Raw genomic sequence first — 279,839 nt, forward strand, 5'->3', positions numbered from 1 at the left:
AGAAACAAATCCACAGTTCCTGGAAATAAAAGGGAAGAGTTTTGTTTTGGTTTTTTTTTGGTGAAAGAATGATATTGATGTAAATTTTCTCCTCGACCAGCTGTGTCTTTAGCCAGATTGACCTGCTTGAATTGTACCTATAGGTGAGAAGGGAATTGAGGCATGTTTATACAGAGAGAAGAACAATGGTATGAAACTTGGTAAGATCTAAAACACTGAAGAACTACCATTCCTTTTCTATGTCATCCATCTCTATCCCATGGATTCTTATTCCAATAATGACAAAATTTTCAGGATGCTGATAGTCAGTGGTGGCAGGTGGTGGGGAAGAGATTTTTTGCCTTTTTTTTCAGTCTAAGTATATACATTTCAAATATAAATGAACAAAATTCCCAAAGAACAAACCATTGAGCATAAATAGATAGCATTTCTATAATAAAGTTTAGTGGAGATTCTGTTACCTTGAATTTGCAATAAGATTTTCTATAAATGAAAGATTTTTAATCCACTTTGGTCAAAATAAAAATTAAATAAAAGAAAAAAGAAAAAAGAAACATAAAGAAAAAACTTTAATAAAAGATTTTCTCTAGAATTATAATGTATACCACTAATTATCAGGGTATTAATTATTAATGTTGCACATATAAACATCATTAAAATCAACAGAAGCAAGCTTTCCCCATGAGCCATTGGAGTGAATGAACAGTAAGTATTTCACTTTCCTCTTCAGTTAATATCAAAGGCAGACTTTTTCTGTGCCAGACAGAAATTTCTACCAAAAATAGAAAAGCAACAAAAAAAATAGGTATTTATTAGTTTGAGACTAAAACCTTACCAACAAGCAGAAAAGTAGTTTTTGAACTATTGTCTTAAATGTTGGTTTCCTCAAAATAACTATTAATTGGGCACCTTAACTATTCACCAAGAACACTCTCAGTGCTAGAACAGAGGCTCTGTCTTTCAAAAGCTTATGCTTTTTTGTCTAAGTTCTTTAGCACAAGTTCTCTTTTCAAGCACTTGAGAAAATGAACATTTTTCTTTATAGCTCCATGGGTTAAGGTTAAATGGTCTATACACACAGTTTTCTATTAGAGAAACATCTCCAAACAAAATATATGTATAACCTAGAAGCAATCATAGTCCTTACCTAACCCCACCAGCCTCAAAAGTGTAAGTTTATTTGAAGCTTCAGTAATACCCCCTGGCATGGTAGGACAGTCCTAGCACTGATATAGGGTTTTCTAGAGACAATAATTAATATGATCTACTTTGCTTTCCCATAAAAGCTGTCCTTATTTGAGATGCTCAAACATAAGAATAACTTCATTAGGAATTTTTGATACTCACCACATTCACACAAATAATTTGGAGTTAACTTTTTTTAATTACTTTAGGAACAGATTAGTAAATATTTTAAAATAATTCTTCCTAGAAGTTTGTTCAGCTTTCTTTTCACTCTTTCTTTTTTTCTAGGTAAGAACCTTCCCTTTTCTCTTGATAAGCACCATTTCTCTTTCTAGAATATCTGCATTCATTGCTTTCAACAAAAGAGTAATAAACAAATGAAAATATTTGACACTTTCTCATGTTAAGAAAGTTTTATGTACATACTCTTTGTAATTTTCTCTGCTTCCATATTTAACCTTCTATCATGGGAAGTTCAGGTGTCTTTTTAGTATACACAGCTTCATCACAATAAGATAGGAAAATAGCCAGTGTACATGCAATATTGTTTGCTTCACATTCAAGATTCATCCACAAAGACCACCAAAAAGATGAACAGCAATGCGAATGGTAATGCAAGCACAAGGGAGTTTATTACCACCAGCATCCTGGTAATCCCTCATTATGCAACAAACCCAACAATAGCTGCAAGTCATTTTTCTTTTCCTTTTTTTGGGAGGGGAGATTTTGGGCCACACCCAGTGATGCTTAGGTGTTACTCCTGGCTATGCACTCCTGACTTGGGAGACAATATGTGACGCCAGGGGATCAAACCGCGGGCTGTCCTAGGTTAGCGCCATTAAGGCAAACACCCTACCACTTGTGCCACCGCTCCGGCCCCCACAGGTCATTTTAAAGAGAGTCTAGAGGGTTTCCATTTAGTCATAATTAACCTTTAAAACTATTGGTTCTTAATAATTGCATCAAATAGGGGCCAGAGTGGTGGCGCAGCGGTAGGGCCTTTGCCTTATACATGGCTGACATAGGATGGATTGTGGTTCAATTTCCCAGCATCCCATGTGGTCCCCCAAGCCAGGAGTGGTTTCTGAGTACATAGCCAGGAGTAACTCTTGAGTGTCACAGGGTATGCCCCCGAAAAGAAAGAAGAAGAAAGAAAGAAAGAAAGAAGAAAGAAAGAAAGAAAGAAAGAAAAGAAAGAAAGAAAGAAAGAAAGAAAGAAGAAGAAAGAAAGAAAGAAAGAAAGAAAGAAAGAAAGAAAGAAAGAAAGAAAGAAAGAAAGAAAGAAAGAAAGAAAGAAAGAAAGAAAGAAAGAAAGAAAGAAAGAAAGAAAGAAAGAAAGAAAGAAAGAAAGAAAGAAAGAAAGAAAGAAAGAAAGAAAGAAAGAAAGAAAGAAAGAAAAAAAAGAATGAATGCTTACGTTTGTTCAGATGTTTACCAAAAGGAAATCTTATATTTACAGACCCGAGGCACAGTGTCCACTTTGTATGTACTTCTGCTATCTACCTGAGGCCATTCAGCACTTTGTGGCCAGCCATCTGGAACTGGTATGTGCACGCAAGGTCAGGTTTTAGAGACTGGTTGTTGTTCTGGGCCTGGTCTTTTCTGTCACATATCTGAGGCCTGTCATGGCAGTGTTTATGTCTAAAGCAAAGCCAGAGTTTACAGAAGCAAAACAGCAGTTAATTCCAAACTTGCATTCCCTTGAAGCTTCTAACAATATGTAAAGGGGATGGATTATATAAAAAGTTAGTTCACCTTTGGATAAAAGAATGTTCTATTACTCATTGATCACTGTTTCTTTTAAATTATACCTACTCTGTATATAAACTATGTAATGTTTTGTCAAAATAGTTAATGTTTTACTGATGTTAAAGATCCTAAGAGTGGAAGACAATGAAGACTGAGACGCTTGGAAGTCTGGTTTGAGCCAAGAGACCTCAGATTGATGGATCAAGGTTTCCAACAGACAATTTCAACCATATTTAATAAAATCTATATCCACCAGTATCATAAAAGTTTATAATGGCCATAAAAGCCCCTAGAAGTGACCAAGTACGATCAGAATCTGGGTATATTGATTCCAGGAATTCTCCACTCCAGAGACTTCTTTCTTCCCTAACACACACACATACACACACACTTCCTACCACTAATAAATCCCTCTGTTATGTAGTCTGAAATTTTGTAGGCAACTAGTCTTCTTTCTGTGGAGTTACACCAACACTGACTCTTGGAATGAGTATTCTTAATTTTAGCATTCATTAAAAAATCCTTGGTATTCATTATTTTCCTGACTCATGCTTTAATCCTTGCCTGAAGGTCAAAGGAACCCTATGCCCAGACTGTGAACTAATGGTCCTGATTGGTACTGTCTACAAAATAATTATTTTCCTAAAAGAAAATTCTACTGTTAATTATTGAGGATATAATTTAAATTGCAGTACCAAGAAAAAGAATCAAGATATTCTCCATGCAGAAATTAAGGAAAGCCCAGAGAGTTCTAGTCACCTTTGGTCACCATTCTAACTCAAAGTTACCCACCACCTTCAGCTGCTGAGACAATTCAGAAAACCTGTAAGTTTCAGGTAGGCCATCAAATTATGCCTTTATCACTCAGGAGGATAAAAAGCAGATCCTTAAGACAGTGAGGTATAGAAGTAAAGACTTTACTTGTTCTAAGAAAACGAGACAGTGTTTGTGTGTGTGTGTGTGTGTGTGTGTGTGTGTGTGTGTGTGCAGGTACCAGCACCCTTGGCAAGTTGGCAGAAAAACAAAAAATCTTAATCTTGAGCTTTCTGACAGGCATTCTTTTGTGAAACAATATTTCACAATTTATAGTCATAGCGCTGTACAGCAAATTGTACTAGGGTAAGGGCCACCTTTATGTATTTAAGTAGGCAGTTGGCAAAATGTATACATTTCCATAATATTTATATTTTGTGTATCCTACTGTATTATCAAAATATAATGAGGGAATAAATGGAATAAAAGAATACATTGAAGAAGACCTAATGTCATTAGAAGACTTTTAGGAGTTCCTTTTACTTTTGTGTTTCTTTCTTACCATTTACCAAAACTCAAGTTACCATAAACTTCCTTAAAGGCCCCCTGTTTTTTGCTTTTTTGAATGTAATCAGGAGACTATATTACCATACTAATATAGACTATTAAAATTTTTATTTATTCCACAAAAACCTGTTTGTAAAACGAAATAGGGAAAATGATGATAATGTAACATAATGGCTTGGAACATGGATGCTGGAATGAGATAGCCTAGGTTTTATCTGCAGCTCTGCCATTTACAAACTTTGTGTACTTAGACAAGCTACATGTTATCCTCTGTCTTATTTTTTCTCTTCTCTTGTGAATTGAGGATAATAACTACCTTGTAAGACTCTATTATTCATTAAATTAATTCATATTTGTAAATCCTGAAATCACTCTCCTATAGGCTCAGAGAAAATGACCATTTATAGTCATGTAGAAGACACTATCTTGCCTAGCAAATACATAGTATTTTTATTCAGAAATTAACATTCTAATGACACCAAAAGGCTTACAAATGTCTAATTACAGGAAGAACTCATGTTCCCAGAACAACTGGCACCAAGCAAGAAACCTCAATGCAAAAAAAGTTCACATGTAAAAAAGTGAGAAAAAAATTGTTTGAATTTAATATTTAAAAATAAAACAGATTTATGGAAACATTTTATCTAGGATTTTACAAAACTATTTCTAATTACTCTAAAGTATAAATTTATTTATTATGTCTTGTATATGCATTTTTCCAAAAAATAAACATGACAAGCTTTACTTCCCATAGCACTATCATGAAGCAAACCACCTTTCTAAAACTATTTAAACCCCTTTAGCAATTTCCCTAATGTAAATTATTTCTCTCTATGCTCTATCATTCTGTTGCCCCTCTGTTTATTTTTAATCTTCTCAATAGTTTTGTAAATAATTTTAAGCACTTATTTCAACTTTAGTTTTCTGTGTTTTTTTGAATTTGAAGTTTCTTAACAATCTATTGACTTTGTATATGAATTGTATTATAGTCTTTATTCAGCACCCAAAAGCAGGCTATAAATTGCAAAGATATTTTAAGAATGAATAAGAATCACTTAGTATAAGTGAAAAGAATGAAAAAATTAGAATTACTATTCTAGTTTTCCAACTAATTAGTGACTATCACTATGCTTCTTTTGTTTCTTCCTATAACTCATAACATCCTCTTTGTGTATTAATAAAACATGTTTCATGTCAATATATGGCATAAAATAAGTATTATAATCAAACCATATACTAAGGTCTATAGTCTAGACTCTATAGGATTAACAAAAAAAAAAGAAATTATACTGGCTAGTTGTTTTCATGAAGACTTATTTTTTTTAATAAAGCTTTCTTTATTGAGTGATAAAGCTCTCAAAAATTAGGCATGTGTACCAGCCCTGAGCATGAAGACTATTTTAAGTTAAGGTTGGAAAAGTGAGTAAATTTCAACAAGACAAATACTTTCTCAATAAAGGCAGAGGAATATGTGGCAATTTTGGGAATCAGAAAAATTAGCATGGAGATTTGAGAAGGCAATAAAGATAGGTTTGAGATAATAGTGCAGTAAATTATCTCGAACCAATGGAGAAAATAACAAGTTTCAGTGTTAAACTAGAAGATAATATATTAGAGTCAACATGTTTGCTATAGGAAGTACACAAACTATCCTATTATGTCTGAACTCTTGACTACCTGTTAGAATTCTGTTTTTCTCTCTTTATTGTTGATGTTTTGATTTTGGGCCACACCCAATTGTACTCAAGGGCCTTTCTAGCCTGTTCCTAGAAATGTCTTAAACTAGGCAGTGCTGGAATAACCTGTTCAAAGTAAGAGCTCTATTGAGCTCTTTTTGTTTATAAATCTTTAGATCTATCACCCTCTATATCTTTTTTTTCTCCCATGTCCATTTACCACTTTCCCTCTATGTATAACTATAATTTTCATATTTTAGATTTTCATCTCTAAAGATCCAATCGGTACATCTGACCCAGAAAATGTAGGGAAAATAGAACAAAGGTCTCTAATGATCTCTGAGCCACCATGTAAAGAGAACATTTTTGAGGTTGTGTCTAGATTACAAACTCTGAGCTGGACTCAGGAATCTTATTTTATTTCATTTTAACAAGTATATAAGTTAGGGGCTTGACCCTTTTTTTGTAGTTGAATAAATTGTGGCTTAATATGTAAAAAATAGAAATTCACATCCAGCTCCATATAACACCAATTTATATTTCTATTAAATTTGTATTAAACTATGAATGAAGCAGTGAGATAAATAGAATCTCCTGTGTGAAATAATAATTGGAGAAAAATATAAATATTAATCTACATTAACACGGACCTAACTAGTTTTTGTTGTTGTTGTTTGCTTAGTTTCTGGGTCACATCCAGCAACGCTCAGGGTTACACCTGGCTCTGCGCTCAGAAATAACTCCTGGCAGGCCTGGGGAACCATATGGGATGCTGGAATTAGAACCACCATCCATCCTGGATTGGCTGTGTGCAAGGCAAACACCCAACTGCTGTGCCATCTCTCTGGTCTTTTTGCTTGTTTTATGGCTGCTATCAACATCTAATTTTTGTTGCTGAATTTTAGTTCTTGTTTTTTATTTTAATATATAAAATCTTTAAGCACCATGATTTCAAACATGATTGTAATTGGGTTTCAGTCATAAACAGAACACCCCCTTTCACCAGTGCAACATTCCCACCAACAATGTCCTCCTTCCTCCTTCCCAACCCTTGCCTGTATTTGAGACAGGCATTCTACTCTCACTAATTAAGATTGTCATGATAGTTGTTATTGTAGTTATTTTCATAACTATGGGGAGCTGAAACCAAACAGTCTCTAGCAGTCTCTCAAGAGGCCTGAACAGAGGATGCCTTTACTCCAATCAATCTAAAAGGTTATGTCTCACATCAATAAGTGAGGCATTGTGACAAGCCAAAGGGAACATTGATGCCAGTAACCTTGGTAGAAAACATTTTTACATGGCAGGACATATTTTAGACATATCCTGTGGGAAAAGCAATTTTTGTTATCTATATTACCAGATGCTAGGGGGAGTTATGTTAGGGGTCCATTGTAATTTATATAGCTAGATGACTTGGGGAGTCTTGGGGAAAAACCTTATGCTTTTATCTGTGTAACCAAAGACCTGGAGAAGTTGCTCAGACAAAGTGTTTATTCTGCAATGTCTTTATTTGCTTTCTCCCATGTATGACATATAATGACCTGTCCCCTTTGCAATAAATGAGCTGGCTGGTTCTTACTGGTTTCCCATTTTCTTTGTGTGTCTTGTGTGTCTTTTGTCTTTATGTTTTAAACCCACACTCCCTCCGAGAAATTAACTCATGTTTGTGATGTCTCTGCAGGAGCAGGGATGCCTACACATGACTATACCACTACTCTTTGTGGTGAGCTTCATATTTTGAGTCGGTTCTTCTGACCCTTATCTCTATTGTTTCTGGGGATTATTGCAATTATGTCCTTAATTTTTCTTAAAACTCATGTATCAGAGAGACTGTTCTGTGTCTATCTCTCTCCCTCTGACTTATTTCACTCAGCATAACAGATTCCATGTGCATATACATATAGGAAAATTTCATGACTTCATCTCTCCTGACGGCTGCATAATATTCCATTGTATATTCTTGTTTATTCCTAGATCACATAATAGAAACAAATCTGGATCAGGTGTCTGAAGCAGTTACTTTGATGAGATTTTTAAAGAAACCACACCCAAATTTCATAATGATAGCTCACACTGCTTGTCATCTCCTTACATATACTCAGGCTATAATTATTATTAATTGTGACCTAATTTCATCTAAAAATAAATTGGGATTTGAGTATACAAATTTGAGTTGAATTGGGATTTGAGTATACAAAGATATACATTGAATTTAAATTCATGAATTAATTTACTTAATGCATTATTGAGTACCTAAAATGGATCTGCCACAAAATCCTACATTGGGATAAAAGGGTTCTTTTCTTTGTTGAATTTATGTTTAATAGAAAATTACATCTCAAAGAAATAATTAAATATACCCATTTAAATTAATTCACAACTAAATATGAAGGAGTCAGCAGTTTACTATCTTAAAAAGAGAAAGCGAAGGCATTAGCAGATAAAATTTACTTCGCTAGGCTCATGGCCATTCTGGCCTATAGGACATTCTCCAGGTGATAACAGTCGTTTTGACAGTGCACGGGAACCTGCCTGGCATGCTGATAAGATCCTCCAGATGATTTTGCAAGAGCTAAAACTTGCTCCTTGAGAGGGAGGGACTTCAGAGCATAAAAACCGGCTATCCTTTGCAAAAGCTGGCTCCCTGTGTGTGACACCAGGCGGGGAAAATCCGCGAAAGTACACCGGCCCAGTGGGGCTCAGCTGTGAAAGACTGTGAGTGTGACCTGTCTATGGTCTACTGTCCTCTTGCGTGAAACTCTTGCGAGTGGGGCAAAAAGAGCCTCCAGAAACCTCGCTCGCCCAGACGCCATTTTCAGGGAGGGACTTCAGAGCATAAAAACCGGCTATCCTTTGCAAAAGCTGGCTCCCTGTGTGTGACACCAGGCGGGGAAAATCCGCGAAAGTACACCGGCCCAGTGGGGCTCAGCTGTGAAAGACTGTGAGTGTGACCTGTCTATGTCTGTCTACTGTCCTCTTGCGTGAAACTCTTGCGAGTGGGGCAAAAAGAGCCTCCAGAAACCTTGCTCGCCCAGACGCCATTTTCAGGGAGGGACTTCAGAGCATAAAAAACCGGCTATCCTTTGCAAAAGCTGGCTCCCTGTGTGTGACACCAGGCGGGGAAAATCCGCGAAAGTACACCGGCCCAGTGGGGCTCAGCTGTGAAAGACTGTGAGTGTGACCTGTCTATGTCTGTCTACTGTCCTCTTGCGTGAAACTCTTGCGAGTGGGGCAAAAAGAGCCTCCAGAAACCTCGCTCGCCCAGACGCCATTTTCAGGGAGGGACTTCAGAGCATAAAAACCGGCTATCCTTTGCAAAAGCTGGCTCCCTGTGTGTGACACCAGCGGGGAAAATCCGCGAAAGTACACCGGCCCAGTGGGGCTCAGCTGTGAAAGACTGTGAGTGTGACCTGTCTATGTCTGTCTACTGTCCTCTTGCGTGAAACTCTTGCGAGTGGGGCAAAAAGAGGCTCAGAGGAGCATGGCCGCTCCGCTTCGCTACGCGGCCGTGCACTCTTTCTAAGGAAAGAACTCCATTGCAACAAGAAGGAAAAATCACACTAAGAACGGCGCTATATCACAGAAGCAAACATTTCTCTCTGGACTGTCTTCTCTGTTGCATGCTCGGGCCTAAGATTTGACCCAGTGTGAGGCTTCATCCACGGAGGACTCCCCTCCCTTAGAGGCAAGTCAGCCCATCCAGAAAGGGAGGAGCCAGAGGAGTGTGCTGCCTACATCATATAGACAATGAATACCACCACAACACGTAGAAAAACCCACAATACAAGTGTGACAATGGGGAAACAACGCAGGCCAGCATCAGACATAGAGAATGAAGATGACAATTCTGAGGACCAGATAATGACTGAACAACTAATCAACCTCTCCGATAAGGACTTTAGACTAGCAATATGGAAGGTGCTCAACAGACTCCAAGAAACCATGGATCGAGTTGAACAGAACACTAATAAGAACCAAGAAAATATGAAGGCAGAAATGACAAAACTCCAAACTGAAATAACATGTCAACTAACAGGACTGAAAAAGTCAGTAAACGAAGTGAATGACAAAATGGATAAGCTCTGGGACAGGGTATCAGAAGCTGAGAATAGACTTGGTGCTGTGGAAGATGAGATACATAACAATTCCATACAGCAGGAGAGATTGGACAAAAAACTTAAAGCAAATGAGCAGACAATGGAAAGATTAGTCAAAGAATGGGAACAGATGAAAATAGAAGTCTATGATAAGATCAACAGAAACAACTTAAGAATCATTGGAGTCCCAGAGACCCAGGAAGAAAATTTCCAGGAAGAATCAATGGTCAAGAACATCATTAAAGAGAAACTTCCAGAGCTAAAGAATATATGTGATCAAATCCTGCATGCCCGAAGAGTACCAACCAAAAGAGACCCCAGAAAAACCACCCCAAGACACATCCTAGTCACAATGACAAATCCCACAGATAGAGACAGAATTCTGAAAACAGCAAGATCAAAAGGGGAAATCATGTTCAAGCAAGCTTCCCTGAGATTTACAGCAGACCTGTCACCAGAAACGCTCAATGCCAGAAAGCAATGGTGGGATATTGTGACAAGACTGAATGAAATGAATGCTTCACCCAGAATACTATACCCAGCAAAACTCACTTTCCGGTTTGATGGAAGAATACATGGTTTCACAGACAAAAAACAGCTCAGAAACTTCACAGACACAAAACCAGTCTTAAGAGAAAAACTGAAAGACCTAATCTAAGACAAGACTACCCAAAAGACACACCAAATTTTGAAATAAAGATGGCGTTAAATCCCAGGACAATTCTTTCTCTCAACGTCAATGGACTAAATGCACCAGTTAAGAGACACAGAGTGGCTAAATGGATCAAAAAACTCAATCCAACCTTCTGCTGCCTACAAGAAACGCACCTGAATAGTCAGAACAAACATAGACTCAAAATAAAAGGCTGGAGAAAAGTTATCCAAGCAAACAACACCCATAAAAAAGCTGGAGTGGCCATACTAATATCAGATAATGCAAACTTTATACTCAGGAAGGTTGTAAGGGACAAAGACGGACATTTTATATTAATCAAGGGGTACGTAGAGCAGGAAGAATTCACTCTCCTAAACATATATGCACCGAATGAGGGGCCAGCAAAATATTTAATACAACTGTTGACAAATCTGAAAAATAATATCAACAACAACACAATAATTGTGGGGGACCTTAACACGGCTTTGTCAACACTGGACAGGTCAACCAGACTGAAACCCAACAAGAATATACTAGACCTGAGGAGAGAAATGGAAGAAAGAGGCCTAGTGGATATATATAGGACACTCCATCCCCAGAAACCTGGATACACATTCTTCTCCAATGTACATGGGACATTCTCCAGGATAGACTACATGCTGGCACATAAAACATACCTCCATAAGATCAAGAGGATAGAAATTTTGCAGACTACCTTCGCTGACCACAAGGCTCTGAAATTATTTGTGAACTCCAAAGGGACTCAGAAGAAACACTTTAACACCTGGAAGTTAAACAGCCTCATGCTCAATAACCAGTGGGTCCGAGATGAAATCAAGGAGGAAATAAAAAGGTTCCTGGAAACAAATGACAATAAAGACACAAACTCTCAGAACTTATGGGACACAGCAAAAGCAGTACTGAGAGGAAAATTTATAGCTTTGCAAGCACACATCAGGAAGGAAGAAGGAGCTTACCTGAGTAGCTTAATGACACAGCTAATAGAACTAGAAAATGCTCAACAAAAGGACCCAAGAATAGGAAGACAGAAGGAAATAACAAAGTTGAGAGCAGAAATCAACGAAGTGGAAACTCAAAAAACAATTCGAAAGATCAACGAAAGCAGAAGTTGGTTCTTTGAAAAAATAAACAAGATTGATAGACCACTGGCAAACCTAACAAAGAAAGAGAGAGAGAGAAACTTGATAACTCGTATCAGGAATGAAAAAGGAGAGATCACTACTGATATGACAGAGATTCAAAGGGTAATCAGAAACTACTTTGAAAAACTCTACGCCACTAAAAATGAGAACCTGGAAGAAATGGATAAATTCTTGGACTCTTATAATCTTCCACAGTTGAAGGAAGAGGATGTAGCATATCTAAACACCCCCATCACCATTGATGAAATTAAAACAGTAATCAAATGTCTGCCGAAAAACAAAAGCCCAGGTCCAGATGGATTCACTAATGAATTCTATCAAACTTTCCAAGAGGAACTACTGCCAATCTTGGCAAGACTCTTTCATGAAATTGAACAAACAGAAACACTTCCAAATAGCTTTTATGAAGCCAACATCACCTTGATACCTAAACCAGACAGAGACGCTACCAAAAAAGAAAATTACAGACCAATATCACTGATGAATGCAGATGCAAAGATCCTCAACAAAATCCTGGCAAATAGGATTCAATGCCTCGTTAAGAAGATCATCCACTACGATCAAGTAGGTTTCATCCCAGGAATGCAAGGCTGGTTTAACATCCGTAAATCTATCAACATAATACACAACATCAATAACAAGAAAAATAAAAACCACATGATCATATCAATAGATGCAGAGAAAGCATTTGATAAGGTCCAACACCCATTCTTGATCAAAACTCTCAGCAAGATGGGAATGGAGGGAACCTTTCTCAATATAGTGAAGGCCATCTACCACAAGCCAGTGGCAAATATTATCCTCAATGGAGAAAAACTGAAAGCCTTCCCTCTAAATTCTGGCACAAGACAAGGCTGTCCTCTCTCACCACTCCTATTCAACATAGCACTGGAAGTACTTGCTATAGCGATTAGGCAAGAAAAGGATATCAAGGGAATCCAGATAGGAAAGGAAGAAGTCAAGCTCTCACTGTTTGCAGATGACATGATACTCTACTTAGAAAACCCTAAAGACTCTATCAAAAAGCTTCTAGAAACAATAGAATCATATAGCAAGGTGGCAGGCTACAAAATTAACACACAAAAATCAATGGCCTTTCTATATACCAATAGTAATAAGGATGAAATGGACATTAAGAAAACAACCCCATTCACAATAGTACCACACAAACTCAAATATCTTGGAATCAACTTGACTAAATATGTGAAGGACCTATACAAAGAAAACTATAAAACTCTGCTCCAAGAAATAAGAGAGGACACACGGAAATGGAAACACATACCCTGCTCATGGATTGGCAGGATTAACATCATCAAAATGTCAATACTCCCCAAGGCATTATACAGATTTAATGCCATCCCTCTAAAGATACCCATGACATTCTTCAAAGAAGTGGATCAGACACTTTTGAAATTCATTTGGAACAATAAACACCCTCGAATAGCTAAAGCAATCATTGGGAAAAAGTATATGGGAGGAATTACTTTTCCCAACTTTAAACTGTACTACAAAGCAACAGTTATCAAAACAGCATGGTATTGGAATAAAGATAGGTCCTCAGATCAGTGGAATAGGCTTGAATACTCAGAAAATGTTCCCCAGAGATACAACCATCTAATTTTTGATAAAGGAGCAGGAAATCCTAAATGGAGCAGGGAAAGCCTCTTCAACAAGTGGTGTTGGCACAATTGGATAGCCACTTGCAAAAAATTAAACTTAGACCCCCAGCTAACATCATGTACAAAGGTAAAATCCAAATGGATTAAAGACCTCGATATCAGCCCCAAAACCATAAGATATATAGAACAGCACATAGGCAAAACACTACAGGACATTACAGGCATCTTCAAGGAGGAAACTGCACTCTCCAAGCAAGTGAAAGCAGAGATTAACAGATGGGAATATATTAAGCTGAGAAGCTTCTGCACCTCAAAGGAAATAGTGCCCAGGATACAAGAGCCACCCACTGAGTGGGAGAAACTATTCACCCAATACCCATCAGATAAGGGGCTAATCTCCAAAATATACAAGGCACTGACAGAACTTTACAAGAAAAAAACATCTAACCCCATCAAAAAATGGGGAGAAGAAATGAACAGACACTTTGACAAAGAAGAAATACGCATGGCCAAAAGACACATGAAAAAATGTTCCACATCACTAATCATCAGGGAGATGCAAATCAAAACAACGATGAGATACCACCTCACACCCCAGAGAATGGCACACATCACAAAGAATGAGAATAAACAGTGTTGGCGGGGATGTGGAGAGAAAGGAACCCTTATCCACTGCTGGTGGGAATGCTGTCTAGTTCAACCTTTATGGAAAGCGATATGGAGATTCCTCCAAAAACTGGAAATCGAGCTCCCATACGATCCAGCTATACCACTCCTAGGAATATACCCTAGGAACACAAAAATGCAATACAAAAACCCCTTCCTTACACCTATATTCATTGCAGCTCTATTTACCATAGCAAGACTCTGGAAACAACCAAGATGCCCTTCAACAGACGAATGGCTAAAGAAACTGTGGTACATATACACAATGGAATATTATGCAGCTGTCAGGAGAGATGAAGTCATGAAATTTTCCTATACATGGATGTACATGGAATCTATTATGCTGAGTGAAATAAGTCAGAGAGAGAGAGAAAAACGCAGAATGGTCTCACTCATCTATGGGTTTTAAGAAAAATGAAAGACACCCTGGTAATAATAATTTTCAGACACAAAAGAGAAAAGAGCTGGAAGTTCCAGCTCACCTCAGGAAGCTCACCACAAAGAGTGATGAGTTTAGTTAGAGAAATAACTACATTTTGAACTGTCCTAATATTGAGAATGTATGAGGGAAATGTAGAGCCTGTTTAGGGTACAGGCGGGGGTTGGGTGGGGAGGAGGGAGATTTGGGACTTTGGTGATGGGAATGTTGCACTGGTGATGGGTGGTGTTCCTTTTATGACTGAAACCCAAACACAATCATGTATGTAATCAAGGTGTTTAAATAAAAAAAAATTATGCATTAAAAAAAAAAAAAAAGAAAAAAAAATTTACTTCGCTAGCACCTAGATTTTTATTTGAGAACACCATCCCCTAGCAATCACACATTATAAGAACTGCTTGGGTTGGAGCAGAAGTAAAATGAATAAAGCACTTGCCTTGCACGTGGTTGACCCAGGTTAAATCTCTAGCACCAGCACCACATGTGACCCCACAAGACCCCTAGAGTGATCCTGAGCACAGAGCCAGGAACAAGTCATGAGAAACATTGGGTGTAACAAAAACAATGATGATAACAACAACAAAAAAACTGCTTGAAAAATTCACCATGAAATACCATGTATTCACCATGTATTTGTCTCTAATTTCAATGATTAGGTCAAGGAAAATCAGGCCATCAAAATTCAAGATTGAATTCAATCTACTTAAAGTATTAGGTGCTCACTCTATAAAAGAATCAAATATAGAAGTCAGATTTAGTATGTAAACACACAAACCTTAAATTTCAGGCAACTATAGTGTCAGAAAGGACAACAAATTGTAGGGATTTGTATTATTGTAGGAATTTACAATAATAATATTTGGGTTTCTTTGGGCTTTTTGTCTTGGGTTTTTGAGGCACAGTTTTTACTCAGGACTTACTCTTGGCTCTGGTGCTCAGGGATCAATTCTGACAGGGTTAGGAACCATATAGAAGTCTGGAGATTGAACTTGGTTTAGATGTTTGCAAGGTAAGTGCCCTGCATGCTTTATTTTCTATGTCTCTGGTCCTAATAAAAACTATTTGTATGATAATTCTAAAAAGACAGAAAACCTTTATATTTTGTGGATGTGAACATCAGAGAATCAAGGAAATTATAACTCAAGAATTAATCTCTATAAAAAGTGTTAGACCCAACACCAAGCAAACATTATTCTGTTTCCATTAAGAAAAGAAAAGCAATGTTAATGAGAAATATGGTTTGGCTCCTGATAGCCAGGGAATGTTCCTAAAGTCACTGTGATATTTTTTGGAAATGAGTATTAAACTCTATATTTACCCTCATGTTTTTTCTTAAATCAAAAAAGAAAACTGACCTATATGGAGCTGATTTGTTCTTTTAGCCCCTATCAGTACCTTCCTTTAATTTTGTTGTCTTTATTTACTTGTTTCAAAATCTTTAGCTCATCTTTTGTGCTCTTCAAATACAGCAGATCATGCTCCTATCTCAGATCCTTTTCACTTGCTTTTTCACCTTCCAAGAATAATCCTCTCCTACCCCAATTAGCTTCATGACTTATTTCTCACTTTCATCAGTTCAAAAGTCACCTCAGCAAGACCTGTGTGGTTCCATTATACAAATTACAATTCTTTTCTCAACATCTTCCAGCCTTACTTTTCTACTTATCACTTGTTCATTATCTAACATGTTATTTGTATTGTTTATAATTTACTTCCCTGCTAAAAACAGTCTTCAGAAAAGGTAGGAATTTTACCTACTTGTTCACTGCTAGATCCCCAGAAGCAATAAAAGAAGCTTGGCACAGGGTATGAAATTCACAAATGTTTTCTAGGGGAAAAAGTAAGTGCTATAGCCAATTACAGCTGAAAAAAAAATCCACAATGGAATCATTCCCAACTTGGTGTGAAATTGCCTGTAAATAATGGTTTTAAAAACTCAAACATCTCCTTGAAAAAGACCATTAATTATTCTGTTATTCTTTAAACTTACCAAGAATCAAAATAAATAGATAATGATTTTTAAATAATGGGTTGTTAATATGTTCATGTTCAATTTAACCATGAAACCAATCTGTTATTAAGAATACCTACATGAGAATGTAAATATTTGTCATTTAAAAATGAAACTATATTATAAAACCCTTGAATTATTACTGGCATGAAATACAAACTACCCAATAAGTTCAAGCCTCATAAGGTCCCAATGAACTCGAGACCACAGCATTGGTATAATTTATAAGTAATTCTAAGCATAAAAAGATATGCTTAAAATAAGCATTATATTGACCATAATGCAAAAATGGCACTGCTCAGTGGAATAAGACTATAAAACTAAAGTACACTAAGACTTTCATCAAGGATAACAACCATCAATAACATTTTATTCACAATGCTACAAAAGCCATCAACAAACCATAAATAAATATGACTTTAAAATTGACTTATATAACTAAAAATAATGTCATTCAAATTTAACATTTATAAAGACCTCTTTTTTCCTTCATAGCTATTTTAATAATCATAGCATGAGGTTGCAAGGACCATATACTTAAAGTATACAAAAACAACTCAAACCTTTCCTCTGGGTTAGTATAAATAGGGCAGAATATAATCAATCCACAAGATGTTTCTCAAAATAACTGTTCTACTTATTGTCTATAAAGCCACTTACTGTGCATAAATGCCATTATTAAAGGCAAATCTGTTCTTCCCTAATTAAGAGAAGGGTAACATGGTAACTAAAATTCAAAATACTAGTGTCTCATGTCAAATGTTCCTCTTAGAGTACGTTGTGATAGAGGAAAAAATATAAGGAGATTTTTATTCACCTCATACTTAAAATCTTTTTTAATTTCTATTCTTGTTATGGATCTAAAATAAGAATGTAAATTTTTCTGTAACCAAAAGAAGTTGAAGAATAGGATGAACTACTGAGAACCTTCCATATGTATGATCCTGCCTAATAGAAATAGTTAATTGATAAAAAAAATATTTTAAACATTAAATGAGAGACTGTAAATGGGACAAAGCTATAAAATAAGAACTTCACTTACTATTTTTGTTTTTGATTTATTTTGGGAATATACACAATAGTGCTCAGGGCTTATACTCAGGGCTCTACACTCAGGGATCCCTCCTGGCAGTGCTCAGGGGCATATGGGATGCCAGAGATCAAATTTGGGTCAGCTGCAGGTAAGGCAAACACCTTACCTATCAGTACCTGTGTACTATTGCTCCAGCCCCAAACCTCACTTACTCTTCATATATAAGATTGATCCTTCTTAAAACACCTTAAAATGTTTTAGTTCTTGTATGTTGAGTAAAACTAAACTTGAGTAATAAACTGTCCTTTCTAGACTTATTTTCAGCTATGCTCATTCTTAAGATTCCATTTTCTGAAAGCAATGAACAAACAAGATGGCTTCACAAAATAAACCATCAAATTACTCTGGTTAGAGAACCCAGGCTAATGTAAGAAACTGATAAAACAAGGTGACTCACATTTTTTTCTCACCTCTTGTTATTTTCTCTCTTTTCTGAGACCATTAACTCTGTATGGCTTTATATCAACTAATGGCCCCAATGTGGAAGTGGAAGAACAACATGCAACTCTGAATCACAATATTATTCTATGATCAAATGAATCATTTGTCCTTTTTTGACCTCAAAGTAAAGGCCTCATCACCTAATGGAGAAAAATTAGCAAGTGTTCTATACCACAGCTTGTTTGAATTAATAAAACTGCACATTAACTTATCAGGTCTGAGATTTTAGGATGCCATTTTATAGAAAGATATCGCGTCTTAAATCTCCTAAGGCAGGCACACTAAAAGGCAAGAAATCTGTATGTATGAAAATAAAAAATGAACCTGTTTACATTCATATTTTTAAACTATTCATAAAATTAAAGTACAAACTGATAAGACTAACACCTTTTTAAACCATTATAGGATACTATAGCATCAATCAAGAAAGTAACTGATGGGGCAGGAGAGATAGCACAGTGGTAAGGCATTTGCCTTAGACGCAGAAGGACAGTGGTTCGAATCCCAGCATCCCATATGGTCCCCGGTGCCTGCCAGGAGCAATTTGTGAGCATGAAGCCAGGAGTAACCCCTGAGTGCTGCTCAGTGTGACCCAAAAACCAAAAACCAAAATAAGAAAGCAACTGAAATAAAATAATCCTTGGCAAATACAATAAACCAAGGTGAATAATTTTTAATGTCACCAGAAATTATTGGAAATTTAATTATGTTTATTATATCTATGTTTTCTATTAACTTATTTTTGTTTAATGATTTTTAACTGGGATTAAGGAATATCAACCACGGATTCTTGGAGAAAAGGGAATTCTTTGCTTCCTATTCATTCCTTACTCTATTCCTTTTAAACTGGCTACAAGTGGACCTGAAAAAAGGCCACCTGGGGCCAAGACTATCTCTCAGAATCTCTGGGGGATAGCTGGCCTAGCCATTAGTGGGAGGTGGGAGATTAAAGATGAAAAGTGGTAATTGGCGGGGGGAGGGGGGGGAAGGGGGGAGAGAGGATTCTGTGGTTCCTCCATTCCTTCAGTTGACTTCAGACTGTAATTCAATAGGCCTGAAGCTGCAGGTCTCCTGGCAGCTGTTTGTATATGGTCTTAGGAATCTGAGTCAGGAAACCTGAAGGACACTTGTAAAGATGGATGGAATAGCTGTAGGGCTAGGATTTGTGGAGTGGCCTGGAGGCTGCCTTTCCACCTTACTGAGATGCCTGACTATACAGATCCTATCAGACAATTTCAAAAACCAAGAACAGGGGATGAAAATAAAAAAACTCACAGAAGGAAACACAATATAATGGTAGGAAAATTATTAGGGTTTGAATGTCTTTTGCCTTCCCAAAAGTACATATTAAAATTCTAACTCTCCAAAGGTGAAGATACTAGAAGGAAGTGTTTAGGTTAGGCAGGTAGAACTTTCATAAATAGGATTAGTTTTCTTTTTCTAAATTTTATTTATATATATATATTTTTTGTTTTGTTTTTTTGGGGGGCCACACCCGTTTGATGCTCAGGGGTTACTCCTGACTAAGCACTCAGAAATTGCCCCTGGCTTGGGGGGACCATATGGGACGCCGGGGTCTCGAACCACGGTCCTTCCTTGGCTAGCGCTTGCAAGACAGACACCTTACCTCTAGTGCCACCTCGCCGGCCCCAATTTTATTTATATTTTTATTTTTTAATAATATCTTTATTTAAACACCGTGATTACAAACATGATTGTTGTTGGGTTTCAGTCATAAATAGAATACCCCCTTCACCAGTGCCACATTTTCATCATCAATGCTCTGCATCTCCCTCCTCCTACCTCCCCCGAGCCTGTATTTGAGATAGGCTTTCAACTTCCTTCACTCATTAACATTGTTATGATTTTTTTCTTAGTGTAGTTATTAACCTAACTGCACTCACCATTCTTGTGGTTTCATATCATGAGCCTGTCCTTCCAGGCCTCATCTCTTAGAATAATTTCAATAATGTCCTTTATTTTTCTTAAAACCATAGATGAGTGAGACTATTCTGTGTCCCTCTCTTTCCCTATAACTTATTTCACTAAGCATAATAAATTTCATGTACAATCATGTATAGAAAATTTCATGACTTTATCTCTCATGACAGCTGCATAATATTCCATTTTATATATGTACCCCAGTTTTATTAGCCATTCATCTGTTGAAGGTATCTTGGTTGTTTCTAGAGTCTGGCAATAGTAAATAGCACTGCAATGAATATATGTGTTAGGAAGGGATTTTTGAAGGACCTTGTTTATCTTAGATATTAGCCCCTTTCACTGTGGGTGGCTTTTGTATCCTAGGCATTACTTCCTAACTTCTCAGCTTACTATAGTCCCATTAGTTTACCTCTGCTTCCACTTGTTTGGAGAGTACTGTTTCCTCCTTGAAGATGCCTTTAGTCCTAATGTCTTGGAGTGTTTTACCTACATGTTTGTCTATATTCCCTATGACTTCAGGTCTGATATTGAATTCTTTAATCCATTAATCAAAGATTAATTGATTATATGTCTGGGGGACAGTCTTGAATACACTAGTGTATTCTACTGATCTGAGGATCTGTCTTTATTCCAATCCTATGCTGTTTTAATGACTATAGCTTTGTAATACAGGATTAGTGTCCTTATAAAAGACAGCCCACAGAGTCCAAAGATAATACAAAGAGTTAAAGTATTTGCTTTGTAAACAGCTGGTCCTGGTTTAGTCCTCAGTATCATATATGTCCCTGAGTACCACCAGGTATGATCTCAGAGCACAGGAGCCAGCCAGGAATAAGCCCTGAAAACAGTTGGTATGGGCTGAGGCTTAGGTTATGACAACCCAGTCTCTGCCCTTAGAAGTTTATAATCTACTGGTTCCATGGCAGGGATAAAAACTTAGAAGAGAAAGAACAGTCTTGCTGTTTTGAGATTAGATTTTAGGGTAGCATCTCCCTTGAAGAAAGTAATATATAACTTGAAACTCAAAAATAAAGAGCAGGCGCAGGAAAGATAATATAGAGAATAAGGATATACTCTCTCTGATTCAATCAATCTTAGTACCACGTATGGTTCCCTAATTACCACCAGGAGTCATTCCTGCACAGAACCTGAAAAGTAAGTCTTGAATTTAGTCCAAAAGCCAAAGTAAAATAACATAAAAACTAGAAAAGCAAGTGATTTTTACTATACTTAGGACTAATGTGAACTGAGGGTAGGGTAAGTGCATATAATTATTTGAGCTTGCAAAGCATAACCTTTCATGGTAGTATTAGAGACAAAAAAGGAACAGAAGGGTGAGATTACAAATATGACCTTTTCAAAAAAGTCACAAGGAAGGCGTGATTAACTGAATGACCTGGGTTTTCTGGTCCAAGACATCTGAAGGTAATTATCTCAGTATATTGTCTCATGTTTAAATGGCTAACATTCTTAGAACATAATAAAGAAATGCTCACCCACCCACCTTTGTTAAAAAGGCATAAAAGGGGGGCTGGAGGCATAATACTGTAGTTTGGGCACTTGTTTTAGAAGCAATATTTCACCCACGTCATCTCAAATGGAGTGCCATGCCCTGCCAGAAGAGGTGCCTGAGTGCAGAAAAGTAAGGCCAGAATCCTGCTTGGTGTGACTCCAAAACAAAACAAACCCCAAAATTTTGTTTAAAGAGTGAAGAACTTCAGTCTTTCTTTAAAATCTTAATTTAGGAACCCCCTTCCATAATCTGGGAGCTTCCCTGTTTTCTTTGCCCCTCCTTTGCTTTTCCCTAAATAAAATATTTTATTAAATCTAGCCTTTTGCTCTCCTGACCCTACTTTTCAGGGAATTTTTTGTTTTTGTTTTTGTTTTGTCCCCCCATTCACAATACAGACTAGGCAAAGGGCCTGGGTTGAGGTGTATATGGGGTGCATTTACTATACCTCCTCTTTCTATACAGTTAGTGTAAAGAACAGTCTGTGATAAGCATTGGGAGGCCTTATCTTTTCTTTTCTTTTCTTTTTTTTTCTATTTAAGAACTCAACCTTACACTAAAAAAAACAATTGTTGCCAACACCAAAAATGTGTTTATGCTAGAATATGATCTTTTTTCTTCTGAAATCACTAACCAAGATGAGTGTTATTTGAGTTAGTACATCTTTTGGTTAGGGTTATGTTATTCAAACAAAGAATTTTAGGATTGACTTGAGATCTTTTTTTCCCACAAGTTTTCTTGTTGCTGTACTCCTTTATTTTTTCTTTTTCTTTCTTTTCTTTTTTTATATTTTAATAATGTTGACCACACTTATCTGGAAACAAATATATTATGATTATCTATGTCAACTATGTGAGGCATGACCTTTAAATAAAAAAATTTATATTAAAAAAAAAACAATAGTAAAATTAGGAGCCTTAGATTCACGGAAAAAAAACTAATAGAAGAATGAGAGAGAATACAGTTTGCAGAACATTCACCTTGCATGCAGCCAACCCTGGTTCATCTTCAGCACCACATATGGACCTAAAAGTACAGTCAAGAGTGTAATTACTTAGCAGCACTGGGTGTGGCAAAAAAATAAAATAATTAGATAGTCCTTCTTAAGTGTTAGCTTAAGCAAGAAGGCTTTTGCCAAGCCTTTCTGAGAACAGGATTAGTGAGTTGTATATCTAGAGACCAGATTACCTAGTATAGAACCAGGGAAGCTGCAGGCTGTTTTTAACCTAGAAAGAAAACAGGAGGCTAATTTGAGGGAGGTAAATCTGTTAATACTACCTTGAAACAGGAGGACATGAAGAGACACAAATGAAAGTTCTTAGGAGATATGTCAATTATTGTATTGTACTGAAACTTTAGCAAACCCATGAATTTCTTTAAAACGTTGTTATCTGAACCTGTCAGTCAAGTCATTTAAGTACCAAAAAAAAAAAAAAAAAAAACACAGTTTGGAAGTCAAAGAAAGGAAAGAAGGCAAAATCCTAAACATTCCAAAGTGATAGAAGCAGGGCCCGGAGAGATAGCACAGCGGCGTTTGCCTTGCAAGCAGCCGATCCAGGACCAAAGGTGGTTGGTTCGAATCCCGGTGTCCCATATGGTCCCCCGTGCCTGCCAGGAGCTATTTCTGAGCAGACAGCCAGGAGTAACCCCTGAACACCGCCGGGTGTGGCCAAAAAAACCAAACCAACCAACAACAACAAAAAAACCCAAAGTGATAGAAGCAGGTGTACAAGCTTTGTGAGAAAAGATACAAGATAAGCATTTCAATAATGTCTCGTGTATATAGCCTCACACCAAGTAAGACTACAACAGTAGTGAAAACATTATACAATTTCCAGTCATCAGAGATTTTTAGGGGCAATATCCTAAATTGCCAGCAGGTGGGGATAATATCACAGAGAGCTTGTCTTCACCGCCATCACATATTAAATATGCAGTGCCACATGAGAACACTAACTACTGTGTTCCAAAGAACCAGTGATCCTACTTATCAGCATAAACAAGGTTTTCTTTCTCATTCTTCAAAACAATGAAAAGCAATTAGAATTTGTTGAACTGAATTCGTTGAACAATTACAGAGTTAAGCTGAATAATTAAGAATGTGTTTTTTCTCCTCATTCAAAATTATTGAGATTTTGCCACACTTTTTAAATAGTTAATAATAAACATAAAAATAAAAAAGAAAATATAGCGTATATATATATATATATACACACACACATACACACACACATACACACACACACACACACACACACACACACACTGCCCCAATACATTTAACTTGTAGGAGTAAGTTAAAAAAAATTTTAGACATTTTTAAGGTTTATTCTGGTCAGGATTTTCTCACTGGTTATAGTATTAGACATGTATACACATGTATGACATTTATACTTTTGTTAGTGCTTATATTTTACAAACAAAAATGTTTCTGTATTACAATTATCGGTACTCTAAAATTAGTCTCTTAGTCAAAACTGTTTAATATTACTATTTTTTGCATAAAAATTGAGAAATTCTTGTACTTATAAAAAATATTTTGATTTGATTTGGAGGAAAAAACTGTTCTGGTAGTAGTGAACTTCTTATGTCTGTCCCAAACAATGTAGTAATGCTGATGGCTAGGAATGCCTACAGCATTCACCTACACTGACTCCATTTGGCAAGCCTCCATCGATATTTCTTCAACTAGAGTAATATACTTACTGTCTAGCCCTTGGGCTTCTTAACCTGATTACAAAACACACCTCAGGAACAGTTATCATTTGTTAAACCACTTCCAGATCCTAACTTACTTGGTTACACAGAAATGTCAGAGGTAAGGGGCAGGAAGAGGAGGATAGCATAGGCTTGAGTATTTTCCTTTATCAAGATCTGAGAATAAGATGTCCACGATTTGATGAGGGTCAGAGTCCTCTCTTCATTCGCATATTAAAACCAATAATTTGGAATTAGGGTGGATAAGGGAGGAAGTGAGATCACTCAAGCCACAACTTTGGGCTTTTGGAAAAAGAAAAGTTTATAGAATGAAGTAACTAGTAGTTAGCAAATGTAGTCAAGGTGCATGCCTTTGATATAGATGAGTTACCAAAAACTTAATATTAGACAATTACATTCTAGCTTCTCTGTATTTTGTAGATTCATTGTATGTTTAGGAGGAATTTTTTGTTTGTTTGAATTTTTGTTGTTGTCATTGGTGTGTATTTGCTGCCTTGCCTAAACTAATAATATATGACTAATGCTGCTTTTGACCTTGTAAAAGAATTAAACAACTGAGGTTTGCTGTTTCAGTGTGTGGCTAGATCTTGGGGATTAATAAATTGATGTTTCCTGAAGTCAGGTTCCGGATTTACTTCAGATTGGGGAAACTTTTTCTGTCAAAGACCATTTGAATCTTGATATCATTCTTGGAGTATAGAATGTAGGTTTGTGGGCCTACATAATCTCAAGATATTATGAGATTATGAGATTAAGAGATTATGAGACTATCCTGTAATGTATCAGGGCAGACCACATGAGTTCATGGACCGGTAGACAGCCCACAGGCATGACATTTCCCAGCCTGTTCAGTAAATCAATTTTGTATATTTTTGAGAAAAAAATTTCTAGAGTTACTCTAATTAAATGACACAAAGAGTCTGGATATTATTGGCTGCAATTTTATGTATTATAAACAACTTACTGGCAAACAAATAGCGATCCCTGTTTCAGTGAATTTAAATATTCAGAAATTGTTTTTAATAAATTAATATTCCAATATATATGTTAGTTTGGGAAACAATATTTTCTGAATAATTTTTCTAAACGTGGTCTTGAAACTGAAATCTTTATAATTATAGGATGGAGGCATTTCTAGTTGAGTTTTGTAATGTGTTCTTAGGAAGCTGAGAATCAGCAGATTTCATTTAATAATTGGGACCAATTAGTAGGGGAAAGGTGTCTTCTTTTTTTTTAATGTAACTCTCTTAAGTGATGCAATTCCAAAGACTTGAAAGAACGATTGTTAAAAAAAATAATTTTTCTTGGCAAAGGACTTCATAACATGTTGGCTTATCTTTGAACACAGAGGACAGACTATCCCATATTTCAAGCAATTGAAAAGAAAACGAAGAGGAGGAATATAAAGAATATTTGTTAACTCTAACCTCTCATTTAAAATGGAGCACAGACTAGTATCTAGGCCAGCTGTTCTGCTTTGCTTGATCAAACATAACAATTATGTAGCAATGGTTAATGATTCTACTGCCAGTCTACTGGTGGACATTTTATAACATCTAGTTTGTGAGAGAGTGGAATTAAACCAAAATAAGAGTTGGAATGAGGCTTTAATTTTGCCAATTTAATTATTTGGGTGTTGATTTGAGTTTCTTCTTTGGGGGCAGGAATTTGGGTCACATCTGGCAGTACTGAGAGTTTATTCCTAGTTCTAGTTCTGTGCTCAGGGATCACTCCTGGTGGATCTTGAGAGACCATATATGTTACTGAAGATAAATTCTGGGTCTAATGTGCAAAACGTGTACCTCGCCTGCTGTATTATTTCTCCTGCCCAATTTTTTCTTTAATCTGAGCTAGTATCTACTCAACAAATACTGCCCTGGAAACTATATCCACATAACACAGGTTATAATATATATGAAACTTTGAATCTTTATGAAAACAGTTTAGACTACCCCAAATTATGTTGAATTGAGTCTCACACTCAGTGATATTTTAAAAGTAACGCTGTTATTTTGCCATTTATTCTTCTCTTCTATCTGCTATTTTACCATTTATTCTTTACTCCTCAGCATCTGTCAGTGAATTATTTTTCCAAACCAGAAGGATAAAAAAAATCAAATTCCAGGGCTGGATAAACAGCACATGGGCAGGTACTTGCCCTATATATGGCCAATCAAAATTTGATCCCCCATACCCCATGTGGTCACCTTGAACCCTCCAGGTGTGATTTCTAAGGACAGAGCCACGAATAACTATTGAGCATCTCTAGGTGTGGCCCCAGAGCAGATAAAAAGAAAAATAAATAAATTCCTTTAAAAAAATAATATGCCCCCAGATTTAAGATCAACACTACTGTAAATTTCCTATTCCCATGTGGCTAAAATACTGGCACTTATGCACTATGCATGTGGATGAAATAATTCCCTAAGGAATCAAGAAAATGATAATTTTATTTTATTTTATCAGATATGTGCTTGGAACTATAGATTTTAAGGGTGATACCTAAAACCATGTCTAAACCACCTTATTTTCTCTTTAAATATGCTATAAATGTTGTATTTTGTGGAAGCTTAAGATCTCTTGAAGGGAAGGAACAATGAGAGCAGTCTAATTCTATACCATTTGATCAAGGAATTAATTACTTGTACTTAAATTTATAGACAATTGAATGGAGAAGGAAATTTTCAGTCATTTAAAGTCAGCTGGCAGAGAAACCACAGATGAAGAATTTGCATAATGTCAAGAGGCTTCACGAGTAGATATAGCTGCAATACCTTTTGAACAACCTACTGGGAAAAAAAACAGAAATGTCTGATTTTGAGACGTGGGTTTTTTCCCCTACATTCTGAAATTTCAAATGTTTGCAAATTTTTTAGAATTACACATAAGTATAATAAATGAATGGAACATTAGAAAGTACAACATTAATTTCTAATGCTTATATACTACTTATAGTTTATCAGACATTATTATAAGACACTATACATTTTACATATGCATACTTATCTAATCCTCATAAAACTTTTCTAAAATTATTATTATTATTAGATCAATTTTCTATCTTCTTAAATTGAAGTATAATGCACATTTGTAAAAGGAATTTGACTGGACCAGAGTGGTAGTAGAGCAGGCAGCGTGTTTACCCTGTAGGTGGCCAACCTGGCTTTAATTACCAGCATCGCATAGCATCCCCAGAGATGCAGATGGACTTGATCCTTGAGTCAGAACCAGGGGTTAGCCCTGAGCATACACCAATTGTTCCCCCTTCCCCAAAAATGAGTTTGACAAGTGCATAAAATATGCATCATCTCCAATATTCATCATCATCAGCCCTCATTTCTCTTTCCAGAACCATCTCCAGAAACAACTACTTTCCTGACTTCTATGACTGTCCTTTACCCTGTCTTAAAACTATAGAAACCTCCAATAATACATGATATATTCTTTTATGTATAATTTATTTTATGAAGATGTTTTAGAGTTTATCTATTTTGTAACGTATTGCATTAAACTATGTGTATTTACGTACAATTTGTTTGCTCATTTTCCACTTTAAGTTATTTTTAATTTTCAGCTGTTGCTACTAGTTAATGTATTTTCTACTAGCTGCTGTCATTAGCATTGAAAAATATTTTTGTGATTAAATTATTTTATTTATTTATTTTATTTCTCTTGAACTAAATAATAAATGTTGGGCTATAGTTTATATTTTCATTTCATTGGATAGAACTGCCATTTTTTGAAATTGTTGCACCATTTACCATTCCATCAATGATGCAGAAGAATTTCAGTTGTTCTACATCATCACCTTTTAAAAAATTATCTGTGTTTATGGGTGTGTGGTGCTATTTTATTTTGCTTTGAATTTATATTTCACTGATGAGTCATGCTGTGAAAATTTCCGTTAGCTTACTTTTCAATTGCAACTTGCATTGTTTGGGATGTATTATTAGAGGTCTTTGCCTATTTTTGGTTGATGCTACTTATATCATGGTTACTATTTGTCATATTATTTTAGGAGTTATTAATATTGTGGATATCAGTACTTTGTTAGATATGTGTGAAATTTTCTTCCTATGGCAAAATAGTTGCTCTTAGTGAAGTGTTGTATAATTGGTTTATTTGAAGTAACCTTGTCTTAAAAGACTGCTTAAATTTTAGGACCATTATCTAACAATGTTTATATATAATTTATTACTATACTGCCTCTAACTAAAATACCAATATCTCTCTTCTTCAGTTTATTTTATCCTCAACCCGGCCCCAGAGTTCTGATAACCTCAAGTTTACAGTCTGGGTCTGAAGGTCTGGTTTTGTTTGGTCTCTTTCCTTGCTTTTCTTCTTTATATCCCACATATGAATAAAGTCATCAATATTTGTCTTTCTATTAATAGAGTATTACTTTCATTAGAAATAAAAATTCAAATAAAGTTCAATGTTTTCCTTTAGAGTGAATATTTTCAATTTTTTACTTAAAAAGCTTATGTGAAAGAAATGAAGATATTGTTCTGTGTTTTAATATATACATTTTTGGATTTGTTTTATTTTTAATGATTCATTTCAACTTATTTTTATTTATTAAATATATGTAAGATAGATATTAAATTAAGTTTTTCAAATAATGACTTAATTGTTATAGAACAGATAATTTAGGGAAATAAGTGCTTTCCTTCACTGAATAGGCCTTTATTGTAAACTAATAACTGTGGCATGATACTATTTCAAAATCTTCTCTTTAACTTATTTGTTTGTATCTTTATTCCATAGTAATATTTTTTTTTCTTCAGAATTTATTTTTTTAGAAAAGTATAGTCCTATTTTCTCCTAGCTGTTATAATTTCTTTTGGGGGTGTGGGGGTTTAGGCCATACCCGGTGATGTTCAGTGGTTCTCCTTGCTATGGGCTAAGAAATTGCTCCTGACTTGGGGGACTGTATGGGACCCCAGGAGAATCAAACCACAGTCCATTCTAGGCTAGCGTGGGCAAGGCAGATGCTTTACTGCTTGCGCCACCACTCTGGCCCCGATGTTATTATTTCTGATAACCAGTGATTTTATATATTCTTCTCTAGAATCTGAAGATTTACCTTTTATCTTTGATATTTTATAATGTGCCTATTATCTTTTAATATATAGCCTGATCAGAAATTTGCCTTAGATCTCTAGATTTAGGTTGATAATTTTACTAAATTTAGAAAACTATACCATTATTTGAAAATATATTTTTCAAATATTTATTTTCATCTCTCTTTGTCTCACTCCATCTCTCCATTTCTGTCTCTGTCTTTCTTAATTTAGAGATTCAAATTTCAAAGATGTAGAACCTGGAAAAAGTGGCACACAGTCACTGAGTCTTTTTAGTTTTCTATCCTTTATGTTCTAGCCCTTCCCGAACTTCAGTCTAAAAAATAATTATCTCTTTATAAATGTTCTGATACTTTCTTCTATTATATCTAATATATGTTGAAAATACAGTCAAGAAAATTTTTATTTCAGGTTCCATATTTTTTCAATGCTGTTCATTTGGTCTATTCTAGTTTCCTTTTCCACGAGATTCTTCATCTTTACTTTATTGTGTCCATTTTTTTTAATCCCCCAACATATTTTAATAAGTATTTTAAAGTCCTAGGAAAATAAGTTTAACATCTGTGTCGTTTTGGATCCATAGATAGCATTTATTTTCTTTGTTATCAGTTATTTAATACTGCTTTCGTTGTGTATAAACATTTTGAGTGATAATTTTTGAAAATTTCAATTTACTCACACCACTTGAGTGTGGTATTAGTGTTCAGATTTATTCTGTCATGTAGTTGATATTTAGACAGTTCAACTTAATCCATCAATTAAATTGAGACTTGATTTTAGGTTGTGTTATTTTTGAGCATTCCAAGAAAGAATAAGCCTTTTTCTGAAATGTGATGTTTCTGAAATATAAATAGAATGTTTAAAATATACAATTAGATCTCTTAATTGTCCTACTACAATGTCTCCCAATGCAGTCTAGTGTCTAGTTTTTATGTTAAGTTCACAATCCTCTATTCTTTTTTTCAGGTTTCTTGGAGTCTTACTCTGTATTTACACAGCTGAATATTTCATCAAATATTTAATAGGTAATCCCTAAATTTAAATTTCTATTCAAATTTATGCCTAAATTTTAATCCCTATTCAAATTTACATTTCTCCTGTGCATACTTCCTTCTATTTAAACCTCCTATTCGACAAATTCCACTCATCCAAGCTGTTCCAAACACTTCTGTTTGTTTTTGCCAAATAGATTATTGTTCCCTGGGTTCTGCCTTCTACACCACAGTTTGGAAAAAGCTTCTAGGCAAAAAGATGGAATAAATACCACATGCTTTCTTTCTTTCGTAAGGACTGAACTGTTGTCTAGTGTCCTAAGGAGCAGCTTCATACAATTTTTCACTATTATAATTATTAACTATGAAAAGATTGGTATAATGACTATTGTTATGTCATATTTGGAATCAGAAGTCATTTACTTCTATTTATTAAAATTGAGGAAACTAAAATGAAAAGAGGTTAAATAATAATACTTACAGTTTGGCAGCCCAAATAACTGAATATATTTAATGCCCTCTAGAGTTTGGCAGTTCCAAAATCTTAATTTCTTTTTTTTAAATTACTTTATTTAAACACTGTGGTTACAAGGTGCTTCATAATACAGTTGAGAATTTTCTCACAACTTTAAAGTTATTTATGATTAAGTTTCAGTCATAACAAAGCACAACACCCTTAGCCAATGCACATTTTCCCCACCAATGTCCCCAATTTTCCTCCCACCCTCCCACTGCCTGCTTCTGAAGCAGACATTTTACCTCTCTCTCTTCCCTCTCTGTTCTCCTTCTCGCTCTCACTCTTTCTTCCATTTATTTTGTTTTAGACACCATGATTTTCATATTGTTGCTGAAGGGGTATCATGCCTATTAATTTATCTTCTTTTAGTATCAAGTTCCTGTTCAAAGTGATTTTTTCCAACTAGCACTGTCATAGAGGTTGCTTTTCTGCCCTAATTGCATTCCCCTAATTATATTTATGGCAAGCATCCTACATAGACTGGTCCTCCTGTCCCTCATTTCTATTATCTCTGGTTACTATTATGACACTATCTTTTTTCTTGTATACCACAAATGACTTATTTCACACAGCATAATAATCTCCATATTCTAAAATTTGCAGTATTTTATTGTGTAGATTTACTACAGTTCTTTTATCCATTCATCTGATATTGGGCATTTCCAGAATCTAGCTATTAAAAATAGTGCTACTATGAATATAGAAATGTAGGTGCCTTTTCTTCATTCTGCTTTTGTGCCCCTAAGGTATATTCCCAGAAAAAAAATGTTGTTGGAATAGAAGCTCAATTTCTAGTTTCTGAGGAATGCGCAGATTGTTTTCCAAAATAGCTAAACCATTATATATTCCCACCAACAGTGAATGAGAATCCCTTTCTCATAGAAGCCACACCAACACTGTTCTTGTTCTTTCTTATGTGTGCCAGTCTCTGTGGTGTGAAATAATATCTCATTGTTGTTTTTAATTTTTAATGATGATAATGATGTAGAGCATTTTTCATGTGCCTTCTGGTCATCTGTATTCATTCTTTGAGGAAATGTCTGTTCATTTTTGTCGAGTTAGATTTTATTTTCTTGTCAAGCTCTACCAGTGCCTTGCATGTCACAGATATTAACCTAATATCAGATGGTTACTTGTTGATAGTTTCTTCCATTTTGTGCAAAGTCTTTGTATGCTAGTTACCTCTGAGGTGCAGGAATTTCTTATTTTTTCTATGAAGTCTCATTTGTAATCTTTGCTTCTACTTGCCAGGTAAGTGGTAGTTCATATTTGAAGATACCTTTTACTTCAATGGCATGGGCTATTCTGACTAAACTTTTTCTCTATGTATCTTCTAGTTTCAGGTTTAATATCAAGATCTTTAATCCAATTTGATTTGATTTTTGTGCATGGTATTAAAGAGACAACTGAGTTCACTTTTTTGAATATAGCTAACAAGTTTTCCCAACACCACGTGTTAAAGAGGCTTTCCATGTTTCACTCATATTTCTATCTCCTTTATCAAAGATTAATTGCTCATATACTTAGGGTTTAATATAAGAATATTCAAGATTGGGGCCGGGGAGATAGCATGGAGGTAAGGTGTTTGCCTTTCATGCAGAAAGACAGTGGTTCGAATCCCGGCATCCCATATGTTCCCCCGTGCCTGCCAGGAGCAATTTCTGAGCGTGGAGCCAGGAGTGACCCCTGAGCACTGCCGGCTGTGACCCAAAATATCAAAATAAAAAAGAATATTGAAGATTATTTTATTGAGCTGAGGATCTGTATTTATTGCAGTACCATGCTGTTTTAATGACTATTGCTGTATAGTACAGTTTGAAGTTTGGGAATGTGATTCTTCCCATCCTCTTTAGACCAAGAATTACTTTATTTCTGAAGGTTTATTGTTCCATATAAATTTTAGAAGTGTTTGATCTACTTCCCTTAAAAAATGTCATGGATTTTCTTATCAGGATTGCATTATATCTCTGTACAATGCTTTAAAAAGTATTGCCATTTTAATGATGGCAATTCTTCCCAACCCATAAGCAAAGAATGTGATTATATTTCTTTGTGTCCACTTTTATCACTTGTAACAGTATTTTACAGTTTACTTTATATAGGTCTTTTACCTCATTAGTAAAGTTGACTCCAAAATACTTGACTTTCTGAGTCACAATTGTGAATGATTGTTTTTTAATATCTCTCATTTCTTTCATTATTTTAATATATCAAAGCCATGAATTTTTGCATATTTATATTGTAACCTGCCAATTTACTATACAAATCTATTGTTTCTAGAAGATTTTTGGTAGAGTTCTTAGAATTTCTAAATATAGTATCATATCATCTGAAAACAGAAACCTTGACTTCTTGCTTTTTATCTGGATGTCCTTGATAAATTTTTCTTGCCTAATTGCTATTTCAAGTACTTCCAGTACTATATTGAATAGAAGTGGTGAGAGTGGCTAACTTGTCTTGTGCCAGATTTTAGAGGAAAATATTTTAGTTTTTCCCCATTGAAAATAATGTTTCCTAAGGGTTTGCGGTAAATAGCGTTAACTATATTGAGAAAAGTTCCTTCAATTTCCATCTTGTCAAACTATTTTACCATGAATGGATGCTGTACATTGCCAAATGTTTTTCCTTGCATCTACTGATATATCATATAATTTTCTTTTATTGATATGGTGAATTTTATTGATTGACTTGCATATATTAAACCATTTTTGAATTTGGGGGATGAATCCTGCTTGGTCATGGTGTGTGACCTTTTGATTTCCTAATATTTTGTTGAGGACTTTTGCATCTGTGTTCATAAAGGATATTGGCCAATAGTTCTATTAGCTTCATAAAAAATATTTGGGAGTTGGGCTAGATCGTGCCGCAAGTGGTAAGCACCTTGCACGCACTAACCTAGGATGGACCGCAGTTTGATCCCCTGGCATCCCATATGTTCCCTCAAGCCAAGAGCAATTTCTGAGCGCATAGGCAGAAGTAACCCCTGAGCTTCACCAGGTGTAGCCCCCAAACTATATATATATAGTTTATATATATATATATATATATATATATATATATATATAGTATATACACGTATATACATGCACACACAAAATGCTGAGTTCAATTTTTATCCATTTTGCTACTCTATGTCTCATAACTGATTCATTCAGTCCATTGGCATTGAGAGAGATTATTGTCATGGTATTTTTGCCATATTTTTGTAGAAGTTCGGTGTTTGTGAAGTTAATTTTGCCTTAAAATTTTTGTTTTAAAGTTGGTTTTGAGACTGTAGTTTTCCTGAATTGTTATTCATCCATGAAGCTGTGTATTCTTTCTTCATACCTAAATGAAAGTCTGGATATATGAAGTAATTGTGACCAGGTGTTTGTTTCATTTTTCTTTTCACCACATACCACAACTGCCTTGGGGCCTTGAGGGTTTCTTGTGACAGTTATGCTATAAATCTTAAGGATGCTCCTTTGATTGTAATTTCCCTTTTCTGATCTTGCTGCTTTCAAGATTTTATATCTATGGTTCACATCACCGTAACTAGGATATACTTTGAGATGCTTCTATTTGGATCACTAAGCTGGTAGTCTTTAGTTATTCAGAACATGAGTGCATGCACTCTTCAGCTTTGGAAACTTCTCTCCAATGATGTCTTTAACCGTTGCATCTTCCTAGGTATTTTCTCCCTACCTATCTGGGACCCTAATTATTCTTATGTTGTTCCTGTTTAATTTATCCCAAAGATCTATTGTCCTTGTTTGCTTGAGTATTTTTTCCATCGTGTTCATTTATTTTAAGACCCCTTCCCAACTTTTGTTGTATGTAGCTTATTTTCAAGTTCACTGATTCTTCCTCAGCAGCTGCTAGTCTGCTTACGAAACTTTCCAATACGTATTTATCTTGTCTACAAAGTTTTTCAGTCCTGTTATTTCTGTTTAATGTTCTCTCGTTGATATCTTATATCCTCTTGATATTATTCCTTTGTTCCAAGTTTTTTTGAATTTTTTGAACATCCTCAACATTTCCTTTATAGTGACAGATACTAGGTTGTGTCTTCAGAAGTAGCATCTTTCACTAAATGTGTGTGTGGGGGGTTGTGTTTCTTTCTCTTTGAAGTATGGTGGTATTTTTTTATATGTTCTAATAGGGCTCCTTATGTAGAATAAATGCATAGCCACAGAGAGAAGCAGAGCATCTATGTCCTTATTGTGGAGCAAGAATTGACATAGGTTAAAAATGGCCTCCCTAAGTCCACATGCACAATCTGAATTTCTTTATTCTAAAACGTATCTGGCAGAATTTTCTGACACAAAGCCTGCAATAATGTTTAGGAATTTTCTAAATTTAAAATGGGAAAAATTAATATGTTATAGTTCATTGGTCAATATGTTATATGCTTAATGACAAAAATTGGCACATGATGTTATATAATCACACTAAGAACAAGCCAACTTATTTTAATTTTTTTCTTATCAAAGAGATTTTTTAATGCCATAATACTGTTTATTAGGTTTTTTTGGCTTCGTTGACAGCTTGATCCATCAGTTCTACTACACTCACTAAATATCAGTCTTCTTCATAAAAAAAAAATCAAGATTCTTTTTGAGGAACTACATCAACTCAATTATTTATATCTTTGATATCACTTATCCTGATTACTGACCTATAAATGGCCCATAATGAAGCATCTTGAACAAGTGGCTGCTATCAATTTTGTCAGTCTTTTATTCTGTCTTTAAAGACCTTATATAGATAGACTTAAAGTAATATAATTATTTTGTAAATTAGTTTTTTCATAAATTAAATTAGAAGACAGACACAGAAAACCAATCAAAATCAAGAAAAAGACCTAAAATACTTTGAAGAGTATCTCAACCTTCAAATAAAGAACTTTTATTTAGTTGTTATTTTTTTATTGTACTCTGCAATGTTGCTAATTTCAATCACTCAGTTTTTATTTTTTAAGTGTTTTGGCAATATCTTTATTTAAGCACCATGATTTCAAACATGTTTCTAGTTGGGTTTCAGTTATAAAAAACAACAACAACACCCCCCCCCTTTTACCAGTACAACATTCCCACCACTCATGTCCATCATCTTTAACCTCTCCCACCCACTGCCTGTATTCAAGACAAGCATTCTACTTCTCTCACTCACTACCATTATCATGGTAATTGTTAGTGTAGTTATTTCTCTAACTGCACTCACCATTCTTTGTGGTAGGTCTCATATCCTGGCCGGTTTTTCAGCCCTCATCTCTTTTGTCTCTGGGTATTATTACAATAATGCCTTTTATTTTTCTTAAATAGATTAGTAAGACTATTCTGTCTCTCTCTCTCTATTCACCCAATACCCATCAGATAAGGAGCTAATACAAGGTGTATATATACAAGGTACTCACATAATTTAACAAGAAAAAACATGTATTTGATATTTTTAGTCACTTAAGAATTTACAATTAAATTTACGTATTTATAATAATGGATAGAACCTTGAGTGTTCAGGTACTGAGTTTAATTGGTAAATCCTGTTCTTATGGTAGGCAATGTTAATTTTTGTTGTTACAATTCCAATTTCAATACATTTTAAAACTCTTCATAAGTTGTTGCAAACACTTAAAAATATTTATACTTTATATATACTAAAGTATTAAATACATGATGATTTAATAGTAAAAACTTTCACATATGTATTAGCTCTACTGTCCATCATTATAATATTATTTAGTAATAATATCAGAAATGTTGATAAATAAGGCTTATTTTATGTACCTAACTTATAGGACAATTTTCTCATAACTAGAACATACTGAAAAGAGTAATTAATAGCTATGTGTATGTGTGTGTATGATAGAGTTTTAGTCCCAGCTCTATTGATAGTTCATAAACATGATCATTTCTTGATTCTATATTTGTTCCTATTTAAATATTTCTATGGCAGAAATTAAACTTGCTAGTTGCATAATTTTGAATAAGCCATTTAGCTTCTTTGGACTGCAGTTTTCTCTTCTGTGAAAAAGGGACAATAATATCCCTGCAGAATAAGTTTGAATAGTATATGACACAAGAAATAATCTATAAAAATAACAAAATATAATACTTATTAAAATGTCAGAAGATGAGGCCAGAGTGTTAGCACAGCGATAGGGCAGCCGTTTGCCTTGCACGTAGCTGACCTGGGACAGATCTCAGTTCAGTCCCAGTCTCCCATATGGTCTCTTGAGCCAGGAGCAATTTCTGAGTGCATAGCCAGGAGTAACCCCTGAGTCTCACTGGGTGTAGCCCAAAAACAAACAAATAAAAGTCAGAACATATAATTTGTCATATATTTTTTCTACAGATATATATAGGAAAATAATAAATTAATTTTTTTAAAGTCTCTGAAGATAAATTTTTGAATGATAAGTTGAAAAATAAGGTTATATGACAGTTAAATGGAGTGAAATTACTAAAGAATCAAATCATAAGCATTGCTTTTTGGTTATAGGGTCACATGGACAATGTTCAGGGGTACTCCTGGCTCTGCACTCAGAAATTACTCCAGACAGGCTCAGGAGACCATATAGGATGCCAGGAAGTGAACCCAGGTTAGCCACATGAAAAACAAATATATTGTCCTCTATTGCTATTGCTCCAGTCCCTAAATCACAAAACTTATGATGGAAAAATTTATGTAAAAGCTGCAAAGTTCAGGATTATGTATTTGCATATCATTAGTTAACTGATCATAGATATAAAAATACACCTTTCAATTGTTCAACTAAAGTTTAAATCTTTAACCACAATTTCTTCTAAAGATAATAACAAAAACTATCCTAGGTGCCATCCTAGGTTCAGTGCAAAGACCAAGATCACCAACCACAGAAGATGGATTAAAATGACACTGAAGGAACAGAACTTCTAGAACCACAAAGACTGACTTCATCATAAACCCCACCCCTGGATCTGTGCAGATACTGAGATCCCTAGACACAGAGGCCTGATTGTATCACCCAGGACAGAGCAGAGGTCTTCCAAACATCACAAAAGCACCACCGGGAGAGTAAATGATCCTGAACAGAGTCTATAGTTGATCCCATGACAATACACTCCAAGGGCGGAGAAACCCCATATTTCTTAGACCAAGTGAATTCCTTTTCGAATGACCCCGATATTTACTGTGCCAGGGCAGGAGGGAAAAAAACAAAAAGCACAAAACATTGTTTATTTTTTATGTATTATTTTATCTTCATTTATTATTATTATTTTTATTTACCAATCTAATTTTGGTCAATTTCTCTGTTTGGGTGTGATTATTGAAGTTGTTGTCCCCAGTTATACTTATTCTTTCTCTTCCTTTCTGTTCTTTTTTTTATATGCTATGCCATGTTTCTTATATCAAGACCATGGCGTTTTTTTGTTTGTTTTGTTTTGTTTTGTGATTTTTGTTTCTGTTTTTGTTTTGTTTGTTTGTTTGTTTGTTTTTTGGTGCTTATCGTTATTGTTGGAGTCCTCACTGGATATTTGACACTTCTTTTCGTACTGGTGGAATGTTTCACCTTTTTTCTCTCCTTCAACTCTCAAACCGATGATGAGAGCCTCTAGAAGAATTCCGCTTATTTTCGGCGTATTAGACTTTTACCCCAGTTTATTACTTTTCTCTCCTTCAAACAAAACCACGTAACTTGAACTAGCTAGTCCTGCCCCCCAGTTAGAGGGAGAAATAAGGGAGGCACCAGGACCAAACAGATGCAAGACTACTAAGTAGTAGGCTAGATACAGAGGAGACCACATATTCTAGCAACCCTGGGGGTGAGGGAAGAGGATATGGGAGGTAGGACAAAAACGGAGGTGTAGGGAGGACAATTTGGTGATGGGAATCCCCCCTGATTTTATGTAAATATGTACCTAAAATATTATTGTTAACAATATGTAAGCCACTATGATCAAAATAAAAATTATATTTAAAAAAATAAAAAATAAAAAAATAATAATTTTGTTCCCATTTACCTGGAAACAAATGTAATTTGATCAACTTTGGCAACTATTTAATACATGTTTTTTAAATAAATTTAATTTAAAAAAAAAGATAATAACAAAAACAGTAGCAGTTTTGTATATGGAGCGCATAATGAGCAAATGATATGCGTTATTAGTAATTCAAAAGACAATCCTTTGAGTTTGATACTACTAGCTCCCATAGCAAGACATTTGTGAATAATTACAGTTCCTTCCTTATTAACAGCCCTCAGGTAATCCACCTGCCCCAGTCTTATCTCAATTTTATCATCATCATCTGGAACTTAGAAATGTAAATCTGTGGGTTCACTTGCAGATCAACTTAATCATAAAAGCTAAAGATTAAGAAGAGAGATTATGGTGTTTCTTGAATACCTGAAGGTCTCCTCAGAGGCCTAGGGAGCACATCCCCAAAAAACTGCATTTTGAAGCTGCCCAGTGAGTAAACTCTGGCTGTGGGGGTCACCATCCAATAAGCTCAGCTCTCTGGCCTGCGGAGGCTCCGCCCTGCTGTGCCTTTGATCACTCTGAGGACTTCAATGGAAATTTCTCCTGTTCCTGTCTGTGTTTCTTGAATATCTGAAGGTCTCTTCAGAGGCCTAGGGAGTGCACCCCCAAAAAACTGTCAACAAGGGGCTCCGCTTCACTTCACAGCTATGCATTCTTTCTAACCAATGAACCCCACCACACATGCAGGAAAAACCACACTACAACTGTGACAATGGAGAAACCTCACAGGAAAACACCATGCACAGAGAATGAAGACGAAAGCTCGAATGACCTAATAAATTCCAACAACCTGATTAACCTATAGGATAAGGAACTTAAAATAGCAATATGAAAGATGTTTGTAGAACTTAAAGAAAGCATAGATCTATCTGAACAGAACACAAAGAGAGAAATCAGAAAATTACAAACTGAAATAACAGATCTGAAAAAAATGGTAGCTCAACTGAAAATCTCAATGGATGGCTTCGCCAGCAGGGTAACAGCAGATGAGGAGAGAATCAAAGTACTGGAAGATGTGATGCAGAAAAACTAAACACAGCAGAAGAAATTGGGAAATAACCTTGAGACAAACAAACAGGCAATGGAAAAAGTACTCAAGGAATGCGAACAGATGAAAATAGAAATCTTTGATAAACTCAACAGAAACAACATAAGAATCATTGGAATCCCAGAGACCCAGGTAGGAGATCTCCAGGAAGAATCAACTGTCAAAGACATCATCAAAGAGATACTCCCAGAGATAAAGACTACATGCAATCAAATCCTGCATGCCCGAAGAGTACCAGCTAAAAGACCCCAAAGAAAAACACCCCAACACATATCCTCGTTACAATGACATTCCCAGAGATAGTGATAGAATACTGAAAGCAGCAAGATCAAAAAGGGAAATTACATTCAAAGGAGCATCCCTAATACTTATAGCAGACATGTCACAAGAAACTCTCAAGGCCAGAAGACAGTGGTGGAATATTGTGACAAGACTGAATAAAATGAATGACTCACCGAGAATACTGCACCAAGCCTGACTCACATTCAGGTTTGAAGGAAGGATACATAGTTTCATGGATAAACAACAGCTCAGAAACTTCACAGATAAAAAACCAGCCTTAAAAGAAAACGGAAAAGGTCTAATTTAAGACAAGAGAGACCAAGACACACAGCAAACTTATCTACAAAGAGGACATCAAATCATATCACAATCGTCTCCCTCAATGTCAATGGACTAAATTCACAATTAAAAGACACAGAGTGGCAAAATGAGTCAAAAAGATGAATCCAACCTTCTGCTGCCTACAAGAAACACATCTGAATAGACAGAAGAAACATAGACTCAAAATCAAAGGATGGAGAAAAATCATCCAAGCAAATAACACCTTCAAAAAAGCTGAGGTGGCCATATTAATATCTCATGATGCCAACTTTATACTCAGAAAAGTGGTAAGGGACAAAGATGAACACTATGTACTAATCAAAGGATATGTGCAACAAGAAGAAATCAGACTATTAAACATATATGCACACAATGAGAGACCAGAAAATTATCTAATACAGTTACTGACAAATCTGAAAGAAGACATCAATAATAACACAATAATTGTGGGAGAACTCAAAACGGCCCTATCAACACTTGATAAGTCAACCAGACTGAAACCCAACAAAAACATACTAACCCTGAAAAGAGTAATGGAAGAAAGAGGACTAGTAGATATATAGGACAATCCATCCCCAACAAAACCTGGATACACATTCTTCTCCAATGTATATGGGTCATTCTCCAGAATAGACTACATACTGACACATAAAACATACCTCCATAAAATCAAGAGGATAGAAATCTTGCAGGCTACCTTTGTTGATGTGTAGATGTGAACTACAAAAGCACACAGAAGAAAAACTTTAACAATTGGAAATTAGACAACCTGCTACTGAACAACCAGTGGGTCCGAGATGAAAACAAAAAGGAAATCAAAACATTCCTGGAAACAAATGATAATGAAGGCACAAATTGCCAGAATCTATGGGACACAGCAAAAGCAGTCCTGAGAGGAAAATTTATAGCTCTACGAGCACACATCAGGAAGGAAGAAGGGGCATACCTGAATAACTTAATGACACAGCTAAAAAAAATTAGAAAATGACCAACAAAAGAAACCAAAAATAGGGAGACAGAAGGAAATAACAAAGCTGAAAGCAGAAATCAATGAAGTGGAAAACTAAAAAACAATCTGAAAGATCAATGAAAGCAGAACTTGGTTCTTTGAAAAAATAAACAAGATTGATAGACCATTGGCAAAACTCACAAAGAAAGAGAGAAATCTGATAACCTGTATTAGAAATGAAAAGGGGAGATCACGACAGATATTGCAGAGATCCAAAGAGTAATCAGAGACTACTTTGAGAACCTTTATGCTACTAAACATGAGAACCTAGAAGCAATGGAAAAATTCTTGGACACTTATAACCTTCCACATTTAAGTAAGGAGGATGTACATATCTAAACACCTCCATCACTACTGAGGAAATTGAAATTATATTCAAATATCTGCATAAAAAGAAAAGCCCAGGCCCAGATTTTTTCAAATGTTCAAGAGGAGCTACTACCAATTATAGCCAGGCTCTTCCATGAAATTTAAAAACTGGGAACACTCCCAACCAGCTTTTATGAAGCCAACATCACCTTAATACAAATACCATACAGAGATGCTGCCAAAAAAGAAAATTACAGACCAATATCCCTGATGAATGCTGATGCAAAGATCTTCAACAAAATCCTGGCAAATAGGATCCAATGCATCATCGAGAAGATCATACACTATGTCCAAGTAGGTTTCATCCTAGTAATGCAAGGATGGTTTAACATCCACAAATCTATCAACATCATACACAACATCAACAAGAAGAAAAATAAAAACCACATGATCATATCAATAGACGCAGAGAAAGCATTTGATAAGGTCCAACACCCATTCTTGATCAAAACTCTCAGCAAGATGGGAATGGAAGGAACCTTTTTCAATATAGTTAAGGCCATCTACCACAAGCCAGTGGCAAATATTATCCTCAACGGAGAGAAACTAAAAGCCTTTCCTCTAAAGTCTGGTACAAGACAAGGTTGTCCTCTCTCACCACTCCTATTCAACATAGTACTGGAAGTGCTTGCTATAGCTATCAGGCAAGAAAAATATATTAAGGGAATCCAGATAGGAAAGGAAGAAGTCAAGCTCTCATTGTTTGCAGATGACATGATACTCTACTTAGAAAACCCTAAAGACAGGCCCGGAGAGATAGCACAGCAGCGTTTGCCTTGCAAGCAGCTGATCCAGGACCAAAGGTGGTTGGTTCGAATCCTGGTGTCACATATGGTGCCCCATGCCTGCCAGGAGCTATTTCTGAGCAGAGAGCCAGGAGTAACCCCTGAGCACCGCCGGGTGTGGCCCAAAAACCAAAAAAAAAAAAAAAAAAAGAAAAGAAAAAAGAAAGAAAACCCTAAAGACTCTACCAAAAAGCTTCTAGAAGCAATAGACTCATATAGCAAGGTGGCAGGCTACAAAATTAACACAAAGAAATCAATGGCCTTTTTATACACCAATAATGATAGGGAAGAGAAGGAAGTCAAGAAGGCAATCCCATTCACATTAGTGCCACACAAACGCAAATACCTTGGAGTCAACTTGACCAAAGATGTGAAGGACCTATCCAAAGAAAACTATAAAGCCCTGCTCCAAGAAATAGGAGAGGACACACGGAAATGGAAACACATACCCTGCTCATGGATTGGCAGAATTAACATCATTAAAATGGCAATACTCCCCAAAGCATTATACAAATTTAATGTGATCCCTTTAAAAATACACATGACATTCTTCAAAGAGGTGGATCAAACACTTACGAAGTTCATCTTGAACAATAAACACCTTCAAATAGCTAAAGCACTCTTAGGGAAAAGGAAAATGGGAGGCATTACTTTCCCCAACTTTAAACTGTACTACAAAGCAATAGTTATCAAAACAGCATAATATTGGAATAAAGACAGACCCTAGATAAGTGGAATAAGCTTGAGTTCTCAGACAATGCTCCCCAGACATACAATTACCTAATTTTTGACAAAAGAGCAAGAAATGCTAAGTGGAGTAGGGAAAACCTCTTCAACAAGTGGTGCTGGCAGAACTGGTTAGCCACTTGCAAAAAAGGGAACATAGACCCCCAGTTAACATCATGTACGAAGGTAAAATCCAAATGGATTAAAGACCCTGATATCAGACCTGATACCATAAGGTATATAGAACAACACGTCGATAAAACACTCCATGACATTGAGACTAAAGGCATCTTCAAGGAGGAAACTGCACTTTCCAAACAAGTGAAAGCAGAGATCAATAGATGTGAATAGATTAAGCTGAGAAGCTTCTGCACCTCAAAAGAAATAGTGTCCAGAATACAAGAGCCACCCACCGCGTGGGAGAAACTATTCACCCAACACCCATCTGATAAGGGGCTAATATCCAAAATATACAGGGCACTGACAGAACTTTACAAGAAAAAAAATCTAATTCCATCAAAAAATGGGGAGAAGAAATGAACAGCCACTTTGATATATAAGAAATACAAATGGCCAAAAGGCACATGAAAAATGCTCCTCGCCACTAATCATCAGGGAGATGCAAATCAAAATAATAATGAGATACCACCTCACACCACAGAGATTGGCGCACATCACAAAGTATGAGAACAATCAGTGCTGGCAGGGATGTGGAGAGAAAGGAACTCTTATCCACTGCTGGTGGGAATGCCGTCTAGTCCAACCTCTATGAAAAGCGATATGGAGATTCCTCCAAAATCTGGAAATTGAGCTCCCATTTGACCCAGCTTTACACTCTTAGGGATATACCCTAAGAACACAAGAATACAATACAAAAACCCCTTCCTCACACCTATATTTATTGCAGCACTATTCACAATAGCCAGGCTCTGGAAACAACCAAAATGCCCTTCAACAGTCGAATGGCTAAAGAAACTGTGGTACATATACACAATGGAATATTATGCAGCCGTCAGGAGAGATGAAGTCATGCATGAAATTTTCCTATACATGGATGTACATGGAATCTATCATGCTGAGTGAAATAAGTCAGAAGGAGAGAGAGATACACAGAATAGTCTCACTCATCTATGGGTTTTAAGAAAAATAAAAGTCATTTTTGCCACAATCCTCAGAGACAATGAGAGGAGGTCTGGAACTTCCAGCTCACTTCATGAAGCTCACCACAAAGAGTGGTGAGTGCAGGTATATAAATAACTACACAGAGAACTACCATAATCATGTGAATGAATGAGGGAACTGGGGAAGCCTGTCTGGAGTACAGGTAGGGGTGAGGTGGGTTGGAGGGAATTTGGGACATTGGTGGTGGGAATGTTGCACTGGTGAAAGGAGTGTTCTTTACATGACTGAAACCTAATCACAATCATATATTTAATCAAGATGTTTAAATAAAGAAAAAAGATGAGAGAATATTGTTCTAACAAGTCCTTGACATGAATATATTACATAACTGGTTTGAAACAATTGCTTCAATTCAAACTAATCATCCAATACTCTTATCAGACACTAATTTAAATATAGCTCTATTATAAAATTCTAGCAAGTGATATGTAAAGATAAATATGAGATGATAGTGCAAAACTATTTGTCCTACATTAGATCCCTTTAGATAAACAAGGTCTTCTTCTGATAATGAATATATTTATGTTTGCAATACATGGACTGTGAAAGCTATCTTAAAGCTGTGATGGAAATTAGCCTAAGAATATGTTGAATGCACCAAATGAAGGAGTCAAGATCTTAATGACATCACTTAGCCACTAAATTTACCAAAAATAAAACTGACTTGCATTCAGATTTATCTTAAATATGAGCTTCCAATATCTGAAATAAAAAAAAAAACATTTTAAACAAGAGCACATAATTCTAATATAAATCAATCTAAAATTACTTTCACAAGTTAAAATTTTTAACTATTACAATATAGCAGACCTGTGAATAGGTTGGGAAAGATCTGGAATAGCATGAGAAAAGGCTGGAAGCAAACATTAATAGATACAGAGGTGAGGCCTAGACTAAGATGTGTGTGAAAAAATAACCAAAGTAGTTCAGATAGCAAGTTAAAAGGTAGCAAGCTGTAGTTTTATAGGGGTTGAGATCAATGGTACGTTTTAGAGAATCTATGTTTATAACAATATAAATTTAGGACATGAATAATAACAAGAAATAAAAGGTTCAACAGTATTGCACTCTAGACCTTTATTCTAATCTAAGATACTAATACTAGACACCCCAATTCTCACAGTAAAAATTAACAGCCCAAATAGTGTGGCATAATTTAGAGTCTAAAAAGAAGGATAATTCCACAAAATCTTAGCAAAGACTCACCAAAAATTTTTAATTATTATTAAAGACTAAAATTTTAGGGCAATTTAAGTAACTAAAATTAAAATATAATTAAACTTAATTTTTGTTTATTTTAATAAAATCCTGAAGTAATATATTTAGAGTATGGGCTGACTCCAGGTCTAATACTAGGGTTCATTCCTCTTCAACCCAAGATTGTTTTGGGGGAGCAGATACATTCATTTGCAGGCAGAAATCTCTTTACATGTTTCAAGCCTCAAAACTAACTTTAAAAACTCCAAAACATGTACTACTTCTTTTTTACTGGGTTTATTATAAATGGCTGTTCTAGAATTCAATTCAACTAGTTTGAAATACTTAGCAGAACTGAAATAATCACTGAGGCCAGGGGAATATAATTGACTGAACAAAAGTATCTCTATTCTATACATAGCCCAGAGGGTGGTGGAAAGATTTAACTCCATGATTAAGCACATCAGTGGAAAATAGACTGAAGATAACTTCCTATTGGTCTATTACTATGGAAAAAAAGAAGACTGGATTTTGGGAAGACACAAACTGATCTGACCACTTTAAATACTGAATATGGATCATACCACACTGGTGACTCACACTTACATTTGGCTTAATTGACACAAATTTCAGTTCCTGCATCAACATATGAATAATACCTGTGTCCAAATAATTTGAGTCTTTGAAAAATTAAAAATCAACTCAGTGTTTTTAGGTAAGTTTTTGCTTGATGTAACAAGAATATATTTTCTGAAAAATTTAGGTATTGGGAAGTTTGTTGACAGCAGCAATCAGGGGCTATTCTTAGCTCAGAGCTTAGGAAATACTTTGGGTGGTCATTTTGAGCATTATTTGAGGTTCTGGGGATGGAACAGGGTCAGTTACATGCCAGGCAAAGGTCGTAACCCTTATAGTATGGGCCTAAAGATAAGACACATTTTTAATTAACACAAAAATAAAATTTATAGTTGTTCAAGCTTCAACACACCAACAAAATAGACTATATGATAAAGGGAAATGATACTGTCATAGAACATTTCCAGATTAAGTTTAAGTGGTTACCTTTAAATTATGCAATGCCCTGGGATTCCTGTAAGAAATCAGGCAATTAAGTAGAAGGGTAGAGATGAAATCTAAGGTCCTTCCAACTCTAAGCCAAAAATATAGTGCATTCTTCAAGAATTCTAGTTTAAAAATCATATTGTTGTTCCATTAAGTCATTTTGAAAGCTGAAGTGATATTTCTGGAAGTTCTCTAACTTATAAGAAGATTTGATAATGAATTTTTGACAGCTCTTACATTCCCATGGTAATTAGAGAAAGGAACATTACAGAAAGGATTGGCTAGTGATTAGAGTTCTTAAATAGAAATTGCTTCAAATGAGAGTAAATAACATGTAATCGCAGCATCAGAAGAGAAAGTATGGCTGACCCATCACTTGGCAAGGAAAAATCAGGCTGGGATATACAATAATGCAGTATGATAGAAATTCAAACTGTAAATGCTTCTCTAAACAATAAGAAGATATAAAGAACTGTACATTAGTACTGGTGCAAGATGAGTAAACATTGATCTATAGAAAGTATTTATTTCCAATTAAATGAATATTTAAGTGAATTGAGTGAAACAAGAATCTATCTAGAGATTTCATTTTATGTTATTTTATTTTACTTTATTTTATTTTGGTTTTTGTGCCACACCCGATGACGCTCAGGAGTTACTCCTGGCTATGCACTCAGAAATCGCTCCTGGCTTGGGGAGACCATATGGATCAAACTGAGGCCAGAGATTGAACCGAGGTCTGTCCTGGATCAGCCACATGCAAGGCAAACGCCCTGCAGCTACGCTATCACTCTGACCCCTAGAGATTTAATTTTAATGACTTGGATGATTATTCAAGAACTGAAGTTGGCTCCCTTCCATGCACATCCTCATTACTCTGCAGACAGACAAGGGGAGGGTAGCCAGCTTGCGCTGTTCAAAATACTTAGCATTAGACAAATATAACTAAGTCAATCAATAGTCTAACTGGGTCAAAAGTCTTCTAGAGAAGAAAGAAAATGTAATGAAAAGTGAGATAAACTTTATTTAAACAAATATTAATAAGCACTTTATGAAGAAACCTCAAACTTTGAATATGTTAGACCTTAACGTATGAATAAACCCCATGAACTTAACTGTTTTCTTAAAAAATGTATTATGACTATATTTGAAATTATTCAGACTGTGCAAAACTTTGTGTCTAAAAATTGTTTCTATTACATATATAGTAATATATTATAGTATAATATTTACCATATATATAGTACTATAGTATTGCATAATTATAGTATATAGACATGTAGTATAGTTTATATACATGTAGTATAGCATATATACTATAATAAAACTTAGTATCTATTTTGTTCAAGGACAATACTCCATAGCTCCCATCAGGTTTTCTTTTCTTTTTAGTTTGCTTCAGTTTTACTTTGAGTGCCATGATTTACTCTACTGTTAAAAATATTTTTTCAGGTTTATAATGTTTCACTACACCCACCACCAGAGTGTCAGGATCCCTCTACCAATGTCCCCAAGAATCCTGCCATCTCTTTCCCAACCTTATCCTTTAGCAAATATAGTTCTTTGGGTTGACTCTCTGTGCCCATTTCCATTACCCATTTTTTATTCCCTGGTAGTATTTATGTCTCACATATGAGAGGCTATCTTTCTTCTCTGCCCATCAATTCACTTTGTTCAGACAGATGCTCTATTGTTCCATACACATAGAAAACTGCAGGATTTTATCTTTTACTATAGCTAAATAATATTCCAATCCTATAACAGTTCCTTATCCACTCATTTGTTCTTGTGCATTTGGGTGGTCTCCAAATCTTGAAACTATCTGTTATGAATAGATATTATGAATAGATGTCACAGGGAACACAGAATGCAAATAACCTTGCAAATCATTATTGGGGGTCGGAGAGATAGTGCAACTATTTGCCTTACATTCAGTGACTCAGGACGGACCAGGTTTCGATTCCTGGCATCCCACATGGTCTCTGGAGCCCGCCAGGAGTGGTTTCTGAGCATAGAACCAGGAGTGTGATGGCCACCTGACTACTGCCCGGTGTGGCCCCCAAACAAACAAAAAACAACAAAACAAACAAAAAATAAATCAACATTATTAGGAGTCTTGGGGTAGATTTCAAGAAGTCTTGGGGTAGATTTCAAGAAGTCTTGGGGTAGATTTCAAGAAGTAGAATAGGGGCTTGAGTGACAGCACACCAGATAGAGTGTTTGCCTTTCATATGGCTGACCTAGGTTTGTAACCTGGCATCCCATATGGTCCCCTGAGCACTGCAAGGAGTGATTTCTGAGGACAGAATCAGGAGTAACCCTTGAGTACTGCCGGGTCTGGTCCAAATCAAACAAAAAGAAAGTAGGATAGTTGGGTCATATGAAAGTTTTATTTATTTATTTATTTGTGTTATATATAAGATGCTTACAACAGTGTTGGCTATTATAGTTTTGATGTAAAAAGTTACTAAACCTTAACTACCAGTAAGATAATCAAGACTCTCCGTCATTATCCTTATGCCACTTCTAGTTTGCCTCTTGCTTCTCCATATCCTTAATCCTTTCACTGCTTATAATTTTGCCATCAAAGAACAGGAATTTGTACACACCTAATATATGATTAGATTAGGAAATTCATACAATGATTCTATGTATGAGAATATATTGAAATGTGATTCCATCCACAAGGTTCCCGACGAGCAAGTAGACTTAAAATAGTTAGAGGCAAAAGTTAGAAACTATCACATAAATTCATATGGCTACAATTTATAATATTTTGATATGTTTTCTGAAGATGACTCTCTTTATATTTTCAGGTTTTGTTTTTCAATACCAATAGTAATACCCCTATCTCAGTAACTGGAGGACCATGAGGTTCTTGGGCTCAAAATTCAGAACTTGCACATGCAAAGCGTGTACATGCATCAGTGCTCTGAACTATCTCCTCAGCTCTAAAGTTAATTAATTTTTAATTAGGTTAATGCTTATGATTAGGAAAATGACTAGGAACAAAAAATCTGTATCATTAAGTATGATATTTTTTAAAAATCACAGAAAAAGTGACCTTGATCAGCTTATCATTACCTGTTTGGAAAAGAGAATTTCTGCTCTAGCTATAAAGCTGGTAAGACCACCAATCCCACTTTTCTCTTTGACTTCCAATACCTGGATGCTGGAATTTTAGGTCACAGCTAGAAGTACCAGTGGTTGCTCTTGTGTACTCAGAATCTTTGTTTGTTTGTTTGTTTGTTTGTTTTGTACTCAGAATCTTAACTCCAACCTGAATCTCTCCTATCTCAACTTTCACCCTAATGATTTACTTTTTAATATTAAAATATTCAAATTTTAGGCAGCACCACTAGTTCTGAACCATTCTCCTTTACTTTTTCTTGCCTAATTATTTTCAAATGGAAATATTTATAACAAAAGAAATGAATTAGCAGAGAAAAATACCTAAAGGAGACAGGTAATTTAACACTTCGGTAGAAGAGAGACTTCTTAACTTCTTAACTTTTTGAGTGATTCAGACCATGGGTCTCTTATTCCAGGAGTAGACAATAAAAAAGATAGGAAGTATACCTAGTATTTTACCTATAATGAGTATTTTATGAGTAAGAACCCAGACATTTCATAAAAAGAAATCTTTAACTTTATGTCACTTGTACAAATGAGATGAAAACTTATTCTATTTCTAATCTATTTCTTTTACCGAAAATTTGGGAGGAAAGAAGAGAGGCTATAATTGAAGCTGCTAGACAGATACTAAATTAAATACGTTTTTTCTATAAAAGTTTACCTTCTCAAGGTGTCTTTGAATTTTAATCCCCTTTTCTGAAGCACAAATTATTTTTCTAAATTTTGTGTTATTTACGAACTTGATTACTATATATAGTGTGACTGTGTTTTTAAAGATGGTCACAAAAATATTTCACATTTCACATATGCTTTGGCAATGTGACCTTAATATTTACTACATCAAAAACACAATTGATTTATACATACCTTTAAGCTGGATAAGATTGTAGTGGTTTGTTTTATTTGTTGAGATTTTTTGTTGTACCTCTTTACTTTTTGCTTATTTGTTACAGTGCCAGTTATTGATCCAGAATTTCATATCAAGATGATTCTTTTTCTGATTTTGTTTTTTGGGCCACATCCATTGTCTCTCAGGGATTACCCCTGGCTATGCACTCAGAAAAATGCTCCTGCCTTGGGGGACCATATGGGACCCAAGGTCCATCTTGGGTCAGTGGTGTGCAAGACAAATGCCTTACTGCTGCACTATTGCTCTGGCCCCAACAGGACTATTCTTGGCCAATAAAATAGGTAAAATAACATTTGAGACATATCCTTTTTTTTCTTTTGATTTGGAACTTCCACTACTTGTTTTTTTTTAAACTTTCTTTTGAAATGCACAGTTTGAAGTTTTTTTTTTTTATGAGAAGCCAAAGATACAAAGAGTGATTACAAGTAGTTGCCCTAAGACAGTTCAATAGAATTCAGCTCACTCAAGTTCCTAGAGTCATGAAATCCTAACTAACGTGATGCACCCAAAATAAGATTTACCCTTCTGAGCTTTGTCACTCCAGAAATCACAAGAAAAAACTTGTTTTTAGTATATGTGCTGCCAAAGCGAGCACAAAAACTTGTGTTTTTTTTTTTAAGCTACAAAGGTTAGGTGGAAGAGAGAGAGTCCAAATAGTCTGATAAATGGAAATTGATACCTTTCCTATTTTATTGCCTTTCAACTAGTTTTGAGTTATTTTGATAAATCTTTGGGGAAAACATATATTAGGTTCAACATTTCAGTTAAGGATAAAGTAATTTGCATAGGTTTCCTGGATCCTATAATAAGATGATCTTATCTGATAGGTAATTTTTTAGATCTGAGAACTTTTTCCCCATGTAAACTAATAGTAGAAGTTTAAAGTTTAAAAAATATATGAGTTCATATCAAATAGGAATGTTCTTTAATATAAAAGAGAAACTGATTTAACAGTATTTGTTCAAATGTTATATAAAAAAAGAAAGTTTGTGTTTTGTGTATTATTAGTTCTCTAAGCAACAAATTACTGAAAACATAGCAACATAGCAATTGAAACTTATTGTCTTGCAATCTAGAAGCCATACATTTAACATCAAGGTGTCTGTTGATAGGGATATGCTTCCTCTAAAGATTTTTATAGTAAAATTCTTCCTTGTCTTTTCCAGATTTTGAACAATCTTGGCATTTTGTCATTCCTTGACACTTTAATTTGTTAAAACAGTATTTTCTGCTTCTAACTTTATATTACTTTCTCCACTGTGAAAGTGACTTCTGTATATACATGTCTTTTTCCACTCATAATCCTGGATTGTATTCTCATCTTTATATTCTGACTTACATACAACTGAAAGTTTCTTTTCTCAAATATATAATAATTTCTTATGGTCCAGGTATTTGTATGGGTATATTTGGGAAGACAAAGGGGAGCAGGAGTTCTGAAAAGAATTTTCTGTCTCGGGCCGGAGAGATAGCATGGAGGTAAGGCGTTTGCCTTTCATGCAGGAGGTCATCGGTTCGAATCCCGGCACCCCATATGGTCCCCTGTGCCTGCCAGGAGCAATTTCTGAGCCTGGAGCCAGAAATAACCCCTGAGTACTGCCAGGTGTGACCCAAAAACCACAAAAAAAAAAAAAAAAAAGAATTTTCTGTCTCATTAAGGTTAAAAGGTAAATACATAAAACATAATTACCAAACAAATCAGTTAATTGCTTAAGGCCCAGGAGCAAAACACTAATCACCTTTTCACCAGTCCAGTGGAGAGATGCAGCCTTGGAACCAGCATGACAGCTGGGTGACAGATGAATATGCCGCAGCCCACATCTTATGGAAGTTGGCTCCTGAAAAGTTGCTGAGACACAAGCAGGTCTGACCACCTGGGTTTGAAACAACAAAGCAACAGAGCCCAGTAATGGACTGGAGGCTGCTCTCTCACCTCCGGTTACTAGCACCTCTCACCTCGGCCTCCTTGGGCACGGCAGAGGACACCTAGCAGCCAGAGGACTGCCATGTTGCTCCTGAGGGCTCAAGGTCTAGTTCAACTCTTTTAATTCCAAGAATAGATGACATCTTGCCTTTGGTGGAGGTTTTGCTAAGTAAAGTAAGTCAAAAGGAGAAAGATAAGTGATCTGTCTCCTTAATGATCTTTCCATTTGTGATATATAAATAGATAGAAATACAAGGTCAAATAAAATTAACATTTTTTTTCTGATCACAGAACTGGGCCTATCAAAATAGAATGGAGTAATAAATTGAAAGGGAAAACGGGGTGTTCAATGACTGTGGTGGAAAGATATTTGCACTTGGATTATAGATATGGTGTGGTATCAGTGTAACCTTAAAAATCTATACCATCATTAAAAACAATATAACCTCAATAGACAAAAAAAACCACAGTATAATTTCTAAGTAAACTATCATAAAGCTCACAGTGAATACCTGTTTACCTCGGTTCCTATAAATGATAACAACATGTGCAATTTCAAAAATAAAGTTTATGGTATGCCAAAAGGCAAAGTATTAAGTAATCTTAAGAGATACTAGTTTATGTAAAAATTGAACTTAGGAACACATAATGGAATTAACAAAAATTAATTTGTTGCTTTTTCTAATGAATAAACTAGACAAAATATGCAAGCATGAGAACAAAAGTAGAGTGATGTACATTTTTTTTTTTGGTTCTTGGGTCATACCTGGCAGTGCTCAGGGGTTACTCCTGGCTCCACGCTCAGAAATCGCTCCTGGCAGGCTCGGGGAACCATATGGGATGCCGGGATTCGAACCAATGATCTTCTGCATGAAAGGCAAACGCCTTACCTCCATGCTATCTCTCCAGCCCCAGTGATGTACATTTTAAGAAAAATATTAGAAGGAAGTACTAGAATATAGAAACATATGGAGAACAAAAATATAGAATACTTTTGGGGGAACTATTAATAGTAAGGTTATATTCTAGGAAGAAAAAGAAACTATATAAATACACACACACATATATATATAAGAGTTAATATACTCAGGGTGGGGTCTAAAAGATCAAGTCTGCAGAAATATACAAAAGTCATATTTTTCATTCTGCTTCCCAGTAATGCCAGAGATTCTATCACTTCTAATCATAAGGAAGAATGAGCTAGAGTAAGCAAAGTCAAATTTGCCACTTGTTATACTTCAACAGAAGCTTCATGCTCTCTCCCCTTCCATCTATTATATAATATTTTTTTCTGGGTCAACAATAGGCATTTATAATTCTAGGCAAATAAAGCTAAATTGAAACATTCTCAGTTGAAATATTATTCCACAATTTATGTTTGTATTACATGCTTTTACATGCATGCTTTGCATAATTATAGATTTAATGCACAGTCTTCAGAGAAGGAATAAATGATAAAGGGTCTTCTTTTAAATTTTAAATTCCATTTTTGGCCCTGTTTATATAAATACCCTGGTGGACATTGTTACAGCCACTGTTCTCCAGCACAAGTAAGAGCAGAAATGTGAAAATAATTGAAAAATAAACAATGAGACATTCCCCAGAAAGGGTAGGCTGAAGCTTTGGGACTAATGACCTAGAATTGCTACATTATCAGGACAAACATTAAATTTTGCATCCTAAGAAAGCAAGAAACTGTGTAGAGTTTCTAGAAAATCATTAGGGTTAGTTCAGAGATGGGGATGCAAAATTCTATGTGAAGAGTTTATATAAATTTGGATTGCTGGACTGAAACAAGAAATTACAATAAATTTTTAACATAAATGAAATGGTTACCATCTGGTTCTTTTTCAGAAGGCAGATTGCAGTAGGTTTTAGGACACAAATAAATCCAGAACATATGTCATTACTTGTTTAAATGAGTTTTATGATAGGATTGTGGGAATATAATCAATTTTTATCAACCCTGGATGGTTTTATCCTTCTCTAAGGAACAGAAGATATATCAAAGTCCAGACTTCAATCAAAAGATATATTTTAACCTGCATTCTGTTAACAATTTGCTTTTATTTTCACAAGAAATTCTGGCATCAAATTTAGGGACAGAAAGACAGTAAGATACTTGTCTTGCATGCAGCTGACCTAAATTTGACCCTGGGCACCATACATGGTCTTCTTAACATAGCCATAAGAGACCCTGAGAACAGAGCCAGGGTAAGTCCTGAGCAATTCCTTGTATGCCTTCCCACTCCCTAAATAAGCCAAAAAGAAAAATTATGGCTCCTAATTTGTATATATATCAATTGTAAATACACTGAACTCTCCAAAATCATTAAGTATTGAGTCATTTTCCAAAGTAATAATATATAACTCATCCAAGGAAGGCCTAATTATTGACAAACAACAGTATTATATTATGGAGCTGGAGATATAGTACAGAAATTAAAACATTTGTTTTGCAAATGCCTGACCCTGGTGGTCTAATCCCTGACACACTTTATCGTTCCCCATAAACCAGGAGTGATCTCTGAGCAGAAAAACAGGAGTGAGTCATCAGCACCACTAGTTGTACCCTACCCACACTAGAAAACACTACATTATAAAATATTCTTGGTTTTATATTTGTTTGGGGGGCCACACCTAACATTTCTTAACTCCTGACTGGTGATGAAAAATTACACCTGACAATTGCTCTTGGTACTGTACTGTGTGCTGAATATCTAACATCTGTTGGAGTGGTGCAAGGCAAAGCATAGTACCTACTATACTATTCTCTAGCCCCTATAAGACAGTCTTATCGATAAAATGATAAAACAATTTTCTGGTACACAAATGATGGTCAGTACTACAATATTCTTCCACTAGGAATATCTTATAAAAAGTATTTCAAAGTTCCTTGAAAAGGAAAATTGATTTTTATCTTCCAATGTTACTTTTTACAGCTTTCACTAAAATAATTTCTTGATATGCTTCAACTGAATTTTCTTTATATTGCAATTAGAGGACCATCAACTTTTTATCTAGTAACTTTTATGTTTTGTTTTGGGGCTACCCCAATGAATCTCAGGGGTTACTCCTAGCTCTGCACTGAGAACTGATTACTTGCAGACTAGAAGGACCATAGGGATGCTAAGAATAAGCTGTGTAGGCTACATACAAAGTCTTCCTCACTATGCTATATATCACTCAGATCCTTCTCCAGTAACTTTTAATAATAATGCTTTCATTTCAATGTCTTAATAAGAATTGCTCATCTTGAGTTTTCTTGGTCTTCTAAGATTTATAAATTAGAGATCCCATTTAAATGAATGTTGTCATGCAGTATCCAAGAAATTTTAAATTTTAAGGGTATTTTATTTTTATCTGCCTCCCAAATAAACTGTACTATTTTTCCTAAATCAATCTGCCTCATAAATGTATCTCCTTCAAGTCTCCTATTCAAATGTTTTAAAAACAAATTCTGATGAACTAAAAAACTTTACAAGGTACAAATCTTAGACTTGGTTCAAAAATGTATTCAATTCTTACCCTTTCACTCTGATGAAAATAATACATCAAAGGGACAGTGAAGGGGAAATTGGATCATTAAATCTCAAAGTGAATCAAAAGATATGAAATATGCAGTATTCATAAGTACAACCAGGAGCATTGACTGATGAGAATAAAAGATTATGAAAGATGGTATCTGTAACAAAGTTGCTGAAATAACTCAGAAGATTTAATTGAATGGTTGTTCTTCATTTAATTTTCTATCAGTGGATGTAGAGTGGAAAGTGAAGATAAAAGAATCATTTGGTCTTATAAGCCATCTTATTAAAGATAATCTTAAAACGATAGTAAAATTATAAATATTTTTAAATCTTAAAGAGGTCATTTATTGTTTATAATAAACTGGCAATGATTTTGAAATCCATGCATAGCATCTGTGATACACTTTATATCTATTGAGAATATTTAGATATGCTCACTCCCTTAGTGTAATACTGAACAATATCTTCAGTGTATAAATACTTACTTAAAACCTACTTTAAAACTTAAAAACTACAGGACCAGAGAGATAGCACAGCAGTAGGGTGTTTGCCTTGTACACAGCCGACACAAGATGGACAGTAACTCAAATCCCAGCGTCCCATATGGTTCCCCGAGCTTGCCAGGAGCAATTCTGAGCACAGAGCCAGGAGTAACCTCTGGGCACTACTGGGTGTGAGCCCCAACCCCCCCAAAACCTTAAAAACTACAAAAATAAAAACATAAATGTATTATATAGTTATCTTAACATGATTTGTGAAATATGTACTATAGAAAAAATTTACGGGGGCCGGGTGGTGGCGCTGGAGGTAAGGTGCCTGCGCTAGCCCTAGGATGGACCGCGGTTTCGATCCCCCGGCATCCCTATGGTCCCCCAAGAAGGCCAGGAGCAAACTTCTGAGCGCATAGCCAGGAGTAACCCCTGAGCGTCACAGGGTGTGGCCCAAAAAAAACCCAAAAAAAAAAAAAAAAAAAAAAAAAAAAAAAAAAAAAAAAAAAGAAAAATTACAAATTTATAATCATAATAAAATTAATAATTTATACCAGTTATTTTAAATTCTGCTAATCTGGGTCTTAGCACCTTCATACTCAATATTGGGGTATTGTTAAACTAGATATTCATAATGACTTTTTTACTTTTATTTTTCTTTTTTTCTTTAGTAGGGGGCTCAACCCACAGTATTCAGTGGTTACTCCTCTATCTGTGCTCAGAAGTTACTCCTGGCAGGCTTGGGAGACCATATGGGATGCCAGGGAACAAACCCAGGTCAGCCGAGTGCAAAGCAGATGCCCCACCTGTTGTGCTATTGCTTCAGCTCCATAATGACTTTTTTTTTGTTTTTGTTTTGGGCCACGCCCGTTGATACTCAGGGGTTACTCCTGGCTATGCACTAAGAAATCAATCATGGCTTGGGGGACCATATAGGATGACGGGGATTGAACCCAAGTCCGTCCTGGGTCAGTCGCATACAAGGCAAACGACCTACTGCTGTGCTGCTTCAACCTCTCCATAATGACACTTTAAACTCTAAAATTCTATTATCCTATACAACAAACACTAAAATTAAGATTTATGCAGGGTTTTATACTGTATGATAATGCCTTAAAACAAACTCTAAGATAAGAACTATCCTTTCTTAATTTATTAGTGAGGAAATGCAATTGAATTAAATAAATTGAGGAATGTGACTGAGTTTTGGATGCCCTTAAGAAAATGAGACTTGAACTGAAATCCACTGAGGCCAAATTTCTATTTTCACTGGATCACTCTGCATACCAAAAATATCTTAATAAAATTAAATATTGGGCCAGTCATACAATATAGGATTTCTGGTGCTTGCCTTACACATGGATGACCCTGGTTCTATCCCTGGCACCACATATAGGACCCAAGTATGCAAAGAAGTGATCCCTGAGCACTGAGTCAGGAGTTAGCTTAATTGCCAATTGATGTGGCCTTTCTCACCCTGCCTAAATAATAATATTGCATTGATTCGTTCTTATACACCAGATACACTGGCCCTTTTTTTTAATTCTTTATTTAAGCACCATGATTACAAACATGATTCTAGTTGGGTTTCAGTTATAGACAGAAAGCCCCCCTTCACCAGTGCAACATTCCCACCCCCCAATGCCTCCCCTCCCTCCTTTCTTTCTTTCTTTCTTTCTTTCTTTCTTTCTTTCTTTCTTTCTTTCTTTCTTTCTTTCTTTCTTTCTTTCTTTCTTTCTTCCTTTCTTTCCTTCTTCCTTTCTTCCTTCCTCCTTCCTTCCTTCCTTCCTTCCTTCCTTCCTTCCTTCCTTCCTTCCTTCCTTCCTTCCTTCCTTCCTTCCTTCCTTCCTTCCTTCCTTCTTTCTTTTTGTTTTTGGGCCACACGCGGCGGTGCTCAGGGGTTACTCCTGGCTGTCTGCTCAGAAATAGCTCCTGGCAGGCACGGGGGACCATATGGGACACCGGGATTCGAACCAACCACCTTTGGTCCTGAATCGGCTGCTTGCAAGGCAAACGCCGCTGTGCTATCTCTCCGGGCCCTCTTTCTTTCTTTCTTTCTTTCCTTCTTTCTTTCCTTCTTTCTTCTTTCTTTCTTTCTTTCTTTCTTTCCTTTCTTTCTTTCCTTCCTTCCTTCCTTCCTTCCTTCCTTCCTTCCTTCCTTCCTTCCTTCCTTCCTTCCTTCCTTCTTTCTTTCTTTCTTTCTTTCTTTCTTTCTTTCTTTCTTTCTTTCTTTCTTTCAGGGTAAGTGTTAAAATAAATACAGTAGTAAAGGTGTGATCGCCATTGTTTGCATAAGCCCAGCAAAATATGGGGAAAACTGAGGAAAAAATCCTTGGCCTGATTACAAGAAGGCCTCACCCCTGAAGTTTATTGGCATAAGACCGACTCTAGGCTCCAGGCATACAAGTCTGCCCAACCCCTGAGTCATTCTCCAGTGTCCTGGTGAAACCTTTTCGCTCTTTAGCTGTTGTTGGTGTCAGGTTCCTGTATTTAAAGATTCTAATCTGTGCATTTTCTTCATAGAAGTCAGGCTGATGTGGAGCATCCTCTACTTTCACCTCCCTATTAGATGCAGAAACCTGCCCTGCAAGCCGGTCGTTGCTAAGTCATCTGGGTGTTGAGAGTACTCTTTGGAGTAAGTCAATGCCAGAGCAGTGGTAGGGTCTTCCCCGGTAGATTTTTTGCGTCCTGGTAATGTCATAGACGATTATGATTGTTTCTATAGATGGTATCCATTGTTCAGAGGTGTATGGGCAATGCCCATTCTTCTGAGGCCTAAGCCAAATCATTTTGCCTATGTTCAGGATATAAGGCCTAACTGCATTAGAAAATTTGTGTTCCCATCTCTATTAGATAATAACTTGTTTGCATATGTAATATTTTTCCATTTCAATGTGCCTATGCAAAAGAAAACAATGCCACAAGGTATCGTTGGTGCATATGGGGGTAGAGGGAGCAAGTCCGGCATTCCCCGTAACGTGGTTCTAACATGAATTCTAAACAGAGATACTCTTCTACCAGCATTGCTTATTGAACAGATCCCAAAGGGGAAAAAGCAAACAAACAAACAAAAAAAAACAGTGGACAAAATTGTCACTATATAAGAGGATATTCAAAAAAGAGTTATAGATGTTAAGGGAATGCATCTAAGATATACAAAGGAGATACATATGTCCCTTTTATGATTTAGAAATAGTGGGGGGGGAATGTTGATTCTGGGATACCACTTTGGTCTGTGATTTGGCCATCTGGAGTCTGTAAACAACTCCCAGCAGTCCTGTATCAGGAAATGTCTTTGAGTGGGGGCTTCTTGGAACTGATTATGGTAGCAAGCATAGGTAGCCAGTAAAGGGAGGTGGAGGATAGGAGTCTGATGATAATAGATTGATAGGAACAGAGTTTTGGTTTCTTCTCAGGCTGAGAGTCTATCTTTTTAATTCTGGAAGCTGGCTGGCAGTTAGCTTGAGTGAGGATAATAATCTGCTTCATAAGGAGTGAAGAACTGAGGGTAAAAATGATTGCATGTGGGGTAATGACAGTGGGGGTGAGAGTAAAGGACTAGAAATGAGCCTGTAAGGTGATGAGCCAATGAGAGAAGGGAATAATACAACATAGATATTCTGAATATTGTAAGCACAGATGACCCCTATGAAATCATATTTAACTATCTATACAGTATAATGCAAAGTGGATTAAACTATATGATATCCTATTAATCTATATAGGTCCTAAAAGAAGGCATAATCTAGAGATAAAGGGTATGCTAAAGAGTTTTATCCGGCCATTTTCATGATTCAAGCAGAGTATGGTGCCTCGTGTGACTAAGCACCAAGGTACCACCATAGAATGTTCACACTTTGTATCCAGGAACCCCTATGGACAGAAAAACTGAGAGGTTATTCTAAATGTGGTAAGGTTAAGGCATTCAAATATAATATTTTGAAGTGTTTCTGTTGGACTCACTAATTTCCCATCATAATCTTTACCTGCAATCCTGTATAAGATCCCTAGTAAATTATTATGGGTCTTTGTAGTAAAAATGATAATTACCTACCTGTTCTCTCTACGCTGTTGTTTCTGTTGTTGCTGGTTTCTTTATGATATAATGTGTAGTCTGGCTTTGTGTTGTTTCTCTCCCCTTTGTTTTGGGCTCTACTCCCCAGTATATGGTGATTATTTCAGTGTTTGAGGTTTCTATCCTGTTTCACCTTGTTATTTAATCGTGGGGTATTGGTTGTATTTCTGGTGCATATTCTAGGTACTTCAGAATAGTGCTATCATTCTATGTTTATCTTTTGTCTTCTGGCTTGCTTCATTTAACATAATATGTTCTAGGTCCATCCACGTTGCTGCAAAGTCTGTGATGGTATCATTTCTGACTGTCATGTAGTATTCCATTGTGTATAGATACCACATCTTACTGATCCACTCATCTGTTGTTGGACACGGAGGTTGGTTCCAAAACTTGGCTATTATACTGAGTGCTGCGAAAAATAATGGGGTGCACATGTACTTTGGGATGAATGTCCTTCCGACTTCGGGGTAGAGACCTAGGAGAGCGATTGCTGGGTCAAATGGGAGCTCAATTCTGAGTATCTTGAGCATTCTCCAGACTTTTCTCCATAGGTGTTGGACTAGGGGGCATTCCCACCAGCAGTGGATGAGAGTGCCTTTCATACCGCATCCCTGCCAACACATATTGTTCCCATTATTTTTGATGTGAGCCATCCTCACTGGTATAAGGTAGTACCTCATTGTTGTCTTAATTTGGATTTCTCTGATGGTGAGTGAAGGTGAGCATATTTTCATGTGTTTGTTGGCCATCTTTCGGTCTTCCTCAGAGAAGTGTCTATTCATTTCATCTCTCCATTTTTCTATGGCTTTATTTGGTTTTGGGGGACTCAGCTTTCTGAGTGCTTTGTATATTCTGGTTATTAGCCCTTTATCTGATGTGTCTTCCAAACACTACAAAAGCACCACCGGGAGAGTAAATGATCCTGAACAGAGTCTATAGTTAATCCCATGACAATATACTCCAAGAGTGGAGAAACCCCATATCTCTTAGGCCAAGTGAATTCCTTTTCGAATGACCCCAATATTTACTGTGCCAGGGCAGGAGGGGAAAAAAAAGCAAAAAGCACAAAACAGGACTTGCTGAAGCTCCCCCCAGCTAGGGAGACCCCGTCCAAAGACGCAGCCCGCGCGAGCAGTTTGGCTCTGCCCCAGGGGACTTCCTTCCGTGCTGCTCAGGTAGGGAGACCCCCGCCCAAACACGCCGCCTGCGCGAGTAGCCTGGCCCCGCCCCCGGCGACTTGCTGAAGCTCCCCCCAGCTAGGGAGACCCCGTCCAAAGACGCAGCCCGCGTGAACCGCGCGAACGCGATAGCATTCGCGCGAATATAGCTTAACACAACTTATAGGTATAGCCAGTTCAGGCCTAACACCAAAATTTCTTAAATAATCAAGAACCCATAAAATTGGGGAAAAAAAAAAAGGTGGGCATTCAGAGACCTCTGTGCCCCACAGTCTGCGTGCTTCTCCCTAAAGTGAGTGCAGTGCCCAGAGGCCACTCCACCTGGGGCATAGGGATCCCCGCATCCACAACCTCCCCGCACCAGTGCCCAGAAAGAATGCATTCCCCTGGGACCATTCCACGTGGGTGTATTCCAAAGCATACCAATAGACGCAAAGAAATATGGGGAAATCAAAGAGAACCCTAACATCTGAAAATACAGAGACAGACCCTATCAAGTTTCCAAGTCCGCCAAAACGCACAGATCCATGGGAAGGTGACCTAAAAGCAGCAATGAGGAAGGAAATGCAAGAATTAATAAAACAAATGAAAGAAACCTTAGCTACCGAGTATAAGAAATCTATGGATGAACGAATCAGCCAAATTGAAGAAGAAATGTTAAAGAACATGAGAGAGTCCATACAAAAAGAAATGAAGGAATTAAAAGACAAAGTAACAAGCCTTACAAGCAGAAACACAGAGTTAGAGAGACACATTGAAGAACTCGAAGGAAAACTGCAAACAAAAAATGATTAAGAAACCAACAAAGAAATAAAAGGCAAAGCACTGGAAGGAAAAGTCCAGTATCTAATGAACAAGGACAAAAGAAACAATCTAAGAATTGTGGGTATACCAGAAGGGGAGGAAATAGGGAAAGGGGAAGAACAGGTAGTCAGAGAGATAATAGCAGAGAACTTCCCCTCCCTCTGGAAAGAAACCTCAATGCCAATCCAGGAAGTGAAAAGAGTCCCTAATAAAATAGACCCTAATAAAACAACTCCAAGACATATAGTAATCCAAATGGCAAAAAATAAAGAGAAAGAGGAACTCCTTAAAGCAATAAGAGAGAAAAATATCTCAAGTACAAAGGTAGGGACATAAGAATCAAACCAGATCTCCCATTCGAAATAATTCAAGCAAGACGACAGTGGAATGACATATTTAAACGACTGAAAGAAAGAAACTTCCAACCTAGGGTCCAATACCCAGCAAAATTATCATTCATATGGGAGGATAGACTAAAAACATTCTCAAACAAGAATGAGCTTGAACTATTTGTGCAAACTAAACCAATCCTAAATGACCTGCTCAGAGATGAATTACACAATCCAAACCCCTGATTGTAACAAAAACCACCCTACACAACACAACTGCACAAGAGTCATCTCTCTCAATAATCTCCCTAAATGTTAATGGACTAAACTCCCCAATTAAAAGACACATAGTAGAGAACTGGATTAGGAAAAATAAACCAGACTTCTGCTGTCTACAAGAAACACACCTACAACTACAGGATAAGCACAGGCTTAGAATAAAAGGATGGAAAGTAATTATTCAGGCCAATGGAAAACAAAAAAGAGCAGGGACAGCCATTCTTATATCAGACCAAATTGCATTCAACATCAAGAAAGTGATCAGAGACAAAGAGGGCCACTACTTACTGATCAGGGGAACATTAGATCAAGAAACACTAACCCTGGTCAATATCTATGCACCTAATGTAGAGTCAGCAACATATGTGAGGCAACTGCTCGTAAACCTGGAGAAACACATGAAGGGAAATGTGATAGTAGTAGGGGACCTCAATACTCCACTATCACCACTGGACAGATCCAACAAACAGAAAAATAGCAAAGAAATAAGAGCTCTAAATGAAAAATTAGAAGATTTGGGGCTAATAGACTTATATAGAGCCCTACATCCCCAGAAAGCAGAATACACATTCTTCTCAAGTCCACATGGAACCTTCTCCAGAATAGACCATGTCTTAGGATACAAAGCCAACCTATATAAGACCACAAAGGTAAGGATCATTAGAAGTACCCTTTCAGATCACTATGCAACAGAACTCAAAATTGATGTCAAGAAGAAGCAATGGAGAAAAACTAATACCTGGAGATTAAACAACATGCTGCTCAACAACAGCTGGATCAAAGAACAACTCAAGGAAGAAATAAAAAGATTCCTTGAGACAAATGACAACGAAGAGACAACATGTCAAAATCTGTGGGACACAGCAAAAGCAGTAATTAGGGGGAAACTCATAGCAATACAGGCCTATGTCAAGAAGCAGGAAAATAACAAAACCAACAGTTTAAAAGATCACCTCAAAGAATTGGAACGACAGCAACAGAGAAATCCAACCACAACCAGACGGCAAGAAATAATAAAAACCAGAGCAGAAATAAACAACATCGAAACCAAGAAAACAATACAAAAAATCAATGAGACCAGAAGTTGGTTTTTTGAAAAAATAAACAAGATAGACAAACCGCTGGCAAAACTCACCAAAAAAAAGAGGGAAAACACCCAAATCAATAGGATCACTAATGAAAGGGGAGAGATTACAACAGAACCCCAAGAAATACAACATATCATGAGATCATATTATGAACAACTATACTCCACCAGGCTAGAGAACCCAGAAGAAATCGACAGATTCTTGGAAAAAAACCCTCTTCCAAGACTGGAAACGGAAGATCTAGAAAGCCTAAACAGACCAATCACCTCAGAGGAAATTGAAGATGTAATTAAAAAACTCCCTAAGAACAAAAGCCCAGGTCCAGATGGATTTACAGGTGAATTCTATCAAGCTTTCCAAGAAGACTTACTTCCACTTCTCCATAGGCTCTTCCAAACCATAGAAAAAACAGGAATCCTCCCTAACTCCTTCTATGAGGCAAATATCACACTCGTTCCCAAAGATGGCAAAGACATCACCAAGAAAGAAAACTACAGACCAATCTCACTAATGAACATAGATGCAAAGATACTCAACAAAATCTTAGCAAACCGAATCCAGCACTTTATAAAAAAGATAATACATCATGACCAGGTGGGATTTATACCAGGAATGCAAGGTTGGTTCAACATACGCAAATCAATCAACATTATACATCACATCAACAACAAGAAAGATAAAAAACACATGATCGTATCAATCGATGCAGAGAAGGCATTTGACAAAATCCAGCACCCTTTCATGTTAAAGACACTCAGTAAAATAGGCTTAGAAGGAACCTTCCTCAAGATAGTTACAGCTATCTATGAAAAGCCAACAGCCAACATTATACTTAATGGTGAGAAACTAGAAACATTCCCACTAAGGTCAGGAACTAGGCAAGGCTGTCCACTCTCTCCACTCCTATTCAATATAACCTTAGAAGTCCTAGCAATAGCAATCCGACAAGAGAAGGGAATCAAAGGAATCCAAATTGGGAAAGAGGAACACAAACTATCTCTATTTGCAGACGATATGATGATTTACATTGAAAACCCTAAACAGTCCACAGTAAAACTCCTAGAAACAATTAACCAATACAGCAAAGTGGCTGGATACAAAGTCAACACACAAAAGACAGTAGCGTTTCTATATACAAATCACGAAGTCGAGGAGAGAGAGATTAAAAATACAATTCCATTTAAAATAGTATCAAAAAATATCAGGTACCTAGGAATCAACCTTACAAGGGAAGTGAAAGACCTATACCAGGAAAACTTCAAAACACTTCAGAAAGAAATTGAAGAAGATCTAAAGAAATGGAAGAACATCCCATGCTCATGGATAGGTAGAATTAACATAGTCAAAATGACTATCCTACCCAAACTTCTCTATAGATTTAATGCAATCCCTATCCAAATCCAGACACCATTCTTTAAAGAAATAGAACAATCAATCACAAAATTCATCTGGAACCACAAAAGACCCAGGATAGCCAAACAAATACTGAAAAACAAGAAGCTGGGTGGCATCTCCTTACCTAACTTGAAACTATACTATAAAGCCATAGTAATCAAAACAGCATGGTACTGGAACAGAGACAGGACCTCAGACCAGTGGGTCAGAACAGAAATCCCTGACATAAACCCCCAGATATACAGCCAACTAATATTCGATAAAAGAGGCAAGAACCTGAAATGGAACAAAGAAAGTCTATTCAACAAATGGTGTTGGTACAACTGGAAAACCACATGTACAAAAGTGAAGATCAACCCATACCTCACCCCTTATACAAAAGTCAACTCAAAATGGATCAAAGACCTTGAAATCAGACCCGAATCTATAAAGTTTATTGAGAATAAAATAGGCAGAACACTCGAAGACCTATATATCAAAAAGGTCTTCGAGAATGGAGCACCATTGGCAAGAACTTTAGCAACAAACATAAACAAATGGGACTACATCAAACTAAAAAGCTTCTGCATGGCGAAATAAACCCTACTTAACGCAAGAAGACAGTTAACAGAATGGGAAAAAATCTTTTCACTCGACATATCAGATAAAGGGCTGATATCTAGAACATACAAAGCACTCAGAAAGCTGAGCCCCCCAAAACCGAATAAAGCCATAAAAAAATGGGGAGATGAAATGAATAGACACTTCTCTGAGGAAGACAAAAGGATGGCCAACAAACACATGAAAACATGTTCACCTTCACTCATCATCAGAGAGATCCAAATCAAGACAACAATGAGATACCACCTGACACCAGTGAGGATGGCTCACATTAAAAATAATGGGAACAATCTCTGTTGGCGGGGATGCGGTATGAAAGGAACTCTCATACACTGCTGGTGGGAATGCCCCCTTGTCCAACACCTATGGAGAACAGTCTGGAGAGTACTCAAAGAACTCAGAATTGAGCTGCCATTTGACCCAGCAATTGCTCTCCTAGGTATATACCCCCAAGTGGGAAGGACATTTATTCCAAAATATATGTGCACCCCACTATTTATCGCAGCACTCAGTGTAATAGCCAAGTCTTGGAACCAACCTCGATGTCCAACAACAGATGAATGGATCATTAAGATGTGGTATATATACACAATGGAATATTACACGGCAGTCAGAAATGATACAATCACAGACTTTGCAGCAACATGGATGGACCTAGATCATATTATATTAAACAAAGTAAGTCAGAAGACAAAAGAGAAACACAGAATGGTAGCACTATTCTGAAGCACCCAGAACACACATCTTATACACAACTGATACTCAACAATCAAATAACACGGTTTAACAGGGTAGAAACTCTAAACACTGCAATAGTCAACATATACTCAGGAGCAGTCCCCAAAGTACTTGAAAAAGGAACAACGCAAACTCTTGACTACACATTATTCCACAAAGAAAGCAGCAACACCAAAAACTGCACCGTAGAGAGAATAGGTATGTAATCAACCTTCCACGACAAAGGCCCACAACAATCATTTAGAGATAGTATTCAGGAACACAGGTAAAGAACACCACGGAAAATCACTGTCTGCAATGGAATCATCCCATAACACTACATTTTATTGTCTTTATCTTATAATATTTAAAATAACCTCTCAGCTTTTATATCCACAGGCATCCTTGAATACAAATGGCGGATAAACTAAGATGGCAGCGCGGAATACCACATGAGATACCATACCTAGCTTGCAATATGAGATGGCCCCGAGAAAACTCTTTAACATACATTTTATCTCTAGGTTACACCTTCTTTTAGGAACTGAAGCACGTGACCAGTCAGACCACCAAAGCAGTAACCGAGACGTACAGACTTAAACTACACGCTCTATTCTGTGAACAAATTCAGGCAAACTAGCATTCCCCTGCTATTCTCTCCTCTCTTCTCACTACTTTCTTTTTTATTTTCTATCTTCTTTTTTTTCTTCTCTTCTTTATTTTTTCTTTTTCTCTTTTCTACACTTCTCTTTACTTTTTTCCATTTATCTTCTCCCTTTCCTTCTAAAGTATTTTCTCTTTTCTCCCTTCCTACCCCTTCCATATACCTTCCCCTTTTCCCCCTCTGGAAATCCAACCATCCCTTCACCCCTCAATCCCATACAGACCTCCCGCCATATTAAAACTCTCCACCCTCAGTCCTTAATCTATTAGGCATCAAGATTGACCTCCTACCCCAACGAACCATTACCCAGCACCCAGTCGAGAGGACACCCAGTCAAACCCACATCTCGTCTCCTGCATGAAAAGGCAGCCAACTCCCCTGCGGATCCATGCTGCGAGGCCCTCCCCACCAACTCCCCCTAACGTGGACTGTTACCTGAAACCGGACTTAGGTCTAAAAGTATCCTCAATGCAAGAACCCTTCCAGGACCTCCCTGCCACAAATCTTTTGCCACTCTGAAGATCTGGGGATGGGATGGAAAGATGCCTGGGGACCCACACACCACAAGAAAAACCAAAAAGACAATGGGAAAACCTGTATTTCCAACATAAGCATAAGAACTGTATCACACCACCTCTTTACCAGCTTTTCCCCAAATGTAAGATAGTCATATGCATCACTTTGGCCCTTTAAATACTTTGCTACCTCATTTAAAAAAAATCTGGCCTACATATACATATGTAAGCACATACATTTTTGATACCTATTTTTTTATTTATTATTTTTTCATCTTTTATTTTTTGGGTATGTAACCTGTTTCTGTTTTCCCCTTTTGACCACCCCCAAATGCACCAACAATATAAGGTAGCACCATTTCCCCCTGCAAAGGCACACTAAAATAAAGGGAGATTCTTACACATATATATATATATATATATATATATATATATATATATATATATATATATATATATATATATCAAAAAAAAGAGAGCTCTTATCTATTAGAGATAGGAACTCATAGTTGTTTACAATAGAGGGATATCTCCTACCTTGAAAATATGTCATGTGGAATTAACTTAGACCTCAGGTGTTTAGATACCATCAATCCAGCCTTGAACCCTGGATCCCAGACACAGGAACGGCACAGTCCTTCACAACTGCTACAGGAAACAAATCCCACCCGGGACAGCCGCAATACTGCGAGGCCACCAACAAATGCCAGCTCTAATATGACATCCTGACAACGAAGAAAATGGGAACAACTTGACCTAAGTGAAGGTTATCCAACCTTTCTAGCTAACGACAAGACAAAATCAGAAGACTTGTCACCCTTTGGAAGGCCCAAAAGCCAAGATTTCGAGTTACAGATGACTGCTGCTAGAACCATGACCAGACTGTATACAGCTTGGGACCAATAAAAAAGCCCTAACCTAGGGTTTGAACTACGATATGCACAATGAACATGATCCCCAGATTCAAAGGTCTGGCAGAGACCATTGTAATGGAATGGGGCTTCTGGAAGCACAAAGAAAGACACTGTCCTAGGTGCCATCCTAGCTTCAGTGCAAAGACCAAGATCACCAACCACAGAAGATGAATTAAAATGACAATGATGGAACAGAACTTCTAGAACCACAAAGACTGACTTCATCATAACTCCCACCGCAGGATCTGTGCAGATACTGAGATCCCTAGTCACAGAGGCCTGATAGTATCACCCAGGACAGAGCAGAGGTCTTACAAACACCACAAAAGCACCACCAGGAGAGTAAGTGATCCTGAACAGAGTCTATAGTTGATCCCATGACAATACACTCCAAGGGCGGAGAAACCCCATATCTCTTAGGCCAAGTGAATTCCTTTTCGAATGACCCCAATATTTACTGTGCCTGGGCAGGAGGGGAAAAAAAAGCACAAATCATTATTTTTATATATATATATATATATTATTTTATTTTCATTTATTATTATTATTTTTATTTACCCATCTATTTTTGGTCAATTTCTCTGTTTGGGTGTGATAATTGAAGTTGTCCCCAGTTATACTTATTCTTTCTCTTCCTTTCTGTTCTTCCTTTGTATGCTATGCCATGTTTCCTATATCAAACCATGACATTTTTTTGTTTGTTTGTTTGCTTGTTTTGTGTTTATTTTTGTGGGTTTTTATTTTTTTTTGTTTTTTTGTTTGTTTTGTTTTGTTTTGTTTTTGGTGCTTGTGCTTATTGTTGGAGCCCTCACGGGATATTTGACACTTCTTTTTGTACTGGTGGAATGTTTCACCTTTTTTCTCTCCTTCATTTCTCAAACCGATGTTGAAAACCTCTGGAAGAATTCCACTTATTTTCAGCGTATTAGACTTTTACCCCAGTTTATTACTTTTCTCTCCTTTAAACAAAACCACGTAACTTGAACTAGCTAGTCCTGCCCCCCCAATTAGAGGGGGAAACAAGGGAGACACCAGGACCAAAGAGGTGCAAGACTACTATGCAGTAGGCTAGATACAGAGGAGACCACACATCCTAGCTACCCTGGGGGTGAGGGAAGAGGAAATGGGTGGTAGGACAAAAACGGAGGTGTAGGGAGGACAATTTGGTGATGGGAATTCCCCCTGATTTTATGTAAATATGTACCTAAAATATCATTGTCAACAATATGTAAGCCACTATGATCAAAAATAAATAAAAAAAAATGTAAAAAAAAAAGAAAAGAAAAAAAAATATATGTAATATTGTAATAGAAAATGTGAAAGAATCAAAAGCTCAGAACAATTCAATCATTTTGCTATCTATTACAAAATAGTATGTTTATTTCTAAGAAAAAGTGACTTTTTTTGTTGGTAAATTCTTCATTAAAAACCACTAGAAGTCATTTTTATTTTTATGATAGTGCTGTCTCATTTTCTCTAATAACTAAGTAAAATATACTAATTTATGAAAAAATGCATAGTAAGAGCTGTAAACTAATTTTATAAATAAATTTATATGATTATTTAAAAAAAAGCACAAAACATTGTTTATTTTTATATATTATTTTTTATCTTCATTTACTATTATTATTATTATTATTATTATTTATTTACCTATCTATTTTTGGTCGATTTCTTTGTTTTGGTGTGGTTATTGAAGTTGTTGTCCCCATTTATACTTATTTTTTTTCTCTTCTTTTCTTTTCTTTCTTTATGTGCTCTGCCATGTTTCTTATCTCAAAACCATGTCGGGTTTTTTTTTGTTTTTGTTTTGTTTTGTTTTTTGTTTTTTTGAGGTGCTTATCGTTATTGTTGGAGTCCTCACTGGATATTTGACACTTCTTTTTATACTGGTGAGTGTTTCCCCTTCTTTTTCTCCTTCGTCTCTCAAACCGATGATGAGAGCCTCTAGAAGGATTCCGCCCATTTTCGGCGTATTAGACTTTTACCCCAGTTTATTACTTTTCTCTTCTTCAAACAAAACCACGTAACTTGAACTAGCTAGTCCTGCCTCCCAGTTAGAGGGGGAAATAAGGGAGGCACCAAGACCAAACAGGTGCAAGACTACTAAGTAGTAGGCTAGGTACAGAGGGGACCACATATTCTAGCAGCCCTGGGGGTGAGGGAAGAGGATATGGGAGGTAGGACAAAAATGGAGATGTAGGGAGGACAAATTGGTGATGGAAATCCCCCCTGATTTTATGTAAATATATACCTAAAATATTATTGTCAACAATATGTAAGCCACTATGATTAAAAATAAAAACTATATTAAAAATGTGTTTTAATCAGAAATGTTCTTTGACTTACATGTATTATTATATTATAGTATATTAATTATATTATATGTTATGTTATGTAATGTTACTATATTATGTTATGTTAGTTCACCTCAATATGTTAATCAATTTTGTCTCTTGAATAAATTCTTACAATAAAAAAAGAATTGTTATATTTATTTTGGGTACTTTTTTAGCAGATTATATAATGTTGGGCTGAAAACTGATTAACTCCCTATGCTTAATTTACTTACTATAAAAAGGTAATTTAACTACAGAAAGCTCTCATATTGCTTCCAGTCCAAAACTCAAAACTTTTACATGCTTACAATTTAGCATCTTAATTATATGTTATTGTGGTTTTCTTTTTTTTTTTTTGTTTTTGTTTTTGGGTCACACCTGGCAGCGCTCAAGAGTTAGTTCTGGCTCTACTCTCAGAAATCACTCCTGGCAGACTGAGGGGACCATATGGGATGTGGGATTCGAACCACTGACCCTTTGCATGCAAGGCAAATGCCCTACATCCATGCTATCTCTCCAGCGGTTTTCATTATTTTTACTCTATAAATATATTTTGGGTACAAATTAGGAGAAAAGACTTATAGAGATTTCTGTGCTATTACACTAAACCTAGCATGGCCAAAAAAAAAAAAAAAAAAAAGACTAAACCATCATATGACCACATATGCCTGGGTCTGGGACTAGTGTTCCATGACATACATCATGTATATATAAGACTGGATTTTATCCCAGCAACATACGCGCACACGAAACTATAATAGCTAGTCATAAATAAAATACAATGAAGAAAATATACTAGCTTATTATTAATATTATAAATACTAACTTACTATATTGTAAGTAATTTACTGCTTTTTTTAAACTTTTAAATATTTAACAGTTTAAGTTTTTTGAGCTCTCCTTCTAAAATATTTTCTTTGTTAGAAACATAAACACAATGTTATTTTTCCCCTACCAAAATCTCAAACTATCCTTCTTTACTAACAGGCCATCTCATTAGATAAGATTCCCATAGTAAGATAATTTTAAAGCACCACACAATCAGTACAAAATGTTCAGTCTATGCAAAATTCATGAGTGGTAATTTTCTATACTGAAGCAAAATAAAAATATGTTCTTAATAATTTTATAAATTTCTTATTTTCTCTTTTCTAAAGTTTTACTCTATTTTAAAATAATTTTTATTGAGACAAATGTGAATTGCAAATCTTTCACAGTTATATTTAATGTACATAGTGACAGTGAATTAGGGCAATTCCTACCATCAGTGTTGACCCCCCCTCCTCCACTGTTCCCAGCTTGCATTCCATAATTCCACCTTTAGCCCCCTGGACTGCCAGTGTAACAGGTCCCTTTTGTGTATAGTTTGTTGCAGTTTGATCTCTTGATTCTATTGTTGTTGACTTTGGGTTGGGTATTTAGGTCTGGTCATTTTTTATTTACACTCAATACTCATGAGATCACTTATTACACTTTAAAAGTAAAAAACTGTTTCTTATATTTTTTTTACTGCTTATATATTGGGAATTAAAGATACCTAGTTTCCTGCTGTATTTATTTGCTATAAAATTAAAGTGCTCTTCACAATTATGCTATTCACATCAAATTGATCACAATATTCTACACGAAGTACATCAAGTTTAAATGTACACAATAAATTTGGGGAACTGAATGATGGGCTGAGGACATGGTTGTGTTGAGGACAAAGCATGAGAAATAGATATATAGCATTATTTGAGACTAATAATTTAGAATTTCTAGAGGAATATAACTTTCCATTTGTAAAAGATTGGTTAGGAGCTGGAGAGCAGAGCAGTAGGGCATTTGCCTTGCATGCGGCTGAACCAGGTTGGACCTGAGTTTGATCCCTGGTGTCCCATATAGAGCCCAAACCAGGAGCAATTTCTGAGCACATTGCCAGAAGTAACCCTTGAGTGTCACTGGGTGTGGCCCAAAAACCAAATAAAATAAAATAAACCAAAAAAAAGATCAGTTAGTTACTTGCTCTTTTGCCTCTAATGTATACCTGTTTTGAGTTAATTAACAAGAATTAACTTTGTTACTTTAAAATGCTTTTACCTTATATAGCCATAAAATCTCATACTTCAAGGGTATCTCATGCTGAAGCCCAAATTCTGTGACAGTTCTTATTAATTATAAGGGACAAAATTCTATATCAAATCAATATTACATAACAAATATTGATTTGATATCAAGGGACTTCTCAGAAATAAGTTCTAGGAGTTCTCAGAAACAATAAGGGCAGAGAAACTCTGTTGAATTCAGTGTCCTGAACCAAAGATCTATCAGGGATCTCAAACTCAATTTACCTGGGAGCTCTAGGAGGCAAAGTCGGGGTGATCCTTGAGTGCAAAGTCAGTAGTAAGCCTTGAACTTTGGGAGTGTGACCCAAACAACTAAAACAAAACAAAACAAAAAAGATTCCTCTAGGGCAGGGCCACAAAATGTTGTACAGAGGGCCACAAACGGCCCCACGAGCCACAAGTTTGAGACCCCGATCTAGATACAATGAGTTCAGTCTATATATATATATATGTTTTTTTCTCTTTCTTCCTGTACCCTACTTTCCTTCTTTCCTCTGAATCAATGCAAAAGTTCAAAGAGAAGTTTCTTTGAATTTTTTCTTACATTGATTCATTTTTCTCTATTACTGGGAGTCTTTCTTCATATGGTAGGAATGTGATCACAGCTAATTGTTAACATAATAGAGCAAAGAGTTTTTCTCTATATCTTTAATTAATATTGTAGTAATGGACCTGCATTGACTATAGTCAGATCATGTAACATCAATTCAATCCAATCATTTTAATAGAGAAAATGTACAAAAATTATGAAGCCAGTCTATACTGCATTTCATTATTCTGGTTAAGGTTATTATAATGGAATTACATTTATTGGTAGTTTCTGATTCTACTGAGGAGAAGTCAAAGAGATATTTTCTGAAACAAGGTGTTTGTTGCTTTTCCAATTACTATTACAGAAAAACAACTGATCCTGGATTATCTTATCAATCCTAGTAAACATTATTAATCATGAAAAATTATTGTTTTAATTTATGTTTACAGAACAAGTCTAGCAGGATTCGTATAGAAACTTTATAGCAATCTTCAGCAGTTTTCTCCATTAAATAATAGCAACTCGATTATGGAAGTAGTAACTATATTTTGTTTGTTTTATGTTTGGAGGCCACAATCAAAGGTGCTCAGGGGAAATGTACTGAGGAATTATTCCTCAGGGGCTCAGGGAACCCATATGGGATGTCAGGGATCAAACCGGGATAGGCTGAATGCAAGGCAAGCACCCTTTCCACTTTACTATCTATCTCTTTAGCCTATTGACCAGTCCCTTTCCTTTCCAAAACAGCATTCCAATTTCCTCTACAGATCCTCAACTTAGTGAAATTCTTCTAGTATAATCTTCCAGAGGGAGTTGTTTATATAATTTTGCTGTAGTGATTAAAGTAAGCTACATAACACTGTTAGGGACTTGCTCAAAGTGTCCATGTCTTGATTTAGGGAAGCCAGCTCATGAAATATTCAGGATATCCTTATTGGTGATCTCTGCCCAGAAGCCAGAGATGGGTCCAGAGAGATTGTACAGTGGGCATGGTTTTTGCCTTACATGCAGCTAATCATTGTTTGATCCCTATCATCCATATATGGTACCCCAAAATTCATCAGGAAGAATCCCTACACACAGATGCAGGAGTAAGATCTGAGCACCAGCACTTTTGGCCCCAAACCACAAAAACAAAAAGGAAAGAAAAAAAGTGGATGTGGCCAGGAGCCAAGTGGTCTCAGGAGCATTGAGTGTGAAAAATGTCGGATTTAAATAAATCCCCAAGTCAAAGTCAATGGCAATAGAATCAAGAGACCCAAATTATAACATGCTATACACAAAATGAACCTGTTAGACTAGCAGTCCAGGGGTGAAGGGTAGAGGTATGGGATGCATGCTGAAAACTATAGTGAGGGAGTTCAACATTGGTGATGGAAATGGCTCTAATTCACTGTCACTATATGTCTGAAATACAACTGTGAAAGATGTAATTCACAATGATCTCAATACAAATTAATTTTTTTTGTGGGTCACACTCAGCAGCGCTCAGGGGTTACTCCTGGCTCTATGCTCAGAAATCGCTCCTGGCAGGCTCGGGGGACCATATGGGACACCGGGATTCGAATCACCATCCTTCTGCATACAAGGCAAATGCCCTACCTCCATGCTGTCTTTCTGGCCCCTAAAAGTTAATTTTTTTAAAATAGGGCAAAGATAAATATCCCTAGGGTCACAGAGCATTTTTTCATCACGAAATGAACCAACAGGCTATTGCATTGAGTTTCACAAAAGAATGTAGGTTATAGCCAAGTTTTCAGAGGATTTTTTTACCAACCAAGTTTGGATTCCACTTGTCATTACAAAGGCAAACATTATATCTTCTCAGCCCAAGATTGACATATGTAATTAATTTATAGGAGAGATTATTAGAATATATGCTATTTTAGTAAATCCAGTATATTTTGAAATTATATGGGTAACAATGACTGTGCAGATTTAATGCTTACACTTAAAGTGAAGGTTTTATCTTTAAATTGAAATTGCAGAAGGTCACTCTATTAACAAAATAATAACTACAGAAGCAAAGAATTGATGGCTACTTGTGAGGTGTTGACAGATAGTGGCAAAACCAAGGACAATGAGGTAAATTGTACATTACTATGACACGTTCAACAATGAGGTCAGATAGTTTGTTATTAACTATAGTATTGAGCTAAGGACCTTTCTTGTCATTAAAATTTATCTGACATTCTCTTATCGCAAATTGGTTTTGTGTTGCTTACTTAAAAACCTCCTTTTGCTAGTCTAGATGATATATTTATTGATCAACAAAATGAAGAATTACTTCATGTGATCCTGAACATATAGTATTTCTATATAAAATTGATATTAACCTTAAAAGATAAATCATTGCAATCTACCTATTAATGAGTATTACACAACTGCCTGCTGCTTATTCCATTTTTATAGCATTCAAATAATAAATATTACTAAATTTATTTTTGAATTGTACAACTTAATCTTCATTCTTTAGTACTCATTAGTGTATTATAAATATTAGCAATCTTAAACATAGTTTTTATGCTTTTAAAGTTACTAAATTTGGTGTCATTTCTTTTTGAAGAAACTGATTAGAACAATGGAAAGTATACTGGCTCAAGTTGCAGCTTTCAAGTTTTGGCATGGCCAGCTAGTAGATAAATACCCTATGAAAATACATATATTCCTACTATATCCAAAGTATGGTGGCATTTCAAGACTTTCAGATAATTACAGTTACTATATAATTTTGATAGAAATCAGAGTGTCTAAACTGGGAGCCAAAGGGCTTCAAAATTTGAGAAACTAAGAAAAATTTTGCTAGAAGATGTATGGTCCTTTTGCTCTAGAATACTAATTTGGAGATTTTCTATAAATTTAGAGAAAATTATTTAGGACGTCATATTGTGTTAAAGTATTTAATGGTAAAGTATCAAATCAAATATTAAAGCTGCAACAAAAGTTAGGGAAGTTGTCCAAAACAAAACCCACTGAATTTATTTAGGAAATATAGCATAGAGGACTCTTTCATTGGATACTTAGAGTCACTAATGTATCTAACATATGTAAGCAACCCAAGTACCTCCCCCAACAAAAAATTAGTGCATAAAGTAGATTACTCAGTTATAAGAAAAGTTGTAATCTTGCCTTTTACTACAACTTCTACTACAAAAATCAAAATAAATTAGAAGAGCAGAAAATACATCTCCATTCCTATGTTCATCATAGCACTATTTACAATAAACAGAATCTGAAAACAACTCAAGTGTCAGAGAACAAATGACTGACTAAAGAAACTATGATACATCTACACAATGAAATACTATGCAGCCATTAGGAAAAATGGAGTCACAAAATTTGCTTATACAGGAATGGATATGGAGATTATTATGCTGAATGAAATGAGTCAGGGAGGGGAAGCCATAGGATAATCTCACTCATTTGTGGAATATAAAGGGTAAAAATGTACTATGGTAATAATATCCAGCAACAATACAAAAGAGGGCTAGGAGAATCAGTCCATGACAGAAGATTGCCACAAAGAGCTGTGAGTGCAGTTAAAGTAGAGAAATATTCTCTATAAAAATGTTAGTTGGAACTCATCACTCTGGAAAAAAATTGGGTGTTAAAAGGGATAAAGTGACATGTATGTTCTTCTTTAATTAATGATAGTGCTTTTCATACCACATCCCCGCCAACAGAGGCTGTTCCCATTATTTTTGAAGTGAGTCATTCTCACTGGTGTAAGGTGGTACCTCATTGTTGTTTTGATTTGGATTTCTCTGATGATGAGTGAAGGTGAGCATGTATTTATGTATTTGTTGGCCATCTTTTGGTCTTCCTCTGAGAAGTGTCTATTCATTTCGTCTTTAAGTGTAAGCATTAAATCTGCACAGTCATTGTTACTTCCCAATAAATGGCTTTATTTGGTTTGGGGGGGGGGCTCAGCTTTCTGAGTGTTTTGTATATTCTGGATATCAGCCCTTTATCTAATATGTTGACTGAAAAGATTTTTTCCCAGTCAGTTAACTGGCTTCTTGTGTTATGTAGGGTTTCTTTTGCCATGCAGAAGCTTTTTAGTTTGATATAGTCCCATTTGTTTATGTTTGATGCTAAAGTTCTTGCCATTGGTGCTCCATCCTCAAAGACCATTTTGATATATAGGTCTTCGAGTGTTCTATCTATTTTATTCTCTATAAATTTTATAGATTCGGGTCTAATTTTGAGGTCTTTGATCCATTTTGAGTTGATTTTTGTATAAGGAGTGAGGTATGGGTCAATTTTCAATTTCTTACAAACGTTTTTCCAGTTGTACCAACACTATTTCTTGAAAAGACTTTCTTTGTTCCATTTCAAGTTCTTGACTATTTTGTCAAATATTACTTGACTGTATATATGGGGGTTTATATCTGGAAATTCTGTTCTAACCCACTGGTCCGAGGCTCTGTCCTTGTACCAGTACCATGCTGTTTTGATCACTATGGCTTTATAGTATAGCTTCAGGTTAGGTAGTGAGATGCCACGCAGCTTCTTGTTTTTTAGTATGTGTTTGGTTATCATGGGTCTTTTGTGGTTCCAGATAAATTTTATGATTAATTGTTCTAATTCTTTAAAGAATGATGTCCGAATTTGGACTGGGATTGCATTGAGTCTATATAGTAGTTTTGGTAGGATAGTCATTTTGACTATGTTGATTCTACCTACCCACGAGCATGGGATGTTCTTCCATTTCCTTAGATCCTCTTCAATTTCTTTCTGGAGTATTTTGAAGTTTCCCTGGTATAGGTCCTTCACTTCCTTTGTAAGGTTGATTCCTAGGTACCTTATATTTTTTGATACTATTTTAAATGGTGTTGTATTTTTGATCTCTCTCTCCTCAACTTTATTATTTGTGTAGAGTAATGCTACTGTCTTTTGTGTATTGACTTAGTAGCCAGCCACTTTGCTGTATTGGTTAATTGTTTCTAGGAGTTTTACTGTGGACTCTTTAGGGTTTTCGATGTATATCATCAGATCATCTGCAAAAAGAGATAGTTTGAGTTCCTCTTTTCCAATTTGGATTCCTTTGATTCCCATCTTTTTTTGCATTGCTATTGCTAGGACTTCTAAGATTATATTGAATAAGAGTGGAGAGAGTGAACAGCCTTGTCTAGTTCCTGAGTTTAGTAGAAATGCTTCTATTTTTCCAGGAATCTGTCAATTTCTACTAGGTTCTCTAGCCTAACTGAGTATAGTTGTTCATAATATGATCTCATGATATGTTGTATTTCTTGGGGTTCTGTTGTAATCTCTCCCCTTTTATTTGTGATCCTACTGATTTGGATGTTTTCCCTCTTTTTTTGGTGAGTTTTGCCAGTGGTTTGTCTATATTGTTTATTTTTTCAAAAAACCAACTCCTGGTGTCATTTTTTTGTATTGTTTTCTTAGTTGTTTATTTATGCTCTGGTTTTTAGTATTTCTTGCCTTCTGGTTGTAGTTGGATTTCTTTGCTGCTGTTGTTCCAATTCCTTGAGGTGATTCTTTACACTATTGGTTTTGTCATTTTCCTGTTTTTTGACATAGGCCTGTATTGCTATGAGTTTCCCCCTAATTACTGCTTTTGCTGTGTCCCACAGATTTTGACAGGTTGTCTCTTCATTATCATTTGTCTCAAGGAATCTTTTTATTTATTCCTTGATTTGCTCTTTGATCCAGCTGTTGTTGAGCAGCATGTTGTTTAATCTCCAGGTATTAGTTTTTCTCCATTGCTTCTTCTTGAAGTCAATATTGACTTCTGTTTCATAGTGATCTGAAAGGGTGTTTCTAATGATCCTTTCATTTGTGATCTTATATACATTAGATTTGTATCCTAGGACATGGTCTATTCTGGAGAAGGTTCCATGTGGGCTTGAGAAGAATGTGTATTCTGTTTCTGGGGATGGAGGGTCCTATAAAAGTCTATTAGCCCTAGATCTTCTAATTTTTCATTTAGGGCTCTTATTTCTTTGATGTTTTTCTGTTTGGTGGATCTGTTCAGTGGTGATAGTGGAATATTGAGATCCCCTACAATTATCACATTTCCCTTCATGTGTTTCTCCAGGTTTACAAGCTGTTGCCTCACATATTTTGCTGGCTCTACATTAGGTACATAAATATTGACCAGGATTAGTACTGCTTGATCCTCAGATTTGGAGAAAAATAATTAATGATGAATAAAACAAAAAAATCAGCAGTTACAGAATTCAGAAATAAATAAATAGTTTCCTCCTTTACTCAAAACTCCTTAGACATTAAATGCTTTTATTGTCATTTTATTTACTCAAAATAGAATTAACCAAATAAAAACTCTTAATATTAGTATCATATTTACTATTTATTTTAATTGAACACTAATTCTAAATAACATATCACTGATCATACAAAAATGAATAAAGTCAAGGTCTTTACTTCTAGAGAATTATAACCATTGGCATAAAGAATATGAAAATTAATGCTTAGTTTTATAACAAGGTATTTGAAAGGCAAAAGGAGAAATAGTAGAAACACAGATAAATAAATATTTTGTACTGCGCAAAGGCTTCCCCAAGAAAATGATGTAAATTTATTCTTAACAGATACATATACATTTTCTATAGGAACAAGATTTTGAAATTTACTATTTGTCACTCTAATAATATCAATATTGACATATGTGTTTGCTATCCTGTTGCTACTAGCAGTTATTAAATTATGATGAATAAAAAGAAAAATTTGTAGGTGCAATTGATTTATAACTTTTATACCACTCCATTAATGACTATAGTGACCTATAAACTACAATTTCATAACTGTTCAATAAAGCCTCATACATCATCACATGACATTGAATGGAAAAAATAGTCAAGGAAGTTGCACCATCAAAGTTAAAGCTTTAATCTTATTGAAATTGATCATTAAATTTTAGCAACAAATTTAATCAATGATTCATTTTATCTCAGCCATTCAAATAACTCTAAATACCTTCGATAGCCTATAGCTCCAAACATTGTATCACTAACTCTAGATTTCTCTTCTATCCTCAAATTTGGTAGATGTCCAATAGTCAACACTGTAAATATTTTCAAATGTTAACTCTTGTCCCAAACCTTTATCCTGCAAACTTCCTTGTCCCAATTTCTCTATCTCAACAAATGAAAATTCCAACTCTTTGCTTAATCTTTCACTAATCATTAATTTCATTTTCCATAATCTCATTCAATTGAATATCAACAAATCCTTTACCTTCAAAAATATGCAGAACTTGACTATATCTCACTACCACCATTAATTATATCAAGCTGGGAAACCTACTGTTATTTCTTATCTCCTCAGAAATCTCTCACCATGTCTCAGAACGGTGATTTATACAAATGTGATGTCTTCCTTCTAGAAAGTTCTTCATTAATTTTCAATGATTCAAAAATATATAGGTGTGTGGGTACTTGTGCATATGAATATATAGTGAAATTGCCTACAAGAGCCTGTATTATCATTTTCTCCAATCCTTCCACTCTTAGCTCTTTGTATTAAGCCCTACAACTCTTTTCACCCTCAGAAATTCTCTTCTAATGCTGAAACTATGCTGACTTCCTCAGTATTACTCAAATATCCTGGCAAACTGATTTACTGTTTATCATTCTCTTTGCTACTTCTCTTCTGAACTGTAGGTCCCAGTGATATAGTTTTTGGATTTATCTATAATATAAATGCACAACTCCCTTCCCCCATTTTTTTAAAATTTTAGTTCAAACTTACCTAGTTTTGCTTGCTTATAGTATCCTGTTTGTCTTCTAATTCATACACAGATTCTTGTTTCACTCACTGCTGTTTCCCCAGTGCCTGATAATTTATGACACATAAACATTATTTTACGGTTTTAGTAAATTATTTTTCTTTTCATTATTATATAAAATTATTATCACTCTTATTATTATACTAGCATTGAAAACTCATGTAATTGAGTAACACTTCCAGAATTTCATAAACAAGCATTTGTTAAGCATGAAAACCAGGAGGGGGCAGCAAAACTTCACTGGTTTAGCAACTAGACGCCATGCTGGGTGAGCAATTTAGAACAGACAGCAGACTCCTGGCAAATTCTGCCTAGGTATCTAAACTAAAGAGGGTGAGAACCTGTTAAGACTATGTTTTCAGGGAAGTATATACTTATCAGAAGCAGGGAGGATACCAGGAAGACAACTCCTACACAGGATAATATCTTCCACACTGAGCATCAGGGAACTTAATCATTATATAATCTAATCATGTGCCTGAAAAATTAAGCAAATTATCTCAAAACATGAGGCAGCCCTATTGGTAGTGGTCACAGGTGATACTACACTCAAATACAAATCTATTTATCATTATAGTTTATGTTTGAAACACACTTATTCTACGAAGATAGGTGAATTCTAAATTACCTTGTTCAAGCAAATGCAATGTGTCTTCCCTAAAAGTTATCTTTTTTTGTTTTGTTTTGTTTTTTTGTTTTGTTTTGTTTTGGGGTCACACCCGGCAGCGCTCAGGAGTTACTCCTGACTCTACACTCAGAAATCGCCCCTGGCAGGCACGGGGGACCATATGGGATGCCAGGATACAAACCACTGTCCTTCTGTTTGGAAGGCAGACGCCTTACCTCCAGGCTATCTCTCTGGCCCCCATCTTTCTTTTCTTTATTGAAATATTCTAAATCTAATACTTCATTAATACAAATAAAACGGGCAATGATTATGTCAGGTTTCTGCCAAAGAAAACCAAACTTACACAAGATAAAATAATTTTAATCACAAATGATCAAAACAGACAAAAGCTTTTTTCTAGTTTTTGTTTTTAAGCTTTTAAATTCACTCCATAGTCCTTTTCCTTTCATATTCCATTCAGCAGCCGTTTTTCTGTTTTGTTTTGTTTTTCCATTCAGCACTCCGTGTGTGTGTGTGTGTGTGTGTGTGTGTGTGTGTGTGTGTGTGTGTGTGTGTGTGTGTGTGTGTGTTATTTGGGTCACATCGAGCAGCTCTCAGGGGTTACTCCTGGCTCTACGCTCAGAAACCGCTCCTGGCAGGCTCGGGGGACCATATAGGATGCCGGGATTTAAACCACCAACTTTTTGCATGAAAGGCAAACAAACGTCCTACCTCCATGCTATCTCTCGGCCCGGCTAGTGAAAATTTTAATTTATTGCTGCAGTGGTGGCAGTGATGGTTTTCTGGGGCCATGGTAGTGCTGATGGAAATGAAATTCAGGGCTCCACACATGCAAGGCATATGTTCTCCCATTTAAGCTGCATCCAGATCTAAGAAAATTAATTTTAATAAAGTTAAAATTTAATAAAAGTAATGTACACATAAAGGGTCAGCCAGTTACTAGTGTTTAAGTATATTTGAAATAATTTGAGTATTTTAATCTACTTTTAACCATACATGTTATGGATAAAAATATATATGTGATTAATTTATAAGAAAATTAATTACCTGAATTGAGATTTCCTACAAGTATAAAATAGACACTATTTATTTTTATATTAAAGAATTAATTATCTGGTACTATCAGAAATGACCACAGGATCCCCAAAGCACAATATGGGAAACACTCCAAAATAACCATCAGTAATCTCATGTTTATATATGTGGAAATGATAGTATTTGGGGATGTCGTCAATCAATTGAAAACTACAAACTTTATTTTACTTATTTTCTCTTTCTTTTTTTTATGCTTTTCAATTTATTTATTTCTTTTTTATTTAAACAACTTTATTACATACATGATTGTGTTTGGGTTTCAGTCATGTAAAGAACACCACCCATCACCAGTGCAACATTCCCATCACCAATGTCCCAAATCTCCCTCCTCCCCACCATAATAACAACCATTATTTTCTCTTTCAATGTGATTAATAAGAAAAATGCATATATCTGACATTATCTTTCTCTATCATGAGGCTTTTCTAGAGTCCCACTACATACACTATTTCTTTTTTTTTTTTTTTTTTTTTGGTTTTTGGGCCACACCCGGCGATGCTCAGGGGTTACTCCTGGCTGTCTGCTCAGAAATAGCTCCTGGCAGGCACGGGGGGGGGGGGGGGGACACCATATGGAACACGGGATTCGAGCCAACCACCTTTGGTCCTGGATCGGCTGCTTGCAAGGCAAACGCCGCTGTGCTATCTCTCCGGGTCTTTTTTTTTTTTTTTTTACATACACTATTTCTATCACGAGGATGGCACTCCAGAACTTTTTGAAAATATAAATTTGTTGTTGTTTTGGAGCTGCAAAGGCTCTACTAAAGGTTTACTCTTTTTTTTTTTTTTTTTTTTTTTTTTGGTTTTTGGGCCACACCCGTTTGACGCTCAGGGGTTACTCCTGGCTATGTGCTCAGAAATCGCCCCTGGCTTGGGGGGACCATATGGGACGCCGGGGGATCGAACCGTGGTCCTTCCTTGGCTAGCGCTTGCAAGGCAGACACCTTACCTCCAGCACCACCTACCCGGCCCCTAAAGGTTTACTCTTGACTCTGCTCTCAGGCATCACCCCTGGCTAGGTTCGAGAGACACATATGTTGCTGGGAATCAAACCGCATAGGCTGCATGCTAGGCTAGTACCTTACTATCTTTTTGGTCCAAAGGTACAGACACAGAATCTTCATTCTATTAAATGCAATGATCTATATTGTGACCAGCAACCATCATCCAATCTTTAATTAATTGTGTTTAATTTTAAACTAATTTGCAGCTTCTCTTCTCATTACCTGCTTTTCATTCCCATCAAATGACTGACATATAAAGCCATGACAAGCTATTTATCAGCCCAACTACACTGGTGTAAGGAATTTGCTGTTCCTCTCATTCTGACTTCCTATCCTTCAATTATCCCATAAGTAGTCTTAAATCTGTTAGCCCTAACTCACTCACAAAGTGCTAGCATTTACTGATGTCATTATGGGTTCATTGCCCCAGGACCAAATAAGAGATTTTTATTCAAAATATTTATTCAAGGAGTAATATCAGAGACAGATGATAAGAGAAGCATACAAAGGGAAAGGGGAAAACTCAAAGCCAGAATATAGCCTTCATATAAGACTAGCTCTACTCTAATTTTATGATCTGAAGTTCAAATCACACTACCATTGTTCCCACATTAAGGTAAAGGTCATTCTGAGGCTGATTCTTGGATTTTTATGCTAGGTGATTTTCTTTTAGCTAATCCTTAATAGAAAGCAATATCTAACTCACAGATTCTGGGTGGAGCATACATCAGTCTTGAAATGGAATTATGTTGAGTACTGGTAGTGTTACTTGCTATAAACCCATTGTACAATTTAAATTTGCCTGCTTTTCACATTAAGTCTACTCCATAAAAGTAGTTTGTCTGTTTCTGGCTGAAACAGTTTCTGGAAAATTTATAAAAGCAGGTGTTTTTTTTTTTCAATTTGAAATTTAATCCTAGCTAATTAGCCTTAAGACAAAAATCTCATTACATTTGCCTCCCCCGTTACTATTAAGCAATTCTGTTTTGTTTTTGTTTTTGTTTTTCTGTGTTTTTTTCTTTAAGGAAGGAAGGAAGAGAGGAAGGGAGGGATGGAGGAGAAGGGAGGAAGGGAGGAAGGAAGGCATGGAAAAGAAGGGAGGAAGGGAGTGGGAGGGAGGGTAGAAGGGAGGAAGGGAGGGGAAAGGAAGAGAGGGAAAGGGAAGGAAGGAAGGAAGAGAGGGAGGAAAGGAGGGAGGGAGGGAAGAAGGGAGGGAAAAAGGGTGGAAGGAAAGAAGGAATTTATTTCCACTGCAAACTCCTAGGTTTCCAAGTACTTTGGTTTTGGTTTTGAGCCACACCCAGCGATGCTCAGGGGTTCCTCCTGGCTCTGCACTCAGAAATCACTATGGCTTCAGTCCCCTCCATGTATATTTTTAGGCCATGAATGCTTTGTCACTTATTTATAATCACAACTAGGCATAAATTAAAAAGTCCCTATGTTCGGGCTGAGGCCATAGTGCAACTAGCAGGATAGTTGCCTTGCATGCAGTATACCAAAGATCCATCCCTGGCAATATTTGAGGTCCTCTGAGCAACTCTAAGAGTAATTTCTGAGCACTTAGCCAGGAGTAACCCCTGAATATCATTGGGCATGACTCAAAACCTAAGGAAAACAAAATTAAAAAGCCCCTGTAGATCATCAGACCACCAAACATACCCTGCCCTGATATTTTCATATAGCAGCATACTTCCATCCTCCACATAATCGGATCAATTAACTTTACCAGTATACCACATTTCCCTTATTTCTTGATCATTTATTATGAGGATGTAAATGTAACAGACATCATATACTTAAGTTTACTACAACTCTTACTCTGCTCTTCTGAGAACAACTACCAAATACACAAAACCTGACGTTCCTGATGTTAATAAGCTAGTTACATGGGATGGAATTTACACTTAACTGATTTCCCAATTTTCAGGATTCAAAGGATACTCCTACCATGAGATATCCTGAGATAATCCTAGTGGGTGTTATACTTAGCATTTATTTCCATAATAGACACTTTTGGGAATTGAGAATTCAGTCTTCTTTGTATTTCTGCTATTCTTACCATTTGGGCCTGAATCTTGCTTTAATGTAAGCATTCATCTGAATGTAGAAGATAAGGTGATTAATGTTTTCAAGAAGGCCTTAGATCTTTACTAGTTGTTTTAAATTTCTGACTAGTAGATATGAGCTTTGTCATCTCTCTTACAATTAGTGGCACTCACGGGGAAAAAAAAAATAACCAGGGGCCAAAGAAATAGTACAAAGTGTTTGCCTTGCATGCAAGCAACCTTGGTTCAATCCCCAGCACTCCACATGGTCCCCTGAGCATCACCAGGAATAATTCCAGAATGCAGAGTCAAGAGTAACCTGTAAGTATTACTGGATATGACCCCAAAACAAACAAGAAGACAGAAATGATATTTCTAAAATTTATTTTATCTCATTACTCAACCTCATTAGTAGATTCTATATCAGTAGCAGATAATAGAATCCCTTTACACATCTATCTTATTCTTATTCACCAGGGTGAACTAAGTAAAATTGCAACAGCTATTTGATTGCCTTATACAAATCCTATCAAAATCTGCTTACTTATCAATGATACTTATCAGATACCTATCTGCTCACTGTCAGGTCTAAATAGTAGCATTCACATCACAGTGAATTTCACAGTGAATGAGTTAACCATGAAGACCCACTCTTAGAGTCTGCATCCAAAATCAATTTCTTAGATTCATAATATTCCAAACTTCAAAGATGTATCTTCTTCTATTGCCCTCAAGTAAAATGATACACCATTTTGTTCAAATGAATTTTGCTAAGTGCTCTGAAAAGTAGAGAGAGACAGTGAAACAAGGTAAGTCTGAGGGAGAAACAAATTTGATCCAGAGGAAAATTCTTAGTGACAACAAATTAGAGCACAGAATTGAGTCCATATCAGTGACATGAAGACTTTGGCTCCATAAATTAATAATATTTCTTTTAATTTAGTCACCATGAAATTACAGAATTATTCGTGATTAAATTTCAGGCATATAATGCTTTAACACTGATCCCTTCACCAGTGCGCACTTTTCTTTGCCAATGCCCCACCCACCTCCATTAGTCTCTTACCTACCAGTCTGCTTCTATGAAAAACACTTTTTTTTACATAAGTTTTTGCACTGTGGCTTACAGTACTGTTGTCAATAGGATTTCATACATAATACTTTAAACATTTCAGCTCCTCTTCCTTCTCCCAGTTGAAAGCTTCTCTCTACCACAGTCATTGCCTCCCTTTCCCCTTGTCTGTTCCCCAGTCTGATCTTTGTACATTCAATATTTCACCATAATGTTTCTTTATATGCCACATATGAGAGATGTCCTAGATAGGCATGATTATTGTAGCTTCAGAATGAAAGTTACAATGAAAGCTACAAGGAAAACACAGGCCTTCACTTTTTCCATTGAGCATGTTCAAGTGTGTAAGGTGGCAGTGACTCTATTTTCTCTACTAAATTATTGAAAAACTATCATATATTTGTCTAATATAGAATGTGTGAACATTTTCTCCCAATCAGTAGGACATATTTTTACTTTAGGAAAGCTTTATTAGTTTTATGTAGATCCGTTAGTTTATTTTTGCTTGTTACCAATAGAATTGAATCATTGAAGACTTTTTAAAAGTCAATATCGTGGAGTGCTCTGCCCATAAATATTATTCCCAAATATATATGAAAAATTTTAACCTAGTTTGAATTAACTTATGTGCATTATAGAGGTCCAATTTATTATTATAATTATTATTAAATTTATTATTATTATTATTTTGTATGTACTATCCAGATTTTCCAGTATCATTTGCTGAGCAACTTTCCTTACTTTATTTCATGTAACCAGCTTATTTATAATAAATTAACACACTTAGCGTGTACTTATGGTTCTCAATTCTACTATGCTGCTTCCTTAAACTGCTGGCTATGAGATGCAATGTTACACAGAAAGCAGGACAGTCCAAAACATCACAGTTACAATATTAAAGGCATAGGATGCAAAAAATAAATAAATACAATAAGTAAAATTCTTGTAAAGGACATAAAGGAAAGTAATTACAACATACTACAACATAAATTAGCCCTAAAGATAATTTTTGGAGTGAAATTAACTATTGTTTACTTATTTTATTTTACTATTTTGTTGATATGACAAATGCTATATTATTAAATGAAGTTTTTACCTCCTTTAATGAAGTTAATATTATAGAGACATAAATAGAACATGGAAATAGGAATTTAGGAACTAACTGTTCCTAATATTCAATGAGTACAGTGTGTCAGTTTTATAAGATTAAAATGTTCTAGAGCCTGTTTAGAGTACAGGCGGGGGTTGGGTGGGGAGGAGGGAAACTTGGGACATTGGTGATGGGAATGTTGCACTGGTGATGGGGGGTGTTCTTTACATGACTGAAACCCAAACACAATCATGTATGTAATCAAGGTGTTTAAATAAAAAAAAAAAAGAAAGAAACTGTGGTACATATACACAATGGAAAAAAAAAGATTAAAATGTTCTGAAGAAGTATGCTGGTGATGGTAGCACAACATGTATATGTACAGCATTAAATGTATGACACTGAATGCTAGGACACTTAAAATAGTAATGTGTTTTATGTTATAAGTATTTTACCATCAGAAATAAAAAAGATGGGATAAAATGTAATTAACCTATTCATTAAACCTGATTGTGTCTCTGTCCTTTGATTTTTATAAACTTAAAAGAAATAATCACTCAATAATATTCTAAAATTCTGTCAGCCTCCTGATATGACTAAGAATATTCAGAAAATATCTGGTTTCATGACTCAAAGGTGTCCTCAGATCTAGTTATTATACTCTCAACGGCATGGGTTCCTGGGATTGCTAGACTCATGTTTATTTGTGCAAGTACAAAAATAACTGTTTAAATTCTTCTTTGATTTCTTTCACCAGCAATGATCCTTTGTACACCACAGAAAACATGAGTAAAAAAATGTTATCTAATAGCCATGTAATAACTGCCAAACCTTTTGATGTGAAGTAATAATAAAACTTGTCATTTTAAGATGATAGAAATAGAACAAGGCTTAAGGCAACTAAGCAAGATTTAATCCGCATATGGTCCTGTGTGTCCTGCCAGGAATGAACCTTGAACAGAGCTAGAATGTGTGACTCATAAAAAAAATCCTAGTCTATTTGTAAATTAAATTTCTTTATTTTAGACACTGTGGTTTACAAAGTTGTTTAAAGTACAATTATTTCTGGAATTCAATATTTCAACACCAATCCCACCATCATGTTACATTCCTTTCATCCTTGTCATAAGTTTCTCAACTTTCTCAAAGCCTGCCCCTTGGTAGGTATAAATAATTTACTTAATACTGCTTAATACAACTAAATGGTAATAGAATTATCAAAAAAAGTTTATTAAAATACAATATGTGAGGGGCCGGAGAGATAGCATGGAGGTAAGACATTTGCCTTTCATGCAGAAGGTCATTGGTTCGAATCCCAGTGTCCCATATGGTCCCCCCGAGCCTGCCAGGAGCGATTTCTGTGCGTGGAGCCAGTAACCCCTGAGCACTGCAGGGTGTGACCCAAAAAACAAAAATAAATAAATAAATAAATAAATAAATAAATAAATAAATAAATAAAATAAAAATATGTGAAAATCTTATCTTGCAGCGGGGTCTTATATCATTGTCTAAGATTTTCTAAGCCATATATTACTGGTTGAACATTCTGTTGTTGGTTTTGTTTATTGAGTTTATGTGGATACTATGATAACATCACATCTAATTTGGTGAACTCCTACTGGGAAATCAGGATTAAAATTATAGGAAGTTATATAGCCATATAAACTGACTGAGGATTTGTGGAGCTGGGCTGAAGAGGCAACAGTGGCTGTTGTGGGGTTCCTCCTAAGGGCTCCAATGTGATCAACTACAAGGCTGTTGTGTGCATGAGTTTTTCCTGCTTGCTGGGCATCTTTCAAGAGTTAGAAGAGTTTATGGCATTGGCCACTTGTGAGACATGGTGGAAGGCTCTGGATTAGAACGTGGCTGCTGGAATTTCTGGAAGTGTAGACGTGGGGTTAGGGGGTGGTACAGCCTGGCCTATCTCCAAACTGTCTTTAGAGGTGTCAGACACAAAACCAACATACCTGGAGGTTTGTTTTTTCGTTTTTATTATTTATTTATGTATTTATTTATTTTTGCAGCTAGAGTCTCTGCAGAGATGAGTGGAAAAGTGGTGAAGCTAGACATTGTCACATTGTTCTGGTGGCAGTTGTAGGCTATGTGTGTGTGTTTGTGTGTGTGTGTGTGTGTGTGTGTGTGTGAAGCCTTCCTCCAGTGCTTCGGTGGGAGGAGGACTTGCACCAAAGGGTTCCAGTGTAATCAGCAAGGCCAGTATATCCTTGAATTTTTTCTATTAGTTGTGCCTCTTTTGAGAGTTAGATAAGTCTATCACCCTAATCACTCAGAGGTCAGAGATAGACCAAGAGATAAGGCACTTGCCTTGCAGAAGCTGTGTCATCTATGACCTTTGATCAGATCCTCAGCAAGGGTCCACAGGTGCAATGCTGCTTAGACCCTGCAGTATTGGGGATACCTGGTGCCACCCAGTGGTACTAGAGTTCTCCTAGTATTTTTCTCCTTGTACTTTAGGGTTCTCCTACAACTTTTGCTTGGATTTTTCTCTTGCTATATTTATAACTTTTTATTTCACCAAATTAACTATTATTTCTTCACATTATTCTCAACCATCACATCCTCTGAAAAACCTACCTGTTCTCCCAGAGTTAGTCAAATTCTTCAGATATATTATTTCAAGCTGCAATGTACATCTCTTCAGCTGCAATTCTCAACTGAAATGTTTTTCATTTACTTGTGTGAAAATTTGACTCTTATACACTTCTGAAACTTCTAGACAAGTATAAATTACTCTTGTTTTACTTTACCCTTAGATTTTTCAGCACACTATTTGACTCATAGCAGTTATCCATTAAATCTATGTTTAAATAACAAAAGGATAAAATATATGTCAAGTTTATAATTTATATTTCGTTCAAAATCTTAGTGAATCAGGGACTGGAGCAGTGTCGCTAGAGGTAAGGCATCTGCCTTGCAAGCACTAGCCTAGGACAGACCGCAGTTCCATTCCCCGGGCTTCCCATATGGTCCCCCAAGCCAGGAGTGATTTCTGAGCTTAGAGCCAGGAGTAACCCCCGAGTGTCAAATGAATGTGGTCCAAAACAAGCAAACAAACAAAAAACAAAACCTTAGTGAATCAAAAAAGTTGGATTTGAGTATATTTGAATTTGAGTTGTAGTCATTACAATCAAATAACATTGCCTGGAGAAATGTACTACAATCTTTGATTACACTATAGAACATCTAATGTAAGATATAGGGAAAATAAATATCTTATGCACTTTGTATTGTAGGCTATGATGCTGTCAAAATGTGCCTTTGTACTTGTTACACCTGCAATGCTCAAGACCGGGCATTCAAATGACTTTGTCTTACATCTTTCGTATTCTCTGTTTAAATATTATGGCATCAGTTGGGTTCATTGTTGGAAATAAACATACTGAAAATAGAATATTTCAAAGAAGGCTTATGAACAAAGGAGACTACTTTCAGAATTGTAGCAGTAGATGAAGCATAAAAAGTCATGCAGTGACTTAGCACTTACTACACCTAAGCCTAAAGGGACAACGGAAAGTACCAATTACAAGAACCAGAAGGAGAGTGAGTTTTGCAATGTCTCCAGTCTTGAGAGGAGATAAAGTGATATGATTTTACCCCTTCAGTAATAATATTGCAAATCACAGTGTTTAAAAAGAAAAAATGAGAGAGAGAGAGAGAGAGAGAGAGAGAGAGAGAGAGAGAGAGAGAGAGAGAGAGAGAAGAAAAATTTCTGCCCCAGAAACAGGCAGAGGAGAGGTCAGGATAGAAGGTGGAAGGGAAACTGAGGCACTAATGGTGGAAATGTGCACTGGTGAAGGATTTTGTACATTGGATAACTGAAACTCAAACATGATCAACTTTGTAACTATGTATCTCACTTTGATTTTATTAAAGAATATATTTTAAAAAGAAATAAATGAAAGCAAAACAAAATAATCTAGCTAGTATATTGCTTATATAATCACTACATTGCACATATATGATAGTGAATGCTCATCTTCAACTGAGGAAGCAGTAAATGATATATGTCTGATATAAAGCTGACATTATTTATTAATCTCTAATCATAACTAACCAAGATTTTCCCCTCCTAACTATTCTATTCAAATATTTTATGATTGATAGTTGATACATTTTGATGATAATTTTAAATACCCAATCTCATTTCTTGAATGAATATGTGATACTTGAAGCATATGTAGGGAACAGACTTTTGTATACTCCCCTTCTTCCCACTACATTCCTCCTACTCACTATTACACCCAGCCAACCTGAGAGCATTCTATTTTCCTTAAATTGCATAATTTGCACCATAGCAAAAAATAGCCCATATTTTTAACTGGTTTTCACAATTAAAAACAAAAGGTATCTCTAAAGTATCACAGATGATACTCTACTCACTATTTGGCATTTGGTCCTCCAAACACAGCAGGTTAAGCTAAAGATGAGCTCTGATTCAAATCTGAGCATGGGTCCTGATCTAGATACAGAATGTATGGGCAGAGCTCAATTTCATTGCACCCAGGTTTTATCTAGATCAGTTCTAACAATTCTAAAATTCTATATTCCTGTTATTTTATAGATAAAGAACCTGAGTTTCACAAGGACTAAGTAGTTTCTCCAGAAGTATCATAAGTTGTTAATGAAAGATCCAGACTTAGTTGTTCCATCGAATGGCAATCATATTACTACACTGTGCATATTCTAAGTGCTATAATGAATATTTAATTTAAATATCCACTTCTATAAATTAAATATGTCTAGAAATTTGTCCTATTATTAATACTGTCAAAACAAGTCTCAAGTCATAATCTTTTAAGTAATTATTGACATGGGCGTATTTAATTGTAAAGTTAGTAGAAAGAATGAATCCCTTTCCTAAAGGACCAAAGTAAAAGTCACTATGAATATTAAAGAATATAAAATAGGGATATAGCAGACTCATCTTTTGCTAATCTGGTGTTATTTTGAGAAATTTAACATTTTCATTTATACAGTGCTCAAGGTCATAACATTAGAGAAACTGCAATCTTGGTTTTTTTCTTTTCAAGAAAGTTAATAGTTTTATGTGACAGATTTAGATTTTGATGATGCCAGAGAGTAAGATAGAGTGATAAATGTCACAGTATTTAAGATGACTTTGGGAAGACAACATATATAAATCATGGCTGTTTTTTCCTTTATCTCTCTTTTGATCTTTTTGATAAACAATGATGATTACTTTCACAAAACATTTCTACTCTGAAATCAAACAACTAACATTTGGAGTGGGTCCTTTAACTTTGGAAGACGAAAATGAAGCTCATTCTATATGCAGTATTTGATAAATGAATCAGTTATACAAAGTTATTTTCAATTATTAACTTATAAAAGACAGCTCTAAGGTGAGGAATAGCAGATTTCACTTGATGGGGAAGTTACTTCAGTAATCTGAAAGTAACTACTAACATTGAAAGTTAGTGGTAAAATGTGTCATTTTTATGGACAAAGAAGTTAATTTTTATCTCACCAATTATTATAGTAACTATTTAAAGTGTAAACAAAATACTAATTTCAAAATAGTGTCTTTATTTGGGGATCTGGGGCTACACCAGTGATATTCATGGCTTATTCTGAGCTCTCTGCAGAGGTCATTCCTGGTGAGGTTCAGGGGACCATGTGTAGGGCTGGGGATTAAACCTGGACCAGCCATCTGTAAGGCAACCCCTACCTGCAATACTAGATCTCTAACTCCCAAAATCGTACATTAAAATAGTTTTATGGTTTATAAGATACTGTTACCTATTACTCTCATTTGATGATCACTACTTAGTAAAGCATCTGCTTTAAAATTAACACTTTTTTGAAGATTTTTTTATCTCAACTTGAAATTCTGTGACTTGCTTGAGATAGTGAATCTCAAGGTTTCTTTGGTATTTTTAGAACATTATGCTTTTTTTTTTTAAAAAAAAAAGGCTCAGATTGTGATTTTTGAATGTGGAATCATAATAACTATTCAAACTTTTGGCTCAATTTATTAATTCCATACTTAATAACATATTACATATTATCTTATAATGACAATGTTTAAATTACAGTAAATATAATACCAATTAAACACCCAACTTTATGTTACTAGAGTGTTTAATGTAATTGTATTCTGTTCTAAATATTAGTATTGGCTCACTGAAAATGTGAAGTCATATTTTTTCAAATTTTTCACCATTTACTTGACCTCAGCTCATTTTGAATTAGGTTTACTTAGGCTACATATCCTAAACAGACAGAAAAAGAGTAAAAAATAAGCAACTGTCTTTTTCTGAAGTCTCTTCCCATCTCTATTTGTTTCCCCAATCTCCAGAAGCATAAAATAGCTCCCTCAGTAGTCTTAACACTGACTGCATAATTCTTCTACCGAAAGGACATTCAGAGACAGAAAATATGTTGCAATGTCTTTCTGGCTTTATATGCTTGACAAGTCTGGGCCCATGATTTAGCATTTCAATAGTATTTTCATGATGCATTAATCTGGTCCTTGTCCTTGTCAATGTTAGTTTTCTCATTCCTGACTCTGTATATTAGACAACTGTGTATCTTTGCTACTTTTCCTGGGAATTCTGAATATTGAAAGTCTTAAAGTTTGGATTGGGCCCTACTGCTCAGTGCTCAGAGGTTACCGCTGGCTCTATGTCCAGAGCAAGATGTAAAGACTTCTACCATTAGACCTCAGATAAATTTTCTCTGAAAAGTCAGCAGTATCTTATTCTGTCCTTGAAACTCTATACTCGTCACTTGCATTACAAGTGGTGATGACATTTTTAATTTTTAATTTTTGCCTGCCAAATATCTATTTTCATTTGCCCGATAATAGATTCTAATATTCCTTTGGAAAACTATGCCTTTCCCATGATCAATATAATGTGATAGAGAAGCTGACTCTCCCCATCACTGTCTTTTCCCACCCCCACCCCAAAATTTTATGGATAAATGATAATCAGTAACCATTTTGCTAGTTCTCTTTAGCCATAATAAATCAATATGAATGAGTGTATAACCCAAAACTATATACTGAATTATATTCATTCCATGCTTTTTCTGCTATTATTGAGAAATAGGTATTTTTCCCCCTCTATGGTTGTTAAACTAGTTGAATACAAGTTTAGAATTAATAGTTATATCCAGTTTTGCTAAACATAGATTGATATTATATTCAAATAACCCAAGAATGGCCAACAGATGTAAACTTCCATTTGATTGTGTCATTAGAGCACATAGATCCAAGTTATCATGAAATTATCAGAGGTATTCCAATTAACTAATGAATATTTTATCTTGGGTAATACAGACTTATGTTTCTGTCATGCCAACTACTGTCATGTCACATGACTCTACAAACCCATTTTATTAAGGTTTTTAATCTAATAATAACAAGTGACATTATAGGATATCTTTTGCATGCCATATTTTAAGTACCTTATGTGGAAAAACCTATTAAAATATCACAATAGTTTTTACAATGTTACCATTGTTATCTTCTATTTAGATAAACTGCAGCATGGAAAGATTAAGAAATTTGACACAAGTTGTTATGCTTGAGTGGTACAGACTTCCAATTTAAGTCAGAGCTTTTCTTGTTGCTTCATGAACCAGTATACTCCTGGAGGCCTTTCCTCATTCACAGTGTCTTTGCTAATACAATTCTTATTTATAATAGCCTTTTATTTTCAAATAGCTGAAAATGTCTTGCAAGGACATTAAATGTCATGATTTGTGACATAGGATGTTGGATTGAAGGGAAAAAGTGATTCTTCCAATTTTGTTTAGTTCCTTAATCTTGGTAGTTTTCTGAGAAAAAAAAGAATAAAAATATTTTAAATTTTGTATATATAAAATGCTTTTTTAAAAATTTATACTTATCAATTGCTAGAAAATTTTTTCCTCCAATAATTATCTTTTAGTTAAATTTCTGTCAAAAATCCTGTCAAAATTTTCATTTTCATTTCTGAATCTTCTGAATCTACATAAATATCCTTTTTCTTCTTTGACAGATATTAAGATAGACTATTTAAATTGTGATGTTTTACAATAATACACTTTGATATAATTAGTACATGGTGAACTGAGAGTTTATATAGTATGGTACTTTATTTTGAAAAATGCCCTGCTTTTCTTCAACTATTCTTTTCTATTTGTTCTATTTACCTTCCTGGCTCACTTCCTCTAACCTGCAATATATTAGAATCTGCTGTAGGTCTTTGTAAATGACATCCTTATCTTGGTATTAGGTAGAAGTGCTTAGTTTTTCATCTTTTTGTTGTTTGTTTTTGTTTTTGAGCTACACCCGATGATGGTGACGCTCAGGGCTTACTCCTGGCTATGTGCTCAGAAATCGATCCTGGCAGGCTTGGAGGATATAGATTGCCGGGGATCAAACCTGGGTCTGTCCAGGTTGGCACCGAGCAAGGCAAACGCCCTACCGCTGTGCTATCACTCCGTTCCCAGTTTTTCATCTTCAAGTATGATGCTAACTATATGATTTTGTATAGTATTTCATTTGTGTTTAATAAATTTCTTTGTTTTGTGTTCTTGTTTAAAAGTTATGTTGAATTTTGTCAATACGTTTTTTTATCTTTTGAAATGACCCTGTGGTTTTTATCATTATTATATACTGATATTTTTCCAAACCAACCATGCATACTTGAGCTAAACACTAGTTGATTGTGCAATAAAATGCTTCTCTGTGTTGACAGATTTGACTTGATAGTTTTTTGTTGATTTTTGTGTTAAAAGCTTTTTTATTTTGTGTAATAAACTATTTTATTGTGAATGTTTTTTTTCTGTGAGGTGTTTATCTAGTGTATTTAGTGTAATATGTTTCATCAGATATTCAGGTAGGAAATCATTGTATAGAGAATTTTGGAGGACAAGACTCCAAATGAAACCCTTCAGCAAATTGAATTGTTTCTAGCAGACACAATCCTTAAAGATTCCCTCCTCGCTCTCCTTCCATTCCTCAAGTTAAATAATATTACTTGCTTTTTTATATTCTTAGCCTATTTTTTTTTCTAACAAAACAAGACAAACTTAGTTATGAGCCACACCAAATAGCGCTCAGGGATTACTCTTAGGTTTGCTCTTAGGGTTCACTTCTGGCAGGGTTCTAGGAACCGGATGGGGTACAGGCATGGAAGTTGTGCAAGGCACACACAGGCCTTAAAAGGAGAGCGTGTTATCTCTACGGGCAGCACATCTAATTTTTTTTTACAAATAGTATTGAATTATTAACTAGAAGGATTTAGCAGTTCATCATTCCATGTAAAATGTTCATTTTGCCAGACCTTTTTAACTCTAGATTTCTTTATTTTTTAAATTTTATTGAAACCATTGTGCTTTACAAAGTCCTTCTTAGTTGGGTTTTAGACATACAATGTATCATGGTCAATCCCACCACCAGTGTCCACCTCCATCCACCAATGTTCCCCAAGTACATCCCATACTACCCTCATTGCCCCCCTAGCCTGCCAGTATGAAAGGCCCATTTTAAGTTTAGATTGTTAAAGTTTGTCTCTTGCTTCCATTGTTGTTGCCATTGGCTTGAATATTTAGTTGTCATTTTTAACACTACCAGTTGACCTGAGGCCAGTTGACTCCTGGTCCCCATCCTTTCATATTTGTGTTTTTCCTCTTCCACTCATTTTGTTTCCTTCTTGCTAAACTGGGTCCAAGGGTTTTTGAGACAACTCCCATTTAGAAAATTGCAAAACTTTTCTTTTTATTTCGTTGCAATCATTGACCAGACCGCCTCCCATTATGGCTTCAAATTGTATTTATATTATTAATGAAGCAGTATTTTGGGAGTGGGATTTAGGCCTGTGACAGATAGTGCCTGGGGGTAGGCCAACACTGACTTGGTCTTGGTGTTGCTCAAGATGGTACTTGGGTGCATTGATCCCTTTCAACTATCTCCCTAGCCTTAAAAGTTTAGCTTTAATTTTTTGTTTGTTGGTTTTTCATTTTGGGGCCACAGCCAGCAGTGCTCAGTACTTACTCTAGGCTCTGAGCTAGGGGTCACTCTTCATGGGCTTTGTGGACTATACAGTGTATGGGGTAAAATCCGGGTCTGCCGTTTGCAAAAGCAAGAGCTCTATCCCTGGCATTATCATCCCGGCCCCCCAAAGACTTATTATTTAGTCTTTTGATAATCTATTTTCAATGCTTCTGAATTCAAAGTTTATGAGGTACCTGTCAACAGTTACCAAGTACCCGCAGAACCCCAAATAAGCACTTGGTAATCACCTCAGGCCTCATCCCCTGTAAGGAACTGTAATTTGTCTAGAGAGGAGCCAAACTGCACTGCAGAGGTGCAGCCCAGTCGCACGAGAAGGTAAGCCCGTAAATCTGGGTGCAGGCAAAAAACTTCACTCAACCTCGAAAGAGTCTCGAGTGTGGAGCTGGAGAACGGGACGCGGGTGGATTTTTGTTTTGTTTGTGTGTTTGTTTTTTGGCCTCCAGAGACGTCCCAAAGGGCGAGGCGGGGCAGGCCTAGGTGGAGAGGGGAGCAACTTTCTTTCCCACGGCTCCCGGGCGGGCGCTCCGCGGCTGGTCGGGGGCCGTGCGCGCCGGGTCAGCGCGGGCGCCGCCCACACCCGCGGGGCCGCGGCCAGCCGAAACGCGACTGCCTGCTTGGCTGAGGCGCGGCGCGGCGCGCCGGGTCTCCTAGGCCGGAGCTTCAGCCCGAGCGCTTTCCGCGGGGTTTGACTCCTGTCGCTTCCCGTCTGCTGGAAGCGCGACGCCGGACGGGTCTCCCTCCTCGGAGCCCCGCGGCCGGACAGGCCGGGAGAGGGCGCGGACAGGGGGGAAGCTGGCGGCGCCCTGACGCACGCAGGTGAGGCTGAGGAGGCGGCGGCGGCGAAGGCGTCTTCGCGAGGGGCCGGGCCTCGGCCCACTCGGGCCCTGCCGGGGTTGCTCGGAGCCCAGCGAGGCGCCGGGCTGGGGCCGGGCTCGGCCTCAGGTGACGCGGCGGCGGTTCCACTAAGTGGTGCCTGCGGGTGGAATTACTGCGGGCGGTGGAAACGCGAGCCTGGCGGTGGCGGTGGCCGTGGCCGTGGCGGTGAGGCTCGGGGGGCTGGGGCGGGGGCGGCGGCTGGGGGGGACCGAGGGGCGAGCGTAGGCAACCGAGGGAGGAAGGATGCCGAGTGGGATGCACACACACACACACACACACACACACACACACACACACACACACACACACACACACACACCCCTTTTCGGGGCCCCTTCTCCCTCCTTTTCCACTTCCTTTTGTCTAGACCTTTTTTTCCCCCCCAGTTCTCGCCCTTAGGCAGCTGCTTTTGTTACAGCCCCGGGTCCTGGCTGAGGTCTCTGCAGCGAGCTGGGGACATTGCACTTGGGATGAGGTGTGGGGACCCGGTCTGGCTAGAGGGGTGTCCTGGGGGAGGGGAGCACGAAGCTCTGTCGTGAGGACGCACTGCATGTTTGGGGAGCTAGGACTCTATTATTATTATTATTACTATTACTATTATTATTATTATTTTTGGTAGCATCAAATAGTTGGAAGTGCGCCCCAGGAGAGCATTCATTAGTTGACTTCAAAGCTGCATTGTGTGGGCCGGTGACTTCATGAAATTACCCTCATTTTTATAGCTTAGCCCTGGACGGCTGGCTGGAAGCACCCACAAAAGAAAAAGTGATGCTATCAAAACGAAGCTGTCAGCCCCTCCTCGTGGGAGCGCTGATTAAAACTTGTCTGCTCAGAGTTGTCCCTGGTCGGTCCAGTCATTCATTACACACAACCTCAAATGAACGTCAAGGAGGGCAGGTCTAATACTAGTTAAGTGTTTTTTTTTTCTTTTTATCGTTTTACTCATTCATTACTTAAAAATATTTTCTTTTAAAGAGTTGAGGCCTTTCAGGCTGCCGGGACAGTAACTCTGACATTGATACTGAAAAGGATAAAATGTGTTTCAGTTGTTGCAGTAGGAGGGAGAGCACTAGAATTGAAGAAGGAACAGTTAGAAGCAAATGCTTTTGTCTTTAATCTGGGAAGTCCTTCCTTAATTTCCTACAGAAAGGCGATGCTCCTGGGAGCTCAAAGATAGTTAAGAGGTTGTCATAGTAGAGAGAGACCCAAATTATTTAACAAACCAGTCGAATGGGGTTGATTTCAACTACTGAGGTCTCTGAATATTGATCAGCAAAGTTTTCTTCTACTAAAGAAATTTAAAATGCGATTAAGTATGTTAGTATTATTCAAATGAATATCAGCCTGCAAGTATGTATGTTAAGTTTCGTGTTTAGATTGCTTCAACATTTTGCTGCTTTAGTTGTACTGTGTTCTCTAAAGGGTTTTTGCTTATCTTTTATTTTCTCATTCCCCCCCTCATTTTCTCATGTATATACTTGGTTTTACAAAGTTTTCTCTTCCTCTTTAATTTAAGGAAATGTATTTTTGAAAAACAAGCTTTCTTTCTTGGTAAAATTATTTAACTAGCTTTTTTTCTTTTGTTTTTGGGGTGCTCAGGACTTCCGGCCCTGTGTTTAGAGATCACTGCTAGCAGTCTTGGGGGGACCGTTGTTGGTGTCAGGGATGGAACTTGAGTCTGCTGTCTGCAATTGGAACTTTTTATAAGGACAGATACTTATCTCAAACGGTACTTATGTACTTATGGAGTCATCACTCTGCTCCCACCCAATATGATGTCATTTATGTTTTGTCTTTGTTTTTCTTTTGAGGCCATACCCGACTGTGTTCAGGGATTAATTCCTGGAATCACACCTGGTGGTGCTCAAGGGATCAATAGGATGTGGGGGATTGAACTCTGGCCAGTTTTATGTACAAGACAAGCTCCCTACCATTGTGCCTTCAGGCAGTTTTTAAAGATTGTGGTCATACTACTCTAGAATCCTTATTCCAGTTTTAAAAGTGCTGCTGTTTTCACAATAATTTTAATCATTTGTAATTTATAGCCAGTTTACAAACTATATAAGACTTTTCAACTACTTTTATAGGCAATTGGGTTTTTGATTAAAGATTTGTGGGTTGTTTTTTTTTTGTTTTGTTTTTTTTGTTTTGGGTTGTCACATTTGACTGATCTCAGGTAATTTAATAAAGGCCTGTCCTGTATAAGGCGCATGCTGTCTGTCAAGGTTCTCTCTAGCCCAGTCAAAAAATTACTAACTCAGTTTGAGTACTTATTTTATTTGCTAACCTTATTTCTGCATGGTTGCAAAAGGAGTTCTACCTATAAGGTTTTAACATTATTAAGGATATTTAAAAGATTATCCTGAAGATAAATTCATCCAAATGTAAAATTGTTCTCTTCAAAAAAATTATTAGTTGAGCCGGAGTGGTGGTGCAAGTGGTAAGGTGTCTGCCTTGCACTTGCTAGCATAGGACGGACCATGGTTTGATCCCCCAGCGTCCCATATAGTCCCCCAAGCCAGGAGCAGTTTCTGAGCCCATAGCCAGGAGTGTCATAACCCCTGAGTGTCACCGGGTGTGGCCCAAAAAACCAAAATAAAAATATCATTAGTTGGACCGGAGTGGTGGTGCAGGGGTAGGGCGTTTGCCTTGCACATGGCTGATCTATGATTAATCCCTCAATATCCCCATATGATCTCTCAAACCAGGAAAAATTTCTGAGCACGTAGTCAGGAGTAACCCCTGAGCGTCAGCAGGTGTGTGGCTCCAAAACAATAAACATTAGTAAGTTGTTTTTATGCAACAGGATTTCCTTATCATACCAAATACTAAATACATTAATTTTCTTCATTTCTGGCTTGTTTGAAAAATTTTATAACTATATGTACATATTACGAATTACTTAAGTCCCAGTGTATATAGAATCTGTACTAGCAGTTAAGCAGATGATCTGGATCCTAGAATCATTACTAAACAAGTTTTATCACAAATGTATGAAATAATTTTCTGAAGGAATTGTAATAAGTAAATTTTTATGTAGTCTGTATTTTTAGAACACGAATATTACTGTGACTGCAAATGTACTCCTTCCTATCGAATAGTATAATCAGGACCATTTGAAAAGACTGATTCTATCCTTTTGATATTCAAATGGAAAATAGTTCCATTATTATTATCAAAATCTGTCAACTGAGAATAGATTGCCTTTAGAGAAGACACCAATTTTTAGATGCAGACTATTGAATTGACAAGTAAATTATCAACAGGAAACCAGCAGTTTTGCTTTGAATAGTGCAAAGGTGATGGTATTCTCCTAGATAATGTTCCAATCCCTTTGCCTCTTGTATATCTTCCTTCTGGTCTTCATTCTTTTCTGACCTTTAACATTTATTGCTATCTCTAGGCTGAGATTTTGGTTCAGGAAGGAAGAAGGTAAAAGGGAGAGAGAGTTTTTCTTCTATCTTTCCCTCCCTTCCCTTCCCTTCCCTTCCCTTCCCCTTCCCTTCCCTTCCCTTACCTTCCCTTCCCTCTCCCTTCCCTTCCCTTCCCTTCATTCCCCTTCCCTTCCTCCCTTCCCTTCCCTTCCCCCCTTCCCTTCTTCCCTCCCTCCTTCCTTCCTCCTTCCTTCCCTTTCCCTTCCCTTCCTTCCCTTCCCTTCTCCCTTCCCTTCCCTTCCCTTCCCTTCCCTTCCTTCCCTTCCCTCCCTTCCCTTCCCTTCCCTTCCCTTCCCTTCCTTCCCTTCCCTTCCCTTCCCTTCCATTCCCTTCCCCTTCCCTCCTTCCCTTCCCCCTTCCCTTCCTTCCCTTCCACCCTTCCCTTCCCTTCCCTTCCTTCCCTTCCCTTCCTCCCTTCCCTTCCCTCCCTTCCCTTCCCTTCCCTTCCCTTCCCTTCCCTTCCCACCCTTCTCCCTTCCTCCCTTCCCTTCCCCCTTCCCTTCCTCCCTTCCCTTTTCTCTCTTTGGTTTTGGTTCACACCAGGCAGCCCTCAGGGGTTACTCCTATTTCGAACCACCTTCCTTTTGCATGCAAGGCAAATGCCCTACCTCCATGTTATCTCTCCTGCCCAAGGTTATTTATTTCTTAATATAGTACATTTGCTTCTCAATTTGGAAAAACAGTTCATTTTTAGGATCTAAACAGAAACATTTTTACTAAGTTATGAAAACTCTAATTAAATTTCGTACATAAAAACAAATGCTTATATCAAAATTTTATTTATTTTGTGACTAATATAGAACAATGTGTACAGAATGGAATCATTTAGACCAAAGTTTGATATCTTTGGTACATAAAATAATGACCTCTTACTTAACAAAATGTTTTATTTCTTAAGTTTTGGGCAAATGAATGTTACTGCCTGAGAAATTGGAGCTATTGCTATATATTTTTTTAAAAAGTTCCTTTTTGGTTGTGGGAGGAGGTTGGGAAATACCTGATGGTACTCAGAGGCTTTTCCTAGTTCTCTATTCAGGAATGACACCTGGTGCTCCAGGATTGTATGTAGGGTATTGAAACAGGGTTAGCTGCATTGCAAGTGCCTTAATCCCTGTACTATCTCTCCTATCATACAATTTAATAAATTTCTCAGTAGCAAACAAATATTAGCAATTATTTTGTTAATAATAGAATTACATTACTAACATAAAACATGGCTGAATAATTGATCAGGGAAAATTACTTAAAAATTGAATGTATATCTCGTGCAGCATGCATCATTTCATACCTATAACATATCTGATTAAGTAAAGCATGTGCATATTTGAAGGTGGACGCTCCAAAGCTCATAGTGGGAGGTTGAATTTCAGCCATAACCTCATCAAAGAAAGCTATAATGGCATAAATTGGAGACCAGGAAAGGGAAGTTAGTTTTTGAAAGGCATTGAAGTCTACATTAACTCTTCATTAAGCAGGAAAGGGATCATGTACTATTCCTATTACTCTGAACTTTAGCATGTGTAGCAGCATTAGCATGGCAGTCTAAATCACAATTTTGCTTTTTCCTTTGTTGATACAGGAAGGTAATAAGCTCCAATAAACTGCAGTTCCCTTGGGTTGTATAAACCTGCTCCACAGCTCAAGTGCAGCAGAGAGACAACCCAACAGAAAAAGACCATGGGCTTGTATGGATTGTGCCCAACTGAGGAAAATGGCCAGGACACACAGATTTCTAGGTCTCCACTAACTGCCTTCATAGAATAAAGATTCACATGACTGTCTGAGTTCTATGTATCCCATCAGCTTTAGCAGACATACCTTGACAAGTAGAAGCCCCACCTTTGCATCTTCAGAGCTTAGCAGTGCCAAGGACTTTGGAGATATGTTAGTCTTCAGGACTCCAGAGAGCTTTTTGCAGAGGAGGATCAAGTTCAGCAACCTATTTGTAGTAGAATGCTACCATTGGACATTGAATATAGTGATTGTAGTAGGCATATAACCCTATCCACTTTGAATACAGGAAAACTCTGTCTCCAGAATAGCTACCAACCTGTAACAGGCATTTATGGTTGTGTCGTAGAAGAGGGACTAGGGGCCATAAACATTGAGCTTATCCAGAACAGGTATGGTTGTGGAGCAAGGTTATATTGGTAGACTTTATCCAAGGTAACAATGTAAGAGTACCACCAACTTTGTCAACCTTCTCAGAAAATCACATGCACATTTCAGGTTCTGAAGAAGAGATCTCAAATCTAGAGACAGTGCCTCCTACACGAAAAAAATTCATGTTTGTGCCTTGTTCCCCCAAATGTTAAGTCCTGAGATGAGAAAAAAAATCCTCAGAAATCAGTTGTAAGGATACAGAAATAGAAAGCCTAATAGGCAGTTAATCTGAAATAGCTTTTATGAAGAAAATCAACTAGATAGTGCAAATATACACCAACAAAAGATATTTATTCTTGTTTTGGGAACCCAGTGGCAATGCTCAGTGGTTACTCTTGGCTCTGCACTCAGGAATTACTCCTTCACTTTTCAGAGAACCATATGGAATGGTAGGGATCAAACTTGGGTTGGCTTCAATCAAGGCTCTGGCCACTGTACTTTAGCTTCAACCACTATACTAATACAAGATGAAAATGAAGAAAGGATATACAGGGCAATAATTGTTTTCCAAACAGAAGTGCTAAAAATTCTCAAAATATATTTTGGGAATGAAAAACACAATAAATGAACTTCAAACTTCCATGGAAAGGAAAGAAGACTCAATCTCAGAGTGAAGAATAATTAAAATTTATGACAAAATTCTCATAATGTAGCTAGTTAAGGAATAAAAAGGAATAAAATTTAGGAGCAATGAAGAAATCCTTTGAGAACAACTAGACCATCAGAATAGAAAGCATGAGTATATGATATCCCAGAAGATAGGGGAAGAGAGATAAGAGAAGAAATATTATTTAAAGAAATAATAGCTGACAACTTCTAAAGCATATGAAAAGAAATAACTGCAAAGTTGGTTAGAATATGCAGAAACTAACTACTTAAAGACACATCGCTGAGCCAGAGGGATAGTAGAGGGCTAAGGCACTTGCATGAGGCTCAAATCAGTTCTGTCTCCAGCACCCTGAGTACTGCCAGGAATGATCCCTGAGTACAGGGCTAAACACTGCTAGGTATGGTCTTAAAACAAAAAACATACATAATTTAACATCATTATTAATTATCAAAAATCACTGTTCAAGAAAAATTATTAAAGACTACTGGAGCAAAATGAGGCACACTATTTACTATTAGAGTTTTCAGTAGAAACACTTTCGATTAAAAGTGTAATAACTTCTGCACAACTTTTTCGTTTTGCTTGTTTGTTTCTTTGGGGTTGGGGGTCAGCTACAGCTAGTGGTGCTCAGAGAAAATACAGTGGGGTAAGGTGCTTGCCTTGATTACAGTTGACCCCAATTTGATCCTTTGAACACTGCCAGGAGTAAGCACTGTGCATTGCCAGGGTATGGGAGGGAAGGAAGAAAAAGGGAGGGAGGAAAGGAGAGAGGAAAGGTATTTATATAATGGAATACTATGTAGTATATCCTTGAATGTATGAACAGTAATTTATTTGGTGGATTGCCTGTTGATGAACAATTGGATCATTTTTAGTTTTTTGCTGATTACTATAGTGTTTCTACAATGGACATTCCTATATGCTAAACTATTTCTTTATACATACAGAAACCTAGAAGTAGAACTGCTGTTCCATGGATACACATGTTCTGTCTCTCTAGACTTTACTAAGTTGTTTAAATTATATATCTTCATAGTATTTTATGAAATTCTTTTTGTTTTGGTGTTTGTCAAATTTTAAGGTTATTTTTTCCCAGTGTAATGGGTGTGAAATGATCTTATTTTATTTTTTCTGATTTCTAGTGATGGTAAACACTTTCATATGTTTGCTAAGTTCATAGACATTTCCTTTTTGAAAACTATTTTTGTGTTACATTTTAAATTTTCTATTAGATATTTGTGTTTAAAAGTCTAATAGAGTTAATTGTAGATATGATTTTTAAATATTGAATATATTTTGTGACTATGCCTTACCTTCTAAATTTTATTTATATTTTTTGTTGGCCTTTTGTTTGTTTTGGGGCTGTACCTGTTAGTGATCAGGGCTTATTCCTTGCTCTGTGCTCACGGATCACCCTTTTGGAACTTGGGGATTATATGTGGTTGTGGGGATCGAACTAGGGTCTGTTGCATGCAAATATTCTACCTGCTTTACTGCTCTTAACCCCATTTTTATTTTCTTATACTATTACAACTATATAAATATTTTGAATTAATGTTTTGAGCTTTATTTTGGGGGACCATTTTGACTTGTATTAATCAAACTTTGCTTTTCATTTTTTTTTTGGGGGGTCACACCCAGTGGCACTTAGGGGTTACTCCTGGCTCTGCGCTCAGAAATCACCCTGGCAGGCTTGGGGGAACCATATGTGATGCCGGGAATTGAATCAGGTCTGCCCTGTATTGCTCACTTGCAAGGCAAATGCCCTACTGCAGTGCTATTTCTCTGGCCCATCAACTTTGGTTTTCCTAAGGTCCATGACTCCATTCTTCTAATCTAAGGTTAGGTATAAATGAAGGAAGAAAGAAACCTGTAAGTTAACACTGAAATACATTAAATGATTAATATCTAACACTATAAATAATTTCAGTTCAAAAAATGGCATCTAAGTACCCCTTTCTTATTATTCTAACTTCCTATGAAGATATAGAATTAAAAACTTTTAGAACTAAAAATTAGAATACACCAAAAATATTGGAAGGTTGCTTTGTATATGTGAGTCCCCAAGTTGTTTTTTGTTGTTGTTGTTGCTGGGTCACGCCCAGCAGCACTCAGGGGTTACTCCTGGCTCCATGCTCAGAAATCGCTCCTGTCAGGCCTCAGGGGACCATATGGGATGCCAGGATTTAAACCACGATCCTTGCATGCAAGGCAAATGCCCTACTTCATGCTATCTCTCTGGCCCGGTGAGTCCCCAAGTTTGACCCATGTCGCTACATGTTCCCTCTATATTGCTGTGGTGTAACCTTGGTTTTCCTGGAACATCACTGGACATGTTTAGCGAAGCAGCATGCCTCCAGCTGTGATTCCCCAACAGGTTTTTTTTTGTTTTTGTTTTTTTTTTTTTTAAATCTAAGTAGTAGGATCTAAAGAGATTTAAATCTAAGGAGATGCCCTTAATTAAGCAATGTTTATTGCTTGGGGAGACTTTCTTTTCACCTTACTCCTCTGTATTTGTCCTTTCCCTTGCCTCATAATTCATGTGGACTGCCTAATAATGAAAAGCTAAGAGGCTTTACCCAAACCCCCACTTTCATCAGGTTCCCTCAGATACCTTAGTATCTCTACCAATAAGGAAAATTAGGAAGACATCCTTTTGAATCTATTGGACACCTGTTGTGTTTTCATGCACCTCCTGCAGGACTCCTCACACCACACCACCTCTGGATATTCCCAAGAAGCCACTAAGCAAAGTGCAGTGGGTTTGTGGTGAATGTCACAGTGCATTTGCAGACTTGAGGACCATAATACACAGCGGGCAATTGCAGTACATGTTTATATTTTTTCATGGATCATGTCAATTTTCTTTTCCAGGGAAACAATAATAAAGGTGTTGTTCTGAATAGTGTATAGTGTAGGAGTGGTGAAGGTTTGTTGGAGAAAGGAAAATCAAGCTGAATGCTTTGTGAAAAATACACAAATCTATCTTTGATCTCTACAGGTGGATGAACTCAGCAAAATAAACAAACATTCACCTTAACTGTTTAGCACTACCTCTGATTAAAATTTATGATTAAAATTACAGGAATACAAAATAAAGAACCCTAAAATTTTAAGCCTCTAAAATACAACAAAACCAGTTAATTGTAACAAATTGTAATTTGAAAGATTTGAAATATAGTAGTTGAATCAATTCTATTAAATCTATTTATCTCAATTTGTGCTTCAGGAATGCTACAAATATTGAATTATCTAACTGCTTATTGCTCTTTTGGGTGTTGCTGTTTTTAAGATTATAAGATCTGTAAGAAGAAATATAATTGATGTTCCTAAAATAATGTGGTGCACAAAGATTTGACCTTTTAAGAAAGTTCACCAAATTGTATAAACTTGGGGCCGGTGAGGTGGCGCTAGAGGCAGTGGTCCTCAAACTATGGTCCTCGGGCCACATATTGTATTTGTATCTGTTTTGTTTCTTCATTGCAAAATAAGATATACTGCAGTGTGCATAAGAATTCGTTCATAAGTTTTGTTTTTACTATAGTCAGACCCTCCAATGGTCTGAGGGACAGTGAACTGGCCCCCCTGTTTAAAAAGTTTGAGGACCCCTGCCGGCTAGAGGTAAGGTGTCTGCCTTGCAAGCGCTAGCCAAGAAAGACCGCGGTTCGATCCCCCAGCATCCCATATGGTCCCCCCAAGCCAGGGGCAATTTCTGAGCGCTTAGCCAGGAGTAACCCCTGAGCATCAAATGGGTGTGCCCCCCCAAAATAAAAAAAATTGTATAAACTTAATGTTCACTATTTATCTTCTATTAAATTCTTTGTGAAATTATAGATGTAAATGATTGTAATAAATACATCAGTGTTCTAGAAACATTTAAATAAGGCAAATAAAGTCTTCATAGTGTCTTAAGAGCCTCACATGGGAAGTCAGTAGAAATTATTAACACAGTGTGACTTGTTTCTAGAGTTATAAGCTAGATATTAATCTTAATACCTGGTCTGGTCTAAGAGCATTAATGAATTTAGGGAGATTTATAAAGAAGTATTATGTGGAACATTTTCTGCAAACATGTGATACTTTAAGTGATAAACTTATATTAAAAATGTTATCCTCTAAGATCAGGAGGGCTGGGTTATAAAGTGCATGACTACATGCAAGAGAACTGAGTTTAATCCTTTCGTCTCCTGACACTAAAAAACAAGCCAAGAAAAACAAAAAAGAACACAACCAAATGATAAACAATAGTAAACCCAGTATGCTATATAGTGTCTCTACATCCAAAGTAATGGGGCACAAATATTGAAGAAAGCAATGTAAATGTAAAAAAGGACCGCCAGTTATCCATGTGGCAGGATAGGAGGACAGTACAGCATTTTTATATTATCTTTAATAATTGGGGTCTTGTTTTATTTTTATAATGGCTAAAGGAGGTAATTCTGCTACCATCCAAAAAACTGATCAAGACCAAGTATACCTTTAAAGCCTGCCTGGAACTAGTTTCTGCTTTCATGTTTTATCCTTCTGTTTTTCTTACTGTAGTAAGACATGTCAACTAATGTGTCGGTATGTAGGGGAAGTTAGTGAGAACCTTCACTGTCTTAGCCATCAAACTCTATAAAAACTAGTACTGTCTCATTCCTCTTGTCTTTAGAAATCTTACTACTCTAGAAAATGAGAATTTTTGCCCTCACAAATTGGTGGGAGTAGTCTATGAATGTGTTAATCTTTTCTAGGCCTCACTTTCCTCATCTACAAATAGAGTTAACAATCATTATCTCATAGGACGTGTCCTTGATGATTAAGGAGCTAATTCCACTTAATAAGTACTTTACTCAAAAATAGTATCTAGTATTAAAAAATAATACCCAGCCCTTTGACTTAATGTTTTCATGTAAGTATTTCAGTTGAAAATATGGAGACTGTCACATTCAGAACTATTGCTACTTTATACAAGTATTACTTTCTGGTGAGTAGCTTTATATAGAGAATTATAACTTGAATACATTCTGTAACACATCTACATCAAATAACTTCTGATAACATGAAACTAATGGAGTCTTTAAAATGTCCACCTAAAATATCTTTATGAGGCTAATGAAACTGGATTCATTTGGTAGTGTTTCTAAATATATCCTGGTGATGCTAATTAACCATGCCCTGAATTTAGAAGAGCAAGGAATGAATGACTTGTTTTCTGTTTATGCTTGTTTGCTCATCTATTTGATGTGTCCAGAACTATGCTCAACATAGTAAATCAAACTTAGGCGGTTTGCAACTCAGCGAGGAGAACCAACATGGAACAAGTAATTAAAATGCCCCTAAGGAAAACTAAAAGGTCCTCTTTAGTTAAAAAAGACCCCTAGTTCCCCACTCCCTTGATCTTTGAGAAAGAGAAATTTAAACTGAGATGTGATAATCTTGGGAATCTAGAAGCTGTTAGGAAGGATTCTTGTTTCTCAATTTTATGAAAGAGCTTGAGAATAGACAGTAAGTCTTGTGACAGTTTGGTCAGCCTCACTAGTGAAACCCTGTGGACCAGGGCTTTTTGTTTGTAGGAAAACTTTTAGTTGCTGTTTCAGTTTCCTTACACTCAACTGTTCTACTTTTTTATTTTTTCACTTTCTCCTGGTTTAGGATTGGAAAAGTGTGTGATTTTCAAGAGATCAGTATGTAATGTCACTGTTTTTCTCTTGTCCACCGCCTATTTTTTTCTTTAACGTGAATAACATTTTTGAGAAAAATATAGCCATCCCTGTTTTATAAATGTACCATTTACTTAAAATAGTGTGTTTTATCCTTCACTTTTAGTATATGCTTATCAGGTATATTTCCTGTATTTTTATTGCTAATAAAAGACTGGATTTTGTTTCCTGATCTGGCTACGTTTTTTGTCTTGTATAATAATTCAGGCCATTGACATTTAGTAAAATGAGATGTGAAAGAATTAATTACTGTTTATTTATGAGGATTTAGGTAATTTTGTTTTGTTTTGTTTTCTATTTTTACTTTTTGACATGTTTTCTATAGGAGGCCACTGGCATTTTTTTTTAAACTTTATTGATTGATTGATTAATTGATTGATTGGTTGTTGGGCCTTGTACCAACAGTGTGACTCAGGAGGTTACTCCTGGCTCTGCACTCAGAAATTGCCTCTGACAGGCTGGGGGACCGATCATATGGGTGCCAGTAATCGAACCGGGTCCCTCCTGGGTCAGTGGCATGCAAGGCAAATATGCTCTACCACTGTGCTATCTCTTTGGCCCCTAACAGTGGTATTTCTTAAAGTGCTGGTTTTGGGTGTAACAGGTCTTTAACTTCGTTGATTGTCCAAGAAAGCTTCTTAAATTTTTCCAACCTGAGCGGTTAGCTTTGTAGGGTATAATAGGTATATATATATAGTAGGTTCTTTTTATTCAGCTCTTTGAATAATTGCATTCTTTCTCACTTGTAGATTTCATTTGAGAAATCTATTGTATATTTTAATATTTGTCCCCGGTATTTGAGACTTTCCTTCTTTTTATTTTTTTACTCTTCACTTTGTTCATCTCCTTGTTAGTTCTTGCCAGTTTGATTGCATTGTGTTTTGGCTTTGTTAGAGTTTATTTTATTTATTTTTAAAACTAAATTTGTTTGGTTTTTGGTCAATACCTGGCAATGCTTAGGGGTTACTCTTGGCACTGCACTCAGGAATTACTTCGGGGTAGTGCTCTGGGACCCATATGGGATGCCTTGTGATTGAACCTAGGTCTGCCACATGTCAGGCAAGCACCCCATCCACTGTACTCTCTCTCCAGGCTCATGTTTCTCTTCTCGGATTTGGAAGTTCTCTGCTATTACCTCTCTCTACAATTCTTTCTCCTTTTTTCCATCTCACCTGAAGTCATTGGTTATCACTTACTGTTCGTTAAGTATTTTAAGTTGTTAATGCTATTGCTTCTTTTTCTTCGTCTCCCTTCTCTGCCTCTTCCCTCCTCTCCTCTTCACTCCTACCTTTTTTCTTGAATTCATCTCTGTGGAAGGGGCAATCTAGAGGTATTCAGGCTACTTACTCTGGATCATGGTACACAGAGATCCTCTCCTGGTAGGGATTGGGACACCACTATTGGGTACCAGGATTCGAAACACCATTGGCTGCATGCAATGCAAATGCCCCTTCCCCTGTATTTTCATCTCCCAGCCCCTCATTTTTATATATTAGGTTTTTGAATAAGGTTGAGTTCTTACATCTAGGTGGTCTTGTAGCAGGAATAGAAGTGTTCAGGTTCTTGTCCCTCCTCAGCAGTAGTAAAATTGAAGGTAGGGACAGGACAGCAATGTCCATTTCAGTAAAGGTCTTAAAGAAAAGCATAGGAATGGAAATGAATGCAAGGAATCTCCCAGAACAGGAGGACAGGGTGGGAGGAGGGTAGAAATGAGTTCCTGAAAAGTATTCAAAGAAAGATCGAGGTTTTCTTTTTTTTCCACTCACAAAAGTGTGTGGGTGAGTGAGCATTTCTTTATTATGCTTCAAAAATGTGAACCCTTAAAATAGGGGAGAGTTTGCTGAGATACAGCAAGGCCTAAGCATCCTTTGTAATTTCCCTTACTAAGGGATTCCCTTTTTATTTTTTTTTTTTAAAGAGCCATAGTCCTAATCTTTCCCTCGCCATTCACCTGTGTCTTATTGGTCTGAGTATTGACCAGGTCCTCTTCCCACTCACTGTATTAGCCCATTGTTTATGACTTATTTATTGCAGCCACTGTTCCCTTGTGAGAATTTCTTAGCAGAATTGGTAGGGACATAGCCAGGGTGGGGGGTGGCAAATAGGACTTCAAAGGATAATAACAGGAAAGAATTCATGCCAGGCTCTAGGAGCTGAGTTTGTGGTGGGTGGCAGAGTTTCTGGAGAGAGAAGATAAGGTTAACACAATACTTTAACATGCAGTTCCTTTTGTTAAGTGAGCAGCAAAGGGAGAAAGGTAACTCTGGGCCAATGAAAGGTAGGGCCTACCCTAGATTTTTTTAGGTTACACATTTTCTGATTGTTTATAGAGTATACGGGATGAATTTTTTCTCTTCAAATTTCTGATTTAATCTCAGAGAAATTTTCACTTTATTTTGTTTTTAAAAGAGTTAGCAAAGAAGATATTATCTTCAAAATCTAATCCTTATTTTCTCCTTTTGCTCCATCTCTTCAGGAGTCCCCAAGTTTCTGAGTAATTTCCCAGACCAGAACTGTTGCTCTGAATGATCTTACCAAACAGCTAGTACTAGAAGTTTCTCTTGAACTAATTTGCACAATGAGCTGGAATTCACGCTCCACAAACCTAGAACTTTTTAGAAATGCTTGACTAAGCAGGATAACCAATTAAGCAGATAAACATCTTTCAGAATAAAAGCATCAGTAGTTGAAAAAAATAGCAAGAATGTAAATAAATACATAAAATAAAAACTATCACTGGTGTGAGGGTGCTGTAAGCTTACTAGTATAGGAATTTTGGATTTGAATTATTTTTCATTGATTTATTATTGTTTATGACATTATAGAATTTCAGGGTTTTAGATTCATGCCTCTATATAATTCTTACCATTTCCACCACTAAAGTTCCAGGATCATTCAACCACTGAGACAGAATAATTTGTTGTCAGAAATTTTTGAAATATTATGCTTTATTTTTCTTTTTGCATCAATATATCTTGCAACTCTGGAAAATAATAGTTTAAATGAGCATGTTTAAAACTAGCATATATATGATGATAAGGCAGGTGTAGTGTAATAAATGTATTTTAAACTTACAATATTTTTAACTTAGGATAGGATTTATTGGTATATAACCATCATAAGTAGAAGATCAAAATACAGACAGATACAAAAATATCATTAATACTGTGAAGGTCTGTAAAGACTGGCGGCATAGTTTATGTCCTTTTGCTTAGAGTTTTACAATTTTTGGAAGAATAAAGTGTCTATATTAAAACCTGTTCCTGGTGGGCAGCACATTGCACATGAATGTTAAGCAACCTTAGATAATAGATATTCTTTAATATCTTTAATATCTTTTTATCTTTAGTTTAGGAAAGATAGTTCAGGAAAGATAGTACACAGTGAAAATGCTATAAGGTTGTTTTTTGTGATTTCTTTTTTTTTAAATGAGAAGTAGATAAAGCAAAGTATATCAAGTGTTTTTTGGCTTTCAGGCCAGTTCTTTATCTTTTAGAAGCTACCTCCTTCTGTTTCTACCTTTTGTTGTAATCTTGTATAGCTGACTTCATACTTAACAAATAGTTTCTTTGTGTCATTACTCTTTTTGCCCAGTAGTACAAAGGATTATACAACCATGTGAGTGTTCTTATCATTGCTGACACACTCTTTTCTTAGTCCTTTCTTTATTACTGATACTTGACTATTCTCAGAGACAATAAGAGTGATACTTAACCATCCAATAGAAAGAATGGAAAAATAGACAAATACTTCTTTAGTCAACTTTGGCTAAGACTGTGCTTTATATCTGACTAATCTGTTTCACATAAAGTGAGTATGCTCTAGCCCTATGCTTAGTCCAGTCAGAATTATTATTTGTATCTTTATTTTAAAACTGTGCATTTTGAGGTTGTCTCTATAGTTCATTATAAGATGTTTCTCTGAATGTTTATAAAGCACTAAAAAGGGGAAACATTCTCTGATGAGTGAAGCAACTGCTTTTTGCCAAGAATTATTATCTCTTCCTGTGGAGTAAAACTAAGAGTGAGAGAAGTTCTACAGATAAGTGAATGAAAAAAAAATTGGTTTTGACATATCCTCGATTGCAGGAAAAAATTTCCCAAAATGCCTAAATTCATTTCTTGGCACAAAAACTGTAGATTTATCATATGATAACAATTTTAATTATTTAAAAAATATTACTTTATTTAAATACCATACTTTACATAGTTGCTAGTACTAAATTAGTTTCTGCTATTCCATGTTCTAGAACCAATCCCAGTACTAGTGTAAAATTTACTGTGCCATTGTGTCTGAATTCCCACTCATTCCCAAGCCTGCCTTCTTGGCAGGCACAACATAACAGACTTTCTATTTTGTGTTTACAGGTAAGTGGTAATGAAATTACCTTTCTAAAAGTACAGTAAAAGAAAAATTGTGAAAATCACTACATTTTGCAATGAGCTCATAAGTCATTATCAGGATTTACTAAGCTATTTATTACTACTTGTTCTTTCTGTTATATTTTTGTTTCTTCACCTTAGGAGACTTCTAAGTTATATTGATGTCTAATGCAGTATATTCCTGCTGGGATGATAGTATTGAAAAAATTGGAGTAGTTGCATGACCACATATGCGATTTTAATGTCTAGGAATTCCATTCTCTGTGGCATATATGGTGAAGGCAGTGGGGCATAGTTATGGCTGCTACGACTTTCAAAGTATAAGGAGGGCTGAATAGGGTGCCCACATACATACACTCTGACAAAGTCCTAGTAATTTCAGTCCAACTACCAGCATATTCAGAATTCTGTTTCATTAGGTACCTCTACAGGGATCAGTGGTTAAGCTGTAAAATTGGGTCATTGGTGAAGTGGCAATTGTGGGTGTTGGGTGCAGCTGGCCATGCTTCTGCAGGGCTGGGACTTAGCCTGTTATGTGGTGATTTCTAAGATTTTTAAGATATTTTGTGAACATAAATATACATCAGCCATGTTTAAAAGTACATTTCAACTTTTGTCTCCAGTGATATGTCTTTTTCTTATATTTTCTCTTGTATATTAAATGTGATTATATAAATATTACATGCAGTTTTTTGTTTTGTGTATATTTGGAATTTCTGTTATCAAAAGTGGTAGTTGTTTTAAGTGAACAAAATCAATTAAAATAGGTAGTGTTGAGTAGGAGGAGAGTAAAGCAAACTAGAAATAACAAAGTGACATTGAAATGGTCTTGAACACAAATGGTGCTAGTAAAGGGTTAGTAACTTTTTACATCAAAATTATAAGTGTCAACACTATTGTGATCATGTTACCTTAATGCAATAAAAATATTTTTTAAAGATCTCCAAAATGTCAAAGTTGTAAAATCTTTGCATTTATTCAGTATTTTTTTTTCTAGTACTTAAAGATGTCACTTGCACTGAATGGCTGTGGTGAGCATTAAATTTCTTTATTTGCAGAGCGAAAAAAGTGGAAAAGAGCAATTTAAAGGACAAAACAAGTGTTTAGCTTTGTAGCCATTGTACTAAAAAAAGAAGCTATGTGGAAGGGTGGGAATTACTTGCTACTAGAATCAAATTGTTTTTTATAAATATATTTAAAACAAACAAACAACAAATAAAAAAACAAAGAAACAAGGACTGAAGTCAAATAAAAAGGTTTTAAGCCAACAGAGAGAGAGAGATAGAGATAGAGAGAGAGAGAGAGAGAGAGAGAGAGAGAGAGAGAGAGAGAGGAGAAAGAATGAGGGGGAGAGGAGGAGAGGGAGAGAATGAGAGGGGAGAAGAGAAATGCCGGAGGAGAGGAGAGAAAGAATGAGAGGAGAGGGAGAGAGGAAGAATGAGGGATGAGAGCGGTGAAGAGAGAAAAGGAATGAGAAAAGAGAGGGAGTAGTGTAAAATTTATATTACCTTTTTCTTCTTAAGGTTGTCTATCCATTTACATGATGCCCAAGCTCTCAGCAAACTGGGAGGGAGGGGAGTAGAGAAGTAGAGGATGTTGGAGGTACATGAGAGGGAATTAGAAAGTTTAAACATCTTTGAGCTACTTGATATTATGTGAATAACCAAAGCATTTGCCGAACCACTTAAACTTTTAAATAATTGACGTTGACTTCATCGTGTTTGATTTCAGAAGAATGTAACCCATCAGTAATTAAAGCTCTTTGTCTAATTTCGGTTATCATTTTAGTCATTTAATTTACCAAATTTAGAATTAGTAGAACTGATAATGTAGAAGTCACCTGATCTCATCTTCTGCTTGTACATACTAAGTGATATCCTTGACAAAGAATGAAACCTAATGTGAGAGGGATTAAACCACTGTCCGTTTTTGATAGAGTACGTTCTAGAAATATACATTGAACACACTAGGCATATTGATTCCATATGAATCTAGTCATATGTAAGAGAAAATTTTAATTTCTGTGTTTGTATGGCACTTTGAAAATATATAAAAACATTTTTATATATAATTTATTTTAGTAGTTGTAATACGTATGTGGTTTTCTTAGCTTTGGGTGTATTTTATTTAAGTTGATGGGTGGTCATAACACATTTCCATTGGGATACTTGACATCAGTAGAGAATAGTTGTTATTATATCAACTTCACAAAAGAATATAAATATAGCTTATTTGCAATAAAGGATTACCTCTAATATACTCATTTGAATAGTCACTTGTTCCAAAGTCCACTATTATAAGAACAATATTGAGTTACATTCTGCATTACTGTGACCTTTATAGCTATAAGATTTGTATTACATTAAGAAAATTTTATTTGGGCCTGAGCAGTGGCACAGCGGTAGGGCATTTGCCTTACACATGGCTGACCTAGGATGACTGCAGTTCTATCCCCCAGTGTCCCGTATAGTCCCCCAAGCCAGGAGCCATCTCTGAGTACATATCCAGGATTAACCCCTGAGCAGCACAGGGTGAGGCCCAAAAATCAAAAATAAATAAATAAATAAACTTTAAAAAAAGAAAATATTCTTATTATTAATGGAGTATTCCTTTCATGGAAAGATAATATATCAAGTACTTTAGTATAAAATATTTATCTGACCATTTTTCTTCATCCAAAAGGTTACATATATATTTTGGCGGGTTTAAGCTATATATATATATAGCTATTCTGAAAGTTCTTTTATTTTAGCAGTCATTGTCTAGAAATCTTTGGTGGGTTTAAAATATATATACATATATATATAGATATATATATAGAGAGAGAGAGGGAGAGAGAGAGCTATTCTGAAAGTTCTTTTATTTTAGCAGTCATTCTCTAGAAATCTTGCCATATATCAGTAAGTTGTTGTTAATCTCAACAGAAAACTTATATATAAATAAGAAACTTTTAACTTTCCATAGTAATTTTTCAACAAAGTAAAATTGGCCATCTACTTTTCTGCACACATCATTCCTTCCTAAAAGTTAAAGCCTTTTATATACTGTATATACTCAAGTATAAGCCAACCCGAGTATAAGCCCCCCCCCCCAATTTTACCCTAAAAACTTGGAAAACTTAGTGACTCGAGTATAAGCTGAAGTGGAAAATGCAGCAGCCACTGGTCAATTTCAAAAATAAAAATATATATCCAAAACAATTACAATAATTGAGGAATCAATAGGTTAATTGTTTTTAAATATCTATTGCTAAAGAAAAACTGTAAACTTACAACAATAACTTTAAAACTTTAAATAAAGTGCAGAAAACCATAGCTTAACAGCTAGTCTAGCTAACTCACAAAGGTTAAAATCCTTCAAAACTGGAATTCTCCTCCTCCTCCTCATCTATCTGTAGGTCCAAACAGAGCTTAAGCTGTATCAGCATAGACATTGTCATCATCACTGAGTTTGCAAATATCATCACTGCTGTCAGTGTCATACAAAGCGCAGAATATTGTGGGTTAAATAGTTCAGTGCATACAGGTCAGTTCAACCACCTACCTCTTCTGCTCAGCAGCTGCTTGTGGACTGAGCTGAAGCACCGCCCCTCCAGCAGATGGCAGAAGATGACTGGAGACTACATGCATTTGATTCAGTGCATGCGCACTGAATGAAATAGCCTGTGTGATCTGAGTATGATCTGAGTTCAGGGTTTTTGGCTCACACTTTGTGCCAAAAATTTTGGCTTATACTAGAGTGTATAGGTAATAAAAATGATTTAGGTAATGTAAAATGATATGTTTTATATAAAACTCAACCTCATATTTTCATGTCAATGTTGTTTTCTTTTCTTTTCTTTTTTTTTTTTTTTTTTGGTTTTGGGGTTTTTGTTTGTTTTTTTTGTTTGTTTTCCTTGGCCATACCTAGAGGTTCTTAATGCTTACTCCCGGCTTTTTGCTCAGGGATTACTCATAGTGGGACTCAGGGAACTATAAGGGAAAGCCAGGGATCAAACCCGTATTGACCATTTGCAAAGCCAAGTGTTTGCCCTTCAGACTATTTGGCCTCAATCCAGAAGGCATCCGTGTATCACATAAATGTTAGGACAGTTACCTAATAAAATATTATATATTTTAATTGTGTTTTAATGCACGTGGTAAAAAGATGAAAACACTGAAATATCTGCAGATACTTGCCTATGCACAATTATTAATTGTGAGTTCTGGGGGAGGGTGTTAGGGAGTAGGTATAGATATTTGGGTGTAAGAGACCTTATATTCCTGGTTGAGATGCTAAGAACTATATGTAAGAAATTGAAAGGAGTGTTGAAGAAGGGAAGCTTCAACAATGAAAAAAGCAAGAGGATAGGAGATTTACAATCAAAGATGTAGATGATCATATAGAACAAAGCTAAGTTGTATTCTGAAGAAAAGTCCATGGATATTGAATCCCTGTCTAGGTATCAATTGAAAGTTGAGAGTTAGATTAACTTTAATAGCAATACGCTGGGACTTCACTGATAAGAGTTCTTGTATCCTTTTTTAAAATTTGGGCATAGCACATCTATATTTCTCCCTTATAGAATTTGCATTTTGTTTCATTGTTGATGAATGTACATTTTTGTCCTATCATGACCACTAAAGAATCATCAGGAGAAATATTAATATAAATTTTATTTGAAAGTACCCATTCCTAACATTTCTCCCCAATTTAAAAGTCAGAATATCTGGGAGTAAGGAATAGGTAGAACTTTTTGTTTTGTTTTGTTTTGAGGCCACAATTGGTTGTTTTCAGGGCTTACTCCTGGCTTTGTGTTCAAGGATTACTACTGGCAGGGCTCAGGGAACATAAGGGGTGCTGGTGATTCAGCTGTGTGCAAGGCGAGTGTACTACCTATTACAAATTTCTCCAATTTCCTGTTCTTTAAAAGATTACCAGTTGATTTTAGTAGGAAATTATCTACATTATAGTGATCCCTGAAATGGTGAAAATGAATATTGTTTTCCTCACCTTCGTATCTTCAGATTTTGACTCATGTGGCATAATTACCTGTCATCAAATGTGTATTGAATATTTAATAAAACCTAAAATTAGTATAAACTAATAATTACACACACCATTTTTGTGTGTGCCACACTCAGCTCTGCTCAGGGTTTACTCTGGCTCTGTGCTCAGTTTTATTCCTAGTGGGGATTGGGAGGACAGATGGGATGTCAGGGTTTGAACCAGGGTAACCATGTGCAAGGCAAGTACCTCTCTGTGACCCTAACTTTGCTCTTTTTTTAAATTTTTGGTAGCTACTATGAAAATTATTAAATGAACTACATATATTGTGATATTATTTATTAATATAAAACTTAATTTGAAATGGTTAAACTCAGAGTATCAACATAAAATATCAGGTTTATCTTAGTATTTGTCTACACATACACAATATTTAATGAAGGTACTTATTTTACTGAGTATAATATGCAAACGATGTTATTGCAGGATAAAGTATTTTTGCTCTCAATTTAAAGTGATTCCAGGTTTCACACTGTAACTGTAAATCTCATTTTATTTAACATTTAATTTGGTGACAGTTCTAAGCATCCTATTTGCAAAATTAGGCCTTATTCCTTGATATTACTTTTTTTTTCTTTTTGGAGTTAGATCCTATGATGCTCAGGGGTTACTCCTCGCTATGCACTCAGAAATCACTCCTGGCTCTGGGGGCCATATGGGACGCCAGAGATCGAACCAAGGACGTCCTGGATTAGCCTCATGCAAGGCAAACGCCCTACCTCTATGCTATTGTATGGCCTTTGATATGACTTTATTGTTTATTTATTTTTGAGCCATACCTAGTAGCAATTGGCTCACTCCTGGCTCTGTGCTCAGAAATTACTCCCAGCTATCTGGAATGCCAGGGACAACCCCAGTTGGTGGCCTGCAATGCAAACACTCTACCCCCTGTTATGATTTTTTATTGACTCGTTAATATATTAAATTTTAATGAACTCTTTAATAATTGTCATTTAGCACTTTCAATCAGAGACAGATGGAAATAGAAATAAAATATTCCACAAAAATAAAGTAAGTTTGTAGTCACAAACATCTCAAAGCATTATTTGATTATAATTATCACATATAATTATCACATATCACATATCACATAATTATCACAGTTAAATAAAAATTTAAACTTCAGTTATAGTTTAAAGAGATCCCCCGGCCTAAGACCTGACAATTCATAAGTGCTTCAATTTATGAAAGCTAGACCTTCTGCCTCACCTGTTTCAACCGTGTGCTCCTGGCTTAAAAAAAAAGCACATCTGATAATAGTTTAATACCCTAAAATGCATTAACTTTTTCACAGATGAAAAGAAGTAAAGGATTGGTAACTAAAACTCATAATCAAGAAGTAAGTGTTCTCTGTTGTTGGAAATGTCGAAAATCTATAGCAAGTTCTGGCTGTTTCATGAACTATATTGGGAACCAAGCAAATAAGGTGAGTACTGCTAAATCCAGTTCTTAGTTTTCAGAGTGATGATATTAATGTGTACCCTCACAGGTACATAAATATTCTTCTACACCTGGCTTAACATTTACCTTACTGACCTACAGAAGATATTTCAAAGTAATAATCAAAAGGAATCTCACTTTCCACAGTTCTAGTTTTTGTGTTTTTTTAAGCACTCATTTTCAAGTCCTAGGATAGAAAGATTGTGCATTTGTTTTGAGGTATCCTCTCATGCTCTGCTCATGAGACCTGGGAGCTAGTCCCAAAGATATTTGATTAACCAGGATAGAATCAATTCTCGGATTACCAGAGCTCCCCAACAATGCTCAGAGGTCTCAAGGGCTTCTTCTATAGTACTTAGGTGCCATCTGGTACTAGGTATCAAATTCTCTTCTTTCTGTGCCCTTGATCTGTGACCTATCCTCCTGTCTCCTTATGTATTTAAAAAATTAGTTCGATTTGGTACAGCAGGTAAGGCACTTGCCTTGCACTCATCAGACCTGTGTTTGACATATTGTACCCATGTAGTCTCTAAGCCCCACCAGGAGTGACTGTTGAGCACAGACTCAGGAGTAAGCCCTGAGCCCTGCTGGCTGTGTCTCAAACAAAACAAAACAAAAAAGCTAATGACAAAGCCAGAGTAATTAAAAGCCTTTAATTAGTCTTTTCGGTAACAAAAATGATTTAATATCATAAAGATAATTTCTAATTTATAGGGATCAATATGAAAGCGGCATTGAAGAACCATTTCTAGATTGTAATCCATGGTTTTCCAGGGAATTATTTGTATTTATTATTATTTATCTTGGGGCCACACCCAGCAGTGTTCAGGGCTTACTTCTGACTTTCTGCTCAGGAATCACTTCTGGTGGATGAGGGAACTGTAGTACTATGCTCTGGCCCTCCAGGTATTCTTAATTCAGTTTTTGCTTGGTTTCTACATTTGTGTTTTGCCTTTTTTTACATTTGAGCATAATTTCTTTCTACACTAACAAAATTGAATTGATAATAGTGGTGATTTTACAATAGTTGTTTGATAATCCATTGCAGATAATTTTATAAAACTCTTAATTGGGAAAAGAACTTTTCATGCTTAAAATACATTATTGGGTTCAATTTATGTAGAATAAAACATTAAGCATATTGCTTGATAAAATTTTTTTCATCCATGCTATGGATAAAATAAAGACATACAGATTTTCCATCAAAACAAAAGAGTTGTCTTGTGCTTTTTTGGCAGATAATACTCTCCTTTTCGGAGTATATTCACTACAATAACATCTTTCACCTAAGACTAGTTTTGCCTATGTAGGGCCATCATTTAAATAGAACCAAATAGCATGTTCTCTTTGGTGCCTGATTTACTTCGTTTAGTATAGTTTTTTTTAATTAAAAATTATTTTGTTTTTGGCCTATATCCAGCAGTGCTCAGAGCTTACTCCTGGTTTAGGGTTCACCTCTTCAGGAATTAACGGACAATATACTAGCAATAGAACTTGTGTTGACTACATGTAAGACAAGCAACCTCCTTACTGCATTATCTCTCTAGTCTTAGCATGGTGTTTTATATATTCTCTTACATATTAATTTTATACATTAGTAATGTACTCCTTTTTTTCTCCACAGAGTACTCTGCCACTTTTGAATGTTTATTACTTTTATTCAACTGTGGACATTTGTACATCTTAATTTTGAGTAATAAATAATCTACGATGAATATTTCTATAATATATTTGTTTTTATAATACATAGGGATTAATTTCAGAGGGTATAATATAGGAATAGTTTAAATTTTAAGAAATTGCTAGTTGATTTTTTTATTTTTTTATTTTATTTTTATTTATTTATTGAGCCACACCTGGTGGCGCTCAGGGGTTACTCCTGGCTCTATGCCCAGAAATCTCTCCTTTTTCAGGGGACCATATGGGGCACCAGGGATCAAACTCGGGTCCGTCCTGGGTCACCTGTATGTAAGGCAAACACCCTTCCACTGTGAAACCACTCCAGGATGTTCTTGCTAGTTGATTTTTTAAAGTGAATATTCATTTCCAAAAGAGCAATGATAAGAATACCAGCTCCTTTACATTTTATCAGCTCTTGGTAATTTTCAGACTGTATAGTTTTACTCATTTAGATCGACGCAGTAATATAGTAATGTATTTTAATTTTCATTTTAATTTGCATATCTCTAATGGCTAATGATGGTGATAATTTTATGTGCATACTAGTAAGTTATTATTTTTTATATTGGATATTGTTTCTTATAAATTGTTTAAAGATGATACCTTTCCTCTCCTTTTAAGATAAAAAATTTAAGACAGATATTAAATAATTTGGCCCAAGGAGTCAGAAATATAGAACAGGGTTAAGGTGTTTGCATGTGGTTTACTCATTTGATTTATGGCACTGTATATGTTTTCCTCAGTTTGGAGTCATCCTCAGATTAAGCCTTGAACACAACTAGGCATGGCCCTCAGAGGAAAAGTAAATGAATAAGTACATAGACTTAGAGTGCCTTTACTAAGCAGTGGACTACTCCTGGATTAGACTCAGAGTCTATAACATAGTGTAATGTACTTTTAACAGTCATAATTTTTTTAATTTTTATTTTGACCAAAGTGGATTACAAATTTTTCACAGTAATTTTTTAGGTACATAGTGATATTGAATCAGGGGTACTCCCACCACCAATGTTGTCCTCCCTCAATCTCTGTTCCCAGCATGCATCCCACATCCCCCTCCTTTACCACCGAGATTGCTAGCATAAGTGGTTCCCTCTGTGTCTAGCATATCTGATCATTTTTTTTATTTCTACTTAATGTTCATATGACTGTCTGGTCTTGGTACCCTCCACTATTTCCCCCCTCAATTTGTGAGGCAAAATAAGATGGTTCAAATTATGTGGCTCTGTTTGAAAAAAAGAAAATTAAAATAAAATGGGGCAAAAATCAAACAAGCAAAAAATGGGAGAAGTCTTCTAGAGGCTATAAATATCAGTTTAACAGAAGAAAGGGAAATAGGGAGAAACCTAACAACAATACTAAAAAATTTTTTAAAAAGTCAAACAAAAACTTGAAAAGCACCACAGTAATAAAGATACAACCATACAATAACCACAGTCCTGGAATAAAAACAAAACAAAACAAAACAAAACAAAGCACACACACAAAAAAAGAAAACCGATAGAAAAAAAAACAAGCTACAAACAACAACAATAGCAAAACAAACAAACAAAATTTAATTTGTGCTTCTCTCACTTTTTATTTTCCTTGCGTAGGCACAGTAAATATTGGGGAAATTAGAAAGGGAATTCCCTTGGCCTAAGAGATACAGGGTTTCTCTGCCCTTGTAGTATACTGTCATGGGAATAACTACAGACTCCATACATGTTCTTTTACTCTCCCCTAGGTCCTTTGGTGGTGTTTGGAAACTTTATGCTCCATTGTGGATGATAAAATCCTACCTCTTGCTAGAGGTCTTGGTATTTGCACAGGTCAAAGGATGGAGCCTAGGATGGAGTCTTTCTTTATGGTTCTAGGTGTTCTGTTCCATTATTGTTGTTTTAATCAGTCTTCTGTAGTTGGTTTTTACCCCAATCCTTGGATGAAGCATAAAGTCTTTCCTTATGTTTCCAGAAGATCTGCTTGGTTGCACTTGTCTCATTCTGACCTCTGGAGTTAGAGATCTTGCTTGTTATACAGATCATAGGCCAAGGCCTAGAGTAGGGTCTTTTTTTATTGGTCCCAGTCATGGTTATCACAGTCAGTCTTCTGTAGATAATGAAGTTGACTTTTGTACAATCAAAGAATGATATATCTTAAGAATTTATCTGATCGTTAGGAGGTGAGGTAAGACAATCTGCTCGTAGTCCAAGTTGTTGCCATTTCCTCATTATGAGGATGTCATATGGAAACCAGCATGTGTTGGTGTCAGAGCAGTATTAAGAATGTCCCAGAGGGAGTTTGGTTCCTGGAGCTGTCGCGCAGAACTGTGTTAGTTCTGTCTGAGATCTAGGGTTCAGGGTAGGATGGTCAACAGTCATAATTTTTGTTGCTTTTGCTCTTACCTCAGAATGTCTTGCACTTTCAAATCTTCTCAACAGAAGGGCCAATTCTCTTACTTACTTGAAGAATACCCACAATTAATTTAATTAAACATATTTTTAATAGTCAGAGATTTCAGTCCCTGCTTTATATTGTATTGGGATAAATGGGAAAAAAGTGAAACACAATTGAAAAAATATTCTGCTGTAATAGAAACTTAAAATTTTGGTTGAAAATAGGACAAGTTGAGACTGATTTAATGAGTCCTGTAATAGAGAAATGGAAATAAATTATTTATTAAAATAATCAAAAATATTTTAAAAAGTTAAAAATTTTAAAATGTTAAAGAAAAATTTTAAAATATATTCAAATAAATAAATGAATAAATTAAATAAATAAATTACTGACTACCTGGACTAGTCAAAGAGGAATTTCCAGTAGAAACAATTTAGGGGAAAAATAAATATATGGACCTATGCATACAAAGCATTAAAGTATATCTGATTGTATGGGTTTTTTTTTTTGCTCTTTTAATAATTATCATATTTTTAAGCATTGGTGTTTTTATTGTTTGTTTTTTTGGACCACACCTGGTGAAACTCAGGGGTTGCTCCTGGCTCTGGACTCAGAAATCACTCCTGGCTCAGGGGACCTTATGGAATGCCTGGGTCAAATCTGGGTCTGTCCTAGGTCAGCTGCATGCAAGACAAACACCCTCTTGCTGTGCCACCTCTCTGGCCCCAGCATCAGTGTTATTCTTTGTCCACAGATTATGAAGGTAAAAGTTTATCACCTGTAAATACTGTAGCAACCATAAATGCAGCTGAATATTTAATTGTATTAGATACTTTCTTTATATTTTTAATTTATTACAATCATTTTCTATCTTTGCTATCTTGGTGAAATTTTTCCTTTTATGATTATAATATTGAAATGCATTTTTGTTTTCAGTTACACTTAATTTCATTTTTACTTTTTACAGTTCAAAATGTATTTCTTCTATACTTAATCTTACTATAAACTACAGAATGAATTTGTGTTTCTTCACAGATTCATATGTTCTAACCACTGATGTTACTATATCAGGAGATGGGTCTTTAAAAGATAATTAAAGTTATTTTATGGGGTTATATGGATGAAACCCTAATAGTATAGAATTTTGACCTTCAAAGAGGGTAGCAGACCTAGTGAAACAGTACAGAAATTAATTTGCTTGCGTTACATGCAGCTGACCTAGTTTAATAGTTTCCCTGAGCACAGAACCAGAGTAAACCCTGGGAAACACTGAGTGAGCCTCCCCGCAAACAACCCCACACACAAAAGAAAAGGAAGTTATCTCTTCTTTAATATGCTAAGATAAGAATGGGCAAAGAATTCTCACCATTACTTGAATTTACTGACTGTTCTCAGACTTCTAGCTCCAGAAATCAGGGGAATAAATGTTTGCTGTTTAAGCAAACTATATATATTGTTAAGGCAGCCCAAACAGACTAGGACACAAAAACAGCAGATCCTGTAATTTGTATGAAAATTCAAACAAGTGGGGCCAGAAAGATAACACTGCAGTAGGGCATTTGCCTTGCACATGGCCAACCCAGGACAGACCCGGGTTCCATCCTTGGCATCCCATATGGTCCCCCAAGCCTGCCAGGAATGATTTCTGAGTGCAGAGCCCAGAGTAACCCCTGAGTGCTGCTGGGTGTGACCCAAACAAACAAACAAACAAAAAAAGATTATAAGAAAATTCAAACAAGAGCAGATGAATGATATTTTAACAAATGGACCAAAAGAATGTTATTGCTAATATTGGAAATGCCATTTTTTGCAGACTACTATATATTAAATTGTTTATGTCATTTTATCCATTTAGGTTTTCTCCCTAATTAAAAATCTTGAAGATGATTAGATGAAAAGAAGGGTAATGCATGAAATTAGAAATTAAAAATGTAAATGATCTCACCCACTAAATGACCCAATGAAACTGTTTCTTACCCTTAAATCACAGTCCTTTGGCTCCCTCTACTGCTTGAATGCATCATTTCATTTACAAATTATTTTATCAACAATTTTCTGACATTAAGTGAAATTACTTTCTCCTTTCTTTCCATCAGATGATAAATTTGAACATAGAAATTATGCCTATAAATGTTTTCTATTTACTAATAAGAATTTTTAATTTTCAATTTAGTTCGTTTCTTAGAAGATAATCTGTTGTGCACTACTTTTTTTTTTTTTTTTTTTTTGGTTTTTCGGGCCACACCCGTTATATGCTCAGGGGTTACTCCTGGCTACACGCTCAGAAATTGCCCCTGGCTTGGGGGGACCATATGGGACGCCGGGGGATCGAACCGTGGTCCTTTCCTTGGCTAGCGCTTGCAAGGCAGACACCTTACCTCTAGCGCCACCTCACCGGCCCCTGTTGTGCACTACTTTAAAGACTTTAAATTCCTCAAGTTGAGTTGTTTTTAGTTTAATTACTTATTTTAAAACATATCTAAGGCCAGATATATGGCTTAGGTTTTAGAGAATATGCCTAGCCTATGTGAGGCCCGTGTTTGGTGCCATTTACCATATGGCCAGGCCAACGAGATAAGGAAAAATTACACCCATGAAAACTTGTATTATGATGAGTGTATTTATACAATTTTAAAAGAGAAATCATGTTTTATAAGCTTATGGTGTATATATTTTTACTTTTGAAATTACTTGGATATAGATGAATATACATATTTTTCTTGATTGTATGTGTAAATAGAGGTGAAATAGTTGGCAATTTTTTAAATTAATATCTGTATTTAAACACTTTGATTACAAACATGATTGTGGTTGGGTTTCAGTCATGTAAAAAACACACCCTTCACCAGTGCAACATTCCCATCACCAATGTCCCAATCTCCCTCCTCCCTACTCCATCCTGACCTGTACTCTAGACAGGCTTTCTACTTCCCTTTTTCATTCACATTGTGAGGATAGTTCTCAATGTAGTTATTTCTCTAACTGCACTCATCACACTTTGTGGTGAGCTTCATGTAGTGAGCTGGAACTTTCAGCCCTCCTCTCTTTTGTCTCTGAAAATTATTGCAAGAATGTCTTTTATTTTTCTTAAAACCCAAAGATGAGGGAGACCATTCTGCATCTTTCTCTCTCCCTCTGACTTATTTCACTCAGCATAATAGATTCCATGTATATCCATGTATAGGAAAATTTCATGACTTTATCTCTCCTGACAGCTGCATAATATTCCATTGTTTATATATACCACAGTTTCATTAGCCATTCATCTGTTAAAGGGCATCTTGGTTGTTTCCAGAGTCTGGCTATTTTAATACACATATATGTATTCATATATATTCATATAATTGTATATTCATAGCACTGCAATGAATATAGGTGTGAGGAAGAGATTTTTGTATTGTATTTTTGTGTTCCTAGGGTATATCCCTAGGAGTGGTATAGCTGGTTCATATGGGAGCTCAATTTCCAGTTTTTGGAGGAATCTTCATATTGCTTTCGATAAAGGTTGGACTAAACGGCATTCCCACCAGCAGTGAATAAGAGTTCCTTTCTCTCCACATCCCTGCCAGCACTGCTTGTTCTCATTTTTTGTGATGTGCACCAATCTCTGTGGTGTGATATGATACCTCATAGTTGTTTTGATTTGGATCTCCCTGATGATTAGTGATGTGGAGCATTTTATCATGTGTCTTTTGGCCATTTGTATTTCTTTTTTATGGAAGTGTCTGTCCATTTCTTCTCCCCATGTTTTGATGGATTAGATTTTTCTTTTCTTGTAAAGTTCTGTCAGTGCCTTGTATACTTTGGATATAAGCCCCTTATCTGATGGGCATTGGGTGAATAATTTCTCCCACTCAGTGGGTGGCTCTTGTATCCTGGGCACTGTTTCCTTTGAGGTGCAGAAGCTTCTCAGCTTAATATATTCCCATCTGTTTATTTCTGCTTCCACTTGTTTGGAGAGTGTAGTTTCCTCCTGGAAAATGCCTTTAGTCTCAATGCCATCAAGTGTTTTGGTATCAGGTATCAGGTATGGTATCAGGTCTGATATCATGGTCTTTAATCCATTTGGATTTTACCTTTATACATGATATTAGCAGGGGGTCTAATTTCGCTTTTTTCTGCAAGTGGCTAACCAGTTGTGCCAACACCATTTGTTGAAGAGGCTTTCCCTGCTCCATTTAGGATTTCTTGCTTCTTTATCAAAAATTAGGTGATTGTATGTCTGGGAACATTCTCTGAGGCAATTTTATTTATAACTAAATTTGTAATTCACAATTTGGGATAGCTAAATTTTCATAAAATAAAATTGAATATAATTTATACATAGCCTTACCTGTGTCTTCCTTCTGTACCAATTGCTGTAACTTATTTTTTCTTATTTATTTTTGCATGAAAGTATAACTTAATTTTCACCTTTAGAAACAACAGCAATCAAGGCCGGGCTGTAGTGCTAGAGGTAAGGTGCCTGCCTTGCCTGCGCTAGCCTTGGACGGACCCCAGTTTGACCCCCTGGTGTCCCATATGGTCCACCAAGCCAGGAGCGACTTCTGAGCATCACCACGTGTGGCCCAAAAACCAAAACCAAAACAAAACAAACAGAAAAAACAGGGATCCTGCTTTATATTAATAGTTCTCAAATGAAAGAAATGTGGTTGGGGTTTGCATTTTTATAAGCATATCTCTTCTGTGTATTAGTGCCTTAATATTCGTTAATTTAAGATACCATGTCAAGGTTTTTGTTGATATGTATTGCCTTTTAAGCATATGGAATAATAATAATAATGCTATGTCTTAAAACAGGATGAAAATCAAAGAAAATTTGATTTCCTAAAAATACAGAATATTTGATAAAAGAAATTTATAGTAGAAATTTAATGACTGAAGGTATGAATTCTGAAGTAAAACTGCTTAGATTGAAAATTTCACTTTGCTGCTTATTCAGACATTTGGACAAATAATTTAGAAGTTACTTATAAATTGCATTTCAACTTCTGATCTATGGAAAAGTAAAAACCCTAGCATAGTAAACAGTTCAAATGTTTATAAACTAATAAATATAAGAAGTACATTGTAAAACTTCCACCTACCTAGAAATCTTACTTTAATGTTAATTCTCTGTGTTCATAAAATATTTTCTAGAGGGGCCGGAGAGATAGCATGGAGGTAAGGTGTTTGCCTTTCATGCAGCAGGTCATCGGTTCGAATCCTGGCATCCCATATGGTCCCCCGTGCCTGCCAGGAGCAATTTCTGAGCCTGGAGCCAGAAATAACTCCTGAGCATTGCTGGGTGTGACCCAAAAACCACAATAAAAAAATATTCTCTAGACAGGGCCAGAGAAATATTGCAGTGGTTAGGCTCTTGGTGTGCATATGAAGGACTTGGCTTCAATCTCTGACACCGTATATGAGTGATATAATCTCCCTAGTCCTCTGAACTGTCTAGGAGTAATGCTTGAGTACCAAGAGAGGAGTGACTCCTAAGCACTACTGGCTGTAACCCTACCCCTTAAAAATCTAGAATTTGTAATAGACAATGGCTTCTAAGTATCATGATCAATTTTATGATTAGATATGATAATTTAATGTGACCAAGGGACATAATGGAATGTCCATAATACAAGGAATAAACTTAAGATGCCCAGCTTAGTTTCAGGAATATAGATGAGTTTCTTCAGCTTGGTCAACAATTAAACTAATAATTTTTTAGTAAATATAGCTATAAAATAGGAATATAAGTAACCTGCTTTCTGGCATGTAACTGTCCTAAATGTTGAGTACTTTTCTTCTTTCCCGTGTGCATAATTGCATTTCCCCCAAGTCTATTTCTACTTTATAAAAGGTGGTCTTTTGATTTGGTTAAAAATAATTGCCCGTGATAGTCTAGGACGGATCAAGGTTCGATCCCCCGGTGTCCCATATGGCCCCCCAAGTCAGGAATGATTTCTGAGCGCATAGCCAGGAATATCCCCAATCATCACTGTTGTGGCCCCAAACAAACAAAAAATAAAATAAAATAAAAATAAAAATAATTGAGTTTTCAAGAGCTTACTTTGATATTAATATTATCTTTTTTGTAACTGAAAGTATTTGTTTTATCCATATGTCGGCACAGTATGACAAGTTATATATTTATATATATATATATAAGTGAAGATGAATTTGTTACTGTCAATTTATATTCTCTGTAAGAATTACTTAAAGAATTCTGGTGCTACAATGTGACTCAGTTGGTACAGACTCTGGGAGTTTAGACTGATACTTCTTTTCCCCCTAGAATATTACCCTGGTAGCCCCTAAAAATGGAAGGCATAGTGCTCACTTTGACAACACATATACTAAAATTGGAACGATACAGAGAAGATGAGCATGGCCCCTGCGGAAGGATGACATGCAAATTCATGAAGCATTCCATATTTTTAACAAAAAAAGAAAAATGAAGGCATTGGTCTTCATAACAATAAAAACTTTATTATTAGATTATATTAATTTGTATAATTGTAAGCTCCTAATGGAAGGGACTCATATGATTATGGGTAGGAAAGTAAGATATTTTCTCAAAATATTTTATTTATACCTTCATCTTGTTTAAGACAAATTATTTAGATAAAACTGTATGACTAATGTTTATCATTGTCTTAGAGATAGATTTACAGGGTTTACAGGAGGAAAGGCACTTACTTTGCATGCAGCAAACCCTGGTTCTGTCCCAGGAGCTACAAATGAATCCTCTGAGCTTCTCCAAGTGGGTCCCAACAACTGCCCCTTCTTTTAAAGGATAGTTTATTTGTTAAATCAGAATGTTTACAGTTCGATACATACAAAAATAATTATTTTTTAAAATTCAAGGAATAGGAAGAGTTACGTGTAAGTATAGTAAATATTGTTTTAATTATATACATGCCGTAATAAGTGAAGGATTCATATTGTAAATGAAAGAGCAACATCTAAGGTGGGAAGTTGCTCCAAAAGCCAATAGAACACATAAAAGTAATCCTGAAAACAAAATGATTAGTAAAAAAGTAAAAGTAAAATATAGACAAATAGGAAATAAATATCTAATTTAAAGAAAATATATTAATATTTATATTAAGTATAAATATTGCAGTTAGATATTAGAGTATATTAGACTGAATATTAATGTTTTCTATAACTAGAGTTTTATTGTGTTAGCTCACTTTGTTAAAGGGTGAACATTTTGAAAGTCCTGTTTTGTCCCTGTATTTTCTTCAATGCTAGTTAAGTTTCTTTATTGCCATGACCAGATGTAGATATGATGAAAGGTTTTATTTACCCCTAATTACCCATATTATCAAGATCAGAGAAAGTTTAACAGGTAAGGGTACTAACCTCTCCCTGGTTCCCCTGGCTTTATATCTTATTTTCTTTAGTGCCTACATGTTATCAGGTGTTGTGCTTACATGTTAGCAGATGTTGTGTCATAGATAAACATAGGGTGTTGGAGATTTGGTCATCTCAGTGCCCTGTTCCTTCTAATTATAATTATGAAACCAGCAATATAGTATTTTTATGTTTTAAGAATTAGTTTGTTAGATTTAATGCAAGTCTTCTAAGGATACCCATGACATTCTTCAAAAAAAGTGGATCAAACACTCCAGAAATTTATTTGGAACAATGAACACCCATGATTAGCTAGAGTATTCCTTAGGAAAAAGAATATGGGAGGCATCACTTTCCCCAACTTTAAATTTTGTACGACAAAGCAGCAGCAGTCATTAAAACAGCATGGTATTGGAATAAATACCTCAGATCAATGCAGTAGACTTGAGTATTCAGAGAATGTTCCCCAGGCATACAATCAATTAATCTTTGATCAAGCTCAGAAATCGTTCCTGGGATTGTCAGGGATCGAACCAAGGTCTGTCCTGGATCAGCCTTGTGCAAGACAAATGCCCTACTGCTGCGCTAACACTCTAGCCCACAATCTATTAATTTTTGATAAAGGGACAAGAAATGCAAAATGGAACAAGGAAAGCTTCTTCAAAAAGTGATGTTGGCACAACTGGTCAGCCACATGCAAAAAAAGCGAACTCAGACCTCCATCTTACACCATGCACAAAGATCAAATCCAAATGTATTAAAGACCTGGATATCAGAGCCAAAGCCATAAGGTATATAGAACAACACATAGGTAAAAACACTCTATAACATTGATGCTAAAGATATCTTCCAGAAGGAAACAGCATTCTCCAAACAAGTGGAAGCAGAGATAAACCGATGAGACTATATTAAGCTGAGAAACTTCTCCACCTCAAAGGAAATAGTGCCTAGGATGCAAAAAACACCTGCAGAATGGGAGAAACTATTCACCCAATTCCCATCAAATAAGGGGCTAATATCGAAAATACAAGGTACTGACAGAACTTAACAAGAAAAAAATAACCCATCCAAAAATGGGGAGAATAAATTAAGAGACATGTTCTCAGAGAAGAAATATAGATGGCCAAAAAGCACATGTAAAAAATGCTCCACATTACTAATCATCAGGGAGATGCAAATCAAATAAACAATGAGGTACCATCTCACACCACAGAGACTAGCACACATTGCAAAGAACAAGAACAATCAGTGCTGGCGGGGTTATTGGGAGAAAGGAACTCTTATTCTTTGCTGGTGGGAATTACTCAAAAAACTGGAAATTGAGCTCCCATATGATCCAGCTATCCCACTCCCAACGGACCCCGATCGCGAACCTGTTCACGGGAAGGCCTTGCAGCTGGCATGTGGGAAGATCTGCAATTAATAAATTTATAAAATTTATAAAGATTTTAGATACTAAAATCTTGTTATTAAGGTTTAATTGAAGTGCTGGTACTTTGAGGAAATTCTTTGGTTTTGTGCTGCATTTTAGGCACTTGGGCTTAAAAAGGTTAGCCATCACTGCCCTAGGAAAACAAAAACTCAATACAAAATGCCTTCTGTACACCTATATTCATTGCAGCACTATTGACAATAGCCAGAATCTGGAAATAACCCAGATACCTGACAACATGTGAGTGGCTACAGAAACTGTGGTACATATGCTCAATGGAATACTATGCATCCAAAAGGAAAAAATGAAGTCATAACATTTTCCTATACATAGATGGACATGGAAACTATTATGCTGAGTGAAATAAGTCAGGGAGACATATTGACAGAAGAATATCACTCATTTATGAAATTTAAGTAAAATAAAAGAAATTTTGGTAATAATACACAGAGACGGGGCCAGAGCTATAGCACAATGGTAGGGCATTTGCCTTGCATGTGGCCACTCCTGGACAGACCTTGGTTCGATCCCTGGCATCCCATATGGTCCCCCAAGCCAGGAGCGATTTCTGAGTGCATATCCAGGAGTACCTTATGAGTGCCACAGGATGTGCCCCCCCCCCCAAAAATAATACCCAGAGACAATAGAGATGAGGGCTGGAAGAACCGACCCATGGTATGAAGCTTACCATAAGAGTGGTGAGTGTAGTTAGAAAAATAACTACTGGGCCGGAGAGTTAGCACAGCGGTGTTTGCCTTGCAAGCAGCCAATCCAGGACCTAAGGTGGTTGGTTCGAATTCCGGCGTCCCATATGGTCCTCTGTGCCTGCCAGGAGCTATTTCTGAGCAGATAGCCAGGAGTAACCCTAGAGCACCACCGGATGTGGCCCCCAAACAAACAAACAAACAAAAAACCAGAAAAACTACACTTACAACTATCATGACAATGATAGTGAGTGAGAGAAGTAGCATGCCTGTCTTAAATACAGGCGGGGGGTTGGGGAGGATGGATATGGGGGAGGGCATTAGTGTTGGGAAGATTGCACTGGTGAATAGGGTGTTCTTTTTTTATAACTGAAACCCAAAAGCAAATTTGTTTGTAATCATGATACCTAAATAAAGATATTAAAAAATAAAATTAGTTTATTTTAGCATTATGGTTTACAAGATAGTTCATAATATGCTTCCCTCTCCCAGTTACAAAGTTGTTCATAATTGAGTTTCAGTGTACCTTTTATAATACCCTTCACCTGTTCACATTTCCCCAACCAGTGTCTCCAGTTTCCCTCCCACCCTCCTCCTTGCCTTCTCTCCTGCCTGTTTAATATTTTTCTCTCTTTTCTCTCTCTCCCTCTCTCCCTCTCCCCCCATCTCTTTCTCTCAGACACTGTGGTGGCTTGCAATACTATTACTTAAGGCATATCATGCATATCACTTTATCTCCTTTCAGCACCAAGTTCTTATCCAGAGTGATCATTCCCAGCTATCAATGCCATAGTGATCCCTTCTCTGTCCTAACTGTACTCACCTGCTCTTTGTGGTAAGCTTCATACCATAGATTGTTCATCTCTCCCTCATCTTGATTGTCTCTGGTAATTACTTCCATACTGTCCTTCATTTTAAATCCCACAAATGAGAGCAATCATTCTATGTCTATCACTCTCTCTGACTCATTTTGTCAGCATAATACTTTCTATATCTATCTTTGTATAAGCAAATTTCATTTTTCCTGACAGCTGTATAGTATCCCATTGTGTAGATGTACCAGTTTCTTTAGGCACTTATCTGTTCTTAGGCATTTGGTTTATTTTCATGTTCAGACTGTTGTGAGTAGTATTACTGTGAACATAGGAATGCAGATAGCTTTTCTTCATTGTTTTGTTTTGTTTTTAGCAATGCATTTCTATTTCTCCCTGAGGACTTGAGTTTTGTTTTTAGAGGTAGTCATTTTTGCACTAGTATCACATTCTTTTGTTACCTTTCACCAAGTAGTTCATTTTTTTAAATTAGAATTAATGGGAGAAGAATCTGATGGAATCTTACTTGATTCTTCTTTCTATTCTATCTGTTCCCCAGAACATGCTATATCGTATTTGAGTTTTGATATGATACCCAGTGTTGAATTTTATAGTCTTGAGTGTTGTGCACTATTTATATTCTTTTTAAAGTTTTTGTACTTTGTTCTATTTAGCAACTATTTGTAGCTATGTTTGATAATTTAAAGACTAGCTTTTAGGTTCATTTTGGACAGCTTTTAAGTATTCATTATTCTTAGGTTGTTTTAAGCCTTTTCTTTAAGCCTTTACGCTTAAGCCTTCTATGGTGTAGGCCTTTGGATTTCTGCTCTGTTTTATAACTAGTCGTTTTATTTTTCAGGCTGAATTGAACATAATTATTCCTGACCTTGTATAATCTCCTGGAATTGTTCAATGTACATCCTCTCATAACTATTCTTTCTTAGACCATATTTTTTTGTCCCCCAATTCACAATACAGACCAGGCAAAGGACCTGGGTTGAGGTATATATGGGGTGCATTTACTGTACCTCCTCTTTCTATACAGTCAGTGTAAAAAACACAGCCTGTGGTAAGAATTGGGAGGCTTTATCTTTTCTTTTTTTTTGATTTACACACATACACATACACACACACTCACACACACACACACACACATATACAATCCTTCACCAGTGCAATATTCCAATGACCAATATCCCAAGTGTCCTTCCTCTGCACCCCACACAGGCCTGTACTCTAGACAGGCTTTCTATAGACCATATTTATTTATTTATGTATTTATGTATTTATTTATTTATTTATTTTGGTTTTTGGGTCACACCTGGCCGTGCTCAGGGGTTACTCCTGGCTCTACGCTCCTGGCAGGCTCGGGGGTCCATATGGGATGCTGGGATTCGAAAAAGTCCTTCTGCATGCAAGGCAAATGCCTTACCCCATGCTATCTCTCTGACCCCTAGATAATATCTTTTAGTTATATTCTGAGCATGACCTTTGTGGAATTTGATCAAAGATCAAATGGATCTATCTGTGTGTGTGTGTGTGTGTGTGTGTGTGTGTGTGTGTGTGTGTGTTACTTTTGGAAGTCATTTTTCACTTTTATTCTTTCAGGAACTGTACTCTACAGAATTTAGCTTGTTAAATCTCTGTAAAATTTGATATTGGTGTCTGATCAGTTATTTTTGCACTTATAGAGATTTTATGGCAATCTGTCACAAATGCAGATACATTTGTAAATGCATACATAAACAGTATATATAAAATAATATCTTCTAAAATAAAGTAAATGTTCACTTTTTTAGGAATTCACTTTTTTTTTGTACTCTTATAGTCCTATTTATATTTTTTTATTTATCTTTTAATGGTGGTTTTTTTTTGTCTCTTTGGGGGCCAAAACCAGCAGTACTCAGAAATTACTTTTGTCAGTGCTTGGGGACCCAGGGAATAAACTTAGATCAGCCACATGCAAGTCAAATCCCCTACCCACTGTTCTATTGCTCCAGCCCCCTAACTTTTTTAAATTCTCTTCACTCTTGATAAATTTTACATTTCTATATTTTGCCAATTCATGTAATGTTAATATCAATACAGAATTTTAAAAAACACTTTACTTATGACAGGGAAGACATGATAATTACAAGATCCAAGTACAAACATATAGGTATGTATATTTAGGAGTAGTCCCTGCATACCACCTGATATGACTCCAACACCATCAAAACAAATTGAGAAAAAAATTATCATCATGGCATAGCACCTTTATGTATAATTTCTGTTTATGTAGATATATAATTTATAGAAAATAAAATTATTATTGTAGGTTACATTTATAAAGCCAGTGTGTCTTTTGTATTTGAAATTTTTGTTGATATTACTCTGCTGAAATCTAGCCTAGCCAAGGCTTTTTCGGATATCTGCATAGTTGTGCCTCGTATCCTGTCCTGTTCCAACTTTCCTTAAGCATCTTGATCGCAAAAATAGCTCTTATTCTCACAACACAAGGATCCTGGGAGAATCAGAGATTGAGTCCAGTTAAAGTTCTAAGTAGCATTATTTTTTTCTCACTCACAGAAAAAATAATAAGGCTCAGAAATATTTTTAGTGACATAGCTTATTTTTAAGTTTTTATTTGATAAATTAAGTAAAATGGAAACTTAAAAAGTGACAGAATTTTTAAAGAAAAAGCAGTAGATTTTTTTGAATAAGTGAGAGCAAAAGACTAGTATTTCCTTCCTATTAAAAATGAATTTGTGGGGCCGGAGTGATAGCATGGAGGTAAGGCATTTGCCTTTCATGCAGAAGCTCATTGGTTCAAATCCCGGTGTCCCATATGGTCCCCCGAGCCTAACAAGAATGATTTCTGAGCGTGGAGCCAGGAGTAATCCCTGAGCACTGTCGGTGTGATCCCCCAAAAAAACAAAAAATAAAAATAAATAAAAATGAATTTGTTTTGTATTTAACTCAAATATATAATAAAGGAAATTAAGTCTAAACTTGCAATGACTGATCACTTGCATTTTTATGTAACAGGATAAACATGATTCAACTAATGAAAATTTTTGTCCTGTGTGGCACATGAATGTGGAAGCCCTTCCAGAATGGATAAACTGCTTAATAAAAAAGGTAAGTTACCTCATTTAAAATGTAATAAGAAATATATTACCTTCAGAATGCTTTTGTTCTAATTTTATAACAATTCTTTCTCTGATGTTGTATCGAGATGTGAAACACTGTGAAACTGTGTTACACTGATTACAGGCTTCTTAGTTATTGCTACAGCAAACCAGGTCCTCTACCTCGTACATCATGAGTTTGAATGCTCTCCCTAGGGAATATCATCTTTTCCCTAAATTCTGTAGATCTTTTCTTTCAGTAAGACTTTGCAGGTCCAACCTATCAATTCTCTTTCTTGCTCTTATTACCTATTATGCCTCTTAATCCCTTTCTGTTTTATTTACTTGTCTTTACACATAAACAATAATCAGCATATTGTACTTGGAAATATATATTTATGTGAAATATTAAATATGCATGCATATACAGTGATACACATCTACTCACCCCACATAATTGCATATGGCTTAATTATATTTTAATTGTGTATTTCTCTATGAGGATATAAAGTCAATCAAGTCAAGAATTCCTACTCACTCCCATTTTATTGAGATAATGTGATTTGCAATATTGTTAATGATTCTTCATTCAATACCTTATCTATGAGAATAAACAGGGTATTTTTCTATTATTATTGGTAGCACCTACAACAGTGCTTAAAAAAGGAAGTGGAATATCATGTAGATATTGTTCATCTATTCATGTACATATGAAGTAAACTGGATAACTAATAACTTACTGGTTGTACCATATATAATGGTGAAGAGTTAGAACAGTGATTAGGGTTCTTGCCTTCCTCAGGGCCAACCCATATCCCTAGCACCACCGCACATGATTCCTAAGCACTGCCAGAAGTAATCCTTCAGTGCAGAGCCAGGAGTAAGCCCTGAACATTGCTGTATGTGGCCCCCTAAACCAAAAAAAAAAAGCCTTGTTTCCAAGGATTCTGTATAATATTATGAGAAGTACTCACCATGTTTATATGCTATTATTATATTTTTCAGGATTTAAAACACCCAAGTCTTAGAAAGTATAAGTAATGTAATACTAAAATATTCACTTTTCTCCACCGACTGGCTTACTTTTCTGTTGTTAAAAATAACATTTGATAGATATTCTGTCCATCCACTCACACAGTGCTGTGATTTCCTGGGAAAATGCCAGCGTGCTGCTTGTATGTGTATGGTACTTTCCAAAATGTATTAAGACTCTGCAGCCATTTTACTATCACTTGTAAAAAGGTGGTTTTTAAGAAAGTTCACTGTTCCTTTGTACTCTGAATATAGAAAATAAACTGTGATATATATAACCAATATCCTTTTGCTGTATGTACAAAGGCAAAAAGAGCTTTATTCTGTTGGTTGAGTAAAGTACCCTCCCACAGTGTTTGGTATGCAAGAAGTGTATCAAAACAGACACTTTTCTGTGAGATTTTACTTGCAAATTAAGCTCTGTAGACTGATTTGCTTCCTGGTTTCATAGTGTATTTTTCTTTTCATTAGTTCACACTGTATTCATATTTAACATACTGTCAAATTTAAAGGGTGCCTGTATAATTTTTAGGAATATTACTTTAGATGGGCTTGTTGTGCATTATTTCACTATCCTAGAACTTTGGAGTTGCTTATCTCTTTTAAAAGTCTTGCTTCCATTCTCTGTTCTGTCTATTAATCAGAAACAGAAAGTTAGCTATTTCTGTGGCATTCAAAACTTATATTTATTCACTTAAAATTCTTTTGGATTACTTTATAATAAAAGCATTGTCTATTATTTTTTTTATTACCTGTAGGCCCAATGGACAGTTGGAAAACTGAATTGCCCATTCTGTGGGGCCCATTTAGGGGGCTTTAATTTTGTCAGCACTCCAAAATGTTCCTGTGGCCAGCTTGCAGCTGTACATCTCTCCAAGAGGCGGACCGATTATCAGCTCACACGGGCAGGGCAACTAATGAGCCCATCGCTGAAATACTTGTCACATCCTGGAGTTCAGTCCCGTTGTGACAAGAAAACTCTGCTTATAGTTGCTGCCTCCAGTAATAGAAATCACGGGCTTTTGAACATGGCCCTAAATAATAATGGCCCTGGAAGATTAACAGAAGCACTCTGTCTGGAGGTACGATCAACATATTTTGAGATGAAGAACGAAAACCTGCTCTTCAAAGCATCAAATCCAAAATACCAGCTTTTTGTTCCCCAGCTTGTGACTGGCAGATGCACTACAAGAGCTTTTCACAGAAAATCACATAGTTTGGATCTGAACATCAGTGAGAAACTGACTTTATTGCCTACTTTGTATGAATTACATAGTAAAACCACTGCCTACCCTAGGCTAAATGAAACACAGCCTATTGACCTTTCAGGCTTGCCTTTACAGTCGAATACTAAAAATGGCTATTCCTGTCAGATTTCATCCAGTTATGATCCTAACATGCTGCTACAAAGATTTTCAGTGGCTCCCTGTGAAACCCAGACACAAAGAGGGGAATTTCAGTGTGGTCTAGAAGCTTCTACAGTGTATTCTGACCATACCAGTTCTAACAGCCTGACTTTCCTGATGGACCTACCCTCAGCTAGCAGAAGTATGCTGGAGGCCTCAGACCCAGAAGAACACCTCTCCCCTTTGGACTTTCTGCACTCAGGCAGTTTTGCACTGGGTGCCATTAACCAGAGGCTTAATAAGAGAGAAAGGAGCAAGTTAAAGAATCTGAGAAGGAAACAACGAAGGCATGAGAGATGGATGCAGAAGCAGGTAACTTAAAGAATTGATAACTAATAATTATTATATTATGAATGTTGGTATTATATACTGGAATAAGCAGTATTAAATATATGATTATAAAAAGTTATTCTTAATTTTTGAAATATTTCTTTTTAGGTGACGTTAATCATTAAACTTATACTTGGCATGTATAAATAACCTCTCAACTCATGTTTTAAATGCTCTTTTATCAATTTTTCCCAATTCTGCTACTATTTGAGAGAAACATTAGTTTCATGACATTGAGACTCACTTGCCATATACATTTAAAATTTAGTCAGACCATTTAGGAATGCCAATGATATTTATATTATTTCAAACTGTATTGAAGCATATAAGTATCTCTAAATAAGTTCAACCTAGTTACAAGTTTCATTTAATTTCATCACATTATTTCTGTGAATATGGCTATATGAACTATTGGTAATAGTTCATATTAATTATTGTATTTAATATTAATGATATCTCAGAGAAAAATTAGAAATGTAATCTATGAAATACAGAAAGTGACAATTTCAAACTTTTATTCTTTTAAGAACAAGTAAACTTTATTACCTGTGATCCTAATCATGAGTAATTTTACAAAACTATATGCTGAATAAAATTACAAGCATTATAGTAACTTATTTTTGTATTTTAGGGAGATGGTACAATTATAATTGGAGATATTAATTATATTTTGGATTGGTTTCTTACAAGAGCATTCCAGTTTAGTTACCTTGAAAATGGTAGAGAAATGTGGCCTCAAACATATGTAACAAATCAATGTTTTAGCAGTATTATAGTGCATTATAGTTATAAAATTCAAATAGTCTGAAAATTTGACTAAATTAGAGTTAATCACACTAAATGATTATGCCAGAAAGATTCCAGAAATAATATTGAGGACTCTACTTCTCTACCAAGTAGAAATTTTAAAGAATATCAAAAACTGTACTTGCTCTGTATTATAAATATGTGTAGGTGTCATCTTTGTAGTTTTAAAAATACATGCTTAATGTCTGCACACTTCTGAAGACCTTAACTATACTTTTTTATTTTCTAATATTTAAACACTGTTTTGTACATTTTCTAGTATGCACACACTATTTTATACTGTTTTTTCTTAGGATCATAAGGACCATAAGTTAAGGAGAACCATTAGTTAAGGTTTAGTTTTGGATGATGTTACCTTTATTTACTGACAAGCATATGATTTAACCAGTCAGCTTAGATAATTGAACAGAATGAATTCATTTTATTAGAATAAATTATAGGTGATATCCTAATGATTTTGGTTGATTGCACAGATATTATAGGTACACAAATACTGCTACCTTGAGAGGGAGTGTAACAGCATAGAATTCACCAAATTAATGATAAGAGTGCACACCATGGTTAAAGCCAGAAAGAAAGAGTTTTGAATAGGTTTACTAATTTAACCAAAAGTAAGAGTAGTATTTTGGATAAATTATTGGCTTCATTTGTCAACCATTTTCATTTTTAATATTAATTATATCTTTAAAAATTAGTCAAATGACTTTTTAGAATACCAAGCATATGGATAATACCAAGTATATAGGTCCTTCATATTTAGTGAGGCCAGTAATCGTTATAAAAATTATAAACTTTTTCTGTGACTATATATAATTTCTTATATTTAAAATGATTGGAAAATATTGATTTCTCACTGACATTTTTACATTTTAATGTTTAATTGTGCAAACTAGACATCATTCTATAAAAGATAAGTAATATAATCTGTGATATAACATAGTAGAATATGTTACTAGCATTTCAAGAAGATATTTAAAACTTTATGAATCTCAGGAATGTAAAAGACATTGATGTTGAAAGAGAAACTGTATCCAAGTTTTGTTGTCTTTATTCAGCAAATGTTAAATTTGCATCTGTTTACTGAAAAGACAGTACTGAGCCTAATTCAGAGATTTATTCAGCATCATCGTTTTGGATTTTGTTTTTAATTACTTTAATTTGAATTATTGCATGATAAAATTGTTTTGTTCTTGGGAGAGACCTTTATGATTTAACATATATGTAGATTGAGATAACACCCAGTATAGTGGAAGCATAATCCTAAAAGCTCTATCCTCTTAAAAATCCAATTTGTACCTTTGTAATTATGCCTTGATTACATTATTTATGATCATACCTTCATCCCAGACTTAATCCTTGAAACTACTGTTTCTGTTCTCCATTCAGTTTTGTCTCATTTTAACTAATGTTATCGAAAAATAATATAATTTTAAAAAACTCCTAAGTCTGTTTTCTTTATTCAGCATAATTTTCTATGAGATTCATTGATCATTACATAGATCTATAGTTTCTTATGTATTAACCATTAACATTCACAGTTTATGTATTTTCTTGTTGAAATATAATTGGATGTTCCAGATTTGGCTAGTATGAAAAGGGCTATATAAATGTTTATGTCAGGTTTTTGCGGTAAACTTTCATGTCTCTAAAATAAATATTTAACAGTTGGATTGCTGAATTGTATGGTAAATGTGCTGTATGTTTATAAGAAATTAAAATTGTTTTCCATAATGGTTGCACCATTTTTGCATTTCAAATAGAAGTCTATGAAAATGCGATTTCTGTGATTCCATGTAAAAACTGGTAAAATGGTAGTCTCAATGTTTTTAATTCCCTCATGTAGTAGATACAAAGTATCACACTGGTTTTAATTTGCATTTTTATAATGACATTAAACATTTTCCATGTGCTTGTTTTACTTTTTGTAGATATACTGTAGTTAGGTGTTTATTTAGATATTTTGCTTTTTTTGGGGGGGATCCCACCCAGTAGTGCTCAGGGGTTACTCCTGGCTCAATGCTCAGAAATCTCTCCTGGCAGGCACAGGGGACCACATGGGATGCCGGGATTCGAACCAATGACCTTCTGCATGAAAGGCAAGCGCCCTACCTCCATGCTATCTCTCTGGCCCCTGTTTTGCTCATTTTTAAAGAAGATTGTGTCTATGTTGAGTTTTAAGAATTACATATATATTTTTTTGGTATGTTTTACATTAGATATTTGATTAATACTGATTTGTCTTAGTTTGTAGCTTGACTTTATTTTTGTTTTTCTTTATGGGCCACAGCTCGGGGTTACTCCTGGTTCTGCACTCAGAAATCATTCCAGTTAGGCTTGAGGATTACATGGGATGCCAGGGATAGAATTCCCAGGCAAGGGAAATGCCCTACCTTCTGTACAATTGTTCCATTCTTGACTTTATTTTTTGAACATTTTTTTCTGCAATGTAACTACTTAATTTTGATAAAGTTTAATTTCTCAGAAAAATTACATGGAATCTTTTTTTCAGGCATTATATACATTAAGAACTTTTGCCTAAACCTAGATGACATTTTTCTACTGGAATTTTTGTAAAATATTTTTTATTTCTTTTGAGGTTGTAATAAGGGATGGGTTTGGATTGTGTTTTACTGTTTTTCATAGAAATACGTGATTGTTTCAGTACAGTTTATACAATTTTACTTAATTGAAATTTTTTTGTAGCTTTGGTAATAATTAGTTGGCATTTCTAGACTGTATTCTCTCTCCTTTTAAATATATTCACATATCCTTTTTATTTGTTATTGTAGTTGATAACATAGTTTACCTTGTGAGTCCTCCTACTTTCTCCTATTTCAAAAGTATTTTAGTTATCTACTTATCTTTCCTTTTCACATGCAATTTAGAATAAAAATATTTTTGTTAACAAAAAATCCTGTTAGAAATTTTGCTATAATTAAATTTGTAAAATATTCTGAAGAATTTAGATTTTTTTTTGATAATTTTAAATTCATAAATATAATACATATCACCTGTTATTTCAGATTTCTATTTTTTCATTAGTAGTTTGCTAATTTTAGTATTTAGAACCTGTGTGTATTTTGCTAGATTTACAAATAAGCATTAACTCTTTTGGTATTATTATTGTTTTTTTTATTTTAAATCTACTAGGGTCTGTCTAATTTATTGGTTTTTAGCCCCTTTCTAGAAATAGCATAACTGTTCTCTGACTCCTGTGTCACATCTTCCCTAGTTTATTTAAAAGCCTTTGTAATTACACAGACCAAACTTACATAGCCTAATCTTTATATATAGATATAAATAGCTTTATTTAAAGACCATATATCACCTAGCTGACATAGTTTATCACAATATATTTATTTTCATGTAAGTGGGAGCAAAATTATTTAAAAAGAATAAAAAAGAGTACAGCAACAAGAAAATTTGTGAAAATTATTGTATTTCACAATGAGATCATTAAGTCGTTGTAAAAAGGTATAGTAAGTTCTTGTTGCTAGTTGATCATTCTGTTACTTTGTAGTTTCTAAACATTAGGTGGCTTCAGATATACATTAGTATATTAAATTAGTGTGTTCCTACAAGGATGACAAAAAAAATGGAGTTGTTGCACAGCTGAGAATATGACGATATGATACAGGAAATTCAAGCACTATTGCTGATCCTCTGCTTTTGTGGATTATGTTTTGGTTGCTAGGCTTTCTGAAAGTATAAGGTGATGGGAGAACAGTTCCCACACTCACTCCAAAAATATCCTAGAGAAGTCAGCCCAAATATACCTAGAATTTTGGTTCAGTTGGTGTCTCTGCAGAGAGCCATAGATGAGTGATGAAGCAGGAATATTGATGAAGTGGTGATTGTGTGTGATGGGTACAGTAGGCATGGCTTCAGCAAGGCAGGCTCTTGGACCACCTCTCTTTATCTCTTTTTTTTAAAAAGTAAATAGTTTATTTGGAGGCAACAGTAATAGAAGGCAGGGCACAAGCCTTGTATGTGGATAATCTATTTTGATCTCCGGCACCTCATATAGTCACCTGAGCCAGAAAGGAGTAATTCCTTAGTACAAAGCAGGAATAATCTCTGAGCACCACCAGATGTGGCCCCAAAACAAAGCAAAATAATAGTTATATTTAGAGAACATGTTTGTTCAGAGAGGAGAGAACAAAAATGGAAGAAAGGATGAAGTAAAATGTAAGGAAGGAAGGAAAGAGAGGGAATGAAAAGAGAAAAGGTAAATTAAGTAATTTATCAAAAGGAGGGAAAAGTTGACATAGATTCCTAAAAACAAGTAAGAATGCGTATACAAGCTTCCAGAACTTATGAGGCATAGCAAAAGCATGCTAAAGAACAGTTTAAAGCTGTGCATGCATTCATCAGAAAGGAAAATAGGCCTACATTAATAATTTGACTGCATAACTTAAGAAACTGGAAAATGACCAACAAAAGGACCACAATGAAGGTAGAAAGAAGAAAACAACGTTTAGAGCAGAAATTAACTAACTTGAATCTTCAGGAAACAATCCAATGAATCAACAAAGGCAAGAGCTGGTTATTTGAAAAATTAAAGATCAATAAACCACCAGCAAGACTGAGAGAGAGAGAGAGAATGAGTGAGTGAGTGAGTGAGAGAGAGAGAGAGAGAAAGAGAGAGAGAGAGAGAGTGAGACCCCTAATAAAGTGGTTCAGAAGTGAAAATAGGGACATCACAACAGATACCACATAAATTCAAAGGATCTTCAGAAGTGACTTGGAGAATCTTTATTCCATGAAATGAGAGAACCCAGAGGAAATGGATAAATTCTTGCACTCTTATAACCTTTCAAGGCTGAACCAAGCTGTTTTGGAATACCTAAACAGACCAATCACTATTGAGGAAATAGAAATGGTAATCTGAAGTCATTCAAAAGACCAGACCCAGATGGATTTACTAAAGGTTCAAACCTTTAAAGAGAATCTACTGCCAATTCTTTTTAAGTTCTTTCAAGGAAATGAAGAACCATAAACAATTTCTTTATTTTTAGGTATTTCCCCAAATATATAGGGAAATAACATGCATGCCTTTTAATAGAGTGATTTAACACTTATTATCATAGGTTATATAATCAATATGCTTGAAGAAAATTGGAAAATATTTGCATGACTGAAAATAAAAATTTTCCCAAATTCCAGAAAACCAGAGGTTAGGGTTAGCATTTTTTTTTTAATTTAAACACCATGATTACAAACATGACTGTAGTTGGATTTTGGTCACAAAAAGAACCCCCACCCCCCTTCACCAGTGCAACATTCCCACCACCAATTCACCGCATATCTCTCCATCCACACCCCCTGTCTGTATTCAACACAGGCATTCTACTTCTCTCACTCATTAACATTGTCATGGCAGTTGTTAGTTTTCTAACTGTACTCACCCCCTCCTTGAGGTGAGCTTCATATCGAGAGCCAGTCCTTCTGGCCCTCATCTCTGGGAATTATTACAATAATGTCTTTTATTTTTCTTAAAACACATAGATGAGTGAGACTATTCTGTGTGTCTCTCTCTCCCTCTGACTTATTAAACTCAGCATAATAGATTTCATGTACATCCATGTATAGGAAAATTTCATGACTTCATCTCTCCTGGCGACTGCATAATATTTCATTGTGTATATGTACCACAGCTTCTTTAGCATAAACATTTTCAAAGAATTTCTATGCAGCTAATTTTACCCTGATACCAAAAACAGAGGCACCATGCAAAAAGAGAATTACAAGCCAGTATCCTTGATGAACACAGATACAGAGCTCCTCAATAAAATGCTAGCTGATAGAATTCATTAACATATCAAATATATCATACACCATGACCAAGTAGGATTCATTCTTGGATGGTGTAACATTTGCAAGCCAATCAGTATAATACACGATATTAATAAAAGAAAAGCTTGTATGATCATGTAATATATATAGAGAGGAAACCATTTGATAAGACCCAGTAGCTATTCATGATAAAAATCCTCAACCAGATGGCAATTGAAGGGACTTTCCTCAATATACTTAAAGCCATTTACCATAGGCCTGTTAAAAACATTATACTTAATAGAGAAAAGTGAAAAGCCTTACTCTTAAGATATGACACAAAACAAGGTTTCCCACTCTCTCCTCTTCAAAATAGTACTGGTAATACTTGTCATAGTAATTAGAAAGAAAAGGTTATCAAAGACATCTAGATAGAAAAGAAAGATGTCAACCTTTCATTATTTACAGGTGATAAGGTACTATATTTATAGAATATATGTATAAAATCCTAAGTATTCTATCAAAATATTCTAGAAACAATATATTTTATATTAAATTGGCAGGCTACAAAATAAACATGCAAAATTCTGTAGCTTTAATGAAAACCTTAATGAAAGAGGAAAGTGATATTAAAAATTCATTCACTTTTGTGCCTCACAAAATCAAGTATCTCAAAACCAACTTTACTAAAAGATTGAAAGACCTGTACAAAGAAAACTCAAAGCACTATTTCAGAAAATAAAAGAGGACATGAGGAAATTGAAACACTGCATTGAATCTGTACAATACAGTATTGCCATTTTAATTATGTTAACTTCATAATTCATGAACAGGACAATATTACATTGTACAGATTCAGTGCAGTTGAATTGTTATCCTATAAGGATGACTGATATTTTTCAAAGATATAGATAAGACATTTCTGAAATGCATATGGAACAATAAACTTTCACGAATAGATAATCTAGTTCTTGGAAAACAAAAGATGGGAGGCATCATTTTCCAAAACCTCGAACTCTTTATTACAAAGGGGTATTAATTAAACCAGCATAGTATAGGAATAAAGACAGACTCAGATTAATTTAATAGAAAAGTATCCTGAGGCAGATCCCCAGGTATATAAGTTTATCTTTGATAATGAAGCAAAAATAATATGAAGTGGAGCCCCTAAAAAGTTGTGTTGGGAAAGTCACATGCAAGAAAATTAACTCAGACCTCTTTTTAACACCATGCACAAAGGTCAAATCAAAATGGTTTAAAAACCTTTATATCATACCTGAAACTATAAGATACATAGTAAGAAAAACTCTCTATGACATTAAAACTTAAGTCATCTTCAAGGATGAAACACCACTGACCAAGAAAATGGAAGCAAATATTAACAGGACAACATTAAATTAAGAAGCTTCTGCATCTACAAGTAAATGATGACCAGGATACAAAGACCACCCATAGGATGGGAGAAATTATCCACCCAATACCCATCTCATAAGAGGATAATATACTATATAAGGCATTGGTAGGACTTAAGAAAAAATTCCAACTCCATTACAAAATGGGGAGAAGTGAACAGAACCTTCCTCAAAGAAAAAATTTAGATGGCTGAAAAGCGCATGAAAAAATGTTCCACATCATTAGTCATCAGGGAGTTGCAAAAACAACAACAACAACAACAAAAAGAAAAAACCACACACACAAAAAAAACATTGTAGTATCATCATACTACTGGCATACATCAAAGAGAACAAGACCAACCAGTGCTGGCATGGATGTGGGGAGAAGAGACTCTCAATCACTGCTGGTGGAAATACATATTGGTTTAGCCATTTTGGAAACAATATGGATATTCCTCAGAAATCTAGAAATTGAACTTCTTTTCAATCCAGCAATACTTTTTCTGGGAGTATACCCTAGGGGCCCAAAAATCAGAAATGCAGAAAAAGTATCTGACCTTTATGTTTAATTGCAGCACCACTTACATTAGCCAGAACAGTCCAAGTGCCCAAGAACAGATGAGCAGATAAAGAAACAGAGTACATCTACACAGTAGATAGAATACTGTGTTAGGAAAAATGAAGTCATGAAATTTGCTTATACATGGATAGACTTGGAGAGTATCAAGATGATTGAAACAAGTCCGAGTGAGAGGAACAGACATAGAATGATCACACTCATCTGCAGGCTATAAATAAAACAAACCGTAATATGAGAATAATACTCAAAGACAATAGAAATGATGGGAGGAGTGCAGTTAGGGCAGAGAAGAGACCACTATGATAGTAATAGTTTGAAATAATCACTCTGGACAAAAACAGGTGCTGAAAAGAAGTAAAGTGATATACATGATGCCCCTTAAGTCATAGTATTGCAAATTGTGGTGCTTAAAAGGAAAAATAGTGGCAGAAGAGAAAGAAAAGAAAAAAATGCCTGTCATAAAGATAACCTGGGGTAGGGTGGGGTGGGGTGGAGGACAGGCAGGAAACTTGAGAAATGAACACTATGGAAGGGATGGGTGATGGAACATTGTATAACTCAGCTCAACATTGAAACTCAACTATCAAGAACTTTCAAACTCTGTATCTCACTGTGGTTCAATAAAAATAATGAAATTAATAGAAATACTGAAATGTTAAAATAAAAAAATAATTATGGGCGGAATGTGAGGGCAGTTTGGTTGCAATATGTCATCCCATTGATCATACTTAATTCAACTGACCTGGCATGCTAGACATCTCTATCCTTGCTCATCAGTCCATGTGTATTCCTGCAGAAGGTGCATAGTAAGTCGAAGAGGATAGACTTCCATGAGTAGAGATGAAATGTTCTTTAGTTGGGTGAAGAACATACTGGCAACTGCACTCCCCTGCTAGACTATCTCAAGAATTATGATTTAGTGGTCAGATACTTATATTTGATCCTGAGAATACTCTGTAGCTGCAAGAGTTTTCTAAGTAGCTAAACCTGGGCTCACAGTAGGAACTAAATAAATGATTGCTGAGTAGATAATTGGACAAATAAATGATGTGTTCATGTTTCACACGTGGCAAATGATTTAGGAGTAGAAGCTAACAGTGGTTCATTACTGTGGCTGCAAGTTGAAAACTGATTACAATGCAAAGAATTATTGGAAATAATATAAATCAATAAAAAGGAAAATGATAACATGATTTAGAAGTGAGTTGATAGATGACAAAGTATTTCATTACAGGATTGAAAAGAAGTAATTTTAATGAGTATTCAGAGGAAAGACAGCAAATATAACCAGCCTGATTAATTCCTGATGTGGCCAATATACCCCCCGATGATCGGGATCTGGGATGATAAACGGGGCCAGGATTAATCTCAGGTGCAATTGGGGAGCACTTTCTGTTTATCTGCCTAAAGAGAGTAGATTTTTCAGATAAGCTCTGAGTACTTATTTTATTTGAAGGGGCAGTAGAACAGGTAACTTTGGGGACCTCTATATTAGATGAACTAGTCCAGAGAAGTCCCTTTTATTTTGAATTTATTCTTTCCAACACCTTACAAATCTCTTTACATATGGTAAAACTAATATAAATATTTATGCTTACATAATATAATGTACTCTTTGTGTTAAATATAGAACCACAAACAGATAATATGTTTTTTTGTTTGTTTTGGACCCTCAATAATCAGTGCTCAGCAGGACCAACACCCTCACACCCACCTCCCTCACCTAACCCCAATGGTTATTAGCCAAATTGGTTAGCCAGATTGGTTCAATCTGAAGATCCTATGATGCAGAGTTGCTGATGTTCTGTGTGCCAGAATTTACTGAACCATACTGGTATTGTTCAGAGTTCTTCAGGGCTGCACATTTTAATGTTCATAAGATCTTAGGGTACCAGGGATAAAACGTTATTTAAAACAACAGCCTTAATCCCTGTACTAGCTCTCTAATTCCAATATAGTTTTGTGTGTGTGTTTTAAATGTAAGACTCAGTTTTTATATAGCTTTGCTGATATGCTTGTGAATAAAATGGATATTTAATTTACTATCAATATAAATTTTTGCTAAAAATTGATTACCTACCTCTGCTATTCTCAACTCACAATCTATGCATTTGTGACCTTTTCGCTAGTGTTGTGCTAGACAGATTATCATGTTTTCTAACACCAGAGGGCGCCAAATTTACTCTTGTAGTAAAACAAAATAATTCCCAAGGAAGAATTTTATATACTGGAGCAGAATATGCAATATAGTATCTTTCAGCTCTTTCTTTTTTTTTGTTTGTTTCTGAGCCACACCCAATGACACTCAGGGGTTACTCCTGGCTATTCGCTCAGAAATCTCTGCTGGCTTGGGGGATCATATGGTGGTCCCCATGTATAATAAATCCTGTTTTTCTGGCACATACAGTTGACTTACATGTCTTAGACAAAAAAGACACCAAAACAAAAAGTGGTGGAAGTCCTTGTTTATTTCCCTCCATTGACATCTGACTGCTTCTCTACTGTGCTTCTTGAATATATATATGCTGGTCAATTTACAGTTTTCCCCTGGGGACCCCAGGTGATCGAACTGCGTTCCGTCCTTGGTCAGTAATGTGCAAGGCAACCGCCCTACCACACTGCCATCGCTCTGGCCCCTCTTTTCAGTCTTGACATAAAGAATGTAAAGCAATTTCGGGTGATGTGAGAGAACTTACTGAATAAGGCATTCTCTTGTCATCAGCTCAGTCAGTGAGTGCTTTGTATTTACTCTGAGATAATGCTTGAGAACTCATTTGAAATGAGTTATATATACATCATATTTTCTGGTTGTTAGCTTCCAGTTTTCTGAAATAAATAAATATCTCCTGAATTCAGAGTAAGTCAGTGGTAAATTTTGTGCCTCTGTGTGGAGTAGATTGCTGGTGAAGGGGCTTGAAATGATGTAAGACAATAAAGAATTAATACCTTGATATTTTGCATAATTTTGTTTACTGGAATTTGGTAGTTTTTCAAAGTACTTTATTTTGTTTGTTTTTGTTTTGGGGAGCCACACCTGGTGATACTCAGGAGGAGTTACTCCTGGCTATGTGTTCAGAAATCATTCCTGGCTTGGGTGACCATATGGGATGCTAGGGATTGAACCAAGGTCTGTTTTGGGTCAGCCACTTGCAAAGCAAGCACCCTACCATTACACTATCTGTCTGGCCCCTCTACTTTATTTTTGAGATCATGTAGGATAATGTCCTTATTTAACGGCTAAGCAATACATTCCTTGCCATTTAACATACTATACTACAGATTCTAGGTTTAACATTTTTGGAAGAAATGGGGAACCATTCTACCTTCCACAAACTATTTTATTGGGATCGGTGAATTTAGGACAATCTTGAGAATTTGATAAGGAAAGTTCAGGTCATTGTATCATTTAATTACCTATAAATTATATTAATTAGGATATTTAATTCAGTTGAATGTCTTGATTATTCATAGATCATTAAAATTAAAAATATTTATCCTTCATACTTTTAGAATTTATTAGAATATGAAAGCATACATGAAGAACATTGCATCTATCCATTGATTAGGTTGGCATATCTAAGGCTCATACTTCTTTAGCCCAAACCAGAATATTGTAGAATTTATGTGAAGTATTACCCTGTCTAGAGAGTCTTTTCAGGTGGTAAGAGTCCATTGAAAGCTCTCAGTATACCAAGCAGGAATCTTGTGTGGGAAAAAGTTAAGAAAGAAAAAGAGGGCCCAGAGAGATAGCACAGCGGCGTTTGCCTTGCAAGCAGCCGATCCAGGACCAAAGATGGTTGGTTCGAATCCCGGTGTCCCATATGGTCCCCCGTGCCTTCCAGGATTTATTTCTGAGCAGACAGCCAGGAGTAACCCCTGAGCACCACCGGGTGTGACCCAAAAACCAAAAAAAAAAAAAAAGAAAGAAAGAAAGAAAGAAAAAGAAAATAGTTTCATGAGAATTAAATAAAGCATGGGGCAGAAAGTTGGAGAGCCAGTCAGTTTAGGAACAGAGAAGGAATCAGACATCCCTAAGAATGACTAGGGTTTATGCTGTAGGATTCAAATCCTGAGAAAATTGTAAATTGGCCAGCATATATATTCAAGAAGCACAGTAGAGAACCAGTCAGATGTCAATGGAGGGATCAAGGGCGTCCACCACTTTTTTGTTTTGGTGTCTTTTTGTCTAAGACTTATAAGTCAAGTGTATGTGCCAGAAACATAGGATTTATTACACATTTGATTTTGAATTTATTTTTGGTTATTGCATGTTCAGAAGCCTACTTTTGCCAGATATTTTTGTCACCCACTGCCATTTCTATATTAAATTATATCAGTTTTCAACCTTTTTCTATTGTGGCTACCTTCCAATTTTGTTTCTTTCATATGTCCTACTGGTTGACCTCTTAGGCTCATGCTATGTTATTATACTCCACTCTTCCATTTATCTGATTTTTAACCTATTGCCCTTAGGAATATTCTAGGACTACAGGGTTGGGGAACACTAAATTACATGATCCTATCTGGAGTCTTGAACCATACACAGTTTATAAAGTAAGGAATAGTAGGTGGTCTCAGTTTTATCTTAAATACTGAGTCCATACTGTTGAGTTCATTGGTTTTTTATTTAGTTGTAAGATGTATTGCTCTGATTTTAGGGCTTGAAGTTATTCTTACATTCTATATGTATAAAATTGATTAAAATAAGAGCAATAGTTTGTGCTTTGAGAGATATATACTCCTCAGAATTTTTGTCTTTGCACAAGACTATTCAAGCAGCTTTGTTGGTAAATGCATAATAAAAAGAAACATCAGGTATTGATCCAAGCAACAACCTGTATTGATTACTGGCCTCAAAGGACTCATATAACAGATAATAATTTACATAATATATTGAAATTAACATTAAAGATGGAGAACAGATGAGTGAATGGTTGTTCAAGTTGAAACACACCTTTAAGGAAAGCACAGAATAGGTTATGACAAAGAAAAAACCTTTTTTTTTTTTTTTTGTGGGGAGCCCACACCTAGTAGTACTCAGTACTTACTACTTGTACTCTGTCCAGGGCTCTTCTAGCTGGGCTCCAGAAACCATTTGCAGCTAGGAGGATCACATTTTGAATATTATTCCAGAGCCTTCCAAACTCTCTTAACCTATGAAATGTATTTTTTAAATCACTAATGAATTGAAACCTGGAGTTTGTAAAACAATGCTTTAAAGATTGTTGGCAGATTTTTAACTATGATTCTATGTTTGAGCTAATATTCCATGCTTCTTCTAAAAGTGAGTCAGTCAGTTGGAAAATGTGCTGCTGTTGCTACCTTTTCTTTCTTTTTTTTATTCTTTATTTTTTATTTTTATTCTTTATTTCTTAGTAGGATCATCACAAAGATATAGAAGAACAAAATAATCTAGTATTTCAAGGGAGGAATTAAGTTCAATACAATACAATTTTTTGGGCAAGTCTCTGATGTGACTCTGGTCTTACAGTAGACAATGAGGATGTAGAAGTGAATTTAACATGACTTTTTCTTAGGAAACCATGATTAAAGAAGAGGAAAATGGAATAAAGTGTAATTAAGGGGAGGATTTTGTGAGGTATTGTGTGGGTAGAGGAAGAAATACTCAGTTCTACCTGAAAGACTGAACGTTTCATAGAAGAGGTAATACTTGAACTGAGTCGGATATAATGAGTAGAAGTTATCTTGTAAAGTAAAAGGTGATTTTTTTAGAATTGCATTTTAAAGAGATTATTCATCACATTGTGGAAACTGAGACAAGTATTCTGGCACCAGGAATTCAGAAAGCGGAATATCAGAAAATCTGGTAAGGGCTTTTAATAAGATATCGTCTGTAGGAATGGAGGAGAGCCTAAGAGATATATGACAGAGGAGCTAAGGTAGAATTTTAGAATACAAAAGATACTAATTTCAAACCAAAATATGTTATTCAAAACTATATTGATTCTCCTTAGCATTTTATCCAAGGAATTTATTTCCAAAAGTAATATCTCAGCCATATTATAAGAATTTTGGCTGCATTTTATATTATTAATTAATAAAAGATATTTCTTATTTGTTCCTAGAAGTATTTTAGTCATAAAATACATAGGAAATAACATTTCAAGTAAAGAAATTTGGGGAAGAATTAGTAAGAATAAGACAATGTTATTAGTTAGTTTGTACAGAATATTTATACAACTTATGAAGAGAGTAAGAATAGAAACAATTCCTGGTGCCCATAAAATAAAAAGCAGTTGTTTAGGATAATTAATATTTTTGGTACTGCTGAGAAATAATTTCCTTTAAGACTTTAATAAAAAGGGTTATTTGAAGTAGTTTAGTATGTTTTCATCAGTTTTTCTTTGTAATAAGTAATAAGATAGATTTTAGAGAACTGTTTTTTTATCATGTATCTTCTTTTTTTGTGTGTGTGTGTGGTTTTTGGTTCACACCTGGCAGTGCTCAGGGGTTACTCCTGGCTTTATGTCAGAAATTGCTCCTGGCAGGCACGGGGGACCATATGGGACACCGGGATTTGAACCGATGACCTTCTACATGAAAGGCAAACACCTTACCTCCTTGCTATCTCTCTGGCCCCTTTATCGTGTATCTTAATGTTAGCTTAGAAGCATCATGCCATATATGCAAGGAACCAAGATGCCATTAAGTGTATAGTTCCCATTTATCCATTCTTTCGTTTATTTATTCAGGGAGTGTTTGAGTATCTAGTTATATCAAGAAATATAGCAGAGAGCAAAGTTAGGATCTTCCCTATCCTCACTGGAGTTCAGAGTTTAATAATAATGACAAAAGTAAGATGTATATATAGTATAAGGAATATTAAATAAAGGAGGTATAAGAAAATGGTGCATATATGGCTGTAGATTTTAGCTTTTCTGGATATTTTTTGAATAATTTTAGTTCCTGAAAATATATGTTGCAAGGAATGAGCATTGATGTTAACCATTAGCAAAAATTGTGCCAGAAATTTCATGTGTTATAGTCTAGCTGATACTTTAGTAGTCACTTAAGGACAATCTATGGCCTTTAATAGTCATCCAAACTAGAGATACAGCCTTAATACAACAATTAGTTTGGATTCATTAAAAATGATAAGAGCTTGAGCGATAGTACAGCAGGTGAGGCACTTGCTCTGCATGTGGCTGACCCAGGTTTGATCCCTGAAACTCCACATACCTTGTGTCCTGCCAGGAGTTATCCCTGAGCAAAGAAACAAGTAACCAGTAGCATTGCTGGATGTGACCCCTCAAACAAACAAAATAGATGATAATGGTTTTAATTTATTAATTTCATCTTTCAAACATTTTTCAAGTTCTTAATTTATTTTCTATATTTTCTTATTTTATAGATGTGAAGATAAAGGCTATTCTGATATAAGATTAATAAACTTTGTTTTCCATTATCTTAAATTTTCCATGAACTGTTTAAATGATATATGTATATATATAAACATATAGAGATATTGGCACATTTAGATGACAGCTGATCAACATGAAGCATCACAAATGATTAATAGAGCTTACCACATCACACTTTCTGCATTATATAGATCCAATTCATTCTTGTAAAAATACCCATGACCATGGCCCGGCGAGGTGGTGCTAGAGGTAAGGTGTCTGCCTTGCAAGTGCTAGCCAAGGAAGGACCGCGGTTCGATCCCCTGGTTTCCCATATGGTCCCCCCAAGTCAGGGGAAATTTCTGAGTGCTTATCCAGGAGTAACCCCTGAGCATCAAACAGGTGTGGCCCAAAAAACCAAAAAAAAAAAATCTTAAAAATAAAAATACCCATGACTGGAACTTAGTCCTATGCTTAATTTCTCCCCACATGGGGAGTTCCTTCTCCTTTTTCCTCTACCTTCCAATAAACTTTTCTACCTTCTAAAAAGAAAATACTCATGACACAAACCAATTGCTGGTGAAGTTTATACATATAGAGTAATAAAACTACCTAAATAGCAAAAATAATCCTAGAAAATATAATGGAAGTCTTCTATTTCCCTACATTTAGATTATAAAGATATAAGAATCAAGACATGATACTTGGATGAAGATAGACTCTCAGACCAATAGACTAGAATTGAGAGACTGAAGACCAGTCCTCAGGTGTATAGACATCTAATATTGGACAAAGGAGCAAAGACTATGAAGTAGAGCAAGGAAAAAAGAGTAGTGAAAGCCTTTTTAACAAATGATGTTGGGAAAATTAATCAGTCATATACATATTAAAAATAATGAAATCAGACCCTCTCACACCACATACAAATTCAATTAACAGTAATTTTAGAAAAAAAAGATCTTGATTTTAGACCTCAATTCAGAAATTATGTTGAGAAAAAGATCTTGATTTTAGACCTCAATTCAGAAATTATGTTGAGGAAAACATAGGCAGAATGCATTATGACACTGAATCTATAGGCATCTCCGATGGTTCAAGAGAAGAAAATGAACAAATAGAACTGTATAAAATTAAGAGATCTCTGCAGGGAGCCGCAGAGATAGCTGGAGGTAAGGCGTTTGCCTTGCATACAGAAAGACAGCAGTTTGAATCCTGGCATCCCATATGGTCCCCCCAAAGTCTGCCAGGAGCAATTTCTGAGCATAGAGCCAGAAGTAAACCCTGATCGTTGTCGGGTGTGACCGAGTTGTGACAACAACAACAACAACAACAACAACAACAGCAACAACAAAAAAGAAACCTCTGCAGTGTAAAAGAGCAATGACCAGACTAAAAATACACTCCCATATACTGGAAGAAATATTTCTGCACCATCTATTTTAAGCAAGATATATAAAGCACTTAAAAACTGAAAAAGAAAAATATCAACTTCATGAATAGATGCTTCTCAGTTATGGCAAATGGATGCCCAACAGACATATGAATAAATGCTCTGCCATCCTTGTCATCAGAGAAATAAAAATTAAAACAACACAAAAATGAAATGCATACATTACAAAACAATCAGTATTGACATGAATGTAGGGGAAAAGGAACCCTTATCTACTTCTGGTGCAAATGCAGCCTGGTTTATTGCTTTTTGAAAATGATATAAACATTTTTCTAAAAACAAAAAACTAAGAATTGAAGTTCATATGACCTTTCGTATGTACCCAAAGGGCTCAAAAAGCTTTCCAAAAACGATACCTACTGTCCTATGTATGTTGCAATACTATGTATACTATATGCAGTGGCCAAAATATGGAAATAGCCAATGTTGAATAATATTAATTATGGAGTCCTGGATGGGGCTGGATGATGGTGAGATGGATGGAGAGAGGCCTTTTTCTGCCAGCCCAAGCCACGCGCCTGTAATCCCCTCAAGCCAGTGGGTCTGAGTGTTCAGGGTAGTAGTGAAGAAATGATCCACAGACAGTCAGGTTTCAGGAGACATCAACTTTATTAAGGCCCTAGCCACCACATGTGGGCCCTAAGCTTTAAAACCTTTTAAGCGAGATCCATATGTAGCTCTGCATTCAAGTCTTTCTCTTCTCCCTCCATCCTGCTTCTTGCTGAATCTCTCTCAATCTTTTTTCTGCCCCTGAGGCAATTCTTTGGTTACCTACCAAAGAGCTCTCCCAGAAATGGGCTGATCTTACCATCAGGTAAAGTTATTCAGGAAGATGAGGATAGGGTGATAAGGATTGGACATTCCAAATGTCCAAGAACAAGTGAGTGGATTAAGAAACTATGGTATATAAACATAATGGAATACTAGTATCTGGCTATAAGAAATGATGAAAGCATGCAACTTCCTACAACATGAATGGGCCTGGAAAATATATGGAAGCCACCCAGAATTTTGACAGAGAACATTTTCTCTAATATATGGGATATAAAGAGGCATGGTAAAGAAATAACAAATGTCCAAAGGTAATAGAATGTGAGAACTGGTCTACAGAACTGAGTATACCACAGTCGGGGATGAAATAGTAGATTGATGCAAGAGTGAAGTGAGGGGGAATGGTACAATGATGTTACAGGTAAGGGGCACTTTGGTGGAGGCTGTAGTGTTAGACCATTATATCCATGAAACTATACTAATAAAAATAATACCATTATAAATTATGGTAATTGTCCCTAATAATTTTTAACTAATTATTTCTGTGCACAGAGCCGGGCATGAACCCTGAGCACCACTAGATGTGGCCTCCCAAAATATTTTAGCAATATTCAATATGCATATTTAATAAAAACACAAAAATTTGGGGACTTAAGAAGCATACCTCAATACAGTAAAATCTATAAACAACAAACACCATACTTAATGTTGAAAAAAATTAAAACATTTCTTCACAGATCAAGCCTGAGACAAGTATGTTCACTCTCACCTTTATTGTTCAGCATACAAATTTTGCAGTTAAAACATAGGTTTAGGCCTATATTAGCTGTATCAGACAGAACATTCCCGTGCTGCAACTGTATGTACCACAGTAAGCCAATCACAACAAGCATACGTTCAAAGGTTATACTGTAATAGACTTCCTCTCTGACTCTGGCCAATATGAGCAGGCTTTTTACAGTGTAGATTCAGGTCCAGAACATTGTCTAATTTGCATGCATAAAAAGCCTGCTTGGATTGTCTGAGTTAGAGAGGCTGAGTTAGCATCCTCGCAGTGATTGGTGCAGGATCGAGTTGGAAAATTCGTTTTGTGGCAATATTCAGACAATTTTTATTTAGTGGCATATTGAAACATTTTTTCAGGATATACTCGGCGTATAAGGTGACCCCCGATTTTCGGTTGACTTTTTTTTGTTTCAAAAGTCATCTTATACGCCGGAAAATATGGTAATATTGGAAGTCGTAGCCTTAGTAATTAAGTGTGTGAAAGAAATAAAAGGAATCCAAGTTGGGAAAGAAGAAAACGATATCACTTTATAGGTGGCATGTTCATTAGAAAACTCTAATTTTACCACTTCATTTTTAATAAGTAAGGGATATATATTAAAGATTGGAAGGAATAATATAAAAATTTTAAATCAAACATACAGAGAGCTAACATCTTATGACAGAAAATACCTTTGGGGAGCTAAAACCTGTTGAAGTCTATCTTCAGCATTTTCTGCGAGTTGTTATTTAAGAAGCCAATTCAGACTGACTAAGAGTGCCTTATGACAAGATAAATGTAAAAATTGTGGGGAAATGATTACTTTTTCTTAGAAATTTGCAACCATAGTATTGCATAATTTCTGGTGTGTATATTTCTTTAAGGACCATTTATTTTTTTCTTAGTTATGTAGCAATAAAATATGTTATGCCTTAGGACATCAAAAAACTAGCACTTTACAACATGCATTTTGTAATGTGTTATGTACAAAAAAAAACATTTATGAGAGTTTGAGCTAGAAGGAAATAATATTTAAATGGACTTTGGAAATTAAATTTGGTTTTGTAATGATAAAGTCATAAATCAAGCATAGTAAAATTACAGTCTTTTAAGATTATCCCTTTATTGTATAACTATTTTTATATTGTATGCCAAAGCAAACTTTGCTAATTATAGAGTATGGAACTTCCAAATAAGCCTAACATAAAATACTTAAGAAGATTTACAGAACAGTAGTGAGGGGCAAAGAGATAGTACAGTATATAGGGTGCTTGCCTTGCATGTGGCCAACTCAAGTTCACCAAATGGCATCCCATTTGGTACTCTGAACACTGCCAGGGGAGATTACTGAGTATAGAGTAAGGAGTAACCAGCATCCTGACTGTGACCAGAGTAACCAGCATCCTGACTGTGACCACACACATCCAAAATAAACAATGGTGAGAAAAACTTTAATTCCTGTGTTTTTCTCCAGTCACTAACGTGTCATATTCTGGATAAATAGGTTCCTAAAGGACTCATAAATCCATTTGGTAAAAAACCATCTGAGATGTTTAAATGATATTTGGTACCTTGATCATTAAAGAATTCTCATTCTTAAAAAATTAAATAATTGTTCATTACTACATACTTTCTATCACAGACACTTACCCACATTTATTTAAAAAAGCACAACTATTTTGAACTAAATTTATAAAACTGCAAAAATAAGTATTAGATGAGTTATGTACAGCTGCTTATCTTTTAAATTCTTAAACCATCTGAAGAAACTTTGAAAAACTAGTTTGGTAGTACAAAGCTTCTGAATTATTGGTACTTTCCTGTTTAACAGTATTTGAACATTTTCTGTATGCAATGTAGTCTTCTGAGCTAACAGTTAAATGATGAGTGTGTTCTAGAAACTTACAGTATGTTAATAAAATAATTATAATGACATTTCGGGCATTATTATTTTTGTAAGTGCCATAAAAGATGTACAAACAGCAGAGTTTAGAAGTAGAAGGGATTTTTCTCCTTGGAATTTGAGCATAAAGCCTCTCAGTAAAGTTGGCAGTTGACTAGGAACACAAAGCAGATTAAGGTAGAGAGGACATAACCTGTTCAGGGGTTAACCTCAATATAATAATGGTAACATTGGTAGAAATATGGGAATGGGTAGACTTGTGAATAGAACACTCACAATCAGAAAAGTAAGGAGAAGCCAGAACTAAAGATCATTTCATACTGTGATAGGAAATTAAAAAAAATTCAGTATTGAAGTCAATATTGCAGAAGTGTGAGATTCGAAAGTGGGAGTGGAAAAGTTGGTAATATTTAGTGACTAGTATAGCCAGATTATTATATAAATTTATTCAGAGGTTAAAATGAGATTGATGTTGATAGAAAATTTTAAGAGGATTTACCCAATAGGACAAGCAAAATAATTAAGATTTGTTAGTGAAAGAAGCAACAGTCATGATTTTGAAGGGGCTCTTTAATCATGTTTTCAGATAAGGAGTAAGTTTAATAAGTGAATGAAGTTAAGTTAATTAAGTTAAGTAATGAGTAGACAGGGATATGGGATAAATAAGCAAATACATTATTTTGATGTTATTATGCTAGAGATTATCAAATATCTTTGAATTGAGTATAAGGCTTTTGAAACCTTTTTCACTTGCAATCATTTTTTGCCAGACATATTTTTACCTAACCTTAGTTTATAAGTATATAAATCAACATTTACTTATAGTAAAACTTTTAAAAACTTTATTTATTTATTCTTTGGATACGATACCTGGAGGTATTATTCAGGATTACACCAGGCTATGTGCTCAGGGATTAATTACTTCTGATGGGTTTAGGCGACTATATGGGGTACAGGGATTAACCCAGGGAGAGTCTTGCTGAATAAGCACCCTAACCATTGTACTATATCATTATTATTTGTAGCATTAGTTTATTTTTTATTTTTGGGCCACACCCTGTCACGCTCAGGGGTTATTCCTGGCTATGTGCTCAGAAATTGCTCCTGGCTGGGGAACCCTATGGAACACCAGGGATCAAACCAAACTTCATCTTGGATCAGCTTCATGCAAGGCAGATGCCCTACCCCTGTGCTATTGCTCTATCCCCTGTAGCAATAATTCTTAATATTTTAGTTTATAATTTACCTCTTGATAGATTTTATACATATTCAATTTTATAAAATCAAATATAAATTTATGAATATAGTATACCTCTGCACCTATTATATATTGTGCATAATTGCACATGTAGATTTATGGAGACATTTTGCCAAACATTTATAGTATTTATAGCGGGTATTTTTTAAAAGATAATGGGCACATCCAGCAGTGCTGGATTTCAGGGGAAGTCTGTAGTCAATTCCCAATGATTCTCATGCCAGTAGTGTGATAGGGTCACACTTGAGGTGCTTGGGCAGAGTGGAACATGTAGTACCAGTGCCATAGATTTAATACAAACCTAGAAATATGCTAGGCTTGTGATCCACTTGAGTCAACTCTATATTCCCTGCAGAGCATTTTATGAACTACATTTTCTCTTACCTAATCTAAATAAATGCCAAGTTTTCTAGTCCTGTGATCTACATCATCATTTTTAGTAGCTATAGATTATTCCATATTCCTCTAATTCCTCTAATACTGAAATTTTGTTTTCTTATAACTTGTATCTGAATTATTTACAAAATAGCCTTTTGTTTTTGTTTTTGTTTTTTTGGGGGTCACACCCAGCAGCACTCAGGGGTTACTCCTGGCTCTACGCTCAGAAACCGCTCTTGGCAGGCTCAGGGGACCATATGGGATGCCGGGATTTGAACCACTGTCCTCTATATGCAAGGCAAATGCCCTACTTCCATGCTATCTCTCTGGCTTCAAAATAGTCTTTTTTCTGAAGTGAGTTAGCTCTATGTCCATAAGAAAGAAATTAATTACTCTAGTGTTTGGTTAAAAGACCTGTGTTCTTCACTAATAATATCTAGGTCATGATGATTCTTTGTTTTCAGTTTCTTTGACCTTAGAATATTATTAATTTTTATGTGACATTATAAAAATTTTTACTTTTATTTTTCACAGTTGAGGAAATGTTTTAGTAGACACAATAAGCTCACTGACCCTGTGTACCCCCTTTTTCTGATATTATATTTGATTAAATAATGTAAGCATATGCTTAATATTTTTTTTGGTTTTTTGGGCCACACCCAGTGACATTCAGGGGTTACTTCTGGCTATGCACTCAGAAATCGTTCTTGACTTGGGAGACCATATGGGATGCCGGGTGATCTAACTGCGGTCTGTCCTAGGCTAGTGCTGGCAAAGCAGATAGATGCCTTACCACTCCACACCACCACTTCGGCCTATATGCTTAATAATTAATAACACATTTTGTGGGTCATTTCTAGATAAATACCATGAGAAAATATGTAAACTATAATAAGCAAAGTATATTTATTCTAATATTAATATAAGTAATGAATCAGTCTTATTATTTGTGTTTGGCAAATACTCAAAATCAGGCAGAAGAATGAGAAATATTATTTAGAGTGGGTTATTATTATTTAGGGTGGGTTAGAGAATGCTTCTCTAATTAGAGTTTGCTACTATAAAGAAGCTGAAAGTAAGTTAACTGGACATAAGGCTTTCTATATAATTGGTTAAGGGCACACTTTTTGGCTTTTTCTAATTGGTTACAAATTAAAAATTTGTGGAAAAATATAAAAATCATGATTAAACTGTTCATGAGTTAATAATGAACAGCTATTTGGGCCAGTTGTTTCATGAGTTATTGCTCTGCTACCTTAACTAGTTGTTGGAGATAGTATTCTAAATTCTTATATTGGAAACAATAACACTTTGAATTCCTGTGCTGGCTACTATAGATTTTAGATCATATTTCAATTTTTGTTTTCATTTTGTTATCTGTCTGTATGTATATTCATTTCATCCAATCATCTGGTGAGCTCTATTCTGTAGATCAGTTCTTTTTCTGTTGCTTTGAGCTATTTTTTCCCTTGCCTATGGATTTTTATAAACACACATGAGGGGGTAGATCATTCTGGTTGTTTTGTTTCTATGTTTTTATTTGTTTATTTGTTAGGGGACACAGCTGCTTGTATTCTGGACTTACTCCTGACTCTGTACTCAGAAATAACATTGATATGTCTCAGAGGACTATGGGGACTAGGATCAAACCATGTTACCACTCCAAGGCAGAAAATACTCTCCTGTACTACCACTCCTACCAACGAGAGATTATTCCTGATATACTTCCAACTGGTCATTTTCCTTTGATGTTGTTTTGTTCTTTTTTTTGTCTTTTGATCTATCTTCATTTCATAGTAGAAAATATTTCTTACAGGGCTTATTCTATATGCAACAGATTACCTCAGCTGTTGTTTGCCTGGGAAATGTTTTGTTTCATTACCCCCCCCATTAAAAAATCTGGGGCGACACGGTGGTGGTAGAGGTAAGGTGTCTCCCTTGCCAGCACTAACCTAGGACGGACCGCAGTTCGATGCCCCGGCATCCCATATGGTCTCCCAACCCAGGAACGACTTCTGAGCGCATAGCTAGGAGTAACCCCCTGAGCGTCACCGGGTGTGGACCCAAACCACCCCCTCCCAAATATCTGATTCTATAACCATGATAGAATAGAGGATTCTTAGTTAAAGGTTCTATTCACTCAGTACTTTGAATAACCATTCATTCTGTTTCCTAAGCCAAGATCAAAATTCTTACAGAGTTTCATTGAGAAATTAGTTGAGTATCTTGTTCTTACTCCTGTATGTGATTTTTGTCTTCTTTGTGACTACATTTTGAAAATCTATGTCTTTTTGTTTCTTATCATTTTGATTGTAGTGTGCCTTGGCGTTGTTATATTTGTGCTTATTTTGTTTGGTACTTTTTGAGCTTCCTGAATCATTGTGCTAAGTCTTCCTTCTTCTGGAAAATATTCCTCAGCTATTATTTTAATTACCATGTACTATTTTTTTTCTTTATTAGAAAAATTCATTTAAATTTATTTAAATAATATCTTTACATACCATGATTACAAAATGTTTTCGTTGGGTATTTTTAAACTATTTTCTTTCCCTCTCCTGAAGTCCTGTGATCTGAGGTTGTTTCTCTCTTTCTGTTATCTAAAATAGCGCAGATTTCTTTTTTGTCTTTTCTCATTACTCTTTTCTGTTAGCTTTTAGATATTGATGGTATTAGGTACCTTATCTCTGAGGTCACTTATTTGACTTTTGTTTTTCTGTATCTGTTGCTGAGACTTCCTACTGTCTTCTTTAGCTTCTTTGCTTTAATAAATTCCTTTCCAATTTTTTTCTTTTTACATGAAGCTTGCCTTCCAAGTTTATTGATTCTCTATTAATATTATCTGTTTTTGATCATTTAATTGATGATGATGTTTTGTGTGTGCTGTGCTTCCCCCCCCACCCCCGAGTTTCGGGTACTCCTGGCCTCTGTGCTCAGAAATTGTCCTGTCAGGGGGACGATATGGATGCCAGGGATTGAACCCGAGTCACCATGCAAGGCAAATGCCCCTACCCACTGTGCTACCACGTCAGCCCCTCCCCCAGAGTTTCTGATGCTACCTGCTACAAGTTTTGGTGCACTACTTGAGGGACCTGCTAGTTCATTTGGTCCCCTGAGCACCACCCAGGAGTAATCCATGAGCACCTGCCAGGATTATCCCCAGAACAAAACCAACAACAAGTTTTAAATGTATAAATGAGAATATACATAATTCTTCATAGTGAACATGAAAGTAATTAAACACAGTATCATCAAAAATAACAAAAATGTGTGTTATACAATATCACAATACTGCTTACTTACTGAGTCATTAAGCAGAAGCACCTTATTAATAGGCCTAATTGTTATTATGAAGTCAGTCCAACAGTGAGTATAAATGATCTGCAATAACATATGCAATATGAAATTTCTATTTTGACTTTTGTTGGTGACAAAATGTGCTGATAATTTTCTGATATTTGCATCAAATCATCACGGAGATAACTTAAGTAGAAATTACAGACAAATAATATGTAGTTTATTTTTTATGTTATTTCATAAACAGCCCCCTCACAATTGTATTCTATGGAGTTGTAATTAAGGAAACCTTGGTCTACTAATACTGTGTACTATAAATTTAATCTTTTTATTGTTTATTATGTTGATTTAATCAAGTCATGATTTTACCTTGCAGATAGTATATTTTCTTTTAATTTAGTTTTTGAATTCCTGACAATATATTAGGCTACTTAAGGCATCACTTACTGGCAGTCATCAACTTTAAAGGCAGACAGGCCTGCAGGTCCCATGGTAAGATCTGGTGATGTGGTAGTAGTTGCCCCCACACAATGCTTCAATAAGGTAGGGAAGGGGCAGTGATAGCTCAAGGACTACACTCTGCAGTGTTTCGAGAGCCATGACCACAGCATTGGAACTCACTGCCTCTAGATACAATTTACCTACTATACCAGTGGCCCATCAGCTAGCATTATTTTCAACAGTTTCTACCTCAATTTGAATTTTATTTTACAGTAAACAACCTTTATATGCTGAATAACTATGCAATTTTATATATTTATCCTCATCCAGCTATATTATACATTTAAAAGGAATGAAATATTTACATTTAAGTCTTTGTCTCCTCATTTAAAAATATGTGCAACTATTACACCTCATCTCCCTTTTCTGCTTATTATTCTCTCAAATATCTTTAACAAAAACCTCATCGTATATAACCTCCGCTGGCATGAGCATTGATATTTCTGATGTATTATCAAAGTAAATTTTGGGTTTTGTTTGAGTTTTTTTTTGGGGGGGGGGAATTCACATTTAGAGGTACTTAAGGCTTAATCATGACTCTGTACTTCAAGAATTACTCCTAGCAATCTTGGGGGGCCATATGGGATTCTGGGATCCAGCCCAGTTGGTTGCATGCAAGGTAACCACCCTACCCCACTATGCTATCTCTCTGACCTGTGCAAAGTAAAGTTTTAACTTTTAATTCAATTGTGCTCTTATGTGTTAAACAAAAAAACCAAAGAAAGATTTTAAAACTTTCAACTTCTGTAATCAGTTTATTAATTTCAAAATAACCTAATATATTTTATTTCCTTTTAAAAGAAAACAATGACAGTATTTACTTCGTTAGATGTTTTTTTTAACAATGGCACAAAACTGTTTCAATTGCAAAGTAGACAGGAAATGTGTTCTGCTTTTAGTCCCTTTTAATTTGTATTAGTGATACTGCAGAAAGTTTACTACTCTTCCTTAAACAATTCTCTTCATTGCAGGAACCCATTCTCTAAAACTTGTGTATAGATTATAGTGTAGTAACAATCTCTTCTCAATAGAGATGACAACTCCACATTCATATATGATTAATCCCTACAATATTTTCTACATTTGTAGAGTATCCTCATCCCCCAAATTGATAAAGTCCTTGTTTTTGAAACTCACACCTACCATTCTTACTTCTTAAGTGCCCCTTTTTTCTGCAATAGATAATATTTTTCCCTTTCTTGACAGGATGATTTCAAGCAACCTCCTCCAACGGCACATTGTTAAATTAACTCCATCCCTACTCTAGTCACTTTTTGGACAAGCTTTTTACTATTTTATGCTGTCTTCACATTTATATTCTCCCCTCTGGAAAGCGATAACACCTCCCTGTCCACAAATCTTTAAGAGGAAATGCGTGATGGCTTTGTTATCCCCTAAAAATTTCCAATGTGATGGGCTGTCACTGCTAGTGGCAGCCCACACTGTGGCAAACTTTAAGATACTTTACCTGTATTTCCTTGTGCTTCATAGATTTCCGCCAATCATTACCTTTAGGTGTTTCTGTCTGCACCAGTAAAAAGCCTGAAATTATTTGTTTCTTACTTGTAGATTTATAAATTATTACCTGAGAAAAACCACACTGAAAGACATTGATATGTTATCCTGAGATAAATTACTTCGCAGAAACCTGTGGTTAAATCTGTGTACATCATAGTAAATCACATGAGCTCTTGGAAATTGTAAATGCTTCACACTCTGACTTTAGGTTCCTAAGTACGAAAATTTACTTTTTTTTTTTTTTTCTAACTTTGAATAGTATTTATTTTGGTGGCAGAGATTTACTTTTTAAATAAAGCTTCTTTTCAATGAAGTGCAAATAGTTTAAATATTAAAGGTGAAGCGATGACCCTACTTTGAAGATTTTGAAATGTAGAAATACACATCACATTTCTGCCTTTTCAGGCATTCACTGCAGTAAAACAGTGCATGTAGTTGCTATCTGCCTGAAACCTATGGTCTAGGTAAGCCATGCACCCAAATTTTCATATACTGACATAGATTTTGCTCTTTGCTCTTTTCTTCCCAACATAGTCACAAACCATAAACCTGGACTTCTCTAGTGCCTTTTAAAAAGTTATAGCTATACATACTATACATATAATCACAGGTCAAAAATATATCTCTAAATAAATGGGCAAACCACTGTATTTGCCTTGACTGGTTTTCACTTCATCTTCCAGAAAGGAATATTATTGGTAAGTAACTCTGACTGAAACATTAACATGGTAGACTTTGGTCATGCAAAGTTTTACACTGCCAAAAGTAGTAAGAGTGTATATCCTTTTCTTTTTAACTTTGGCTGTAAATTGCTTGTCAAGCAAGAGGGACTTTAATAGAGAAAAGATACCGTTCATTTCCCTTCTATGCTCATCCCTTTTTGCAACCCGTAAGCAAAGTATGGCAAATAGTCTTAACTTTCTTGTCTTTGAATTCAAAGTTAGACTCTGTGGTCTTAATGTGGTCATTTATTTAATATGTTTTTTATTATATACTTCACATATGTGATTTACTTATATACAGTAAATCTGTGAGATAGGTATTCTCATTGTGGAAATAAGTAAACTGAAATAGAGAGAGATTAAATAATTAATTTTTAAAGAGAACAAAAGACAAGTCTAAGTGGGAAAATTAGGAATTCAGTGGCCATCTAAGATGATTAAAAGAACCGGACAACAGTTTGCCTGTGGGAGCCCAGCTTCATTCCCCAACTTCCCACATTGCTGTAATGGCCACAAACACCCATTAGATGTAAAGTGCCACTAAACACTACCCCCCAGACCACACTGGGTATGGCGCAAAAAACAAACAAATGAAAATTAGGAATTCAGCTTACACATGCCTTTTGAGATACCCATTTTTTTTAAGAATTTAAGAATGTATTTCTATATCTTACTGGTAATCAAAATATTCAGTTTTTTGTCTATTTTGCTTCTCCCAGTTAGGCTTTATAATTTCTGAGGGAAAGATTTTAGATATCCTCGTTCATATTAAAATTTTCATTAGAAGGTAAATGAAGACAATTTTGGAGAAAATAAGGAAACAAAACAATAAGGTTTGGTCAAAAAATAAAACTGATATGTATTTTGTTTCTCATGTTACCCATAGAGATTTCAGCCTAATAGCTTTATAAATACTTCATTAACATTGTATAATTCATGGCTATTGATCCCTACCAGAGTTGAAAGAAACAAATATAAAATTTGACAAAAATAAAATTAAGTTGAAGAAACCTCGGTGTTTTATTTAATTGGTCTTTTACACCAGTACATAAATATAAAATAAATATTATTACAATCATTAGAGTATCATAATGAAAAAAAACTACTAAACGGTGTGAGAGCCAGATTAAAAAATAAAAACATGTCAATTTTATGAGAATGTGTTGTAATCTCAGCCTTTTTGATAATGCTCGAACACAGCTTTAAAATTGATAAATACATATGGGTTTTTTAAATATTAATACTTTAAAAACATAGAAAGCTGATTTCCTTTGCACTGGTTGCTACTATTAGTCATTCATTTAGTAAATATTAAATGCACATTGTGTACATGTCTTTGCATAAGAAAATACAATGATGAAAGAAAGAGCATGTTCCTCTGCCCTATCTAGGAAGTTTTTTTATGAATGAGACACATTTAAATCAATGTTAAACTTACATTTTTGTGAAAAATTCAGGAAGAAGAGATTCAAAGAATGAGAATTACCCTAATGCTGACTAAAAATTCTATAGTTTCACAAACTGGATGTTTTGAGATTAGGTACCAGAATTTTTTTTTTTCTTTTCAAAAAACTACCCAATGGAAATAAATTCAAGGGAATTTTAGGAATATTGAAAGGGACTTTATGTGTAAGATAAAATGGGACAATAACATTTTGGGTTTTTTTGTTTTGTTTTGTTTTTGTTCTTGTTTTGTTTTGGGGTCATACCAAGCGCTGCTCAGGAGTTACTCCTGGCTCTATGCTCCAGAAATCGCTCCTGACAGGCTCAGGGGACCATATGGGATTTCCAGGGATTTGAACCACCGTTCTTCTGCATGCAAGGCAAAACGCCTTATCTCTCATCGCTATCTCTCCAGCCCCGGACAATAACATTTCTAATGAATTACAATATAAAATTATTGATAATACAGAATAAACTCTCATTACTCATCTATCAATTATAGCATTTAAAATGTACTGTTCATTAAAACCAGTTTTGTAATTCTGCTTGTTTATTTAAGGGGTAGGGCACATCCAGTGATACTCAGGGCCTCTTTCCTAAACTCTGTCTCTTCTGAATGACTGCTGATGTGCTTGGGAACTGGAAGCAATGCCTGAGTATTCAATTCAGCATTAGCCACTTGCCAAGGCAAGTGCACTTGCCCTCCCGTATCTCATCTTCCTCTCTGACTTCTCAGTCTTGCTTATATAGAACTAAACATATTCTACTGGGGTGGCCCTGCATTTAACTGGTTTTTAGCAGCATTTCTGATTAGCTATACTCTAGTATATTCAATGTACAGACACTGGTAGCTTTCCTAACATCCCACCATTGTCCATGACATTAGTAAAAAAAAATATTCAGATATTTCCCAGTGTCCCTTGGGAGCAAATCATTCCAGCTAAGATCCACAGTGCTATAAGCTTTATATTTGTTATAAAAGATAAAGAACAATTAACTAAGGTTTTTAAAAAGTGCTCTTGGATACCATACACTTTACAAGTTATCTTACATAGACATAACATAAACAAAAGTAAAAAACAATATTGTCAGTGTTCTTTTTGGGCTATTAAAATCATATATGCATTGAGGCTTTTTTCTTTATATTAATGATATTCATTACTCTTCTCAGAACAGCAGTGTACTTTATATCAGTACTTATCACATTTTCCTCACATGTTGTTCCTTGTATCTAAGAAATACAACTTGAGGAAACACTGTAGAATATCTCATATTTATTATGTGGTTGATAAGGAATTAATTCTTGGTGATTGTATATTTAGAAACCTTGCATAGTCACCATAATTTTTAACCTCCACAATCAGTTTCTCCATAACTTCACAGTTCAGAACTAAAGAGGCTCTTTTCTCGGGCTGAAGTGATAGCACAGCGGTGGGGTGTTTGCCTGGCACGCGGCCGATCTAGGATGGGCATTGATTTGATCCCCTGGAATCCCATATAGTCTCCTGAGCCAGGAGTGATTTCTGGGCACATAGCCAGGAGTTATCCCTGAGTATCACAGGGTGTGGGCCAAAAAGAAAAATAAAACTTTTCTATTCAGCTATTTAAAATGAAGCTCTGATGTCTCAGTAGTCTACTACAACATAAAGACCATAGACATTGAACATGCATTTTTTTATCAGATCTCTAGAAGCTGGGAAGCTTAAGATAAGGTGCTAGCAGATGGAATATCTGCTGAGAACCTGCCTCCTAATTCTTATCTTCTTATTATATCTGCAAATGTTGTAAGGAACAAGGAAACTCTTTGGGTCAGTATTTTCCAAAATGGGACAATGCTGCTCTATGCAGAGAATTTCTGAATGATCTGAATGTATGGGAGTAGCCTCTAGTGTAATTGGGACATTTTCTGTTTTATTCAGTTTAAAAAATAGATTTCTAGGGTTATTGAGTTCTTTGTTTCTCTCAACAGGACCAAGTAAATTTGGAAACCTATGCTCTGGGATCTCTTTTATAATGACACAAATTTCATTAATGAATTTTCTACCTTTATGTTTTAAGTACCTCTTCATGTTTTAAACTATATATATGCTATACATCTCAATACCAGTCACACTGAAAAATTAGAGACTCAGTGTTGAAATTTGGAAGGAACACAGATGTTCAGTCCTTATCATATATTTTAATTTCTGTGACACTTCAAGTTTTAATTCAGGATATCATATATAGTATTATGATTCAAAGACTGAATTAAATATTACAAATGTGAGTTTAATTTATTGATATTTATGAATTGGGATAAAGGATATCTAGTACTTTTGTTTATGTTTAACCATCAGTATAAGGAATATAATATCATCTAAACTTAAAGCACTGTTTTGGAGAACTGGATTTTTCTACTCCATCCCTTTTATAGTTACCTATCCAAAAGGTTTATTCCTGGAAGGGAGGCCAAAACTTGGACAGCATACAGTGGATATGGTGGAGTTAATAAATGTGGCTTTCAATGGTCACATGTTTCTGATATAGCCTATAGAGATATAACCTGTCTTAAGATAGTTTCATTTTATAACTATTTTATTGAAAATAATAGTAGTTATTAGTTGGAAGTCTAGAGGCGCAATTCTCAAAGTGTTCTTTTCCTCCTCATTATGACACAAAGGTAAATTTTACACACATCCTCAGGAATATTACCAGATTACAGTGCCCATTTTCCCAGGGTATATAATACTTCTTCTTTCTCCCCAATTTAAAACAAAGGGAGAGAAAACAATCAAACTGCAAATACATCTAGACTGTAGGAATGATAAAACACAATACAACAGAATAACAAATTTATAAGCTATTTGTAGACATTTACAATTACCCAATACATTGTTTATTATCTTTTTTTTTTCCTTTTTTTCTTTTGGACCACAGCCAGTGGCATTCAGGGTCACTCCCTGGCTCTGCACTCAGGAATTAGTCTTGGTAAGCTCGGTGGGCCATATGGGATGCCTGAGATTGAACCTGGGTCCAGGTTGGCCACATGTAAGGCAGATGCCCTACCTGATGTTCAATTGCTTCAACCCCTATTAATAAATTATGATATATTGTCATTTCAGCTAATATTAGTGGAGTGTTTACTGCATAGAATACATTGTTTTTGACTCATGCTTAAAGTCCCTCTATAAAAAGCATATATTAATCTGACTCATTCATAAATATACATATTTCAAAACTGATAAAAGTGAGAAATTACATGTTGCTTTGAGAGTATATTTGGAGATTAAGAAGAGTCAGGAAGGTATTTATGATAGTGCCTTAATAGCTAAGCGTTTGGAGTAGAAAATTATGCCAATATTCTATATGAATGTAGTAATGTATTCCAAGATCCTAAAGGAAGGTAGCACATTTTAAAGAAGTAAAAGGACAGTCTAGAGTTTAGAATGCAAGAACATAGTAATTTGGAATGAAGTTGGCATGGCTGGAATGGGGTAAGTGACATAGATGTTTGTTCTATTATTATGATTATTGCCCAAGAGTAGTGATAAGGCTTTGGAGGCTTTAAATATGTACTAAACATGGTAAGTATGTTTCATCTAAGGGCCAGAAAGATAGTACAGGGGTTAGTTAAGGACGTGCTGTGTACATCAGTTAAATCTTCAGCATGAGGTATCTTCCTATAGGTTCCCAGACACCACAAGGGTGACTAGGAAATCCCTGACACAATAAAGTCCCGATCAGTACTGCATTGCACCTTTAGGCCCTCATATTAAACCATAAGCCCAGTTGATAGTCTCTAAAGAGGACCCCCTCCCTTTTCAGCTCTTCACCTTACCTTTCTGAGCACAAATTGAGAGATCCCTTAAACAAACAATAAAAACAAAGGGTTGAAAAATTTTTCCCACAAGGTTTGCAATAATATTTAGATACAAAATTAGTTATAAGGATGATTCTTGGAAGTATTTAAAAATGTCTTTAATTATTCTAAGATATGCTGTTTTATGTAATTTCTTTAATAATATATTCCAATCTTTTTTGACTTCGCTTTTTATATAAGCTCCATTTGGATTATTTTTAAATTGTCTATATTATGTTTTTAATCATATTTTCTTCTTCTTGCCTTGTTGATAATTATCATTTATGATACTTTAATTATTGGTAAAATGATACTTTAAATTTGGGGGGGGGGCCACACCCGGTGATGCTCAGGGGTTAGTTACTCTTGGCTCCCTGGCTTTGCGTTCAGAAATCGCTCTTGGTTTGGGGGACCATATGGGATGCCAGGGGATTGAACTGGTCTGTCCTACCTCAACCACCTGCAAGGCAGACATCCTACCGCTGCCTCACCACTCCAGCCCCTAAAATTATTTCTTACATATTTATCAGTTATTAAAATTTTTCAAAGTAAATTCTCCATTCATATAGCTACTTATACCTTTTCATCGACAATTTATTTTTCCTTTTTTTGTTTTTGTTTTTGTTTGTTTGTTTTGAGCCACACCTGGTGTCACTTAGGAGTTCCTCCTGGCTCTGCATACAGAAATCGCTCCTGGAAGGCTCGGGAATGCCAGGGATTGAACCCAGGTCCATCCAGGGTTAGTAGTGTGCAAGGCAAATGCCCTACCACTGTGCTATCGCTTTGTTTCCTACAATTTAATTTTTGAAACACTAATTTTGACTATGTTCTCAGTCTAAGATAGTTTAACACCCTTATCTTCAGAAGGTAGTTGCTTCTTTATGGATCTCAGGTGACTTAAATTGTAGAGGTAATTCATTAGAATCAGTTTTCCTTTTGATTTTGCTGTGGCTGTTATCATTTCCAGTATGACAGCACTTTTTAATATGACTTCCCCTTTTACAGAATTTCTAATCTCTTTGTAAAGTGCTAATTCAGATCTCAAATTTGCAAATAATGCAAGTTGGAATAATGGTATCATTTTGCTTACGCATCCTGAGAAGGTCACTTCTGTCAACTCCTATTTTTTGGGGGGGTCACACCCAGCAGAACTTGGGTTACTCCTGCCTTTTTGCTCAGAAATCGCTCCTGGCAGGGTAGGGGGACCATATGGGATGCCGGGATTTGAACCACTCTCCTTCTGCATCTAAGATAAATGCCTTACCACTGTGCTATCTCTCTGGCCTCTCACTTCTGTCAACTCTTTATTAGACCAAATAATCTTTCTAGCTCATTGCTATATATGAAGTCTACAGGTATTTTATTTCTACTCTATATCCTCAGTATATATTAGGTTTTAATTTATCTAACAGTTTATCTTGCTTTATTTTACTTCATATGTACTGATTTTTACAATGCACTCCACCAACAAAAATAATATACCTTATAAAAGGCTTGCTCATATGGTGGGTTTACATATCTTAGCAGTAGAGTATTTTTTAAATTAAGGATAAACTTTGACATTTTGAGATAATGCTATTGTATACATACTAGACTATAATATTATATAAAGATAGCTTTTTTAATAAACTACTAGTAGAAAAATTTTATGACTCACTTCATTACAATATTAACATTATGGTGATTTAGAACCGAGTCAGCTTTATTTTTTACTTGTGCCTTTAATTAGCATTGGAGAGAGAATTTGTGAGCTTGATTTTCTGTATCTAACAAACATCTTTCTGTCATTACAAAAAACCTTTTTGGGGTTTTCTTTTTCAATTTCTTTTTTGTATTGTTTTAAGACCACACCTTAAAACCCTGATGTTTAAGGGCTAGCTGGTAAAGGTTTGAACTAGGGTCATGGCCACTGCAGCCACTTACCAGACAAGTGTCTGATCCCCTGTACTATATTGATCTGGCCCCTTCTAGTTGTTTCTTCAAATGTATTTTTGGTGACTGAAATCAAAGCTAGCAAATGTTAGAACTCAAAACCTATCATATTTATAATATGTTTTATGCAAATGTAGTTATTTTCTGAGACTAAAGATACAGATTTTATGATATAACAATGAAATTTATAAAATATACATTTCTTTGAAATCATAAATGAAGAGAATCCAAAAAATATAATTATACATTAAAATAACTTGCGTATGCTATTCTGCAGTCGCTGTTATCTTTTGCACATGCTTTGTCTTAGGAATATGAAAAATATAACAGAAGAGTAAGACATGCTAAGAGTGTGAGAAATGGCTAAACCATATAGTAAAATAACAGTCGAGGGAAGAATTTGTTCTAGAAATTAGAAATTCATCATAATCCACCAAGTCAGACATTCAAGCAATGCAACTTTCATTTTTTTTAATAAAATTTTTATTTTGATCATAGTGTCTTACATATTGTTGACAATAACATTTTAGGTACATATTTACATAAAATCAGGGGGGATTCCCATCACCAAATTGTCCTCCCTACACCTCCGTTTTTGTCCTATCTCCCATTTCCTCTTCCCTCACCCCCAGGGCAGCTAGAATATGTGGTTCCCTCTGTATCCTTTCATTTTTTAAAATAAACTATTTGTATATAATAAGTATATATCAATATTTTTGGGGCCACACTGGCGGCGCTCAGGGTTACTCCTGGCTCTGTGCTCAGAAATCTCCTGAAGAAAAAAAAGAAATCGCTTCTGTCAGGCTTGGGGGACAATATGGGGTGCTGAGGATCAAACCCAGGCTCGCCCCAGGTCTGCTGCATGCAAGGCAAAAGCCCTACCACTGTATTATCACTCTGGCCCCCACATATCAATTATTTTGAATGAGTAAATTTAAGTTCTGTTTTTATCCATCTTTCTATTCTAGGCTAGAAAATAATTCATAATCAATACAGGCTACCTTGTCTCCATTCCCCTAGGTATTTTGCCTAAATTAATCGCATTACAAATATTGGAATGTTGACACTAGAGGTAAAGCTCTTTTAGAGCTATTCAACCTATTATTGATTTTAAGCTGAATCAAATATGTTATAAAATAGTATTTCAAAAAAATCTAACATATTCTTGCCCCAACCCATATAAACTTTATTTAATAGGTATTTAATATAAGGTTAACAGTATAAAGATTTTCCACATCTATCATTTATACCCAGCCTTCTATATAAGAATTTAAAATTTTTGAATAAAATGTTAAAAATTAATAATTAAGGGCTGGAGATATAGCCTGGAGGTAAGGCGTCTACCTTCCAGGCAGAAGGCAGTGGTTTGAATCCTGGCATCCCATATATATGGTCCCCTGAGCCTGCCAGGGGTGATTTCTGAGTGTAGAGCCAGGAGTAACCCCTGAGCGATGCCAGGTGTGACCCAAAAAAACAAAAAAAAATTAATAATTTGTTTTGTTTGGGTTAGCACTTACAATGATGCTCAGGGCTCATAGTTTGGCTCTGCACTTAGAGATCACTCCTAGCAGGGCTTGGGGGACCACTTGGAGTGCTAAGAATCAAACCTGTGTCAGCTGAGAGCATGTTAAATGCCTTGACATTGTATTGTCTTAGCCTCCAATATTAATAATTTTATGCATATACTGCTGTGTCATTGTTTTCTTAGGACAGTATTATAGTATTACAATATTTGCTTCTACCTGGATGACAAAAAAGTGTGATGGTTACCAAATAAAAGAGGAAAAAATAAAGCTAGAATGGAGACCCAAAAGTTTGATAAGTGAGAAAGAATACTATTTACTCTACAAAGTAATATAGTACATGCAGTGGTAAAGGAGTAGCTGGATTATATGAATTTAGAATTCATTGATAATTATAAGAAATATCACTGGAGCCTGAAAAATGACTTGTTCTAGAGCTTTGTTTTTGTCTCAGTGGTAGCCCAATAGGACTTCTCATCTATCTCATATTCAGAAAACAAAATTTTGACTGCTTTTTTAATTTCTAAAAAAGAAAAGAAGACTTTCCTGCATTTCCCTTTGTTTTAGCTGCTGCTACTGCAATGACTAGAGGTCACACACATGATTGCTTGTGATGTACACACACCTGACTATGGCATTTACAAAAAGTAGATAGGTAAATAAAAATAATAATAATAATAATAAATGAAGAAAAAAGTAATATATAAAAGATAAAAATATTTTGTGCTTTTTGCCTTTTTTTTCCTCTCCTACTGGCACAGTAAATATTGGGGTCATTTGAAAAGGAATTCACTTGGCCTTAGCGCTATAGGGTTTCTCCACCCTTGGGGTATATTGTCATGGGATTAACTATAGACTCCATTCAGGTTCATTTACTCTACCGGTGGTGCTTTTGTGGTGTTTGGAAAACTTCTGCTCCATCCTGAGTGATGAAATAAGACCTTTGTGTCTATAGATCTCAGTATCTGCACAGGTCCAGGAGTGGGACTTATAATGAAGTCTTTCTTTGTGGTTCTAGAAGTTCTATTCCCTCTGTCATTTTAATCCTTCTTCTGTGGTTGGTGGTCTTGGTCTTTGCACTGATCCTAGGATGGAACCTAGGATAGTGTCTTTCATTGTGTTTCCAGAAGCCCCATTCCGTTGCGATTGTCTCTGCCGGACAAAACCTCTATATTTAATATATTAGCTTTCTGGACAATTAATTTCCTCAGTTAACATGTGTACTCAATTTCTAAATCCTTTTGTCTGATGTTGAATCTACGTTTCTCTTATTTAAAAAAAATGAAACTTTCTCTTCTCTCTACAAGACAGACATCAGTGTATTCCAGATTTCATTTAGAAAGTCCTGCCATGTAGAACTGTAGAGAAACTGAAAGAATAAAATACTCTACAAAGACAAGACAAGATTATGAGGAGTGAACTGAAGCAGTTATAATGGGAAAATCAAAATGATATAAATAAATAACAGCTAAGTGGGCCAGAGAGATAGCATGGAGGTAGGGCGTTTGCCTTGCAGGCAGAAGGATGATGGTTCGAATCCAGCATTTCATATGGTCCCCTGAGCCTGCCCGGGACCGACTTCTGAACATAGAGCCCAGGATTTAACTCTGAGCGCTGCTTGGTGTGACCCCCTCCCCCTAAGAAAACAAAAATAATAACAGCTAAGTAAACTTATTTTATATAAATTGATTGTGATGAGATATATAGATATTGTAAAAAAGAAAATTCTAAAAGTATTGATGAATTTGTCCCTTAGACAAATGACTGATGGGTGGTGTAATAATTAATAAGATATTAAATGATACGAAGTCTTAAAGGTTTTTACTTTTGAATATTTTCTTTTTCTATGCCTGGATAGAAAATACACAAAAAGATGTATATAAATTAATGGATTGTGAGGTCATAGCAGTAGCGTAGGATGTAAGGCTTCTATCTGCCTTGCATGCATTAGCCTGGGACAGACTGCGATTTGATCCCCTGCATCCTATATGGTCCCCCAAACCAGGAGCGATTTCAAACACATAGCCAGGAGTAACCTTTGAGCGTCACCAGGTATGGCCGAAAAACAAAAAAAAATAAAAGAATTAAGGATTGCTTTAGGTTGTAGAAGAAATCTGAGCTAAAACTAGACTTTATTGGGAAATCTGCATGATAATGATTAGAACATTAAAGTTAAAGATGACATTGATCAAGGAGTATATGTACTCCTAGAAATGAAAAAGTTCAGGCTGGTTACTACAGAATTCTAGCTGACATTTAGTGATAGTCAAATGAAGAAATGGAAAAGAAACAGGTACAAGATTGTATCTTGCCCATACCTTGTGTAGAGAAGACTTACATCAAATATAGGGAAGCCCTTAATTCATGACTATTATCACTCTCATGTTAACTTACTGCCATTACCAATTGCTCATATGTAACCTTTTTGATTATTCATATCTGCCTAGATTATTTAAAATCATTGTATTCCTTAGTACTATAATTTGAATAGTTAGCTACCTTATTTAGGTAATATTAAGGAATTGAGATCCGGTCTACTTAGCCTTTAATCCAGGTCAAGACTTTATCTTGTCTCCCTCTCAACTACATCAGGTAAAAGAGAAATGTGTTTAAATAATATTTTCATGAGTAATATACAGTGTTGGTTCAAAATTTTATTTTTCAGGTAATTTAATTTAAAGAGAACATAAAAGAAAAACCAGGTTAAGAACAAGTGAATAATAATCGAATTCACTTTTGTTCTTAGCTCATAAAATAAACGTGTTTTGCCAGTACACAGTATTATCACCAGAATAAAGATTTGTGTAGCACTACTTGAATCTTAATGCCTTTTATTCTTTATAAATTGGATTTTTGGAGGATTCATATGAGACTGAATTCAGATGAGACTGTTCTGCATTGTGGGAATTTTTATAACAATGTATTCATGTAATTTCTAATTCCCACAAAGTGAGACACATGTTTTTATAAGAACAATCTGATTAAAAATAATTATAATATTTTCATTACATTGCACTAAATCATATAAAGTATTAAAGCATTATTTGTACTAATATTAGATAGCTTTATTTTAGCTGAATAATTGCAGATAGAAATAATAGGAATAGTAGTGCATTGTTCATTCTGTATTTACACATTAATAGTGAAATATTTTAAATTTACATAACATACCATAATATATACTTTAAGATAAGGAGTCTGATTAAGTACTTCAAAAGAAACCAGATGGCAAAAGGACAAGTTGTTTGTAATCATAAAATTGTAATAGTAAAATACATGTAAGAGTGTGATTAGTAATGTTTTATCCTTTTTTATAATATCTTATTATTTTTCCTTGATTACATACATGATTGTTGTTGGGTTTCAGTCATAAAAAGAACAACCCCTTTATCAGAGCAACCTTCCCACCACCAATACCCATCTTCCTCCATTATGTCAACCTTTTTTTTAATGAAAATTAGTCAGAAACAGACTGTCCATTAAATCTCTTGTCAGAATTCAAATGTAGTTAAATATCACTTAGTTCTTGTCTTTCATTTCACAGAGACAATTGAGATAACTTAACATTAGGTGATAATTGTTAAATAAAGATGATTGAAAATTCTAATCCCCAAAATTTTCTACAGTGCCATAAAGCTTCAGTATTTTGATAACAGTATTTTTTGCCATAGCACAAATGTATTTAGAAAAACATCATTTGTTTGACATTCTGATAATCAGATTTATGGAAGTCCTAGTCAGAAGCCATAGAGTCATTATTTTATGACGTTAGTTACCAAAAAAAGAACATGACAAGTACTGGGCAGTAGTACAGCAAGGAATAAACCTAACCTTGGTTCAATCTGATTCCTGTGGCCCTCACGAGCATTGTCTGGTTAAGACCTGATTTTGATCCAGAAGCAAAACAGTGGTGAGCAGCAGTTTATCCTTGGACCAGGCACTGACCTTCAGTCTAATTGACTATCACAGGGAGTCACCCCGAAGGCTGAAATGATCATCTTTCTGAGACAGCTAGGTATTTTAATCAGAGTTTTGAGAATGTTCATATTTCCTTTTTGAGCTATAATTAATTTATTCATTCACTAAAAGTTTTAAATCCTATTATGTGCTAAGCATTATTATTGTGACTACTCTGATTTTATAGTGTCACAAATAAATGTTAGTTGAAATCACTGATTTACCTAAAAAAGAGGCTGTTTACCAGTAGAATAAAAATAAAAAATGATTAACTACACTGAGAAAAAGTAAAAGTATCACATTTACTTGCTCCACTATAGTCCTCTTTAAGAAACAAATATATAATCAGATAGAATAACGTCTATCGATGACTTGAATTGGACAAACTAGTTTTGCCTGGAGCCTAGAGTCAGTCCTGTGCCAGGAAACTTCAGGGTAGGGTCTCCATGTATTTAGACCATAATTTGTCTTTCCATGTCCCTTATGTTTTGGTGGGCCTATGCAAACAAATGCCACTTTAATATCGTTTTTTACTATGTTCTCTTGACTCCAATCCTTAAGAAAAACAACCCATTAAAACTTTTGAGGTTAACTTAAACTAGTAAGCATGTGCATGGAACTAGATAAATGTACTTTGCCCTCAATGTTTAAAGAGTTACATAAATCTAATATCTTTAGATTATATGGTGTGCTGCTAAGAAACAATATGTACTACAACTGGGGATTTGAGGGACAAAGTAATTGTATTGTACATGGGTTCAGTTTTGTTTTTCTTAATGTTCTTTGGCTGAAAGTTCAAGGCTGGGATATCATCGATGGGACTACTGAGAATCCTGTTTATGGGTGATTGGGCTTCCACTGTAATTTTACCCTGTCCTCTTTCTTTGCATCTTTGTTGTCATAATTAAAATAATAAAAAAATAATTAAAAAAAAAGAATAACGTCTATATAATGAAAGCAAATGTTAAGTCTGGACCAACAATCATTATGACAAAGTGGAGGAAATATAAGATGGAGGAAAAAACAGTTGTGTGTAAAAATACTGGCTTCCATTCCCTAAAACAATTTAGGAAAATCTTTCATGGGTTTTAATTTTCTCCCATTAGTGTATTATATTAAATAATCATTTTATTTTGTTGTCTTTAAATTTTGGGGGGAAGGGGACACATTCCATGGTGCTCATGGCTTATTCCTGGCTCTGCACTCAGGGACCATTCCTGGCAGGATTCAGGGGTCCATACAGAGTGCCAGTGATTGAAAATGCTTTAGCCACATGCAAGGCAAACACCCTATTGTTTTATTTCTCTGACCCTTGGTGTCATTTTATTCTTTGCAGTTTTCCAACACCATTTTCCTTCTGAATAACCACTTAAATTTATCTTTATTAATTTATATAGAGGCATTGGCTTACAGAAATATTTATGTTTTAGAGATACAGTATACCATACTACACTTAACACCCAGGTATCAGTATTCCTCTACCACAATTCATTTAACTCTTGAACGTTACTTTCATACCACCCCTTCTCCCCACATTGGTAACTTCAATTCATTGATCAGGGTCTAAAAGTTTGCTTTCGTTTGAACATTTTATTCTTCATTCGCTTTTATGTTTTTTACATACCATATTGTCTTTCTTTTTTAACTTTTTACATTTTATTCTTTTTACTCCAGTTCCTTCTTTAATTTTAAATAGAATTTAATAGAATAATGAAATAGTTTTATAATTTTATTTTTTGTATTCTGCAACCGCCATATGAAGCACCACTTTTTAAATAAGTAGAATGGGAACCAGAGAGGTGTCGCAACCGGTCAGGCGTCTGCCTTCCATGCACTAGCCTAGGATGGACCACGGTTTGATCCCCCAGAGTCCCATATGGCCCCCCAAGCAAGAGCGATTTCTGAGCGCATAGCCAGGAGTAACCACTGAGCGTCACCAGGTCTGACCCAAAAGCAAAAATAAATAAGTGGAATGTAAAAGTATAAGTAAAAACTATTAAAAATTATTTCACGAATGTCTATGCCCGCCCAGTGGTTCCCGACTGTGAGAAACTGTAAGTGTTGCCCTGTGCGTGTTTTTCCACTGTCCTGTCTCCTGAACCATTTGGGAGTGGGCCATTTTAAGGGCCCAGAAAAAGAGCTCTTCCAGAGGCTCATCCAAGGGCCAGAACGCCAAGGAACTATGTCCAACCATGAAAACCGGCTATCCGCAGAATTCTGAAGAAAGGCAAGTTCCCCTGTTTGTGACATCAGGCTGGGAATATCTACGCCCACCCAGTGGTTCCTGACTGTGAGAAACTGTAAGTGTTGCCTGTGCATGTTTTTCCACTGTCCTGTCTCCTGAACCTCTTTGGAGTAGGCCAAAAAGGGCCCAGAAAAATAGCTCTTCCAAGGCTCCAGAAGAGGAATGCAGCTCTGCTTTGCTTCATGGCCACTCACTCTTTTTAACCAATGAGCCCCACCAAAACACGCAGAAAAAAATCACACTACAAGCGTGACAATGGGGAAACTTCCTCTCAGGGAAACACCATGCACAGAGTATGAAGATAATAGTCCGAATGACCTAAAAAATTCCAACCATCTAATTAACTTCTCGGATAAGGAGTTTAGAATAGAAATATGGAAGATGTTTGTAGAACTCAAAAAAAGCATAGATCGATCTGCACAGAACACAAAGACAGAAATCAGAAAACTCCAACTGAAATAACAGATCTGAAAAATACGGGAGCTCACCTGAAAACCTCAGTGAGGGCCTTGCCAGCAGAGTAACAGCAGCTGAGGACAGAATCAGCGTGCAGGAAGATGAGATTCAGAAAAACTCAAAACAACAGAAGAAATTGGAAAGAACCATAAGACAAAAATCAGGCAGTGGAAAAAGTACTCAAGGATTGTGAACAGATAAAAATAGAAGTCTTTGATAAACTCAACAGGAACAACATAAGAATCATTGGAGTCCCAGAGGCCCAGGTAGGAGATCTCCAGGAGGAATCAACTGTCAAAGACATCATCAAAGAGATACTCCCAGAGTTAAAGACTAAATGCAATCAAATCCTGCATGCTCGAAGAGTACCAACTAAAAGACACCCAAAGAAAAACACCCCAAGACACATCCTCGTTACAATGACAAATCCCACATATAAGAGATAGAATACTAACAGCAGCAAGATCAAAAAAGGAAATTACATCCAATGGAGCATCCCTAAGACTTACAGTAGACATGTCAGAAGAAACTCTCAAGGCCAGAAGACAGTGGTGGGATATTGTGACAAGACTGAATGAAATGGATGCCTCACAAAGAATACTGCACCTAGCCTGACTCACGTTCAGGTTTGAAGGAAAGATACATAGTTTCATGGATAAATAACAGCTCAGAAACTTCACAGATGCAAAACCAGCCTTAAAGGAAAAACTGACAGCTCTACTTTAAGACAAGAGAGACCAACAAACACAGCAAACTTATCTACAAAGATGACATTAAATCCTATGACAATCATCTTCCTCAATGTCAATGGACTAAATTCACCAATTAAGAGACACAGAGTGGCAAAATGGGTCAAAAAGATGACTCCAACCCTCTGATGCCTACAAGAAACACACCTGAATAGTCAGAACAAACAGACTCAAAAATCAAAGGCTGGAGGAAAATCATCCAATCAAAACACTACCCTTAAAAATGCTGGGCTGGCCATATTAATATCTGATGACACCTACTTTTTACTCAGAAAAGTTGTAAGGGACAAAGATGGACACTATGTACTAATCAAGGGATATGTGCAACAGGAAGAAATCAGACTATTGAATATATATGCACCCAATGAGAGACCAGCAAATTATCAAATACAATTACTGACAAATCTGAAAGAAGACATCAATAATAACGCAATAATTGTGGGAGACCTCAACACGGCCCTATCAACACTTGATAGGTCAACCAGATTGAAACCCAACAAAAAACATACTAGCTCTGAAAAGAGTAATGGAAGATGTTTAAATAAAGAAAAAATTAAAATTACTTAATAATAAATTTAAATATAGAAAAAATAAAAATAAAAATTATTTCACCTTTCTTGATGCTTTGATGCCTTAGAAGCCAAACTGAGATCTCACTTATGGCACTCTTACTGCTCCTGTTTTTATTTTATTTTAGTTTTGGTTTTTGGGTCAAACAAGCAGTGTTTAGGGCTTACTCCCGACTCTTTGCTCAGGGATAATCTGAATGCTTAAGGGACCATGTAGGTGCCAGTTGATCAAACTGAGCATAACTGTATGCAAGACAAGCATTAAATTTTGAATTGTACTATATCTCTGTATTCTTATTTTTCATTTTAAATAAAATTATCTATCAGTATTGTAAATGTTAGGCTGATATACCCAATTATGCTTTGTTGTGTCAGTATGTTTTTTTTTTATTTTATTTAAAACACCTTGATTACATACATGATTGTGTTTGGGTTTCAATCATGTAAAAACACCACCCATCACCAGTGCAACATTCCCATCACCAATGTCCCAAATCTCCCTCCCGCCCCCCCACCCGACCACGCCTGTACTCTAGACAGGCTTTCCATTTCCCTCATACATTCTCATTATTAGGACAGTTCAAAATGTAGTTATTTTTCTAACTAAACTCATCACTCTTTGTGGTGAGCTTCCTGAGGTGAGCTGTAACTTCCAGCTCTTTTCTCTTTTGTGCCTGAGAATTATTATTGCAAGAATGTCTTTCATTTTTATTAAAACCCATAGATGAGTGAGACTATTCTGCATTTTTCTCCCTCTCTCTGACTTATTTCACTCAGCAAAATAGATTCCGTGTACATCCATGTATATGAAAATTTCATGACTTCATCTCTCCTGACAGCTGCATAATATTCCATTGTGTATATGTACCACAGTTTCTTTAGCCATTCGTCTGTTGAAGGGCATCTTAGTTGTTTCCAGAGTCTTGCTATGGTAAATAGTGCTGCAATGAATATAGGTGTAAGGACGGGTTTTTGTATTGTATTTTTGTGTTCCTAAGGCATATTCCTAGGAGTGGTATAGCTAGATTGTATGGGAGGTCGATTTCCAGTTTTTGGAGGAATGTCCATATCGCTTTCCATAAAGGTTGAACTAGACAGCATGCCCACCAGCAGTGGATAAGAGTTCCTTTCTCTCCACATCCCCCCAACACTGTTTATTTTCATTCTTTGTGATGTGTGCCATTCTTTGTGGTGTGAGGTGGTACCTCATAGTTGTTTTGATTTGTATCGCCCTGATGATTAGCGATGTGGAGTATTTTTTCATGTGTCTTTTGGCCATTTGTATTTCTTCTTTGTCAAAGTGTCTCTCCATTTCTTCTCCCCATTTTTTGATAGGATTAGATGTTTTTTCTTGTAAAGTTTTGTCAGTGCCTTGTATATTTTGGAGATTAGCCCCTTATCTGATGGGTATTGGGTGAATAGTTTCTCCCACTCAGTGGGTGGCTCTTGTATCCTGGGCACTATTTCCTTTGAGGTGCAGAAGCTTTTCAGCTTAATATATTCCCATCTGTTAATCTCTGCTTTCACTTGCTTGGAGAGTGCAGTTTCCTTCTTGAATATGCCTGTAGTTTCAATGTCCTGGAGTGTTTTACCTATGTGTAGTTCTATATATCTTATGGTTTCAGGTGTGATATCAAGGTCTTTAATCCATTTGGATTTTACCTTTGTACATGATGTTAGCTGGGGGTCTAAGTTCAATTTTTTGCAAGTGGCTAGCCAGTTGTGCCAACACCACTTGTTGAAGAGGCTTTCTTTGCTCCAATTAGGATTTCTTGCTCCTTTATCAACAATTAGGTGATTGTATGTCTGGGGAACAATTTCGGAGTATTCAAGCCTATTCCACTGATCTGAGGGCCTGTCCTTATTCCAACACCATGCTGTTTTGATAACTATTGCTTTATAGTAAAGTTTAAAGTCGGGGAAAGTAATTCCTCCCATATTCTTTTTTCCAATGATTGCTTTAGCTATTCTAGGGTGTTTATTGATCCATATGTATTTCAAAAGTGCCTGATTGGCTTCTTTGAAGAATGTCATGGGTATCTTTAGAGGGATCACATTCAATCTGTATAATGCCTTGGGTAGTATTTCCATTTTGATGATGTTAATCCTGCCAATCCATAGCAGGATATCTGTTTTCCATTTTCTCGTGTCCTCTCTTATTTCTTGGAGCAGAGTTTTATAGTATTCTTTGTATATTTTCAGTCAAGTTGATTCCAAGATATTTGAGTTTGTGTGGCACTATTGTGAGTGGGGTTGTTTTCTTAATGTCCATTTCTTCCATATTACTATTGGTGTATAGAAAGGCCATTGATTTTTGTGTGTTAATTTTTAGCCTGCCACCTTGCTATATGAGTCTATTGTTTCTAGAAGCTTTTTGGTAGTCTTTAGGGTTTTCTAAGTAGAGTATCATGTCATCTGCAAAGAGTGAGAGCTTGACTTCTTCCTTTTCTATTTGGATTTCCTTGATATCTTTTTCTTGCCTAATCGTTATAGTGAGTACTTCCAGTGCTATGTTGAATAAGAGTGGTGAGAGTGGACAGCCTTGCCTTGTGCCAGAATTTAGAGTGAAGGCTTTTATTTTTTTCTCCATTGAGAATAATATTTGCCTCTGGCTTGTGGTAGATGGCCTTAACTATATTGAGAAAGGTTCCTTCCATCCCCATCTTGCTGAGAGTTTTGATCAAGAATGGGTGTTGGACCTTATCAAATAAATGCTTTCTCTGCATCTATTGATATAATCATGTGATTTTTATTTTTCTTGTTGTTGATGTTGTGTATTATATTGATAGATTTACTGATGTTAAACCATCCTTGCATTACTGGGATGAAACCTACTTGATTGTAGTGGATAATCTTCTTAATGAGGCATTGAATCCTATTTGCCAGGATTTTGTTGAGGATCTTTGCAACTGCATTCATCAGCGATATTGGTCTTTAATTTTCTTTTTTCGTAGCATCTCTGTCTGGCTTAGGTATCAAGGTGGTGTTGGCTTCATAAAAGCTATTTGGAAGTGTTTCCGTTTGTTCAATTTCATGAAAGAGTCTTGCCAGGATTGGTAGTAGTTCCTCTTAGAACGTTTGAAAGAATTCATTAGTGAATCCATCTGGGCCTGGGCTTTTTTTGTTTTTTTGGGCAGACATTTGATCACCGTTTTAATTTCATCAATAGTGATGGGGGTGTTTAGATATGCTACGTCCTCTTCCTTCAACCATGGAAGACTATAGTCCAAGAATTTACCCATTTCTTCCAGTTTCTCATTTTTAGTGGCGTAGAGTTTCTCGAAGTAGTTTCTGATTACCCTTTGAATCTCTGCCATATCAGTAGTGATCTCTCATTTCTAATACGAGTTATCAAGTTTCTCTCTCTCTCTTTCTTTGTTAGTTTTGCCAGTGGTCTATCAGTCTTGTTTATTTTTTCAAAGAACCAACTTCTGCTTTTGTTGATCTTTTAGATTGTTTTTTGGGTTTCCACTTCATTGATTTCTGCTCTCAGCTTTGTTATTTCCTTCTGTCTCCCTGTTTATGGGTCCTTCTGTTGAGCACTTTCTAGTTATATGAGCTGTGTCATTAAGCTACTCAGGTATGCCCCTTCTTCCTTCCTGATGTGTGCTTGCAAAGCTATAAATTTTCCTCTCAGTACTGCTTTTGCTGTGTCCCATAAGTTCTGATAGTTTGTGTCTTTATTGTCATTTGTTTCCAGGAACCTTTTGATTTCTTCCTTGATTTCATCTCAGACCCACTGGTTATTCAGTATGAGGCTGTTTAACTTCCAGATATTAAAGTTTTTCTTCTGAGTCCCTTTGGAATTCACAAATAATTTCACAGTCTTGTGGTCAGCGAAGGTAGCCTGTAAAATTTCTATCCTCTTGATCTTATGGAGGTATGTTTTATGTGCCAGCATGTAGTCTATCCTGGAGAATGTCCCATGTACATTTGAGAAGAATGTTTATCCAGGTTTCTGGGGATGGAGTTTCCTATATATATCCACTAGGCCTCTTTCTTCCATTTCTCTCCTCAGGTCTAGTATATTCTTGTTGGGTTTCAGTCTGGTTGACCTATCCAGTGTTAACAAAGCCGTGTTGAGGTCCCCAACAATTATTGTGTTGTTATTGATATTATTTTTCAGATTTGTCAACAGTTATATTAAATATTTTGCTGGCCCCTCATTCGGTACATATATGCTTAGGAGATTTATTTCTTCCTGGTCTACATACCCCTTGATTAATATAAAATGTCCATCTTTGTCCCTTACAACCTTCCTGAGTATAAAGTTTGCATTATCTGATATTAGTATAGCCACTCCAGCTTTATTATTAGTGTTGTTTGCTTGGATAAGTTTTCTCCAGCCTTTTATTTTGAGTCTATGTTTGTTCTGACTATTCAGGTGCGTTTCATGTAGGCAGCACAAGATTGATTTTTTGGTCCATTTAGCCACTCTGTTTCTTTTAACCGGTGCATTTAGTCCATTGACTTTGAGAGAAAGAATTGTCCATCTTTATCTCGAAATTTGATGTGTCTTTTGGTTTATCTTGTCTTAAATTATGTCTTTCAGTTTTTCTCTTAAAACTGGTTTTGAGTCTGTAAAGTTTCTGAGCTGTTTTTTGTCTGTGAAGCCATGTATTCTTCCCTCAAACTGGAAAGTGAGTTTTGCTGGGTACAGTATCCTAGGTGAAGCATTCATTTCATTCAGTCTTGTCACAATATCCCACCACTGCTTGCTGGCCTTGAGTGTTTCTGGTGACAGGTCTGCTGTAAATCTCAAGGATGCTCCCTTCAATGTAATTTCCCTTTTTGGTCTTGCTTTTTTCAGAATTCTGTCTCTGTCGGATTTGTCACTGTGACTAGGAAGTGTCTTGGGGTAGTTTTTCTGGGGTCTCTTTCTGGTACTCTTCAAGCATGCAGGATTTGATCACATATATTCTTTAGCTCTGGAAGTTTCTCTTTAATGATGTTCTTGACCGTTGATTCTTCCTGGAAATTTTTTTCCTGGGTCTCTGGGACTCCAATGATTCTTAAGTTGTTTCTGTTGAGCTTATCAGAGACTTCTATTTTCATCTGTTCCCATTCTTTGACTAATTTTTCCACTGTCTGTTCATTTGCTTTAAGTTTTTTTTTTCCAATCTCTCCCGCTGTATGGAATTGTTATGTATCTCATCTTCCACAGCACCAAGTCTATTCTCAGCTTCTGTTACCCTGTCCCAGAGCTTATCCATTTTGTCATTCACTTCGTTTACTGAATTTTTCAGGCCTGTTAGTTGACATGTTATTTCAGTTTGGAGTTTTGTGATTTCTGTCTTCATATTTTCTTGGTTCTTGTTAGTGTTCCTTTCAACTCATTCCATGGTTTCTTTGAGTTCTTTGAGCATCTTCCATATTGCTTGTCTAAAGTCCTTATCTGAGAGGTTGATTAGTTGGTTGGTCATTATCTGGTCATCAGAAATGTCATCTCCATTCTCTATGTCTGATGCTGGCCTGTGTTGTTTCCCCATTGTCACACTTGTATTGTGTGTTTTTCTATGTGTTGTGGTGGTATTCATTGGCTAAATGATGTAGGCAGCCACACTCCTCCGGCTCCGCTTTTTCTGGATGGGTCGACTTGCCTCCAAGGGAGGGGAGTCCTCCATGGATGAAGCCTCACACAGGATCAAATCTTAGGCCCGAGCACACAGCAGAGAAGACAGTCCGGAGAGAAATGCTGGGCTTCAGTGATCCAGCACAGTTCTTAGTGTGATTTTTTCTTCTTGTTGCGATGGTGTTCTTTCCTTAGAAAGAGCGCAGGGCCGCGTAGCAAAGCAGAGCGACCTTGCTCTGCTGGAGCCTCTTTTAGGCCCACTCTCAAGAGGTTCAAGCGACAGGACAGGAGGCAGACACACACAGGCAGCACTCACAATTTTTCACAGTCCGGCCCCACTGGGCAGGTTTAGTTTCATAGATTTTCTCAGCCTGACGTCACAAACAGGGGACCTGGCTTCTGCAAAGTACTGCTTATAGCCGGTTTTCATGTTATGGAGCAGTTCCTTGGCGTTCCCACCCTAGAATGGGCCTCTGGGAGAGCGAGTTTTCTAGAGACTCTTTTTGGCCCACTCCCAAGAGGTTCACGTGGCAAGACAGTATACAGACACACATAGGCAGCACTCATAATTTTTCACAGTCGGGCCCCACTGGGCAGGCGTCAGTCAGTATGGTTTTTAGTAGTATCTGCTAAATACTTTTCCTTTGTAGTCTATTAATTATATGTAATATATAATCATAATATATAATCATATAACATGTAATCATAAAATACATGACAATAATATAATATAGCTATAATATACTATATTGATCAATATGAATTGAAAATCACTGTCCTCTATAGTATTTATTTTTTAATTTGAAACCTGTGTTATATCAGATAAGTATGGCCACCAGGTCTTTTAAGATTATATTTGCCTGTAAGGTTGCTATTTAGACCTTTACTATTCAGGTGTATCTTATGTAGGCAGAAGAACACTGTGTTTAATTTTCTGATCCTTCTTGCCATCTGTGTCTGTATTGGTGAGTTCAGGACACTGATGTTAAGTGATATAATTTAGATGAATGAAAATATTATCATCATTTTGTAGAGCTTAATAACCTACTTATATTAATGGAAGATCATCCAGCACAATCAACAATGGGACAATTACCTACAGTATTATATTAGATAATGTTTAGACTTAATAGACACAGAAAGTAATATAACATGTATTTTCCTGATGGGCATAGGAAATTCTCAAAGACCATAATTTGGACATAAGAGAAGACTCAATAGTTATATGAAGAATTAAATCATAGGATCCTTTTAATTACAGTAATATGAGACAAAATCAATCACAAGAAGAAACCTGAAAAATTTCACAAATAAGTGGACACTGATCAGTATGCTCTTTGATCAACTTTTGTTTTATTCTGTTTTGTTTTGTTTTGTTTTCAGCCATACTCACTTTTGCTTATGGGTTACTGCTGGCTCTGAGCTTAGGAATTACTCTTGGCGGGCTTAAGGGATTATTATATGGGATGCCTGAGTATTGAACCTGGTCCCCTGCATGCCAGGCAAGCACCTTACCCACTATACTATTGCTCCATCCCCCATTCAACTTTTGGAACAATTAATAAAAGGCAAAGAAACTTTTAATCCTAGCAGATAAACTGGAAAATTAAGAAACTATGAGTCTATTTGCTATCGTGAGATAACGTTACTAAAGAAATACCTGACTATAAAAATGCAAGATTTATAAAAACAAATAACAAAAACTATATACTCATAGAGCATTTACCATCACAGAAACTGCAAAGTGGAGCTTTTTTTTGTGAGATTCAAGGAGTAAGTGTTGAATGAGCTTGAAGGCCTAAGACATTTTTGAACACTGGTTGTTGACTAGAGAGGTGATTTTATTTATTTTTTATTTTTTATTTTTGTATGTTTGCGCTAAACTTAGAAATAATGTTCAGGGACTACTACTGGCTCTGTATTCAGAGGCCATTCCGTTGAGTTCACAGGCAACCAGTAAGAGCTGGGAATTGAACTCAAAGCAGCTATTTAGCCTCTGTAGAGTAAAAATATTGACTTAACTATGAAGCAGCTTATATTTAAAACAACAAATCCAGTATAATGTATTTTAAAATTCTCTTAAAGACTTTTAACTCTAGGGGCCGAAGTGATAGCATACAGGTAGAGTATTTGCCTTACAGTGGCTTTCTCAGGACGGACCTCTGTTTCAATCCCTGGCATCCCATATGGTCCCCCAAGCCAGCAGCAATTTTTGAGTACATACAGTAGTAACCCCTTAATGTCACAGGGTGTGCCCCCCCAAAAAAAGAAAGAAAGGCTTTTACGTCTAATTATATGTTCAATGTAGTTCCAATAAAACGTTTAACTTTTTTTTTTTTTTTTTTTTGGTTTTGGGTCCCACCTGGCTGCGCTCAGGGGTTATTCCTGACTCTATGCTCAGAAATCGCACCTGGGAGGCACAGGGGACCATATGGGAAGCCAGAATTTGAACCACCATTCTTCTGCATGAAAGGCAAACCTTACCTCAATGCTATCTCTCCGGCCCCTCAACTTTATTTTTTAATTGATTATATAAAACACTTATTTGCACCATTACTCATAATTGAGTAACCCTAACCCTAACCCTAACCCTAACCATTGACCATTATTCTCTGTTATTTCATAAATGTTTTTCTCCTCCTCTCCATTATTCTCTTCTCATTATATTCGGGTCAAGAGTATTCTAGACAACCCTTATGAAATCATTGCATTCTGTCATGCAGTTATTCTAAATACCACATATAAGTTATATAATCAATCATGCAATTTGTTGCTACATAGATGACACTGGAAGATATCATGTTAAACAAAATAAGACAGAGGAAAGGGGGATAAAATTCCAACTTTTAAAAAATTACTTGATATGTAATTTCAGATTTTGCAGTGACCATGGAATGGCCAAGAATAGTCAAAATGTTCTTGAAGAAAAATAAAAATAGATGTTTTTAACCAGACATTTAGGCTTATTCTAAAGCTACAAGGAAAGCTTGTGATTATGACATAGAAATACCATAAACTAGTAGAACAAAAAATATGCCTAAGAAACTAACCCAATTATATATGGACTTGTAGTAACAATCAGACATTTCAAAGCAGTGTAAGGAGGAGGAGTTTTTGTAATAATGACCACTAGCTTGCTCTTCAATATCATGTTATCTCTTGTGCACATACTTAACTTCTTTGTGTCCTTGCATGTATATTTCCACGATGAAGAATCTCATGTTCTCTCTTGAGTGTATATTTCTTTTCTGTCTCCCCCTTTCTTCTAAGCAAATTTTATTCAATAAACCTATTTTATGTCACTAAAAAAATAAAATAATGATTGCCAGTTAATAGCTACATGGAGATCAAAAGAGAAATGTACCTCCCAAATTGACCCTTCATTAAAAATCTGTTCCAGATTATAGTTTTTTTTAACATATATTAAATATAAAATAGTGGGTTGTTTTTTTTTGCCCATGGTTGGTGGCGCTCAGGAGTTACTCCTGGATATGCACTCAGAAATCACTCCTAGCTTGGGGGACCATATGGGACTCTGGTGATCCAACCAAGTCTGTCCTGGGTCAGCCGTGTGCAAGAAAGCCCTACTGCAGCACTGTCACTCTAGCCCTAAAATAGTGTACTTAAAAACCTGGGAAAGGATAAGAATTTTAAGATAATGCAAAAAGCATTGACCATTCATTGTGAGACTCATGATAGAGTATCTGGCTTTTGGGACCAGAGGAATAGTACAAGAGGTAAAGCACTTGCCTGGCACATGCCTCTCTGGTTAGTGCCCCACTGCATATGATGCTTTCCATCCCAGTACCATCAGAAGTAAACCTGGAGCACATCCAGGTATTGCTCTCAAACAAAAAGAAATAAATAATAAAATATTGGGTATTTTCTTTCATAATAAGCACAGTTAAGCCTTTTGGCTTGAAGGGGCTGTGTCCAACGGTATGTTTTCAGGAAAGGAGTGAGTCCTTGGCTTAGACAAAAATGAGAAACTATTCAAAAAGGGGCCTTAGAAATGAAATCTAGGCGAAAATAAAAGTTGGACCTAGAATGTTTATATATGCTCCTGCCTCACAGGTTTAGAGAAAAGCTTTGGCACAGGCCAGTATTGCCTTCAATATAAAAAAAAAAATTCCTCAAGACTAGGATGGGGGGGAGGCGGAGAGATAGCACAGCGGCGTTTGCCTTGCAAGCAGCCGATCCAGGACCTAAGGTGTTTGGTTTGAATCTCGGCGTCCCATATGGCTCCCCCGTGCCTGCCAGGAGCTATTTCTGAGCAGATAGCCAGGAGTAACCCTGAACACCGCCGGGTGTGGACCCCCCCCCCCCAAAAAAAAGACTAGGATAGTATTTGAGAGAATTGGTGTGGGTATGCTCTCAGTACCACATATGGTTCTCAGAGCCCACTATGATTTGATTTCATAGTGCAGACCCAGGAGTAAGCACTGAGTACGGTGGCCCCAAAACCAAAACAAAAAATATGCTAAAAGCTTGAGCATGTATAATTTAACAACTGTGGCAGAAGAACTTGGCAGCAATTACCTAGTTTCATCTGACTAAGTTAAATAATAGGTTATCTGGTAGGAAGGTGTTTCTGTTTCCTCAAGGCTCTATTTGCCTCATTTATACAGTTTTACATTGCATGTAATTTTACAAATATTTACTTAAGCCCACAGCTTGGTTAAACATTTAATTATTGATCTTTACTAACATTGAGGTGAATAGAGAAAAAATATATACCGTGTGAATTCCCTTTATGCTTCAGTGGATTAAAAACCTGGGAGGGTTTGAATAAATGTTTCTCAAGCTCTAGTGTGAGAAACTACAGATTTTTTGATAAATTTTTCAAGAACTATAGTGCCTGTGAAGAAAGACAAGAAAAAAGAATTGTAATGTTGAGGAAAGGATGGTTATGGCTGACATTTATTTAATACTTATATGAACACTTACTATGAAATAATATAAGCCTATATAATATAATTATAAGCACTTAATATAAGCTGTGCTGTATGCTTTACATGGATTTCCTTATTTAATTCTTGCAACAGCTGGTCATATGAAAAAATTATAAAGCCAAATTATCAGGGTCTTGGCTGGTCAGACCACTGTGCTACTAAATCTGAGCTTCCTTCTTAATTATACTGAATAACCTCTTCCATAACTCATTCTTTTGTAGAGGGAAAGTGCTCATCAGTTCTCAGCTGACCCTAGAATTGTTGTATCTTTATTTAGGCTACCTCCTGAGATATCGTAGACTTCAGATTTTTATTGATTTTGAACTCCAAGAAATTAAAAGTATGCAATATAGAATATTTCATTCACTGTATGAAAATATATCTTCTTGCTCAGGTTTTCATCATGTGTGACTATTCAAATGGAATTCTATATCTTTGTGAAAATCAGCTTTTTTGCTTGCTGAAAATGAGGTAGAGATATTTAGTGTAATATTAGTATTAGTACATAACCTAAGACTAATATGACTAATTTTGATTAAGTAATAAGTACTATCATAATTCATGTGTTTTGATATATTTAACATTAAGCATTCTTGGAAAATGCCAAAAAGAATAATTTAATAATTTTGTATGTTTCGTATATGTTTGCATTACGTTGTAATATAGTATTTATCACTTTTAATATGTCACAAAAACAATATTAATTACCTCTTACAGGATATTTTTATTATTTTAATAAAATATAAAGTGTTCTCTCAAGAAAATGAGTATCTTAAAAATCAAGAAAATATCCTTTTGATTATATTTTTCAGACTTTGAATAATGAAATGAGTACAGATGATGACAATGAATATGCGGAAGAAAAAGAAAGCTACATTTGTGCAGTATGTCTGGATGTTTATTTCAACCCATACATGTGTTACCCTTGTCACCACATCTTTTGTGAGCCCTGCTTACGAACTCTGGCCAAAGACAATCCTGCAAGCACTCCCTGCCCATTGTGTCGGACAATTATTTCTAGGGTCTTTTTTCAGACAGGTAACTGTTCTCTTTAATTAATAATGTTGTTACCTTATAATCATGACTATCTCTTTGTTCTGATTTCAATGATACTCTATTTTAAAAGAAGATCGAAATAATTCACAACACAATTTTAACAATTTATAAAAAAAATGCTTATTCAACTCTTGAAACTGTTTAAATAGAATATAACCAAGAATAGTTCTCATCTCTAATTTCTTATCCTATGATGATGGCATCTCTTCTAAAATATCCCAACTAGTTATTTTCCCATCTTTTCTTGAAATCTATAATGTCAGGATGTTACATAAAATTTGAAGCTGCCCTATTTATTATTCATTCATCATATCTCCCTTTGACTGCTACTCATTTTCTTCTCATTTCTTCTGAAATCTCCAAGAAACGATCTTTAAATAGCTGTAGACAACCAGTTTACTCTTTTCTCTGAACTTGAAATTTCAGCTTTCTTGTTTTTGAAATATTTCTTCTTAAACAAGAAGACAGTAAATTGGAGCAAGGGTTTGTTCACCTAAGTATCATGTTTATATCTTATAAAACAATTTTTAAAACCTATTAATGGATAAATGAAAAACTATTGATTATGGAACATATGGACAGCTTCAGAAGAAGGTAAGAATGATAGAGGTCTGAAGCGTTATTATTTATTGAGTACATTGTTGTGAGTTAAGCATAGTATAACCAGATTTTAAAAAATCTTATAGTACCTTAATTCAGCTGGTTCATGAAGGCTTGCAAACCTGACTCCTGTGTTCTGTGATAAAACAAGGAAGAGAAAGTATATATTTGCTTGTCTAATCTGCTTAGTGAGGCAAATCTAGAAAAAAGGAACATAACTAACAGGCACAGTGACTATCACATAGAAAAATTGGTTGGAGACACCACACTCACTACCATCAGTATTATCATGCAAATTACTCAAACTTTTATGGAAAAAGTGAAGCATAGAAGAAAGAAGGAAATAATTCCACAGGAAAGAATTATTGGAAGCCCTTTGGTCTGTACTGAAATTAGATAAAAGAACTATACGTATGTACATGCATGTGAAAAGCACTCTAACCCACCCACCACCCAAATTTTGAGGTGCCATAATTTGCAATACTATTGATAAGAGTTTCCTGCATACCATCTAAAGATTCTTCACTGAGTGCTTAGGAGTGAACAAAAAGAGACATCACAGTTAAACTTTCTTTATGTTATCACTCGACTATCAATATAAAAAAGTATTTCCTAAAGGCCTTTATGATAGGAAGTTTATATAGTAATTTAGACAGACGTAACTCCTGCTTCTATGATCAAGTTGAATGCTCTTAAGGATTGTAAATAATGCAGTCAATGAAATAACAGAACAAGTGACTTTATTCATTGAAAATGAAATACAAAGATCGTGTAAGAATGAATAAGGATATTCATAAATCAAATGTCCCTATCCCAAAACTAAAATAGACTAAAGTTTTCACTTTTACTAATATATCTATCTGCTTTGGATATTATTGTGATGTTGGCTTCATAAAAGCTGTTTGGAAAGGTACCTATTTCTTCACTAGTGTGAAGCAGCCTGAGGAAACAAAGTTATATTTCTTCTTTGAAGATCTGACAGAACTCACCAGTGACAGTGAATTAGCCTATATCGCGGTTGTTATTCTTGGAAGATTTTTAATAACTGTTTCAGTTTCCTTGCTTGCAATTGGTCCTTTTGTGTTTTTATTTCCACCTTCCTAAGTTTGGGATGGTATATGCTTCTAGAAATTCAGCCATTTATTCAAGGTACTCCAGCTTAAGACATTAGATAATAATAACCTCTCGTTATATTTTGTATTTCTAAGGAGTTTTAATTTCTTTCTTCACATATCTTACACGATTTATTTTTTCTATTTTTTTTCCTTGTCGTTAAGGATTTATCTATTTTGTATATTAATTAAAAGATCCTGCTGCTTGCTAAATTGACCCTTTGTATTGTTTTATTTAGTTTTGATTACTATTTTCTTCTTTCTGATTTGTTTTCTTCTTTCTGATTTGTTTGTTGTTTTTATACTACATTCTTTTTTGGGGGGGGGGTTGGTTTTGAGCCACATCCAGCAGTGCTCAGGTTGCTCCTGGCTCTGTGCTCAGAAAGTACTCCTGGAAACCTCTGGGGAACCATATGGGATGCTGAAGATCTAACCCTGATTAGCCAAGTGCAAGGCAGCCTTACTTGCTGTGCTATCTCCCTGGTCCCTATACCAGTTTCTTAAGAGTATTTTTTAAGTTGTTGATTTGAACTTTTTATTCTTTCCTAATATGTTCCTATATTGCTATGAATTTCCCCTTTAGTACTGCCTTTGCTGTGTCTGAGAGATTCCGATAGTTTCTTCATTCTCATTCATTTTAAGTAATTTTTATTTCTTCTTTGATTTCCTCTATGATCTAGTTGTTATTTAGCACCATTTTCTTTCGTTTCCAGTGTTTGAGCTTTTCTTAATTGTTTTTTTGTTGGGGGGGTTGGGTTTTTGGGCCACACTCAGTGACACTCAGGATTACTCCTGACTATGCACTCAAAAATCGCTCCTGGCTTGGGGCACCATATGAGACGCCAGGAGATCAAACTGCAGTCTGTCTTAGGTCAGCCGCACGCAAGGCAAAATGCCCTACCACTGCCACACCACTCCAGCCTCTCTTTTTTATGGTTAATTTAAACTTCATAATATTGTGATCTGAGATGATACCTCATATGATTTCTATTTTTGTAATTATATATATATATGTTATGTCTTAATATGTGATTGATCATGAAGAATGATCCATGAGCAATGAAGAAAATTATATATTCAGCCTTTTGAGAGTGGAGGGCTCTGTATATATCAGTTAATTCTAACTCTTCCTGTTCCTTATATAGGGCTCTTGTTTATTTACTAATATTCTGTCTGCTTGATCTGGACAATAGTAAAAGTGGATTGTTGAATCCTCACACTGTATTTGTTCGCATTCATATGCTTCTAGGTTTGTGAGTAATTATTTTTTTAAACATTGCTGCTCTTCATTTGGTGCATATATGTTGATAACAGTCAGAGTGTATTCATCTGTTGATCTTCCCAGAACATGAGTATCCCAATCTCTTACTACTTTTGTTGTTTGAGTGTTATTTTGTCTCACATATGTAGCTGTACCTGCTTTTATTCTCCTGCCATTCATTGTTTGTATCATTTTTTTTATCATTTTGCTCTTAACCTGTGTTAATCTCACAAATTCAAGTGTGTTTCATTTAAGTCGAAGAAAATTAAGTTTTATTTTCTATTCCATCTAGCCACTGTATGCCTTTTTATAGAGAACTTTAGTCCATTGAAATTCAGAAATATTACTAATATGAAGGGATATGTTGTCATTTTTTGTATGTGGTATTTGGTCTTTTTTGTAATTAGCAATTTTATTTTTACAGGCAGCCTTTCAATAATTCTTTCAGGGTTTGTTTAGATGTAGCAAATGTTACCAGCTCTTGTTTGTAGGAGAATGTTTGTATTCCTCCCTTATATTTATGTTAACTTTACAATTTAGTGGATATTTTTTGATTTATTGAAGATTTTTTCATAAAGTACTTTGAGTATATCATTCCATTTTCCTTTTTCTTGTGCAGTTGAGAGATATGTTACACTTTTTTATATTTTTTCTTGTATTTGAGGTATTGCTTCTTCCTTAGTACTCTAAGTACCAAGTACTCTTGACTCTTGTCATTTTGATTACAGTGTGTCTTGATGTGGTTTTGCTTGAGTATATTTTGTTTGGTACTCTTTGGGCCTCTTGAATCAGAGCAGCAGTCTCCATCCAGAGAATGAGAAAGTTCTGAGCTATATTTTGTCTACCAGTTGTTGAGCCCTTTTGCCTTTTTCTTCTGATACTTCTGTTATTTGAAGAATAAAGCTCCTTTTTCTATTTTTAATGTCATATGTTTACTTCTATTTTTAAATATTTTTTCTTTTCATTTTTCAATTTTCCTGATGACTTATGTTTTGTCCTAAGTTTCACTGATACAGTTTTTCATATACAGAATTTTATGTGACTTGCTATTGTACTATTGATTCTTCAGCTTCTTCAAGATTCATTTGTATGAATTTTTTGTTGTTGTTGGATTTTATACTGTAGCTACTCCTGGTTCTGAGTTCAGAGATCACTCCTGTAAATGTTCATGGAATCATGTGTGATGCCAGGAATTGAATGAGGATCAACTGCACTCAAGATAAACACCTTAATTCCTGTGCTATCTCTAAGAATTCTTTAATATGGGGCCGGAGAGATAGCATGGAGGTAAGGTGTTTGCCTTTCATGCAGAAGGTCATCAGTTCGAATCCCGGCGTCCCATATGGTCCCCTGTGCCTGCCAGGAGCAATTTCTGAGCATGGAACCAGGAGTAACCCCTGAGCACTGCCGGGTGTGGCCCAAAAACCACAAAAAAAAAAAAAAAAGAATTCTTTAATATTATGACTCTTTTTTGAATCACCTTAATTTCTGGTGATTCCTTAACTTCAATTTCCATAATATGGGGTGTATTTTAAAGTCCTCTTCCATCAGAATCAAGGATTTTTATGCATTTAAGAACTTAACTGGACTCTGTCTCAATCTGCTGAGGTAGCTAAATTCCTTTGTTTTCCCATTATTCTTAAAGTTTTGTGTGATCTGACTATGAAACTTCAGATTCTAGAATATCTGAGGCTTGGCCCAATATATTGTATACAACATCAGAACTCCTATTTATGCTTCTCTTGTTTTATTACCTTGACTGTCTTGTTAAGTATGTCAGCAGGTCAGGTGGGTTGAAGGTTAGTCCTCTGTTCTAAAAGTATTGACTTTCATTAGATATATGCTGGTACTTAACCCATGGGTTCCAAGAAGCCTTAGAATGTGTATGTGAGGTGAGTGAAGAACAGGTGTGCAAGGCTGCATGGTTCCTAATGGGTATGGTCTCTATGTGAGAGGCAGAAAGTTCCAAGTTCCTGTCCAAATTGTAGTGGATTCACAGTATAACAGCTGCCCAAGCGTATTTGTAGAAACTAAATGATGGCATGGGTTGACAGTACCAAGGGTTGTACCTGGGTGGAAGTGACTTGCTGTAGAATTTTTCTTCAAACTTAATAGTGATCTGGGTATCCAGGTAGGGTAGAAACTCAAGATATCTTTAACATTTTTAGGATAGTCACATAAAGAAACAATGTTTGCACTGATACTGCAAACTGCATTGTATTAAATATAAAATTTGAATTACTCTATAACCTCTTCATTTTTGTAATCATTTTTGTCATTTTCTCAGATTCCACCAACATGAGATATATGTTATTATTTTTACACTATAATATGAGAAAAGGCAACTACTTCTTAGTAGGTAGGGTTTTCAGAGGAGGAAAAAAAGTATACTTTTTATCACCTTGGTCTACCTTGAGGCTTAGTGCTTGCTTGTTTCATGTAGTTTTGAGAAACATATAATTGAATATTTATTGTCAAGTCATACATTCCCAAGTCCAAATGCTATCTAGAATAGAGCAACATAGTTCAACAGTAAGTATCTACATCCTGAACAAAGTTTTATAGCAGAGTGAGATGTCTTAACATATATAATAAACTTAAATAATTTTAGAATAAAATGGATTTAAGACAATTTCCTCTAAATCTGACTGCCAAGTAGTTTTCTGGAAAGCAAAGACTTCTAGGTCAAATCTGCATCAATTCTACTTCATGATATCTCAACAACATCTTAGACCTAGTCTATTTTTAACAAGAATCTTCAGTGATTTTGATGCTTAGCCATACTGCAGACAAACATTTCAGAATCTCTGATCTAATAAAATGCCCTGCAGACAAAAATTATGTTTTATTCATTTCTGTATTTCTAGCTAAACCAGCAAAGTGCCAGATATGTAGCTGGTACAAAATAAATGTTTGCTAGAGCTAGGGCAGAAATTGCATATAAATAAAATTTGTGGATGTTCCCACAGTTAAGCATTTCTTGGGGGATAGAGAGATGGTGCAGCATATAAGACACTTGCCTTGGAAGAGGCCAACCCAAGTTCAATTTCCCTGTGCCACATATGGACACTCAGCTCCCCTCCAAGTACCATTAAGAATGTTATGTATGAGCTGAGAGCCTTAGTACTGCCAAGTATAGTCCAAAAGCAAGAAATGAAATAAACAAACCCCAACCCTGGAAAAAATAAGAGAAACAGCAGCATTTCTTATACTGGTTATTTGGCTTCTGGATTCTTTTTCACAATTTACGTTGAGTATAATAAATCAAATATTTATAATATTCAATCTTGTAACACCGTGTTATAAACACAGGTGTTTATGTTTGACAAAATATAGATACAACTCCCATCTCACTTTGTACATTATGATAAAGTGATGTCTCTGTTCATGATTATCAAAGCATTCTTTTTCTTTAGTGCATTAATATTTAGGTATGTTATGTAGATTATATTTGAGGGCCACACTGGCAATATTTAGGGGCTACCTTTGGTGTAGTAAGGGAACCATATAGTTCCAAGTATTGAATCCAGGGCTCCTAAATGCAAAGCTCCAATCTTTTGATCGGCCCTCTAGATCATTATTTTAAGTTCTTTAAATGCATTTTGTAAGAGGTTTCTTGAAATTAAGGAACAGAAGTAGCATTCCTACTATTGCTACTCTCATCTAATCCCTCAGAAATGTTTTTTTGAGACCAGTTATCAAACTACACCATTAGAATAGGATGTGGCTTAGTGGTAGAACACATACTTCACAATGTGAGGTCCTGTTCTTAGCACACTACACAAGAAAAACAAATTTAAAAACAAATCAGTTATTTAATGTCTTATAATTTTGTCTGTTATAGAGTTCAACCTTACTTCCAAATAACTTCAAAATAAAAAAGGAAGGGCAATGGTATCTTCTGAATATGGTTTCTGTGTTTTAGAACTTTGATAATATAGGTATGTATGCATCAAATATTGTCTTTTAGGGGCGTAAGTGAAAGAACAGTGGGTAGGGCATTTACCATTCCTGCAGCTGACCTAGGTTCCATCCACAGCATCTATACCTCCGAGCCTTTTAGGAGTAATTTCTGAGTGCAGAGCCAGGAATAACACATAGCACCACCAGGTATGGCGCAAAAACAAACAATAGAAAAGATGAGATTATAGACAAATTAATATCTTAATTAAGAGACTGCTGATCGGCTTCTAATCAGTAATCACGGTGTTGAATAAAAGACAAATACCTAAAAAAAAGAAGTTATCCATTTTTTATTTATATAGTGAATTTGAAATCAATCACCAAATGATGTAGAGAATGTTATCAATCTTTATCTGAATAAAAAATGTGGAAACATTGCCAGGAAAAAGTTAAAAGAGGGGCTGAAGTGAGTGTGTTTGCTTTGCATAAGGCCAACCTAGGTATAAGCTCTAGCATCCCATATAGTCCTGGGAGCCTGCCAGAAGTAATCCCTGAGCACTGCCTGGTGTGCCCCTGACCAAACATAATAAAAAAGAGTAAATGGATTAGAGTAACTTTCTTGAAAATCAGCCAGCACTATGTTTGACATGATTTTATAATTGCATTTAAATAAGTAATTACTTATTAAAATATCACCACTTAATAATTAAATCTATATGATTATTTAAATTAAAATTTTGCTTTTAATAATATTATTAAATTTTAATGATAACTATATTTCATATTGCACTTTTGGTAGTATTTTTCTATTAGTGAAACCATTTAGAAACTACTATACATATTTCGTGGTGCAGTCTGTTCAATATGACATCAGATTGTGATCTTTCAATGGTACATACACTAGGATATCTAAGTGTTGGCCACTGGTTGTACAAACCAACATCAAGCTGTTAGAGAAATCTAAGGGATAGATAGCTCATGACTGAAGCTTATGTATTGTATATGTGAAACCTTGAGGTCCATCTTCAAGCATCACAATGCTCCTCAGCACCATTGAGGTGACCCCAGTAGCCCTCAACACCACTTGACTTGAGTAGCACATATTCTGAGACAAACCATTGAACTCTCAGGCCTGTACTGCTAGCATGAGAATTAGCAAGAGAGATTCCATACTCCAGTTGCTTCTGAAGAAGCAAACAGCTAAATAAAAATTTAGAAGAAAATAATAGAGATTTAGATGTTATAATACTACAGTAATTTACATGTTCTTGCCATCTTAATTAAATGCTTAAAAACATTTTTTTCTTTCTTCTAGAACTGAACAATGCCACAAAAACATCCTTTACTAAAGAATATTTGAAAATAAAACAAAGCTTTCAGAAATCTAGCTCTGCAAAATGGCCTTTACCAAGCTGCAAAAAAGCATTTCATCTTTTTGGAGGTAAGGAAAATAATGGTGAAAACGAGAGAGGTCTGGTAAATTTGTTCAAAGTTTGTCTCCTCACATATATAAATATATATATATTTATTATTATGTAAGTATATGTGTATCCACATTTATACCAAAATGTATACCTTTCACTATCCTCAGTTACCTGAATATAATTGTTATAACCTTAATGAAATTTCAGTCAAGAATACCATAAACTTAATATGTTGTATTTATCAACGGCACTAATAGTTTTTTTATAGATTATTCAACAGTACAAGCTAAGTTTATTTAGTTATGATTATTATATTTGTTCCTCAAATTTAGATTATGCAATAAGTGATAAAGCTTTGCTGTAGAACGTGTCTCAGATCCACAGTACATTAGAAATAAATACCAGCTCTGTATTAAGCTTTGTGATCCCAGGGAAGTAATAGAAAAATAGCCCTTTCTTTCTATAAAATTAGTATATGTATCTGTCTTACATAATTAATTTTGTATTTATAAGGATCAAATGAACTAATATAAAAATTACATTTCAAATAGTAACTAATATCAATTGCCATTTTCATCTTTGAGAATTTATAGCTGTATAATGACTATACTATATGAAAATATAGTATAATTTTGTATTTTAAAAATATATACACTAGCTGACCATGAGAAATTGTGACTGCTGCCTGTGTGTGTCTGTCTCCTGTCCTGTTGCTTGAACCTCTTGGGAGTGGGCCGAAAAGAGGCTCCATAAAACTTGCTCTCCCAGAGACTCATTCAAGGGCGGGCACACCAAGGAACTACTTCACAACGTGAAAACCGGCTATAAGCAGTACTTTGCAGAAGTCAGGTCCCCTGTTTGTGACATCAGGCTGGGAAAATCTACGAAACTACGCCTGCCCAGTGGGGCCTGATCATGAAAAATTTAATATAGAAATAAAAATAAAAAAATATCTACACTAAGAATGGTATTTAGAACATAATAATGTCAGAGTATGAATTACTACTGTAATTTACTGTATTTCACCAAATTATTGCTGTCACTACATAGCATTTATATCCTCTTTTTAAATTAATACTGACAACATTTTTTTTTAAAAAAAAGAGCTTAACATAATGATCATGCCCATTGGGGAGAGAAATAATTTTTTATATATTTTATTTAAACACCTTGATTACATACATGATTGTGTTTGGGTTTCAGTCATATAAAGAACACCACCATCACCAGTGCAACATTCCCATCACCAGTGTCCCAAATTTCCCTCCTCCCCAACCAACCCCCGCCTATACTCTAGACAGACTTTCTATTTCCCTCATACATTTTCATTATTAGGATAGTTCACAATGTAATTATTTCTCTAACTAAACTAAACCCTGTTTGTGGTGAGCTTCATGAGATGAGCTGTAACTTCCAGCCCATCTCTCTTTTGTGTCTGAAAATTATTATTGCAAGAATGTCTTTCATTTTTCTTAAAACCCATAGATGAGTGAGACCATTCTGCATCTCTCTCTCTCTCTCTCACTCTGACTTATTTCACTCAGCATAATAGATTCCATGTACATCCATGTATAGGAAAATTTCATAACTTCATTTCTCCTGACAGCTGCTTAATATTCCATTGTGTATATGTACCACGATTTCTTTAGTTTTTCATCTGTTGAAGGGTATCTTGGTTGTTTCCAGAGTCTTGCTATGGTAAATAGTGCTGCAATGAATATAGGTGTAAGTAAGGGATTTTTGTATTGTATTTTTGTGTTCCTAGGGTATATTCCTAGGAGTGGTATAGCAGGATCTTATAGGAGCTCGATTTCCAGTTTTTGGAGGAATCTCCATATCGCTTTCCATAAAGGTTGAACTAGACACATTCCCACCAGCAGTGGACAAGAGTTCCTTTCTTTACACATCCCTGCCAACACTGCTTGTTCTCATTCTTTGTGATGTATGCCAATCTCTGTGATGTGAGGTGGTACCTCATAGTTGTTTTGATTTGCATCTCCCTGATGATTAGTGATGTGGAGCATTTTTTCATGTGTCTTTTGGCCATTTGTATTTCTTCTTTGTCAAAGTGTCTCTCCATTTCTTCTTCCCATTTTTTGATAGATTAGATGTTTTTTTCTTGTAAATTTCTGTCAGTGCCTTGTATATTTTGGAGCCCCTTATCTGATGGGTATTGGGTAAATAGTTTCTCCCACACAGTAGGTGACTCTCGTATCCTGGGCGTTATTTCCTTTGAGGTGCAGAAGCTTCTCAGGTTAATATATTCCCATCTGTTAATTTCTGCTTTTACTTGCTTGGAGAGTGCAGTTTCCTCCATGAATATGCCTGTAGTCTCAATGTCCTGGGGTGTTTTGCTATGGGTTGTTCTATATATTTTAGGGTTTCTGATCTGATATCGAGATCTTTCATCCATTTGGATTTAACCTACGTACATGATGTTAGCTGGGGGTATAAGTTCAATATTTTGCAAGTGGCTAGCCAGTTGTGCCAACACCACTTGTTGAAGAGGCTTTCTTTGCTCCATTTAGGATTTCTTGCTCCTTTATCAAAAATTAGGTGATTGTATATCTGGGGAACATTCTCTGAGTATTCAAGCCTATTCCACTGATCTGAGGGCCTGTTTCTATTCCAATACCATGCTGTTTTGATAACTATTGCTTTGTAGTAAAGTTTAAAGTTGGGGAAAGTAATTCCTCCCATATTCTTTTTCTCAATGATTGCTTTAGCTATTCTAGGGTATTTATTGTTCCAAAAGAATTTCAAAAGTGCCTGATCCACTTCTTTGAAGAATGTCATGGGTATCTTTGGAGGGATCGCATAAAATCTGTACAATGCTTTGGGGAGTATTGCCATTTTGATGATGTTAATCCTGTCAATCCATGAGCAGGGTAGGTGTTTCCATTTCTGTGTGTCCTCTCATTTCTTGGAGCAGAGTTTTATAGTTTTCTTTGTATAGGTCCTTCACATTTTAGTCAAGTTGATTCCAAGATATTTGAGTTTGTGTGGCACTATTGTGAGTGGGGTAGTTTTCTTAATGTCCATTTCTTCCTTATTACTATTGATGTATAGAAAGGCCATTGATTTTTGTGTGTTAATTTTGTAGCCTGCCACCTTGCTATATGAGTCTATTGTTTCTAGAAGCTTTTTCATAGTCTTTAGGGTTTTCTAAGTAGAGTATCATGTCATCTGCAAACAGTGAGAGCTTGACTTCTTCCTTTCCTATCTGGATTCCCTTGATATCCTTTTCTTGCCTAATCGCTATAGCAAGTACTTCCAGTGCTATGTTGAATAGGAGTGGTGAGAGAGGACAGCCTTGTCTTGTGCCAGAATTTAGAGGGAAGGCTTTCAGTTTTTCTCCATTGAGGACAGTATTTGCCTCTGGCTTGTGGTAGATGGCCTTAACTATATTGAGAAAGGTTCCTTCCATTCCCATCTTGCTGAGAGTGTTGATCAAGAATGGGTGTTGGACCTTATCAAATGCTTTCTTTGCATCTATTGATATGATCATGTGATTTTTATTTTTCTTATGTTGATGTTGTGTATTATGTTGATAGATTTACGGATGTTAAACCATCCTTGCATTCCTGGGATGAAACCTACTTGATCGTAGTGGATGATGTTCTTAATGAGGCATTGAATCCTATTTGCCAGGATTTTGTTGAGGATCTTTGCATCTGTGTTCATCAGCAATATCGGTCTGTAATTTTCTTTTTTTTGGTAGCATCTCTGTCTGGTTTAGGTATCAAGGTGATGATAGCTTCATAAAAGCTATTTGGAAGTGTTCCCGTTTTTTCGATTTCATGAAAGAGTCTTGCCAGGATTCGTAGTAGTTCCTCTTGAAAGGTTTGAAAAAATTCATTAGTGATCCATCTGGGCCTGGGCTCTTGTTTTTGGGCAGATATTTGATTACTGTCTTAATTTCCTCAATAGTGATGGGAGTGTTTAGGTGTGCTACATTCTCTTCATTCAACCATGAAAGACTATAAGAGTCAAGAATTTATCCATTTCTTCCAGGTTCTCATTTTCAGTGGTATAAAGTTTCTCAAAGTAGTTTCTGAATACCCTTTGTATATCTGCCATATCAGTAGTGATCTCTTCTTTTTCATTCCTAATACGAATAATCAAGTTTCTCTCTCTCTCTTTCTCTCTCTATCTCTCTTTCTTTGTTAGTTTTGCCAGTGGTTTATCAATCTTGTTTATTTTTTCAAAGCATCAACTTCTGCTTTTGTTGATCTTTTGGATTGTTTTTTGGGTTTCCATTTCATTGATTTCTGCTCTCAACTAGGCCTCTTTCTTTTATCTCTCTTTTCTAGTCTAGTATATTCTTGTTGAGTTTCAGTCTGGTTTACCTATCAAGTGTTGACAAAGCCATGTTGTTGAGGTCTCCCACAATTATTCTGTTGTTATTGATACTATTTTTCAGATTTGTCAACAATTATATTAAATACTTTGCTGGCCCCTCATTTGGTGCATATATGTTTAGGAGAGTGATTTCTTCCTGCTGTACGTATCCCTTGATTAATACAAAATGTCCATCTTTGTCCTTTATAACTTTCCTGAGTATAAAGTTTACATCATCTGATATTAGTATGGCCACTCCAGCATTTATATGGGTGCTGTTTGCTTGAATGATTTTCCCCCAGCCTTTTATTTTGAGTCTATGTTCTCACTATTCAGATTCGTTTCTTGTAGGCAGCGGAAGGTTGGGTTGAGTTGTTTGATCCATTTAGCCACTCTGTGTCTCTTAACTGGTGCTTTTAGTCAATTGAGATTGAGAGAAAGAATTGTCCTGGTATTTAGTGACATCTTTCTATCGAAGTTTGGTATGTCTGTTGGTCAGTCTTGTCTTAAAGTAGGTCTTTCAGTTTTTCCTTTAAGACTGGTTTTGAGTCTGTAAAGTTTCTGAGCTGTTGTTTGTCTGTGAAGCCATGTATTGTTTCTTCATACCTGAAGGTGAGTTTTGCTGAGTGCAGTATTTTAGGCGAAGCATTTATTTCATTGAGTTTTGTCACTAATCCCACCACTGCCTTCTGGCCTTGAGTGTTTCTGGTGACAGTTCTGTGGTAAATCTCAAGGATGTAACCTTGAATGTAATTTTTCTTTTCGATCTTGCTGCTTTCAGAATTCTGTCTCTATCTATGGGATTCGTCATTGTGAGTAGGATGTGTCTTGGGATATTTTTTCTGGGGTCTCTTTTAGTTGGTATTCTTCGGGCATGCAGGATTTGATCACATCTATTCCTTTAGCTCTGGAAGTTTCTCTTTAATGATGTTCTTGATCGTTGATTCTTCCTGGAGATTTTCTTCCTGGGTCTCTGGGACTCCAATGATTCTTAAGTTGTTTCTGTTGAGCTTATCATAGACTTCTATTTTCATCTGTTACCATTCTTTGAGTAATTTTTCCATTGTTTGATCATTTGCTTTAAAGTTTTTTTCCAATCTCTTCTGCTGTATGGAGTTGTTATTCATCTCGTCTTCCATTGTATGAATTCTATCCTCAGCTACTCTTAACCTGTGGAAAGCTCATTCATTTTTTTCTTCAATTTATCTACTGAGTTTTTCAGACCTGTTATTTGACCTAAAATTTCAGTTTGGAGTTTTCTGATTTCTATCTTCATATTCTTTTGATTCTTATTAGTGTTCTCTTCTATACTTTCTTTGAGTTCTGTGAACATCTTCCGTATTCGGACTGTAAACTCCTTATCTGAGAGACTGACTAGTTGGTTGGCCATGTACCGGTCATCAGAGTTGCCATCTTCATTCTCTGTCTGGTTGCTGTCCTGCGTTGTTTCCTCATTGTCACACTGTATTGTGGGTTTTTCTACGTGTTATGGTTGTATTCATTGGCTAAATGATGTGCGCAACCGTAGCGAAGCAGAGCAGCAGCGCTCCTCTGGCTCCTCCCTTTCTGGGCGGAAAAACTCACCTCCAGGGAAGGCTAGCCGTCCGCAGATGAAGCCACACACACAGGAAATCAGGCCCGCAGATGCCGCACAGAAGACAGACAGTCCTGAGAGATGTGCCAGGCTTCAGCGTTCCATCAGAGATTAACCAGCTCCTCCCTTTCTGGGCAGAAAAACTCATCTCCAGGGAAGGCTAGCCACCTGCAGATGAAGCCACATGCACAGGGAGAGAAATAATTTTAATATAAGATATGTAATTGTGAAATACAATATGCAGTTTTACTATTTACCCTTTGTTATGAAATCTAATTGGTGATATTCAAATATGAACTCTTCAATGTACTCTGTTCTTTATAGGGTAAAAAGAAGCTTCTGCATTTAAAACCTGCTAAGATCAGTATAGCAGTGATGCAGACCAAAAAGAAATAGAAACAAAGCCTGCTGAATTGAAGTAAAAAATAAAACACCTATGGTTTAAGGAAAGTAGTTCAGTACAAATATAATTAAATACAGATTGAAGAAGTTTATTATATAAGCACCAATATTTTATATACCAATATTTTATATACCAATGTTTTAGTAGTAGCTTCTAAAACTTACTAAAATTTGGAACTACATACTTTTTAAATATATTACATTTAACACAACTTATAATATGAAATAAAAATAAGGAAACCAGTCTCACTTTAAAGGTTTTAATGCCAAAGGAAAAAATTTACAGTGTAAATAAGTATTTCCCGAAGTGGGTAATATTTTCCGTTGGAAAAAAGTAAAATGACTCATGGGGCAGTAGTAGCCTCAAATACAACTTAGGGATTCTTTCTGTTTGTTCACTTAAAGATGGAATGTTTCCAGGAGACATCAAGTCATTCATTTTTCTGAAACAGTGGTAAATGTTATTATATAAATGCTAAGTTCTTAAACTGAATGTGAGGATCCCAAAATTTTATTTCAAAATAAATTTGATTTATTGCTAGTAGGTGTTTAAATTGTACACCCAGGTTATGTAGCCAGGATAATGTAAAAATGATGTCAAGAAGGAGTCATGAGTATAGTTTTAAGAAGCCCTAGTACATTAAATTAGCTACTTTTAATGATTCTTTTTATCATATCTTCTATCCTACACACATACTTTTCTTATAACCTTATAACGTACCTTTCTTATAACCTCACAGTTTCTTCTACTTTTTATATTCTGAGGTACTGAAGCTATAATTTAAACACTTCTTTGTGATATCATCTTATTTGTCCTCCCTATAGGAGTCCCACAGATCTTAACTTTTTATAAGTTTTTATGGAGGAGGTTCAAAGTAGTTTTATTATACAATGTAATTTAAGAAATCCTTACTATCAGGAACTTAGCTGAACTGAGCAATTGCTGAGCTGTCAGGCTCAGCCAAAAATGAAAGAGGAGAAGCTTTAGTTACTTGGTGCAGTGTTAGAAGCAAGACTTTAAAACTAGAGGAAATGTTGACACACCTATTTCTGTTTGATTTCTCCCCATTAAATGACAAGAGGCAAAGTCTTGTGGATCAACACAGATTTGGGGGGCTCTCTCACTATTCATGGAACCACGAACAAAATATTCTAGCATTTTACTTTGTCTTGAGGTACATTTGGAGATATAGGGAGACAGTGAACGGAATGCTCTGGTTATAGAAAGTCATTGGGTACAAATTCAGTTAGTAAAAGTGTCTTTAAGGTATTTCCCTTTGATCCATTAGTGGTCTTAACAGGAGTACTTAATTAAACTCTCTGCTCAAAGCTTCAGATAAAATGCCTAGAAATTCAAATGTAGGAACTTGGCACGCAAATATGTAAGCAAACATAATTACCTAGGAGCTTGAGACCTTAACTGCAACTGCTTCAGAGATTATATTGAATTGGTGTACAATTTTGGTTTGGAAAAGTAAGTTCTCTTGTAAGGCATGCCAGGTTTAATTCTGTAATATTCTATGGTCAAGCCCAAAAGATTACAAATTATTTTTTGTGCAATCTGGAATTCTCAATTATTATTATAGAAATTCTTAATATAATTTGGGCCGGAACGGTGGCACAGTGGTAAGGCATTTTGCCTTGCACACATCTGATCTAGGACAGACCACAATGGTTCCCCAAGCCAGGAGCAATTTCTAAGTGTCACTGGGTATGGCCCAAAATAAAAAAAAAATAATACTTTTCCTGAATTTTAATAAATTCCTTATATAAATTACATTTATATACTAAATGTTATTTCATGTGGCTTGTTTTTAACTTTTATTAACAGTTTAATAACCATAGATATAGCTGTAATATGTATTCCATATAACTTTATCATCAGTATTATAGTTTTCTGAATTTATTTATTTAAATTTCTATGGTCATATTAATTCATTTTACTACTACCTTACTATAGGAATATGGCTTGACTTACTCATTCATTTGTTAATGAACAATGGAATTTTCCAGTTTGTTATTAAAAAGCAATGCTGCTCTAAGCATCCTTTTTATGTTCTGAAAGCACTGGAGTTTCTATAGAATAGATACTTCTAGCAAAATGCAGTGTTTTAGGAAAAATGCAAATTTACTTATTTTCTAAACTAAACACTTTAAATGACTATACTGATTTATACTCAACATATATATATATATATATTGCATTTGGTAGTTTTATTTTTTAATTAATATCTTTATTTAAACACCTTGATGACAAATATGATTGTAAATTATTCCCATGACAGTATACTTCAGGGGCAGAGAAACCCTGTATCCCTTAGGTCAAGGGAATTCCCTTTCTAATTTCCCCAATATTTAATGTGCCTACGCAAAAAAAAATAAAATAAAAGAATCAGCACAAAAAAAATTTTTTTTTGCTGTTGTTTTCATTTTTTGTGTGCTTTGTTTTGTTTTTATCTCAGGATCACGGTTATTGAATGGTGGTTGTCTTTATCACTGTGGTGCTTTTTGTGTTTTTTGTTTGTTTGTTTGATTTTTCTTTTTGTATTGTCCTTGTATTTCTCTTCCCTTTTCCCTTTCTTCTCTCAAATTGATATTTATAGCCTCTAGAAGACTCCACCCATTTTTTTTGCTTGTTTGATTTTTACCCCATTTTATTTTTTTCTTTTCTTCAAACAGAACCACATAACTTGACATCTTGTTCCACCTCTCAAATTGAGGGGGAAATAATGGAGGTTACCAAGAACAAACAGTTGTAGATTACTAAGTATAATAAAAATGATCGAACTTGGGGTCGGCGCAGTAGCGCTAGAGGTAAGGTGTCTGCCTTGCCAGTGCTAGCCTAGGTTTGATCCCCAGGCGTTCCATATGGTTCCCCAAGCCAGGAATGATTTCTGAACTCATAGCCAGGAGTAACCCCTGAACGTTACCGGGTGTGGCCCAACCCACTCTCAAATGATCGGTCTTAAACATCAAATCCAAAGCCAATGACAAGAGACTCGATATCCAATCTACAACAAGCTAGACATAGAGGGAACCACTTATACTAGCAGCCAGGAGGGGGGAGGGAGGGGGTAAGGAAGTGGTATATGGGATGAATGCTGGGAACAGGGGTAGAAGGAGGACAGCTTTGGTAGTGGGACTTCCCCTGATTCAACTTCACAATCAAGCAGGAAATGGGGTGTGTATAGATTGCACACATCAAAAACAACTAAAACAACTAAAAATGGAGATGGGGAAGTCATAATTTAAAATTTTATCCTAGTTTTACTGCCTATAATATAAAAAATCCAGCTCATTTGAAGGTAATTGATACAAGTTTCTGATAGATGCATTCATTGGATTTTTGTTTTTATTTTGAAAATCCAGGTTTTTTATTGGTTAATATGCAAATTATTTATTGTTTTGTTTTGGGGTTATTCACACTGGTGTGCAGGATTTATTACTTGCTTGAGCACAGCCATCATTCCTGGCAGGGCTTGAAGGACCGTATGTGGTATAACAGATTGAACTCAGGTCAGATACATGAAAGGCAGACCTGCTGTATTGCTGCTACAGCCCATTCTGCAAGTTTAAAATGCTCAGTATAAGTGAAGAAATATTTAATTCACATGGAAAAGAATAGAAAATAAAAACAGTAATGCTCAAGAAGAATGAATATGAATGCAACCCAAAATCTTTCTTTTCAGAAAATCATAAGTAAGATTTAATAATGTACATAGGATCAGAGAGATAGTACAGGAAGGAGGTAAGATGCCTTGCATGACTTGATCCCTAGCACTCCATATGGTCACCTGAGCACTGCCAGAAGTGACCTCCAAGAGAGTGAGGAATAAACTCAAACTAAGCACCACTGATTATGCCCTTGCCATTCCATCCACTCAAATGTGTTGTAGACTTGAAACATCTTTCTAGCTAATATAATGCATTAACCTTTATATTCTTTTCTGGAAATGAGCAATTTAATTCAGAGGTAATTTTTTGAAAGTGGCTTTTATTTCTAAAGTTTTCTTTTTCTTCTTTAATTTTTAATGACATAACCAAGCCTTGTTTTAGTTTAGCGGTTTATTTATGAGTGACCCTATTTTACAAGCTGACTCAGTAATATTGCCAAAAACTACTTTAAAAGCATAAGGATATGTGCAATAGCCACTAAATTTTGGTTACTTTATTACAGGTGGTGAAATTGTTAAAAAAAATCTTCATAATTTAAAGTCTGAAAAGTCTATTAAACTGGACATATAGCCAGTAAGTGGCTATATGTACAGATAGGCCTCTGGGACTTTTTTATACTACAGAGTTGTAGAATGACCAAAGCTATATAAAACCCTCACAATCTTGTGGTCTTGCCATAGAATAGAAGCATGTTTCTCATCAGCTGCCCATGGACTACTATACCTGTCTAGTGGCCCACAAATGTTTTCCTAAATTGCCAAAAGGTCTTTGGCAGGAAAATAGTTTTCTAACCCCTGCATCAAAATGTAAATTCATCAATTATGAAGATCCAGAGAGAATGGACATAATGAATCTGTTCAGCCAACATAAGAACAGCTTCAACAATTACTTGGAGATGGATTTTAGATGCTACTGATCACATGTAATGACATGGAAATCACTACTTGGAAAAATACATTTGTCCATAATAAAAACTCTGTCAGAAAAGCTTCAATAATTAAATGAAATTAGTTGCAATCTGTTTTAATCTTACTCCATGACTTTACTCATACATATAAAGAAATGTTTGGTTTTTTTTGAAGATTTATTTCACACACTAATTATCCTTATTCCTTCAGCTCTTCTTCATGGAATCTGACTTCAGAGTCTCGATTATCTGTTTTAGAGATCTTAATAGTGAAGATCTGAATAGTGAAGCAATGTCAAATAGACTGAGGATACAATACCTGAAATGTTTTCAAGCAAATTATTAGTCACAGGGTAATCAATACATCTATAGGCATAAAGATGTCAAGTTCTGAGTCACATTTTTGTAGAATAGCTTTATTCCTTTACTTGTGTTGGGTTAAAAAGTTCTGTATCTAAGTCTAACTAGTTTAAGCAGTGGATTAAAATTAAATCAATGATGTCAATTAATAATAATCATAATAACTATTAATAGTATAATAATATGTAATACATATGTCATATAATATACAATAATATATGTTAGATATTTGTTTTATTTTTTCTCATTTATGGAACTTTGATTGTAAACATCATACGAAATTCAAAGCTAAGGTACCTTCCTTACCTCCAAAGTGCCCAAGACTTTGCCACTTTCTTTGTTTCACAGACTTCTAGTCTACATCTCCTTTACCTCATATACTCTCTACCATTTTTTATAACCTGAGTTCTTTAGTCTAAGAGTTTTTTTGTCATTGCTTAGTCTGTTACAAGGCTTTGTTTCTTTATATAAAGAACCAGTAAGGTCATCTGGTATTTGTCTTCCTTCTGAATTATTTGGCTGAATACCTGTAAGAAATTTTCTAGCTTCAAGACAAGTTTTCAACCTTTCCTATAGCTGTATAATATTCTATCATATAAATTTAAATTGTATGTATGTGTATTTGGAGCTAGAGAAATAGTACAATGGGTAGGATACTTGCCTTACACACTGCCAACCTGAATTAATCCCATGCAACTCATATGGTCCCCAAAGCACCATGAATATAGTAACCCATAAGTATTGCCAGGTGTGTCCACCAAAAAGGAAAAGCTATGTATAAGTATATGTATATACCATAAATGTATATTACAACATTGGTGGAAAGATCCTGACAATGTTTATGAGTGTGGAGTTAGAACATTATATAGCCTGAAACTTCGTCAGCAGTAGTATAAATCATAGTGCTTAAATAAAACTTTAGGGAAAAATAGTTTAATATGAATATAAATTTTTGTTTAATTTTTTATTGAGGCAATTGTGAATTACAAGTCTTTAACAGTTGTATTTCAGGTGTTTAGTGACAGTGAATTAGGGCCATTCCCACCACCAGTGTTGACCTCCCTCCAGCATAGTTTCCCGCATTCATCCCAAACTTCCATCCACCCCAAGCCCCCTGAACTACTAGTGTAACAGGTTCATTTTGTGTTTAGCTTGTTATAGTTTGGATCTCTTGATTCCATGTTGTCATTGGGTTTTTCTTGGGTGTTTAAATATGACCTCTTTTTTTTCCACTCAGTGTTCCTAGACCACCTGGCCTTGGGCCCCATTCACATTTTTTCTTTTCTCAATTTGTAAAAAGACATAGAAATATAATACAGACCAAAGTGATTCAAATTCTATAGTTTAATGTAAAAGCGGGAGCCCCTATCTAGAATGTAAGTAAAATTAAAAAAAGAAAAGAAAAAAGAGGGAGGAGGAGTAGGTGTGGCCTTTTTATTTGCATAGGCACATCGAATGTTGGGGAAATTAAATAGAAAATTTTTTGGCCTAAGAGATACAGGGTATCTCTGCCCATGAAGCATACTGTCAACGGACTCTGGGCATGTTGGTTAATATAAATATAAAATTTCTAAAGTTAATGAGAAAAGGAAAAAGTAAATATTCAGAGCATTTCCTCAGATATTGTATTAAAATAATGTTTCTTTATTATTTCAGTGGATTAGATATAACATTCACCTTTAATTATTGGAATTTAAAATAAAAAATTTTTTAATTTCAAAGAAATAAAATCTTCATATATATATATATCTTTGCTCTTCCTCTTCAGCTTCTTCCATTCTGGTGTCATTTTCTAGTTTATTTTTTAGACAAGCTATTTGCTATTTATCTATTTAAGTTCAAATGAGGTTCCTTTGGTGGTTTTTTTTTTTCATTTTTTCCAATGATTTCTTTATTTTATGAACATAAATTTAGTGAAAACACTATTGCTTTAAAGTCTTTCTCAGGCTTTAGAAAATTCTAGTGTATTTTAAAAGTTAGCTGGGTTTTTGTTCTCTTCAAAATAGCTAAATTTCAGTTTTTGTTTTGTTTTGCGGTGGGTCTACACCCAACTGTATTTAGGGAATTCTTTTGGCTCTGTGCTCAGGAGTCACCCTTGACAGTACCTAGGGTACTGTGTAATAGGGCTCATATCTGGGTTGACTACATGCAAAATAAACATGCCATCCCTTTATTCCAATTTTGTTATTTTCTGTTAGCATTATGTAAGGACTAGGAGTGGTGATATAAATTTGAGTCGAGAATGTGTTCTCTGTTGTGTGGGTTGAAAGACAGGTTGGGATTTGTGGTTACTAGTGCCTTAGCTTCCCTTGAATTCAAAGTCCTTGTGTCTGATATCAAATAATTCGTCAAACACGGACCAGCTTGGGCAACCATTAGAGAAGGTGGTCATAGGTGCCAAATAACAGCAGAGAAATAATCTTAATAGCTAGCAGATTAGTTTGTGTTTGTCCCTACCACTGCTGAGATGATTGCTCCCAACCATGACCTAATGAATGATGCTCACTTGTGACATATCCGCTTCCAATTGTGACATGAGGCAAGAGCACACTGATCATGTTAGCTCCTGCCAATTCCTAATTTTTACACAGCACAAAGGTAAACTTCTCTTAAATCTATTATTTCAGTTTCCCTTCCTTGGTATAGAGATCCTGTGCCTCCTCCCTAGGGAAGCTTTCCTTCACTTTGAGTTGTCTGAGTCTGCGAACATACTGGACTCAACTCAGGGATGGCTGTTCCCTGTTATAGCCTGAGATAAGCACATGTGTGCCTGGTAAGGACAGTTCCCAATCTATTTTTTTTACATTTTTTAAAATAATTTTTATTGTGATCAAAGTGAAGTACGGAAAGCAATATAGAGATTCCTCCAAAAACTGGAAATCGAGCTCCCATACAATCCAGCTATACCACTCCTAGGAATATACCCAAGGAACACAAAAATACAATACAAAAACTCCTTCCTTACACCTATATTCATTGCAGCACTATTTACCATAGCAAGACTCTGAAAACAACCAAGATGCCCTTCAACAGACGAATGGCTAAAGAAACTGTGGTATATATACACAATGGAATATTATGCAGCTATCAAGAGAGATGAAGTCATGAAATTTTCTATACATGGATGTACACGGAATCTATTATGCTGAGTGAAATAAGTCAGAGAGAGAAAAATGCAGAATGGTCTCACTCATCTATGGGTTTTAAGAGAAATGAAAGACATTCTTGCAATAATAATAATTTTCAGACACAAAAGAGAAAAGAAGTTACAGCTCACCTCAGGAAGCTCACCACAGAGAGTGATGAGTTTAGTTAGAGAAATAACTACATTGCGAACTGTCCTAATAATGAGAATGTATGAGGGAAATGGAAAGCCTGTCTAGAGTACAAGCGGGGGTCGGGTGGTGAGGAGGGAGATTTGGGACATTGGTGATGGGAATGTTGCACTGGTGATGGGTGGTGTTCTTTACATGACTGAAACCCAGACACAATCATGTATGTAATCAAGGTGTTTAAATAAAATATAAAAAAAATGCAAAGTGAAGTACAAGTCTTACACAGTAATAATTAAGGTACTAGTGACAATGTATTAAGACCATTCACACCACCATTGTTGTCCTGTTGTTGTCCTCCTTCCACCCCTGTTCCCATAATGCATCCCATACCTCCCCTTTGCCCCATGAACTGCTAGTGTACAGGTCTCCATTTTTTGGATAGCTTGTTGTATATTGGGTATCGATTCTGGTGTCATAGACTTTGGGTTTGGTGCTTAAATCTGATCATTTTTTATTTTCACTCAATGTTCATACAACTGATTGCTCCTGATACTATCCATTTCCCCCCTCAATTTATGGTGGAGAACAAGATGATTTAAGTTCTGTGGTTCTGTTGGAAAAAGAAAAAAAATCTGAGAGAACTCTATCTAGAGGCTATAAATATCAATTTAAAAGAAGAAAGGTAAAAAGAAAAAAGAAATAAATAAAAATAAAGCAATGACAAAAAAAACACAACAGCAGCAACAAAAAAATCATCACCAAATCCTAGTCTAGGCTTTGGCCTAGGATTTGTACAAAAACCAAGATCTCTAATCCCAGAGTTCTGACTTTGACAACCTAGACTGACCAGAACTTCTGGAGCCATAAGGGAAGTCTCCTATTCTCAGCTTTTATATAGGATCTGTGCAAAAACCAAGATCACTAATTACAGAAAACTGATTACAGAAAACATGATAGAGCAGATCTTCTAAAAGCATAACAAAAGACTCTATCCTAGACTTTGTCTTATAACATGTTGAAATACCAAGATCTATAGCTACAGAGGACTGATTTTGTCATCTACAACTGAGCAGAAATTTTCCTGGCGCCATCAAAAGACATTGGGATTCAATAATGAATGTGTATGGAGCCTGTAGTTGCTCTCATGGCAGTGTACTTTAAGGGTGGAGAAACTATCACCTAGGCCGAGAAAATTACCTTTGTAACTTCCCCAATACTTACTGTGCCTATGCAAAAAAAAAAAAAATACATAGAGCCTTGCCACACCAGCCCATCGTTTCTTTTTCTTTTTTCCCTCTTTTTTTTCCTTTTTTTCTTTTCTTTCTTGTGGTTGTTTTGGTGATGATTTTTTGTTGCTGCTGATGTGCTTTTTTGCCAATCTCTTTTTGACTCAGCAAATAAAGAAATTGGATTGAACCTCTGTAGAACCTTTGCATTCAGTGTCCTGTGCTTGAGGTTGAGTTGGTGCTACTCAACTTAGAATAGCTTTACTTATTTTTAATCTTGTCATAGCTACAAATTTGTCAATTGGATGGACCACTGCTTTGAAACTGTCAAATCAATGTTATGAGCCTCTCCAGATGTGAGTCTCTAAGTGAGGCTTGTGTCCAGTTTGCAGCATGGCTTTCTTTGAGTCTGTTAGAGCTGTAGCTGGAAGACTCTTGGACATAGTCATCTTGATCATTAATGGCATCTGCCAGTTAGAGTCTGGGGTAGCCATAAACTTCATGTTTGGGATCCAACAGGTATTCATTCCTTTCTAACTCAACAAGTATATTTATAAATCTGAACTTTTGTAAATACTGTATATTAATTCCTTCTCCATTTTAGGTGGGTATTTTAAGTACAAGCTGAGATACAAGGCTCCTTTTCTCTTTTGTTCTTTTATCCCTTTCCCTTAGCTCTTAACATTTTCTGAAGTGTTCTGCAGTGGTGAAGGGTTCTCCAGTAGATTTTTCAGCAAGATCCTGTGCAAAGTGATGTGTTTAGTTTTTATGCATTCTTTTTATAGAAGTTTCAGGAACAATTCAGAACTTTAATCTATCTTAGCCTCCACTCTCAAAAACTGCTGTTGAATGAGGAGGTGGACATTAGAAGGAATAATCAGATACTTTATTTTTGAGAGACCTCCTGGTCACTTTATCCTGTTCTGTAATCATGGAGGGCATTGTATCCTTGTAGGTAATGATGAATACTCATTGCTGGTATACAAGTAGGCAAGAAGCATACAGATATTCTATGGATGAGTCTAGGTCCAAGCAATGGCTGTAATTCTCTTTCTTGTCACACTACTTATTGAACCTTTTATTTAGATTATCCGAAATTTAGAGCAGATATCCACTGTGCTGTGCCTCATTTCATATTTAGCATAAAGTAGCAAAGGGGATTGCAGGACCATCCTCAATCGGTTTAGCACAGCATAGTAGCAATTTCAGTTAATAATCAACTACAGAAGTAAAATTGGCAGGTGAACAGGCCAGATTAAAGAGATGCACAGGTCAGACTTACTATGTCTGATACTAATGGCATCAATGATTTGTTCTTATGATAGAAAATAATAAATTACGATAAGGCATGATTCTCAGTGACAGTATGGGAACATGGATGACAGATTACAAAAATAAAACAGCTGTGAAATTGAAGATGAAGATCAGATAAATTTAAATCCAAGTATAGAAGGGAGTTCCACAGGAAATAGAATATTTCCAGTTATTTGTTTCACTAAGAATACTTACTGAGTTTGGAGATTATTTTAGGATTAGGCTTTTCAAAGGCAGAAGAATATACGAGGAGAGAATAAATCAGATGTTTTAGATAACCAACTGAACTGACATGTAAAATTGGAAGTAGCCTTAAGATTTGGTCAGCTTTATCTATGAGACATATGTAGAAGGAGATGTTAGACATATGTGGAAGAAGCTCATTAGTTACCCCAGAAAATATATTTGAGTTGTTTTAAATTGTTGAATATTTTAAATCAGTGTATGATTGAAAACTTGATTAAAATATTTATTACATATAGTAGCCTGTGTAAATTTCAGGAGTTCTTGAGTGTTTATCATAAGTGAACCTTATATGTGCACTTATATGAGCACTCAATACCTAGACATTTTTCTTAATAAAGAGGGCTTTATACTTTTAGCTGTTTGGGGGTTTATAATTTTAGTTTTAGTTATTTGACCCTGATAACAGCCTCTTCTTTGGGAAAGATAACCCATAAATATTTTTCAGGACTTTGTGTGACATCATCCAAAAACATTCTAATTCTTCCAATATTTACATAAAAAAAACTTACAGGAAAAATTCTTACTAAATAAAATTAATACTTTCTGTTAAATGTATTATTTATAAGTGAATGGAAGAACTGCAATCTGTAGTCTCAGTCATTTCTGAGTGAAGTTTTCTCAGTATTCAGATATAAATTATTTGAAAACTCAGATTTTTCTTTCAGGTCTGGGTCACTTCCTCCCAAGATCACTCATATTAAGATACACAATTTTTGTGGTCATAATTCTTTTTAAGTGTATATTAAAGTAATTGATGTTTGCATATTGATCTTTATATCCTGATACTTCTACGATTTAATGATAGATACAATTTGTTTTTTTTTTAATCTTAAGGGTTTCATATCTTTATATTGTCATGTCATTTGGAAATAGTGCCAATTTTACTTCCCATTTATATTTGGAGATCTTTTATTTTGCTTGTTTCTTTGAGCTACCTTTATGGTCCCTGCTGTACAGATTGAAACGCCTGTCCAGCAGTATACCAAAGGTTTTATATTCTCTTCACAATGCCAACAATTTTTTTCTGTTTCTTGATATTCATTTATTTTGCTTTGGGGCCATATCCAACTATGCTCAGGACTTAGTCTTGACTATGAACTCAGGGCTCACTCCTGAAAGGTTCAGGTCCATACGAGGTGCCAGGGATTTCTAAAGTCAGGTCATCTGAGTGCAAAGCAAGCACTTTATCCACTTTATTGTGGCTTCCATACCCTCTGTTTTCTTTATTTTGGAGGAGGGAGGGGCTATACCCAACCTTTTCGAGCTTACTCCTAACTCTGTGCAGAGACTACTTCTGGTGGAGCTCTGGAGTGCTGAAGATTAAACTGCATTAACCACATACAAGGCAAGTGCCCACTGTACTACATCTTTTGTCTTTTTTAAGGATGGCCATTCTTGCAGATGAAATGAATCTCTTTTTTGTTTTGATTTGTAGCTTCCTAATGATTAGCAATGTTGAACATCTTATCATATTCCTGTGGCCAGAGAAATATCTGTTCAGGTTTTTTTGGCTATTTTTAATTGAATGCCTGATTTTCTACTATTGGCATATATAATTTCATTTGTACTTTTTAGATATCATCCCTTGTCAGATATATTGTTTTTTTTTATCCTTTTTATAAGTTGTCTTTTTTAAATTTTCTTTTGCTGTGCACAAAGAGCTATTTGATTTGATATGTTTATTTTTCTTTTGTTGCTTGATGTTTAGGTATCTTATAAAAATAATTTTCAAAACCCATGTCATGTACCTTTTCACTATATTTTCATGTAGTAATTTATGGTTTCAGTTATTACATTAAAGTTTTCAATCCTTTTTTTTCTTCATAAGTTTAGTAATCTAATTTTATTCCTTTCTATGTGAATATATAATTTGTGAAGGTCAGATAAAGGTATCACAAGATAAAAATTACAGACTTCTTTAAAAATTATAGTCTTCTATTCCTTGTTAAAATTGATGCAGCAAACCTTCAAAAATCCTAGCAAAATGATCTTATTCACTATAATATTTGTATGAGAAATTTGGTATTATGTGTAAGTAAATCAATGTGATATGCCACATTTTATACTAAATTAATAAAAGAGAAAAGTAGATAACCATGATTGGTTCATAAAAGGTATTTTTAAAAAAATATCAAGAAACTTCAGGATTCAAAGCACTAAGAAAACTAGGAACAAAAGGAAATTTTCTCAATCTAACAAATATTAACATTTTATGACATCATTTTTGCTAACATCAAACTCAGTGTGAATGGTTGAAAGCTTTCCCTGTAAAGAACAAAACAAGAATGTTCTCTTTCACCACCACTACTAAACATTATACTACAAAATCTACCAGGACAATTATGTAGTAAGCAAAATTTCAGTCATCCCAATTGAAAAGGAAAGAGGTTGGAGGCTACTCCCTACTCTATATTCAGGGTACCATGTGGTGCTATCGGTCAAACTTGGGTCTTCTGCATGCAAAACAAGTTTTTTTTTATGCCCTCAGCTCATTGATCCATCTCTCTAGTCCTAGGAACATGTTTACACAAAGCTGTGAAACACTTATGCATGGAAGACTATAAATCATGGATTAAAAAATATTAAAGTCTGGGACCGGAGAGTTAGCATGGAGGTAGGGCATTTGCCTTACATGCAGAAGGATGCAGGAGGATGGTGGTTAGAATCCCAGTCTCCCATATGATCCCCTGAGCCTACCAGGAGTGATTTCTTTTATTATTATTATTATTATTATTATTATTATTTTCACAGCATTATTTATGGTACATAGTGACAACGAATGAGAGGCACTCCCACCCCAGTGCTGTCCTCCCTCCACCCCAGTTTCCAGCATGCATCTCATATCTCCCTCCATTTCCCCCCAGAATACTAGTGCAACTGGTCTCCACTTTATAGCTTGTTGTAGATTGTCTATTCTGTTGTAGTTTGCAATAAAAAGGATAAGAAGAAAAAAGAGAGGAAAAAAAAGGAAGGGAGAGAAAAAAATTGGCCGCAACTACCAAAAAAAGAAAGAGAAAAAGAAGGAAAAAAATGCACTCGGCTAATGAGAAAAGAAAAAAAAAATCACCAAATAATAATCACAGGAGTGAAAAGTGAAGAGAAAGTGGAAGAAAGAAGGAAAATAAAGTCAAAAACTAATAAATCAAAACAAAACAAGAAAAAGAAGGGGTGCTGCAGTGGTAGGGTTTGGCGTTCCCTCCACTTTTTTTTTTTTTTTGTATAGGCACAGTCAGCATTGGGGGAGAATGGGAATTCCCGTGGCCTAGGTGATTCAGGGCTTTTCCATCCTTGAAGCATACCATCATGGGATCAACCCCTGGCTCCATAGGTGTTCGTTACCTCATCCCAAGGGCTTTGTATGTGGTGCCAGGGAAATTTCCTCTCAGTTGTGGGTGAGACAATGAGGCCACTGTATCCAGCGTTCTTGGCATTCGTTCAGGTCCTAGGACAGGGTCTAGTTTTAGAGTCTTTATGGTTCTAAAGGTTCTGTTCCACCATTGTTGTGTACAGTCTTCTGTATCAGATGCTCCCTGTTTTCATTCAGTCCCCAAGCCGAAGTATGGGATATTATGGATCTAAGGGTTCTGCTCAGTCTCTGTTGTCCAAGTTGGGCCTCTGCAATAAGAAATCCTTTTTTTTTTTTTTTTTTTTTTTTAATAAGAGTTCTGGTCCACAGTCTAGGGCAGGGTTTTTCTTATCAGTTCCCAGGATAGTTCTACCCAGTTGCAGCTGTCAAAGTCAATTTTCTGTACATGGTGCTCTTATTTTTCGCTGTTCAAAAAACAGTACATCTTCTGGTTTCCATCCAGTGTTAGGTGAGGTGATAAGACGACTTGGTCTTGGATCAAGTTGTCTTTCCTCATTGTCATATCATAACTGGTACAAGTTAGTGCCAGAGCTGTGCTATAATTCTCCCAATGGAGTTGGTCCCTGGAGAAAACTGTACTTTCCAAACAAGTGGAAGCAGAGATCAACAGATGGGAATACATTAAACTGAGAAGCTTCTGCACCTCAAAAGAAATAGTGCCCAGGATACAAGAGTCACCCACTGAGTGGGAGAAACTATTCACCCAACACCCATCAGATAAGGGGCTAATATACAAAATATACAAGGCACTGACAGAACTTTACAAGAAAAAAACATCTAATCCCATCAAAATTGGGGAGAAGAAATGAACAGACACTTTGATAAAAAAAAAAAAAGAAATACAAATGGTCAAAAGACATGAAAAAATGCTCCACATCACTAATCATCAGGGAGATGCAAATCAAAACAATGATGAGATACCACCTCACACCACAGAGATTGGCACACATCACAAAGAATGAGAACAATCAGTGCTGGCGGGGATGTGAAGAGAAAGGAACTCTTATCCACTGCTGGTGGGAATGCCGTCTAGTCCAACCTCTATGGAAAGCGATATGGAGATACCTCCAAAATCTGGAAATTGAGCTCCCATTGGACCCAGCTATTCCACTCCTAGGGATATACCCTAAGAACACAATAACACAATACAAAAACCTCTATCTCACACCTATATTTATTGCAGCACTATTCACAATAGCCAGGCTCTGGAAATAACCAAGATCCTCTTCAACAGACGAATGGCTAAAGAAACTATGGTACATATACACAATGGAATATTATGCAGCCATCAGGAGAGATGAAGTCATGAAATTTTCCTATACATGGATGTACATGGAATCTATCATGCTGAGTGAAGTAAGTCAGAGGGAGAGAGAGACACAGAATAGTCTCACTCATCTATGAGTTTTAAGAAAAATAAAAGTCATTTTTGCAACAATCCTCAGAGACAAGGAGAAGAGGGCTGGAACTTCCAGCTCACTTCATGAAGCTCACCACAAAGAGTGGTGAGTGCAGCTATAGAAATAACTACACAGAGAACTACCACAATCATGTGAATGAAATGAGGGAGCTGGAAAGCCTGTCTGGAGTACAGGTGGGGGTGGGTGGGATGGAGGGAGATTTGGGTCATTGGTGGTGGGAATGTTGCACTGGTGAAGGGGGTGTTCTTTACATGACTGAAACCTAATCACAATCAATTATGTAATCAAGATGTTTAAATAAAGAAAGAAAAAGGAAAAAAAGCACAGCCTTGGCACAACCGGTAAAATGTCTGCCTTGCCCTTGCTAGCCTAGGATGAACCTCAGTTCGATCCCCCGGCCTCCCATATGATTCCCCAAGCCAGAAGCAATTTCTGAGTGCATAGCCAGGAGTAATCCCTGAGAATCACAGAGTGTGGCAAAAAAAAAAAAAAAACAGAAACCAAGTATTTCATGAAAGTGGAGAAAATGAAACTCATGTTACATTGCTAATAGGAATCTGAAATGATTGTCATCAAAAACCTAAACCTAGGGGTCTGGGAAATTGAGCAGCATTTAGGTAGGATATTTTACATTACCTAGCATGACATGTGACTCATTGTATATCTGTGTAGATTTTAAAATAATTTAAATCAAGGACTCAAATAGATTGCCAATGTTCATTGCAGTATTATTTGTATAGCCAAAAGATAACAATAGTTCAATTATTAAAAACAGATTCATGAATAAGCATAATGTATATGGTATGTGTACACATACACACAAATATATAAATTAAATTCTGATAATTACTGTTATACGTTAACCTTAGAAACATGTAAAATGAAGGCATACAGAAGGATGAACAGTAAGAGAAGGATGGACGATAGCCTTGACCCTGGATCCCAGACATAGAAACGACACAGTTCTTCACAACAGCCACAGGAAACAAATCTCATCCGGGACATCCTTAATACTGTTCAGACACCAACAAGTGCCAGCTCTAATATGATATCCTGACTAGGAAAATGGGAACAACTTGACCTAAGAGCAGGTTATCATACCTCACCAGCTAACAAGAAGACAAAATCAGAAGACTTGTCATCCTTTGCTCTGTCCAAATGCTAAGATCGCAATTTACAGATGACTGGCTGATAGAACCATGACCGGACTGTTTGTATCCTGGGACCAATAAAAAAAGCCTGCCCAACAACCATGATCTCTAGTTCCAGAGGTCTGTCTCAGACAATTACAACGGAATGGATCTTCTGGAAACATAACGAAAGATGCTATCTCAGGCCACATCCTAGGAACAGTGCAAAGACGAAGACCACCAAGGATAGAAGATGGATTAAAATGACACTGAGGAAACAGAACTTCTAGAACCACAAAGAAAGACTTCATCATAAGTTCCACTCCTTGACCTGTGCAGATACTGAGATCTCTAGATACAGAGATTTTTATCACCCAGGACGGAGCAGACGTCTTCCATACACTACAAAAGCACCAAAGGGAGAGTAAATGAACCTGAAAGGAGTCTATAGTTAATCCCATGACAATAAACTTGAAGGGTGAAGAAAACCTGTATCTCTAAGGCCAAGGGAATTCCTTTTCGAATGACCCCAATATTTACTGTGCCTGTACAGGAGGGAAGAAAAAAGAAAAAAAAAAAAGAAAAAAGCACAAAACCACTTTTTATTTATTTTTATTTATCTAGTTTTTGTTGATTTCTTTGTTTTGGTGTGATTATTAAAGTTGTTGTCTCCATTTATATTTATTTATTTATTTATTTATTTTCTTCTTTTCTTCCTTTATGTGCTCTGCCATGTTTTTTATCTCAAGACCATGGCTTTTATGTGGTGCTTATCTTTATTGTTGGAGTGCTCACTGGATATTTTAGTTGACACTTCTTTTTGTACTTTTGGGATGTTTCACCTTCTTTTTCCCCTTTGTCTCTCAAACCGATGATGAGAGCCTCTAGAAGGACTCCTCCCATTTTCGGTGTATTTGATTTTTTCCCCAGTTTATTACTTTTCTCTTCAAACAAAACCACATAACATGAACTATCTAGCTCAGCCTCCCAATTAGAGGGGGAAATAAGGGAGGTACCAAGACCAAACAGGTGTAAGACCACTAAGTAGTAAACTAGGCACAGAGGGGACCACTTATTCTGGCAGCCCCAGGGGTGAGGGAGGAGGATATGGGAGTAAGGACGGGAACAGAGGTGGAGGGAGGACAATTCAGTGATGGGAATTCCCCTGTTTTTATGTTAGTGTGTACCTAAAATATTATTGTCAATGATATGTAAGCCATTATGATTAAAATAAAAATTATATTAAAGAAAGATAGATGATGTTCAATCTATGATTTGCATTTTAATTATAATTTTAATTTTTTGTAAGTTATGGTACTTCTTATCTCTTTACAGAATACAACGTTTGTAATTTTTATAATTTATCCTAGTAGCTGTATAAACTATTGAAAATTAAGTTATCAGAAACATTTTAATTTGTTAAGATAAAATGTTAAATTACCCAATTAATATAGTTGGCTCTGGAATTCTCAGAATGTAAGAGATAAAGATAAAATATTAAATCTATTTTGCATTAGCATTTAAGGTATATTAACAGAATAACTCCATACCCATTTTTGTCTACAAAAATATACTCCACCTCTGCTAAGACCTACTTATATCAATCAAACTTTGACACATTAAAATTGTTACGTAATATGATGAACACAGAACAGTAAAACACAATACTTAAAATATTTGTCTGTCCCATCACACATGAAGAATAAGGACAGAGCTCTCCGAATTAACCTCTAAAAATATTTTTATAAAAACTACAAAATGTGTTTACCTGTACTCATAATATTTATTATGATTTTAATCCTGATTGAAATTATATATGTGAAAGGCTTATTTTTGGACATTGTCAAAAATGCTGATTATTCTATTATTTCTTACTTATCTTTATATATTGCCCTCAACCATCCAACAAAAGTATGTGGAGTACCAGCTATAAACACTACAAACTACTTTCATTGTGAAAATAGATAAGAATTGTTGAAAGTCTTTTTGCCTCTAAAAAATATATAGAATAATAGACTATTCCTTTATTTCTGTAAAATGAACTTTAACTATATTCTTTGGAGAAAAAGTTAATGTTATGTCTGAAAGAATTTTAAAAAATACTTCAAAAATGAAATTAATTTCATAAAATATGATTTATGAAGAAGCAGATGAACCAATTTAAAATTCTGGAAAGCTAGTTCTTCATATTATTTCTAAACTGGAGAGTAACTTAAAATTTTTCTTCACAGTATCTTCTAAGTCTATTATTTCATACAATTATTCTCTCCTAGAAGGTTTTTTAATCTCTGCAGCCCTGAGTATCAGGCCCACAGCTTCACACACGTGAAGATATATCGTTGGCCCTTTCTAAAAACATTTTCTCTTTTGTTCATGTTGGAAAATATACTCAACTTTTATGTTTTTACCCTTTTTCATAATAACTTTTAAAGTTACTTCATCATTTTATACCACAATTTATAAAAATATTGAAAGCTCTTTACTCTAACCCACCTTAGTGTTCTGCTCTATATCTTCCTAAATATTATGACCCAAGATAACAGAGTAATTCTTTTCTGTTACAGTGTTAGTTGTTTTGGAGGAAATAAAAGAAAGTGCTTCAGTACTTTAGCTTGAAAAATGCTCATCCCAGAAGTACACATATTTTTTGTTGGATAGCCTTTTTTTCCTTTGTTTCTTATTGAGCCACACTCAGTGATGCTCAGGGTTTACTTCTGTTTCTGCATTCAGAAATTACTCATGGCAGTGCTCAGGGAACCATATAGGATGCCAGAGATCAAACTCAGGTCAACCAATTGCAAGGTAAATGTACAACCTACTGTACTATATTTCCTGCCCAGTGGGCAGCCATTTTTGCTTGTCAAGTCTCACAGCAAAGCCTAAGTTCTAAAGAGCATGAAAAAATAAAATAATCTTAACAGTGAAGAATATTTTTGAAGTGCCTTAAATCGTACCTTAAAATATTAGGGCTGGAGAGATAGTAAGGTGCTTGCCTTGCACACAACTACTTGGATTTGATCTCTGGAGTTCCATATGGTTGTCTCAGCCTGCCAGGAGTTATTCTAATTTAAAATCCTGAACACCTCTGTGTATGGCCTCTCAAAAAAATATGCCTTAACATTTAAAGTTTATAACTGAAATTTTATTTTTTAAATTAAATAATTTCTTTATTTAAACACTGTGATTACAAACATAATTGTAGTTGGGTTTCAGTCATAATAAGAACGACTCCCTGTACCCATGCAACCTTCCCATCACCAATGCCCCCATTTCTTCCCACTCCCCCCACCTGTATTTGACAGGCTTGAAAATTGAGAACAGGGATAGAATGGATTATTTTGTAATAAAAGTGGAAGACTGATTCAAGATAATGTCATAGGAAGATCCTGATCTCAACTCCTATGAATACAGCAGATCTGCCAACATACATGGAACAGTTTCCTCAAAAACAAAACTGAAGAAAATGAATCACTTCACAACAGATATGCAAAAGCCACATTAGATTGTATGAGAAGCAGATATAGTGACACCAAAACCCACTCCAACCAAGGCAGCACACAACTTAAAGGAATAACACAATATTGAAAACTATCACTGTGAGTGGGGTTTGTTCCCTGTATTAGGCCCTCCAGCCTTGAGACCTACTGTGGCAAGACAGCCCACAAAAGGTAAGGTTCAGTACCAGAGAAATAATACAGCAGGAAGGGCAGAGTTGCTTTGCATGCAGCTGACCTGGGTTTGTTCTTTCATACCCCATATGGCCCCCTGAGCATTTTGAACATTCCCAAGTGTGGCCCTAAAACAATAATAAAACAAAAAATTCCTCAGACCTGTGGTTAACCCTAAAAGATTATTTGGGTAGATTACTGCTTGTCACTGGACATTGTGTAAAAAAGAGCAGTTTTAAGGCACCTAGACCATATGTCAGGGGATTTTTTTAAGTTAGTGCCTAGAAAATCTGTACAGAGCAATCACTGGTTAAAAAAAAAAAAACTGAATCTGTACTTAAAAACTTTCCAATAAAGCCAAGAATCAAATGGTTTCAGTGGTGACGTCTACAAAGCATTCAAAGATTATTGCCCCAATAGGCTTACTTACAACCCTTTTATCCTTTCTAATGGTTCAGTTAAATGCCTGTTTCTTTTTCTGTTTGTTTATATTTGCCTTTTTTATTTTGATGACTTTTCATGTAATTTTCTCTATTTCATCACTTTATACATATCTGTTTTTTATGTTTTTTTTCTGTGTGGTTACTATAAAGACTTTCTGTCTTTCTGTTTCTAACATGGTTATGTATTGCTATTTATTGACAATTTATTGACAGACTACATAAAGTCTGTCCTATTCTTCCTCCCCTTTGATGTTCTGTTTTTGTTACCTCATTTTATTTTGTTTATATTTCTGATTTTCTATTTCTGTCTTACTGTTTACATCACCATGCTTGGGGTTTGCCCCCCCCCCCATATTTTTCTTTTCCTGTATGAAAAAAGATCTCTTAGTATTTTGTTGAAGATCATGTGTGAATAAAATTCATTAGCTTTTGTTCTTCTGGGAAAGTATTTCCTCATCATATTTGAATGACAGTTTTGTAGAGTAGAACATTTTTGATTGTAATGATTTGTTTTTAGCATTACAAATAAGTCATTTTACTCTTTCCTAGTTTGTCAGGTTTCTGCTAGAAATGTTAGTATTTTGATCAAGGTACCTTATATTACTTTTGTTTTTCTCCATAGCACCCTGTAATAAGACTTTTGGCATTTTAGACATTTAAGTGTTCTTTCAGCTTCCTGGACTTCTATAATTAGTTCTTTCCTTAAAGAGTTGGAAGTTTTCAAATATTATTTCTTTGTTAAGGCACACTGTTCCCTTTGTTCTGAACCTGTTCTTCCATTATCCTGATAATACCTCTTCTTATATTTCTCAAAAGCTTTCTTACTTTTCCCTAATCTTGTTTCTCTCTTCCCTTCTCTTTGAGTTATTATTGAACTATTATCTTTAGTTTTTCTTCTCTATGTAAGATTTAGCCTGCTTTTGTGCTTTCCATGAGACTTTATTGAATTTGACTTGATTTTTTATATGCAATATCTTTTGGAGATAAACTCTTTGTTCCAGCATTTCCTTTCCTCTTTCATGTTTTCAGTGTAGTCGTGTCCATTTCCTTATTTTTTCAAGGTTTTTTTTTTATACGTTATTTAAACTTTATTGTCAAACTCCACATCACCCTTTGACCTATGCAAAAACCAAGATTGCCAGCTACTGAAGACTGACATTGACAGCCAAGACTGGGCAGTGCTGATCCTCAGACCAATAAAAAAGACCCTTGCCTAGGCTTCAGCCTAGGATCTGTAAAAAAAAAAAAAAAAAAACAAGATCTTTAATCCCGGAGGTCTGACTGTGACAACTGTGATGGAATAGAAATTCTGGAATCATAACGTAAAAACTATCCCAGGCTTTGTCCTAGGATCTGTGCAAAAACCGAGACCACTAATTATAAAAGACTGATTACAACTACAGTGTTGGAACAGAACTTCTAGAACTATAAAGAAAGACTATTCCAAAGCTTCGTCCTATGACCTGTGTAAATACCACAATCTCTAGTTAGAGAGGCATGATTATATCATCCACAACTGAGCAGAAAGTTGCCTGGCACCATAAAAAGACCTTGGGATGTGAAAAAGAGTGTATACAGAGCCTGTAGTAGTAGTTCTCATGACAGTGTGCTTCAAGGGCGGAGAAACCCCAAATCTTTCCCAATACTTATTAAGCCTTTGTTTAAAAAAAATAAGAAAATGGAGGAGGAGGAGGAGGAGGAGGAGGAAGAGGAGGAGGAGGAGGAGGAGGAAAGGGAAGGAGAGGGGAAAGAGGAAGAACAACAACAACAACAAACCTTTTTATGTAGATGCTGGTTTGGGTTTTTTGACTTTTTTTTTTGGTCTGTTTTTCATAATTACTGGCTTTGGTTATGTGTTTATTCTTTTTTGTTTGTTTTGTTTATTGCTTTTAGTATTTTGTTGCTTTGTTTTTTTATTTTATTACATTTTTCATTTTTCCCTTTCCTCTTCTAAATTGATATTTATAACACCTAGAAGGACTCTTCCTACTTTTTTTTCTTTTTCTTTTCCTATATCTTCAACAAAACCACATTACTTGAATCATCTTGTTCAGCCTCATAAATTGAGGGGGGAAATGGATGGTACCAGGTCCAGACACTCGCATGAACTTTTTATGAAACTAAAAAATGATCAGACCTGAACATCAAACCCAAAGTCAACAATAACAGAATCTATACCCAATCTACATCAAGCTGTACAAGTGAGGGCCAGTTACACTAGTATCTGGGGGGTGTAGGAGGGAGATATGGGATGCATGCTGGGAACGGGTGAAGGGAAGACAACACTAGTGATGGGAATGCCTCTGATTCATTGTCACTATGTACCTTAAATATTACTATGAAAGATTTTTAATTCACTTCGGCCACAATAAAAATTAATTTTAAAAAACTGTACTGTCAAACTCACTATTCCAGAAATATTTAATTTTTTTTCAGTCACTAAATTTTACTTTAAAAAATTGCTTTGATTTACCACTAGAAGGCACTGTACATCTTGGTTTGAGGCTGTGTTTTGTTTTACTAGATCCGATGTAGAGGGCAAAGTAAGCTTTAACCATTGGCAGTTTCCTTTCATTGCTAAACTGGGTAAAGAAGAACAGCCTGTGAAATCCTTGCTGTTCCTCTTAATTTTATGATCAGACTGACTCTTTGAACTCAAAAGATCCTGTCTTTGACTCAATACAGATCGTTACTGATCAGTGATGTCCTCTGGAAGTCTTTATGGATTTCCAATGAAGGAAAAAAAGAGTCTCAGCTTTTTTTCCCCGATAAGCTTCTTCAGAAGCAAAGTTGGGTTTTTGTAGAATAAGGCCCTGATGGTCACAGATGCTTTATTATTGATTGGGGGTAGGAGGTGTCCCCTATCCCATTATATCTGCTGAAATGACTTGCACACTTTTTCAGCTAGAAATCAGTCTTGTAGCTATGTAGATTCTTCTCTCCTCTGAAAGAAGGCCTCTACTTATTTAAAAGGAATTTTTTAAAAGAAGCTAATGTTAAGTAAAAAATGTTAGTCACCTATTATCATAAGCTTATTGTCTAGCAGCCCTAGCCCAAGGTCATCTTGTAGTGTTCAGAGTCTAAAATTTTGTAATCCAGTTTTTATTTTTCTGCCTTTTCTTCCTTCTTTCTTCCAGTAAAGGAAACTAGTATTATTAGAGACAGTTTTAGAATGAAAGTGGGGTTGTCACTGATTATACCTGAACAAATAAACTGAGAGGTCCTGAAGAAACCAGTGTGATGATCATGATCTCCTTACTCTAATTGTACACATTTTGTCCTATGTGTGTTCACCTCTGTTTTCTGCAACAATTTTATTTACTATTTATCATTATTTCTTTGAAAACTATTCAAACTTTTGAATCAGAAGAACACAAGATCTGTACTTAAACCTTTTGGAGAAAAAAAAAGCACATTCTTTAAAATCACATTTGTTACTAAATTTTCTAAAACAATGTTTCCCATTCTCCAGCCTACATTTATGAAGACGTTTTTGAAAGGTATATAAACTACTTTAGGAATATTTGTATGTATGTTTTAAGATAATTTTTGAATGTAAGAAAATCTTCCTTTATCTCTTCTATCAAAAACAGTGATTTGATAGTATTAAAAAGCTATTGCTAATGAAATTCCCTAATTGTGCTCTCCAAAATATAAGCCCACAAGTCAAATGCAAGTTTGTAAATTGGAATTTGTGCAAATTAGATTTTGTATATTACGTTTGTGTAAACAGAAAAAAGTAAAACTTTACTAACATTTAATTATGACTGACACTGGCATTCTTTCTTCAAATTATGTTATTATGTAATGTTATCTGAAGATTAAATCTGACAGCATAGAATGATTATTTCATTAACTTTTTATTTGTGGCAATTTATTTAAGTTTTATATGCTATATTATATGAATTGTTGGATTACATTAACTGTTTTTAGCTAAGTGACAGCACAAAACAAGAGATTTATACAGAATACTGTAAAATTGTTGTTAATATATCAAACAAAATAAGAGTTGAAATAATACTTTAATGTAAATTTTGTAAAGGACAAAATAATTTATGATGCAATAGAATATAAATTCTAATAAAAATATTTAAGAAGACTCAACTAAATGAAAAACTGCCCCATGATTGTTGATTGAGATAAGATTTGATGTCTAGAGTACCCAAAGCAATAGAGAGATTTGATGCAATTTCTAACATCATGCCAGTAGAATCAAATATAGAAAAAAAAACAAACCTACAACTTGTGAGGAGCAATGAAAAATCCATAATAGCTGAAGAAATCTGTTTTGTTTGGGTTCTAAACCCTATGGTACTTGGGGGATACTACTTACTACTAGTTCTTTTGTTGTTGTTGATGTTATTGTTGTTTTAGGGCCACACCCGGTGGTGCTCAGGGGTTAATCCTGGGTCTGCACTCAGAAATTACTCCTTAAAGGTTCGGAAGACCATATTGGTTGCCAGAAAGGCTCAGTAGGCATAGGGGATGCCAGGGATCAAACAAGAGTCAGTCTCGAGTAGGCCCCCTGCAAGGCAAATAAACACCTTACCACTGTGCTATTGCTCCAGCCCCTACTTACTTCTGGTTCTGAACTCTAGGTCATTCCTGTGGAATTCAAGACCATCTGGAGTTCTAGGCATCGAATATGGGTCTTCCACATGCAAGGCAAACACCCCACCCACTACACTATCTTTTGGAGCCACAGCCAAAACAATCTTAAGAGAGAATATAGAGAGACATCATGCTTCCCAATTTTAAATTATCTTGCAATCCATTGTGATCAAAACATGGTGGAACTGTCAGAAAACATACAATGAAACTAACATAGCACCAGCTAGAACTCAGAAATCAATCCATAATATATAATAAACTAATTTATTGTGAAGAAAGAACAGTGCTAGGAAGAAATGAATTGCTACATGCAAAAGAATAAAATTAGAGCCATGCCTTAATCATAAGAAAAAAATCAGTTCAAAATGGATTCAAGACTAAAATGTAAAACCTGAAACTAAAATCAGAGGCTACATAGGGAATTGACAATGGCCTTAGCAATGATTTTTCAGAAATAACCACAAATACTCATAAACTAGAACTACGACAAACTTTCAAGCTTCTGCATAGTAAAAAATTAAATTAAAAGATAGATTGGGGGAAAATATTTGTAAACTACTTAACTGGTAACAAATGTGCAAGTAATAGGTAAATATACAAGGGGTCTATGTAATCTGATAATAAAATAATCTTGATTTTATAATCAGAATAGGAACCTCGACAATTTTCCATAGAGATGATTTATTTTAAAGTCAGACCATGTTTTATACCTAAAGTTTTTACTTAAAACAATGAAACACACAGTGGAAATAGCAGCTTAATTTAGCTTAATGAAAAAGTGAATGATAACTTGTCAGAATAAGCAACCTGATATAGAGCACAATATTTAACATTATTCAGCTCTTAAAGTATCTATGGCAGGCTTGAGTGAGGCTCACAGAATATGTACTACTAGTTATCAGCAAATATCAAAAAAATTAATCAGCGTAGCATTCCTTATAAATCTGAGTTTTTTTGGAAGACTTTTCCAATTATATAATTGTCATCTAACACGGTGTTTTCAACCTTTTTGTGCAAAGGCACACTTTTTTCATAAAAAAAAAAAGATCACGAGGCACATCACCATTAGAAAATGTTAAAAAAAAATTAGCTCTGTGCCTATATTGACTACATATAACGTAATTCTCTTGAATAGGAATCAAATAAATACCAAGTAATTATTTTATAATTACTTTATTATGAAATAATTAAGTATTTTATAATTGTTCATATTTCTGTTTACTTTCTTATTGCGAAACCTGGCCCTGTTTGGCTGCACACAAAGCTGTTATTCTGGCAGGAATTGCAGAAAGACACACACGTCGCTCTTTATCAACAGCTCTCAGTCTCTCTGTCTTTAGTTTTTATAGTCTGCTCACAAATAGACCAATCATGCCAAAGCCCTATGTTATGGATGAAATTGGAAAATTTCCCACAGCACACCAGACAGTATCTCATGGCAAAGTATGCCACGGCACAGTGGTTAAAAAATGCTTATCTAACAAAATAATTTGTCACTGGGAAAGTTTATGCCCAAGATCTAAATAATTAGTTATTTACATTACCAAAAATGAACAGCAATGAGACATACTATCCTCAATACTTTCATTTTCATTTAGCATAAAATGGATTCTCACTTTCAAGATGTGCTTGTATATACCAGCTTATCTCCTTAATAAGTCATACTTTCAAATTCATAAAAATTAAAATTAAATTTCTACAAAGGTATATATCATCTTTCCTGACTGGTTTATTATAAAAAGTAATAATTGCTTTCAGGACTGGAGAAATAGCATAGGGGTCAGGGGCTCATTCTTTGCATCTATGGGTCCACAAATAATCCTTGGCACTTCATGACCACCAGATTTCCACTACGGTTTTCTAGGTGCCATGACACTGCCAGGCCCAAGTAGTGCCCTATCCTTGAACAGTCCAAGTTGGTTGGTTTAATGTTATTGGGAATGGATTCTAGGCCCCCTGATCACTGCTTGAGAGGCCCCCAGAATAGTTTCATACAGAGTTTTGTTAAACTATATAAACAAAATTTGCATTACAAGTAAGTTGGTAATCAGAAGTTGCAACAAATAGTTTTTGTGGTTGTTGTCAAAATAAAACAGGAATAAAGCTTAAATTTAAAAGCATTCTATTTGAAAATAATGACCTATGATGCAAGTTTGCAAATGAAGTTTTCAGATGGCACAAATGATAAACCTTGGTCCCTAAGAGATCAAATAATTTTGATTTAACCAAGTGACCAAACATAATCTCCTGATTCCTTCCCCCAGGCTATTTGCTGCTTTTACTGCCTCAGTTCTTAAAATCCCTATGGAACTAGTTTTCAGGTCTTACTCTCTTTCCATAGTAATTATATTCAAAATGCAACACTTTTACTTTAAGCACTTTAAAATATATGTTGATACCTCTTCTAGGTTTCCACAGACGTGCAGCTCCAGTTACAAGAAGGCAGTTCCCGCATGGTGCACATAGAATGGATTATCTGCACTTTGAGGATGATAGCCGCGGATGGTGGTTTGACATGGATATGGTGATCATCTATATTTACTCAGTGAACTGGGTTATTGGATTCATTGTTTTCTGCTTTCTTTGCTATTTTTTCTTTCCGTTTTAGGAATTTTTTCATACCTTACTACAGTTGAACAATCATAAACAGTATAGTTAGCAGTTGCCTAAACCTTTATAAAATGTGCTTTGAAGTTTTTATAATGTTGCATTATATAAATTGTCGGTGTCTATAATAATCTAAAAATAATGGACTTATTTATTAATGTTTCCTTGTAACAAACTAAACTTTATTCAAGAGCTAACCTTTGTAGAGCACTTTGCAGCAGTACACTGTTAATTTCATAGTTCTTGGTTTAGGGGTTGGGCTAATTTTACAGTGTCATTTTACAATGTCATTTTTATACTGACCTTGATTGTAGGGTCTGAGGTTTTTTCCTCCACTTAAAAATAGGGTACAAAATGAATGCTACACTTGATACGTATTACCTTTATTAACAAAATAGTTAGTCAATCACCACTATTCTCAGGCAATGCATTAATTGCAGATTCTTATTAGTGCATTAAAAATTAAACCATGTTCTCTGGGAACTAATCTAGCAGGGTATATTCAGTTTTGATGTCCAATTATCTCACTCTGTCCCATTCTATTACCAAGAAAACTTACTATCCTTTTCTTACAGTCTAATAATAGCTTTAGTAAAACATTTTTAATTATTACAAGGAAAGAATTAAAAAATAATTACAGAGTAAGCATCACCATTGACACTATATATTAACACTTTTTCAATTGCAGGATAACTCACCTGAAGAAATAAATTTACTGACTTTCAGTAGTCTAAAGGATCAATGCATGTAAAAATCACCAAAATGTATTTAGTGATTCATTAAGCTAGGAGGCTGTCAAATATATTGTAAATGTGCAATAAAGAGTGACTTTTAAATTTTTATTGTTACTAATTTATTTAATGTCTGGAATAAATTGTTAAAAATAAATTTATGATGAATAGAAAGTATAAAATCATTTTATTATATTAAAAATAGTTTTTCTCTTATGGGGAAAAATATCTGAATTATCCCAGTGTGAGCAAGGAATTGAAGCAGTATCTCATTTTAAACCATTTTGATTTTCCTAATTTGTATTGCTTTGTCATTTCTTTACAATATTATAGAATTCCTTAATAAAATAAAAGGTGCATGATATAGGTACATAACTTAGCACAGCTCTACATGTATTTGTCTTCCGCCCAGATCTACTACCAAAGTTCCAGTGGTTTTGTTTCACCAAACAGACTGCTTTACACATTTCTTTCATGTATTCACCCTCCTTTTGCGAACCATCTTAATTTTCACCAAGCTAAGATTAAATTTTGTTGTTTTCTTGTCAGTTCCTTTCTTTAGTTATTTAAATTCCATATTCTAGTAAAAAAAAGTACCTGGCAATTGTCTTTAATATCCCTATGTATTTCATCATACCTTAAGTTTTATCTATTGGTCTCAAATGTTAAATTTAACTTTCTTTAAATTCCATATGTGTATATATCAGTATTTATTGATGAGTAATTAGGTCAATTCTATGTTTTGACTGTTATAAATAATATCATTATGAATATAAAAAGTGCAAATGTCTTTTTAATTAGTGTTTTCATATTCTTGGATATCACTGAACTATATGGCATTTACTTATATTATTTAATTTTTTATTTAAACACCCTGGTTACAAGGTTGTTCATAATACAGTTTATTTTTTTCATAGATAAAATTGCTTATGATTGAATTATAGTCATACAATGTACAACAGCCTTCACTAGTGCACATTTCCCGCCACCACTGTCAACAGTTTCCCTCTCACTCTCTCTGATGTCCTCTTTCTTCCCACCTACCTTCCCTTGCCTGCTTCTGTGACAGGCATTTTACTTCTCTCTCTCTCTTTCTCTCCTTTTTTTTTTTGACACTGTGGTTTACACTACTGTTAATGAAAGGGTGTCATACATATTACTTTATCCCCTTTCAGCACCCAGTTCTTGTCAGAGTGATCACTTCTAACTATTACTTTCATAGTAGACCTTTCTCTAACTGCATTCTCTGCTCTTTGTAGTGAACTTCCTACCATGGACTGGTTCTTCTGGCCCTTATCTCTATTGTCTCTCGATATAGTCCCCACACTGTCTTTTATTTTTCTTATATCCCACAGATGAGTGAAATTATTATTTGTCTATCCCTATCCCTCTGACTCATTTCACTCAGCATAATTCCATGTCCATCTATTTATAAGTACATTTTATGCCTCCATTTTTCCTAATGGGTGGAAATACATTTTAAATGTTTTACAAATATACTTTTATTTTTACTGTATACCCTATTAGTGAGTATGCCAGGCTGCATTTTTTTTAATGGTAAATGAGACAGAGAATAACATTTTTCTCTGATTACTAAGGATTTTAATCGCACCTTTTAGGTGATCCAGTATCTTGTGATATCTATGATAATCTCTATGAGGATATCAACTTAAAAACATTTTTGCTAAGTTGTCCTATCATGATCTTTGCTCAAAGTATACATTTTTCTTGTAATCTTGATTTGAGCATTTGTTTATATTTAATAATATGCATAGGATCTGTCAAGAGCTAGGTTGTCTGTGTTGATAGATCAAGAGAAATGTGGTAGTGTATTATCTTTCTATCAGATATCAAAGCAAGCTCAAATTTTATATGGAAATAAATATTTCAGTATAGCTCTGCTTTATGTCACTATTTTTCTGCTGCTAGTGCCATGGTGAATCCAGAAACTATTTTTAGCGTTTGACAGCTGCTCGCCACAAATCTGCCATCATGCCTCCTACATTTTTGATTCTTAAGGATTTTTTTTACATAAAAACAAAATCGGTTTACATCCATCAGTAACTCCACAAATGTTTCCAGAATTTCCAGATCTCTTTGATGCATGCCATTCTCATCATTATTGAGTCATTTTCATCTGCATATCTCTAATAAGAAAAATATATCTATAGGCAATTTTTATGTTGTCTTTGAAAAACACATTAAGATCTTTTGACCACTTGTTGCACTGCTGTGTATATCATGAATATCACCCCCTTGCACATGTGATGTACAAATATTTTTTGACCATTGCTATGTCACCTTTATCTTAATAGTTTCTTTTGTGGTAGTTACTTTGACTTTCACTATAAAATCTATAAGTTTAATGCTTTCATTTGTTGTTCTTTTGTTTTTCTTGCCAGTGAACTTGAATGTCCAAATATATCTTTGTTAGATCCTGGAGTGTATCAATCATGTTTTCTTCTTATTGTGGAGGTAGTCTTTTTCATATCAATATCATCCTCTGAAGGGCAATAGCCACTTCAGATACAATCAAGGACTATTAGTTCACTTACAGGTTAGTTTCCAGGGGCGATTGAATGAGCCATTTTTTTTTGAAAATGGGGTAGTAGAGCAAATATATCTGGTAACCTCTGTTTTGGTTCTAATTGCTAAGTCTTTGATTCATTTTAAATAAACTTTAGTAAATTTTGTAAACAGTATGATACTTAAGATTGATTTTTTTTCTCTTGTATTTTCAATCTAGCTGTTCAATTTTTCTAACATTATTCATTGAAAAGGTTTTCCTTTCTCCATTAGTTTCTATTCCTGTGTCATAAATTTCTTTGCCATAGATGTCCATATACTTGTGGGTTTATTCCTGGCCTCTCTATTTCACTATTATTGTTTTGTTTTGGTTTGTTTATTTTGTATGCCTATTTTTGTTCCAGTACTGTACTGCTTTTAATGACCATTGCTTTGTTTATAATATGGCTTGAGATCAGGAGGGTAATAATGCATCCATTTATTTTTCTCTGATAATTTTTGGCTATCTGGAGGTATTAATGAATCTATACAAAATTCAGAATTGTTTTTTTTATTTACTTGGAGCCAGAACAATAGTATAGTGAGAAGGTCACTTGCCTTGCATGCTGCTGACCCGAATTCCATCTTTGACAACTCGATATCCCCTGGGTCCCCTCAAGGTTATCCCTTAGCATAGAACTAGGAGTAATCTCTGGGTACCACCTGATATAGCCCAAAAAGGAAAAAAGTGTCATTGGTGTAATAATACAAATTACAGCAAATTTCTAAATTGCTTTAGAAAACATGCCATTTTTTACAAGTTTATTCCTCCAGTCTAGGAATATGTGTTTATTTTTCTAGCTATCTTCTGTTCTACAGTTAAGTTCTTGGTTGGTTTAGTAATACAGAAAGAAAGAGAATTCTATAAAAATAAATGAAAGGGACAAAGTTACAACTGGTATTACAAAAAATACAAAGGATCATAAGTGACTATTATGGACATGTCAGTGAAAACTAGACAACCTAGATATATTAACCCTTAGAATTAAACTACCACCTAAGACTGAATCAGGAAGAATCAGCTTGACCAGACCAATTAATAGTACATAGAATCAAAAGTATGTCTAATAACAAAAGCATCAAGGCCAGATAGCTTCATCAGAGCCTCCTCTAAAACTTTCAATGAACTAATACTCTTCAAAAATAATGAAGTTGGGAACCCTCTAAATTTCACGTGAAGTTTGAATGCAGATTTAAGATAACAAGGAAACTTGAAAGAAAGGGTAGAAGTGAGAAGAATCAAATTTCCCAATTTCAAAACTTTCTGTAGAACTACAATAATAAAGACTCTGGTATTGAATATAAGGACAAACATGTAACGTAATTGAATATAAGGAAAATTCCAAAAAGAAACTCACATATATGTTAAACTTAACTTTAGGGAAATGTGCCAAAACAATACAGTGGAAGAAAAATGGTATTTCAACAAATGATCCTGAATCATGAAGATATTCCCACATAAAATAGTTTGGCCTCACTTTTAATATGCCACATATAAAAAATTAATTTTTTTCTCTTGTATTTTCAATCTTGCTATTGTAATTTCTCTTGTATTTTCAATCTAACTGGATCAGATGGCCAAAGGTAAAAGATAAACTATAAAAATCTTGAAAGATGGATATGCATGACTACATGTTATTCTACTTTGTCTCTCAGATGAGAAAAAAAAAAAGAAACAAAACAGGATTTAAAACTTTTTAATTCTGGGGCCGGCACCGTGGCACTAGAGGTAAGGTACCTGCCTTGCCTGCGCTATCCTAGGATGGACCGCGGTTTGATCCCCCGGTGGCCCATATGGTCCCCCAAGCCAGGAGCGACTTCTGAGCGCATAGCCAGGAGTAACCCCGGAGCATCACCGGGTGTGGCCCAAAAAAAAAAAAAACATACAAAAAAAAAAACTTTTCAACTCAAAAGATCTCCATCTCCACAAAACATGAAAATGTCTGCAAAGTATATTTAGGATAACAGACACATCTTAAAGAGAAAAATGACTATACCTCAGTAATTAAAAGACAAGTTAATTATTTAATGGGCAAAGGATATAAGCATGCACCATTACCAAAGAGTGTAATTAAAAATATTCAATCTGAATAACCGTTAAGAAATTTATAATTAAAAACACAGTGAGATACAAGTTTACATTCATTTAGGGTGACTATTTCAAAAAACATAATTGAGCTTTGGGGACTTGGTAAGTGGTCTGAGAGCCTGTTTTGCAAACAAAGGCCACAAGGTAAGTCCTTGGAGGTACCGATAATATGTTCTGAACACAATGTTGATAATTCTGCCATCTGAGATCTTCAGGACCACAATTGATTTCTGGCTGCCTCATAACTAGCTGTACACAAACACCCAGCTAAAGGAATGGGACCTCCAGTGAACACCAAGGCAAGTACCACAACTTAACAATGTGAACGGAGCTTGAATGAAAAAATTCAATATGTTGCACTGGCGATGGGGAGTGTCCTCTTATATGACTGAAACCCAAACACAATCGTGTTTGTAACCAAGGTCTTTAAATAAAATAGTTTTAAAAAAAAAGGTCACATTATATTATTTATTTTATACATTATATGGTTAATTATATGGTTTGATTTATATGGTTTAATTTATAAAATGTACAGAATGTACATTTATCATTTATATTTATTTAAATTATGTATTATATACATTTATAATTTATAAAATGTACAGATGTACAGAGTAATTTATAAAATTTACAGAAAAACAAATATAGAAAATAAATTGCTAGTTTCTTGGAGCTTGAGGGTAAGGATGGAATAGAAGAAAAAAAGGGGGGGGGGATGGAGACTAGCTATTAATGTTTCCTGGATTTCTTTTTAAAGTCATGAAAATTCTTTTAAATTGTGGTTAAAAGTAAAAAATAAAATAAAATAACATGGAAAATACCAAAAAAAAAAAAACCTGAAAATTTTGTGATCTATCAGAAAGAAGGTTGAAGGGGGTGGATGGGTAGAGGAAATCATTTTGATAGTGTATGATGGAACTTAACTGATGATTGTAGTGAGATGCATACACATGCAAGGGTATAAGTGTTGCACCCATGATTTTGTAGTATTATGTTACTGGAAACCAGTACATATAGAGTTTTTTTCCATTGTTATAGTTGCAGAACTCTATAAACACCCTAGAAAATATTGAATGGGTGGCTGATATGGTACCTGAATGTTCTCTTAAATTGTTTCTTGCAAAAATAGACTTAGCTTATTTAATGTTTCATAAAACCAAGAGACTTCTGCAAGCCTTCCCAATTATGGTTTTTACAGATTTACTTTCTGCAACTATACAGGACTACTTATAATAATATGTTTGATATAATATTGAGGTACTGCCACAATATATGTTATAATTTGAGTTAAAAGAATAGAAAATACCCCAGTTTCTAATCTTTTGTAATGTCCTCTTCTTTTTCAATTTTATTTTATTGAAAATATTATGATTTACCAAAGTCATTCTTAGTTGGATTTTAGATATACAGTGAATCAGGGCTATTCCCACCACCACTGTCAACTTCCTTCCACCAATGATCCTCGAGTACATCCTATACCATCACCCTTTACCCCCTCACCTGCCAGTATAACAGGCCTATTTTAAGTTTAGAGTGTTATAGTTTGGGTCTCTTGATTCTATTGTTGTTGACTTCTGTTTGGATATTTAGTTCTGTCATTATTTTTCTCCACCCAATGCACCTGAGACCACTTGGACCCTGACTCCCATCCATTTTTTTCCTTTTTAATTTTATAGAAAAATGCAGAAATATGAGGTTAAAAATGTATTTTGTTCTTCAAGTTATTAAGTAAAAGGTGAGAACCCCTATCTGAAAGATAAGGGAATAGCAATTTTTTGCACTGGTGCAGCAAACATTGAGGAAAATAGAAAGGAAAAACCTTTGCCCTAAAAACAGGGTGTCCTTCTACATGAAGCATCCTGTCATAAGAACAACAACGCGCTCCATGCATACTAAAATATCTGATGCCAAAGTCTTCATGAACCCAGGAAAAGTTCTCGATCATGATTGTTACATTCAAGCTTCTGTAATCAGAGATCTTGGCTTTCACACAGATCCTATGTCAAAGTCAGTTTGTCACAGAGCATCTTCTGGTCTCATCTTACCATTTTCATTGTATGACTCAGGGAACCCTGCTCTGAAAGCAAGTTATTCTTGTTTCCAAGTCATCAGGCCGTCATATGAACCCACCCTGGGTCAAGTCAGTGCCAGGGCAGCACTACGGCATATCCTAGTAGCAGTTTTATTCCTTGTGCTGGTGCAGAAAATTATGTCAGTTCCAAAGATGGGATCCAAGGTTCAGGGGTAAAAGGCCAATGTCCAATCAACTGAAACCTAAGTCAAGTCACTATGACAAATATTCAGGGTGAAAGGCCCAACTACAATATAAAATTTGTAAGTTCCTATCCCTATTATATAAGAACATCTTTATTTATGTAAGATTTCCCCCATTGTAATATGCCTATGCAAAAAAGAACAATGCCACAGGATACTACTGGTGCATGTGGGGATAAAAATAAGAAACTAAACAAGCCTTATAATCTAGTTCTAATATGAACTCAGAACCCCGAGGAATGTATAAATGTATTAAGGAGATACATCTAGAGAAGTATAAAAATGAAATATACATATCCCCTTTAAGTCTGTTGAAATAGTCTGGGGGAAGGGGTAATATCTGGAGCATAGCTTCAGCCTGCCACATGGCCTTGTGGAATCTGAAACATGGCTCACAGCAGTTATGGATCAGGAAATGTCCTTAAGTTGAAGGTGTCTCAAAAGCTGAATCCGGTAGCAAGCAACAGTCCACAGCAAAGGGAGGTGGGAGAAAAAGGGTTGCCAAGAGCAAATCAGCTACAGCAGCAGTGGCAGCTTCTTTCCAGGCTGAGGCAAAGTAGGTTAGGAGGCTGACCTTTGAGAGCCGTCTAGTAGCTAGGTGGGGTGGAGATGGGGGAATTCTGGTTTCTGAACTTAAGAACTGAGGGGAAAAAAGGTTAAATAAGGAGAAATAACATATCAGGAGTGAGAGAGAGAAAGGATAGAAACAGATTTCTAATGTGGTAAGCATGATAGGAGGAAAAGGAAGGGTTATATATTATAGGAGAAAGGACTATATACAACATAGACAATCATTATGTACAATACAGACAGATATTAGACTGTGCTCACCACACACACTCATACACACACATTGACAATTAAGATGAATCCATAGTTGAAATTGAATTAAGTACTGACCCGAGTGGAACAGGTCAGAACACTTGAAAAATATAAAGCTGGAGTCAGACAGAGAGGTTTTCCAATTTCTAGGCAAATCATATTGGTGAGGGTAAACTCTGCTGAAGAAAGGCTTCCTGGGTTAGATTGTAATTAGAGCACTTTTAAAACAATCATAATTTTCAAGTCTAGAATACTAAGCAATATGGTGATGAGCACTGTAAAAGTTTATACCATGAAGTATCATCTAACAGGTCATACGCATCCAGGTTCATTTCCTGAAAGCAAACTGAAAACATGGGCATTAGGGTTTAATAGTAAACTAGCTTAAATTGAAAATAAATCACAAAAACATAATGATGAGCACTGCAACAAGAGTCTATGGCATGCACTTGCCTATTCCAATGGTAACTGTGGACATAAACATTAGATCATATTAACGGGCATAATCAAATGGAAATGAATATATTAGAATATTTGTCAAGATAAGTGATTTTTTTTGACCTAAGAAATCTACAATTGAAAATTGGTAAAAAAAAAATAGGCGGGGGGGGGGGAGGTGGCGCTAGAGGTAAGGTGTCTGCCTTGCAAGCACTAGCCAAGGAAGGACTGCAGTTCAATCCCCCGGCGTCCCATATGGTCCCCCCAAGCCAGGGGCAATTTCGGAGCACTTAGCCAGGAATAACCCCTGAGAATCAAATGGGTGTGGCCCGAAACCCCCCCAAAAAATGGTAAAAAAAAAAACATATAGGTGTGTGTTTGTATATATATATATAAAGCCAAAACGGTAACATTTCTTTACAGAATCTGACCCAGAAGGACTGAAACAAAGTGCTGTAAAATGACATCTCAATTAGAAAGAGAAAGCATAATTTCTGATAGAAATCAAAATTAAGAAGCTGTTTAAATATACCCATTAGGGGCCGGATCGACAGCACAGTGATAAAAGTGTTTGCCTTTTACGCGGCTGACCGAGGATGGACCTGGGTTTGATACCCAGCATCCCATAAGGTCCCCCGAGCCAGGAGTGATTTCTGAGCGAATAGCCAGGAGTAACACTTGAGTGTCACCTGGTGCGACCTAAAATAAACAAAAACAAACCAACCAAACAAGAAATATACATTTATATGTATATACCCATTAAAAAATAATACAATTAGGGGCTGGAGTGAAAGCACAGTGGTAGAGTGTTTGATTTGCACACTGCCAACCCAGGACAGACCTGGGATCGATTCCCAGCATCCCATATGGTTCCCCAAGCCTGCCAGGAGTGATTTCTGAACACAGAGCCAGGAGTAACCCCTGAGCACTGCTGGGTGTGACCCAAAAACCAAAGAATAATAATAATAATAATAATAATAATAATAATAATAATAATAATAATAATAATAATAATATAGCTAAAAATAATCCTAACTTTTAAAAGGATTTGTGAGTTTTACAGATTAAAATTTGCAATCTCAGTTTATTTAGTAAAAATTATTTGAAAAGATTTCAAAATAACACCCAAAGTATTAAATGCTAAAATTTAAAATATTTTAGTTTAAAACACTTAGCATTTAAAATCTTCAATAAAAGATATTTAAACTTTTTATCTCCATTATACAACAAAATAATAAATGAATATATATCAGTTAGCACAGACCTATAAAGAAGCATCCCATCCAGCTGCACACTTATCTAGAGCTAGGTATTTGAAACTATATTCAAGTGCTTCAAGCAGCTCTTGCATATTACTTTAAGCAGTTCAAATCATTCTGCTATGTGAAGGACAACCAAGAGATCATATAAAGTGAAATTCCCCACTGGGCATATTTTATTAAATCAAAGAGGGTCTACAGTCATTTTATACACAAATTTACTTGATTTCTTTCATAAAGTATCCTTCCCTACTCCTTATGACTCAATATTCTGATTGAAATGTCATATTTTTCCTTTTCCTGACCATATTTCTATTACCTTGTCTAAGTTTACTTCCATCTAAATTATCTAATTATAGCCAGCATATCCTTTTTTGAAAAACATGTCACTTTGATGCTGGCCAGCATTTTCTTTTTAAGTATGGAATATTAGAACTGAAATGTCAACTAGTTCTCCCCCTACTTTCTGACAGGTTTATGCCCAAGGCAACCAAAATCAAAAATCATTTATGTTTTATATATTTTTATTTAAAAACCTTGATTACATGCATGATTGTGTTTGGGTTTCAGTCATGTAAAGAACACCATCCATCACCAGTGCAATATTCCCATCACCAATGTCCCAAATCTCCCTCCTCCCAAACCAACCCCTGCCTCTAGACAGACTTTCTATTTCCCTCATACATTCTCATTGTTAGGATAGTTCTCAATGTAGTTATTTCTCTAACTAAACTCATCTCTGTTTGCGATGAGCTTCATGGGTTGAGCTGTAACTTCCAGCCCTTCTCTCTTTTGTGTCTGAAAATTATTATTGCAAGAATGTCTTTCATTTTTCTTAAAACCCATAAATGAGTGAGACCATTCTGCGTCTTTCTCTCTCTCTCTCTGACTTATTTCACTGAGCATAATAGATTCCATGTACATCCATGTATAGGAAAATTTCATGACTTCATCTCTCCTGACAGCTGCATAATATTCCATTGTGTGTATGTACCACAGTTTCTTTAGCCATTCGTCTGTTGAAGGGTATCTTGGTTGTTTGCAGTCATGCTATGGTAAATAGTGCTGCAATTAATATAGGTGTAAGGAAGGGATTTTTGTATTTTATTTTTGTGTTCCTAGGGTATATTCCTAGGAGTGGTATAGCTGGATCGTATGAGAGCTCAATTTCCAGTTTTTGGAGAAATCTCCATATCGCTTTCCATAAAGGTTGAACTAGACGGCATTTTAGGCATATATTTCAACACCAGTCCCATCACCCACATAGGATAGTGCTAACTCCTATCACCAGTGCTCCCATACTCTATCACGCCGCATCCTCCAATCTTCTCCCCTCACTTCATGCCTACCACCTTGGCAGGCACATCAAAGTTGGAGGTTTCAGCTTAGATATTATTCAAACACAGTTTGTAGCACATGCAAGACATATACTTTTCCACACAAGCTATATGCCCAACCCATAGCTGCTCACTATTTAAAAATTAGATAAAAAATGGCTTTGCAATAACTACATTAAGTAGTGCTGTATTGAAACTATTGCAAATAGTTTCAAACATTGTGTTCATTAAAATTCACAAGTTGCTTTCAGATCTTATTACATAATTTGATGGATAATTTCATATCAGTTGTAGAGTAATTCTCACACATACTAAAAGAAAACATATCTATTGTAAGCATTTCTCTTTTTTTGTAGTTTTTCCTCTTGAGTTTTTACCTCCAGCTCAAAATAACATAAATAACATAGATAAAATAAGATAAATTTATCAAGAATTCTTCCTCTCTCAATATCAAAATGCTAAGATAATATCAAGATTCTCTATATTTCAATAATAATTTACTTTTCAAGTTCATATAAATGAATATTTTCTTAGCTTTTAGGATCCTCCTAAATCTTTCATATCCAGGAAGATATTATTAAAAGATTTTAATGTTTCTGATCATCAAACTGATATGAACATAAATCTATTCATTAATACTTGGATCAAAATTAGGGCACCTTCATTCCTGTGAAATCAATTCAGTAGTTATAATAGATAATGTAGAAGGGCTGGAATGATAATAGGGTATTTGCTATCAATGAGGCTGACTCAGCATCAATACCTGGCATCCCATAGAGTCCCCTTAGCACTGAAGAAATGATTCTTGAGTGCAAAGCCAGGAGTAACAACTGAGCATAGCCAGGTATGGCACAAAAGCAAAAACAAAACATAAAGATATACAAAATGCATATAAATATATAAAAAATATTTTATATAAATATAGAGGAATGTATGCTAAGCCCATATCATTTTTCTATTTGCTCTTGCAAATGCCACACATACACACACACACACACACCTATAGCAATACTGTTCTGTAGTGTGTATGAAAACCTAGAAAAAAATAAACCTGAAATCTCAAAAATGTGTTAAGTGGCTTAATTATAAATAACTCAAGTGGTATTCCACTAGAAATAAAAGAAAAATAAATCTACTTTAACTATGAGCTGATATAAAATTCACCTTTTGTTTATACAGTGCTGCTTAAAATTGAATAGCAATACTTTTTCTAATTGAGGAATAATTTGATATTAATAATGTAAAGTAATACCTTCATAATTTTTCTTAGAATTGCATTTTTTAATTTTTTATTAATTGCTTTATTTAAGCACTGTGGTTACAAAATTGTTCATGATTGGATTTAACTCATACAGTGTACTCCATCCTTCACCAGTGCACCCTTCCTGCCACTGATTTCCCCATCATTTCCCTCCCACCCTGCCTGTATTTAGGGCAGGCAATTAGCTCCCCCTCTCTCTCTCACTCTCTTTCTCTCTCTCTCTGTCCCTCTCTCTCCATTTTGACACTGTGGTTTGCATTATTATCAGTGGAGGGCTGACTTGCATATTTTTGTCACCTTTCAGCACCCAGTTTTTGTCCAGAGCAATCAATTCCAACTATCATATCATTGTCCTAGTAGACCCTTCTCTACTCTAACTGCCACTCATTGCTCTTTGTGGCAAGCTTTCTAACCCTGGTTTGAGCCTCCTGTACCTTAATTCTGTTGTCTCTGGATATTGTTACCATAATATCTCTTATAAACCATAAATGAGTAAGATTATTTATTCTATGTCTATCCCTTCCAGTCTGGCTCATTTCACTCAGTATAATAATCTCCATGTCCTTCTATGCATAAGCAAATTTAATGACTTCATTTTTCCTAATGGTTGCATAGTATTTCATTGTGCACATATAACACAGTTTCTATAACCAGTCGTCTGTTGTTGGGCACCTGAGTTGTTTCCAGATTCTGTCTATTGTAAGTAGTGCTGCACAGAAATAGGAGTGCAGAGGACATATTTGTTTTGTGTTTTTGTGTTTCTGAGGTATATCTCTAGTAGAGGTATTGATGGATCATATGTAAGCTCAATTTCTAGTTTTTTTTAGGAATGTCTATATTGTTTTATCAAAAAGACTGGACCGGTCTTCATTTCTACCAGCAGTGAAAGAAAGTCCCTTTCTCCACATCCACAACAACACTTGCTTTTTCTTGCTTTTTGTGATGTGTGCTAGAGGCATCTTTAAGGATAAAACACCACTGGCCAAACAAGTGGAAGCAAAGATAAACAAATAGCACTTCATTAAACTGAGAAGCTTCTGCATTTCACAGGAAATTGTGACTAGAATACAAAATAAGCTACCCATGGAATGGGAGAGATTATTCACCAATCCCCATCAGATAAGGGCTTAATGTTTGAGATATACAAGTCACTTATTGAGCTTTACAAGAAAAACAAAATCTAACCCCATCAAAACTTGTGGGGGAAGAAATGAACAGACATTTCCCCAAAGAAGAAATATAGATGGCCAAGAAGCAAATGCAAAAAGCACTACTTTCAGGGAGATACAAATAAAAATAAAACAAAATAAAACAAAAACAATGAAAGTCATCTCAATCTACAAAGACTGGCACACATAAAAAAAAAAACAGGGGCAGGAGAGATAGCACAGCAGTAGGACGTTTGCCTGGCACGCAGACATCCTAGGATGAATGGTGATTCGAATCCAGGCATCCCATATGGTTCCCCGAGCCTGCCAGGACCAATTACTGAGCACAGAGCCAGGAGTAACTCCTGAGTGACGCCAAGTGTGACCCAAAAACAAACAAAAAAAAAACCAAAATTTTACTTATTCAATAAATTAGGAATTGTAGTGTTGAAGTCACATTCTCATAACTAAAAACACAACCAGTACCACAGGGTTTAAGATAACTTCACTGTACATGGTTATGCCAGTGTTTGTCATGTTTTTGGTTTCCTAGAGTGATGGAAGTCAACCCAAGCACAAAGTTGAGAGTAGCATCTGAGCATCATTGGGGCTGCTCCAACTCTTTATAAACAAATAAATCCAGTTAATAAATTAGGTATAAATTATGTCATTTATAAAACCAAAAATCTGTGAGTTGACTATGAAAATTAGAGTTCATAAAATTAAAATAGCAATATAAAACAATGATGTGACATTTGCTATGTTTATTATTTAGTACAGGGTATTAATATTTAAGTTCAATCTACTAGATGACCAATATGTATCTTATTAAAAATATAAGCAGTTTTTACTTACCATTTATATTTTAAGTAACATATTTTACTGTCACTTTATTATATAAATCATTTTTCAAATAATGTATGCTCAATTTCTTAAACATATCTAGGAAAGATGTACCATTGAATTTGAAAGGATGCTCAGGAAGACCACAGACCTTTCCTGGCAAATATTGGTTCAGGACTAGGACCTGAAGAGGCAAGACTGCTTGACCCTGTGGTGCCAGGAATTACCTGGACCACCCTAGCAGTGCTCAGGGGAACTTAGGAGTCATAGCTGGTCATGCTGAAGGACCTCTATGACTACACCCAGTAGTACTTGAGGGTAATATGGGTTAGACTCATTCAAAGAATGAATGTATCTTAAACCCTATACTTTCTCCAGCCCCCAACTAATCATTTTTGTCTGATTTTTTAAAAATCATATCCACTTTTGACAGCTCAGGTTTATTAACCATCCTGATTCTATACTTATGCTCAACATCTCCAGAATCAAATCTCTTATTTGTGTGGCAAGTCATGTAGCATTTCCCCATTTTATGAGTTATTACAATGACAAGATATATTTCTTCTTATTTAAGTTCTATTGCTACTTGGTTAAATTCAACATAATTTTTGCAACACAATTTTTATAATTCACATTTGACTAATTAAATGTACCTTTAGTATTTAGTCATTCCCCTATTGATCTCATTAAACTAATTTTATATTGTTTCAATTAACCTTTTTATAGTCCCATGTCTAAGAGGTTCAGTCAGGATAGATAAATCTGTCAGAATTACTGAGAAAGAAAATAAACTTGCATTTATTTTTAATTTTTTCTAAACTATGCACACCAGGGACTGGAGTGGTGGTGCAAGTTGTAAGGCATTTGCCTTGCATGCGCTAGCCTAGGACGGACCTTAGTTCGACCCCCCAGAGTCCCATATGCTCCCCCAAGCCAGGAGCGATTTCTGAGCTCATAGCCAGGAGTAACCCCTGAGCATCATGAGTGTGGCCAAAAAACCAAATATATATATATGTATTATGTATGTATATATATGTATGTATTATGTATGTATATATGTATGCATATACATATGTGTATATATATGTATACAGATACTCCTCCCTTAACGACCAAGTTTCATTTCAAAGACTTGGTCGTTAAGCGAATTGGTTGTTAAGTGAGGAACTGCATGTACATGTACTGTATATGCATAGTACGGTATATGCATAGTACTTGACAATACAGTATTCTGAATAAGTAAAATAACGAGAAAGATCAAACTGAAAATTTCCACTTGTTTTAATTTGCATAGGTTGTGTAATTTATACACAGTACTGCAATGTATAACAGAACATAAAGTTAGTAAAATAAGTACATTAAAGCACCAAAAACCACAGTACTGTACTGTAGAGTGTACAAGATGGAAAAATGATATATATATGCACACCAATGACAGAGCTGCCAGGAGTGAGCTTCCCAGGTTCGAAATACCCAGCTCCATGATGTCTCCTGTGTACCCTGGCCTTCTACAGGCTCGACAACCCCAGGGAACAAAAGCAGAATCCACAGTTCACCTTTTCCTGCACGCAGAAGATGAGTCAAGAGAACTGAGCTGAGCATGTGTTTCTAGGTACCTGGAAAGAGGTACAAACAATGCTGGAAGTGCCCAGATGAGGGACAGAATCTGAGGCGACAACTCAGAGCTGTGGAGCCCACATCACAGAGACAACAGAAGCTGTAGCGACAGAGCCTATGGCTTCAGGACCAAGAAGTCATGTCAGGGTGCCTAGGTGAAGGACAAAATCCAACAAAGAGCAAGTGGAGCGTGTGGCTGCTCCACTCCACTCTACAGCTGCAAGTCCTCCTAGTCAAGGAACGCCAGCATGGGCCATAGAAAACATCAAACTACAACCGCAACAATGGAGAAACAACATAGGCCTCTACTATGCTTAGAGAAAGAAAATGGTAGCTCCGATAATCTGAAAAGTATCAGCCACCTATTTAGGCTCTCAGATAAGGACTTTAGATAAGAAATATGGAGGATGTTTATAGAACTCAAAGAAAGCAAGGAACAAACTGAACATGCCACCAATAAGAATATAGAGAATCTGAGAGTAGAAATAAGAAAACTTCAAACAGAAATAACAGGGGTGAAAAAACTGGTATACAGAATAAAAACCTCACTGGAAGCCTATTCATCAGAGTAACAGAGGATAAAGACAAAATCAGTGAGCTGGATGATGAAATGCATAACTCCATACAACAGAAGAGGTTGGAAAAGAGCCTCAAAACAATCAGACAATGGGAAAAGTCCTCAAAGAATGTGAACTGTTGAAAATAGAAGTTTTTGATAAACTCAACATAAACAACATAAAAATCATTGGAGTACCAGAGACACAAGGAGAAAAAACCCATGAAGTATCAACAATCAAGGACATCATTTCAGAGAAACTCCCAGAGCTAAAGAGTGCATGCAACCAAATTTTAATGTCCAAAGAGTACCAGCCAAAAGAGATCCAAAGAAAAGCATCCCAGTCAAAATGATGAACCCCATAGATAGGGATGGAATATTGAAAGCAGCAAAATAAAAAAGGGAAATTACATTCAAATAGGCATTCCTAAGATTTACCAGAGACTTGTTACATGAAACCCTCAAGGTCCAAAGGCAGTGGTGGTGGTATATAGTGACAAAACTCAATGAAATTAATGCATTGCCAAGAGTACTTCTCCCAGCCAGACTTGCATTCAGGTTTGAAGGAAGGATATATAGATTCACAGATAAACAATATCTCAGAAATTTGTCTTTACAGACTCAAAAACAGCCTTAAAGGATGAACTTAAAGTTCTACTTTAAGATAAGACAGACCACAAGACAAAGCAAACTTTTAGTAAAAGAGGACACTAAATTCCATGAAAACATTTCTCTCAACATCAATGGACTAAAGTTGGGGAAAGTGATGCCACCAAAGTTTCCAACCCCCTATGCCCCTGCCTTTCTCTGGGACAGGCATTTTTGCCTCTCTCATTCATTGTCATGGTATATATCAGTACAGTTAGTACTCATTTTTAAATGACTTTTTTACCTTTTCATATCTTAGAAAATTTCATAATTGTTAAATTAGTTGAAATGTATTACATCATTCTCTTGCTTAATTATTTCTTGGAAAAATTCTTTATTCGTAGTAATTAGTTATTTGATAACAAATTGCTATTCACTACAATCCTTTGCTTTTACTATGGAACTAATAGCAAAATTTTAGATAAACTATTGGACCAGGGATATGGCTCAAGTGGTAAAGCACATGTATTGTATACAAATATTGATTCTGAGTTCCATCCTTGAATCACATGCTCATCTTCCCAGCATCTCAACCCTGCTTGTAGCCTTGATACAAGCAATTGTTGTACAATTGCTGCCCCTATCTTAAAGGATTCAAAAGTGTGGACTTGCCTAATAGAAGACTATGCACTTTAGGAGCCAGAGAGATAACACAGTGGTGGTGTGTTTCCCTTGCATGTGGCCACTCCAGGAATGATCCGGTTCAATTCCTGGCATCCCAAGGACAATTTCTGAGTGCATTGCTAGAAGTTAACCCCTGAGCACTGCTAAGTATGGCCTAACAGCCAATCAATTGATCAATAAAAAATAAAGTTTAAAAAAAAAAGAAAAATGTATGCACTTTGAGTGATAGTGACATATCAAAGTTCATCAACTGTAACAAATAAACCACTATGGTGGAATATATCCAATATGTACAGATATATCAGAAATTTCTGCACATTCCTAATTTGCTTTGAATTTAAAACAACTCTAAAATATTTATTAAATGAACAAAAATGCAGTGATAATAAATATGGATTCTGATACTTTGTCATCAACATAACAATTTTGTTGAGTATAAGTATCACTAATCTTATTTCTAAAATGTGACCTAAAATTTCATTTATTCCCAGTATCTAATTATTGAATTTGCATACTACAGTGCAAGATTTATGATATAATTCATAATTTATGATATACATATAATGTAATTTAATCTAATGAACATAAAGACAATGACAATCATGCAAATGAATTACTTCAATTCATATATTCAACATCTTACTGGAAATATTCTACATGCCAAGCACTATTCCTGTTGTTATAGCAATGGCAACTATAGCAGATAAAAAGGTTTTACTATCTTGTGGCTGGAGATATAATACAGGTGGGAAGGCATTTGTCTTGCACATGCTTAACCTGGGTTCAGTCTTTGTCATCTCATATGACCCCCAGAGCACTGCCATTCATAACCTCTGAGTGCAAAGTCAGGAGTAACCCCTGAGAATTTATTTCCAGGTATGACCCAAAAAATATTTTGAGGTCTTTCATTTGGTCATTCACACCATTCTTTTCTACCATCACAGAATGAAAGGAGTTAGATATTTGTTAAAATATATCCTCTATTACAAAGTAATAAATGTCATTGAAAAGCAGAGAAAGTGCCAAAGTAGAGGGAATAATTTAAGAGCATCCTCATTGAAAGCTAAACCACAGAAAAAAATGACATTTATATGAATATCTGAAGAAGAACTTTCAGGGTCAGGAAGAACCCAGGCATAGATTTCAAGTTGAGAATATTCCTAGTGTAGATGAGGAATATAAAGAAACTAGGAGCGAGATAACAAATAACAAAGGGAGAGTGACAAGGCAATAATAGATAAAATCAGAAAATTAAGGGGATGTTAGATTAGATAGGGTCTGGATGACTAAGATTGATAAGTATACTGAATAAGTTCAGAAGATAGAAACTCTGTAATTTCTAAATAGACTTAGATAGTATCTGTTATTTAGTAAGATTTTCTTGGTGAGAATAGACTCTAGGATGGAAGAAACAGCAAAAACATAAAAAAAGATTGTAGTGCTGAGGAGATAGTTCAAAAGGTCTTGAGATCCACTTTATAAGGAGGATCTGCAGAGTCAGTCCACAATAGAAAGTAAGTCCCTGCATACATAGTGTGCTTCCCAACTGCCCCCAAACAGGTGGCATTGTAATAATGCTGAGAAGAGATAAAGGTGGTTGGAGCAGATTTGAAGAGTGGAAATGACAGAGCAGGGAGGTTCTGGAAATTTGGAAATCATAATCTATAAAGATCTGTTTGGTAGTCTGAGAGAAAGAAATCAAGATGACTCCTAATAATTTTGACTAAAGCAACTGGAAGGATGAGAAAGATGACTTTGTATCTACAAAAAGCACAACTATAGACGAGAACATATTATAGGGAATCAAAAGTTAATTTGGGACTTGTTAAATGCCAAATTTTATCTGTAAATTAAGCATTTAAGCCAATCTGGTTTGAGAGGAAGAATTTAAACTAAATAAATTTTTGAGTCAGCAAATAGTATTTTTAACTGAAAAATTTGCATGAGATCACTGAGAAATAGATTTAGACAGAAAAGAGAAACTAACCAACTCCTGTGATGTTTCAACAAGTAGAGATTGTAGAGATGTAGAACTGCATCGATGTACACGGAATCTATTATGCTGAGTGAAATAAGTCAGAGAGAGAGAGAAAAACGCAGAATGGTCTCACTCATCTATGGGTTTTAAGAAAATTGAAAGACACCCTTGTAATAATAATTTTCAGACACAAAAGAGAAAAGAGCTGGAAGTTCCAGCTCACCTCAGGAAGCTCACCACAAAGAGTGATGAGTTTAGTTAGGGAAATAACTACATTTTGAACTGTCCTAATAATGAGAATGTATGAGGAAAATGGAGAGCCTGTCTAGAGTACAGGCGGGGGTCGGGTGGGGCGAAGGGAGACTTGGGACATTGGTGATGGGAATGTTGCACTGGTGATGGGTGGTGTTCTTTACATGACTGAAACCCAAACACAATCATGTATGTAATTAAGGTGTTTAAATAAATTAAAAAAGATCACTCCTTGCAAAAAAAAAAAAAAAAGAACTGCCAGATAAAGACATAAAGAGGCAACAGCTAGTATGATGGAAGAATACAAGAACATTGTTTAAGGGTTCAGTTAAAAGAGGGTTCCTAGAGAAAGAAGTAAGTTTTGCTTTTATAAATACTGTTGCTGTCAAAAATGATGAAAACTAAAAATCAGTCATTGGCTTTATGTTGAAAGTCATAGAGGTCATGAAAAACCTTGGAAAGAGCATAGTAACCTTATATATTTAAAGGTGCTAATTTTACTTTTATAATTCAGGGTCCATATACCAAGGAAAGTATTTCTGATTCGGTAAATAACTGATCTCTGTATGAAGGAGCAGACAAACATCTGACGTTTTCTGGACCATAATTTATTAAACTGTAGTTGAAACCAGTTTTTTAGGATATTGAGGCATTATATTGGTCAATTGGTAAAGAAAACAATGGGTTAAGCCATAGTTAAAGCATTTACTTTATTCATCCATTTCTCTCCATAATAATATAGTTAAAAATCTCCACCCAAAAGATAGACTACTAAATTATTTTTTCAAAATCATTTGAAAACAGCAAATTGACAGAAAAGGGTTTTCTGGCCTACAACCGTGGCTTGCTCCTGGCTCTGTCCTCAGAGATTACTCTTAGAGTTGATTGAGTGATAAAATGTAGGTTCAAGAATAGAACCTGGGTCATTGCATTGCCAGGTTCATTGCAAAATACTCCATGGTGATAACTTTTTACAAAAATAATTTTAGAGTATTTATTCAATTTCTCACATATAAAGGAGGATTAAATTCACATTAATATTTAAGCTATTCTATATCATCTTGAATTATTCCAGGACTAAAATTTATTTTGCCCTAACAATATGCCATCTTTAAATGCAATCCATTTTCAGAAGTTTCATGTTTAAAAAAAAAGTCACTTCCATAAGATTTGTTTTATTTAGACATCAGACAAGTGAGCTATTACAAATTTAAAGTTATAATTAATGCTATGTTTAAAATTTTTAAATGTGTATTTTAGCTATTTGTGCATTTTCAGGTGTGTAGGTGATTATTGCCAACTTGGTTGTGCTCCTAAGTGCTTGATCTGTTCCAATGTACCTGGGCACCTCAGTCCTTAATACCTAGTTATTTTCATTAAAATCCACAACAATACATACCCCGCTATACTTTTCAGTATAGACCAACCAAAGGAGAAACCAACTAACTCTGAAGAAATCTAAAACAAGATCAGATAAAATGTACCATGTCACTATCTTCATCAACTAATATTTTTGGAGGTAACTATTTCTTTGTTCCTAGGGGGTATTGAAGCAAAATAGATTTTGTTGAAGCAAATTTACTTACAAAGATGTGAGGAGAGAAAACGAGAGTAATATGTGATCAAGACAGTACACAGGCTTCTCTAGAGTATTAAAAGATAAAGTAACTGTTTTTACTGCCCTAAATCGTGAGTCTCACCTCCCTCAAACCTCCAGAGCATAAAATCATCTCCAACTCCAATTCCCCATCTTCATTTTGCACTGAGCCTACTCATCACACTTATAAAAGAAAAATATTTCAAAAGCAGCAAATCTTACAATGCAAGGAACAATAATCTTAAGAAGCTTTCCTCTTCAAGAATTAAAAACATGAAAGGCAGATCACAAAACAGGAATTTGTTAATGTAGGAAAAAGTGAGATAAACAAAAATGACAAGTGTTGGTAACATATTTTCTCTGTAGAGGGTCGGAAATTAAATCTATATTCAAATGTGTTTAAATAACACACAAAAATTTTGAAAAAAAAAACGTAAGCACTAAAAAGAAAAACTACTTAAGGTGAATTTTGTTGTTGTTTCATTTTTTGGGCCACATCCAGTGATGCTCTGGGGTTACTTACTCCTGGCTATGCACTCAGAAATCATTCCTGGCTTGGGGGACCATAGGGGATGCCGGGGGATTGAACCATGGTCTGTCCTACGTTAGCCACGTGCAAGGAAAAGTCCTACCACTTGCACCACTGCTCCGGCCCCAAGTGAGTTTTAATTAAGTAGAAGGACAAGAACAGAAAAAGAAAATGGTATATTTGGTTTATATGGTATATATATATATATATATATATATATATATATATATATATATATATATATATATATGGTATATTTGGTTTACTGAACCTGGCAAATAATTTACTTTTATGAAAAGGGTGTTAGAGAGAGTACAAAGTATAGGTACTTGTCTTGCACAAGGCCAACCTATATTTGATCTCTTGCACTACATATAAACTCCATCAAGAGTAAATCTTTTATTTTTTTTTTTTTTGGTTTTTTGGGCCACACCCGTTAGATGCTCAGGGGTTACTCCTGGCTACGTGCTCAGAAATTGCCCCTGGCTTGGGGGGACCATATGGGAGAGTAAAATTTAACTGCAGAGACTTGAGCCAACCTTGAGCACAACTGTGTGGAATCCAAAATCAAAACAAAACAAAGAAAAATCACTAATATTTTATAAAATTGCATATTAAGTTTTGAGAAATAACAGTTTGTTTCAGAAAGCATAGATTGTCATTATTTAGTCTCAAGAATTTTTAGAACCAGTCAGTCATTCCTGTGCCTAAAAGGAATCAAAGCTCCTAAAAGGAGGTATATGTCTTCCTATACATATCAATAATCCAGAGGGGCTGAGACTATGGTTCAATTATGAACAAGGCCCTGGCTTGGATCCCTGGTATTACAAGGTCCCCAGAACACTGCCTTAGTGCTTCTAGTAGTAATTTAGAGTAAACCATCCTCAAGAAGTAAAAAATAAAACTAATGACCTTCCCTTTTCAGGATTAGAGATGCTTCTATACACCCCATACTAGTATTGTCTAATAAACAAAACAAGAATGCATATGTGAATATTTTCTAGTAGCAACCTTCAAGTAAACTGATATTATTAATTTATATATATCATTTATTTGAAACTACTTAAAAACCTATTAGATAATATCTCATCCATCTATAGCCACCAATTAGACATTAGCTATGCTCACTAATAAGTAACCATATGTCTTTTAAAATGGCATACAGGATAGATCCCTATTATTATCAGCCTCCATCTATATTCCCTATGAGTCACTTCAATATAAAAAAATAGCATATGCACCATTAAATCTCATACATTGCAGTAGTTTATATATCCTTTCCCTAAATCTATTGTCTGTTTATTTTAATAAAAACAATAAAATGTAAATATGTACTTTCTATATGATTGGCACTGTGACATTTACTTTGTATATAATACATATAATAACTTGCTTATTCTTACAAATACTCTTAGAAGTAAGTTCCATTATTATCCTTATTTTACAACTTAGGCTATGAGGGAGGGAGGGAGGGGGGAAGGAGGGAGGAAGGAAGGAAGCAAGCAAGCAAGCAAGCAAGAAACCTGCCACCCCTTATTTTATTTTGTTCTTAAGTTCTAAATAGGGGCTCCTACCTTTTTCTTTTTTTTTTTTACCAGTTCCCTATAAACTGATAGTAGGCTTTTCCCTTCCTAGATAGATAGATATATGATAGATAAAGAAAGATAAATAGAAAAAAGAGAAAGAAAGAAAGAAAGAAAGAAAGAAAGAAAGAAAGAAAGAAAGAAAGAAAGAAAGAAAGAAAGAAAGAAAGAAAGAAAGAAAGAAAGAAAGAAAGAAAGAAAGAAAGAAAGAAAGAAAGAAAGAAAGAAAGAAAGAAAGAAAGAAAGAAAGAAAGAAAGAAAGAAAGAAAGAAAGAAAAGAAAGAAGAAAGGAGGGAGGAAGGGAGGGAGGGAGGAAGGAAGGAAGGAAGGAAGGAAGGAAGGAAGGAAGGAAGGAAGGAAGGAAGGAAGGAAGGAAGGAAGGAAGGAAGGAAGGAAGGAAGGAAGGAAGGAAAGAAGGACGGAAGGAAGGAAGGGGAAGGAATGATCTTTTTTAATAGAGCAATCTTTTTAATTGGCTCCTGTTACACTGTCTCAGAATCTATACACTGACAAAAGAATCATTCAACTTATCTTATATCAAATACTCTAAAATGTGTATGTTAATTATGTTATACATTTAAAATCAGGATAAAAATGGATAACTTAAAAATAGCAAAAATCAAAATATACTCCCAATTTATTTAAAATGGGAGTCTTATTTTTTTCTTTTGTCATTGTACTTAGACTGAAGAATTTAAGCAGTTGCCACTAAAAATCAAAAATAGATTCCGGAAACAACTTCACAGCTGTTGAAAATTATTGTATATGCTTAATTTTATGCCTTTATCAAAAACAAAATAAAAAGATTTTAAATAGAAAAGTGATTTTTTTCTTAAAATTAGAATAAAATGCAAATATGAGAACATAAAAAATGCTTTAAAGTAATTTCCTATAACCCAAATATTTCACCTCTTATTATATTTACATTTTGAAAATAAAAACCAAAAAGACATTTCTTAAATTAATCAGATTTTTAGTTTAAATATAAAATATTTTCCTTGGAATATGTCTTCAAATCACAATTTGAAAGCTAAAAAAAATTTAAAAGCATTGGAGGAAATTCAAATTATATTGCAAAATACTAATCCTTACATTCAAATTATATCACTGGAGAGCAAGATGAAAAAATTATTTTCCAACACCTTACTAAGTTCTTTATTTTTATTGCACCAAGCATGCTACAATAATTCCTCTCTGGAGCCTTATAATCTAACGTTTTAATGGTAAACAAATCTCTTCCTCATTACTGAATACTTCTGCCCCCCTCTTTGCTCTGCTGACTTTTTAGTGAAATCTGTCTCGCCAGATTCCTATGCTAACCTTCAGTAGTAACAATTCATGGCCCCTTACAATAACAAAAATTTGAAGGGAACCAAAAAGAGAAAAGGGGAAAGCATTCTTAGTGCAACTTTTTTGTTTGACTTTTTTAAAATTATCTTTATTTAAACACCGTGATTACAAATATGATTGTAGTTATATGATTTCAGTCATGTAACGAGCACCCCCCCCTTCACCAGTGCAACATTCCCACCACCAATGTCCCAAATCTCCCTCCTCCCCATCCCACCCTCGCCTGTACTAGAGACAGGCTTTCTACTTCCCTCATTCATTCACATGGTTAGGATAGTTCTAAATGTAGTTATTTCTCTAACTGCACACATCACTCTTTGTGGTGAGCTTCATATATGAGCACCCAGTGATGCTCAGGGGTTACTGATGGCTATGCGCTCAGATATGTCTCCTGGCTCGGGGGACCATATGAGACGCCAGGGATCGGGATTGAACCCAATCCGTCCTGAGTCAGCATCCTGCCAGGCAAACACCCTTCTGTTGCGCTATTGCTCCGGGCCCCCAGTGCTACTTTTAGACAGGCTAGAAAGATCCCTCCTTTTCAAGCTTAGAGTATCTAAATCCAATACTCTCCAAGCCAGTTTTTCTGCAATATATGTGACGACAACCTCAGTTTTAAACATGCATTGTTCAGTTTTGTTTTGTTTTGTTTTTTAACATCTACCCAGATGATTGATTTGTCACCTTCCTCAGAAGAAACCACTGGATACTATATGGCTTATTTTCCTGACTTAAACTGTTCCTTTTATACCATGTTCGTCTACCATATTAGTAACTTTAATACTCATTTAGTAGGATCTTCTACTTCAAGCATTGTTTATAATCCCTTTAATCAATGTGGTGATTAGATTCATCATCACCTAGAGTAACTTTACTTTTGAAGCTCCTCTTCAGAAGCTGGTCTGAAGCTAAACCAAAGCTAGTCTATGAACTATCTGTTACTTGAGGTAAGAAATTTCCACCATAATGTTAAACAGCTTCATCAACTACACTCTTTATTTAGTTCAAGTGCCACTTGAGCTATATATCCTTTCACTTAAATTCTTAATATTGCTCTCAATATTAGTAATTTGATGCTTTTAAGATAGTACTTTTTAGGTAATCTACTAGGAATGCCATTTCTATTTTTTCTTTTCTTTTCTTTTTTTTTTTTTTTTTGGTTTATTTTTGGGCCACACCCGGTGGTGCTCAGAGGTTACTCCTGGCTGTCTGCTCAGAAATAGCTCCTGGCAGGCACGGGGGACCATATGGGACACCGGGATTCGAACCAACCACCTTTGGTCCTGGATCGGCTGCTTGCAAGGCAAACACCGCTGTGCTATCTCTCCGGGCCCCATTTCTATTTTTCTAACTGCTATACTTCTAGTTAAATTATAAACTTCTTCAAAATTATTAATACCACCATCACCACTATAGTCTTCACTTGCAATTTCTCCCTTATGCTCAAATAATATCAAACGGATATCTATTCTAGCACTTGCCAAATGTACATCATTATCTGCTTGACCTAAATAGCCTCACCCTTCTTTGAATCATTTATATGATTTTCTTACTAATTTTTTTCATCTCAGCTTTTACTATATTATCGAACTGTTGGCAAATGTTTATAAATAAATAAATTATAAATTATTTATTTATTTTTTGCTACATGCTGACATCAGTCTCCAAATTTTCTTTTTTTTTGAAACTTTTTTTCTTTATTTAAACATTTTGATTACATATATAATTGTGATTAGGTTTCAGTCATGTAAAGAACACCCCCTTCACCATTCCCACCATCGATGTCCCAAATCTCCCCTCCATCCCACACCACCCCCACCTGTACTCCAGACAGGCTTTCCAGTTCCCTCATTCATTCACATGATTATGGTAGTTCTCTGTGTAGTTATTTCTATAACTGCACTCACCACTCTTTGTGGTGAGCTTCATGAAGTGAGCTGGAAGTTCCAGCCCTCCTCTCATTGTCTCTGAAGATTGTTGCAAAAGTGACTTTTATTTTTCTTAAAACCCATAGATGAGTGAGACTATTCTGCGACTATTCTGCATCTCTCTCTCTCCCTCTGACTTATTTCACTCAGCATGATAGATTCTATGTACATCCATGTATAGGAAAATTTCATGACTTCATCTCTCCTGACGGCTGCATAATATTCCATTGTGTATATGTACTATAGTTTTTTTAGCCATTTGTCTGTTGAAGAGCATCTTGGTTGTTTCCAGAGCCTGGCTATTGTGAATAGTGCTGCAATAAATATAGGTGTAAGGCAGGGGTTTTTGTATTGTGTTATTGTGTTCTTCGGATATATCCCTAGGAGTGGAATAGCTGGGTCGAATAGGAGCTCAATTGCAAAAAAGCGAACATAGTCCCCCAGTTAACATCATGTATGAAGGTAAAATCCAAATGGATTAAAGACCTTGATATCAGACCTGATACCATAAGGTATATAGAACAACACGTCGGTAAAACACTCCAGGACATTGAGACTAAAGGCATCTTCAAGGAGGAAACTGCACTTTCCAAACAAGTGGAAGCAGAGATCAACAGATGGGAATAGATTAAGCTGAGAAGCTTCTGCACCTCAAAAGAAATAGTGTCCAGAATACAAGAGCCACCCACCGAGTGGGAGAAACTATTCACCCAACACCCATCAGATAAGGGGCTAATATCCAAAATATACAGGGCACTGACTGAACTTCACAAGAAAAGAACATCTAATCCCATCTAAAGATGGGGAGAAGAAATGAACAGACACTTTGATAAAAAAGAAATACAAATGGCCAAAAGGTACATGAAAAAATGCTCCTCATCACTAATCATCAGGGAGATGCAAATGAAAACAACGATGAGATACCACCTCACACCACAAAAATTGGCGCACATCACAAAGAATGAGAACAATCAGTGCTGGCGGGGATGTGGAGAGAAAGGAACTCTTATCCACTGCTGGTGGGAATGCCGTCTAGTCCAACCTCTATGGAAAACAATATGGAGATTCCTCCAAAATCTGGAAATTATATATTTAAATAGTTATAAATTATTTATTTTCATAGCGCTGCATAGTATTCCACTGTGTGTATACATACATGCACACACATCTGTATGTACCACAACTTTTTGGTCCATTTGTCTGTGGTTGAGCATTTGGGTTGTTTCTGTATCTTCCCAAAGAAGACATATGGTTTCCTTCTTCCCAAAGAAGACATATGGACAGATGCAGAATGACTTCTCATTTGTAGTATATGAATTTATATATATAAGAAACCTAGTAAGAAAATAACAAATTTCCAAAGACAATAAAAGCTGAGAAGTGGTATATAGATCTGAGCTTGTGTGGGGAGAGGGAAGTGGAAACTCATGGAGGGTGTATAGCTGTAATGTACCCATAAAACCCTACCAGTTACAGTCTCATTAATTATGTTGCTTATAAAAATAGATTAAATCAGTGAGTTCAGCCATAAGGATTTATTTTCAGAAAAAAAAATTTTTTTCCAGGGGACCATGCATTTCTGGAAACCTACCTTCTTCTAAGCAAACAGGAAGTAACATCACACCACACCCCAATTTCACTAAAGGTTACTACTGCCACCAAGAGCATTTCTTCCCATCTTGGGGTGAGTGGGGCAGTATCATCCACCTGAGAAATACTTTGGTAGAGAAAAATATCAAGAGCAGCAAAAAGCATTTTAATAAATGAACATGGAAAATTTCTGGAATTGAAACAAGAAAAATGTTTGCATCTTAAGTTTTTGAGAAGAAAAAGAGAGATCTAATTTCTTTAGTCCAAGGACTAAATTCAAGAAATTGAATTCAAGAGTTCAATAAATAACAACTGAAAAATTCCTCAGACCAAGGAAGGAAACAGATACTGAATAGGAAGTTAAAAGAGTTCTAAATAGGGGCTGAAGGAGTGAGAGCAATTCTGTCTCAACGTAAATGGCATTTTAGGATTAAACTCTGCTTGAAAGACAGAATCCTTTTGTGTGTGGGGGGGGTGTTTTCAGAAATTTCCAATATGGTGAATAGCAGTTTAAGGGTGGGTCATGATGGATCAATAATCACTCAATTCCTCTCTCCCATATCCTGCCTTCCACCCCATCCCACCAGCTTGCTTCTACAGATATTAGCAGCCTAGCTAACATTGGCCCTTCTCTTGGGCTTTCTTAATGTTCTAAACTCCATGGCCATGGATACATCTAATGAAAGTAATGAAAGATCTTGTTGCTCTTGCCTGTGTCAGTGGGATGGCTTAGCAGCCCAGAGTTGAGCATAGCGAGAGAAAGGAGGTGCTAGACAAATGTGTTCAACAGAGGAATACACTCCTGGCAGGCTCGGGGGACAATATGGGATGCCAGGATTCAAACCACTGTCCTTCTGCATATAAGGCAAACGCCTTACCTCCATGCTATCTCTCTGGCCCCCTATTTCAAGATTCATTTTGAATTAACTTTGATGAATGGTATGAGATAGGATTCTAATTTCATTTTTCACTTGTGGATACCCAGGTTTTCCAGCACTATTTTTTAAAGAAAATTCCCTTATTTATTTATTTTAGTGGGAAAGTTTTGAGCTATAAACAGTTGTACTGAGAGTCATCCCTAGTGGTGCTTGGGAGATCATGTGGGGAGCCAAGATCAAAATGGGGTTGGAGGTATGCAGGGCAAGTATCCTGCCCATCCTGGCCCCATAAGTGATAAGATTCTTATAATATATAAAATGTGAAGGTGCCCGGCTAGCTCAGTCGGTAGAGCATGAGACTCTTAAAATGTGAGAAATAAAGACAGTTATATTAGGTACTTCGAATAAATTTGAGAAAAGAATGTCCATACAGTTAGTGTAAAAGCAGGATCTTAGGATTAAACATATTCAAGGTATTTCTATAGCCCAAGTTTAAAGAGGTTTTTTGTTCAACTTCTACAGACACTAGTGGTAGTAAGCTCTGCCTTTATTTAACAGCTGATTTGGAAAAACCACATCTTTGGGGGAGTAAACTCCCACTGTGGTCCTGGATTACATGGGGAGCAGTCTGAATATTCCCAAATATTCTTTACATTGTTCCTCTTCCCAGGAAGAAACTAACAAAGAAGTTCAGAGGCAATGAACTTTAACTCTGAAGAATGTGAAGGACCTGGATGCTGCTGGTCATGCATGCATGACACTTGACGTGTGGCTTCAGCACAGAACTTTCCATACTCAGGCTCCAGGTGACTCAAAATAGGCCTGAGCCACATGAAGTTGGGTAAGGTAGTTATTAGTTGTTCAAGTCCTAAGGAAAACCAGTGCACTTGTTCTTACCTCTTTCCTTGAAAAGTCAAGAGAACTTAGACCAGCAGAGTTCTTGGCTCAGAAGCACAATCCAAGAACATTGCTTTAAATACTGTGGGCAGACATCTTTGTGAATCTCACATATGAACCTTTTCTTTTCTTTTCTTCTTCTTTTTTTTTTTTTTTTTTGGTTTTTGGGCCACACCCGGCAGTGCTCAGTGGTTACTCCTGGCTATCTGCTCAGAAATAGCTCCTGGCAGGCACGGGGGACCATATGGGACACCAGGATTCGAACCAACCACCTTAGGTCCTGGATTGGCTGCTTGCAAGGCAAACACCACTGTGCCATCTCTCCGGGCCCACATATGAACATTTTCACTTTGAATATTTCCCTCTAAAGGAAAATAGGTCATAACTGTATAACTTTTTAAATAAAGCATTTGTGACCTCCACTTCCATGGTGTTCATTTACTCTCCCCCTTTTCTTTCCCTTCTCCATAATTAAAAGCCCTTATTTCAGGTAAAAATGGAGTTAAAATGAGCTGAATGAAGACAGTCATTGCTGGAAGAAATCCTGCATCTCTTTCCCTCCTGTAGTTCCATTACTGTGTCTGCTCTTATATGAGAGGCCCTTTCCTACTTTTGAGATGATCCTAAAATAAACTTTTCTTTGCAGTCCCAGGGATAAAATTTATGGATTTACACATGTGAGGCAAGAATTCTGCCACTTAGTTACATCCCTGGCCTTCTGACATAATCTTAATGTGACTTTCCTATTTTACTTTACTTAGAATTCAGAAACTACCTCACAATACTTTCTAGTTTATCACTTGGTTGTAGCTTTCTATCATATCTAATATGGCATGGAGATACTTTCATCTGTGTGTTCTGATTATTTCTTTTGAGAAAAATAGAGAAAAATAATGCTTGTATTGAGTTGTATTTTATATAAGTTTGATTAAAATGATGGAACCCAGTTCATCAATAAGGTACCCCCAAATGGCGCAATATCTTGGGATATTGCCCAATGGTCAATTTCTTAATTGAACCTGGATTAAATGGATACAGAGAGAGAAAAATACAAAGTGCCAAATTTGATATAATAAGAAAAATAAAACTTAACAAAAGTAAATATTAAAGAAATGGAAAGGGTAGCCAAACTCTATCCTTCCAAAAACTTGAGAGCTTTGAAATATTAAATTTAAAAATATTTAATCAATAGTTTGTATGGAGCTTTTCAGATTATGGTTTGAGGTTAATAAAATCATAATACTAATACCAGGTAATAACAGCAGAACTTAAAATATAGTCATATTGGAATATGATATATTAACTTTTAAAATAATTTTACTGTTTGAAAACAACTATTTACTCTTAAAACTTAACACTACACTAAAAAATAGCATTAAAGGCTCTCTCAAGAATGTATGACTTGGGCCCGGAGAGATAGCACAGCGGTGCTTGCCTTGCAAGCAGCCGAACCAGAACCTAAGGTGGTTGGTTCGAATCCCAGTGTCCTATATGGTCCCCCGTGCCTGCCAGGAGCTATTTCTGAGCAGACAGCCAGGAGTAACCCCTGAGCACCGCCAGGTGTAGCCCAAAAACCAAAAAAAAAAAAAAAAAAAGAATGTATGACTTAATATCACAATAATCTCCATGTAATTTAGTCTATCATGTACGATAAGGATTATGTCAAATGATATGAAAATATTCTTTGGTAAGCTAAGTAATAACTTTGAATATTTATTATTAAAAGTTGATTTGTTAAAAACAGCAAGGAATAGGGGTTAGAGATAGTATAGGACTAAGGCCCTTCCTTTTATGCAGCTGACCTTGGTTTGATCCTGGCACTACATATGTTCCTCTAAGCACTACCAGGAACAATACTTGGGTACAGAACCAGGAGTAGTAAACCTTAAACCAACAGGTATAGTCAAAAAACAATGACAAAAAAAAACTCAAAACAATAAGTAATTAACATTTCCTTTCTTAACTTGCTAAAACAACAGCAAATTTTATAGTGTAAGCAAATTTTTCATGTGATGATAAATAGTCAAAAAGATTAGTCTCTTTTTAGAGGACTATTCAACAGAATACTGAAAGATACTATAAGAAACAGAAAAGGAGGAATGGAACAAGGGAAGAGTTCAGGGTAAAAGTAATTCCTAAAACAGCAGAGTCTAAAAATAAATGACAAATCTACGTGATTACTTGGACACAGAAAAATGCCTGTTTGTTCTCAATAAATTAGGAATAGAAGTGCACTTCTTCAACTTAATAAAGGGCACTCTATAAAACTTTGGTTATTATTATGATTAATGGTAAATGTGTGAATTCTTTCTTTCCTATATTTGAAACTAAGCAAAGATGTTCACACTCACCAATTCTATTTAACATTAAACATAAAGTTCTGTTCAGTACAATTACGCAAGAAAAAAGACATCTTTATTATAAAGAAAGAAATAAAACTTTCTGTATTTGTATATTTACTTTTATGCAAAAATTCTAAAGAAGTCACATATTAAAATATTTGAACCCATATAATAGTGTACATCATAGGGCCAGAGCGGCGGCTCAATGATAGGGTATTTGCCTTGCATGCAGTTGACATAGGATGGACCACGGTTCGATTCCCCAACATCCCATAAACCCAAGCAATTTCTGAACACATAGCCAGGAGTAACCCCTGAGCATCACTTGGTGTGGCCCAAAAACCAAAAACCCCAAAAAGTGTACATCAAAATCAAAAGAAAATATTTATTTATAAAATATTTTATATATATTATAAAAACAATATGAAAATAAAATTAAGAAAAGAATTTCAGGGAATATGTATGTGGGTCACTTGTATTATGCTTCCTTTGTATGTGTTAGACACTAGATGCATAGATGAGAGCATGGATGGAAGAAGGGGAAGAAAGAAGGGAAGGAATGAGGGAAGGGAGGAAAGAAGGAAGGATGGACAGAGGAAATTAAGGATGGAGAAAAGGAAGGAAGGAAGGAAGGGAGGGAAGAAGGAACAAGAGATGGGGAAGGAAGGAGAAAAGGAATGAGAGGAGAAAAGAATGAGGGGAGGATGGAGGGAAGGAAGAATGGAGAGAAGGAAGAAAGGACGAAAGGAAAAAGGGACAGAAGGAAAGAAGGAAGGAAGAAGGGAAATAAATAAGGAAGGAAGAAATGGGGAAGGAAGAAAGAAACGAATGAAGAAAGGAGAGGGAAGAATGGATAAAAGGAAGAAAAGATATTGAGATGGAGGAAAAGAGATGGAGGGAAGGAAGGAGGGAAGATAAGAAGGAAGGAAAAAAAGAAGGTAGGGAAAAAGAAGGAAGGAACAAGAGTATGAAGTAAAGAAGGATGGGAGAGATGATGGGAGGAAGGAAAAGGATGAAGGGTAGGAGTAAAGAAGAGAAGGAAGGAAGGATAAAAGGAAGAAAGAAAATAAGGAAGGAGGGATGAAAGGAAGGATTGAGGAAAGGAAGAAAGGGGAAAGGAGGAAAGGAAGAACAAGGGAAAGAAGGAAAAAAGAAGTAATGGATGGAGGGAAGGAAAATAGGAAGGAGAATTGAGAAAGGGAGCAAAGGAGGAAAGGAAGGAGAAGGGAAGGAAGGAGGGGAGGAGGGAAAGAAGCAAAGGAAGGCAAGGATGGAAGAAAGGAAGTAAAGAATGAAGGAAGGAGAGAAGTAATGGAAATAGGAGTGAAAGAAGCAGGATGGAAGGAGGGATAAAAGGAGGGAGGGATGAAAAGAAGGAAGTAGCAAGGGAGTGAATAAAGGAGGGAAGGAAGAAAGATAGGACTGACAGAAGGGGAAAGGAAAGGAGGAAGGAAGGGAGGAAGGGAGGAGAGGAGAGAAGACAAAGAGGAGAGGAGGAAAGGAGAGGTGAAAAGAAGGGAAGGAAGGAGTAGAAAATCATCCTATTGCTAATAGCACAAAAATAACAAAATTACTTTGGAATAAAGTTAACAAAATGTTAAATTATACACCAGAAAAATCATCAAACATAGCTGAAAAAACAAAGTAGATCTAAATAGTCGAATAGGATATTCCTTATTCATGAATCTGAGTACTTAATATTATTGATATTATTTCTTTAAATTGATCTATAGATTCAATATATTTATTCCCTATCCAAATGAGGTTCTTTTGAGAACTTTTCAAGTTGGGGTCAGCTAGATAGATAGTAAAGGGGCTAAAATGCTTGCATTGTATGCCGCTGACTCAACTTTGATTCCCCAGAACTACAAATGATACCCTGAGCATCATCATGGTTCACTGGTTCACTCCTGAGCATAGAGCCTGAATAGCCTCAGAGTACCTTCAGGTATGGTCCAAACTGCCCTCATTCAAAGACATTGATCAGCTGATTCTAAACTTTATTTGGAATAGTAAAGAACAAATACTGCCCAAAAATGTATACACAGCTTATTTACTTTTACTTCAATAAATATATTTTTCTTTAATTCTATGGATGTATATTTATATAGTGACTGAAGAAAATTTGGAGACATTTTATATTAACTCATTTTTATTAAATAAGTATCACACATTTCTTTACATGCCTGAAAATATTTGATGGAGAACTTGATTTTATATGATAATATGATAGAGTGGCATCTAATTCTGTCAAATTGGTGACTTTATTCTATTTTTAATTCATTTGCCTGTGTCCAAATTGCTTAATTTTTCTTCCCTGTTATCCAACTACTGAAATCTTTTCTAATTAGGTGGCTTGCAATTTTTTCTATGTAAACCTGCTCTTCCATTCTCCCAGTGTGATGAGGTGGCATAAAAATGAAGTTCTTATTTTATCAGACATATAAAAGGATTGAGTTTAGAAAATTGGGATTCTAATGATGCATATGTCATTTGAACTCTATTTTTACCTTCCTCCCTGTTGGCCTCTTTGTCATACATGCTTTGGTGATGTGGGAGAAAGAGGGTTTTGAGAAGTTTCTGACTTCTACAGAAAGAAGTTTGAACCTCTTTACTTTGCCTCCAGGCTAAATACTAATTGGACTCTAAGTCCTGTCCTGATCTTGAGCCAATCATTGTATCTAACAGTTGGAAGCTTTGATTGTCCAGATTAAGATAGAGACCTCTTTTTTTTTTCTGGTGTGGGAAGTCAGATGCAATAACTTCATTCCCATCACCACCAGAATCATAGAGAGAGGAGAGGCTCTGCCTTGAAGGAAAATAGACCAGAAGGGAAAAATAGATACCACTCAAATCATCCATGCTTTTGGTCTAGGTGGAGAGCCACTGTGGTAAACATTGTTTTGAAAAATCATACTTCCTGAGGATTAAACCTTGTCTTCTGCCAGGAAGATTCTCAAACTAACTCTTGATTAAATTGTAAGTCTGGTATTTATAATTAGGATCCCTCCTCTAAGAAATTTATCATCTGAATTTAACACATCTAAATGAAATTTCATTGTTTTCCCACCAAACCAATTGTTCTGGGTTTTGATGTTTCAGGCAATGGTCTTACCATTATTTAGACTCTTAAATTTAACTCTGCAGAAGTCTCAGTGCTTCCTTTCCCATCTCTGACCATCCTTTTGAGTCTTCTTTTGTAATGACTTTCACAACTTCCTCTCCCCTTTTCTGCTGCTACTTTTGATTTTCTGGCTCCACTACTTTATGGCATTAATCTTTCTCATTCTAATCTCTACCTTATTCATTGTTTACACTGATACTATATTAATCTCTAGATATTGTTAAATTTTCACTCTCAAAATTAAAAAAATTCTCTATAGGCTACAGTCCAAATGGCTTGCCTATATAATAAGACCTGGCTCCAGCCCACTTTTCCAATCTACTTAATTATTTCCTTATACAAACCCTCTGATCCAACCAAATGGATGTACTTATAGTTCTCCATATATATTGTGTATTAGAACTCTCCTCTTGTATTTGCTCATGCTGATTTCTTTGCTTTGTCTGTTTTTAATTAAAATTTCCTTTCAAGGAGCCAGAAAGATAGTACTAGGCTTAAGGCACTTGTTTTGCATGTGGCTAAATCTAGATTAATCCCTGGCACCACACTTCTTTCAAAGCGGTGATCTTTAAACACAAAGCCTGGAGTAAGCCCTAAATATTGCTGAGTATACCCACCTCGACAAAATTACTTTACCCCAAAATATATACCACATTTATTTCTGCTAAATGTTCCTCTACAATTCTGACAATTGTCAGGCTCCCCCCACTGTGGACACTCTGGTCATTAAGGTAACTAAATATTAATGAGCATTTGTCTACTTCTTTTTGCCTACTTTCTTTTCCTTTGTCTGCTAGAGATTTACTCAACAGACTTCTCTCATAGATGATAGAGGCATCTTTTGTGTTACTTGTCTTTCTATTTCTGGTACTCTAAGCTCCTTGAGGTAGGATTTTACCTTACTTTTGTGTCC

General features: G+C 35.6%; 1 protein-coding gene and 3 non-coding genes across 4 annotated transcripts; 2 read left to right on the top strand and 2 right to left on the bottom strand.

Moving 5' to 3' along the window:
- Positions 1 to 21,944: 21,944 nt before the first annotated feature.
- Positions 21,945 to 22,075, bottom strand: LOC126002547 (small nucleolar RNA SNORA51). Its single transcript, XR_007493235.1, has one exon. It is a non-coding gene; the product is annotated as a small nucleolar RNA SNORA51 (small nucleolar RNA).
- A 100,568-nt stretch (positions 22,076 to 122,643) lies between these two features.
- Positions 122,644 to 243,554, top strand: RNF180 (ring finger protein 180). The gene is made up of 6 exons (XM_049768780.1): positions 122,644 to 122,775; positions 140,159 to 140,251; positions 142,032 to 142,991; positions 199,536 to 199,761; positions 207,971 to 208,096; positions 242,468 to 243,554. The coding sequence occupies exons 1-6, from the start codon at positions 122,644 to 122,646 to the stop codon at positions 242,665 to 242,667; spliced, it is 1,737 nt and encodes a 578-aa protein (XP_049624737.1). The 3' UTR covers positions 242,668 to 243,554.
- LOC126003162 (U6 spliceosomal RNA) lies at positions 133,157 to 133,263 on the top strand. The gene has a single exon (XR_007493698.1). It is a non-coding gene; the product is annotated as a U6 spliceosomal RNA (small nuclear RNA).
- LOC126002525 (small nucleolar RNA SNORA51) lies at positions 138,085 to 138,217 on the bottom strand. The gene has a single exon (XR_007493215.1). It is a non-coding gene; the product is annotated as a small nucleolar RNA SNORA51 (small nucleolar RNA).
- Positions 243,555 to 279,839: the final 36,285 nt, after the last annotated feature.

The sequence above is a fragment of the Suncus etruscus genome, chromosome 2, assembly GCF_024139225.1.
Source record: "Suncus etruscus isolate mSunEtr1 chromosome 2, mSunEtr1.pri.cur, whole genome shotgun sequence".
Lineage (NCBI taxonomy): Eukaryota > Metazoa > Chordata > Mammalia > Eulipotyphla > Soricidae > Suncus > Suncus etruscus.

Coding starts and splice junctions, on each gene's coding strand:
- RNF180 (XM_049768780.1), top strand. CDS start 122,644: ATGAAAAGAAGTAAAGGATTGGTAACTAAAACTCATAATCAAGAAGTA. Junction 142,992..199,535: donor AGAGATGGATGCAGAAGCAG/GTAACTTAAAGA, acceptor TATATTTTTCAG/ACTTTGAATAATGAAATGAG. Junction 199,762..207,970: donor TAGGGTCTTTTTTCAGACAG/GTAACTGTTCTC, acceptor TCTTTCTTCTAG/AACTGAACAATGCCACAAAA.